Source organism: Poecilia reticulata, chromosome 2 (genome assembly GCF_904066995.2).
Source record: "Poecilia reticulata chromosome 2, P_reticulata-male-v2, whole genome shotgun sequence".
Lineage (NCBI taxonomy): Eukaryota > Metazoa > Chordata > Actinopteri > Cyprinodontiformes > Poeciliidae > Poecilia > Poecilia reticulata.
The window spans coordinates 28,393,464-28,627,835 of record NC_088831.1 but is presented as its reverse complement, the minus strand read 5'-3'; the positions used below and the strand labels follow the sequence as shown (position 1 = coordinate 28,627,835).

At 38.9% G+C, this 234,372-nt stretch overlaps 6 protein-coding genes and 1 long non-coding RNA gene across 9 annotated transcripts; 2 read left to right on the top strand and 5 right to left on the bottom strand.

Moving 5' to 3' along the window:
* Positions 1-21,402: 21,402 nt before the first annotated feature.
* Positions 21,403-135,872, top strand: igsf3 (immunoglobulin superfamily, member 3). 2 transcript variants are annotated; one of them, XM_008400850.3, is made up of 9 exons: positions 21,403-22,433; positions 50,079-50,456; positions 85,206-85,625; positions 91,157-91,543; positions 96,754-97,161; positions 101,022-101,441; positions 126,887-127,297; positions 131,662-132,108; positions 133,431-135,872. In XM_008400850.3, the coding sequence occupies exons 1-9, from the start codon at positions 22,394-22,396 to the stop codon at positions 133,679-133,681; spliced, it is 3,162 nt and encodes a 1,053-aa protein (XP_008399072.2). In that variant the 5' UTR covers positions 21,403-22,393; the 3' UTR covers positions 133,682-135,872. The 2 variants fall into 2 exon arrangements, with proteins under 2 accessions (XP_008399072.2, XP_008399062.2); XM_008400840.3 differs by having other exon boundaries at positions 50,076-50,456.
* An 18,597-nt stretch (positions 135,873-154,469) lies between these two features.
* Positions 154,470-163,798, bottom strand: rpe (ribulose-5-phosphate-3-epimerase). Its single transcript, XM_008400867.3, has 6 exons — positions 163,589-163,798; positions 163,212-163,291; positions 162,966-163,105; positions 159,404-159,538; positions 155,252-155,338; positions 154,470-155,162 (listed from the first exon to the last, which is right to left on the bottom strand). Exons 1-6 carry the CDS (start codon positions 163,780-163,782, stop codon positions 155,040-155,042), a joined length of 759 nt encoding a protein of 252 aa, XP_008399089.1. The 5' UTR covers positions 163,783-163,798; the 3' UTR covers positions 154,470-155,039.
* Positions 163,799-199,468: 35,670 nt separating this feature from the next.
* ackr3a (atypical chemokine receptor 3a) lies at positions 199,469-206,337 on the bottom strand. Its single transcript, XM_008400879.3, has 2 exons — positions 206,067-206,337; positions 199,469-202,359 (listed from the first exon to the last, which is right to left on the bottom strand). The coding sequence occupies exon 2, from the start codon at positions 202,285-202,287 to the stop codon at positions 201,151-201,153; it is 1,137 nt and encodes a 378-aa protein (XP_008399101.1). The 5' UTR covers positions 202,288-202,359; positions 206,067-206,337; the 3' UTR covers positions 199,469-201,150.
* Positions 206,338-218,603: 12,266 nt separating this feature from the next.
* Positions 218,604-219,905, bottom strand: LOC103459403 (ribosyldihydronicotinamide dehydrogenase [quinone]-like). Its single transcript, XM_008400924.2, has 6 exons — positions 219,841-219,905; positions 219,534-219,698; positions 219,336-219,466; positions 219,155-219,268; positions 218,989-219,090; positions 218,604-218,917 (listed from the first exon to the last, which is right to left on the bottom strand). The coding sequence occupies exons 1-6, from the start codon at positions 219,842-219,844 to the stop codon at positions 218,645-218,647; spliced, it is 789 nt and encodes a 262-aa protein (XP_008399146.2). The 5' UTR covers positions 219,845-219,905; the 3' UTR covers positions 218,604-218,644.
* A 17-nt stretch (positions 219,906-219,922) lies between these two features.
* LOC103459396 (uncharacterized) lies at positions 219,923-220,881 on the top strand. Its single transcript, XR_532730.2, has 2 exons — positions 219,923-220,248; positions 220,392-220,881. It is a non-coding gene; the product is annotated as an uncharacterized LOC103459396 (long non-coding RNA).
* A 3,936-nt stretch (positions 220,882-224,817) lies between these two features.
* LOC103459390 (ribosyldihydronicotinamide dehydrogenase [quinone]-like) lies at positions 224,818-226,247 on the bottom strand. Its single transcript, XM_017308738.2, has 6 exons — positions 226,089-226,247; positions 225,775-225,939; positions 225,574-225,704; positions 225,396-225,509; positions 225,241-225,333; positions 224,818-225,170 (listed from the first exon to the last, which is right to left on the bottom strand). The coding sequence occupies exons 1-6, from the start codon at positions 226,090-226,092 to the stop codon at positions 224,946-224,948; spliced, it is 732 nt and encodes a 243-aa protein (XP_017164227.1). The 5' UTR covers positions 226,093-226,247; the 3' UTR covers positions 224,818-224,945.
* A 1,295-nt stretch (positions 226,248-227,542) lies between these two features.
* LOC103459381 (ribosyldihydronicotinamide dehydrogenase [quinone]-like) lies at positions 227,543-229,130 on the bottom strand. 2 transcript variants are annotated; one of them, XM_008400894.3, is made up of 6 exons: positions 229,021-229,130; positions 228,768-228,932; positions 228,570-228,700; positions 228,389-228,502; positions 228,223-228,324; positions 227,543-228,152 (listed from the first exon to the last, which is right to left on the bottom strand). In XM_008400894.3, the coding sequence occupies exons 1-6, from the start codon at positions 229,022-229,024 to the stop codon at positions 227,874-227,876; spliced, it is 795 nt and encodes a 264-aa protein (XP_008399116.1). In that variant the 5' UTR covers positions 229,025-229,130; the 3' UTR covers positions 227,543-227,873. The 2 variants fall into 2 exon arrangements, with proteins under 2 accessions (XP_008399116.1, XP_081458708.1); XM_081602582.1 differs by having other exon boundaries at positions 229,039-229,077.
* Positions 229,131-234,372: the final 5,242 nt, after the last annotated feature.

The window sequence follows — 234,372 nt, the reverse complement described above, 5'->3', positions numbered from 1 at the left end:
CTTGACAGATTCAATTCTTGCATAATTTTGTCTCTGTATGTTCCAGCTGTTTTGTGACGCCCTCAAGAGAACATTTGTGAACAAATAGTGTCATGAAGACAAAGGAATGCTGCAGGTAGGTTGGGAATAAAATTGTAGGGAAGCAGGGATAGGTTGCATAACAGTTTCATAAATTTTGAATATTGAAAGAATATGGAGAAATCACAAACACATCAACTTAAAGTTGCCTTGGTAAACTGACAGGCTGCCTAAAGGCCTTTGGTGACCCTGTTAGGAGCAGCAGAGAACAAAACTCAGGTGACAGAATCTGTTGACAGGGCAACTTCACACATCCATCCTTTAGGGTAAAATGACTACAAGAAAGACTGTGTTAATGAAAAACATAAGAAGACCTATCCTGCAATAAAACCAGATTGAGGTTGTAAAGTAGAGACTAGTTTGGAGGTTCAACTGAACTTAGAAAAACAGCCCTAAACATTCAATTAGAGATCAAATCATATTTTTGTGTTAGAATGACACACTCAAAGCCCACACCCAAAAGAATGAAGAAACTCGGAGTCAATGGGAGGTGTTGAAGTGTAGTGTTTGCAGACGCTGATCATCCAGTCACACTAAGCTTAAGCTATTTTCAGAGTAAGTAGGAAAATAAATCAGTCTACAGATATGCAAAGTTGGTTACTCTAAAAGTAAACAGCTTAAAGACTTTTAGTTGTAATTGCAGCTGTTTTAACTTTCAGACAAGTCTGATGTAAGTTGTTAATATTAGCAACAGTTAACAGTCAAAACAAAAATGTTGCAATAACAAAGTAACTGTGTTCGCACAAGATTAAATAGGCACTTTAGCTAAGCGCCACAAGAGTTATTAGTGGTTTTAGGCAACCAAGGGAGAAAGTCAAGGCTTGTGAAGTATTGTATGTCATAATCCACTGAATGAAGGTTCTCCGTTTCACATGAGTTTACAGAGACATTGAAAATTGAGGTGTGTTTGCTCAGGCAAGCTGAAATTTACAGCACAATCAACACATACTAGTACATGCCTTCATGTGTTGCTGTCTGTATGTCTGCAAGGTGTTTGTTACATCTCTCCCTACAGCCTATGTATGCGCAACAAAGGTATTACAGCCTCCAGGAACAAAGCTGTAACCCCACGTACCCGTTTCTAATCCCACAGGGACACAAAAAGCAGAGGAAGCTGAAAGGTATGACAGGGAAAGTGTTTTGCCTGGGCGTGATACCATGAGACAGAGTTTGCGTCACAGGCTTCTGTTGCTCATTGTACATACGCATTATGTGCATCCAAACATGTGTGTGCGTATGTGTCTCTTTGAGTCTCGGCACCGATGAATACGTAAGTGTGTTTGTGTAAGAGAGTGGAATACATGACTCAGCTAGAGGTAGGCAGGCAGCTCACGTTTCTTCTGGCAGGAAGCAGAGAAAAGATCGAACTGACCGGAGCATTTAGGAAGCCACGGACTCTGCCTCTGCCAGCAAACGCGCAACCAACTCGGAACTTAAGTCCCATTGTACACATATGACTCATTTCAATAAATATCAGCTAGATAGATAGATATTTTATTCATCAAAGTAAAGGTGGGTAAATGTATAATTATTCTCTTCATGAAATACATTGACGTTTGTTGATGTAATTCAAAAGAATGTGGGAAAGTCAAGGAGTAGAAAAACTTCAAGACACTAGGTTGATTGATCTTCTTATTTTTTTTCCTGTGCTGATGCAGACACACAGCCATAAGAATTCATCTCCAACCAATTAGTTCCTCCGGATGAAGGACACTCGTAGCAGAATAGGAAATCCATTTCTCTTCTAACTGGGTCACAGGTTGACATCCAGGTGGAATGTGCTTTCTTTAATGACTGGATTCTGATTATGACTAGTGCTTTATTTACAGTAGGGTGGCTTGTCATTTGACCCAACTAAATAAAGTAAGGGTGGCAGAGCAGGTCACAATGGTGTTGATTCAACCTCTTCAGGGCTAAAAGCTTGTTGCTCAGTGAATAAGTAGATTAGTGACTCAAAATTGCCGCTGGTTTGAGTGGTTGCCTGTGTTTATGTGTCAGCACTTTGATTGATGCGTTGTCTGTCCGGAGTGCACCCCGGCTCTCGCCCTATGTCATCTGGGATCAGCTTGATGGGTTGATGGATGGATGGAAGGATGGATGGATAAAACGACAAGAATATCGGCGACAAGCAGCACTACCTTTAAGGTGACAACAGATTGACAACTTTGAGGAGTATCCTCTTTGCAATTCAACAAAACCAGTATCTATTTTCCAACCTTCCCATCACAGCAAAACCAAGAACTGGAAGGCAATTCGCTTTGCTTACTACTCAATAGAGTAACTACTATTTTGTCCTGTTTTAGAGGTTTGAATCTTTCTCTTTAACCACAGTATTCATACTTAAAGAACTACCTGCTTGCTTTAAAGCATGTCTCCTCAAAATAAGTCAAAATTTAAAATAAGACATTGATACATTTTCAGACTTGCTTGTTGATATAATGTTAATAGGCTGGTTGTTTCACTCTGACTGTAGTTCTAGCAGTGTTGTTCGCTCCTCAGCTATTGGCGGTTCCTGTTGTGTGAAAACATGAGTTCACCCCACTAACCAGTTCTTTATCAAAAAATGTTCACATGTCGATGACTAAGCTGATGTCTTATCTATGTAAAAGCGAGTAGTTTAATTTCAGTTAAACAATAAAAAAAATATTTTTATTTAACATCTATTCTTGCCTCTTCAGCTGAAAATCTTCAGTATGATGCTCCTTGTGTCCTTCCAGCAGCCTCTGACATGTGTCTGAGAAAAGTTTGCTCCAAAACCTTGCTTTCATCTGTGAGATGTTTGAGGGGTTTCTTGCATGGCCAGAATATTTCAAGTCATGCAAGAATCAACACTGGCTGGTTTTGACAGCCTGCGCATTTGATATCTTAGTTTTCATCCAGTGCATGGTGGATTCCCTGGTATGTTTTGACTGAGTGTGATGGAGACCAGGGGTTCCATCCCATGTTGATTATTGATATGTTATTTTCAGTTCAAATGTATTTTGTATCAGTTCTTTATTTCAGTTACTTTGACATTTGGTGAACATTCTTTTTGGGTAGGGAGACTGGCCATCTTTCCTGTTCAGAGAATGTGGGGGGGGGATGTCAGTTTGTTTTGATTTAGATTAGTCAATTTGAGTTAATTGAGTACTTGCCTTTCTGGGTGTGTCTCAGCAAGGTGGAGCAGAGAGGGAGACAAATGCTCCTGGAACATACTAGCTTCCATTAAGAGGGGTAACACTCTGAGGATTTATTTTGTTAGTTACTTTTTGATTGACCTTAGAATAGTTTAGTTTTAATAATTTGCATGCATGTAAATATTTGGATCATTTATTGTTGGTAGGTTTGTGTAAATAGTGTTGTTTGTCCTTTTTTTTGTGGTCACCCCTTCACCTGGTGTAAGTGGAACTTGCCTCAGGTATAAGTGTAAGCTGCTGTGTTTCACTAAGTGTGGTTGTTGATGAGGATGGTGATGTAACTTGGAGCTCCTGAATAAAATCACCTCAAAGACATATTGTCGCCTCACTTCCTCCTTACGAACGCAGAGCCTCCGCCGGTCAAAGTGACAAATGGTGTCAGAAGTGTGGCTTTTGGAGGAACAATGAGACGATGATGACAAGAGGTGGTAAAAGAAGTAATGAAACTGAGAATCCAGAGAGCACTGCTGCTATGAGTGGAGCTGATGCGGCTACTGGTGCTAGCACTGATGACAAACTGGATCAGCTGGCAAGCCTCGTCAAGGCACTGATGCAGTCTCAAACTGCCCGAGACCAGCAGATTGAGAAGGAATCAGCACGCCAAGAAGTAAGATGGAAGAATTTGCAACAACAGTTTCAACAGCTCCAGACTCATGTGGAGGAATTGAAGGAGGAACGACAGCATGAGGGTGACTATTTGGAGGAGGATCCTCACACTCATGATTATGACGGAGACAGCCATGATGATGGACAAAGTCAGATGTCCTACCAGCTACCAGCCACACAGAGGGAGCCGAAGCTGCTTCCACTGGCTTCTGATGATGATGTGGAGCACTTCTTAACAACTTTTGAAAGGATAGCTAAGGTCTGTCATTGGCCTAAAGAAGAGTGGGCGGTCCGACTAGTACCACTTCTTACTGGGAAAGCACGTAGTGCTTATGTGCTGATGGACATTGCAGATTCTCACATGTATGACAAGGTGAAATATGCCATTCTGACCAAATATGAGATAACTGCCGACACCTACAGAAGGAGGTTTCGATCCCTGGACATTCATCAGGGTGAGACACCGAAAGAACTTTATGTTCGACTCAAGGACATGTTCTATAAATGGGTCAAACCAGAGACTTCTACAGTGAAGGACATTTCAGAACTGATGATCATGGAGCAGTTCCTGAGGATGGTGAATCCGGACTTGGAGGTGTGGATCCGGGAACGAGCCCCAAAGTCTGCAGAGGAGGCCGCAAGTTTGGCAGAAGTCTTCTTGTCAGCAAGGACGGGGACCAGAAGAGCCCACTTTGGCCGTGAAAACTTTCCTATGGGAAGAAGTAAGTCTGATGGGGGTGAAAGGGGTGGTGCTATAGGCCAGGCTAGGAGTTATTCAGCTACCAAGTCATTTTCTGTGGCTAAACCTAACCCTGCTAAGAATTACTCTTCCTCAAGACCAGATGTCAGATGTTTTCAGTGTAACAGAATGGGTCATACACAGTACACATGTCCTGCCACTACACGGAGTAAACCCTCCCTTCTTTGTTCGGTACCCAGACCACTCTCCCCATCCCTTGCCCCTGAACCTGCTCACACAGTCCCTGTGTTAGTTAATGGTCAACGTGAAACAGCTTTGCTAGACACAGGAAGTTTCAAGTCTGTGGTCCTGTCTAGCTTAGTGCCAAGAGAACTGTGGAGTGATGCTAAGACAAAAATAAGTTGCATTCACGGTGATGAAATGGAGTATCCTGTAGCTGAGATTTATTTAACTATAGGAGGTCAGACATTTCTATTACCTGTAGCATTAGCATCAAGGCTTCCTTATGCTGTAATTTTGGGCTTAGATGTCCCCACTTTGACTGATTTAGTGTCAAACACAGCAGCTGGACATTTGACTCAAACTGATTGCCATGAGGGAACACAGTTCAAAACTCGGAACACTACACTCTTACAGAAAAATGTCCCCATAGTGACAGGAGCAGAACTTTCTTCTCCAATCTGTAGCTTGGTCACTACTAGAGCCCAGGCAGTACGGAACTCACTTAAAGAATTACCATTCTATGATGTAGAACTGGAGGTGGGCAGTGTAAAACCATCCAAATCCAGAGCTCAAAGAAGGAAGGAGAAGTTTTTAGGTTCAGCCAAAATGGAGGTGGAAGAACAGATGAAACCTTGCCCTTTGTTTGACTTTGATATTCCTGCAGACATTTCTGCCCATCAGAGATCAGACCCAACATTAAAACCATGGTTTGATAAGGTTACAGAAGTTGAGGGAAAGAAGCAGGGTAAAATAAATGCCTTGGAAGATGCAACTTATGTTGTGAAGAATGGTGTCCTTTATCAGGTTAAAGGTAGATCAGAAGCCATTGCTTTACCACAACAGCTAAGGGGAAAAGTGATGGAACTCGCTCATTCAGTTCCTTGGGCCGGGCACCTGGGATTTCAGAAATCCCTTCATAGAATAGCAAGTCGGTTTGTGTGGCCAGGCATGTACACACAGGTTCAACAGTTCTGCTCTTCCTGTCACACATGTCAGTTGACTACAAACAGAGGTGTTTCTAAAGCTCATCTACAGCCATTACCTATCATAGAAACACCATTTGAAAGGATAGGAATGGATGTGGTAGGTCCCCTGGAGAAAAGCTCCTCTGGTAACCGTTACATTCTGGTTATCTGTGATTACGCTACAAGATACCCTGAAGCTTTTCCTTTGAGATCAGTGAAAGCTAAACAAGTAGCTAACTGTTTGCTTCATCTGTTTTCACGGGTAGGCATTCCTAAAGAGATCCTTACAGACTGCGGGACTAATTTTCTGTCAAACCTTTTGAAGCAGGTCTATCAGTTGTTAGGTATAAAGGGTATAAACACCACCCCGTACCACCCCCAGTCAGATGGACTGGTTGAACGATTTAACCAAACACTGAAGAACATGCTGCGCAAGTTTGTTTCAGAGACTGGCAGGGAGTGGGACAAATGGCTGCCCTATATGCTTTTTGCATATCGAGAAGTTCCACAAGCATCAACTGGATTCTCTCCATTCGAGCTGCTGTATGGACGACAAGTGAGGGGGCCGTTGGATCTTCTTAAAGAACAATGGGAAAGTCCAAGTCCATCGGGTGAGCATGTGGTGTCCTATGTGATAAAAATGAGAGAGAGACTTGAACAAATGGCTGTATTGGCACATCAACACATGAAAACTGCTCAAGCTAAACAAAAAACCTGGTACGATAAAAATGCCAGGGAGAGGAGTTTTCATCCTGGACAGAAAGTGTTGTTGTTGCTCCCCACCAGTGACGATAAACTTCTCACTAAATGGCAGGGCCCTTATGAGGTCACACGGTGTGTTGGAAAGCTCAATTATGAACTGTATATGCCAGAAAGGAAGAAGAAACATCAGACTTTCCATATTAATCTGTTGAAACAATACCACGACTCACCACAGCAGTTTGCCATGCCGTCTGCTTCTCAGTCTTCTCAGCAGGATCTAGTGCGGAATGAGGAACATGCAGAAACTGTTTTGCCGCAACTCTTTGTGCGTGTGGTGGACGAAGAGGAGGAAAATGAGCTATTTTTTCCAGCCTGTAGCTCTGTACCTGTTTCAATTTCTCTCTCTCATCTTCAGCCATCCCAACAGCAGGACATAAAACCCCTTTTGGATCCAGAGCTGTTTCAGGAAAAACCTGGGTTCACAAGCCTGATAAAACACAGTGTTCACCTCAGAGACAATGCTGCACCCCGCAGGAAGTTCTACAGGGTTCCAGAACGTCTCGTCCCACAACTCAAGACTGAGATACAGTTCATGTTGGAGCTGGGGATCATTGAGCCCTCTGTAAGTGAATGGTGCAGTCCAGTAGTGCTAGTACCAAAAAAGGATGGCACTTTAAGATTTTGTATTGATTTTAGATACCTCAATAGTGTCTCTAAATTTGACCCTTATCCAATGCCTCGCATTGATGAACTGTTGGAGAGAGTTGGGAGATGCAATTTCATCACCACACTTGACCTCAGCAAGGGCTACTGGCAGCTAGCCCTGGCATCAGAGGCAAAAGAACTGACTGCTTTTAAAACACCGTTTGGGGTTTTTCAGTTCAGGGTGATGCCCTTTGGCCTGCAGGGGGCACCAGCGACGTTTCAGCGCCTCATGGACCTGGTGCTGAGGGAGACATCTGACTTTGCTGCAGCATACCTGGATGACGTGGTGATTTTCAGCCAGACGTGGGAGGAGCATGTTCATCATCTGCAGCATGTTTTACAGCTCATTAGATCTGCTGGCCTCACCATTAACCCTAATAAATGTAAGCTGGCTCAGAGGCAGGTAGAGTACCTGGGCTATGTGGTGGGACATGGCAAAGTTAGACCTCAAGTGGGAAAAGTAGAAGCGATTCATGCATACCCAGTTCCTACAACAAAAAGGAAGGTCCGTGCCTTTGTTGGGTTAGTGGGGTGGTATAGTAAATTCATTCCCCATTTTGCAGACAGGGCGGCTGTTCTTACAGATTTAACAAAAGTCTCTGCACCAAATAAGGTACAGTGGACTGAGGAGTGTGACAAAGCTTTCAAGGACCTGAAGTCTGCAATCTCCAGTGACTCTGTTCTCTACAGTCCAGACTTTGATGACCCGTTTATACTGCAAACTGACGCCTCTGGAGTAGGCCTTGGTGCCGTGTTGCTGCAGGACATTGACGGTGAGAGACATCCTATTGTTTTTCTCAGTAGGAAGCTTCAAGACAGAGAGACCAGGTATTCCACAGTTGAAAAAGAATGCCTCGCAGTTAAGTGGGCTGTGGAATCACTGCGGTACTATCTGTTGGGCCGCCATTTTACCCTGGAGACGGATCATCGAGCGCTGAAATGGTTGCACCAAATGAAAGACTCTAATATGCGCATTGCACGATGGTATCTGTCACTGCAACCTTTTGATTTTACAGTGCAGTATCGGTCAGGAAAGTCTAACCTTGTGGCTGACTCTCTGTCTAGGATGTTTGAGAACTGAGTACTGTTGTCCTGGGTGACGGGGGAGGAAATGTGATGGAGACCAGGGGTTCCATCCCATGTTGATTATTGATATGTTATTTTCAGTTCAAATGTATTTTGTATCAGTTCTTTATTTCAGTTACTTTGACATTTGGTGAACATTCTTTTTGGGTAGGGAGACTGGCCATCTTTCCTGTTCAGAGAATGTGGGGGGGGATGTCAGTTTGTTTTGATTTAGATTAGTCAATTTGAGTTAATTGAGTACTTGCCTTTCTGGGTGTGTCTCAGCAAGGTGGAGCAGAGAGGGAGACAAATGCTCCTGGAACATACTAGCTTCCATTAAGAGGGGTAACACTCTGAGGATTTATTTTGTTAGTTACTTTTTGATTGACCTTAGAATAGTTTAGTTTTAATAATTTGCATGCATGTAAATATTTGGATCATTTATTGTTGGTAGGTTTGTGTAAATAGTGTTGTTTGTCCTTTTTTTTGTGGTCACCCCTTCACCTGGTGTAAGTGGAACTTGCCTCAGGTATAAGTGTAAGCTGCTGTGTTTCACTAAGTGTGGTTGTTGATGAGGATGGTGATGTAACTTGGAGCTCCTGAATAAAATCACCTCAAAGACATATTGTCGCCTCACTTCCTCCTTACGAATGCAGAGCCTCCGCCGGTCAAAGTGACACTGAGTCATTATCATATTGCAGCGTCTAGCCCTCGATACGATTTTAATCTTTATTTACCTTCATTTTCCAGGAAATAAATCCATTGATCCTTCTTTACAAGGATGACCAGGTCAAGATATAACTTTTGTACAAGATTCCAACAAGTTATTACATTTACAAAGGAGCACTAACATAAACGCTAACAATATTAATAAATGATGTTATTTGCAGTAGCTGCAAGGTGCTAAGCAATAAAGTATAAGAAAGACAACACTTAGACGTTGCAGGTCCAAGATGTAACTAAGACCTCTGTCAGTTGTTTTACAGATGGTCTCACATATTCCTTGCGCATGCATCTTGGACTTCTGAGTGGATTCTGTGATCGTAAACTCCCAGGTCCTCCTGCAGTAAATTATGCCCAAACCATGACACATCCCGCTTTATGCTTCAGAGATGGTGAGCAGAATTTTTTAATGGAATTTGCATTTAATTTATGCCCAACAGTTTAACTTGCTTTTCCTAAGTCTTCCTAAGTTTTCTTTAACCTTGTAATGCACAATGCAGACAAAACAACCCAGTGTGTACAATACTGGAAACAAATTTCACCCGGGGCCAGGGTGCTCCTTGGATCTCCCTGCTATATAACTAAGTACATAGAAATGTTTTGATAAATATCTGTCTTGTGGTATTGCCAAGTATTAAGCAAGTTTCTGGGTCAAATGGTATGTTTCTACTTACAGCTGTGGGCAACTTCAACACATCCTGACAGAGCATGCATGTTTTTGGGCTGTGGGAGGAATCCAGAGCACCCAGAGAAAACCTACGCAGGCGGCACAGGGAAAACATCCAAACCCAACACAGAAAGACACAAAGCTAACTAGTCTGCTATTATAAAAACCCAACCAACCTCCACTTCACAGTCGCCATTTATAACCCAATTTGGTTGAAAATAATTACTACTTAATGTCCCCGCTATCAAATTAAAGCCATATTTCCAGCCTGTAAACAACTTTCACATTCAGACTCCTTCTTTGATGGCATATTATGAAACAAACTTGACCCATTTACCAATTCATGCCCACGATTGTTCCCTACAGATAACTGTTAAATAGCTCAGTTATTCTAGACCTTGGCTTTTGCAAAACAAATTTTCAGATTTACTGCTAGTTAATGAATGATTGGTCTTCTAGTTTTCAGAACTGATTATTAAAACAGAAAGTCCTAGATGAATATTTTTTTCTTCATTTTCATGCCAATTGAAAAGAAAAAGAAAAGCGAGTCAACATTTAGAAATCACCAGGCCTGAATTAACACTTTGTAAAACCGTCTTTTACTGCAATGACGGCTGAAAGTCTTTGGAGTTATGTTTCTACTAGGTTTCCAAATCTCTGAACATTTCAACTCTTGACAGATTTCTTCAACGGATTCAGGGCTTTCAGAGAGAAATCCTAATAATTTGCTTTGATTTTGTAGCTCTGGTTGTATGTTTAGGACTGTTCAGTTTCAAGTTGTGTGCAGCCTCTAACAAGATTTCTATAAAGATTTTCCTCTTATTTAGCTGCATCAATTTTTCTATAGGCACTGGCCAGCTCTGCTATTGTTGCTAAAGAAACAGCCTCAAAGCTGGACATAACTTTTTTTGTACATAGACAAGAATGTTCTGTACAGTATATTTCCTCTATAGGTCAACCTCAAGGCCTGGGGACCAAATCCGGCCTGGCATAAGTTTTCTATGTAGCCACATAAATAGTACTTTCAAGTTAACAGTTGTCTGCTGAAATATTATTTTATCAATTAAATTAAAACAGTTTTTTTCTCTGCTTACTGCCAAATTGCATCAATGTGATGTGTGATTTTGTCTGTGTCTCTGGTTCCTCTTGCCTGCCGTGTCATTTTAGGTGGACATGCACATCTTGGTAAGTTCACACTTGTGAGATATTCACAGCTGGTGTCAATATCTTATGGTCATGGACGAGAGGCGGGACACATCCTCAACAGGTCTTTAGTCCATCACAGAAGTCTACAAGTCATACATTGATTTTAACTGTTTACGATAAAATTAGAACAAAGACAATGCATGCAATTATCTGCTACTTTATTAAAAAAAAGACCTCTAAAACCTGTATTTTAGCCACTCATATTCTCTTATATTTATAAAGCATGTCAGTTTAACATGTGGAGGCAGTGAGCAAGTGAGTGAGTTACTATCTCCTGAAAATCGAAAGCTTTAAAAAGCATGACCATAGTGTAAAATTAATGTATTTAAGCCTCCAGTTGATGGATGGCATCTGCTTTTCTGCTATTGGGTAACAGCAGAAAGGACGAGCCCTCTACCTGAGGGATGATGATGACACGTGTTGTGTAACGTTGTTGTTGTTTTGGGACACAAAGATGAACGATCCAAGTAGCAAGTCATGAAAAACTCCCTGAGAATATTGTGCCTGTGTGTGTGTGTGTGTGTGTGTGTTATAGAGAGAGAGAGCTGTGAATGAATAATGCATGATGCTCATCTGTGTTTGCATGTTGGGCAACACCCACTTAATCAAGAGAAGAAAGACTGACAAAGACAGTCAGCGAGAAGTGGAGAGATGATTGCAGTTCAAATGCATGACACTTACTAAAATTAAGACATGACTGAACCAGAAAATACTACTCTCCTGGTCTGAAGCAAAAGATATGTAGCAGTCATTTTTGTAAAAAGGAATGAATTTTATGTATGCACAAAACTAATTGTTTTATGGACTGTCAAGAAGTCAATATGAACACTTATACTATAATCATCAGTGAAGTGCTCAATCTTTCCATGTTTAATTGACAATCAAAAACAAACCAGATCAAAACACTGATTTTGAATCTGATAAAAAATAAAATACAGCTGTGGCAGCTTGGTTTTTGTAATTTCAAATTTTTGATTTAGATTTTAAGAAATGAAAAAAAAAACTTTCTCTACAAGATTTAATTTTAAATTTGATTTTTAGTTTCATCTGACCCAGAACGTGTTCAGCATGTAGACAAAATATATTCTAAGGAAGCTCAGCTGATTGCTTTAAATTGTTACCTTAGCAGTAATTCCTTATCCTAAAAAAATATATGTGGGAACAGTGGAGGAATAACAATTAACTTTAAACCAGATTAAATCACTTCTACAAGCAGGATTAGCATGAATGACTGACTACCACTGACGCTGGGGGCTTAGATGACATGAAGGATTTACAGAAAAAAAGCAACAAAGCCAATGAGCCAAGAGACGGTACTTTCTATTGGGGAAAAAAACAACTAGATACCAAAAAGATCAGTGGCTCCTTTGATGGCTGCAAATATGAAAAAGATGGAGCTGAACACAGAAGGACTAAGCCCGGAGAACGTTCTAAAGGAAAGCAAAACTGAAAGTACAAACAGCAAATGTTGGCAGAAATTTTAAGAGAATCTTTCTAGGGAAGGTATAGGACTAAGCAAAAGCACAGTAGACCAGGTGTGCTTGATATAGGAAAGAAAAGTACTGATTAAAAAAAGCTCCATTAATAGCTCTAACCAGCAAAACGGCATAGCAAAACAAAAGCACTGAGCAAGGATGGCTCTCTTTATGAAAAGAAACAAATAACATGAAAAATCTATCAAAAATCATCAAAGACAATGCTGAACATAGAAGCACTAAGCAAGAGATACTTCTGATGAAGAGAAAAACAGAGTTTATGTCAGTGAAAGCTCCATCACTGACTCTTCTCGAGGAAAAAAGCAACAAAACAAATGGTAGCACTAAGCTAGCTGTGCTTACCATGGTAAAGAATAAAGAGAAAATGACAGTAATGACAGCAAAAGGCTCTGTTGGTCATTTTGTCCAGAAAAACACACACACCCACAACATAAATGAACAGAGCCAAGAGCAGCCTCTACTAGAAAACAAAAAACAAAGCGAGTACACATAGTTGATAGCAGCCGCAGCTGTCAGTGACTGTACAGGAAAGACATGCAACTAAGCAGAGAAGCAGAGAGCCAGGTGTACTTTTGTGAAAACGACACAAAGAGTGAGATCATATAATTGCAAAATAAAGAATACATAGGAGTTGCTGAAGGAAATAGGGTGAAGTAAGCAGGGGCAGGTGGGGTGAAAGAGCCTATTGTTACTTCACTGTTCAAGCATTCTTCTACTTCATTCTAAAGCCCTTAATTACCACATTGAGTCAGCGTTGCATTTTACAGTTTATCATTGCTTATTTTTCATAAACACCTGTCTTAACCATTATAAAAAAAAAAACATCAATGTTTAGTACTTGATTCTGTGGCAGCTTGGCTATAATTTGACAACAAAAGAGGAATTCAAATAAGCACATACTATTTAAATTATGTGGTATTTTAACCACCTGCAAAGCCAGAAAGTGTCCCTGTAAGCCTCAAACACACACCCACATATTTCAGCGCACATAATTATCAAGCAATCATCCTAATCAGAGCTCTCAGGTGTAAAGAAGCACAACAACATAAAGTGGCACAATCAGCTTTCTGCACAGAAGAAAGAAAAGGGAGCGACATGTCCAATCAGAAAGCAGAGGGGGATACAGACAAAAAAAAAAAGGACCCCAAAAATTATCAGCTTGACACTCGTTTCATATTAATATTCCACATCAGGAGTGCTTATGATGAATAATTAATCTACTGGCAAATTGTGGTGATCCGCGTGCTCCAGCTAGGCTACGGGACATGTGGGAATCTGATCATGAACGTTTACAGACAAACTTTGAAGTGTGTTTTTAAGTTTACGAAACCGAGTACGACTTTCATCTGTTTAAAAAAAAAAAAAATGTTTTGCGCTTGACATAAATTATCATCTTCAGCTGAGAAGGTGTATGCTTTGTTTATAATGGCAGCTTGTCTGACAAAGCTCTGCTTAATCTTTCAAGCAGATATGAGAGGAGGTGTTAGAAGTTAAACAGTAAGTATTTTGGCTGTGTGACTCAGCTCACATTAGATCCTAACAAAAGAGAGCCAGGCACATCTAAGAGATTGAAAGATGTAGATCTGTCACCAAACCTGCAAAGTCTTTTAAATTGGTAGTTTTGTATAAATGATTGAAGACCAATATTGTAAAAAAACAACTGAAACCAGACTCTTGTGTATGCTTAAAACATTTTTTTGTTCAATGCCTGATATAGAATCAGAATAAATGTTTGTTGTTATGTCAGTTTCCAAAATATATTCTCGACTAAATGCCAGAATAATGATAAAATTATTTCAGAACTTTTTCTATTACTTTCTTCAATTTCAAAAACGTATATGTGCAAGTACAGTGTTATCAGGCTTTCAAACAATTTGGATGATGGTGTCATGTCTTTATAAGCAAACCTGCGAACATGTCGAACAAACTGCTTCCTTGTGTGACATTGTGGGGAATGGACTTCTACATGTATGATTAACACTTTGGTACAATTTTCAAACAAATGACTTTGCAGCATTCACATTGCTCAGGAAGGAGATGGGTCTGTGTCCTGGAATTGAGCATCTTTTAGTAAAACATGTACGTAATGCATCATGCTGTGTGGATGAGTTTGGGAAGACGCTGAGTGGATCCGGTAGAAGAGTGCCATTACAGGATAAGCTGATATTCATCCATTAGGTCTTTTGTACATGTGAGCGTAAAGTTTAAGATGTGTGAATGGGGAACCAGAGGTGACAATCGGTGGGGGATTATTTTTTTTAGACTTAACATCTAATGCTGGAAGCACAGTCATTTCTTTGGGATTTGTCTCTGTTGTATCCCCCGCATATTAATGTAACAGTCATGGGAAGATGAGAAAAAAAAAAATCCCATAAATCATTCAAATACTTTTGGGATGTTTGGATGATGAAATAAATGAACACATTTTTTATTTCTTCTTATCCGTTAAATGTTAGTAGCTCAACAGAGAGTGCTACAGGACATTAAATTATTAGATTTGCAGTCTTATTTACATTAAATATTTTAGCCCAGACTTTTATAAGGGTTCTGTACTTTTTTTATTATTATTATTATCAGAAGTTGTTTTCTTACCTTCTGTAGACACGGGTCATCACCAACTGAAAAAGCATTATTTATGCCTGCTGTTCTGTCCTTGTGAATAACATCTGGCATCAGGAAGGACAACTCAGATCCTGTTGAGAGGGGATCTGTTCTATTGTTTTGGTGAGTGAGTGGCGCTCACATAGCAGGAGGGTAGAGGGCATGTTCATACCAACATGTATGCACATAAAATATAATCCCACGTGGAATATCTAAAACAATGTCATATAAACATAAAAGAAACACCTAAAAATAACATGTATAAGGTCAAACTGTGGCTGCTTGCTGAAAAAAGAGAATTTAAGTGATTTTGAACATGGCAGGGTTATCAGTAACAGGTGGACTGGTCTGGGTATTTCAGAAACTTTTCATCTAATTGGATTTTAACACAATACTTCTCAGATTTATGAAGAAAGCTCTGAAAAATAATAAAAAAAACATCTAGTGAGCATCAGTTGAATCAGGATGAAAATGCTTTGTTGATGTCTGAAGAGGACGGGCAAGCTGGTTTGTCACAATCAAAATATTCAGATTCACATCTGTCAACACATGTTGTGTGTTGACAGATTCAGATTGGGTGAAGTGGTAGAGGTCCACATCTGGCGCTACTCCTGTCAGCTACGAACAAAAAAGTGAGGCTGGTGGTGGTGTAATGGTAAGGGGGATATTTTATTAGCACACTTTTTAATTTCCTTCTCGTTGCCTTTTGTGTGTGTGTGAGTGTGTGTTTCGGGATCAGGAGGTATTAGTTTAGCTGTGTTGCATGATAGTGATGCAACACAGGATTGTGTTTAAAACAATAAAGCAATGTCAGTGATGTGGCAGATTTTTCACTATGTTAAGATGGTCGGGACATGTATACGATTTATCGTCAGTAAATATCAGTTATTGGCCAGAACAGCAGTCTTATCAAACATCAATACAGACCCAAAGTTTCATATCTGCATCCCAATCATAACCTATACCTACCTGGATATTATGACTGATAATGTCCATCATGATCAGGACACTGTGGTCCCTCCACAACCACAGTGTCTCTCAAATTGGTTTCTGAAACCATAAAACACAAGGGTTAAAGTAGCTCCTATTTGTCCTTTCATACTTTCCTACTTTTTTTTATTTGGTAGGCTAAAACTAAAAGTACTACACATATATAAAGGGGTAAGCAGTAGAGCAAAAAATGATCAACATTAATATCACTATAATGTGTTTTATCGGTATCATAAAGTCCAAGTGAATGGTTGCAGCATTAACGTATAATAGGCTACTCTTGAAGTTTTTTTTCTCTTGCTTGCCACATGAGATTATAAATCATTAGATGCAATCTCTAAGAGCCTTGTTTGGGTATTTTATTCTGACAAACAAGGAATCACATTTAGAAGTAGAATTTAAGACTGAAAGGTATATTGCATGTGACGTCACACTGACTAACTGGGAAGCGCTTATTGCTGGATAATCTTAAAGTTATGTTCTTACCTTGTTCTTCACAGTGCAGCAATAACAATCTAGATTTAGTAGCAACGGAATACGGTTAAAATTATCTGCACTGCCAGGTAGACTTGTTTTCTCTCTGCAGTTTTCTCTAAAATATTGCCCCATTTTCTCACTTCCCTGCCTCTCATCTTTCAAGCCAAAGAGCATCTTCTGTATATTCTAGCTAATACAGAGATCATCTTGTGCTGTAAAGTAATAGCCTCATTACAGATTCCATCTGTAATTTGTTTTTGTCACATTTAAATGTTTCAGACCATCAGCAAAATCCTTGGTACCAAAAACAGTCCTGAGTAACTACAAGAAGCTGTTTCCCAATTGGGTTTTTAGTAATAGGAGTAAAATAATTGCCATCATTTGTTATATTTATGAAATGACTGTAATGAATCCCATTTTAGGTTCATGGCATGAATACTGACTGACATGTAGAAATTATTCAAACAAGGTGAAAAAACAAAGTAATTGACATCTATCAGTCTGATTACCAAATAATGTCTAAGGCTTTAGGCCCCCAGCAAACCAAAGTGAGAGCTAATAACCATATAAGTGGAAAATATTTGACAGGGGAGAACTTTGTCAAAAGGTGGCATTTTAGAAAAAAAAAACATCAGGTGCTATAGTGAATTTTTGTAATTGGGGAACCATAAATTCTCTTTTCTGGAGGAGTCTGATTTTAAGATGTATTTATTAAAATGTATCTGAAATATTTAAGAATGACAAAACGAAAAACTTATTTTTTTATTCCTCAAAAAAAAAGCAATATTGTTTTATTGTTGCGATTCTTTGTGTTGGGTAATTCCTTGGGCAGGATGAAAAGTCTCACCATATGCAACTGTGCCCTGTATGTAATACAGACATTGTGAGGTCAATAAAAACAAAATTAACATCAGTCTAAGGCAAATGTGGTAAAATGCAAAACTACCACTGCAGCTAAAATAGCATTTGCTTGCATCTGTGTGAAAGTTTTGATTTTGAGCTGTGTGTATGGCTACAACCGCTTTCTCTTCCGTGTGAAGACACACTGCAGGATCAACGTCACTGCAAAATACATTCAGGCGCCGCTTTAAACTTGTCAAAGTGTAAATTTATCTCAAATAACTGCGTGATATCACACAAATGTTTTATCTTGAGGATGCATCCCATTATGAAATGTTTAATGCAATACTCTGTTTCCATGGAAACCTGTTTGGTCCGTTGCACATAATACACCATATGTTTCTCTGAAGACTACCTATATGTTTCATTTTAAACAAATATACCGAGTATGTTTATATCGTATTCAAATATCACAGGATTAAGCTAGATCTTATATTATCTGCTAATTTCAAATGGCAACAACAACAAAAAAAAAATACTGCATTGCCTTTTAAGCTGCCTACATGTGGAAACTGTGCCACTAATAGGCCAAGTTGCATTATGAGGTCTGTGGAGAACTGAGCTAATTTTAGGTGCAGCAATATGTAGACCAGGTGGACAAGCATGGCCTACCTAGCAGCTTTGTTTGGCTGCTTTTTATTTTAGCAGGACTGGACTTGAATAGACTAAGGAGAGGCTGAACCCACGATTCTTCTTTGCAATGTTGAACCCTTTTCTGATTTACATTTTGTTCGTTGTTATAGCCTTTGTTTTCTTCATATAAACATGCTATAAGCTTCCCATTTTATGTCAATTGGATGACACATTTCTGGGCACAGGGAGGCACACGATTTACTTTCTCTGACCCCATCAATTATTAAGTTAAGTTTTGTATGGATAATTGGCAGATTAAATATAGATTTTTCCTAAGCTGTTCATAGTTAATAGACATTTACACATTTTGCCACATGTTACAACAACAAACTTTTAAGTATCTTATTGAGATTTACAAACAAAGTAGTGCATAATTTTCAAGTGGAAGAAAACGGATTAATGCATGCCAGACTTTTCAGAATTTTATTTTGAATATTGTGTGCTGGTCAATAAGAAAAATCCCCTGAAAATGCGTTTAGTCGAGTGGAGAATAGCTTTACAAGGCACGCTATGCTTCTGGGCTTGAATCTGTCTGTATGTTTAAAAAAAAAAGTTTTAGTTGAGCTCAAAAATCTATGAGCAAAGCAAAGGGTAAATAATCATTTTCATTGTCTCCCAACCCCCCTGACATCTATGTCATACTAAAGCAGTGGTCGGGACTTGCAATTCCCAGCTGGTAATGAGAAAACAGGATGGGTCTACTGAAATTACTTTTGGTAGGCACATGCAGAGGCCTGCTTGTTCATTTATTTATGCATCACACAGAGAGGAACTTTCTGTGTCTGAGAGTTACAGCCTTTTGCATTCTCTATGTCTGCCCTTTCCTGACAGCATCTTTCCTTTTGCAGCCTCACGCCAAGGAAGTATTATTTTGCTTTTCACAGTTTACTTGCAAACCACCCTCCTTTTAGCAGGTCTATTTTGAGATCTTGCCAATAATGCAGCAGAGTCATAAAAAGCCATAGCAACAGTGCTGGTCATAAGTTTGCATGCACTCATCATAGATATGAGTGTCATCACATTCAACGGCTTGTTTCGGGGTGGGATGAACTGATAATTCAGTGATGAAAACAAAACTTTGGTGCAGGTGTTTGAATTTGGACTTTTCTCAGGCTCAAGTATATAAAATAGCATTCAATAAATTTTTATTTTGAAAGGTTCATGCATTTCACTAACTAAATTCACTAAGTGAAACACATTCCTAATCATCATTTTTCCTAATGATGATTAGGAAATAAAACCAGAGCAATAAAAACAAAAACATGTTCAACACAATGATTTAATACCTGTTTTCAGATTTTTTTAAAAGGTACTTGCAATCAGACAACAAACCTTCATTGGAACACATATCTTAATGTATTAAATGTAACTGTATATAACACCCAAAAACATACTGTCACTGTGTAAGTTGAAGAGAAACTATAGTAAGATCTTTCTTGAGGCGGTGGATTCTTCTCTGGGTATCATCCTCTAAGTCCATGGTAAAGTTCATCTTGCTTCAACTTGTCTGTAACATCTTCCACTTTATTCCTTCTGTTCACTGTCAGTATAAAATAAAGGAATAAACAAAGAGGAGAGTGCTAGGAATTTCCTGTCTGCATCACAAAAGGTTGGACAAATTATGTATGAGAAGGTGACTTTTTGCGAAGAGCAAAAGACGAGTGAAACCCATTTATGAAAAGAATCCTTTTTCATCATGCACTTAATATGCAGTATATTGTGCAAGTGATCTGTGCTGTCACTGAAGGGTGATTACTATCTATTCTGCAAATAAAATGATGGGAGAAATTATAAGCTTTAAAGATTTTACTTAAAGGCTTCTCTGCTTCGGTTAACCTGTTCCTAGAGTTTTCAAAATCTGGTACAAGTGTCACTGGTTGAGGAACAAAGCAATGAACCAGGAATAAGTCTGGTGGTTGTTTTTGCTGTGCTCTGGTTAACACTAAGGTCAGAAGTTAGATCTGGAGATGACATCAAATCCAACTAATCTGTGCTCGACCTCCATGTTTAGTTCAGTGACCATGCTAACTACTGTTAGCAAACGTGCTATTGCAATACATTTTCTCCATTTTAAAATGTCAAACACTGTCATACGCTCACTAATGGAGACAATACAGTATTATGAGTATGGGAAATTCAATAAGATGCAAATTGTCAAGAGTGGATAGTTTGCTTCTGTTTTTAAAATCCAGCCATAACTAATATTGTCTGGATGCAAGACATCCATATTAGATTTTGAGGAAGAGGTTGACATTCCCACTTGGAATTCTGACTTCAAGAGACGATTGTGTTAATTTTTTCCAACTTCAAATGCAAAAATGTACACATTTGAGTGAAAACACATATAATGTTTTTTTTTTTTTTTTGCAACTGTACACGCTATACATTAAATACTTTTCTGTGTTTCTGCACTTTTCCTCCAGAAAGAAAACAAAAAGAAAGAAAAAAAAACTTTGGATGACTGTTACGACTGGTTCAAGGTCATAACAAATACAGGAGACCATGGAGTGGTTAAGGTGGAAAAAATGAATATTTCATTGACAAAAACTACAAGGGATTGTGAAAGTCCGTGTCAGTGGCGTAATGCAAATGCTTGAATGTGTTGTATGTGTGCGAAGGAAGTGTTGAGGTGCAAAAAACAAAGACAAACTCAAATGTGCAAAAGGAAGGGGAGCTGAGGCACGACAGCAGGGCACCACACACATCAGAAGGCAGAGTGGACACCAAACATTTCTGTAGTGTCGAGTTTAAGAGTGGCTTGACCCAAAAGATGAAACGTAGGGATAGATTATGTTTTTGTTAGAGCACTGACTCCAGCTGCAGGTCATGGCTCTCAAATCTTCCCCAAACTATTGAACTTTCCTTCACAATGCTCTCAGGATGAAGTTATCCATGGTGGGTGTGTACCTTTTAGAAACTTCCACTCAACTTTCCATTAAAATGCTAACGTACACAGCTCTGTTAACAGCCAAGAAAAGTCAAAATTCTTTCCTGGTGATTGTTGGCCATACATGATCTTAGAATAACATTCCTCTATTAAAAAAATATATTTATCTTATTGGGATAAATTTGTGATAATAACATTTACTGAGGTCCTCACTAGTTGTAAATCATAACCTTTTCAACGTTTTTGATATGAAATATCACTTTTATTACTGAAATCTTTATGATATTTTGATTTACGTAATTGTACATAATCTTATTGTAGTATTCCTTTTTTTTTATATTTGCACATCTGTTACTGGTTTAAATTATTCCTCTGTGGTGGTACTCTTGGAGCACTTGCTACTCACTGAGATGGTACTTGAACCAGTGACTTATTCAGCCCTTGAGCAGCGTGCTCCAGAATTTTAATTGAGAAATGCAAATCTAACTTCTTTCATTCTGTGGCAGACCCCCCGCTGCCGGGGCGTGGTTTCTGCGAGTGGGTGGGAGCAAACGCCACGCTCCTAAGTTTTCAAACTGGCCAAAGTAAAAACAAGGAAATAACCTTGGAAGAGAGAGAGAGGGAGAGAGAGAGAGAGAAAAAACAGGATCGGAAGTGCGTCTACTGGGATAACAACAGGACGCAGTCATTTATTAGACATAACTGAACGAGTTTGAACGGACGCGCAGATTTTCTTGGAATCGTTGCCAGGAATTAGATGGATAAATTGGGAGACTGTGCCAGGTCGTATAGCCGGAGCGTTTTGAGTCAGTGTTACAATTTTATAAATCTGATGGGTTATGACAGAGCACAAAGCCGTGCATCTGCTTCGTCTAGAGCGCCCGCCCCATTGAGGCTTTCTGCGGAGCGATGGTGAGAGATTGATTATAGTCTCCGGGATTTACCGTGGAGAAAAGCCAGAGAAAGAGCTGCTCTCCGATCAGCGAAGAGGACTTATCCCAGACTCCTTCGCGCTCCCTACATCCCTCAAGACGCTCTTTGAGTCTTTTTAAATTTTTTGGATCAGGTATCCAAAATACGCACAAGTCACGCCGGACTTCTTTTTTTATATTATTATTCTAAGGAAGCTGCCTGTGTGTTTGTGCGTGCGTGCGTGTGTGTGTGTGTGTGTGTGTGTGTGTGTGTGTGTGTGTGTGTGTGTGAGGGAGGTGGGGGGGTCGCCTCCGCAGTCTCGGATGCGTAGTAAGCGGGGGAGTGGGTTGGGTCGCCTTGGAGCCAGGCACACGCACACGTCGTCAGCGATGAAAAGCGTATAGGTGAGGGTGAGGGCGAGGGGAATACGCGTCACCAGAAGCTCGTGTGTTGTTGGGGGGAGAAAGTCGCACACCGGACTCGCCGGCTCTGGATTATAGACTCTGCCGTCCAGACACCCCCCTCAGCAGGTTCTTCTGGGATCCGTACACCTTTCTTCATCTCTCTGATCCAGGATCAGCGATAGTGGCTGCGCTGTCTCGACCGTTGCATACTCATCTGAAAAAAAAGAAAAAAAGAAAGGAGGGCGAATTGGTGGTGATTCCGCGGACCAACACATACAATGGCAACCGGTGCGCTCCTGCTTGCCTGTGCGCTGCTTGGTAAGTCCGATCGCTAAAGAAAAGAAAAAAAAAAAAGAAGAAAGGAAGGAAAGCTTTGATCTTGTTTCCATTCTGTGATTTTTTTTTGTATCCTTTTTACGACACCTGTATGAGACACGATAAAGGGTGACGGTAGTCATGATGAATCAGGTACCAGCAGAGATCGCATCTATGATCACCGCATTAATAACAGATGTCTCAGAACAGCTGTGTCTGTGTGTGAAGTAGGTTCATGTCATGTGGACTTTGGTCACACATTAAGCCGGTATATTGTTTGGTCGTTGATTTTAAAGGCTGGTCAATTAGAGGAGCTACTGCTTTTTTTTTTTTTTTTAAAGGTAGACACACAATCACATCATTGATGCACCTGGATAAACGTCATGATCTGATTGGTGAAATCTCTCTGTGGGTGTGAGCAAATGTTTACGGGCATAGTGTCTTGTGAAGGTTTTGTCACAATCCCAAATGTAACTATATTTTATTGGGATTTTGAAAAAAAACTATCGGCTGTAAACACAATCTTCATGCTAGAACATTGTAGTGACAGCATATAGATGAAGGTCTTTGCCAAAGACCGGAAAGCTGGTCATAGTTGGTTTGATGGTGAATGACTTCAGACTGGGACTGAGGCAGCATGGGCAAGTGGTCATTGAAACATGGTAGTGGGAGAATCATGATAAGGTTATTACAGTATTCTTTTCTTCAGGAGGATGGAGAGATGGGCGTTGGTACATACAGGGTGGCCCTGGATGAAAACTTCTTCGTTTTCAAAAGACTTAAGACGACCCTGAACATACAGTCAGAACCTCAAAGTACTGGCGTAGATCAAAGCACATGTTCAAGCAATCCAGTCAAAGTCGAGACCTAAATCTAATTTGAGACACTACTCAAATGTTAAAAGGTGAGTTTGGCAGATCAGGTGTTCCCCGTCCAGTACGACTTTGATTGTGCTATTTTGCAGATAAAATTGTCAAAAACGCGGTCTTTAAACAAATACAATTTACACTTTCCAAAACAATCAATACTTTAACTTAAACATTTTGCTCATCTATCGCATAAAATCGCCCAAAATTACATTGAAGTTTAGGATTGTGAAGTCCAATCAGTATTTTGCAAAGCATTGTCCACAATTCCCATGTGTTCTGTCTCCAATTACCATTTTTCGGTAATTTATTGAATTTTATGGACAAATACAAGCTTGAAGCGTGAGCATCCCGGTGACACACACCCAGAAGCGCACACACAGAAGGAGTGACAGTCACACAGGCGTGACTCCCCGACACACTCACATACTCACACATGCACACACACACACACACGCAGCCTCCCTTCTTGCCGTACATCCTGTGTGTGAGCTGTCCCAAACAAACACCAGATGGCTTTTCTGTTCCTGGATGGGGTGGCCTGTCAGCGCTGCTGGGGGGGTGGACAGAGATTGGGGGTGGGAGTGGAAGCTGGCCCTCTGGAGGCCCCCACTCAGCCAAGAGGATTACCAGTCTGTGCCTCGCCTCAAGTCCCCCTTTTAGCATGTCAAGTCACTTTCACTGGGGTGGGGTGGAGCAGGGGAAAGCGACATAAAGTTGTTTTTCTTTTGTTTAAGTGCAAATATCTATTGGTCCTAATAGAGACGCGTCTCTCTTTTACACTAAACGCTAAAGGATTGTGTCAGATGTTTTGAAGTGAGGGTGTGTTAAAAGGTTATATGCAGTTTATCTCTCACCTGCAGTGGATAACTCACTTAGTGTTCTCATTTGGTGTAAATCCAGATTTGTTGGTCCCAAAGGCAGAGGCTAACGACTACTCAGAGAGTGGCCAGGACCAAAGCGGACCTCTCTTGTCTTAAAACAACTCCAGTCTCAAAACCGTCAAAGGGGTTTATGTGAAAGCTACCCTATGAACCTTTAAACTGTCATAAATAGATTGAATGGCAGGAACACCATTTAACATTTAAAAATGTTGTAGGTCAGAATAAGTGCATGATATCAAAGTAAGGAAGCATAAAAAAAACCTTAAAAATGATCCCAGTTAAAGTGAGGTGGTATTGTTTTGAGTTTCATGCTGTTTTCTATCAGACTGTTCCTCTCGTTGGATACTTTATGTGTTTTTGACAGGAATATCATTTATTGGTTCACCCCTTCCTCCTTCAAAGTGTTTTGTGTTCCGAAATAATCAGCTTCTTAAGAAAGTACCATGCAATGCATTCATCGCAACAGAATAAAGATTCATAAGATATCATTTGCAAAAAAAAAACAAACAAAAAAACATCTTTAAGACTGAAATTGCTAAAATCAATATAAGTCTCCTGTCATATTTTAGGCCCTCTTGGACTTGCCCTTGGTGTTAGCCTCCAGGACCAATGGATTTATAGTAAATGAAATAACAAAGATAAGGTATTATGCTTGTAGGTTTTTAATAGAATCAATTTGAAAAAATCTGAACTATTCCTTTAAGGTTTCATTCTAATCATGAATCCTTGAATTAGTCTGAGATGTTGGGGAGTATGGAGAGTTGGATGAAGATGAATTTGATTAATGTGATGTATGGTTTTCATTACCACACTGTTCTCGTCCCAACCTCAGACAGGCAACTGAGATGTGTCTCATCATTATACATCCAAATCTGCTTTAATTATTCTAAATTTAGGTATTCTCAATAAAACTTTGAAAATGTTTTGGTAGTGTCAGCTACAAATAAATTTTTTTTGTTTGTTTTCATATTGCACATCAGTTGCACAGAGGAAATAAAGTGGGAAAGGAATCAAATAGATTCTGGTAATTTTTCCAACTTTGCTGTTTTGTACCTGCCTGGTTTTGGGTGTTTCATATCCAGCTTTTTTTTTTTTTACCAAATTGAGTCGACTGTTGTGGAATATTTTGTAATAGACGATGCTTCAGTTTGTACCCACAAGGTTGATGTTTCACATCTGTTTTGACAACCATTGATGTCAGATAGTTTCCATATTCTACTCATAGCCTCCTGCCAGCAGAAAGAAAAAGTCGCTTTGGTTTCCACAGATCATAAATATCAACTGGCCGAATACCCTAAATAAATGTACTTATGGTACTAAGTTTTTAGAAAACGATATACTTTTACACTTAATCAGATAATTTGATCATTTCCACAATTACTCCTCTCCTGTAGAAAAGAAGCACTAATGCTACTTGCTTTACAGATTGCTGTTGGGGTTGAGACCGACTTGTGGGTCATAAAACACCAAGCATGGGGTGTTTAAATGATCTCCAAAAGTCAAAGTGATTTCACTAATGATTGTTTATGGAAACAACTGGAATAAATACCTTTATAGTAGTATCATGGGTTTGACTTCTTGGCAAGATATGCACGTTTCAGATAGAGATGATCAGCTTCGGAGTCTTGCTGCAGTCCAGCTATAGCACTGCTGATTTTCCTCCACTAAAAATACAAACAATTCTTTGCAATAAATTGCCATGTCATTTTTTTTCCCATCTTCCAAACACTGCATGCACACGGTTCTAAGAGATATGTACCAAAGTCTTTATGTGTGTGATCAGCTGCCGGTTCTTCTGCCACCCGTCAGGCAACCCAAATGTTTGCGCTTGAATTTTGTTTGTTCAGAATGAATAAAATAAAGGCTCTTGACGGCTGCGTTCGTCGAAAACAGTATCCATCATCGTTAGACCTGGAGGTGTCACCTGCAATTTTTTATTTTTTTTGCAGGTAAATCTTATTTTTGCGTTATTTGTGCTGCTGAGCTTGCAACCAGGTGTGAGCAAGAGAGAGCGCGTGCATGTGTTTCTGTTTATTTGTGGCAGAGGGGCGTGTGGTATGAGGCACATAAAAAGAGTCGCCTAAAGGAACGAATGGTTATTAGCTTTACAAACAGGATGTCTTCCCTTTTCCCCCGCAGAGAGTGAGAGAGATGTCACGCTTTCTCAGTGCTGTAACTGTGTGTCTTTTGTGTGAGAGTGGGGCTTGAAATGGGAAGCCAAACCCAAAGTCCCAGTTTATTTAACTAAATTGAAAGTTTAAGATGTGTGTGGCTGACTGCTTTAACTGTTAAAGGCATCAGTGCTTTCCATTTACTTGGCTGACAAGAGAGCAGCTAGCAGTTCTCCAAGTTCTGGTAGACTGCTGGTGGTTCTGAATATCAGCTGGTCTGAGAACAGCTTCGCCTTAAACAGATTAAGGATTTTGCAGATTACTTCTGACAACATACACTTTTTTTCTTTCTGGCACTATAGTGGTGTGCCAGCCCAGATATGCCAACTTTTAGGGCAAGGTTTACTTACTGGCTTGGATTGAGAAGGTTGGTTGTGGATACATATAAGAGAATAAAACATTTTTCACACAGCTGGTGAAGCTGGTAATATGCAAGAGAATCATAAGCACAGTATTTATATGCAGCAAAAACTCTTGCAGACAGCATCATATTTACATCTCAATTTTCAGCCAGTCAGGGTGATGGATTGTTTATAAAACATGGATGTAGATATGGGGTCTGAAATTGTTCAAGCCAGGATACATCTGAAGTGAAGTGCCTCTCCTGAACTCAGAGGGAGCTGGAATAGCATGTGAGCTACGGGTCTGTTTTATTTTGATTTTCATTAAGCACAGTTACTTGTTGACACGAATAAGGAGTATCTTATTTGTGTCAATAAGTAATCCAATGCCATGGCAGCAACCCAACGCATTTAGCCATGTAGATGTTGTGAAGATGACTTGCAGAAGTTCAAAGCGAGCATCATAAAAAAAAAATAAAAAAAATTTTAAAACGGTGTATCTAAGTCTCTTTGAACGTGGGATTGTTTTTGCTACTAGATGCCCTGGTCTGAATATTTCAGAAACTGCTGATCTACGAAGATTTTTCCACACACTGCCATCTTTCTGGTTTATACAACACGGTCAAAAAAATAGTCTCAGGTGATTGTCGCTTGTGTGGATAAAAATGTGTTGTAAATGTCACCAGTCAGACAAGGACGGTCAGACTGATTTGAGATATAGAAAAAGCAACAGTACCTCAAGTAACCCATTACGTTAGTGTATGTGGAATATCACCTCTGAACAGAGCAACACTTGAGTCATGTTAGGTATAGCAAGTGACCCCGTGCCAATCCTGGTACCTAAGAACTTGAAACAGAAGCTCACCAAAATTAGACAATAATGGACTGAAAAAAAAAAGATGTTTCTGTGCTAGTGAGTTTCAAATTCAGGCTCTCCACATTCAAATGATGGGGTCAGAATTTGACATGAAAGTACCGGCCAAACCTGCCCAGCAATAACTGCAACTTGGTGGTAGAGCGTGATGATGTGTAACATATTTTCTTGACATATTTGGAACACCTCTGTACCAATTGTCCATCATTCAAACTCCACTGCTTACTTTAGTTTTGTTGCTGACTATATCCATTTCTTTATGACCGCAGTGTCAGCAGGATAACACACCATGCCACAAACCTGAAAGCACCTCATACTGGTTTCTTGAACATGACAATGAATTCACTGAACCTTCTGTAGTCACCAGATCTCATTCCAACAGAGCATCGTTGAGATGAGGTTGGCATGGGAGAGACACATCATGGATGTGCAGCTGAGAAATCTGCTGCAACTGCATGATGCTGTGGAGTCGGTATGGATGAAAAGAGGCAAAATCTGGACCAACGTGGAACTAGAAATGTGAACTTAATAAAATGGCTGCTAGGATTAAGGCGTAGTTGACACCACATTATGTAACTTTTTTTTCGACCGTTTGTCTTTGCTTGTGTTTTCAAGTTTCTGTTCCTCATCTAAGAAAATGCCATCCCTTGTAAGCTGTATTAGCACAAAGTTTTGGTAATTTTACAATTATACATTGCTTGTGGGTGCATGGGCTAAAAAAACAAAACAAACAAAAACATGAAATAATCAAGATTGTACAATATTGTTCAGATTTACTATATAAACTCTCATGCTATGCTAATCTTGTAAAAGCCAGATGCTTGTTCTATGCCATTTGCTTCGTACACAGGCTCTGGGCCCTCAGCTGTTGAGAAACAACTGCTTACTGGAGGCGTGGCTTTTACCCAATTGCTAACGTCTGCCCGTAAAGTATGTAATGTGCTATTTTGATACTATGAAGCTTACTGGAAATTGCCTGCCGAACAAGGCGGCTGTTAATGTCAATTCACTATTCGCAAGCGTGGCCTGAACGACTTTGTTCACTTCGTCCGCTGCCATTGCTAAAACTATTAACAGACTGCAATTCTGAAAGAACACAGAAAATCAATGTCAACGTTCACAACTTCTCCTTCTGTTTGCTGATTGGCCCAGTAAAAATTCTGCCAGAGACAATCCAAGTCAAGGGGACAAAGCTGGACTGTTCTAGAAGCGAGAGGAAGGCAAAGGCCAGGCTGCACACATCCTGAACCAAAGCACAATGTGGTGGAACTGTATGCACAAATGCTCATTCCTGTGGTGTACGTTTATAACATATTTTGTCAACTTGTGTCTTTCTTGCTACCCAATGCAGCAAGAAAGAAACACTTTTAAACAATAGTGTTGCTCAACCACATGAGTGTTTATCCTTTTAAGATTCACCCACAAGTTCTGAGAAACGTCAACAAGACTTTCTGCTTACCGAGATCATTTTTAATGGTTTCCCTTCTTCCACAAAGCTGTTTGGTTCATGTTATCTACTGTCGTAATTTATGGCAGCTGAGTGAAGAACCTCAGAATAACCTTGGTTCCTGGAAAAGGTTTCTGCAGTCAAAACACACCTATAGAGTTGGATCGTGTGCTAGCCAAGACAGTTGGGCAGATTAAGGCAAAATGTTGGCACGTTCAGCTGCACTGTGGCAGTGACTTACTTGGGCTCTTTGGTGGGTGTTGCATTTGGTTGCATTGCCTTAGAGCAGCAAGGTTATTATTGGAGGGTATTTTTGATTCGTTATGCTGTTTCACCAAAAATATATGTCTGATCCAATATTAGCAGAACTGCGATGAAGCTACTACGTAGTGTATATACAAGTAAAGAAATGTATGGCATAGAGAAGTTGTTCTTAAATTATATTTCTCCTTCTAATGCAACACCTCAGGGCATTATTATGAGGATTCTTACTAAGCCGGATATACTGTAGAATATTCAATGTGGATTCAGTTTTATCAAACAAATTCTAACATTTTCAGATAATACACAAGGACATGACATTGGAACTATCTACGTTTTAGTAGCAGGGATGACTAACCAAGTAAATCCTCAGTGAAATGTGAATATTTTCCTCTTAAGTCTTCCCTATGGTTAGACAAACAACTTTCCATGCATGATAGAAAAACAAACCTTTACAACGGAGTAGAGCTACTATTCTGTTTACCAGATTTGAAATAGTTTTAACTTTTAAGATGGGAATCAGCGTGAGTGTACGGTTGGCACGTTTAAACACATTTAGACACAGCGAGCTAAATTTATCCACATAAATCCTAACATGTCCTTGTCAGCAAGAAATGTTCTTGTTGATATCCAATACGTCACAAGAACCAAAATGCAGAACTTTCAGACCGTCTTCAGAGGACTTTCTCACTGCAGCACACCCACCTCATATTTCTTGGAGACCATGCAAGAAGAAAATTCTGCCCGGAATAACAAGCTGCAAGAACTCCCAAACCAGGGCTGCAGGAAAAGAAGAATGTCTGCTGCCCTGAGATATAGAGAACAATTTCTCTCTTCTTATGGAGTGTGTTTTGGCCTTCATATTAGATCAGAGACCTAGCAGTCTATATCTTTTTCACATATTTAAAAAAATAAAATCTGAACTGCATATTTTGAAACGAAATTTGCCTCATGACTTTGTGCACTGTTTGAAAACAAATTGGATTCATACAAAATCCGGGAAAGCAATAGGATTCTTTCTTTTATTCAGAAACATTATGCATCTTATAAGACTGGAGTGCTTATAACACGTGAGGGGCTTTCTCTTGCTGTATTTAATAGTTGGTTTCAAGTCAGAGAAGATGCTAAAACGGGAGCTACGTTACAGGGCTATTGAGTGACTGTAAAAGTGGAAAGTTATGAGTAGTTGTAATGCCAGCAAACTTTGAGCAAATCAGCAAGGTGTAAAGCCAGTGCTACATAATTGGTGCAATTAAAAACATGGCGGTAGTTAAAAGCTCATTTTCAACTTAGGCATAACTAGCTGCTGTCTATTGCTCTGTGTTTATGTGTACTCTTCCTAAACATTTTTACTGTGAAGTAAGTTATGACACTTAAAGCCTCTCAAGCATGCATAAATTTTTTTTAATGTCTTTCTCTGGCAAATGCCTCAAATGTTTAAGAGGGCTTTTGTTTGAACAATAACATTTCTTGTCAGGAAAACTCATTAAATTAGTACATTTCCTAATGTGAAGCAGGTTTATAATTAAAACTGAAAGTGAATAAAAACCAGTGGCATTTGGTTTAATTATCTGCTGCACAGAACTGGTACGATGAGCATTAGTTTTAGGCAGAGGAAACAATGCATGACAGGAGTTCTATGTTAAAAGAGATGGCATAAAAACACGTTTTGACATGAACTGTTCTAAAAAAAAGAAAAAAAAAAATTTCAACCCTGTGAACATTTCGCTTTTTGTCATGTTGCAACCAGAATGTAATTTATATATGATGGCCCAACCTAAAGTAGTGCATAATTGTGCATATTTCTAGAGAACGACAACTGAAAGGTCTGACGGGCATCAGCCCCACTAAATCGATACTTTGCAGAACCACTTTTAAGTGCAATTACAGTTGCAAGCTTTTGATGGAAAATCTGTCAGTTTTATAATTTCAAAGACTGAACTATATATATATATATATATATATATATATATATATATATATATATATATATATATATATATATATATATTATTTTTTTTTTCAAAATTGCTCAGTTATCGTCTCAAATAGATTAGATTAAGTTCTGGACTTTGACTACAGGGGTATTGTTACACATACATACACTTTAATCAAAACCTTTTGAGGTTCTTGTTATTTTCTGCTACTGCAGCTTCCATCAACTTTGAGTTGCTTACCGTTCTCTGTTTGAACAATACCATCCCCTTAGCATGTATGCTAGGTTTCTCTATGGGGATTAGCAATTTAAGTGTTTTTTGCTATAGATAATAAGTTGCACATTGGCCAAAATGTTTAAATCTGATCTCTTTTCAGCATCTCCTTCTAAATGTTTCCTGTTTCCGGCTGCTTTCACCCATGGCTTTCTTTTAACATTGGCTTTCTTCTCTAATTGACGCCCTCCATCCTCAGCCTGTCAGTTTAGTTGGATGACTAGACCTTGGTATTTGCCATATTCTTTCCACTTTCAAATGGAAACCGTATTTGAAAATTGAAACAGTATGGCAGATCGGTGCTCCAAGATATTTGAAAGTTGAGTTTTTGTTTTATGAGCTAACTCTTCTACCTTATAAAGATTTCTTAGCACTTTATCCCTGATCTGTTTGCTTTGTTCCTCAGTTTGTATGATGCCTTTTGATCACTAATGTTCTCTAACAAACTGTTGAGGACTTCATAGACCAGCTGTGTTTACTCTGAGATTACATTACACATAGGTAAACTCTACTGTTACTTACTAATAAGGTGACTCATAAGGTGGTTTTTCACACGTTTCAGATGAAAGGAAACTGAATAGAGATTTTTGTTTTGATGAGAGTCAAGAATAATTTTCCTTCCTCTTATGGTCTGTATTGTAAAAATCACACAAAATACTTTTGAGTTTGTGGTTGTAATGATACAAAACATAAAAAGTAGTTTAGTCTCAGGTTTTGTTCAACCTTTTACTGGCCATTTGTTGGTAGTTGTTGAATAATTTAGACCTGCTTTTAAGGTCCAACATCCGAGGTGCCACTCCCTGACGTTACTCTGTCCCAAATGAGAGGGACAGCTGGAGGCGTCCCGCCCAAAAATTACACACATTCTACATGTGGTCAAGCCAGCGTGCCCTCTTATTGGGTCAACTTTTAAAACTCTTCCAATGTGTTTCTTGTTTATTTGCTTTTTTCAAGTTTGACATTTGCATGAGATATTGCAGTATACACAATATCAGAACATAATAACTCACCGTCTAGGTGTTTGCGTCTGTTCTATGTTGTGTATATGGCTTGGGAAATCTTTGGCGCGTGTTCTCTGAGATTTGAAGGTTGTTGTCATGAGAATCCATGGCAGTGCTTCTTGGCTGTCAGGGGAATCATGGCCTCGTGCAGCTTGCTCTCTGATTATTGCTCCGTGTGCTTTCCTTGTTATTTTTCTGTCTTCTATATGTCGTAGTTGCACACACGCTGGTTTGCAAAATAAACACCAGCTCCACGTCTTTGTATACCCTCATGACAACATTCCCTTTGTGCCATTGTTTTTTATCATATCATAACACTGTTGACTCAACTAACAAAGGACAAAACAAAAGGGAGGCTGTCAGCTCATAAAAAAAGTCTTTAATAAACAGCTGTTAGAGTTGGTACGTATTAAAAGCACAACTCTCTTTGTCAATATCTATCCATGCCAATCATGTACGCATCAATAGGACTTTATAAGTTGGGTTTGATTGCAGTAATGGGGGGTTTCGTTTTGTGCAGGGGGATTTTTTTTTTTGCTTCAGGTACACCTTCAGGCACTTACTAGTTAGTGTTAAATAGCCACAGGGCGAGTAACTGGTCTGTACTACAGGCTTCACAGTCTGTTACTGAAACTCACACTGAGTTACTAGTTTTACTGCTACGGTGAATTGTCCAATCAGGCTCCAACGTCTCACTGTCTCCTTTTCAAGCTAAAAGCCCAGTAACCTGTTGTTCCGTTGTCGCTTCAGAAGAGATGAAGCCATTTGTTCTTCTTTAGTTGGAACTGATTGAACTAAAGTTGGCTATGAGTAATCACAGTGTCTTCTCAAGCATACAGTGGCTGCTTTTTAAATGATGATCATCCCCTGTGACCCAGATTTGAGATGTGGTCTCTCTCTCTCTCTCTCCCCCTCACATGGAGAAGATGATTGACTGACGAGAAACAAAAGGCTGGTTTTAACCATGAGCCCTCCACTGTTTTTCCTTCAGGGACATATTTTCCCAGAACCTTGTATTTTACCCTGGTTGTTTCTTGTGTGCGGTTTTATTGTAGTTTCCATAATAAAGCCACATGCTTAAATATTGCAAGAATTTTGACCTAATTATTATGACATCTTGTCAATTTCCAAATGTTCTACATTTGAGGTTTTGTGAAGAGTGATATTTACTGGGCCATAAAGAACTTTGTTTATGTTCTTGGCAAATCAAGTGAAGGAAAAAAAAAATTCTCACTTTCTTTTTTTTTTTTTTTTTTTTGCTGTGCATGTCTTGAGTTGGCATAGTAAGTTTGTTACATTTACAGCACTCCTGTTAAAAAAGGTGACTGTTTAATTTATCATGTGTGTATATGCATATCAAGTCAACAGGGAACGCTCCCCCCTGCTGAGTCCCCCCCACACACAATGTAATAGCTGTAATAAAACACTGTCGTTCATTTGGTTCATACTGTGGACACTATTTCACATTTTTTCCTCATGTTGACTGCATTTGTTACTCTCTTGTTGTAAATCTAAATTATTTAGATAAAAACGCAGTTTGGGATTTGAAAACCCATTATTCTGTTTGTGTTAATACATAAAATAGAATATTTCCAAGGCTTTTTTTTTTTGGCATTTTGGCCATGTTTGATTGAGAAAAGTCTGTCTGCTTCTAAGCACAGAACCAGAGAATTAAATTTGCACAAACTGCCACTGACCTATTCTGGTTTCTTAGCTTAAACGTATTCGCAGATCGCTGCTTTATGTCGTTTTTATTTGTACTTCAGAACAAAAACTATTTAAAAATATTATTTTGACTGTACGAGTCACTCACAAGAGATAGTAATTTAAAATCATCAGGGGATTTAAACCATATATTATTATAAAGTTAAAAGAAAATATGATGTGTAAATCAGTCTAAAGAGAAATTATGGGAGGGGGAAAAAAAAGGTAAAATATTCAAAAGTCCCTTCCTTCATAAAACCCTGCCTAGGAGCTGATTGTAAATAAAAAGAACAACCTTCGCTGGAGGGGTATTTTATCCAGACGGATGCAGTGGAAATGCAGCCTGGCCTAAGTTTTTGAAGGAGACATCCTGCCTGCTGCAGTAGTTTAGTAAGAAGCTACTGCTGGACACAGAACAGGGGGAGCTTCTGCTTTGTATCTCATTTGAATCTACTCCCTGACGTCTGTTTAACCGTCTGGTCTTTACACTCCTCCACAGATTCACAGAATATCATCGCTGAGCCGGCTCATCTCTTCAGATTATATCTCGCGTGTTTCTGATAACAAACCCCAAAACAGCCTTCGAGCTATTAGTGAACTGGTTTGTTCTTTTTGGGCTGATTTGCATGGTTCTCTGCCTCGTGCACGTTAAAGGCACTCCAGCTGCCTCCTCTGCAGTGAATAACCCCTGACCTCCCTCCCCCACTGTTTTTTTGAAACAATGCAGGGCCCATCCCACCCATTCTTCAAAGAGCACTAATTAGAAACTGATAGTAAGTGGGATGCAAACTAGAAGGTTTATCCACCTTAAACGGGAGCTTTTGTGTTTAATAGTCACGTTTATCTCCAACCTTCTCAAGACTTAAAGACTAAAGCAAAAGCAACCCCCCCACCCCACCTCTCTTCTCCTTGGGGAATTTGTCTGCTCCTCCTCCATTTTTTTTTTTTTTTACCTTTATGTGGTGGGAGCAATGATGGTGGCTGGCTGGAGAGAGGACTCCACTTCACTCCTCCACACCAACACACAAACACAGAGCTCTGTGAGCTACCGTCCCTGCATGCAGCTACTCTCTCTGCTCCCCGCCTGATCCTACACCCAAGCAGATCCCACGCTGGTGGGATGCACACCAAGCGCCGTAACTATGGCTACGGCTGCCAGCACACACACATACACACACTGCCGATCCAGGAGCGGTGACAAACGCTCAGCCTGGCGTTTCCCATTCAGACTGTGCACCTAACTTTCTGTCAAAAACAAAAATCTCTTGGCTCTCTTTGTGTTTTCCAAAACTATCCCCTTTTTCCGCTTCACTCCTCCAACCCTGAAAAAAGGTGGATGCATTTGTGTGTGCATCCTTATTTTGCATTCATGAATGCGTGTTTTTACCCAGCTTAGGTCTTTGACAGCCGGGGAGGCAAATGACAGACAAAAGCAGAAAATGTCTGTTTGAAGTAGACTAATTAATACTTAATTACTTTTGTCTTCCAATCTGAAGCTTTATGTACAAACGCCCTGGCTGAAAGCGGGTTGCCAATCATGCAAAAACTAGCAACTGTACATTAAGTAGATGCAGCTGTCAGACATAATTGTACACAAGTCTGAGATGGATAATGACTGAACATAGCAGCGTCTCAGCTTGGTCTTGCTTGACTTTATTAGAATAATTTATTCACAGGGATTAATTTTGGTGTTGTGATGTGGTTAATTCTTTAGCTTAAAACTTTTGTTTAGCGTAGATGTGGGACTGGCTTGAGTATTCAAGCAGACCAAATACGGGGGAAGTGTGCGAGGTCAGGATGATTATTGGGGGAAGGGGTGTTTGGAGGTTAGTAGGGTAGCAGGTGTCCATAAAGAGTTAATGGACTAAGTGCTGGGAGTATAGCTGGAGGCTGTTAATGTACTCGAAGAGTGTGTGTGTGCCTGCGTGTATCAGTGTGTGTATGTGTAAAAGGGCTGATATGAATGGATCAGCCCTTCATAAAACCAAAACTGGTGTTGCCAGCCTTCTAGCTATTAGCGAGTCATTAAAACTGTTATATTTTACCAGTTCTAATAACTAATCTCCGGTTAGTATTTGACACTAACAAGTGATAACCAAGAGAAAAAGCACTGTGTACATTTAAATTTAAAAAAGGATGCTAAGTGATTCTACTTAAAAAATAAAATAAAATATGTAGTTTCATTTCATTTAATATGTAAACTTAAACAAAAGTAGGAAATAATTACCTTCTAAAGTTAGCATTTTTAAGAAAACTTGTTCATTTAATTAAACTGATATTAGATAGGTAATTAGATGAAGTTTGTTCTTTAGTAGCCTAACAGACATGCTCGGCGCAGCTTACCAAACTATAAAATGTTGCCTTGACAGGCATATATCACCATTTTACAACTTTTTCTTTTCAACTGTGTCCAGGTGCTCTACGAATGCAGGAGCTTAGAGATGCAACAAAAGAGCACCCTGTAGAGGGATTTAAAAGAGCTCTGTAGAGAGCCCAGTCTGCATGTAATATACTACCATGGCCAATGACTGCTAGTGACAAAAGCTGTAGTTTAAAATGCTAAAAATTTGATACTAATTAAATAAACAACGTTGTTTATTCTATGACTCTCTGTTCCACTGTTGATCTAATGCTCATTGATGTCGACCCTGCCATTTTTTTCCATATGCCAGAACACTTTTATGCAGGTGTCACTTTTCTCCATGGAATCAGTATGTGTTTAACTCGTAGGGGTTTTTAACAGCCCTACAGCAGCACAGCTGTCAAAATGGCACTCATCGGACACAATCTGTCAAACCTCTCCAACTTTATAAGGCCGTCCACGGTTTCGTCACAGCAAGATGCTGCTCAGCCATAAGAAGTCACTTCAAGCTAATGCTACACATGCTGTGGTTTAGAGGAAACTCAGACTGCCAAAGCAGCACGGGCAGTCAAATGTTTCCCCGTGGGTGTTCTGAGCCTCGTTTGGCCTCGGAGAAACATTGTTACATTTTCCGACCTGATAAAAATGTATGCTAATGACTAACACCTAGTGCTGCCTGGATGTTCATGCATCAATGTCATAATCCTAAGGCAAGAATATTCTCCCATGGAGAATCAGCCATCCCCGTAAAAATGTTTTCTGTTTCATAAACAGTGGTAAGACAGACTGCGATTCATTGATGTTTACTTTAGAATATATTTACGTTTGTCACAACTGAAAACATTTCCAAACACCCACACTTGCTTTGTTGCATAGATGTGAATATTTGAAACAGTTTAAGACTTTGCTTTACCTTACTACCGGAAGTCGACTCGTGACTCCAGACATAACTGCTGGTTTTAAGACATAAACAAATCCATGTTGCATAAACAGTCCTTCGGTTCATCACACCCTGTATTAAATGTGCAACTCTGTTATGTTCTTGAGTATATACCGAGCTCCCAGAAAGCCTGTCTGTTTTATCCAAGATTCACATTCATTGAATACATTTCCGTTGGAGCCAGAGAGGTGCTCTTCTTAACTAGCAAGCTGCTGCTTCTCATAGTCACTCATCTCTTTTTTTTTTAATTATTAATTGACAATATGGTTAGTAAGAGCTGACTTGACACATACTTTTTAGATTTTAATGAAATTTATATGACAAGATGTTTCTCTTGCTGTGCCACATTTGACTGTGGTGCAGCAGACGAGTTTCAGCTCTGCCCAGACTCTCCCTGTTGACTTTTGCTGCAGTGCTCCGAAGCTAAATGGCACAGTCGTGCACAGTATTTCCAACTGCGTTCCAGAGCAAGCTTTGCATACTTTGTAATATTTCCATGTTGAAGGGCAGATTAATAAAGCTACATGTGGCATTTGATAAATGGTTGCTTTGCAGGATGAGCAAGAGAAAAACTAATGAATGTTGATCGAAATTGTGCTCAGGCTGTTATTTGAATGGATCAGAGGAATCATTGCGTGCTTATTAAATCTGATTCCAAAGGCTGCTGTGTTTTTCTGTGGTCAAACAGGAAGGCAAAGCAGCTGAGGGTGTGGGAGGGAGGATAAAGAGGCAGATGTTGAACTGAGGAGGAGAGATGTGATCTGTCCTAAGCAATTAACACAATAGAAAAAAAAATGATAAAAAGCATAAGAATAAAAAAGGAGTGAATATGAATTGTCCCAAACTGGAAATAAAACGGCATTATGGTAAGTGGCCTTTTATGGCAATGACTGCTAATGGATAGTGTTTAGTAAAACCCAAACACAGACATGTGACTTAGCACTGAAAACTCCTCTTTGCTTCCATCCTGGGTGCACCAGCTGTTATGAGCAACAGTGCAGGTGGGGTCATGACTGCTGTGGCCCAGGGGAGCCATAAATCAGAACTGGTTAGCATAGTGAGAGCAGAAGCGAGTATGACCGAGGTGGAAGTCACAGCGGGAGTTCAATTTCAGGCAAACTTTTGAGGCCTGGATTTGACTGACAGAATGTACGCATTTGGCATAGACCTGTTTGCAGTGAGAGTCTGCTTAGCAGAGAAATGTGCCTCCTGGTTTTTAAAAAAATGTAAGGCCTTTATGTATCTCTCTGTCCATGGCCTGGAGCTGCATGGACCTCACCGACAGGCATGCCTCATGTTCAGGCTGTTTTTGGTTGAGCCAAATTAAAGTGTTTCACTTACAGATATAACTAAACTTCAGTCTCACAGGGAACTTTAATGGAATAGAATAAAGGGACTTTTGCAGTTTTGAATACTTGTTGGTTCCATTGGGATAACGTATTAAAATAGAGAAAACCGCAAATCCGTCCACTTGACATTTTCTAAAAGTTGGACAATATCGGGTTTTCTGTACTCATGATTTCACTAATAATGCATTCTTGGAGTCTATCTTTGAGTTGAACTAATAATTTTGCTCTCAGTGCACAGAATTGTCACAATCTCAATAATCTAAGATGCACACAGACATCTGTAGAAAGTTGCAGTGGACACTAGCGGGTGGGTAAAAAATGTATAGTGAAATTTATGTCTTGAAGCCTTTACAATAAGTCGACTGGAAGCCATAAATTAGGCTTTCAAAAAACAGCTCTAGTTTATCTATGTATTTCGTGAGGCTTTTAAGAGACAGGAGGAACTGGGAGTGGCGAAGGCTGAGCTAGTTTTTGGAATGAAGGTAAGTAGCACCAGCTAATACCGAAGAAAGTCTGCTTTTAACAGTGAAAAGACAAATACCACAGTAGTTAAGGGTCACAAAAAATGTAAGAAAAAACAACTAGATATTGGAAAAAAACCTTCACCGATTCATCGTTTTGGACCTTTCATTATTATCATTAATATTGTTTTTTTAGATTGAGCTAGTTGTCATGGCTTGTCAACCATGCATCAATTAGTTCCCACCAGGGACATGTTTTGTGTTTGCTTTGACAAGTGATGATCTATCGATCTAGAGAAATGAGATTCTCGCACTATTTTGTGAGAAGTATTGTACACTAGCTGGGGGTCACTTAGAGTTATTTTGGTTTGATTAGAGATCCTAATCTGTCACATTATACAAGCCAACTGGTTGAAATGGAAATGAGAACCAAGTCAATTTGAAATAAATGTTTCACAAAGTTTTTCAAAGCGCCATACAACTAACTATTATGGTTTGATTTGATCATTTGTATAAATCTCCATGATTAAAAGGGTGAAAACAGATTTGAAAAGCTGATCTATAGGTGCAAACTGCCTTGTGTGAACACAACAGAAGTAGGAAGGGATAAAATGAGGGCACCAGTTAGGGAACGAAGGCATTTATCCACATCCCCTTGTGATTCATATAAACGAAATGTTGCAATTCTTGCTTCCTTCTGCGGGCTCTTAATTCACATCTTAAGGGAGGTCCTCAGTTGGAAAGCTTGCAGTTATCTGAGGAGGGGGAACAAGGTCACATAAGTTAAACAATGTCTGGAAAAAAGTTAGTTTGGCAGTCTCGTCTTATAAAAAGATTCTCCAGCAGTGGGCTACACAGTAAAAGAAAATATAAACTGACTTGACAACGTGGAGTTAGACATGTGGAGGAGTTTAAAAATCTAACATTGCTCCACAAACACACCTTTGGCTTGGACCTTGAGTTGGACATTCTGCAGACTGCAGTGAGCTCTCCTAGCATTTGAGGCCTTGTCTAAGGTTTTCTAATACCTTTAGAGGTGACGACAAATACAGAATTATGGGAAACCAGGCGGAAGGCTGCACAGCGTCACAACCCAGACATTAAAACTCCAGAGCAGCTTGTCTCCTGATGCTGTACAGCTCATGAACTTATCCTCACAAATGGCACACTAGAATTTGTTTTTATTCTCACATGGACATTGATGTATTCTTATATTTATTAATTTTTTATGTTGCTTTGTTTTTATTGCTAAATTTTATATATCATTAAAAGGGACAGGTGTATGCAGACATTCAAATCTACTAAAGCAACATTTTTGGTATTCAAATGGATCTCATGTCGGATCTCTCTGACCAGTATGGGATCGCATGCTACAATTATTGCAGAGATAATTTTGTAGCATTTTTAATAGTTTGAGAAACAGGCATTTTTTGTGTGCCAGGCCTGTAGATTATGTGTGGGTGCAATATGTGAAATTGAAGTGAAGAGCCTTTTGAAGTGCAAAATATAAGGAGAGGTAAAATCTAGCATATCTGTCTGAAATACATTCAAGGAGCATTAACTTTTCTCATGAAGTACCAAATCAATAGTTTCTCCCTGAAGTCATTGGCTAGAAAATATATAGCTCTTAGACCCGAAAGATGGATATTTGTGTCCAGATTAGGAGTCCTTCTGCACCACATCCTTGTGTCAAATCAGAAATAAAGATGACTAGTAGAAAGTATGCATAGCAGGCTTATTTAGAGTTTGCTTTCAGATTTCTTTTTTATTTATATTCCAGCAGCTAATCAGGCTGATATTTCATAATCAGAGCCCATGCTGTTTAAAATAGTTAAACATACTTGAGAATGAATTCTGAAGTCCCGCAGAGCAGAGCGTGTTACACACACAAAAATGAATCAAAAGCTCAAAAAGAGAAGATATGCATTGTACTGAATTCTTTTCTTGTAATATGCTGTGTTGGTAACATTTTGATGACATGTTTTATTCTCTTTTTGAATTCTAGCACGTTTTTTCTAACTACTAAGAACAGTGCACTTTAGGTATTCCTTAATAAAGGAAATTGTGAATGCATATATCTAAAAGAAATAAGCCATATTCTTAAGAAAAACAGGAAATGGACTCAATGGATGGCAGGTTGAAGCATTATTGTGATGATGAAGGGCGAGTGTCAAAGAGGGTAGGACATTCTTAGAGGCAGAGGCCGATGTCAAGCTGTCAAATATGGTGATGATACCAAGTCAAATTTATTTTAAATTGTTTACAATATTTTTTTATAACACTTGAAGGTGACATAGTTACTTGATTGTGGAAATGTTAATAATACCCCTCTCCCAAAAAGTTGTTTTTGACTCACATAACTATTGGAAAGATATTTTTCTTTTGAAATGGCCAAAATGATGATGTTACAGGCAGGTATTACATCATCAGCCAGTATTACATTACCTGTTGCTGCAAAGATACAGAAAGATTAAGAAAACCAAGGTCTTACTTTTGAAAAGGATGCTTCAGGTATTTACAAGAAAAAACTTTTCATTTCCCTCTATCTCGAAGCAAATAGAAAGTACATTAAAGCAATCTAACATGTAGTGATTCATCTCATGCCTTCTGATGTTTTTGGCTTTCGAAAGCTTTGAAAAGTACAACGATGAGTCATTCTGCTGGCAAACAAACAAACAAAAAAAAAACATACTAAAAAATGAAAATCCTCTTGATTGTTACCTTAGCTTCCAATATTTATATGACAGACACATGACCAGCCTTGGCTCTATAAGCTCCATTGATATGGAGACGCAGTATTCTGACATACACAATGATTACTGTTATACTCGCTGCCTGTACATCTTGTACTCAGTTGCTTTTGCTCCGATTAGTGCTGCGTGGGTGTAATGGGCAGTTGTTGTAAGTGTTTGTCAGCTGTTGAAGTGACCAGACGGCTTGTCTTACCGGCCGCTAATGGAAGTCAACTCTTAAGTCTCCCTTTGTATCAGCTCTTCTTCAAGTTGCACTCACTGTCACACCTGTTTTTTCAACTGACAGAGCTTTCAGTGACAAGTGTTTTCTGTTAGCTCCTAATACGTCAGGGTTTTTTTTTCTCTCTTGAGAAAGATATTTGTCTGCAAAACGTGTAGTTAAAAGATTCTATTTAATAAATTAGTCGGGCAGTAAGGGATTTGTTGAGGAGTCTGATGCTGGGAGCAGGGTCAGGGGTTGTTAATAACATGCCTGTTACAATGATTTTTACATTCTGACGCAGATGGTGATTATCACTGCAGGAAGGACAAGGGCTGGAAAAGGAGAGGGAGAGAGAGAGAGAAGGAGGATGCTGCCTGAATTGTAATGTTTGACGCTGTCCAGAGCCACTCAAAGAGCCAAAACACTGTGAAAGAGAAATTCTGGGGATTCTCATCAAGCCATTAGGATGACATGATTTCCCAGAGTTATCTACTGACTCATTTTTTCCTCAAAGACAATATGGGCATTTTCAGCCTCCGAGAGCTCATTTCCTGTCACTTATATGTTGGCACAAGTACAAAATCACTTGTCATGTCAATAAGAAAGTACTTGAAAATGTGTTTCATATGGCCTTAGTCAATCATTGAATGTAAACGTTCCCATTTTTTTTATGTCTCATCTTTTTTCCTGCTCATCACAGAATCCGTCGTTTTTTTTTTTTTTCGACTTTTTTTCCTACTCTTTCTGGTAGTGATGGTAATGGGGTCAAACGCTTTCGGTGGCCTGAGGGCAGAAAGATCAAGGGCGGTACAAGAGAATGTTGAACCAGGACTGGAGGAGTGTGGGGGTGTGGGGGGTGCGAGTATACTCTGATGTGCCGTTTATTTCTCTCATATATACATATGTGCAGAGTGTAAGTGAGTGTCACACTCATATATTCACTTAGCTCAGTGCTTTTTAGGAGTGTTTGGGACCCTGAAGGTAACTGTCGGCCTCCTACTGTTTTCGCTTTTTTTTCTTTTCCCAACCAAGCAATTTCTTTCTCTGCTCTTTTCACTGTTTCCTTGAGTTTTAGGAATCTTCACAGGAACCCTTGCATAAGTTTGAACTTCTCTTGGGGCAGATAGGACAATAGATTTCATCCCTTTCATAATTGGTTCATGTTTTAATAACATGTTATTTCGGTGATGTTTCTTTGACATGTAAGTAGTTGGTTGATAGATTAATGGATGTGCCTTCTGCTGTAGTTCATGCTAAACTGTGTGTGCCAGGATTGAACCTCATCAAAACTAAAAAAAATCTACAACTCAGCTGAGCTTGCATATTAATATGAAGTTACATTATCAAATATTCATGGCTAAATAAAAAAATAGTTAATCAGTAGGAAAACACATTTGTTACCAGTATTTTGCTACAAAACTGAAGTAAGAGCTAAAACGTCGTATTCCATCAGAGTTAATTGCACTCATTAATGAGATGATTAGTGAAAAAGGCTTAGTGCTTGAAAAATTGACTGTTTACTTAATGTAACATGAGTTCATTATAATTAAGCCACTCTGGTTCATTTTCTCAGTCTGTTTGTGAGTGTAGTATAAGAATATAATTGACATTTTAGATATTTCTCTTCATTGTTTTGAACAACACAAGCAAATTTGATTAAGGTTTTCTTTTAATGTAAACAGATAGGTTTAAAGCCAAAGATAGTATATTCATTTTGCATGTTTTTGTTTAAAGGCAGTGTCACCCGTTTAGGTAATGAGCACCTTCCAGTCACCCAAATGTATCTGTTCAATTGCTTTTAAGTACCAATAGCATGGCCACTATTAGGGACCTTTACATGCTGAAGTTTGAAAAGGGAATGAAGGAGATCTAAGAAACTTTGACTATGTCATGGTTTTTGGTGTCTGTAGGGCTGGCCTGGGCATTTCAAAAATGATGATTTACTGGGATTTTCATCCACAACCATCTCTCAGGTTTAGAGCAAATGGCCTGGATATTTCAAGTGAGTAGCAGTGATGTGAGTGAAAATGCCCTGTTGATGTTGGAAGCCTTAGTATAATGGGTAGACTGGTTTGAGATGACAGAAAGGTGTTAAAATGAAACCCCGGTTTTTGAGGAATGTTTGACACCTTGGTGAATCTGGGCCAAGAACAATGAAGGAAGTTCTGAGAGCAAGGGCTCCAAGTCTGTACTGTAATGGTTCACCTAATAAAGTGGCCAGTGAGTAGGTTCCCTTTCCTCTTGCATGTTTGGGGGCACCTGGTTATATTATCTAGTGGGGGATTAAAGTTGGGAATGGGGGAAATAATCCTATATATTACTTGTATAGGAATATGTTGTCTACTTGATATTTCAGGCTGTGACATCAATGACATGAGTGACTAGGGCTCCTAAGAATGGTTGCAAACAGCATCATGGAGGAACATTGTTGTGATGACATGCTTAAAGGGGAGTGTCAGAAAGAACAGGAGTCCCGATTTCAATTGCAAAGTCAAATTTCTTACATGTCAGTTATTTTTGACATAAATGGCTTTTCTTTTATAACGACTGAAGGTAACACACTTCAGATTTGTTTCACCAAGCCTTAAATTTGGGACATTATTTATGTGAGTGCCATCAGTTTTGTGACTTTGAGCGCAAAAAGTGAACTCTTTCAGTGAGGTCAGAGTTTGTTTTCAGGTTTTGGATTTCAGCTGCCATTTGCATTTGTCAAACTTATCATGAAGGACTACAGAATGCATTAAGTTAATAGAAATCCGCACAAAGCTTTCTGAAAAACAGAATGTGTGTGAGTGAGTGAGCGAGCTCAGTTGATGAATACTTTTGAATCTCCACGTTAGCACGTTTCCCCGCTGCTGTGAGTACCTTCCATATTACTTTCACCCCTGCTGCGTTTTTATTATACACCTTTCCAGGTGTATAATTATCACGTGTCACAGCGTAGAGATGATGTCTGTGGAGCAGGCATGTTTCGCTGCTTTTTCCGCTGAGAATAAGACACTGGCCACAAATGATTGGATTAGTGTTTAACCCCCACTTCCACTTAGCTTAATCCGCTTTGCAGCTTTGTGTGTGTGTGTGCGTGTGTGTGCGTGCGTGTGCGTGTTTGTGTTTGTGAGTTTGAAATCATTTGCTCCCATTTCTGTTTGTTCCAACTGATGAACATCAAGGACAGCTTGTTTGTGGTCACTCAGCAGCATCTTCCATTCTAATCACACTTCCTGAATCCGGTGAAGGTGTGTGGGTGGGAAGCAACTGGCAGCTAAACGAGAGAGATGAGACATGGGGAAGGGGAAAACTGGAAAAAAGTGAGGTGGGGTGCAAGAGAAAGGTCCAAACATACAACATCAGCAGTTTGCATAAATGGAGATGAGCATTAATAATATAAAAAAAAAAAAAAAATACTTGGGCCTTGTTGAGCAAACACAGGCACCTGGAGATCAAGCCGGCACAGCCAGAGGTGAGGAAGCTGTGTGGGAGGTGAGGGGAGGTCGTGGGCGCAGGATTATTGTGGAAGAGTGGCGGAATAGAGAGATCAGTTGAAGGTCTGCAGGGTTCGGTATGTCATTGTCATCCTTTCTAAACAGCCCGCAGTACGATGGGCACTTTGAAGTTCCACAGAGCTGCATAAATCCCGCCTGAAAAGATGCAGGGAACCGCGAGGCAGGGAAAAAAGACAGGAATGTGGAGAGAAAGAAACTGCAGGGGCAGGACAAGGGAAGGGATTGATGACGGGTGAAACACAGAGGAAGGAAAGTGAGAGTAATCAGAAGTAAGGAGGCTCGTTTTAAGAGGGATGACAGGAGACAGGCAAGCGGAGGGAAAGCTCTTAATGCACCAACACTGTGAGAGATGAGTAATATTAGTTTTTTTTTTTTTTTTGAGGTGTATGAGTAATAGGCTTCCAGCAGGTTTTGAAGATGGACTGAAACATGAGAAGCGGTGATGTAGCAGTACAGTTATAAGCTGATCTGAGCTGGAAATTGGTAGCTGTGGTGCTGCCAGATCAGCAAAACGCCAAAACAGCAAAGGGAAAGAGGCGATAGAGTCAGGGTCCTTTTTAACTTCATCCCAGAACATTTACAGCCAGATTCCTTTCAGGCATTTTCTGCACCAATAAATACTGTTCAAGATTTGCTCCGTTGGGAAGAATTTTTAATTCTAAATGAATTTATTGCCATTGAAGTATTTAGCAAATAATCTCTTCTTTGAAAACACAGTGTGAAAAGAGATATGAGGGTTAAGTACAATGTCCTTTGGAAAACAGGATTTTTTTGTGTTGATTCCATTTATTTTCTAAACAAGAATTATCCTGTGAAAGGAAGCCGGAGGATCCAGTGAACTCTCGACATGGAGACATCCATGGCTGATTTTTTTGTATTTTTTTTAAAGAGTTTTTCTTACAGTGAATACATGTTAAAAGAAAATAGAATAAATATTATATAATAATTGTAATTAATTTTGTATCCCCAGTTTCTTTTACATGCCCCACAGGGGTATCTGTTTCAGCTTCTTTTCTATGGAACAACAACATATGAAAATAAAATTGCTTTATGCCTTTGCATAAAACAGCATTTTCCTCATGGACGTTAGAAGTAATGTGGATATGGGCAGAAATATCATCAAATGCATTCTCAGCTTAAGTCAACTGAGTTTAATAAAATCTCAAGTAAGGCTGCATGATGTTAGGAAAACCTGCAATAATATTGGTGAATCAGGTGACAGTGAAAGGACTTATCAAAAGAGGTTGATATCTTTCTAAATTTGGTTCACAATGAACAAAGAACTCAGAGAGAGAGAGCAACTTGAAACAAAACAAAAAAAAATCAATCAGTGGCGATTTCTGATATGGGTGACATGGGCAGCCCCCATTTTATCACATTAGAGTCATATCATACTGAATTATGCCTACCGAAAATAGTTTTCACTTATTTATTTTGTAACTTTTCCAGTCATGTTTTAATGAAAGATCTTGTTTAAAAAGTGTTATGCAAAATGTATACACACATGCCTTATAGCTCACCAATGAGTTGCATGAATCTCAAAAGCAAAGAATAGAAATAGAGCAATGTTAGAAAATAGAAAATATATTCACCGATACATTATTTGCTCATAAATATATGCAGAACTACAAAATAACTATGTATCTTCTTCACCAATTGCAGTTTTTTTGTTGACACTGGGAAAATAAAGCGTGTGTGCATATTTAATCTTAAAACAACGTAAGTATCTCCCAATGCAAATGGAGACATCTCTCACATGGGCACACATTACATGGATGGAAAAAGACTCAAGTTTAAAAAACGTTGAATGAAACAAAGTAGGTTTAGGCGGAAGTGTGAGAGAGGCAAGGATGTTAACGTTAAAAAGCTGTTGTGGTGAATTATTAATCCTGAGCATTGTGCCCACAGACTTAGACTTAGACTCAAACAGACTTTCTTTCTCTAAAACACACACACATGTCTGCACACACAGTTAAACAGCTGCAATCCCCAGTTGCTTGTGCAGACAGGAAACAGCACGCTTGTCCCTCTGTCTAGATTTGGGGTATGTATAAGTGCTCTGTTGTCTCCGGCCTCAGTCAGAGGGTTGTTTGTAGTTGTTCCCTAAATGGGGATTTTATGTGTGTACGTGTGTGTAGATGCGTGAGTGTGTGTGTTTGAAAAAGGTTGAGACAACATTCACATATGTTGTATCCTTAAATATAGGTTACAAAGATGGGTAATGATCACTGTACAAAGGGGCTTTTACACAGCAGCCTGTTTGTGTCTGTTCTCAGGAAAAGCCCAGGCTTTATTCCATTTACAGTTTAAAGAACTGTAAGATCCAATATCAGCAATTTTTAAAAGATAATATATTCTAATTTTTACAAGTTTTTCCTTTTAACTCTAAAGCATAATGATGAGACTCTTTAAATGCCAATTTGTCCAGTGAGGAGAAGAAAGTTAGGAAATGTGTTGTCTGAGAAGCAGGACTTTGGAGACCTAACAGACTGGTACCCTACCCAGACATTTAGAAGCACTCCAGCCGGTCTGTAATTCACCTCGGTAAAAAATACTGATTTGAAAAAAAAAATATTTGAATGACAAAAGATTTAAAAACATTTGATGTGTACAAGTACACTCTTTTTTTAAAAACTAGTTAAAACCAGCCAATTGCACTAGACTTTGCTTTGTACAGAGAGTCTGGGCTCTTGGCTATTGAGGAACAATTGCTTCTTGGAGGCATAGGCTGTATTAAGGTTTTAAATTTTACCCAGTCGCTAACTTTGCCTGTGACATATGTAATGCATCAGTTTGGACCTAAGAAGCTTATTGAAAATTGCCTGTGCTATTAACACAGGCAATTTCTCGATTGATTTTTACCCAGAAAGCACATGGGCAAAAACCATTAGTGAAACGGTCTGTGGGACTGACTAGTATATATTCCATTGAGGGAAAGTAACTTTAACATATGAATTCCTCATATGTTAACATAAAGGCTCGTTTTTTAAGTACAGGCATTGGTTCGAAGAATTCGACCTGGAATGCGGCGTTCATAACAAACACGTGTGTTCATCTGCTCTACTGCTAGCAAACAACCGTACTGATTAAATAACATAATAGTCAAGCAGTTCCCTAAAAGTCCAACAGATGGCAGCAATGCACCATGCAAAACAAAACACCCACAGTTTACAGGACACACTTCCTGCTAAAGAGCCCCCTGGTGGTTGAAGAAAGATCCACATATAAACCGGAAAATACAATATATGAAAAAAATCTGAATGTTTTCTGGTATTGTTTTGCTCCTGTGTTGCCAGTAAGAAGCCACACACCAATTTAGCATCCTATTGTAAGAAAAATCATTCTTTGACAGCAATAGACAATTATGCTATGTGGTTTCAGACAGCATGTCACCATATAATAAACTGCATTTCTTTTTTAGAGGGCTGTGGCCACAAAGGCTATTTTTGTGTCAGAAAATAAGTTTTGAAATGACCAGATAAAAAAACAAAACAAAAAAAAAATAACATTTTAAATTGACTCTATAGGTTGATCCTTTTGCAGGTGAGGACTACAAATACCATACTGAAATGTAGAAAAGACAATTTCCGTAACTTGTGTTGAGAAGCAGTGCTGTCCGCCTGGTAAAATACATTTCCAAAATGACCATAAAAGTGAACTCTGTGAGGGAATTTCAGCGTTATGTTTATCCCTGGCATGTTTGTGCCAAGTGTGTTGCCAATAAACAAATACTTGTGTCAGCCTGGCTGATGTTTCAGTTTGACTCAAATCCACAGTTTGTTCTCATCCATGCTCGGGAATCATGGCATGACAAAAAGATTAGGGATGCATCAGGGTAAACACTGTTTATTATCCACTTCAAAAGCACCTGTTCTCTTTGCAGCTTGACAGCCTTAATGCGTCTCACAGGCTTGTGTTTTACCTGCTCACGCTGAGCTCTCACGTTACTCCCAGATGGCTCCCTCTAACCTCGGCGTAGTGCAGCCCTATTGCTGTGTGTAAGGTGAAGAGCTAATGTCTGAGTGCATGTAATAGCAGTGAGCGACAACAGTCACGGTGATCTTCTCGAGTGCCGTTTAAAAAGCCGTGTTTTTTTGATTGTCCGTGGGCATTTCTACCTCAGCAAGAACTGCTCCCAGAAGGCTTAGCTGCACGCGTCAGTCTTTTTCTGTATTTCCTGGGAGACGTACGGTGTCTAAACTGTGTCAGTGTTAAATATTTAAATCGCAGCTTTTTAACTCGTGTTTTCCTTTCTTTTCTCCCCACCTTCACTTCTTTCTTTTTTGTTTTCTTCTCTTTCTGTTATTATCTTGCAGCAGGCGTTGCAGTTGCTCAGAGGGTTGTGACAGTCCAGAGCGGACCCCTGGTCCGGACAGAAGGCTCCCATGTGACCATCTGGTGCAACGTGACAGGCTACAAAGATGGTCTGAAACAAGACTTTGACTGGTCCATGTACCTACCGTCGGTACCGGAACGGGAGATCCGGATTGTAAGCACAGCCCAGTCAGACTATGCTTATGCTGTGTATGCCCAGAGGGTGAACAGTAAAGAGATTTTTGTGGAGAGGCTGAGCGATGACTCAGCGGTTCTTCACATCACCAAAGTGCAGGCCAGGGACCAAGGCGTGTTTGAGTGTTACACCCCCAACACGGACGGGCGGTACCTGGGATCCTACAGCGCGCGCACCAACCTCACCGGTGAGTCTGTGAACATACACCTTGTCATTTGTCATATAAGTGACAAACAGGAAATCTAAAATAAACCCACCACTGTTTAGGTGATGACAAACCTATTAGAAATGGCTTTTTTTCATGTGAAGCTTGTGGAAGTTTGAGCTTCTTAGTGGCGCCATGCAAACATTTCAATTTTAGCATTACACTGATTTATTACACACTGAATTTGGAATTATAAATTAGATTTTTTCTGCAAAGCCTTTTTTGCAAAATCTTTGCTATGAGTAGAGTTTACTAGGTATAACAAAAGAAGATGGCAGTAATTGAATACATTCTTGAGAATAAAGTCACAATTTAATACTGGTCTCTCTTAAAAATCTTCAGACAATATGTTCTTAAAGGCTTTCTGAAAACCTGTTGCTTTTGACATAATTTTTCCCCAGAAGTTGTATTGGAGCATTTGCGGGGGATACTGGAAATTTGGATTTAGTTGTTGTGAGACAACGGACAAGTCAAACACCCAGCACATATGATGAAACGACACACACCCGGATTCACAAAAGCTTTAAATCACTGTTTGGTGTACAATTATCCAGCTCAGGTTTCAGACAGTTATTTCAGATTCTGAGCTTGAGATGATCAAATCCAGTCCAAATGTATTAATAAAAATGTTAATTATGTTAATTATTTTGAACTCGGTTAAATCTGTTTACGATTCTAACCTTAGTATTGTCAACGGCTAATTAGAACATTTCCTAGTTTCTGTCAGTTTTATTATACAATAAACATCAATGCCATTTTTTAAGTGTCTTAACTTTACTCATCTTGAAAGTGTAAAGTTTTTCTTTTGTTTTATTATCAATTATGATAAATAAACTTTGAGGATTTAGGATTCTCTGAGGTGGTATTTAGTATTTAAAAGCTTAAGAGCAAATGTTGGACAAAACTCTGAATTGAATAATGAGGGCATGTTCAAAACGCCCTCATTGTGAATCAATGTTTGATCGTTGATTCTTAATTCTGGGGAAATACACAAAGAAGAAAGTCTCTCTGAAGTATCTGTAATTGTCATTCTAGTTTCACCCAGTCCCGCCCCGTCTGCCTGGAGAAAGCCAATCTCTTAATCTTACACACAACACAGACTTTCTTCCCACCTATTTGTTTCTTGCCTAGGGGCTGTTTCTGTAGCATACCCACTGTGTTGGCAAAATGAGTGACTGTTTCATAACGGCCAGCACAAGTTTCCCCTTCAACTCCTTCATTTTCAGATGCATACTTAGATCTAATCCCCCTCCACAAAAGGCAGCTCTGAAGTCACAGCTGCCACAGTGGTGGATTCCATTCCCTTCGTAACTTCATGGCTTTATCCGTCACATATTTGACCCCGTTCTTGAGGCCAAGGCTCAGACCAAATGCCTCATGCTGAAAATGGGAATTACAAAAATCCGTGGAGTCGTATGAAACATGAGTATTTGCAATGCTTTTCTTTTTAGGCAAGCATCACGTCCAGCTGTCCTTGCTGTCTGAAAGGTGATTACATGATATGTCTTACATATGAATTTAGTTTATTTATTTTGTTTTTATATTTCTTTGAATATAAAAACAGATATTCAAACAGCTGAATTATAACTTCAGCTGTTATAATTTCTAGTATGTTCAGTGCGATCTGAATGTAGGGCAGGGCTCAGTTGCAGGACGCTGTGAAACAGTGCTGCTGATAACACACAGTATTTATAGATCTCTGTGTGTGCGTGTGTGTGAGACAGAGAAGAGCTAGACAGAGTGTGTGAACAGAGGTATTGAAGGACTGTTATCCAAGCTTCTTTCTGTGTCTCTAACCTCTTAACCCAGTTCTGAGGGTCAGGGGTCCACTGCAGGGTCTCTCCCATATTTTTCTCCCTGCCATGGCACAAACCCGCTGTGAATCCCCAGATGGCTGCATGAAGCCGTGGCTCATGGTGTGAGCAAACAATAGGTTGTCCTTCCTCCACTCTTGTCCCTGTTCTTCCTTTTCCCACTCATCTTGTGTTTTCTATTGTGAGGTTACTTACTTATTTCATCACCGTCGACCCTTATTGCAAAAGGTTTACTTTTGGAAAAACAAAGTACTTAAAGGGCAATGCCAGAGGACTGTTCTGCAGCTATCTTCACAACCATCAAAAACTTAATTTATTTGAATCTTTTAAAACGTTTGATTACATACACACAGATTTATATCAAGCCTTCTCTTGTTTTAATTTTTATAATTTTTTTTTTTTACTCAAATCTAGGTTTCAGTTTCTCTGATATTTAAAATGTTACGTAGGACCAATTAAACAATATAATGACAGAAATGTTGTTTCATGGCCAAGTTGTGGCCACAGACGTCATAGGGTCTTGACAGTTTTCCTGCAATTGTCATTAACAGCTGTCAAAATTAGGTTACATCCCCTACAAAAAAAGGTTGACCCCTCACAGCATGCTGTATCTCTGCATAGTAATGGTAAGCTGAGTGAATTGGCAAAGTCTGGAGCAAAATTAGGAAGCATGTGATTGGAAAGTTGAGTGGAAAGAAGAAGTAAGGTAGAAAAGGTTGAACAAAATATAGGGATTGCCACACTCTTAAGAGGATTGTGAAGCAAATCCATTTAGAAGTTTGGAGGAGTTCACAAAATGTGGATTGATGCTGGATTCAGTTTTAAGAGTCACCACACAGGCTTACCTAGGACATGGACTGCAACTGTTGCAAGAAGTTCCTTGGCTAAAAATGGTCCAAAGTCACCTTCAGATTATATATTAACATATTTCACTTTTCCTTAGGTTTGTGTGTGGTTAGGTTAGCTCAAGTCTCTGTAGTGAGGTTTGTAGTGATGGTTCAGCCTCACTCACAGTGATCTAGTTCCTCCTCTGTTGCATTTTCCCTGTAGTGTAATTATGGTGATCTTCACATGGAATCTAATACCTGATGCCTGAGGAGGAAAACTGCTTTAGCAGCACATCTGGACACCTTTCTGTCTGTCTGTCTGTCTGTCTGCCTGTCTGCCTGTCTGCCTGTCTGTCTGTCTGTCTGTCTGTCTGTCTGTCTGTCTGTCTGTCTGTCTGTCTGTCTGTCTGTCTGTCTGTCTGTCTGTCTGTCTGTCTGTCTGTCTGTCTGCCTGCCTGTCATGTGTTGTAATGCCATTTACATGAAGTTGCACACACATATGCCTGACGCCTGTTTCTGCATCTCAGTCATACTTTTCACAGAAAGTCAGCAATCAGAACCCATCCTCTATTTCACCCTCTATGAAGTTGCAAAGTTGAAACAAATTAAAGTTTGGTTCACTCTACTTAGTGCCTTCGGGGGAAAAACAGAAAAAGATGAACCAAAGATCAAACATCTCAATTTATTGGTCAGTTTACATTCCACCTCTCACCACAATTAAGCATTATTAGTATGTTTGGACCATTTGGAAAGACATGGAGAGTTTGCTGGGACCTGTTACTTCAGCAACCAATTGAGAAAGTGGATGGACGAGCAAACCTTTTATTTCTTGTAGCAACAAAATGATGTTTAGAGTTTTTAAATCCCCAGACTCAGAGCAATAACAACTACATCCCTATGAAGGCTGCATGTCTCCAGGTGCCAGACATCTCTTGCCGTAAGTTGCTTTGTCCTTGCGCTGCAATATTTATTAGTTGTCCAGTGTAAGTGGTTAGGTCCTATACAAGGTCCGCATTTAACCTTGGAGTGTTGTAGCTGTTTAAGCCTTATTGTAGTTACAACATCCATACATCAATTTTCTAAAGCTGAAATATGACTGAGCTCCCATCTGCTTCGTCTGAGTGTATGTTTCTCTGTGTAATGTTTGCACGTTTGTGTGCATGCTTGCGTGTTTGACTTCCTCCTACACATCAGATTGCAAGAAAAAAAAGGACAACAGCATGACATGGCCATCATGGTTGTTCTTATCCTACGCACCAGCCTGTGTTTGAGCTTATCCAACAGCTCACAGAACAACAAGCCCTGGCCTAGAGACACCATGACGTTTTAGTGAACCCCCACTTCAGAAGAATGCACCATAAAAATGAATCTAATGGAAAATAAAAAGAATTTTATGGCTATCTGTATCCTGTACGATAATGATTTCTTTAAAAAATATAATCCTTAAAGGACTGACAACAATGGTAAAATTCCAATAATGGCATACTTGGTTGTTCTCCTTATTCACTGCTGACGAGTGAGAGAAACCTTATTTCCAGGTGTCAGACATGAGGGGGGAAAAAGAACTTTGGTTTAAAGTGATGTGGAAGAAAGAAAGTGAGATGGATGGCATTAGGAGGCAGAGATGAGAAAATTGGAAAGGAGAAAAATGGGGACAGAAGTGACAGCGTTGGAGACGAGCAGGGCGAATGATGTGAAATAGAGTCTGTGACCAATAAATGACAAGATGGGGTCTCACTCCACTGTGGTTGGTTACACCTCCCACAGGTATATAGCCCACATGACAGCTAGCACCATTGGCGTGCGTTTTAAAAAGCTCCCTCTCCCTGATGCGGCTCTCGGGGTTAATGTAGCTGCACGCTGCCGTGCATGTTCTAAAATGCAATTAGCGGGCATAAACTGAGGAAATGGTGAAAGAAACAGAGGAAACAGGCGTGCGATGAGACAGAGAAATTTCAATTAACACTGAAAAAAATGTTACTGAAATCTTCTTTTAGAAAAAGCCACAGGAAGAAACCACAACTCTCAGTTTTCATTTTCTTTCCATTTAAGACCTACATATTTCATTCTTCTGCTAAAAGAAGAGAAAAAAAGGGGTTTTAATTTACTGGTGAAACGCCCTTACTCTGAACAGGTACTTTTGCATAATAATCTAAATATGTTGTAATATGAACCAAAGGAACACTTATTTCAAACTCAAGACTAATTAAAAAAGAATTTTTTAATACAGAAATGCCACCTTCCTGAATAGTATATTCATGTACTCTGCAGTATACACACTTAGTACTTGGCTGGGGCTACTTTTGCATGATTTAATGCAGCAATGTGGTGTGCAGGGAGGTGATCAGGCTTTGACTCTGCTGAGGGATTAAAGAAGAAGTGGCCTTAGGCTCTTCTGCATTTTTATATGGTAAATGGCCTATGTATGTATAGCAATTCATCAAGTCCAAAGACTTGATGAAATCTCTGGTCTTCATCAAGTCCAAAGACCGCTACATTCAGCGCTACTGAACGTAGAGATTCATACTACATTCAGTCATTCACCCACTCATGCACATGCTGCTGAAGGTAAGATACTCACTAGTTTAGTTTGATGTCTCTTATCTTTCTCTTTACCTAAATCTTATAGTGCTGGCCAATCAAGCAGAGTGATCCCATTCTCATTAAATCAGGTGTTGGCAGTGTGGGAAAGCATAAAGTGCTGGTGGAAAATTAAATTAGCATCTCCATAAAGCTTATCAGCAGAGGGAAGCTTCAAACTTCCCGCTAGATGAATATGCTGACTTTGGACTTGGTAAAGAAAACTGTGTGACCAAAACCAGCAGATGAAAAGGTTCTTGAAATCATCTCCAATAGTGAAAACCTCACACTGCAACTCACATAATTCGGTTCTGTGTCTCTCCAATCTTTTTTAAACTCTGATTTCCAGAGAAAATGGAAAACCTACTTTCATAACAACAACAACAACAACAACAACAACAACAACAACAACAACAGTATTATGAACCACTGAATAGCAGCCTTGGGTTTTTTAACCCAGGAAAAACGGTTCTTGAAGTGGCTTAACATAAGGAAGGAGATAGTCGTAGACATCTGTGTGAGTCAAATAGTTCAAATTCTGGTTGGTCACTTTTTCTTATCACTCAACTTGTTTTTATTATTATTATTATTATTATTATTATTATTATTATTATTATTATTATTATTATTATTATTATTATTATATTTTTTATTTATTTATTTATTTTTTATTATTAGATACAGCACTCTGTGAACTGCCAACTTCTTTAGTAAGCTTTGGTAATTTGCCTGGTCACTGCCTACTTAACCACTTCCATGTTGGTAGTTGTCCCCATTGTGGTGACCATAACATTTCTCTCTTAAAAATTGTCTTTTAAAGGAAATTATTTGTTAGCCATACTCATGAACATGACCAGAAATAACCACTTGAAATCACTTCATGTGTGGAATAAGTTGATGCAAGTTGTATGGTTTGAACAACTGAAGTGATTGTAATTTTCATTGATTTCCTTGTTTATTGAAATGTTGTAGAACACCGGCAAACATTCCTGTGAATTCTTCTGAACATGATAATTAACAGGAGCAATTTCTTTTTATTTTATTTTATTTTTTTTAGTTAGCATGGACACGGCTTTGCTCCTCTCAACATGCAGCAAGAGAGGCTGAAACAATCTTCTGCTGAGCTCAGCATCGTGTGTGTGCATGTTCATATCTGATTTGTGTGTCGCCCCTGCTTTTTTTTTTTCTCTCATGAGAGTTAAAGTTGCTTTCCTCTACTCTTAATAAGATGGGGCCGAACGAAGAGATGTCATCTTACATTCTGTCTGTTACACCGGGTGACACATGGAGCCCACTTCCCGTTTTCCTCTTCAGTTCTGCATTTCCATCTGAATCCCACTGCCTTCCTAAGCCTATTGCTCAGGATTTGATTCCTTGGTCCTTACATCAGCTCCAAGTCGGCATTACTCATGCTGGTTTATGGCTTTGTCAATGAAATGGAAAGACATGAGTGTGATTGAACTCCAAGCAGTGATTAAATAAGACAGAGAAATAGAGAAATCTTCAATGACGCCTTGTGTTAGCAAGAAAGACGTACAGGATGTTATTACTAGAGGAGAAGGTGTGAGAGAAAGAACGGAAAAACGAGGAGACGAGACATTTTTGTATCTCTTATTGATCGACAGCACAGGTCTGTGAAGCATCTTTATCTTTTTCATCTTTCCTTACAGTGACACTTACATTTTCCTCTCCCACCTTTCACTCTGGCCTTACAATCGCCTCTCAGTTTCTTTTATAATTACATTTTCTTTTTCTCGATTTGTGTGTGTGTGATTGCTCGAACTGGCTGTAAGCTCCAGACCAGGCAGCTCTCCAAATGGAAAGAGATTTTTATCGCCATGTCTAGCTCGCCGTTCCCTTGCACATCTCATCTACTTTAGCAGAAAAGGGCTTCCTGCCAATAGCGTTACTGCAACTCAACCTACTGGACACAGATGCACACATATATATGAATTATACTCAATGGGAAACACAAACGCAGTCACACACAGCAGTGAGCTGTCAGTCAGGAACTATGTCGCACCCGTAATTGAGTCTAAGAGGGATGGTGCTGAAGTGTTCCCATTGGAGGACACGCTTTCAAAGGAACAGCACTGAGGAGAGGTTTAACAACCCGTGGATCACTGTAGTTGACAATGTAACGCCTGGGTAGAGCATGTAGCGCTGTGAAGAAAGGAGTGCTGAACAATGAAAACTAAGACACCTTAATGTCTTCACTACCGCGGAACAAGCTGCCCTAAATGCTGTGTGCAGGTTTTGTCCTTCGCCGGTGGCCCAAATTCACTGGGAGACGTCTAAAAATAACCCAAAAGGTGGGAGAAGTTAAAAATACTCTATAATTGATATATTTTTTACTCGTTATGTTACGGCAAATTTGTAACAGGCAGCTACAGTTTAGCTCTCTGAGATGTGCTTTCCCTTGTCAGAGATTTAAAGTCTAATGTGGTTTTGTTAGAGTAGATTATCTCACTGACACTTCAAGATGCCTGTAGGTCTTCCTTCATGTCATCTGCAGCGACTTGAACTAATGTCCAGGTCACACACTACACATTTTGCCCCCATACTGACTGAACAAAAGTTCCAAGTTAATTTGAAAAAAAAAAAAAAAGTACTTAACCATTGCATATCAGATAATTTATCTTGGTAGTTAAGTACTTTTGTTAAATTATCCAAATAGAAACACTTTCAGGGCTAGTCACCAAGCCACATTAATGACCAGTACAGGTAACTTGAATTTTTATGCTGCTCCTTAGGGTACAGCGCACAGATTCAGTGTTGATCACATGCATTTAAATGGCTAGATAAATACGAACCCCTTTATTCCTGTAAAACTACTTCCTGTGGTTCATCTTTAGGATCTGGAAACACTAAACAACATTGAAATAGGACACTTAGTTACTGAACAAATGATGTTCATATACTGCAAAGGTCATGGGGGACCGAAGTAACGAGGCTACAAATCTTGAATCTTTTATAATTTAATACAGAAATACAAAAACATGACCCACTGACAACCCTTAAGAACCTGGCGTCACAGTAAATGCTTTTCTAAAAAAGGGATCTTAAAACTCACACAATTGTAACAGGCTTAGAGATAATTAAATCTAATCCATCACTCTAGGTTTTTAACCAGACAGGACATTAACGCTGCCAACAGTAAAAAGACAAGCAAAGAAACAGCCTCATGAAAAAGAATCTTTATGAACACACTTTTCTTCATTTGCAGTCATCTAAAAACAAAATGTTTGTCCTTTTATTCTAACAGAAGTGTTCAGTTTAACCCACCAGAATGGACCAAACATGATTTGATACATTTTGAGGCTCAGATAAGGTCTCAATTAGTTGAACCTTTGGCGTTTTTTGTATTTGTTTCTGCTCCTAAGCTAAGATCTTACTAAGCAAATACAGTTTAACTTTAGCAGAATTCTAGAAAAAAAAAAAAAAACTAGCTATATTGACCTTATCAGTCATGCTATGAAGTTAGGCAAGATAATTTTTTTATTAAGTAAAAATTATCCTGAAGGACATTCAACTATTTATCCTACAAATCCTGAGTTTAACATTAGATTTCCTGATATGTTTTGATCAGTTTGCTTGTTTTTGTTGTATCATAAGGATATGATATTGTTATAAACAAAATCTGTTTAATAGAATACATTTTCTTTAATATTTATACTTTCATTATGAAAATGCTTACTTCTATGTATTTACAAGGCCAACTATGGACTAGTTTGATTAAGTTAAATATTCAGAAATAATCAGAAGCTTTTAAAAAGCAACACAAATAATTTTTGCTAAGGAATATTGACTGCAGCGATTAGGAGTGACGGCTTCCAGTACCAGACTTTTCTTGCCTTAAGTTCTATTGTCTTTTGTGCAGATATTTACTTGTTGTCCAGTGTTGGTGGTAAAGCCCTACACAAGGTTAACCTCTAACCTTGGACAGCCCGAGTCTGAGCTAGTTAAGCTCAGCAACACTAAACACTAAACTCAATAGTTTGGGTCTTCAGGCCAAAGAACTTCTGTGAAGCGAATGGGCCAGTTATTAAACATAAATCAAATTCTCTTGTTGGCTTCAGGCTGCAGAAAAATCCACTTTGCTCTGAAGTAAGGGTGTAACAATATATCTGGGTCATGAGACAAGATGGTACACAATATGAGTATATGGAGGTGGGGTGGTTGTTTTCACAAATAGAGTAAATATATCATCGATCTAATCAGCAAACAATATTGTAGTCTGCCTTTTACTTGTCCTCATATAGTTGTGGAGAATTATTTCAGGTCCTTCTGCTCAGCAGGTGTGAGACTCTAAAACCATCAATGCTCTCAGCAATATATTATTTGCACAACATTTTTTTAATAAATAGTTTTATTTTTGTATGCTGTTTTTCATACATTTTTCATTAATCTGTCTGCTTTCACTTTTCTGCTGATATTCCTGAGTTTCCTCAGTGATGGTCATTAAACAATACTTCCATTTTCCTTATGGAGACCAGACACCACCATTAATATTTTGAATAGCTGACTGTCAGTGGGACAGGCCAAAAACTCAAGAATAGTTTTGTGTTATAGTTTCAACTATAACACAGGGTGCCAAGCTTAAAGCACCCGCCTTCACCTCTGGGACTCAAAATTGTAGCTTAGATTTATTTCATCAGACAAAGTCACACAATCACATCATCTGGATGCTGGTTTGGAGGACAGGCGTAACTTTGAGAAAAACTACTGTAGCATTTTAATCTAAGATTTAATACCAGATAATCAACAGAATTATTTTCTATTTTAATAAATTTCTAAACATCATATGGCAGAGGGTTTTTGCTGCACTGTTTATATGGAGTTAAGATAGGTGCACCTTTTGTTGACTAGTGTAGCAAAGGGACCTGTTGCCTCTTTGGGATTAGCAGGTCAGAGCCACAGTTTGAATAAGAATTCAATATGAATTTGGATGTGAATGGGCAATACTAATGAGTGTTTGTGTTAATGGTGTTGGTAAAGACTCAAAATTGCAGGATAATGGCCTTTACCAGCCATATGGTGAGTGATCAGAGACTCTGGAGATCCTACTATGTTGTGTGATTTTAGTTATCTGAAGCATCATTTTTGCAAAAGGCGACAGATGATTTTTTTTTCCTTTCTAAATTGGATATTTAATAATCCCATAAAAAAATCCATGTGTTTGCATTTGTTTGTAAAAGAACAGAGAAATGCAAAGATATTGGCACTCATGGCTCTTGGTGTTGGATAATGCACTTCCACACACATCAAAGAGGAGGAGATTGGGTATTCTGGAGATGCCTTCAAGCTCAGGAGACGCATTGATATCTTCTTCTACAATTATTGCACCCAATTCGCAAGGTTTCTAGGTAAAAATCACTGGCTTGTGTACCACCGTGATCTTTAGTGTGGTAAGGGCTTTCAGTGAAGCACTTTCTATTCCATGGATATCTGCAGTTAAGTGCAGCACCATTTTTGTTATTTCACTGAGGGTCTGGAGTTTCTCTTCCTTTGTGTTTGACTTTGCGTTTTCCAGTATGCCAGAGTCAGCAAGTGTGTGCATGACATAAATGTCACTAGAGTGTTTTTGCAACGCTCTGCCTGGACATCTGCACACTCACCGGTTTCCTGCAACTGCACCCTGTTGTCTTCATGGTGTACATGTGCTGTCTTCATTGGTAGTCTTGTGGAAGGGAAAGGCACAAGAAGGAGAGAGTTCCACTGATTGAGCTTTAGAGATTAGAATCAAACATAGCGTATTTGCATAGTAAACACATGCAGCCTCACTGTTTACTGAGATTAAGTTAACATGTCTGATGTATGGGATTTAAAGTGTGGGCTGTAAAGCTTAACCGAAAGCTGTTTTTAAAGTGCTGTGCAGAAGGTAAGTAAAAATAATGCCTGGGAGGGTAAGTTATTCTGGTAAAGCAAGTCACATTTCCATCTAAAGTCTGGGTCAGAAATGCTGGTGCTGCTGCAAATGAATAAAATCCAAAGTAAGAAACACCTTTGTGTCTGCTTGACTAGGTGATCTTTTGGGACAGTATCGCTCATGGCTTTGACATTCAGTGATCTAAAGTAATGTTTTATATCATGCTTGCAATTTTCCGTACTTATAAGCAACATCTACAATTTAGCGGCTGCTCACAGTTATAAGGTTTGAGCAGGGCTGGATAATTTCTCACATGTTGGCCAAGAATCACTATATGTGGAATGTGGTTCAATACAAAGTTTGCAGAAAATAAAATCAAACACTATTAAAATATATGTGAGTTTTATATAATGTGTGTAGGTTTATGGGTCCGTTATTCACTGATTTTATGAAACACCTGGCTACATAAATAATAGATTTACACAAAATATTTTAGGTATGCTGCAAATAGTCTGCTTACTGGAATGAAATCGAGGAAAGACGGGTTGAAATGGGGGTAAGACCTGAGGAAGGGACACATTTAGTCAGATATTTCTTGCCATGAAGTGTTATCCAATAGGTATCAGCATGTGACTTTACCAAGTGAAATAAATCAAAGCTGTTATTTAGAGCGTCAGAGATGAAGGAGTGCTTTAATCTTGACACCTTGTTTCATTTATGATAAATGAGACACGTTTTTATTCTACTCTGTGTTTTTTTTTTAATCTAGTACAATCGATTGGATACAGATAGGTACATAAATACCCATCTTTAACCAGATACATCTGGTTAAAGATGGGTATTTATGGGATAGTGGGAATAACAGTCATCTACCCAATTGAAGATTGTGAATAAGCTTTCAGCCTCCACATCCACATGTCAATGTGTCCTTAGGAAAGGTACCGAGAGGGTCTATTGATCTGCATATTGTAAATGAATGTGAGTGTTGTGAGTTCAGCTAGGTTAATGTTAATGTACTGCAGTGTAAAAGTTGTTTCAGGGGTCAGTATGGTTAGAAAAGGACATGTTTAAATACAACTTCAGTCTATTTGCCGTTCATATATATAGGTTTTAACAAGCTCCCATGTGTTTTAAATAGTTTGTCAGTGTTTTGGGTGTTTGCTAAGAAAATAGAAATAGTGACAGACAAGATATAAATACCGTGAAAACACTGTGAAAATACTGCAACTTATTCTGTGATAGCCCCCAGTGATGCCAAAGTTAAAATCTGTTTTGCACCTTCCCACTGGTTCTAAATTTGACAGCTATACCTTTGCTCGTTTTTAGTTCAAAATCTAAAACACTTAACTGATTGAACCCGAACTGGACATGTCCACTAGACAGATAATCTCAAGAACCCACATTTATGAAACCATTTTTATTTCTGTGAAACCTTTACATTTTAATTTTGCTTCTGTGACCTGCATGCGTGGTTACATCACTTGTGCTCATTCGCACAGACAGATGCAAAACCAGTTTTAACCTCGTGGCAACTGACCACGGGGGCAGAGAGCAGACATATGCTGGCACCTGTGCTCTCATGCCACAGTCGTAACAAGGGGCTATGTGGTCAAAGCGAGGCGTTTGAACGTAAGAAGGGAGGAGCTGGGATGACATATGCCTAATTCCCCACTGTGCTGGCAGTTCAGACAGACAGTTGCTCCCTCATCTGCTGTACTGCTGGATGGATGCCTGGTGACAGAGCACCGCCACCCTCGCTTAGCCGCGGTCCCTCTGTGACACCGTTTCTCACAGTGATACAACACATGTGCTGCCGCTTAGCTTCCCCACCTCTGGCTGGCTTCACACTCGACCTCTGCTTTACACGAAATGATAGTCTAGATCCTCTTGGCTTTGGATTTATAATCATTACGGCGACTGCCCTGGGATCTACGTGGCAATGTGCCGCTTTTTAGGGAGGCAGGTGTGTGGAACTTGCCTAAAACCAAGGGCTTTGTACTCTGATTAAAATGCAGTGATTTGCTATAAAAGGTTTCACATACACACACACACTCACTAGTAGATAAAAATGGTCAGATGGCTGGGGCTATAGCTGGTCCTGTCCTCAGGGAGGTCTTAATTGGTCACAGTGCTTTACCATCTGGGGCTGTAGCAACAATGGAGGAGAGATGAAGGTAACCAGTGAGAGCTCCTGGAAGGGGTGTAGAAGGGAAAAAAAAAAAACGTGAGGAAAAATCAGCATTGCACAGCTTGGCAGTGATAACCTAAGAATTATTTGGACTGTTGTATACCTGATAAAATCCGTTTATATAATACAAGTGGGAGGCTGCATGAACGATTGCTGGGCTGTGGTGTCCGTGCCTGTAGGTAGACAAAGTATTGCGTGGCCGCATCTGTGTGCTTCTGTGCGAGCACACACGCTGTTATTGGCTGCCTGAGCAGAACATGTAATAAGAACCTCCAGGACCGCAGCCATGGAGAAAACACATAAACTGTGTCTTGGAAGCTCTCTGTTTGTTTCTCTGTCTTTATGAGTAAACAGTGTTTGTTGGAGTTTGTGTTTGTTAAAGACACCGGCAGACTGGATATTCAGAGTTCTTGAATTCTGGGAATGTCTGCAACTGCATTTGTTTATTCAAGAACTGAGCACTATGGAAATAGAAACTCTAAAAATATTTGTATTTTGCAGACTGTAGTCGGTATTTTAATGTCTAAAAGGTTACTCTGTCCAGGCAGTCGAACCTCCAGTTGTTTAAGCATATTGAAAGCATAAACAACTGAGATACGGACACAAAAATTCACTGTGAACTTTTGCAGTAAGAAATGGCCAAAATACAAACTCACAAAAAAAAAAAAAAACATATTACCTAGAAAACTTTATAGTTTGGATGTGAAAAATGAGTTGGAATCCTGGAAATAATCAAAAATGATGGAAAAGTTGAAAAGACTAGGGATAAAGACACCGAGGAGGGGAAGAGGAGGAGTGCAATTCTGATTTGAGGGGCAGGAAGAATATTTGATGTGTTTAGGTATGATGAGTACATCTTCGATAGTCAAAAGGATTTCTGTCAACGATAGCTTGGCACACGGCACTCCTCAACGGCTCTTAGGAAGATTTGTCTTTCATACTCCCACCTCTCCTCAGACTACCCCTCCTCTCACACTTTGCCTTTTTAATCTCTTGCATACTCTCCATCTTCGCAGCACACTCAGTCAAGCTCTTCTTCCTGGCTGGGCCTCAATGAGACGCGGTTGTCGTATTGAGTGTGTATATGCCGTATAGATATGAATGTGAGCTCCTAAGTGTTTGTGTGTTACTTAGAGTTAATTCCTCCTCTTCTGCCTTTGTGTAAACAGCGTCTCGTATTAGAAAGCCTCTCCTCACCACGGATTCCTCTCTTATCACAACATTCAGCCTTTTAACTGCACGTCACCGTCCTCCAGTAACAAAGCTCAAGCCTTCACTCACTGCCTACCTTTCTTTTCTTTTGCTCTCCCACCTTTTTTCCTTTTGTTGACTCTATTGTTGAATTATTTTCTACAATGAGAAAGAATGGACATATGCAAAAATAAAGCTCTGTAAATACACTGTGAAAACTGTGGAAGTTTTTTTACTTTTTTTTTTGACACGTTAACTGTCGGTCATATTAACTGTTTAGTTAGTAATGAAAATTGACAAAGTTTACCTTGATCCCAGTAATTGGTAGGTGGAATACTTAAAGGTTAAATTTTTTTTTTCTGTTCATTAAAGACATCAGAGCTGAAACCCATGTAGACAGCCGACATCATTCTCTTTGATGTAGTTATCTGTAAAAGAAATGGAGCCTTGATGTTTGTTGTAGCAGAACTATTCTTAATATGTTTTTTTTTTCTTTTCCATTTTGTTTATTAATTCACTTTGTTTATATAAAAGCATTTATAACTTATAAAGAATATAAATGTATTGTCATCGAGTAAAAGGCAGGCTACATCCCTGGACAGGTCAGCAGCCCCTCACACTGATCTTAAGCTCTACCAGGTTATGAAATTATTTAGACTAGAATTCACCATTAATATTACTTAGATCAAGAGGAAGGTTAAATGAAAACACTTCCAAAACATTAAGTAAAACCCCAAAAACTCTTAGAATGAAGGGATTTTACTTTTTACATTTCTGTGTATTTATATATTTCTGCATCAGTGAGAATATGATGAAACCAATTACAGCTCAATAAGCACAGTCAGCCAAGATATTGTATTTATTTAGATTCTTCTGCCTCTGGAGATAATCTTCTTAAAATACTTTTTTATTATTTGTATTTTTCATTTCTATATACATATATATAAAGTCTCATTTTGATGCTGTGTAGTTGCAACCTTTTTATGGACAGTTGGAGGTTTTAGTATAAAATAGATGCTTGCTGCTGCAGGAAACAAGACGAAATTTACAAGGTTAGCTGTATAATATTAAAGGCATTTATGAGTTACAGTCTACATCTCTCAATCCTGGAATTTTGGCTTATAAATAATTTGGCCTTTTCCATGTTCTAAATCTAACCCTCAAGGACATAAAGAGTTGCAACCCACAAATTCCTCTATTTCATTATTTGAGTAAAAACAAAGTGAAAAAAAGTAATGAAAAGAATCAAAACATCCAAAGTCAAAAAAGCATAGAAATTTATAAAAGACGTACTTACTGTCTGCCATTTATCTCTACAGGTTATTATTCAGATTAAGCTAGAAAATATCAGGATGTCAGTCAGAATATCTCGCATTCCTTGTAGTTTATACCGATAGTAAATGACTTGTTAACAGTAGAAGAAAATGTGCAGGATCGTCCAACTAGGGCAGGACAACCAAATGTTGAGCTGATTCCAGAGGAAGAAAAACACATCATGTTACTCGACTTTCATTTTAATAAAACCGAGGACAATCTAGGCTCCACAAGCACAAAGTTATTATCTGCACTTTGTTCATACATAAGGAGTAGTTACAAAAATACAAGCTTAACATATCCAGGGTATCCATTTAAGTTACCATAATTAACTTTCCCTAGAACATTAAGTGTACTAAACACTGTCTCGTCATTGTTGATCATCCTCACAAAAGATTTTTCTGCTCTGAATTGCTTTATTTTCATGTAAGTAGCATTGTGTTTTTATCATGATTAATCTCAGCCGTTTTGTTTAGTAGATATTACCGCTAGAATATTAAAGCAAGAGTAAATGCAGTGGGTTCCCTAAGAGTAAAGTGTGTTTACTTTTATGTTTTAGGTTATTTCTGGAGGCACCCGAGAAAGATTTATTCCCTTTTATCGCTGGCATGCTATGCTGGCTCTATAAATGCTATTTGCACTTAGAGCAAAAACAAACCTTTACAATCATTGTGTTTATTGCAAATGTCTGTCCTCATTTTAATACAATATGTTATTTAAAGGCTAAATTAAAAACGGTTTACTTTCCCAGCAATTTCACTTTTAAAATTGTTTTACAAGAAGGATTGGGACGCGGAGAACAGTTGATGCAATTTGGGAAGCGTTATACTCTGCACGGTTAGTGGCTCATGTGCGGTGTATAAAAACAGCAATACAATATTTTGTTGTTCAGTGAAGAGCTTAATAAAGAACAAGGATCAAGATTACTTTAAAATTATTTAAATTTATCAGTAGAGTTTGATGGAAATGAGCTCCATTCGCAGTGTAAGGAAGGAAGGAAGTTGCTTCTTTGTACCAGTCAATTGGAATTGTTATTTCTGAGGAAAGCTGAGAACATATCTCTCAAGTATATGAATAAAAGGCAGACATGGACATTATGTTCTATCTCATCTCAAAGAACTCCTTCAGTTCTACTTTAGTGGTTTAGAAAGTCAGGTGTTCAAAGCAGTGTGAAGGACATTTGCCTCTTAGTCATTGAAGTAACCTGTGCGTCACCGTCTCACCTGTCAAAAATGTGAGTCATTTCTGTTGTCATTACCGAGTTGTTTACCGAACAACATGTGGGTTGTTTTTTGTCACAACTTGCATAGCTGTGAAACTGCCTGGGGAGCAGAGTCAACTCTGTCAATGCTGGAGAGGCGAGACATGACACCAACTCTTGATCATGACTTTCCAAGAAGAGACTTTCACTGCAGCCCCGAGTTCTTTATTGGTTTTTCTGGAGGGGCATTTTTACATATTTGTATCATTTCTAATTTCTTTTTGGTTTAGAATTCATATTTCTTAGGATTTATTAAGTATACAGCTTGATGGGGAAAAAATGTACAACTCAAAACTTTTACAAGAAAGACTACATCACCAGTTTTTTTTTTTTTTTTAGATATGGGTCATATGGGCAGTTGCCCAGGGTGGCAGCAGTAATTGGGGTGCAGAAGCAACCAGGAAGATTTATGCTTTTATGTATGCAGTTAATGGGAAGTTGGAATCCCTGCTTGCAGCCAAGAATAAGGAGACTATTTTACATCATTTGTACAGAATTGCATTGAATTTTAGTTTAGACCAGGAATTTAGATGAATCCCAGAGCTATTTTGCTTATTTGCTAGACCATATTACGTTGACTGTTTTTTAATAAGGTTCTGTAAAATCATAACTGTAGTAAAAATATGTTGAGTGCCAGTGAGTTTGTAAAGAAATAAAGAACTTCTCGGAGGCTAACAGCTAGCCTATCTGTCTTAGCGCATTTTTTCAATTTCAAACAACTGGAGCTGAAGATGCTATATCTATGGGAGACAACACAGTATCAATGGGTATTAATGATATGCACTCCCTCTATTAGTTTCATGCCATTTTGTAAGCCAAACAACATTCCTATTCTTATCCAAGTTAAGCTGGTTGATGCAGCTGACTGTGTAGAGCTGCCTGAGAGGCATGACAAAGTGAAGTAAACTTTTGGATGTTTGCTATATTTATATATAAATAAATATATATATATATATATATATATATATATATATATATATATATATATATATATATATATATATTTCTTATTTTTTTTTTGTGGCTTTTTCTGGTCTACTAGTTGTTTGGAATCTATCCAGCTGGGCTGACAATCAGCCAAACAGGCAGAACAATAGAGCTAATGGTCTCATGGAAAGAACCTTTTCAGTTTGAATTGTTTTTAAGTGACAAAAATCTGGTCTTTAATCTTCTACAAACTCTCTCTGATGTAGCATCTCTCTTTTTAAGGTTTTGATAATATATTTAAGAAAAAAATCACTTTAAAAATGCTAAACTAGCTTTATGTAACCGGGGTCTTAAACTCTAGTCCTCAAGGGACTTTCAGACGTACCTGAATGACATGGATGAATAACCTCCTCAGTGTGCAGTGAAGTTCTCCAGAGTCGTGCTAATGACCTACTTATTTGACTCAGGTGTGTTGAAGCAGAGACGTATCTAAAAACTGCAGGACATCAGCCCTCAAAGTCTGGAGTTGAAGATCCCTCCTGTATACTTCAAGTTTTTCTTATTCTTATAATGCCATGTTAATATAAACCAACAACCTGCCAGCAAAATCTGTAATCCGTGGCTGGAAAGAAACTAGTGCCTCTGGAGGTTTCCTACAGCACTCAAAGGATCATTTGGCACTGGTTTAGGTCAAGCTTGTTCTGGGACTTCATATATTTTCACGATCAGATGGAGATCTGTGGAGTTTAAAGACCAGGTCAATACCTCAAGGTCCCCCCCGGGCCTCCCAAGCTCACTGTGTGTGTGCGTGCGTGTGTGTGTGTCTGTTTAATCTGTGCTCTTGGACAGTTTTTTCTTTTAGATGCTGCTTCACTGTAGCATTTTTCTTTAAAGACAACTTTATATCCTTTGCATCAGTGTCAGAGAGGCGTATAGGGGGTTGTGTAGATGCTAAGATTACACTCAGAAAATATAGGTTTATTAAGATTAAACACTTTACAACACATGTGATGCTGAGATCATGAACAGCCTCCTGACTGTTTTATAGTGGAATACATGGCAGTAAGTCCTGTTTAGTTCCAGTTTGTTCTGTTATTAACCTCCTGTGTGTTCCTCCAAATTTCTGTGCTAATGAGCAGCACATCCTTTGAGACTGTGGGGCACAGTGTAGCTGACTCACACCCCTCAGTGAGGGGTTGTTTGTGTGTGTGTGCAAAAGGGGGAATACCTCTGCACCATAGTGGAAATGCCTACTTGACTAATCTGAGTGGGTCAGAGAGCTGTCATTCCTTCAGACTTAACTACCTGTGTGTTTGGCTGGGTTTACAAACCACCCAGGTTGACTGTTTATCCCTATTGTGACTCTTTTAGGAGCTTGGATTTGTTTCTTTTTTGCTGAAACATAAGATGACGCTGCTTCCCAAAAATAAATTTGAGATTTTCTCTTTGTGCTAAAGTCACAAACATCATGACTTTTAATGAAATATTGTGTGACAGGCCAAGTGAAAAAAGGAGACATGATTTATCAAATTTATAATAAGTCAAACTTTGAAGTGTCGCTGATGCCCACATATAAACTCAAGTACCTCGAGAAATTTCTTCACATTTAAAGAGTCAACCATATTATGATCATCTGCAAAAATACAACATGTCTGTTTCCTCTTGCCATGTTAGAGGTCAAATCAAACGCTCTGGTCAGATGAAATGAATTTTTTTACCCTCCATGTTAAAGGTGGAAAACTAACTTCACAAATACCAATACCAATTTATCACAGAGTAAGGCTCATGACCTGAGAGTTTCTCACAATTTTTCTATAAGGAAATATTTTGTCTTGGAGGACCAATAATCACACAGTGTGAACCTGGCTCTAGAAGCTGCAAAACAATTAAAATTCAACTAGAGATGAAAGAATATTAACGCATTAGAAGGAACAGGCCTGTCGAGACTTAAAAAAATGTATATTCATAAATGCTCTCAATCCAATCTGTAAACTGAATGTGAACTATTTTGCAAAGAACAGATACAATGTTGTTGCTGTTTTGCAAAGCTGGTAGAGACATACCCCCAAAATTTGTGGCCGTATTTGCAGAAAAAGGTGTTTATAGTAAGTAATGACTCTTGATCCTTTGCGTTTATCCGCACTTGGAGCTGGCACAAGGAATCACTGGCTTGTGACCCCTTATGGTGGCATTCTGCATTGTGCTGGTCTATCACGTAAAATCCAAAGTATGTGGCTGTAAGGTGACAAAATGTGAAAAATTTAAAGGGAATGAATGAATGAATTTCCAATCAGTACATAGATTTGTTATAAAATATATATAAAATGTAATGTACTGATTTTATAACAGTCTATCTTCACAGAGCAAGATTGAGAATTGTATCCCATCTTTTCCCTTAACACACACTATGTTTATGGAATCGGGTGTTGCAAAGCCATCGGGAGGAGGATGACGAACTGGAGGAGGAAAGTGATGAAAAACAGAAGAAGTGATAATTAGGAGCTGATAAGTCAGTTCACTTACAGTAAAAAAATAAATAAATAAAATTACACTAACCAAGAACTGCATTAAGTGGTGGTGGACTGATGGAAGGACTTCTTGACGAGAGGAGAAAAGCGGGCTGGGCATGAATGACGGTGTAACAAGAGATAAAAGAATACTTGGAGATCCTTTTATTAAAAGTGGGGGCCAGTTTCCCTTTCAGCTGCTGTGACCTTTCATGTTCGAGAACAGGACACACATGCACACATACTCTCGCACCCACTGGCAGTGATGTTTTGTTGGCAGAAGACTTCACATCTCCACGCTAAAATCTCATAAAAGCAACTTTGAGACCTCTCATATCCCCTCACCCCTTTCAGCTATAACCCCATCTCTTCACCTACTTCTTCTGTTTCCATTTCTTTTTCACCGTTTTTGATTTGATTGGGAGTCATGTGATATTACAGTGTGGAGTTCTGCTGGATCATTTGAACATAGCGTCAGACATTCACTTTATAGTTTCACATTTAAAACACTGGCGTTTGAGCAACTTGTTTTTAGCTGTACAGTTAAAATGCATTCTTAATCCATTTAAAAACAATGTATAGAAAACAATCATGTACAGAGACTGGATTTCTGCAATTTTCCACTGTAATTTTGGATGCATTATATATACTCAGTCACGCGGGACATGACAATCCTACGTTTTTAAATAGAAGGGAACTGAACCAGAAGGATATTTTCCAAGTGGAATATTCTGGTACAGTTTCAACATAACACCGTTCTCTGACAGGAATGCATTCACCCCAGGGATAAAACAACAAAATAGAAGTTCAGCAGTGTGGTATTTGTCCAGAGCAGAGAGGAAGGTTCCGAGCTGTATACTAGATAACTTAAAAAACTACCTAGAACGAACGGCCCGACATAAAACCGGCAGCTCTTTGGGTCAAGACTCGCAATTAGAACTGTAGTGAGCTCAATTTGGGTTTAACGCTGGAGTGAAGCCATCGACATTGAGCATGAAAACCCAGTGCTAAACTGTGCGGGTGGCATCCTCAGGTTTCCTTTTTCTAACACATATAGGACAGCCCTGATCCTGATTTGTCTCGTTAGGTGTGTTTTTTCACACCTTCAGACATTTGACCTAAACAACTGAACTGTTGGTGTTGCAAGATGACATGTTTGCATATTCAAGTGACAAAGACCTAAACCCTGAGCCAAACTGTGGACAGCGCCGGTGAATCATGGGAAGCTTTTTGGCTGAGACGTGAAATGGATTCAAGACATAAAGAACTAGTCCAGCTGCTTTTTACTTGAGGATTTAGAATGTTGCAGGCATGTTTTTCTTGAAAAGTGTGGACAAAGAAAATTGTGAGCAGAGAAATAAAAAGTACTTTTAGCATCCATCCATCCATCCATCCATCCATCCATCCATCCATCCATCCATCCATCCATCCATCCATCCATCCATCCATCCATCCATCCATCCATCCATCCATCCATCCATCCATCCATCCATCCATCCATCCATCCATCGGCTTTTGCTGATAATGGTTTGCTTTCAGACAGTAGAAACAACTTCTGCCGTTTGACCAGTGGTCTTACCTTCATTTGACAGTTGCATACGGAAAATGCAATGCTTAATATGCAACGAAAGAGACATAATTAAGACCTCCAATTTCCAACTCAGCCCTCTGCTTGGATGATTTCATACGCAAATGGAATATATTAGATAAGAAGACTGACATATTTTGGAACCTTACATTAGTCAAAGAAATTTTGTAGATGGCAAAGAGCTAAGATTTTATGCAAATGCAGGGCTCTGGTGTTTTAATTACATTTGAGAATGGTGTGCCAATAAAAATACAACTTTTAAAGCTTCTATTCAGCAATGTGAAAATTACTCTTGACTCTGACAAACCCTTCAGCTGTGACTGTGTCAACACTTTAGACCCGAGTCAACGAGGGACTTGTTATATATATAATTACATTTTAATTCAACAAAATATACAATGGCTATTGTTTTTCTCAGATTGTTGATGTTTTGATTGCTATGGTTTATATTCAGTTAAAGGTCATTTCTGCACTCTATTTGATTGCATATTCTACATTGTATTTTATTGCAGTTTATCACAAGATAATTGTGAAATGAACATTATTATCATTTACTGAGAAAAACTTCTCAGCATGTCAGTCTACTGACAACAATACAGAACATCCCTCAGTCATACGGTATATTGCTTTAGGTTCTACCAGCACAATTTAGGAAGTGTGGTCTTTGTGTTGCACTCCTGAATAGACTCTGATTGTGACCTTTGCTGTTTTTCAGTCAAACCTGATTACAAATGCCACTGTGATGGTGACAATTACAACTTTGAAAATGCTATGACTTTTTGTTTTGTTGAAAAATTACAAACAACCGACCTCTTTTAATCAAGAAAAATATTTAGTGGAAATACCCTTTGATTTTATATACACACCTGATTGACTGGTAGGGTTGCCACCTTTTAGAAACTAAAATAAGGGACGCCCACCATGGCTTCTCGGGGTTATCATGGCCCAAATTGTCTGACTCTATGGGGTAGGGTATGGGCTTATTTTTTTATGTTGGTGCTTTTTTGTAAAAGAGTGATTAAGAAAGCAATTATTCATACACAAAGATGAGTCCGAGTTCCCAAAAATGTTATTGTAAGAGCAGCACTACTTCCACAAGTAGAAGTTTCCTATCTGAATATTAGTTTAAGTTAATCAATATGCCGCTCCGGATGTGATTCTTGCCCCTGCAGATGGTTCTTCTGACACAGTACTGTTGGTTTTTTTTTGTGTTTTTTTTTCAATGTCTTCCTCGTAACAGTTTCTTTAATCCCCCTTCAGTCAATATTTGTCAAGTAAATTTTCTTTGAATACGTTTGGAAAAGAGGATGTTTCCGTCCATGTAATCAGTTGTGCCAAGCTGATGAAAGAATCAGTTAAAACTTGCTTCAGCACAAGCTCTAGTTAAGCCCTGAAACTGGAGTGGGTGATATTCTTATGATATTCCATAAAACTGAAAACCAACACATGACAGTCAATTGTTTTTTTTGTTGTTTTTTTTTATCACGTGGAAGAAGATGTGATTTGAAAAATGCCCACAAGCATATTTAGTGGAGGGCCGAACTTGCAGAGTAGATATCAGCATTTGAAAGGGGAGCTTTTGTTTTACTCAATAATCAGTGGTCAGTGGCATTGTTTTTCTGGGCACTTCTGCTTTAATAGAGCCTTGTTAGCTGCTGCTTGGCTGCAACTGATAAGACCTGCTGACATCAGTCCTCATTTTAGCCGACAAGCTGACAGTTGCCATCTTAAAACAAGAAACATTTTGCCTCTCCTTTCAGCTTAAGTGGTTTCTCTAGGGCCACATACATCAACCTTTGCGCACATATTTTGCATAACAATACACAAACTCGTACAACTGGATGGGCAAAACTTAAAAAAAAAGAACTGTTTTGTATTTCAAATAAAATTAGGGAAATGGCTGCATTTGATCACATGCATATGTTCTATTATGGATGTACCCCATGCTGTGGACACCGATCCCTAGTGTAACCGTTCAACTCTTGTCCTTTTTTCTCCATCTCTTTCCTTTGTTCTCTTTTACAGAAGGCTACCGCATGTCTCTTATTTGCGGCTCCAAGTCATTATCCAGATATTGCCTCCTTTTTTTTTTTTTTTTTTTCTTGTTTCACTCCTTATCCTTGCTTTAAGCTGGCACCCTTGGGAACATAGAGCGTATAGACCTCAGCTTACAAGAGTTTGCTCTCAGATGTTTGAAATAGTTTTTCTTGTGATTTGAGAAAAAAACCCTGTTATTTAACAGATTTGTAGCATCCTCTTGTATTCTCAAGACAATGTGAGGGACATTGTCTGTATGTAGGTGACAAAAAAACCTTTGTGTAATGTTTTTTTGTTTTTCCCCCTTTACCTGGACTGAAAACAGAGTTGTGTGTGTGTGTGTGTGTGTGTGTGTGTGTACTGGATGCATCAACTAAACAAACATTGGCCTTTTGTTCATCTTAGTTATTTTCTTCCTCTTTGTCTCCCTCCTCTGTCTTTTTTCATCCTCCCTCTCTCTCCCTATATCCCAGTTGAACCACTTCAACCCTCACTCTGACTCATCAGCAGCTCTCACAGAAAATAACAAAGCCACGAAGGATGTGAATGGCTATGATGTTGGATTACAAAAGTCAGGTGTAGGCAGAGCTTCCGCACCTATTTTTCTATGTTTTACCTTCCGACCTACTAGATCTGCATTTGCTGCAGGCATTCTGGGTCACTGAGTGATGTCGGCTGTGTCTTGGGGCTGGACTCACATGAAGTAGAAGCAGAGGATCTCACCCACTCGCTCTGTTTTCCTCTCAGTAGTGCTCTTCGTTTCACAGAGTAATTAACGATAATTACCCTGCTGGCTCTGCCAAGTGGCCATTTGCTTTGTAGCAACACACATGCACACAAACAGACACTCAAGACCTTAACCCAGTCTGACCATCGCCGAACAGCTGGAGTGGTTGTCTGTTAAATTGGTTAAAAGAAAATAGATATGAATATTTGTCACTTTGGAATATGGATATAAAATGAAAGTAAGAAATACTCAAATGTGAATGTCAAAAGAATTTGGGAAATTTATAATAATAATTTATTTTAAATATGTTGTTTTATTGTGGTATAATTATCCAACCAAAAACTGCAATAAGTTGAAATTCAAGAATTGGTGGCACCTGTTCAAATTTATTAGGTATTTTCTCATAACTGCACTCGGCAAATGAAGAATGAAGAATTTGGAGGCCGTCCTTCCTCTTTCATGGTACCGTCTACTTTTACAACACACTAATGTCACTGACTGTGAAACAGACCCCCGGCAAAGTTTCAGCACAATCATGCATGACAACTGGCACCGTATTCTTAGACATGAAAGTCTCACCTTAACTCCTACACACATTATTATTGTTTTACTGAGACCAAGGAGCTCAATCGTTGTCTTTTCTGACAATAAACTTTTGCCTGAAACCTTATGAACAGACCTGAAAGTCAGAAAAAGGCCTGCATAAGCTGAGATTTTGCGCAGTAATCTCTTACCAGGTGTTTGAAAAGTAATTTTATTATGAATAATTGTGACAATACTCCCACTCATAATATTGCTCTACACTATGGGAGGATTGCACAAATTCATTACTTAGTAAATAAAAAAAAAAACAGGCAGGTTGCATCAGCCAACACATCTAAAGCTGAACATTTTCAGCAAAGACGAGAGCCAACATGAATCACAGCGTTTCCTCCACTAATCAACCTCTCTTATGAGAAGACAGAAGGGATAAACCTTGACTCTCAGATGCTCAATCTTTTAAGGAAAACACAACATTTCCGCAAGCATTAATACTTAAAAACACAACACAGCCATTTGATTTTTCCATTGACTTTACTCCATCCTTTCTGCTTTTGTAAAGCCACAGTGTGAAAAGATGCTAAGAGCCGCATGCATGCCGAGCGCACAGATGAGACTTTATGAATAATCATCTTTTCCTCTTCGTGTCATCTTTTGCAAAATCCCCCCCCCCCTCTCGCCTTGGCGTCCTTTAGCCCCCTCACACTTCTCACCTCGCGTGTTTAGACTTAAAAGGCCAGCTGGAGGGTTGACAAGCGTCAGTCACTTCAAAAAGCTAAAAAATGTAAGGGAAGATCAGGAATATAGGGAGATGAAAGCTAAAGCTGAAGATGGGGTAGAGCAGAAAGAGAGGTTAAAAGACTTACAGCGAACTGACGGTGTCGGTGCCAATCAAAATAACTGATAAATATGGAGAGTTTTCAGTGCAAGTTTCAGATTTCACCTGATTTATTGGTGAACAAACTCAGTCAACATTATTTTGAGCTCATATTCTCTCTGTGAGAAAGAACCTGAGTGAAAATAATTAAAATATCTAAAATATTCATATTTTATGCCAGTGTAAAACTATAGAATTTAGAGCTAGGTTTAGTCACTATCATCTCTATAATTAAACAATCTCTTTCATAAATCATAATGGGCAAAATCTCAGACTCCAACATCTCTCTGCCCTCCTTTCTAACTATACAGCCAGACAAAGATTTAAAGAGGAGCAGCAAAAGCAAACAGGGTGGATTAGCAGTGTTTGACAACCGAGGCTGTCATCCAGAATATGTTATTGTGGAATATCAAGAGTTACAACATCATTTCATTTCCCTTTGGGATAAAAAAAAGTATTATTAGATTGAATTTAATTGTATCTGCATCTGTAAGCGCACACTGTTATGTTGCAATTTTCTTCTGTACATTAAAATCTGTAATTCCAACAAGGAAATTCAGTGGATGTCATTGGAATTTGTCAGGGATAGGGAGGGAAACCGAAAATATTCATTTTTTTCTTTAAAATAGCACAATTCCCAATTTATAATTTACATTGCTTTTGTTTCAGGTATCACATTTAATTGCATTTTAGAGACTATAATTTAATTGCATTTGTGTATGTGTGTTAAAGTCAGAAGTAAACAATATTTAAAAAATGGCTCTGGGGACTTTCAAAAGCTTGGATATTAGTAGCAGATTTTAAATATTCAGAAAGCTGAAGTCTTTTGAGAGGCAGACGGATAGTTTTTGCATACCAATCAGCATCTTTTCGTTGGAGCAACTTTTAAATTTTAGAGGAAAGACTGTTTAAAATTCAAGATCTCAAGTGAGTTTAAAATTCAAGATCTCAAGTGAAACTGACACAACTTAAAATAATAGCATGAGTTTTATAAAAACTGGAGAGTGTTTTTGTGGAAAACAGGAATGCCTTTCAATTAAATAGAAATTTCAGGGTTTTTTGTTTTGTTTTTGTTTTTTTTTGTTGTTTTTTTTATCTCCTGGTTCTGCTTTGTCGATCTGTTTAGTTCAGTCATTTACTCTTTTTTTTTAATTATCCACAGTTTTTTTTTCTCTCCAAAATTCTGTTGGTTTTCCATATGTTCAATAGAATCTACAATCTGTCACACAAAGTTAACAAATCCCCTGACATGTCAGTGTCAATCTGTTCTTTACAGGCTCTTCTGTTCATTATTCCAGATGAAACTGTTTCTCCAGTTAAGACACTGAAGTACATTACAAACTCACTCCATTTTCTCATAATCTTAACAATTTCATGCATTATATATTTGTAAATGTGCAAATCAAAACAGCTTTCATCATTATTTGATAAAACCTCTCCAGTGGAGTATCTCCAGGTTTTTTTTCTTAAGTGAAGTTGATTTTAAATAAACATAAAAAGGAGCTTTTGACCTGTTTGAAATTGTGTCAAGTTCTTTTTATCTTAGTGAAGATGCAAATTCCAGTATGCCATGTGAACCCAAGTCACATTTAAGTTGCATAAATAAAGACTTCAGACGAGATTGAATTCACTCATGCACTTACGATTTCTTTGAAATGGCAAAAATGTTCACAACATTAAGCTTTTAGCATCTCAAGGCCAGATATTAAATGTATCCAAAGTAATATTTTAAGAATGTTCTGATGGTTACAGTTTAGCATTCAGTAGGTAAAATAAGTTGCAACAATGTCCTCACAAGTGGTAAACATGAGTGTTAGTGCCCAAGATTGTCATCTCATGCTGTTCCTAATCCCTTGCAGATTGAGGTCAGCAGGGCTGTTGGAGGATGTTGGTTTGTTTACCATCTTAGCCTGTCAGAAAAAGGCAGAGACGGACTGATTTGGTCTGATTCCTGCAGTGCTTCGTCACAAAGATGCAAAGTAAAAGTGTTAAATATCCTTTGAAGAAGTGCAGCAAACGATTGTGATGTTGCTTCTTGATTTTGTTGTTGTTTTTTTTTTAGCTTTGCACAGGTGTATCTGAGAGGGGCATGTGAATCAGTTTGGTTATCAGCTTGGTGTTAGTGGGTATAGTTGTTATAGTAACTCTGGACTATTCTCAGCGGCCGCAAAGCATCATGTGGGAGGGTTGCTATGGCAAAGGCAGGTTGTAACGTAGGTGTGTCGTTGTGGTAACTGTAGGTCTATTTGAGGCTGCCATTCACTCATTGTTGACTTCAGTGAGAGAAGTTAACAACTTTACCAAGATCACAAGCTATATACAAAATATATAATGTTTTTGGACTCTTGAATTGACATCAGTTTAGCTGACTTAACGCTAATCTGATGTCTAACTGAGTCAATCCTAGGGCAAATTGAGGGTCCACCTGCTGACCAGAAGAGACTAATGTCAAGGGCAGTGTAACTACCTGGATATTTCTCCCTTTTGTTTTTTTAATGAGACATTGTTCACTTACAGCAGCTTAAGACGGATATGCCAAACATAGCTAAAAACTGATAAATCCAAATTGATTATATTTACCAGACGATTAAAAGATTTGATAATGGTGAGTTATCTTAGTACTTTTATATTTATAAGTGTTTCTGGAGCTGAATGAAGTAACTACTACAATTTCTTATAAACATTACACAATTAAAATCTCTAGAATGCTGTTTTGAGTTGTTCTACTCTTTATTACGCAGCGCTCTGTCTCCAATAAATGTATGCAGAACTACTGACAACGTCGTTGAACCATAAGATATTTCACTGCTTTCAAATGTTGATATTTTATACAATGTGTGCAGACACTGAGCTTTATTTAGTCTCATCTTATAACATTACGCCTCAGGCTTTGGCAGCCCAAGTAATTTGACTAAAATCCACCTGAAATGAATGACGTCTATGTGAAAAATGTGAGCGGCCATACTTTTATAATACTTCCGATAACAAAAACAAGACCTTTAATGGTTTCTTGCAAGAGAAATGCGAGTAAGCCATGTAGCCGGGATAAATATGAATGATGCATGAAGACTTCATGGAACCAGACTTCTAACATCATAGTCAGCAGGACTAAAGCTGCATTTGATTTTGACTCTGAAGCTGTGTTTCCAGTGATTACAGCAATAAAAATCAATCAGAAGCCCCAGAAAATAATCTGACTGCAAAAGTTTCACACTAATCCCAACTTTTAAATCCATTGGCTGCCTCATGCATAAATCTACCACCAGTTGTAAGAGTTGGTGATAGATTCAGTATTAAACCGTTTAGTTGCATCTCTATCAAATTGCACAAAACAAAAAAAAACAAAAAAATTGACGAATCACACTGGCTGTTTTTACACTTTATCAGGTAGAATTTGCCACTATTTCCAGAACCGACTTTCAAAGTAAATGGAAGATTAGGGTCCTGAATTTGTGGAGAAACATAACAACAGATACCATTATGCGTCAGTAGATGGAAATTACAGTTGACAACATAATCAAGCCCTGAAAAATTCATCCCACAACACATTGTGGCAGCTAGTCTGAAGCTAAATGAAGTGCTCTCTCAGGCTTCAACTAGCACAACTTAATTTTGGAGCTGACTGTGCCCTACCACTCCTGAAAGGCCTTTAAAAGGCATTCGAAAAGAAATACTCCCAAGTATAAAAGATTAGTCACCCATGGCAGACAATGTGTATGAGGTGCAGATTGATTGCCACTGGAGGTAAGATGCAGAGGGCTTGAAGCCACATGATTCAACTTTGCCTTCACCACACTGGGCATTGAAGGATTGCTATGAAAGAGAGGCCATCAGCAAACCACTAGTGCAGCAGAGAACACCCAAAGTCGGCTGTGGTTCAGAAGAGCTGAACAGCAGGCTTGGGAGTAGCTCAATTTCAGCTTTGACACCACCAAAGGCTTGATCTGTCTTTTTAAAATCATTCTGTTGGAGAAAACACGTTTAAGAGCAGATTGCATTGAGCTGTTATCACCCAGACGTCACAGCCATTACTAACAAATGCTCAGCCCAAATCGGTAGAAAATGTAAAGCTTTGCAAACGGCACAAACACAATCTTCGTGTGATTCACATGTTAGTCATTTTTATCTCGCAGCCCACAAATAAATGCACCAGCAGGACAGTTTTATGAGTTTTTTATTGCTGCCTACAACTTTCATTTGTATCCCTTGCAGCTAGATGGCTTTTGAAACACTCAATTTGAGCAATTTAAGGATTGTGTTCAGTCAGAGCATATCTGTGTTTTCAAGAACGTGGTAAAGTATTGCAGAAAGCAGTTTGCTCTTGTCTTGACTTAGTTCATATATCTCTTGAGTGCAACACCTTATTAGAGTGCAGCTGTATCTGACCCGCTTGATTCTTTTTTACGCTCATTTCCTGCTGCTTTTGCTTTATGTTGTTTGTCTCAGAGAGGCTTGTTAAGCTCAAGCAACCAAATGTCAAGCCTCTTCACTCGAGACGCTGCAGAGTTTTCTTTCATCCTGTCTTTGTTCCTCCAATTGTTTAATTAGCAGTGACCGATCCCTGATCTGTCTGTCATTAAACCTCGCTGTGTTTTAAGAAGCAGACACACTTAAGAAAATGCGGGGTTTTCTCATCTCAATTAGTGTAATATGTACATTTAGAACTGAGTACGGTACATTTAGCTTTTTTTCCCTTTCATCTGTAATTAGTACTAAAGCTGTAAGGCCTACATTTTCACAATGGATTATTTGATTTTTACTGTATTATTCCATAATAATATCATGCAATGTACTATGTAATACTAACAATAATACTAGCTGCATGATATTAGTATGGTGTTACGTTTCAATTAACTAATTATTTATCCATTATTACCATCTTATTGCTGTTTTTATTATATATGCATACATATTAGACTTTGGGTCAGACTGACGCTATTAGCTTTTCAGAGGTGGACCAGAGCAAAATGACTTTCACCGTAAAACAACAATTCTCTTAAATGTCTTGAATGTTTACATGAGCACTATTTCATGAAAAGCAAGAGATGCACCTAAAAGAATTTTGCCTTTTTGTTTATTTCTGATGACTTTTGTAAACATTTGACCAGCTGATACACATTTCTCATTAATGATTACAATATCATTTTGTGCCTTTTATTAGCCATTAGCATTGTCAGCAAAGTTAATATGACAAAACCAATCATTTCTATGTGTATATTTTAGAACGTAAATCCTCTTCAGCAATTTCCAAAAAGCAGAGAATATTTCTAAATCCAGTTTCTTAACGATGAGCAAAAGTTGAAAGATCAACACGGAATAAAACAAAAATGGAGAACTTTTGCTGTACTCTGTTCATCCTTCATATTTCCTGCAGCAAGTCTTTTTGCTATATGGTAATTGATCTTTTTCATTGATCAAGAAAAGATCTGAATTTTTTACTTCTTCCAACTGGGTTACGGATCAGAGTCTGATCAGCCTGAAGATCTGCCAATTCTGATCAATATATTAAATTTCTGTCTGCACATTTACTTTTACTTTACTTTAACTTTAATCCATTGTCATATCTGCATTATCTATTTAAATTAGCACATTTTTAAGCCCGTATTTCAAGACCTTTAGGGGCATCAGCTCAACAGGGGCCCCAAGCATTGCTTATGTCTTGAACTGGCTTTGGTCAAGCGTTAAAAATGGAAAAAGAGCAGAATGCAGAACATGCAGATTATTCACACTGTCATTGTGCCAGTAGCCGCACAGCTCTGAAAAAGAAAACTCAACTTGCTGAAAAAAATGTGGAGTAGCTCTGAAAATTCACTCAAAATGATCAAATCACTACCATGTAGAGTTCCATCTTCTAATGGATCAAATTTAATCAATTTCAGACCTTAAACATATTTATTGTTTTGATATTTACCTTGTGACCTGCTGACCTTCTTACCTTGCTAGCATTTTGCTCTCAATAATACATTAATCCCCAAAGTGCAAGAAGTTAAATCTTGTCTGAAATCCTCCCTTTCCATCTTCCTCACACACATTAATATACAATACTGCGGCTCCCTGATACCGGTCCAAAAATACTCGCTCAGCTAAACGTGTTTCTTTAAAAAGCTTTACATGTTTATTTCTGTCGCTCTGCTGAGCGTTTCCAGCCTTCTGAAATTCTCACATCTTGATGTCTCTCTTCCTTCCTCGCACCTGAGTGTCCCACTCTCTCATCTCCTCTCTTCAAGCCATCTGGCTTGTTTTCTGTACTATTTTTTTTTCCCACCCCTTACTTGTACTGTAGATGGAACTAAGCGGAATGTATTACAGTCATTTGTAACTTCATGTTTGCATATTTAGTTCATGCAATATTAATACAATGTCTGAGATGTTTTGAGGTGGAATCTTGGGTTGTGTTTAGTTTAACAATCAATATGGCATGTAATCAGTCTGAAAGCAATGCTAAGAGCATCCCCGGAGGTATCTGGCTGTGCGAGATAGAGAATAAGCCATCAACACGCGGTGTCATTTGAAAGTCATATATGGATGAGAAAATAGAGGGCAGTCTCATCTGAACAAAGTCCATTTGCATTAACGCCTTTTCCTCACACCTCCTTCTAAGAGTGAATCAGATTACTTGGCACTTAGAGCTGCATGGGTGTTTATTTTTACACCCCTATAATGGTATGATAAATCAAAATGCTATTTAAGCATTCAGGATTTTAAAAATGACACATGGTAAGTACAGTGTCTTCCAGAAGTATTCGTGCACTTTTAATATTCCACATTTTACAACTAATGATTTTCTGTTGGATTTAGATTTGGATTTTGAGAGGCTCATTCTAACACCTAAACAGACTTTTAACTAAGCCATTCCATTGTAACTGTATTGTAGGGCTGATGTTCTGCTGGAAGGTAAATCTCATCCCATCTCAACTTTTTGTTGCCTTTAGAAGGTTTCCTGTCAGGATTGCTCTATCCCCGTTTTGATCAACAAAAATAAAACTTACTCACAGAATGATGCTGCCCCCCCCCATGTTTCATAATGGTGGATTGTGTGCTATAATAATGTTGTATAATAACATGCAGCAGTAATTAAGTTCAACACATAACATTTTCCTTGCAAGCTAAAATGTTGGATTTTGCTTCAAATGACCAAAGCATCGTCTTCCACATTTCCTGTGTTTACCATGTTGCTTGTGGAAAACAAGACTTTGTCTTCTTCAATCAGTTCTTCTTCTGCTTTGCACTTTCCACTCTAAAACCATATTTGTGGAGTTCATGACTAATAGTTACTAGAGATGTGCCGATCAGGTTTTTTCCTGCCGATACCGTTTCCGATCACCCATGAGGGCAGATCACCGATACCGATACCGATCACATAATTATTATTTTTTTAATCAAAAGCACTACTGGTTACATTATGTGGAAAAAGGAACCATGAATTCACCTTCATTTAGACAAAAATTAGTTTTTAATAACTTTTTCAAAGAAAAAAACAGGCATTGTGCAAATTGTACTGCTATCGGTAATACTATCTTTAACAGACTGAAAACATATAAAGGGTCTGAAGAGGCTAAATAATGTAAAGAGTCAAAATAAAACCTCTGCGAGAGCAGAACCAGCATCTTATATCGCAGCTCGAAGACTTAAACAGTTTTGCGGGTTATTTGTTTAGCTTTCTGACCGTCATGCTAATCCGGGTGAGTGTTTGTAGCTGTGTGCTGCTTTACCTGCTATCTGATCCTCCGTATGTCTTTTTTACTGCAGTGAGCCTCGATGTAGCCAAACTCCTCAAGTATGACGTTTTTTTATGCCATATTAGATTCGTCGTGTTGATGCATTTTGACGTGCTCAATTTTCCGCCACAACACACAAACTTCCCCATTCACCCATCGCTTAGGATTTGTTGCTGCTCGTTATGCGCAGTGTGAAGGAAAGAGGAGACCAGCTGCACAGGCAGGCTGCGAAATGAGATGCAGGTGATCGGTTGATCGGCAACAAGAGACCGTGATCGGCGATCACCGATCATACACTTTTTCACGGAAATCGGCTGATTATGATCGGTGGCCGATCAATCGGCACACCTCTAACGGTTACCATAAAAATCTCTCTCATCTGAATTATGTATCTCTGTAGCTTTCTTGGCTGCTTCTCCGATAAGGATCTCCTTGTTTGGCTTGTCAGTTCAGATGGAAGGTTTTGTCTTGGCAGGTTTGCGGTTGTGCCATGCTCTGCATTTATGAATCGCATAATGCTTGTGAGATATTAAAAGTTTTGCATGTTTTGTTATCAAGCCTGATTATAACACCTTATGTAAACATCATATCATTTACAGCCGACGCATACACACTTTACAAATAAACTTTGGTTTTTGTTGGTCTGTCCCATAAGATCACACATACATTAATGTGAATACTTTTGCAAGTTACTACAACATCTTATGCCTTATAATGATGAAGATAATAACTTTCTCTCCCTTTTTTTCTTTTTCTTTTTTTTCAGTGATCCCTGACTCGTTGACAGTAACAGCTCCTCCCCAGACTCTGTCCAAAGTGGAGGGTGACACATTACAGCTCAACTGTGAGGTGTCCCGAACCACGATGCAGCACACACACCTGTCGGTCGGTTGGTACCTCAGGTCCCCTGAGAATGCAACAGCCCCACCTCAGGAGCTGGTCACTCTGTCCAGGGACTTTGTTCTCCGCTCTGGAGGACCTTATCGGCAGAGGATGGCAGCGGGAGATCTCAGGTTGGACAAAACCAGTGCCACATCCTACAGATTGACCATTCACAAGCTCCAGCCAGTAGACCAGGGGCTGCTCTACTGTCAGGCAGTCGAGTGGATTCAGGATCCAGATGGAAGCTGGTTCGCAATGACCCGCAAGCAGAGTGAAAAAACACAGCTCCGCATACAGCCGACGGGTGAGTGAACCCTCCAGCTTCGTGTCAGGTTCAAGACTTCTTCCAGACCAAATCTATTGCAGCTTCTTCAAAGTTACACAGGAGAGGTTTAATATCAGTGGCTCAGTAGGTAAAGGTATGTATTGTGATTAATGGGTTGTAAGTCTAAGCCACTTTGCCAATTTGGCTTTGGTCAAGACTTTTTACCCCTTTGCCTTCTGGTAGGGGTCAGAGGTCGTGGTGGTCCTGATTAAATGGAAGCCTAACTTCTGTCAGTCTGACCCAGTGATGCTCTGACTACAACGCAACTCACCCCCACAACTGTGTTAATGTGTACAAATGGAAGAATGACTGATTACAGTGTAAAGAGCTTTGTAATCCTCAGACTTGATTTAGCGCTATACAAGTGCAGACCAATTACCATTTACCATGACTCAGGTTGTGTGACCTGAAAGCCATTAAAGCAGAGTTCAGCAATTTAATGGACAAAACAATAGATAGATTTTTTTTTTCAATTCAAGTTTTTCATTCATCAAATAAAGGACCTGAATCAAATGATAATCTTTATTTAACCAGACAAAAACATTGTTGAGATCTAATTTCTCTTTTTAAAGAGGGAGCTGACACGGTAGGAGCAACTAAAAGGCATTTAAAACTGTCTGTGGGAGTAAGTTTTCTGTTGGTGTCTTTCTAAAAACGAAAACCTTCATTCTTAATGAGCAGTAATAAAAGATCCCCTTCAGTTTTAAAACAAGGCAGACACTTTAAATATATTACTTAAGACATGCACATCCAGTAAAGGAAGGCTGCAAGATCCCAAGGTCTTTACACTGCTTACCTTGCAAATAGCTTACTTTTAAATCAAATTAACTTTGAATATTTTGGTGAGAACAATAGGTATAAATTTGGGTCAAAACTATTTATACTCACAGATCAAGGTTTGTTAGGGTTTGTGTAGTTGCTGTAGTCACTGTCTTTAAACTTCAGTGACTAGTGATTATTTTTGTTGTATTTGGTGATCCCAAGAAAAAAAAAAGTCTAGCCCACTTCCCCCTCATATTTTTACATTCTAGAACAATATATAATAGAACATTTTCTATTAAGTCTCTATAGATTAGTCATGATTACCAAAAGTACCCACAAAACTACTTTCCTCTGGACATCAGTATTGTTGAAATTGAATAGTACAGGCTGTGTTCCTAATACAGGTTCGAGGCATGCTTAGGAAGAAAAGGTAGCCATATTTAAAGATGGATTCCTAAAAGGCTCCTGCTTGCTTCAGATGTAGTCTCAGTAGGTAAGTGCTTCATTCTTTGGCCTTTTGCTTACTATTTTAGGAGAATGTGACCCATTCCCCTAATAGGTCATATTAGGAAAACAATGTGAACTGCCTTACAGCTCCTGCTTACTGAAGCTACTAGTGGTTCATATTTTTAACCAAAAAAATCCTGACACATGGACACAAGAATCTGGCCGTTGAACCACCAACTCCAATCAGTAAACAGTTCTGCCTCCTCTGCTTTCTGATTCACAAACACACAGTGGAGACAAGCGTTTCTGTGGGAACCAAAGAGAAAAATGGGTAATCACATCGGTCTAGATCCCCTCTGTCCTTTTGATAGGCACACACGCCTGCATGTGGGCCGGGTTCCTCTGATTGCTGATCAGTATCTCACGTTAAGCTCATTAGCTTACTAAAAAGGGCTTAGTTAAACCTCCACAGACTCCCCACTTTTGTATTTGTGTCTGTTTGATGGGCAACATTACAACCAATTCCAAGAATAAATTTAAATGTCTCCAAACAGTGTGGGTGTTTGACATGGGAGACTTATGGCTTACACATAAACAACATCCCCAGGCAGCACATGGCCCAGGGTTCAGAAGCCAAAATGAATATTTTTTTGTTCAGTTGTACAGTTGCAGCATATTAATGTGAAATATTATAGACCTCATCAAATCTGTTGAAAGCAAATACATACAGAGAAGAAGCTTCTAAGTAATGAGAAGGAAAATAAGATAAAGGCAGTGTCGAAATGTGAATGGCGGTGGGATGGGAATGATTTAACTATGCAGAAACAATAGTTAATGCACTGACCGTCAATCCATTTGTTGTCTGTACTTGCTTAATCTTGCCTGGTCATGAGGCAATAATTGATCTCCAGGAGTCAGGGGGTGACAAACAAGTTGCCCGCCCAATATAGGTCAAGACGGAGAGAATCGCACCCAAGACCAATTTACCTCCAGGAGTACCCTGAGGTACCTCACATATGCAAACTCCGAATAGAAAAAAACATTGTTTAAACCAAAGACCTTCTTTATGCAAAGTATTACACTAACAATTGCCCAACCCTGCAGTCTGTTGACATCTCAATCAAATAAATAGGCACAAGTATTCTGATGGCCCTTCCAAAGGGTCATAGGATAAGAAACATCACACCTTCTTATGACTAAGCTCTGGCCATTGCACTTTAAGACTCTGTGATTACAGAACCATCACCAAGGCATACACCATCGCAATATGGTGGAAGCACAATAAGCTGAGATGACATAAAGAGGGATTTGTCTTTGGGGGGGTTCTGGAAAACTGAAAAAGCCCAAAGAATGTGTTTGGGTGGCTGGCATTGTAGTATGTCTCATTAGATAATCATCTAATAAGGCCATTAATCGCCTCACACATCAGAAGGATATGTAACAAAAGCTGCTTTATGGCTTTGCACATGCACATAGATCTTATCCAGCACTTCAGACCCACTGTAATGTATTCCATGCACATAAAGAAACTCTATGTGCTTCTGAGGAAAGGCCAAAGATTCGGGTGATAAACTGTTTTGCCTTTTGCTTTGGTGACTGTCTGATGCCAGCAAATCACTTCAAAGCGAAGATCGTTTTGCCTTTGTCCATTAAACACTGATCCGCTGTGGCCTGATGCAACTCGACGGTGCCCCAGCTAGTGCAACATGTATGAGAACAAGGGGTTGAGTCGAGATCTTCCATAACGCGAGTTTCAGATCAGATCATGCCACTTCAGAGAGGAAGTAGCATGAAAAGCTCAACCCTCAACACACTTCTTCGCTTCATCTTTCCTGTAATCTATAATTGATGCAGTTATTGTTGCACGACAAAGAGAATAAGCAGCTGCTCGGCAGTATACAGCCGTATATCTGAGTGCTTAAACTTTGTTATGTGCATATATATTTTTTTTTTCAGCTTGTTTTTGTGTGACTATCGCATTACGAGAGTGCAGCTTGCATGCCTTCAGGGTAAAGTTGCCTGTTTTATGTTACACCTGTTAAAGGGGATATTTGACAGTGTGTGCGATAACATAGACAAGAGAGGCAGCAGCTCCTCCATTAGGCTTCTATTATAAAAGATGGAGTGGATCTCAAGACAGCCTCATCACTAGCTAATCACCCACAGCCGCCATCAGGGAGAGAAGTAACAGACGGAATCCTAATGCATCTTTCACTTTATCTCTTCTCCCGTCTCTCACCCTCCTTCGCTGCTCTTCGACCACCTCAAATGAACACTTTTTGTATTATTTTTGTATATTTGTTTCCTTTTGCTTTACAAAGTGCAATACTTCACCCCAAATGCACCCTGTCCTCTGCCCCATAACTGTAAACTCCTCCTAATATCAAAGCACTTTTCAGAGTTATGACCGGATTTGGGTCACCCGCCAATCAATGACATCGATCTATTTCAAAGATCCCAACAAAATATTTCACTGACCTCATAGAAGTACATTAGCTATTCTTTGAATCCATTGGTTGTTCTTCTCTTTCCTGTTGTGCGGTGTGTGTGCATATTTGATGCTACTGCTGTCCACTTCATCTCGCAGAGGGTCACAGGGTCAACACACAGACAGCCAAGTATGTGCTCTCACACTGTCAGTGTAGCATTTTTTCCCAGAAAAAACTTTAAGTAAGAAGAAAACAGTAGTGAAAAGTGAAAAGAACAAGTTGAACTGTTAAAATAAATAACGTCTACACTCACATTAATAGAGCTGAAAGCTTTACATCACCTCTATTTCAGTTAGGGAAAAATTGCAAAAATATATAAATCAATGAGTCAAATGTTAAATTTATCTTGTCATATACATTTGCATATCTTGTTTACTGCTGTTTGTTTCTTCAATGATTTTTTCCCAATTATTTTGTTTTAATTTTGGAACTTGAGTGAAAAACTGAACATTTTCTTCCATGATGCAACTCTAAGTAGGCCATTAGAGCTATTAATTTAGACATTAGTAGGGCCATCTATCTACCGTCTCCTATATGGTGACCTACATTGGGAACAAACTAGACTCCGGGGACATGAGGACCCACCACACTGTGGGCGTGGTCACCACGTAATGTGTATTATTGATTTAATGTAAAGCAATGATTGCGACAGACTGTCGACCTGTCCAGGGTGACCCCGCCTCTCGCCTGGTATGCTAGCTGGAGGTAGGCACCAGCAACCCTCCCGACCCCACTGAGGGACAAGGGTGTAAGAAAATGGATGGATGGATGTAAAGCAATGATGTATAAAATAGTAAAGCACCAGCTAAAGGCATGTTTCCATTATTCTATCCTGAACATTTGTCCCCTGGAACTTATTCACCCACTGAACCTTTTTTACTTCAATAAGCCCATTGATAATCCTGAACCTGAATTGGAAATAATTTTAGCTTGGAAATGCAATACTTTTTTTGTAAAAGGCTATTAAAAGCAAGCATGCTGGCATCAGTATGTTGGTATCAATAGGAAACATTAGCTTTAAATATAATATATTAATTGCTTTCCATTCATTGCTATTGTAGACATTAAATACTATTGGTCAGTTGGCCAATACTTTTTGTTCAGATGCTGCTATTTGGTTGGTCACTCATCTGTTGTGTTTTTATGCATTAGTGGTTATTATATTATTCACCCCCACATCTATTGCTCTTTTACCAGGGCAGTCTTTGAAATTGTCTTCATAATTGTCTTCTTTTGAAACCCTGTTTATACTCACTATAGTTAAGAAAAACATGGCTGCCACATCAGTTGGATGCAAACTGATCAACTGTAAATTATTATAGCAAATTAAACAGAACAGATGGACATATACACACAAACAAAAACAAAACTACGATCAAGCTTAATTTAGCCATGTGGACGTGTTGGAACTATCAGTGTTAACTCTAATTGTTCATTTGGTGTGTGTAGGAGGTTGGAGCAGAACAGCAAGCTAAAGGGCTAAATTATATTTTAATTAGACATATTTATTCTTAGTTCTGGTTGTGAAATATGGGAAATGGTTCCAAAGATTTGTCTTCAGAGCAGTGCACCGAATGCTTGGTTTTTCATCCCGTCTCTCCTCCCCACCTTTGTTTCTTTTCTTTAGAAGTTTATTGAGCTGTTGCCGATTATAACATATTTAATTGGTTTTAGACATCAGAAGGAAATTGTTTGGGATGTTGGAGAATGAACCTTCACCTCACCCACGCCTTTTGCTTCTTTATCGGAATTGAGTACATAATTGTCTGTTTCTGACTGCTGTCTTTCTCTATGTCTCCTTCTTCTACTTAGATCGAGACTTCAGCATCCAGGTGAGCACGGAGCGGCGGTCCTTCATGGCCGGTGAGTCGCTGGAGCTTCGCTGCACCATAGAGGCGCAGAACGTCCCCGAGCGTTTCTTCTCGGTGTCGTGGGTTTTCAGCAGCTCACCGGTGGCCGTGGTGGGCCCCAGTGCCGTGCCTGTCCTGGGCCCGGGTTACGTTGCCCGTGAGGCAGCCGGACTCGTGACCGTGCGCAAAGAGTCTCCCAATATTCACCTGCTGAAGCTGCACCGCTTGAGTACAGAAGACGCTGGAAAGTACATCTGCCGCGTCACGGAGCGGGAAAAGACACCAACAGGAGATTTCATCGACCGCAGCAAAAGGTCGCGCAATGTCCAGATCACAGTTCAACCACTCAGTAAGTATTGAATCCACTACGTAAGACGTCTCTCTCTTCTCAAAACTGATCTATACCAGACTGCTTCTCTGCCTCTACTGTCAGCTTTGAGTAAGAGGGGAAAAGATAATGCTGCTTTTATTTCTGACGCGTTTTCTTGAGTGGATTGTTTAGGGTTGGTAATGCTGCTCTGTGGTCCTTCCCCATTTGCTCGGCTTTATGGGAGGAGAGTAACACAATAGGCAGATAATGGAGAGCAGTAGAGTCTGGACTAAAAAGAGCTAACAGCCATGAAATGAAAGTATGGAGAAAGAAAAGAAGCAGAGAAAGGCGTGATGTTCTCGAGGGCCGTGTAAGTGGTTCCCCTGGCTAAATTAATGTGTTCTGCTGGAGCAGACCTCTTCAGCTGGCTCAAGCAGAGCTGCCCATTGGGGTTGTGTCAGGGCTGCAGCTGAGTGATTCAAAGTTACAGTAAAACCTTTAAAACTGTGGTCACGATTCTGTTAACTGCCCCTGAGACTACTCCTTCTCTTAATCTTGGTGGGGGAATATGCTGCCTTCTTCTTTTTTTTTTTACTCTCCTTTCATGTCCCTTAGGACAGGAACAGTGAGTATGGAGCCAGCTGCTACAAGTATAATTTAGACTGAGTGGGATCTCCTACAAAACAGCCAGTGTTACCTTACTTTTGCTGCTGCACCTCCTGCTAAATTAGAGAAAAAAAATGATGGTATGGAGCTTGCAGTTGTTCCTGAGGGAATATATGTGCAAGGGAAGTGTTAGCTTCTCTAACAAAAGACCCTAATGACCTATAAAGGATGTTTATTGTGCTTACTCAAGATAATATCCATGGCTGTTGAGGGAGGGTCTTCTTTCACACACACACACACACGCACACACACACACACACACACACACACACACACACACACAAAAATTATTTAATGATTGATTTATCTAACCCATGTACAATCTTGCTTGTGCCTCCTTGCTCTAATTGGTGTAATATGCATCATGTTAGTATTAGGTTGCAGCAGGAGCTACTGCTGATGAGTGGGATGTAGACAGAGGTGACAGCACAGAAAAAAAAACAGCTGTATACACTTCTGATAAATCAGAGTTGATGGATGAGTTTACATTTGCAATAGGAACGCAGGAGCATGTTCACCTGCCAAACCGAATCTGTTTTACACTAATAGAACAGCAAGGTTTCGAGAAAGCTAGAAGAGATGGACTGTTGTGGAGAACACAGGTTATTTGAGAGAATAGGAACATTTAAAACGTATAAGGTTTAAAGGGGATTTGAAAATGTAAATGAAGAAAAAACATAAGGGTCCTTGGCTTGTAGCCATTACAAAGGTCCTGACCGTTCTTTATAGTTTTTTTATTTAAAAAGAGAGAATTAAGAAATAAAACATTAAAAGACGACTCATTTCATCTTTCATTTTTGCCTGAGATTCAAAAAAATACCAATGTGTTAGATGTGATCCTCATATCAAAATTCGAACATTTGTGACACCTCACGCAAAAAGTAGAAATAAGGTCCCTTTACATTGTACATCACTCAATCCATGCTGGTAATGAGGCGTTTAAGTAAAAGGTACCTAGATATCGTTGATGAGGCGGTTAGCAGTGTTGTACACTGTACTGACTAACTGCATCTAGTCATTGTAACACAAAACCAGACTTGTTTCTGGTTTTGTCGTGCTCAGTCACTTTTTTAAAAAACCCACAAACTCGTTAGAGGTTGGTCTTTTTCTACTTTCCAGTTGCCATTAGCTACATGGATGTGCTCATTGTCTTTCTTTGCGTCACACTAGCTATGTAAGCGTTTATCAGAGATTTTCCATTTTATGTATTAAATACTAAAGAACCAGTTTCACTCATACAGTAAAGCTTGTACAGTAATTTATAGTAACAACAAAGTGAAATAGTCCTGATTTAGTACTTTTTTAGAAACATGACAGTATAGTTGTCCTTGGAAACCATAATGTTTGTTGAAGAAGTACTTGTTCTAAAACTTTAAAGAAACACTAGAGTGCACACTTGATTATCTGATGCAAATTATACATCTACATTTCACTTGCCGCTTTACTTTATAAATCAGTGAGGAAAAGTGATACAATAAAGCTGTGAGGAAAAAAAGCGATGAAGTTATTAAAATTAAAGACAGAAGGAAAGAGAGAGATAAAAGGGTTTCCCTTTATCCATTAGAGTGTGATAGAAACAAGAAGCAATTTTACTCCATTTTCAGTGAAGGCTCATGCTTATTAGGGGCAATGAGGATGGCAGAAGCATGAGGCAGAGTTTGGCCTAAGGGGAGGCAAAAAACTGAGAAACACTCACAAGACTGAAGCAATTCCTCACAGGGGGATGAGATGTCATGCGCCAACCAGAGGTACGTGATGCTTGATGGACGTAGAAGTGACGTGAGCTTTGGCAAAGCAGAAAAAGGATAATAAAAAAAAACAGAGCTGTAGAGAAGACTTTTATCCTTTCACTCTGAAGTGCCACTGAGCCCTGTGATCTGAGTCTTCTTTCCTGTGCGTATGTGGACTCGGTGAACAAGCTTCATGGGGTTCAGAAAGAGAATCTCAACCTTCACACACACACACACACACACACACACACACACACACACGCACACACACACGCACACACGCACACACACACACACACACACACACACACACACATGTTCAAAGCTGTCAGTGTAAGAAGCCTGGGGCCAGTTAGTACTACATGCATGCTCCCATATTCACTTACAAGGATTATAATGGACACGAGCCACACTTTTACATAAATTTGTTGTCCATTTAAGAAAAAAAACGTGGTTCTTTTTATTGACGGTGGCCTCAGGTACTCTTACGGTTTTTTCTTTGTTTTTGTAGCTGAAAAATGTTATTAGTGTTGATGTTTGTGTTCACCATGAGCTTGACTTGACTTGTCTTCATGGTTAATAATATGGTTCCAACAGGATGACAAAGTATATATGCAGGCCATTTTCCAACCACCACAAAAATAGAATATTAACAGAAGGAAATGTGGAGTGCGGGTCACCATAGAAAATTCAAAATACCTAAAGCTAAAGACACCAGGCCACTATTCTGACAGGTGGACTAGTGTAGATATATTGTTCCAACAGGACCTTGCAAGGCACAATTTTCTTTTTAAACATATGTCTGACTCAACCCTTACAAAAACCATCATCTGCACTGGGACTTACTGACTCAACTGTCAATTATTTTAAAAAGCCTTAATCAAGTCCTGATACTTGGAAATTGAATCACAAACAGCATGTGTTTATACAAGGTTTACAAACAGATCTATTTCAAGGAATGTTTTTTATTTTATTTTTCATGGAAAACAATGTCCAGGTAACAGAAAATTGACTACAATTCCATTTATCAAGGCTTTGGGGCCAGCAGAAACAGAGTAAAAATTACAGTATTGTTACCGCTAATTGTGCTTTCTGAAGCGTGACAGGTCAAAATGTATTCTCCGAAAAAATGTGGATGAAAAAAGCCTTGTAGCTCACAGACCGCTCTAAGGATCCATTCAAAAAATTGTGAGCACTTTAAAAGATTTAAAGCGCTGTCACGCCCATTGGTCGTCAAAAAAATGTAAGAAAAGTAGAACCATCAACTCATATTTGTCCCCTGGACCGAAGCAGACTAACGTTACTGTTCAGTAAAGGCCATCTGGTTCTTTCAGCTTAACCCAAAGCTGTATCTCAATGCAGCATGGCTGCAGCAGCATCATAATAGGGATCGATGAAAGACTCAACTTTCATTGGCACTGTGTTTTAAGTAATGTTGCTGTTACTTAAATTGCTGCTAATTCATTTTATATTAATCCGTCATAAATTCTGCGTATATATATATATATATATATATATATATATATATATATATATATATATATATATATATATATATTGATAAAACAAAATTGAATGTTTCCTAGAAGAGAGTGAAATAAAGCTGCCAGTTTTATTTTAGGCATTGCAGCATTTCCCTCTGAGTAATGCATTTTGGAAGTCAGACACAATAAAATTACCAGCGACAAAATGATTTTCTGCTTTTGGCAGTTTCCCATTTTCACCTCACACCTGCCTCTCTGCCACCCTGAGACACTTTGAAGTAGACATGAACACAAGTTTGCCATCACTTCCTCTGCTGCACACAAAACCCCCTTTTTCTAAGGTTGAATGCACTCTGTTAACAAATCTACATTAGAGATTGTCGTTGTTATTTCCTCTAAAAAGCAAGTAGTTTGTTCTCGTTATCATGTGGAGCTCAGGCCTTGAAGTCTAAACATGCAGGAATTTTACAGTTTTAAAAGCACATTTTACATTCAGAAATCTATTAACAATTCACATATTAATAACAATCACAATCAATCAGAGTCAAGTGTTGTATGTTTTAAATAGATTGTATAGAATGTAACTCGATGTAATTGATTGAGTTACATTGACTGAATGACAGACACGAGTAAATTTGTCATGATTGAAGCCAAAAATTCATACAGGAGTTTAATTCTCAAACTGCCTGCAAAGAAAAACTTGCATAGACAAGATTGCCTAGCATTTAAGTAAAGATATTATGGATACATTTATAATAAATCTGCCCATATTTATTTAGTTATGTGGAAGTATCAGCCAGTGAAAATAGCATTGCATTCAAAAAGACCAGAGCTGCTTGTGACACAAAAAAATACTGTGGGCTGTGATCTAGTGAGGGTTTTACCACAAAAAGAGGGCAGGATGTGATAGAATGCAGAAATAATTTTCTTCCAGTGAGGCATGACTGATATTTTTTCAAAAAATAAATTTATTATTATTATTATTATTATGCATTTTGCCTTTTTGTCTCGGGTGAGCTATTCTGTCATCTTTTACTAACTTCAATTAAAAACATCTAATTCCTTATTCATTCACAATACCTAATTATGTTCTCGTTCTCCCCGATACAATCAGGTGTTGCTAAAGCTTAAAGGTTTTTCTTGAGTTACAGTGAGTTTTTACTATCGCTGTAGTAAACTTGAGCTGACAAGCAAAACCCAAAATGTAAGCCTCATGGAGCGTAAAACTGTGGGTGCACACGTAAACAAAGAGGCATTTATCATGATTTTTAGTAAATTTGCAACATTTCAATACACGCATATACCGAAATACACCAATTCTCATCTTCAACCTTTTGTCTGTGTGTTTTCTTTATTTCTTCCCATACAGAGAACAACACCACAGTGTCGCTCTCTGCAAACTCCTCTGAGGTCCTAGAAGGAGACCCGATCCAGCTGATGTGCTCAGTCAACTCTGCCATTGCCCCGCTGACTGTCGTATGGCAGTGGACAGACAGGCAATCAGCCGGACCGATCCAGGAAGTGGCCGCTGTGGATCGGGACGGTACTGTTACTCACGGACCCAGCTACAGGGAGCGCTCCGGTTATGGGGAAATTCGCATTGAGAGGGTGCGTGCCAACATTTTCTCCCTATCCCTCTACAATGCTTTACCTGGAGACGAGGGTCAGTACCGCTGCTCAGCTACCCAGTGGATTAACATCGGCACCGAAACAGAGCCAAACTGGGAGAAGCTTGGCGAGCAATCAGCCACCAAAACGGTCACAGTAAAGACTGTTGGTAAGTTATACAATATAAGCCTGGATTCTCAACCCCAAAGTGTACTTGTGCAATGAGAAACTTGAATATTATTGGAAAAGTTAAATTTATTTCTGAAATTCAACTAAAAAAGGGAAACTCCAAGCCATGCTGCTCCCATTAATGGAGTTATTAATGAAAAAGACCAATAATCAGTGTATGCTGCTCATTACATTGACGTGCTTCTTATTAGGCTGCCAGTTTTCAATTTGTTAGTCCTATTCAATAAATGCACATATATAGGGTAACAATTTTGAATTCTTATTTGATAGCAGCATTAGTAACCTTGAAAAACATAAATTAAAACTTGAAATATGTTCATGTTTATCCATTGAATCTATATAATGCATGACTTTTACCTATTAAAAGTGAGACAAAAGTGAGTTTAAAACTAGACATTGGAGTAGTAAAAGTGGCATCAAAATTTTGAATGGGAAAATATTGCCTTTAATATGTTATATACTTTTTTCCCTTCCGATTGAGTCAAAGTGCAGCCACATGAATGGGGGTTAAGGGGGTAACTGGGACTCGTTGTTTATGTAGTTCCAACATAGTTTGCTTTTTTTAAAGTGTCTTGAAGTCAGTAAGGCATGTAAACAGTCTGACTAGCACAACGATTGCTACTTCAACACCAAATCACACTGAGCTGTGCAGTTTGTGATTTGGTGAATGGCTCAGAAAACACATGCAGTCCTCACATTTGAACATCCCATGGTTTATTCATGCACCGTTTAGGGGAGGGAGCAATTATGAGAGACACACACTCTAACACTACCTGCCTCATGTCAAGAGCAGTGCTCTTCCCATGATGCCAGGAATAAACCTATATACGCTAGCACACACACACACACACACACACACGCACACACGCATATGGATTAGTTAGAATAATTAGAATGGAAATGCGGAAGCAATATGTTTCACAGTCTGCGAGTTTCCTCTGTCACCGCTGAGTTAAGCTTAACATTCACAGTTCAGGCAGAGGAAGCCACTGGAGCGGAGCAGTTTGGAGCTGGCAGGCCGCAGCACCAGGCGCTCCCACACTCGCACGATCGAGGGATTAGCTCCCTGCAGCAGCACAGAGCGGCGCTGCGGAGAGTAGATGTCAGTTTTTAAGTGGCCATTTGTCAAGTTGGAGCAACAAGAACAACATTAGTCTGAGGAACAAGAGACACATTATGCAAATGAGGGAGAAGTCCAAAGCTGCTCATCGTTCTTGAGTTAGACTCCTCAACGTCGCCTCCTTTTCTTCTCCTCCATGCTTGTTGATCAAAGGATTTTCTGAATATGCACTGTTGTGTGACGGTCAATGTGTTTTTTTTTACTTTGGCAGTCATTTTTCTCACTTTACCCCTCTAGCTGCAGCTTTATTGAACCTAATCCTCCCATGCAAATAGAAGTCTGATTTTTCTTCCTGCTCTCTGCTCTTGTACAACTGTTGTCATGCTTTTTTAGTCCCTGTTCTTTTTTTTTAACTAAAAAGAGGGAAAAAACTCCTGCTCCAAGTTTTCTGTCTAAGCACAGATTGGGCTCAATGTTAACCATGTCCTTAGAGTGAACCAGTCTTAAAGGCTGTATATCTTCATATTTTATATATGGCTGCTGTGCCCTCATTAATGGACTCCGTCTGATTGCTGGTGGTGAATAGAGGGTTGTCCTCTGGAGGCTTTGCATAAAGTTTTCTTTTTAACCTCAGCTGACTTGCTTTAAGGGGAATTGTCTGGAGGTTGCCTGTTTAATTCCCAATCTATGTTAATGGGATTTTAAGCAATAGACCAATACAGTAGATAATTGTAAAGAGAGAAAAACAAGTAAAATATTTTCAGCATTTTTTTAGGAAATATAAATCTGAAAAGTATACTGTGTGTTTATATTTTCTTTTAATTTGGTTCCCCAAATCAAAATTCAGTTAAACCGACAACCATGAGCAGTCAAATGGATAGTGAGGTGCAACTGCAAAATGTTCAAGGCCTGCTTGTCCATCAGTACTGACAGCCAAGAGAACATTAATCAAAGAAACAGCCTAGAGGGCCTCCATGACCTTGGAAGAGCTGGACAGCTTTTTTGCCCAGAGGACAATTAGTAGTTGTGTACATTGTTGAAGATATGTCTGCAGTCTACCACAAGAAAATGCATTAAAGAAGTTGCTTTGGTCAGATACGACCACCCCAGTGCTGAAAAAGGTTAGTGGTCAGCATCATTGCATGGAGTACATTTTGATAATGAGGACTGGGATGCTGGTTAGAGCTGATGGGAGGGTGGATTGAGCTACATACAGGGGAAACATTGAGGAAAAATCCTTAAGAAGCTGGAGAAAAACTGGTAAGAAGGTTCGCCTTCCAGCACGACAAAAAAACACACAGTCTCAGCTACAACTGAATAGCTTAGCTCATTTATCTAAATGAATCACTCAAAATCCAGACCTAGATCCAAAAGGAACTGCAGCACAGCTTGAAAATCCACTTTCCATTCAGCTTGACTGAGCTTGAACTATTTTGCTAACAGGAATATGCAAAACTGTTGGAGATATAGTACCATAGACTTGCAGTGAAAAATGTGGTTTTACAAAGTTTCGACTCAATAGGCTAAATACCAACTTGTGAACATGTTGTGCTGCTTTGTGTTGATCTTCATTGATCTTCATCAAAGATCAACCACAGTGGTTCGTTCGTCTAGCACTAATGGCAGATTTTATTAGGATTGTTATTTTAAATCCTAGTCAAATATATCCAAATTTGCAGCTGCAGTATGACTAAATGTGGAAAAATTCAGGTGCCCCGAATAGAAGAAAGACACTGTAAAACCTACGTGAACAGGCAACCTAGTGGTATGTCCCATTGTATTACATGTGCTCATAGATACAATATTCCACACAACAGTGATTTATAGAAGAAGTGGATGGATGGACAGATGGATGAGAGCAGTTTGTCAGGAGATGAGAGATAGAGCGAGAGCAGAGACTTATTGTCTGTTAGGGAATTATAGCCTCAGGCGTTCGTCCCAGCAGCAGCAGCCAAGTTTGGACAGGGAGCCATTGATTAGACGCCCTGAAGGGCACCGAGGAGGATGGCTGTCAGAGGACGACACAGGGTGAGGACACACTAAAGGAAACAACAGGGCTGTTGACAAGAACATAATGGAGGAATCTGCAAAGTCTCAAGGAAGTACATTGACAGGACCAAAGTTGGCTCCACCCCCATCCTTTTTCTCATCCATATATCTACTTTCTCCTAATGAGCGACCGTCAACATGCTCAAAACTAGTGAGAGAAGAGCGGTGTTATTATCATTATTGTGCCTTATCTTTTGATTTATTTTCTCTCTACCTTGGCTCCAACAAAGGTATGTTTTGGCTTTATCGAATCGGGCAAATGTTTTTGCCTAATGAGGACAGTTTAGACTTGGCAGGAGCTGCGTGTACATCGAACATTGGTGCTTAGAGGAAATCTCTCCCTCGGGTTTCTTCTGTTACATTACTATTCATTTTCAAGCACACTAAGAAACAAGTACAAAAGCCTCTTATACAGTACATAGGCTTCTAGAATCTTTGGCTATGAAAATATAGGGAAGTACTTGTGAAGATTTAAAGCTTCTTTAAGTATAAGTCAATGTCCTTTCCGTCAATACTGTCTGTGTTTCTCCAGTATGGGGCTTATGCCTTCTGGCATCCTTGCTTCCTGCAGGAGGTTGTACCCCCTGCATCAGTAGAGACTAGACTTAATTACATGCACAAGCCAGCGTGGCTCTATTAGAGCCACTCAGCAGAAACAATAAATCTAATAGAGAAGCCATTTGACTATGTGTGATTTTAACCTCCTGTGCCCTTCTTCTCCCATCGCCCAGAGTCTTCCTTTATGGTGTCGGCCTCATCGCGGACGCCATCGATCTCCTTCGGAGATTCCTTTGACCTCCTGTGTCTGGTCAAGCCTCGCCACAACCCCAGGGTCCCCACATCGGTCACCTGGCGCTTCATGCCAACTGGTGCTCAAGATGATGATCAGGGAGAGTTCAAGGACCTGGTGACGTTCACCCGCGAAGGCACCCTGCAGTGGGGAGAACAACTGCTTGGTTTGGGCACTCGCACCACTGTGGACCGCTCACACTCCAACACCAACTTCCGATTGTCTGTGACCCGCGCGGGGCGCCGTGAAGCTGGCAAGTATCAGTGTACTGCCATCCTGTGGAGGAAAAACTATGACAACAGCTGGAGCAGAGTGGCTAACCGCACCTCCAACCTACTGGGCATCAACGTCCTTCAGCCAGGTAAGGCTTTATTTCCCTTTGTCTAGCAGAATGAACAGAACTGCTACTCAAACAGTAATGAAGGCAAGGCAAGTTTATTTGCCACACCAAATTTACACATGGTTTCTTTACAGTAAGATGAAGGAACAAATGTAAAAACTAAACATAAAACTAAAGAAAATAAAAAAATAGGAAAAAAGTAAGCATCACATAAAAGTAAAGAAATGCAGATTTAAAACAAATAGCTGAAACAATATAAATTTGAACACATCTCATGTATTCAGGGAATTATAACAAAAGTAAGATGCATAGGAAAGAAATGAGACTTTCATTTGTTTAGTTCTGGTCCCCTGAACACTAAACACATCTCTGATGATCTAACTGATTTGGTATTTATGGTTTGTACTCGACAAGCAACACTTAAATGTGTTTTGGTGAAACATAAATTCATTACAAACAGACTGATGTTTTATTTCTGTTAATTGTGATGAGTTTTTCTTTTCTTTTGCAGCTAATGAGAACACATTTCTAGGAGATTAGAACATTACATCTTAATATTACAATAACGGAAAAAAATATATGTTGTAAAACAAAGATGCGAGGTCAATGAAAGGTATGTTCAAATCTACTTTCAAAATGTACTTTTAATCAAAACAAACTAGCCTTTTTACAACCCATATTCCGATTCATTGAGCTGTGTCTGAATCCTTTTTCTCACAGGGGTCCGATTTATTGAGTCTGGGGTGATATAATTGATTTTTCTGGTGTAAATTAGGTCTCTTTAGGTGCATTTTGGATAAATTGTGGATGCTCCGTGTTCTTTAACATCAATAATTCTAGCGAGATCCTGCTCTTTAAAAATGAGTTATTTTAATAAAAAAAACAATGAATTTAGATATTTCTGCATTAAGTTGCAGGCTTTTTATGGACACAAACACACTGGCTAAATGTATTCAACTGTTACCTCTTTGTGATAGCATACATATGGTATCCAGTCACTAATAGACATCATACTGTAGTAATCTGACATGAGCACAGGGGGCATAGTAGTCCCTTGAGGAACCCCACAGGATAATTGTTCAGATTAAGAATTGCTCTAAATTGTCCAAATCCACCAAGTGTATTTACCAGAGGACCAGAATGTCTTACCCACTTTTCCAGTCGGTCTATCAATATTTTATGATCAACTGTAAGAAATGCAGCCCTGACATCCAATACAGAAGTCTTAGATGCATCACTGTCAATGTTATTTAAAGCATTAAATAACAGCACTGAGACCAATTCAGTTTCAGTGCTTTGTTGTAGCTGAACATTTTACTTGTCTTTTGATTAAAAGGGACACCAGCAGCACCAGCAGCAGCAGAACTCCAGTACTCTTCTTTAATTATTGGTTAACATATTATTGGTAAGCTGCTTTTCTTAGTGATCTTCACCAATAAATGTTAGGCTAGGTTACACAGGAACCACAGACTGACATGCACAGACTTTCCCATGCACACACAGGATGAATCTACCAGAGCTCAGAGGATTTCTGCTGGCTCTAATTGCGCTTAGTCTCTGGTTTAGCAACTAATTGTAGTGTCTCTGGATGTCTGCCTGTGTGAATAGAGCAGGGTGGAGTCTTCTAATGGAGTGCAGCGAATAGATTGCTAAATATCCCACAGGAAGAGAAAACTGAGGGAAAGTAGTGGGCAAGAAAGAAGCAAACGACAGAGACAGAGAGAATTAGGAAGAGTGATGAAGAGAGAGGGAGCGATCTGTCCTTGAACCTTTTTCCTCCATGGAGACATAAAACCCGTCTAAGCCACCCTCATTGGCCCTTTGTGTTTTACACACACACATACACACACAAACCCATACAGACAGAGCCTAATTAGAGTAGGAACACAACACAAAAACATGCTGCAGAACTCACATTTGCCCAATTTGGCAGAGCCAGTTGTGCTTCAGCAGTGTGATATTTCACTTATTCAGGTGAATGTGCCTTGGGCAAAAAGTCATCCTATTAATAAAAATATATCCACAAATCTTAAGCTTTTAAATCAGATCGGCATATAATAGCCTCCCCTGCAGTTGTAGTAGGGGTTAAACGTGCTGGATTTAGTGTGAAGTATGTCAGTAATTTATGTGGAAGGCATGAGATGTAGGTTTTCATCCCACAGTCATGTAGCAGTTTTCCCACTGTGTTCTATTTGTAGCCGAGAACGATGCACACAGGCAGGCGCTCTATGTTTAGGTGCTGATGTATAAGATTCTGCACAGCTTTCAGAAGCAGGCCTCAATGATCAATTCCACTTTTGAAGTGAACTAGAGGCCGTCTGGTCACGTGTGACACAAAGGTAGGACTCCCATCTATGTTGCTATCGATTGGGCTGTGCACACAGATTCAAGCAGATGCAAACGGACTGGAATATAAAGGCAAAACTGTGCAGTACTTGTAATCTTTGCCGTTCACCCAGAACAGTCTTACCCAGAGCTTTTCAGCATGTGGACCAAGGAACAAACAAGTAGGGGTGAATAGTTTAGAGGTGGTTTAAAGTAAAGTTGGATAATATATACATTTCCCACGATTTGAACACTTTTAAAATTAAAATAACAAGGCACAACTGCAAACCTATCATGTCAAGGTTGTCAAGCTAAACTGACAGGTCAGGCAAGGAGATAATGAATCAGAAAAGCAACCAAGGAGGCCAAAGGTGGCTGTAGAGGAACTATTGGAGACTCTCTCACCAGAAAAGTGTTGTACACTCTACTGCTCTGGCTCTTATGGAAGAGAGGCAAGCGGAAGATCACTGTTGATAGAAAGCCAGAAAAATTCACATGTGCGACGTAGGGGACACAGCAAACACGTGAAGGAACGGTTTTCTGCTCAGATAAAATCTTTTTGGCCTATTTAGAAAAATCTATGGAACAAAGCCAACACTGAAAACACCATCCTTAAAGTGAAACATGGTGGCGCTCATTTAAGTGAGTATGCACAAGATTATGTTTAGCCTTCGGAGGCAGACCATAGTAATCAATTAGCCTTCATCACTGTGGAAGGGATCAACCATATAGTTGCTCTTCTTTTAGCATTTTCCCCAGAAAACTTGATTGAAGCTTTGCTGGTTTATCCAGTTAATTTTCTGTCATAACGAAGGGGAGAATATTTTTACAGATAGCCTGAATATGAGGAGCTCTACTTATTTCTAACATTTAAAGTAAGCAATGCCTCACAAAAAAACCTGCAGACAAGTAAACTTCACACTTTTCCCATCAATGTACATTCTTACACACAAATACAAACAGATGCAAATAGACTCCCACAGAGCCACAGCTAAAGCACTACTCATGAACAGCTGACCTTAACCATTGACCCAAAGCAGACTTCCTCCTCTGAGCTCTTCAGGAGCAATCATCCTTAATGCTCATTTACGCTGCTTAACCCGACCCACACAGCTTACTTTGTTTAATCTTAAGCAGAAAAATCTAAAGAAAACGCACATTTTCTCACACAGGCAGACTTTCGTCCTTCCTACCAACAGTCTGTCTTCTTGACAAAGTGATCTGTTACCTTGGCAATGCCATCAGTTTCTGTGGCGATGTGATCAGTTGCCAGGAGAAATCCAATCATTTACCGTAACAGCGCAATCATTCTGTGTGTAAGGCCACTTTCTCATCAAGCCAGGGAGTGAGTGAGTAATTCTTTTATCTTGACACTTACCAAGGCCGCGTTCAGTTCTGGCCGTGCTGTGCTCCTCTGTTGTTCAGCCTTCGATTATACGAGTGATTCATTTCTCAAAATGTAGGAAGTACAAGTGCTGAATGCAATTATTTGTTACCTCGGGTAAAGGTGTTCAAGAAACTTTAAAACAAATCCTCCTTTTGTCACCGCAGCAAAATTTCAGGAAAAATTCAACCTTATTTTGGATGTAATTATTCACATACAAATTAATCACTGGCACCAATAATATTCTCTGTAAAATAACCGTAACCAAGTCCTTTCTGAAGTCATCAACGTCTTGATGTTTGCCTGAGTGTTTGGCATGACTTCTAGTTTCCCTGGGGATAAACATGACATGACATATAGGGCTAGTCCTGTTAACAATAGGCCGCTTGGTTGGATGAAGATCCATCTTGTCACCACTTACAGTGATTTTAAGGTTAAAAGCTGCAAAGTCTGCAAAGCTTACTGTTGGAGAACTACAGCAAAGCGCAGCTTCATGAGTAACAAAGTCTTCATATCAAGTATTAGACTCCTTCAAATGCTTGATGTTTTGAAAGAATTTTTTAAAAAAGAGCCCTTTCTGTCCTCCCATCAAGAATGTAAACAACAATGCCCCTTTTAGTTACTTGGACTAACTGGAGTCATGTACATTGATTAGATAAGACTGAGATTGAATATTTCAGCAACAAACATCCCAGGAGATTTATCACACTGTTAGTCTGTTTCCATTTCTAAGGCCATTGGAAACCTTGTGTGAGTACTTGGGGTCCTCACATTTTTAGAAATACCAGGAGACTTTAAAAAAAAAAATAGGGTGAACTTTATAAGAAAATTTAAAAATGGAAAAATCAATTCAGAAATTTTTCATTGGATTTAAAACTCTTTCATTTCCCTTGTTGAATAAGTCCACAGACCTAAATCTCATCAGAAACTTGTGAGATGAACTGAGGTTACAAGTTGAATAAGAGAGGATGGCTTAGATAAACTGTTGCAATGTCACTGAGTAAAATCAATTTTAAAAGTTATTTCTTGTGGGCAAAAGTATAGGCAGCACAGATGATAATATAAAACTATATTGTTCTTATGTGGAAGGTGTTCTCCACTGAAACTGTTTCTTAAATAAAAGGAAAGATTTACTTAGATTTTTTAGTACTAGATCACGATTCTAGTACAACCATATTTACGTTAATATGGTAAGCACGCTGTCAATCACTTTGCCTGATGCTTCTCCCCGTTTATCTTTTTTGGTTTACCTTTTTTGCCAAAGGTAAACCAGTATTGGCTTAATGAAGCCATTAAAATTTTGTCTTGTTCTCAGAATTGTGTGATAAAAGAAAGAGAACGTAATTAGGGAAAAGCAACCAGATACTAACAAAAGGAGTTTAAAAACGGTAATGCAATTTGTTAATGCAAATACATATTACCGTGCATGTTCAGTTTATTACACAAAGGCAAGTGGCCGTGTGGATGTGCCTCAGAGAGCAATGTGCTTGGTGTGCATATGCTTCTTTGACCCCCCGACACCCAGAATCAAACTGCTTCTCTCAGCTTTCTGCTGGTTCAACACATACTGTGGACCACCACCTAACATTCAAGAGAAAGTTGCATACACCTAATATTATACAGATTCAAATCGCATAATGACCGTCCTCATTAAATTATTATGGGACTTCAAAAGCAAAGGGAGAAAACAAGCATTAAAAACCTTGATCCAAAGATCTGCGCTTCTTAAATTAGCGAGAGAGGCGTGCTGGATGTAGATAAAAGCTGGACCAAACTCACACAGAAGAAGTCAGCTGGTCAGCGTAATATTTTCTTCAAACTGTGCCTCCCAGAGCTTCCTCCTGTTCCAGATTGGATTAGCAGCACGCTGCCTGCGTCCAAGTCCCAAGGGTCATATAGGAAGAGCTCACCGCTGTGTCTGCATAAGCAATACTTTCCAAAAGTTTTCATACCCCTTGAACTTGTTTGAACATTTTCTCACCAAACAGCCTCAAATATCAGGATACTTTATCGGGATTTCTGTGATTGACTAAGACTATATGAGGTGTGGCTATAAAGTTTGTGGAAGGAACACGTATATGTTTATTTATATATTTATGTTAAAAATGCCTATACATTTACCACAAGAAATCTCAGATTTTTTTGTTTCCGGAGGGAACCCAAGTAAGAAAGCCCAGATTTTGCTGAAAGTGAAATTGGAATCGAGCAGAATAGCACAGACAGGCAATGGCCAGCATGCCTACAGCCTAAACTTACTGAACTTGTGTTGCAAAAAATTATTCACTTAGAATTGCTGCATACAAATGTGAGCCAAATCATATATCTTTGTGCTTTCACTTCAAAATTATGCACCACTTTTTGTCTGTTGCATACATTCCCAATAAGACGCATTGAAGTTTGAAATTGTAACATATAGCAAAAGGTTGAGAGGATATAAATACATGTGCTAGGCACTGAATAATAAGTTTGCAGTTATTGTAAAGTTAACCTAGTGCAGCAATTGGACATTTGAATTATCCACCAAAGGCTAGCTGTAGAAAGCTATTACACACCGGAGTACAAGCCTCATCTTCCTGCAAGAATGTGTAAACGCACGGTGGGGTTACCTCCTAAAGCAGAAGTGTAATTATCCAGCATGATGGAAGATGATTAAATATTAGCCAGCACTCCGAAGGATACCCAGAAATGCACAGAAACGCAATATGCAGCCTCACATACAGCGCAGGAATGATTAGATTTCAGCTGATTGAGTTTTCTCTTTGTCTCTTTCTGAAATGCAATAATGGCAAACACATGTTCAGCATGGCAGATCACCAGGGAAGTCCCCGTCTCTGGTAGACAATCTAATATCTACTCATAACCCCAAACTACACAGACATACACACAAACACACACTCGCACACACACACACACACACACGCCCCCCCCCCACACACACACACACACACACACACACGAACACAGCGAGATGCACAAAAACACCAAGAGACAAAAAAAATGCCCAAAACTAATTATGCAGAATCTTCTCTAATAGAAGCACCGTTTGGATTAATGATGATTTGGGGAGATCAATGAGGTTTTTTTTTTCTTTCATCTTCATTTGAGTGTGTGCAAATGCACGTCAGTGCGTGTGAGTCTGGCAAGGGGAGTGAGACATTAAGACAGTCTGGTTATTGGCTGAGTTAGAAAGATGATGGTTATAACTGGGGGGGAGGTGTCCCACTTTGAGTTTTTTTTTTTCTCATCTCTTCTCTCGCACCTACACTCTGCCGACTTCCTTAACTCACGCAGTCAAACATCACGATGCCTTCTTTTTACTTCTCCTTTGAGTGACTCCTGCTTTGAGTTAGTCACATAATCCTCCCACCATCTTTTCTCAGATTCTCTTATGCTTTTTTCCCTGTTAATAAAGTGTGTCTTCTTATAATATCGTCTAGATGTGCTTTACTTTCATGCTGCTGATGTAGCTACCACTTAGCATTTATTGATGGTGTTTACATCAAAGCAATAATTGGAGATTCCCGCTCATCAGGGCATGAATTGGCGCTGTCGATCTTCATTACGGCCTCATCTATTCCATCTTCGCTCGCTACCACTCTGCGCTTTTTCCATATTTTGTCCTCACTCCGTCTGTAAGCTCCCTAATGTCTTCCTTCCCCTTCACTCCCACTCAGCTGCATGTTCCCCTTCTCACGCCCCCAGCCTCTTTCTCACTCCTGTGATTTTTCAATATTTTATAATTCCCTACTTTCCTCTACCTCCTCCCCTGCAACATTCTCTCTATTATATTTACATTTTCCTCAAATAGCTTTCATTATTGCGTGAATAATAAGTGTATTGCAGTCATACAGCTTTTTTTTTTTTCCCGGTGTTATTGTTCGTAGCAGAGTGGTAAATCTTTTCTCTTTTTTTGGTTGCAGATGGATGTAGTTTGTTTTTCTTTATCATTCCTCTAAGTTCACCCGAGTGCACACACCACTTGACTGTCCTGCCTAAAGTTTATACTTCGCATATTCAAATAATCAGAATGCACTCAGAGACCTGTCAGTCTTTTGCATGCACACAGGAGCACAGAAGGTCATGGCGTGTGATAAATAGAGGCTTGGAGGGGGTGCACTGAAACAGAAAATAATTTCATAAAAGGCTTTTGATTAATTATGTCTGTTTCAGGCATTCAAGGTCAGATTCCTTCCTAGTCGTGTCTCCAAACCCCCCCCCCCCCCACATTTCTCTGTTATGACCCTCACACAGGCACATTTTTCTGTCAAAGCTAATCCAATCTGGGCTTCATTTCCTTGTTCGGCCCAATCTGCCAACACAATGAGATTCCCTGTGCCCCTCTATCTCTCTTAAGCACCTAAGTGTGCGCGTGTGCACGTTTTTGAGTCCTGCTGCTGCTGTAATTGAAGTCGTAACTCAGAGCCAGATACAGTACAGTTGCTCCCCATGTAAATCTGTGGCTAATGGTTGGAGCAACCAGAGCTTCTTCCTGAGCACACATACACATGCACACGCACACACACACACACACACACACACGCACGCATACACACACACACACACACGCACATCCACACACACGCACACACACACACAGTGGTTGTTATTCTGCAGACTGCACTGACAGAAGAACCACTGTTCTGTGTGATTAATGAGTATTTTATGTTTTATGCTTATTGGCAGACCTCCTTCCAAAACACACAAAGTCATACAGACAAGCTCAGTCTAATGTGTCTCTAATATGCTCCCTCTTCATGCTCATACTTTAGGTCATGAGTCTCCCAGAGTTTCCCTGCAAAATTCCCTCTTGCCCACTCCTTCTACGTCTGCCGTCCAGCTTTATCCTAACAGTTAGACTGGCAGACAAAAAAATAAATAAATAATTAAAGTGCATTTACCGGAGTACAAGCCTCATCTGCAAGAATGTGTAAACGCACGTGGGGTTACCTCCTAAAGCAGAAGTGTAATTATCCCATGATGGAAGATGATTAAATATTAGCCAGCACTCCGAAGGATACCCAGAAATGCACAGAAACGCAATATGCAGCCTCACATACAGCGCAGGAATGATTAGATTTCAGCTGATTGAGTTTTCTCTTTGTCTCTTTCTGAAATGCAATAATGGCAAACACATGTTCAGCATGGCAGATCACCAGGAAGTCCCCGTCTCTGGTAGACAATCTAATATCCCCCCTACACAGACATACACACAAACACACACTCGCACACACACACACACACACACGCCCCCCCCCCCCCCCCACACACACACACACACACACACACACACACGAACACAGCGAGATGCACAAAACACCAAGAGACAAAAAAAATGCCCAAAACTAATTATGCAGAATCTTCTCTAATAGAAGCACCGTTTGGATAATGATGATTTGGGGAGATCAATGAGGTTTTTTTTTCTTTCATCTTCATTTGAGTGTGTGCAATGCACGTCAGTGCGTGTGAGTCTGGCAAGGGGAGTGAGACATTAAAACAGGCTGGTTATTTGCTTAGTTTGAAAGATGATGGTTATAACTGGGGGGGAGGTTTCCCACTTTGAGTTTTTTTTTTTCTCATCTCTTCTCTCGCCCTACACTCTGCCGACTTCCTTAACTCCGCAGTCAAACATCACGATGCCTTCTTTTACTTCTCCTTTGGTGACTCCTGCTTTGAGTTAGTCACATAATCTCCACCATCTTTTCTCAGATTCTCTTATGCTTTTTTCCCTGTTAATAAAGTGTGTCTTCTTATAATATCGTCTAGATGTGCTTTACTTTCATGCTGCTGATGTAGCTACCACTTAGCATTTATTGATGGTGTTTACATCAAAGCAATAATTGGAGATTCCCGCTCATCAGGGCATGAATTGGCGCTGTCGATCTTCATTACGGCCTCATCTATTCCATCTTCGCTCGCTCCCACTCTGCGCTTTTTCCATATTTTGTCCTCACTCCGTCTGTAAGCTCCCTAATGTCTTCCTTCCCCTTCACTCCCACTCAGCTGCATGTTCCCCTTCTCACGCCCCCAGCCTCTTTCTCACTCCTGTGATTTTTTCAATATTTTATAATTCCCTACTTTCCTCTACCTCCTCCCTGCACATTCTCTCTATTATATTTACATTTTCCTCAAATAGCTTTCATTATTGCGTGAATAATAAGTGTATTGCAGTCATACAGCTTTTTTTTTTTTTTCCCGGTGTTATTGTTCGTAGCAGAGTGGTAAATCTTTTCTCTTTTTTTGGTTGCAGATGGATGTAGTTTGTTTTCTTTATCATTCCTCTAAGTTCACCCGAGTGCACACCCACTTGACTGTCCTGCCTAAAGTTTATACTTCGCATATTCAAATAATCAGAATGCACTCAGAACCTGTCAGTCTTTTGATGCACACAGGAGCACAGAAGGTCATGGCGTGTGATAAATAGAGGCTTGGAGGGGGTGCACTGAAACAGAAAATAATTTCATAAAAGGCTTTTTGATTAATTATGTCTGTTTCAGCATTCAAGGTCAGATTCCTTCCTAGTCGTGTCTCCAAACCCCCCCCCCCCCCCACATTTCTCTGTTATGACCCTCACACAGGCACATTTTTCTGTCAAGCTAATCCAATCTGGGCTTCATTTCCTTGTTCGGCCCAATCTGCCAACACAATGAGATTCCCTGTGCCCTCTATCTCTCTTAAGCACCTAAGTGTGCGCGTGTGCACGTTTTTGAGTCCTGCTGCTGCTGTAATTGAAGTCGTAACTCAGAGCCAGATACAGTACAGTTGCTCCCCATGTAAATCTGTGGCAAATCGTTAGAGCAACCAGAGCTTCTTCCTGAGCACACATACACATGCACACGCACACACACACACACACACACACGCACGCTACACACACACACACACCGCACATCCACACACACGCACACACACACACAGTGGTTGTTATTCTGCAGACTGCACTGACAGAAGAACACTGTTCTGTGTGATTAATGATATTTTATGTTTTATGTTATTGGCAGACCTCCTTCCAAAACACACAAAGTCATACAGACAAGCTCAGTCTAATGTGTCTCTAATATGCTCCCTCTTCATGCTCTACTTTAGGTCATGAGTCTCCCAGAGTTTCCCTGCAAAATTCCCTCTTGCCCACTCCTTCTACGGTCTGCCGTCCAGCTTTATCCTAACAGTTAGACTGGCAGACAAAAAATAAATAATAATTAAAGTGCATTTGTACTTGTTAGAATTATTATTTATCTTTCTTATATGAAGATTATAGTGTTATGCCACTTTTAGAAGTTTGTTCTGTCTGTTGTTTGTTCACTTCCTGTGTTGCAGAAGATAAGCGGCAGTACAGAACACACTCCAACGACCTCAAGGAGAATGTGCTGTTCAGTTATCTTTATGGATAAGAGTTGCTGTGTCAAACAGAGTATATTTCCCCCCCCCATTAGCTCCATGTAATTAGGGCATTCCTGATCTATAAAGAGCGAGGCGAGCAGAGAAACTTCAGAGTGTTGGTCGGAGATTGTAACTGAGCTTTCTCTGAGGCACTCTCCTCGCGAGTAAAAACTATTTACTGACTCTTTGTCTCTGTTTTTTGCAGTGTGTAAGAAATGTCTTGTGTTTGAACCTGACATTTAATTGGTCCTTCGAGCCGGAGTCCGATACACCAGACGATTCCAGCGAGTGAGTAAAAAAACCAGGAGTCTGTGCACAGCATTTAAGACCCTTTCCGGGACTGGTCCTTTTTCTCACGAGCTGGAGTCCGACGGTTGACGGTTTTCCTCAGAGACTGGAGACACAGTGAGTAGTTTCAGTTTAAAACCAGTATGTATGGGGAACGGTAAAAAATTGGAATAAAACCAGTTAAAGTCCGCGGGAGGCCAGACTCCTCTAACTATAAGTTAAAATCTGTGTGGGACGGCGCGTCCTCTGGTAAGAATTAAAACCCTGAGAATCCTAGGCACTATCAGGTAAATAAAAGCAGTTAAAGTCCGCGGGAGGGCAGACTCCCCTAACTCTATCAATCAATAAATCAATCAAATTTATTTGTATGGCACATTTCGGCAGCAAGGCATTTCAAAGTGCTTTACATAATTAAAATAAAACAGAAAAATCAGTGAGAAAGAGAGAAATAAAAATATAATAATAATAATAAACATTACATCATTAAACGTCGAAAAAGTTAGTTAAATTCTCTGAGTTAGTTAAATGCTGTATGGGACGGCGGCGTCCCCTGCTAAAGGACGGCGGGAGTCCTCTACTAGGTAGTTAAATTCCGCGAAGGACAGGAGCGTCCTACTTAAAGTGTGAAAGTGTGTGTGAGTGAATGAAACTGAATATCACTAGATAAACAGTTTTATACCAAAACACGGGGAACAAATGGTGAGATTTTGTGGATGTTTGTAGACAAGAAACTCCGCTCTCTGAGTTGAAGTGAGTTTTACCACAATCTATTTATCACCATCTGTTGAAATTTTCCAGTGTTTAGAACACAGCAGGTGTTGAGACCACACTGGACTAATTTAGTTCAAATGGGTAAAGGGGGAAGCAAACATAAACAGAAGGTCTTAGAAGACCTGTCTAGTAGGATTGGAAAGAGTTGAAAAAATAAATGGGATGCAGTAAACCGCTTTGTTACTGGGTGAAGCAGTACGATTTTAATGGCAGGTTAAGTACCACAGGCATAAAAGAACTACAGCAAAAAATTAGAACAAATGTAATGGAAAGAAAAACAAATGGCAAAAGAGGGTTATGAACAGACAAAAGTCTGGCTCCAAATAGCTGAGAGAAGAGAAGAGGGAGAAAGAAAGGCTAAAGAAAAAGAACAGGAAACGGAGGAGCAGAAAAATAAGGCGGAGGGGAACCAGTCATTCTGTTCACAGCCGATGTTTTATCAGTTTGTATTGGAATAGTTTGTTCTTGATATGCGGAGGGCTCCATCCTATCAGACATCCATGAGCCTGTTCTTCTGAAGCGATGGTCACATTGTTATTCTTGTTGATAAATGAAAATGTTTGCAGTGAGCAGCCTTATTCCGTGTTTGTTAAGATTGCGTCCTCCTCTTCCAAAGAAGTGAAAGCTCTGCCAGTAGATCCAGAGGTTATCGATGAAGGTCACTGAGCTGGCAGAGCAGGTTTTAAACAGCCATTTGTTTATCATAAGCAGCCTGGAATGTTTTTCGCCTCCCCGTTGAGGCGATGGAATTAGCCCACTGAGAAATAACTTCATTTTTAATTTTCCATAGTGTCCAGAAGAATATTAAAGTCCTTTTCAGAATCTCGGATTTTTGCTTTTCCAGATCATTGGCTCCAACATGCACAACTAAAGTCTCCATGTTTGGCTGATCAGTGGTTATAGAGAGCACTTTGCGGAGCTTTGTGCGGTGGATACGTTGGTTTAGCCTCGTTGCTGGTGTTTGAGGGTGGATTTTCACTCGGGGGCTCGTGCTGAGGTGCAGAGAATCTGTTTTTCAGTGGGATTCCCACGGAGTCGGAATGTTTTGAGGCTCGGGCTGGTCGCTTTGTCCTTGGGAGTGAGCTCGGTGTAGACGTTTTGATTTCAGCTGCTTGTTTGTTATTCTTGGCGGAGCAGGTGTTGAGGTTGAAGGTGGTTTCTGCTCAGAGCTGGCCACGCTGATTCATACAGGAGAGGGGTTCTCCCCGTTAGTCATCTCATGGGATCTGCAGTGTGAGACTTTTGTTTTGGCTTGGCTCCCTGAGCGATCCAGGGTGAGCTGTTTGGTGCGGGGTGTACGAACTCTCCGCTGATTTGAGGAAGAGTTGTTTCATATCCACAGGTAGCGTTGATCTCAAGGTTCACCTCCAGCCGTTGAATCTTTGTTTCTAAAAAACTGAAGTCGTTGTAGAATACTGCTAATGTCCTTGGGTCGAACGGGGGCATTTTGCCCTAGTTCAACTTGGAGGTGAAGAAAAGTGAGGTAAAATAAAAGTGAGAAAATCTCCTGGTCTGAAGTAATCCAGTTATGATGTCGATAATGTGAAGGACGGGAGAGAGCAGGATAAGCTGTTCCTCCTTCAGCTGCCAGAAGTAGTATTTTCAAGACTTTAGGGAAGATTGAAATTTATAATCTACCTGACCTAAGACATTCTGTTTCACTGGGAAATGCATTTGCAGATAAACAGCTAAGCAAGCAGCAATGGGAGAAAAGAAGTACTGTGGAAGAACAATCGATAATGAAATATTGAAAGACATGCAAAACAGGCAAGCACACTAGAAAAAAAAAAAAAAAAAAACTTGGATAAAAGTGGAGCAACTGTAAAAAATGACTTATACATCTGACCAGAAGGAAACCAATCCTACCAAAAATCTATATAAATGGGCAGCAATATTGAGCCATGGGAAAACACATGTCTCAACAGGAGGGATGGTAGGATTAGTAAAACAGCATTATACAACCTATGGTTTTAATTTTAATCTATATTCAAAAAAAAATTTTTGTAGAGCTTGCCTCATATGTGCTAAGCACAATGCTCAAGGTAATCTACGTCCAAGCGAGGGAGGTTTCCAACACCTAACTATCCTTTCCAGAGTATACACATGGACTTTATAGAACTAAATCAAAGTGAAGGGAAAAGTACTGTCTAGTGATCATAGATTCATTTTCAAAATGGATAGAACTGTTCCCAACTAAAACACCAGATGCCCTAACAGTGGCAAAAGCCCTATGTAAAGACATAATACCCAGATATGGAATACCAGAAAAAATCTATAGTGATAATGGTACACACTTTGTGAACCAAGTGGTAAAAAACATAGGAACTGCCTTCCACATAAACTTAAAAAAAACCACTGCAGCTACCACCCACAAAGTGCAGGACTGGTAGAAAAAATGAATGGTACTATAAAAATAGATTAAAGAAGTGTATGGAAGAAACAGGAAGGCCCTGGACACGGTGTTTGGACCTAGTTAAATGTATATAAACATCACTAGTACATCAGGGCTAACACCTTATGAAACACTATTTGGGAGACCGTACAGACTTCCATTATTCAAGAATGAATGGGAAGCAGAGGATGAACCTAACTTAGCAGACTATATGAAAAAAACTATATGAGAAATCACCAAAGTGGGAAGGTCCCTATCAGGTCTTGTTGACCACAGGAACTGCAGTTAAGATAGCAGAAAGAAACACATGGATCCACTTAGCACATTGTAAACTGATAATACAAAATGATGACTAAAATAACTCTCTTAGGAACAAAGTTTTGCCTACCTTCAGTTAGACCCCCAGAGGAAGCCCGTGGTACAAAGGGAACTGTATTTCTAGTATACAGTTGTCTCAAACCGGTGAAGATAGTCCACAACTCTGCCGAGGGGTTTTTAGGAAGGGAATCAAAACATAAAACATGATGACCACTAATAAAGAATAAAAATAAAAAAAAAAGGGTGATCCTTGGTGTAGGAGCTGCAGTTATAAACATTGCAGTTCTCCTGTTATTTCGGTATGAAACAAAAGTAAGAGAAGAACACATAACACCGAGAAGTATGGATGCCACCTGGGAGAGTTGCACGTGGTGTCCAAAGTTAGGGACATGGAAAATCCCTGTAAAGGGTCAGGTGAAGAGGTTGTAGATGAAATCTACCTGTGTGTTAATGCATCCAGATTGGCAACTGTGTTTTCCCTAGACCTGAATAAGATCAATATTGGGGGCTACCCAGGAAATGCCTGGGCAGGTTATGATTGGTACATGGCGTCACGGGACGCTGTTCGCAGTGTACAATGGGAACATGTTTTCGCCTACACAGGGGATAGCTGGAGGCCAAATCCAAAGATAAATACCAAAGCACAGTACTGGGCTAAAGTTATGCATCTGGGAAAAAATCAATAAAGAGCTAAAAATAATCATAAACACCACAAACAATCCGATTCCTTTCAAAAGTGATGTTCCTTGTTTCTATTTCTCTTTGTGGATTGAGAAAAGTGGAAAAGACCCCTATAAAATGATTTTCCCTGTGCCAGAACATCACAGAGTCAAATAACTCCTCCCCAGGCGTAGTGGTGGCGGGCCCACACTCAACTAAACTCGCAAGTTCTGTAATGACTATATTCAATGCAGATGATGATGTTGATGTAGATGAGCTAATTAGAATAACCACGGGAGTTACCAGCCGAAGCAATAACTGGCTTCTAATGATAGAACAAGCTGCAAAAGTTCCACAAGGGGACTGTGTGATATGTATGGGTCCACGACCACTTTTGAGAGTGGTCCCAGCAACGCTCCTAAATGAATGAGAATTCAGGAAATTGTTCGACTATAGTAAACGTTACTCGGTATTTCAAACCATTATCCCGTAGTGACATCTGGTGGTGGTGTACTATAAATAAAAATGTTGATAGAATAAAACTACATCCATTACAATGTCCAGAGGTTAGGTAACAAAACAGAGCAAGGTTTCTCAGCCGTCCACGAGCAACTGTCAGCTACCTCCCTGATGGCTTTCCAAACCGCATTGCTGTGACATGTTTGTTGGCTGAGAGGGGTGGGGTCTGCGCCCTTTTTGGGGAGCAGTGCTCCGCCCTTGTCCCCAACAAACCCGCTGCAGATGGCAGCCTCACAAAGGCCTCGGATGGGTTGAGGGCCCTAAACAGCAAAAATGAAAGACCACTCTGGAGCTGATACAGAAATGTGGGACGGTTTGGGTAATATATACGGCCAATATCAACGACTAATAGTCTCTGTCTTAATTCCCATAGCTGTGTTTGCAGCAATACTGACCTTGTGTGGATGTTGTTGTATTCTCTCCTTCCTCCTGATGACAATAAAAATGTAACAGATGCTGAGTCCAGTGATGAAGAAGATGAAATGTCTCTCAACTTTCCAGACTTGTATCCTGACCCAAATGTTCCTATGTCGAACTTGTAACACAATGTTAATGATGTAATGTGTGAAATGTGACATTTAATCCTCTGAGTGTACCTGTTTTGAACCGCTTAATGAATTACCAATAGAAAATCGAAAGAAGTTATTGAGTAAGGACTAGATCTGGCTAAAAATGGCATAAACAGGAGGGAAATGTTAGAATTATTATTTAATCTTTCTTATATGAAGATTATAGTGTTATGCCACTTTTAGAAGTTTGTTCTGTCTGTTGTTTGTTCACTTCCTGTGTTGCAGAAGATAAGCGGCAGTACAGGAACACACTCCAACGACCTCAAGGAGAATGTGCTGTTCAGTTATCTTATATGGATAAGAGTTGCTGTGTCAAACAGAGTATATTTCCCCCCCCCATTAGCTCCATGTAATTAGGGCATTCCTGATCTAATAAAAGAGCGAGGCGAGCAGAGAAACTTCAGAGTGTTGGTCGGAGATTGTAACTGAAGCTTTCTCTGAGGCACTCTCCTCGCGAGTAAAAACTATTTACTGACTCTTTGTCTCTGTTTTTTGCAGTGTGTAAGAAATGTCTTGTGTTTGAACCTGACAGTACTCCACCCCCTTTGGCAGTAATGTAATTCATCTTTTAGGGTTTCCATTTTGTCACCACCAACTCTGACCAGCTTCTCTAATCCTGCTTGAAGAACAGCATCCCCTCGTCCGCTACCACCGTATCACGGTGGGAAGGACGTGTTGTTCATGTCCGGTGTTGGATTTCCACCACAGTCACATTTTGGTCATATCTGACCAGAGTTTCATCTCCTGTATGTTTGTTGTAACGTTTACGTAGCTTTTGGTGAACTGGAAACATGACTTCTTGTTGCTTTTTAGCTATGCCTTTTGTCTTGGCACTCTTCAATAAAGGTCAGATTTGTTGAATGCATCGCTAATCGTCCAGCAGATGTTCCCACCTGATCGGAGCGCCTCCACAGTGCTTCCTGAGACACTATAAGCCTCTTGGTTGCATTCTCGTGAATGCTTTCTGTTCCTGGACTTTCAGTTTAAGTGGATGATCATTTCTTGGTAGTTTTGCCGTGGTTTCACACTTTTTCTATTTTCAGACAATGGATTGAACAATGCTCATTGAGAAGTCCAACGCTAGGGTTAGTGTTTTGACCTAACTTTGTTTTAAACTTGTTATTCTTCACATCTCTGCCGTTATTTGGTTTGTTTGTTCACTGATGTTCTATGTCAAACCTTTGAGGTGTTAACAAACAGCTGCATTTAAAATTAGGTTGAACTGTGTATAGATGGACTCCATGTAATAAGGGGTAATTTCTTATGGATTTTCTTTGCACTGAATTTTATTTCAGGGTATTAGGTTGATGGGGGATTACTAATGTACACCATACTTTTCCAATTTTAATTGCAAAACAATTTGAAATTATTATATCTCTTTTTTTCTAATATGCATTAACAGACTACTACTTTAAAATGTTCAAAGGAGATGATCCCTTTTGCAAAATGCATACAAAAATATTCTTGGGGTGAGATTTCTTAGGTCTATTTGTTAAGATTTTAGACTACACACAAGAAAAAAGGCATTTTTCATTGAATTTGATCAAGTTTAACAGCTTTTAAGTTTGACTCAGACATCAGTAGATGTCTTTATAAGGATTACTTCTTACAATTTATTTCTCAAGTGGAATTATAACTTGCAAAGACAGATGGCAGCTTCTTTTACATGTCTTTTCAACAAAGCTTTGTACAGGATTAAGATCCAATTACATACAGGCTAATGAATTTAAATTATACTACAATAGCATCAAATTCAGCAGATCATATTATACCCATAAGTAAAAAGGCTGATTGGACGTCGTTGAGATTTCAGCAATGACTCATCCTTATCAACATTGCAGCAGTTTGCTCCGGAGATGAACCGCCTCATTTTAACATGAAGGAACTTCATACACAACCAGGTTCAGTGTGAGCAACCATGTGTTATGGCCTGATGGAGAAGATGAGGTGAATTATTTTGCAAAAGGTAAAAAGATGTGCTTGCATTTAAAGATATAGTCAGTCACTTAAGGATCGTAACATAAAATCGATCCAGAATTATTCCTTCAAAACCAGAATGACATGAAGATCTTTGACACACTTTTCATGCTTTGTATCTCCTGTGGTTCTTTGCCTAATAGGCATCAAAACGGGACATGAGCAGCTTGATTGGTGGTCTGTGAATGACCAGAGGTGCCTCAAAAAGGGGCCTTTTAGTGAAAAAGGCCTCTAGATATCCATATTTAACTCAGTCAGCGATGAGTCGTGGTAATATCCTTCTGACACAATGGGATCATAGATACATCACAGTCATTAGCATAGAAATTACACTTCAAGCTCTCCAAAGGAAGCCACTTTTCATTCAGAGGAAACTCTGTCTTTCATTACTTCCGACGTTCATTCAGCCTGCCCTGCCCTATACTCCTCCTGTTTCAGAAGTTCAGTAAGCAGTAAGGTCATTGTGTCTTTTGTATTTTTTTATTTTTTTTTATTATGTGAAGTTGCGGCGAGTTAGCGCCAAGCCAACGTGAGCTGTCCTCTTGGAGGATCAGGGTGCGACTGAAACCTTCGGTCTTGTCCCAATGTTTTTTGCTTTTTTTTTTTTTTTTTGCATAATTTTTTGTTTATTTTTGCCTCTGTAGAAAAAAGCTGTCAGTTATTGTTTTTTTCTTTTTCTTTAATTCACGTCTTTGTTATTCAGGTCATTTCATCTTTTAAATTGAAAACATGAAAGTAGATTTGTTGCCTGGTGGATGGATTTTCAGCTCCGTGGTGTTTCAGGACATATTAAACTTGAAGCGTTGAACCACATTTCTGATGTTCGCGCTTCATTTAGGCCTCGTTAATAGTCATGAACCCACAGGTTAGTCTGCTGAATATTTATGCAGGGCTGATTAGACAAGAGTGACAGGCTGTGATGGGGGCAAAAGATGAGAGGCTTAAGTGAGACCCACAGCCTGTCCTGTATTAAAAGATTTCAACGGTAGCGGCATCACAGAACAGAAACATAAAATGAATCGCATTTTTTTTTTTCCCTCCCTGGGAAACAGTAAAGGGTAGCACAGCCTTTGATTTACCATTTCGGGCCACATCCTCCTCTGAACACTCAGCCAGGAAGTTTTACAGCTCCTTTGAAGTTAACCTAAAATTTTGTTACAAGTGTGAGTGAGAGAGTAAAAACTGTGACCGGTGTGCTCTGAAGTGGCACAGTAGAACACCTCGTCATCCCCAGGACTCCGACTTGTTTTCCATCAACTGGGCTTCGTAAACAATAAGCCTGAGGTTTTGGTACAGTCGGACAGGATTGTTATTTATAGACTTTGTGCAAGTCCTCTGATAAGAAAAAAAAAGCTTTTACAGAGGCATTCAGGGAACACTGTGTCTCTCAGTTTCAAAGAAACTATCTGGTTTTTGTGCTGCAGTTGATGCCACACCTTCCGAGGCAGTTGTGCGAAATTTCACCAGCTACTTTTGAAGCAATATTTCACAAAGACAAACAAATGCAGATGATTGCTTACATCTGCCGTGGCTCTTTCCTTCTGTAAGAGGAATACGGACGGCTTTGTTTTCAGCCATGCTGTTTTCTGCGGCCATTACAGTAGACCAATTAGGCACACATAAAAACATGGTGAGGACGAGCTTCAGCCAGCAATTAGAGGCTTTGCTGAGTGGTTTTGGGAAGTTTGTGGAACAAGCTCAAAAAGCAGCTGGAATGTTGTTGGATAATGACATGTTCTGCATCTTAAATCGTCTCATAATCCATCAAAGGAAACTGATGTATTTTAAGTTTATGAATTAGGTAGTGGTGTAATTACACATCCTGCTAACAGGATGAAGGTACACAATCATTTGCTAAGATTGGATTTTTGTAAAAAAAATAAATAAAAAAAAAGTTTCAAAAATCAGTTTGTTTTAAAGAATCCATAATTAGTGTTGGGTAACTTAGTCCAGGTTTGACTTATCCATATATTGTGGTTTTTATGCTTGTCTAATTCCAAAGGTTTCATAAATATTTGCGATTTAAATAATCTCTGTTCAGTGTAGTTATCTGGTTCAGGTCTGACCAGTCTAGTGTTGTTATTTTAGATTTTTAATGAAAGATGATCAAAGGCACGTCAAGCTCATTAAAAACTGTGAAATAGCCCTTTAGCTTAGCACAGATGGAAAATTCCCAGAGGCTAACTTTAGCTTCATTAGAGGGTAACAGATAACCAGCAGCAGCATTTTCATATTGTCTATAAACGGCTTAGATCACTACTGATTAAATGCATCAAAACTAAGATCTTGTGTAAATGCATCATGGTCTTTGATGAAAACGTGTTTATTTTTGACACAAACATAACGAGATGGACGTTAAACACATGTACTTTAAAGCATAAATGATGATAGTCTTGTGAAAACTTAGTTTTCTGCTGGAACTTGCAGAAGATTTGTTTCTTGCTAGTGTTGGAATTGCAAGCCTTAAACAAAACAAACTAATATGTGCCAGGAAACGAATATTTTAGTCTGTTTACATGCAAAACAGTTTCTTTGCATGTTGAAAAAAAAATTCTGAAAACAAAGAGAATTGTTGAATATTAATGTGATATGTACAAAACACTGCATGCTTTAAAATTTAACCCACTAGAATGCAATGTTATTATTTAGCCCATGTTTACCCTCCACTGTGAATCTAATTTCAGTCATTAGACACTTAAGACGTGTTCAAAACATACTTGTGAACAGCTTTGTGTAACATAAAAAGTATATATATGACTTCTAACCTTGGGTAATTGTGCCTTCCCTCTCTATTGCTGGAGGAAGAAATCTGTGAGTTCCTCAAACTTACTTTGCAATGGTTGATCTAAGACTCACGGTTGCCCTGGAAACAGTAGGTGAACAATACTGGAGGCTCTGAACCATTATTCTCAAGGATAAAGTTTAAACAAAAAATGTTTTCTTGAACGGCAGTCAAAGCTTGTGCATTTCAAACAACTTATATGTCTAATTAAGCTCGACTCACACAGGAACTACCTTTTAGATGTAAAAGCAAGCACAGTTGATATTGGATTGATGTCACTTTGTGGATGCTACAGAAGCACAGTCATGAATGCATGCAATGGAACCTGAAACAGATATTAATTGCCATGATGACCTTCAAAAACAGGGCTAATTTTGCTCTTTAGGAGCATCTGCATTATAACGAAGAGCTAGTCTTTACTTGGATTTATACTCGCTTCAAACTGAGTTATTGCTGCTTCTGTCAACAGTTGCATTTTTGTAAGGGGCTGATGGGCTCTGCTGTAGTTGATGGGAAAAACTTCATTCTCTGTGGAAAAGGACACATGTCACCGGATTTGACAGGCTGTTCTGTGAAGCTGCTTTCACAGCAGTAGGATTCAGCAGGGACCCGAGACTCCGAAGTCATTTTGGAGCATAAAACGGGAAGCATTCCTTTCCCTTTTATGTCTCCTCTGCCTTATTGGCTCATTGTTTCTCCGTTCCGTTCGTCCCATCAGTCTGTGCTTGAGTGAGTCCTTGGTAATAATAACTTTTAATAGCTCATGATGCCACCTAATAGGGCTTAAGTAATTTGCTTATTTTAGATTAGAAGGGAATTTCGTTTAAACACTCGTGCACGGCAACAGGCTTTCAGCCGCCAGTTTCTCTCCTGGCTGTGGATTCAAACTTCAAATGGGAACGGCAGAGCGTTGCTTTGTCTCGTGCCAATCCCATTCTGCATGCTTTCACTTCAGGAGGTTCAGAGGTAATTCTCCTGAAAAACGAGGAGGAAAATGGTTGCCAGGATTCCACAGGGTGCTACATTTTCCAGATGGAGATGTTTTCAGCTTCTTGAATCTGGTGGGCAGAGAAGCAATGGTGATGATGAGTAATTTGAGATGCTAGCTTGAAATACTGCTGCACAACAGGGTGGTCTGGCAATGCCTCGTAACCATGTGTCTTTTAAATGCACCCGAAATCGTGCAATATTTATCACTATGCATATATATGAAGCACTACAAACAGGAGTCAGTCGACCACGCTCACCAATCTGTGGATAAAGATGAGGTTTTCTCAGCAGATGGCTGTGACCGTAGGCAGTCGATCAGCCGGCCTGTTATAGCCGAGACCCTGCATGGACTACAGCAGAAGGAGCTGAGAAACTATTAGGTAGCAAAACAAGCAAAACATTTAGAGTGACTTTCAAAAGTATTCAGACCTTTTGAACTTTTTCACAGTTTGTTACTGGGACTTTAAATAGGCCAACACAAAGTAGTTCATGACTGTGACGTGAAGAAATGTCGATACAAAGTTTCCTATTTAGCTCCCTTAAACCTGATCTCCGTTACTGACATTCACCACAAGTTGATTAGAAGTAATCTAATTAGTATATACAACATACCGGTGTAAAATGTATTTACACTATAAATACAGCTGTTTTGTGAAGGCCTCAAAGGTTTGTTGGATAACATTAATAAACAAGCAGCTGCATAAAGACCAACCAACACAACTGAAAGTTGACTTTTATGGTTGTAGGAAAGTAGTTTTAGTTTTCAAAACATCATCCCCAGATCTGATCATCTTTGAGCACACTGTTCAGTCCATCATCTGAAACTGAAAGAGTTTGGAGAAGCACCCAAGAGACTCGTGATACCACTGACATATATCACATATCATAAATTCAGCCTTTATGAAAGAGGATCAAGGTAAAGCCATTGCTGAGGGAGGGCTGTATGCCACAGTTAGTCACAGATCACGTGGAAAACATCTGAACCATGGCACACTAGTCTTGCGTCTCCTCATGTAAAATGTTGTGTTTGGTGGAATGCTAACAGTGAACATATCCTTCAACACTACATTTAAGCAAGATTAGCAACGTCACGCTGTGGGAGCTTTTGTTTAGCAGGGACAGAGAAGCTGGTCAGAGTTAATGAAAATAATAGACAAAGAGAACTGGAAGAAAACATGTTAGCTGTAGCAGAAGAGTTTAGGCTGGGATGGAGGTTTCCCTTCCATCAGGACAACAACCATTAACATACAGCCAGAGCTACAATGGAAGGATTTAGATCAAAGTACATTGATGTGTTGGTATGATCTTATAAAGGTCCAGACAGAAATCTGTCTAGACCAGAGTTGTCAAAACCAGGTCTTGACAACTCTGAATTGTTGTCAAGACCTGGAGATTTATTTATTTATTTATTTTTTTTTTTTTTTAGAAGAAAGAGCAGAAACTCGGTTTTCATATCTGAACAGCTGGTATGGACATACCATAAAAAACCTGCAGAAAAAGGTAGTGATGTGGTGGGAATGGATGCAAACATATGCCACACTTCTTCTTTCATTTTTATGTAAAAACCTAAAAACCCCTTATTATTTTCCTTCCATTTGATATTTATCCACTGCTTTACATTAATCTATCAATAAAGTCCTAATAAGGTGTATAATTGTATTTATTTTACCTTTAAACCTCAAATACATGCATTGCATGAACAAAAAAAATAAATACCAGGCAGTCTTACAGTCTGATGAATGTAAGACATTTACCCATTCCCACTTAAGTTTATGCAAATAATGTGCTATTTCAGGGCCGTTTCAGTGGTTGTAGCAGAAATAATATTTCAGATCTAAAGATAGGTGTTCTTTTTTCTGCATCTGTTTTGTGTCTGTGTGAGCTCTAAAATCTAGAAGTTCTTTTCAGACAGTAGACAACTTTTTCCTCAGCTGTCTTTTTTGACAAAAGTACTAAATTACAAAGTTTCTGATTGCAGTATTGAAGTTATTCTGTGACAGTTCAAGGAGGTCGTCATATTTGTATTTTTATAATCATATTCGATTTACACAGTGACCCGACGAGGGTCCCCGTTGTCAATCAGTGTTGCTTCCTATGTGGACAGTTTGATTTCACAGAAGTTTGATTTACTTGGAGTTATATTGTGTTGTTTAAGTGTTCCCTTTATTTTTTTGAGCAGTATATATATATATAGTGCAAATTTTTAAAGATAACTAAAATAAATGTTTTATTTGTTGTTTTTCCAACATCTCCACAAGAGCTTTTTTAAATTTCTGTCACAAAATCAAAAACTAAGCACAGCTGGTGAAAATTATTTTGCCTTAGAATCATAAGCTAGATATTGTTTCAAATTTTTCTTAATTTTCTTCTACTTCTATTGCTATGTCTTGTGTCAAGGATGTGTGTATGTGTTTGTGTGTATGTGTGTGAACGTGTGTGTTTGTGCACTTCTGTGTGTTCTGAACGCTTTCAACTAATCCTCTCCCCCCTGAGCGTTTGACAGTGGGGCTCTCATGGCGGTCACACCTGATGTACCTGCAGCTAATCCTATCCCGCAACCGATGTCAGTGTAACCAATCCTGTCACAGCACGCAGAAAAAAATGCAGCTTCCTCCTGGCATTTTGGTCACACCTCTCTGTCGTCTCCCTCTCCTCTCGTTCTGCTCTCTCCCTCCTGCTTAACTTTATAGATGCATTGCTTCTTCGTTTTCTTTCTGGCAGACTGACAGGACCTCCTGCCCTGCTTTTGTCTTGTTTCCTACCTAATAATATCCTTCCTTACAATCTACCGCCCTTGTCTCTTTCTCTGGTCTGCGTCTTCAACAGACTTCCCATCCCCCTGACTTTGACTTGTTTGGCATTTCCCTCTCCTTTCACTTCACCTCTTCTTCTTGTCTGTCTTTATCTTTGTCAACTTTTTGAACTCGCCCACGCATCGCCAGTCATTTCCTGCCCTCCTGCCACCAGAAATAAACCGCATTTTAAGTAATTTGTCACAAAACAGAAATTTTGATATGTACCTGTCACCGCTGATCATATCCCTTATAACCAGAGAGTTGACTGTTGGCTTTTGCTTCTCCACCCCTCAACCCTACTTTTTCTGTTTCCTTGCAGAGAGCAGGCTAAAGGTGCAAAAGAACAACCAGTCTCTGGTGTACCAGGAGGACAGCAGGGTCAGGATCAATTGCTCGATCACCTCCCAGACCAGCCAGGACTCCCAACATGCTGTGTTATGGTACATAAGACGGGCAGCCGGGTCAGAAACCGATGAACTCCTGCTGAGGATCGAACGCACAGGGGCCTTTGAGTACGGCGCCTACGCAGACGAGGAGAGACTGAGGCGGCGGGTCCAGGCAGAGAGGCTCTCACCTCGGCTCTACGCACTGACTCTGAACAGGGCAGAGAGCAGTGATTCTGGGACATATTACTGCCTGGTGGAGGAGTGGCTGAGTGACCCAGATGGAGCCTGGTATCGACTCTCCCGGGATACCTCAGGCTACACCAGGGTTCTTGTCAAACAACCAGGTGAGGCTAAAAGTGCTCCTCTTGTTCAAGGTCGTTTGAATGAGTGAATGAAGCAGCAGCTGACACTTTAATCCAGAGAGCTGGGTCAGTGTTGCCATGGATGATATTTCCAAGGATCAGAAGATTCAAGGTTTGACACCTGGCTGGCTCGCCGTCATGTTTGTTCCAAGCCAACAGATAGTAGAGGTAGAATTAACAAAGACATCGGTTACACATGACAGTATGCAGAGATTTAATATAGTACGGTATCAAAATTGTTGTGCCAAGTCATCCTTTTTTAAGTATTTTGGTTAAGAGCAATAAAATCAAATAATTCATGTTCATAGTTTATTCCTAATCGTAGTTAAACCTAAACACTCTAAATCGAGTTCACAGTCAGACGAGGAATTAGTTGTCATTCATCTATTAATTAATACAATCTTTAATATTATAAATTTATATATATAAAATTCTTTACTTAGAACATCTGTCAGTTTGCATATTCATTATTTGTCATCTCCTATCATCTGCATTGTGGACTTTGGTAGCTTATTTCCATCAATTTAATTTGCTCTTGTTCTTAAAAGTTGCTTTCATTCACATTTTTTGATGTTTTGGTTTTGAGTATGCAGCCAGATCTTTGTCAGATTTTGATTGCAGCAACCCTGAAAAAATAATGAGGTGTATGTTTCTTTTCAATAAATAAATACAGCAAACGTTAAAAATGCATCTCGAGTAATTTAAAGACAATATGTGTCTCTGCGGTCTTAAGAGATGTGCATTCAGCTGTGACTTCATTCTTCTGATTTTCTGTTCTTTTCCTGGGAAAACATATTTTCTGCCCGTATCAGGTGAAAAGGTGCAACAGTGTCGCAAAAGGAATACGATGAAAACCCATGTTTCTGCTCCTCCATAGTTTGACCCAATGCAATCTGATCATTATCTCCAGTCTAACAAATAATGCTCATGTTTTCATTAACTACAAAGCATAACTTTTATGCTAGAAATAATGGCTCATTTTAGCTTGACACTCCTTCAGTGCGGTGTTGGCTTGATTCATCTCACCATGAGACAAATGGCTTTGTCTCAACATGATCACTTCACTTGTACAGTAAACAGCCTTGGACAGGAACGTTGAAATTAACTGAATCTCAATCATCTCCTTAAGTGTTATAACAGTGCTGAATTTGTCACTTGCCAGACATCAGAAAGAAAAAAACAACACAGAAGAAAACTTTTCACAGCTTTGCAGATGGCGACTGCCCGCAGCAGAAAGATGAAGGGGTCTTTTGCTCATCACCACTCGTGGAAACAGCATCTCAGGGACTCAAATCACATCTATATGTAAACTGTGTAAATTGCCTCACTAATCAGCATAAACTGACATGTGCACGCAGAGGCCAAGCTGATACTGTTGGTGGTAAATGCTGGAAATTGTTTTCTGTATAAAGAAAAACTGTCAAAGTTTGACTGAAAAGCGTTTTAGCTTACAGATTTTGCTCGCTACCAATAAGAGCACTATTTAACGACAGAGAGAGATCTTTGGTTTATTTCACATTAACTTCTTTCCTGATAAACGTTTCTGGCACATGTAGTATATTTAGTATTGTGCTACATTAATGACCTATTTAATGTTACAATTATTTCACTCACATTTTCAACCGACTCCAACATGTTCTGCTCTGCACCTTATTGGCTTTAACCTAACATCTGCCCCAGTCAGAGCTCAGGAAGATTTAAAAAAAAAATGGGAAAACTCCCAGTCACTGATGGACAAGCTAATCCTCTTGTCCAGGACTGAAAAATAGTGATTTAAAGTGATGATGTATCTACTTCCACCCACACCGTGACATCCCACCTCATCAGAGTTATTTTGAGCATGATTCAGCTCGTATCTCTTAATCTCTCTGAGAGAAGTTATATCTCTTTTTGGCCCATTGTTCCTGAATTTATCATAGAGTAGCTGTCAGAATTACAGGTACCCTTCAGTGGTATGCAAAGAATTTCAAATATCTTCTGAAATATGATGCATAAATTAGCTTTCTGTAGTTAAGTGGAGTTGTGAATCATCTGATAAACTCAGGTGTGTTTTATTTTAGTGTCAATTTTATGAAACAACCAATTAATGAGAAGAAGCACTTGTTACTTACTTACATGTTAAGTAACAAGTAACAGGTAATGTGTAGTGAATGCACTGTTCCTGAAGAATCCACAGCCATTTAATAGAATAGGTACTTGGTTTACTTCTTAATTGAATTACAATGAATTTGAATAGTAGACTGATGTTTTCAGAACAACCTCAGTAATGGTCCGTCTTCCCTGACTTTTTCCCCCTAACCCACGTTTATCTGTTTAGAAGTCAAAACGAGAAAACCCTGATGAGGAAATAACTAAAATAGGAGGATCAAAACAGCAGCTCAGTGGCCTGTAAATAAAATGCTTCTTTGGTAAAATGCTCTGTAAGCAGACACTAGTCTTAGAAGATTTATTTGTGCTGCAGCACTCATATAAATGAAATCTGGAGGTATGAGAAGCAGAATCTACAACTCTGCGTATGGACTCATTCATTCACACGTTGCTCGAGCTGAGCATATTATTTTGAGAAGAAAAAGTAAAAACGGGATGGTAGCCTTACAGTAACACAAAACCGTTTATTGTAGATTTTAACTTTAGAAGGCAGAGATGGGTTTTAATTTATTGTTACAACATCCCCTGAAGCTGCAGGAATTAGCAGTTTTTCCACCCCTGCTGTCCTTCTGCACCTCATTTTGGTTTAACAAGAAGTCAGTCCCAAACATTGTGTGAGAGAGAACCATTAAAAGCCAAGTTTTTATTGCCCCATTTTTTCTGAATTGCTGGGGAAGTGGGTCATAGAACCACCCCTGAAGGGCTGTAGCACATCCATGCAGACAGAAAACCTAGCCTTGAGGTTGGATCCAACCCTGCTGGGAAGCGGAAAGACTGGTACTGGCTGCAGGCGGGATAGTGAGTCTGATTTAATTTTGTCTTTTTGTTTCTCCATTTCCTGTAACACATGCAGAAATGACTATTTTATGATGTTAACATGTTTAAATCGGTTCATTTTAGGGCTGCAATTATTGTATCTCTTTATTATTTTGTAAGTAAATATTTAAAAATGTAAGTTTCTTTTCTTCTTGTATACATCCATTTCAGTAAATTAAAAAAAACAATTGAAAAGTTAATTTACTCGAGTAATTCAGTTCAAATGATGAAATAGATTTATTATATAGATTAATTACACAATTGAGGTCAAGTGTATGATTCTCTTCATTTTGATGATTACGGTTTACAGCTAGTAAAATCCCAAAATATAGTTTTTCAGAAAATTAGAACTTATAATTAAAAGTCTATTATATTATGGCAAGCACAATAATGATGGAGACTGCTGACTTGAAGGGTGTCCAGCAGACAGTTATTGACACCCTTCACAAAATGTTATGCCACAAAAAAAGGTAATTGCTGAAGAAGCTTTTTTAGACTGCTGTGTAGGTAATTATTAGAAAGTTGAGTGAAAGGAAAATGTGTGGTAAAATAAGGTGCACAGGTTTTGGCGAGATTAACGAGGTGTGGCGTTAGTATTTCAAGAGCCAAATCCAGGATATGGGCTACAGCTGTTGCTCCGTGTATCAACCCTCACCTAAACCGGATAATGACATCAGAAGCCTCTTACCTGTGCTAAGATGAAAACAGGATGTTCTGTTGCTCAGTGGTCAAAAATCCACTTTTCTGATGAAAGAAAATGTTAAATTTAATGTGAAATTCAAGTTTCCAGAGCGTGGAGAAAGAGTGGAAATTAATATAATCCAAGCGCCTTGACTTCAAGCATGAAATCTGCTGCTGTGGGTCCACTGTGTTTTATCGACTCGATTGTCTGGTATATTATTCTGATGCCTGGGCCTTATGGAGATGCTGATTTTCTTTTCTGACAGGACCTGGCACCTGTACTCATGGCCAAAATGCCCAAACGTGGTATCACTGTGCTCGATTGGTCGGTAGACGTGATGAAGCAATCATTGCAAAAGGATCCCATGCGTATACCCCGCAGTGCATTGTCATTTATAAGAAATTTTATTTTTGGTTTTGATTAGCTCAAAGTACTGATCATCAATAACTCTGTAATTAAACTAAATGATATGAAGCTTTCCCTTTTGGCTTTTATAACTGTAATAACTTAGCTTTGCAGTATAATTTAACGGGATCCACGTTTACAACACTTCTGAAAATGCCAAATTGACAACATTGCATAATTAGCCCGATAGTTGTGAATTAGTTCACGTAAATCACCTTCTCTGTTTGAGCTATATGTGCATTTATTAACATAAATTGTCTTCCTTTGTTCCTTCTCTCTTGGGGAACTTCTGCAGAGCCTCAACTACGTGTTGATGAGCTTGAGAATAACGTGACAGTGGAGGAGTCCAGCTCAATTCGGCTGGGCTGCAATATTTTCAGCCAGTCGTCTCCCGACTCGCGCTTTTCTGTGTTCTGGTACGTGGATCGCTCCGATGACGAGGACATCGAGGACCAGCCGGGGGAAGACGACGACAAGCGGGACTGTGTGTTTTCCATCGGCCACGACGCCATCTTTGGAAATGGAAACTGCAGCCCCCCCGACGACAATGGGCCCAATTCCCGCTTTCAGTTTGAGAGGACTACTTCTGACCAGTACAGCCTGACCATTCACGGAGCCCGGCCAGCAGATGCCGGTCGTTACTATTGCCATGTGGAGGAGTGGCTCCTCAACCCTCGCAATGAATGGTATCGCCTTGCCACCAATAATTCTGGCGTCACCATCGTCAATGTACTGCAGCAAGGTGAGTCCTTAGCAACAAAATCCTCAGAGCCTCTGCGTGTGTCTGTGACACTGATCAAAGCAAAAAATGTAGATAATTAATTCAGGGAAAAGGGTGAGGGAACATTTATAAACAAGTAGTTCAAACAATGTAGTTAATTACACAATCTGTGTTATTCCTCTGAACAGCTAATCAAAAGCAGAATTAACATTGAGGGCAAATCTCCTAATTACCTCAGATTTGATTTGAAAACAATCTAGCGAGCAAATACCAGTCAGAGGGAAAACAAATTAGCTGTATTCAAATACCATAAAACACATAAATATTAATTTTTATAGACCAGTTGAATCTTTTGCATGGCTGATACCTTCATGAGTTGTAAGTCTTAACTTTTCCCAGCTTGATCAACTGGACCAGTGTTTGGATGATTGAAAGCTAAAAAATCTGACCTTTTCCAGTCAGGCAATGCACCAAACCCATCAGGTCATAGTAACAACACTCAAACGTGGAAGCAGATACTGAAGAAGACCAACGGTTAGATATTACTCATGAATGGGATATGATTAAATATAAATCAAAAAAGACGATGTTATGTTAAGTACAGGGCTGTATATAGCCATTCACAAGGTCGTCATAGAAACATCTTGATGGCTCATTCTGACTCCAAGAGAGCAAAACTTTCAGTTGTTAATTTTTTTTAAGGTTTTATTGGCTCAACCCCCAGTGATGCCAACTTTTCAAACCTCTCATTCAGAGTGTGCACTCTTTGTCTCACTCCTCCATTTTGTGTCTATAAAGTAGATTTGCTCTTTTGTACCTGACTTTTCTAGATATAATATGGAGAAATCTGCCACAGGACATTTTGCTCTTTCTAAATGTCAGTTCCTACCCACCATGTGGATGTCTCATAACGTCTTCAGAACCAGAGGACATGCTGTTAATTCTAATTAGACAAAAACATATTAACAGTAGGATGTCGCTTAGGGTTGATTTGGTTTAATCTGTCATTTTATATGAGTCAGTTGGCCAAGATTAGGGACTAATACCAAAATAAATGCACACAATAAAGTGTTAATATTCATGAGATATGTATTCTTATAATTTGTGACATATGTAAGAACAAAGAAAAACAAGCTATGTGGATTTCAGGTACAAAGTTACTTTATGGGTACAAAATGGAAGTATGAACACAAAATGACACGGGGGCATGAAAAGGAGTGCAAGATGACAAAAGACAAACTGAAAAAATGGAAGTTTTCAACTTTACTGCAAGTTTAGAAAGTGCTTCATTGTGCCACTTTGTATATGCTAACTGTTTTGAATTGTTTGTTCTTTGCCCCCAGTTTCCACCATCCATTCAGTGGTGTGTTCCAACGAGTCCCTCTTCTATTTCCTCTTCTTCTACCCGTTCCCCATCTTCGGCATCCTTCTCATCGCGTTGCTGGTCGTGCGCTACAAAGGTCGCAACAACAACAAGAGCCAGGAGGGCAAGAACGGCGCCCCCCTGCTGTGGATTAAGGAGCCTCACCTCAGCTACTCCCCCACCTGTCTGGACCCCCCAGCGCTCAGCTTGCACCCCGGCTCGGTTGACTAAGCGAGGGAGGGTCGGACCCCCGCCCTTTTTTCTGCCTCACGCACATTGCGGACTCAGCCGACACAATGCCAGGGAGCCTTTGTGGACTCCACCTTCAGACCTTACTGTTGTTCGATGCCGTGTTGAATTATAGTCAATGAGTTTTAAGATTTCTACTCCGGCGGCTGTTTGTTTTTATGTTGACGACTGTGTGTTTGTGAGTGTGTGTGTGTGTGTGTGTGGACGTGCTGACACGGATGGATGTACCATTTCAGCACAATTAACTGCGCGAGGGCAAACTGAAGGGCGAGAGAGTACCATGAACCTCTCCCGGTTTCTGTAAAGCCTAACCCCATAGTTGCGTTTTGACTTTTATTACAATAAATATTTATCTATTTTTCAATAGAGAGTGGAAGAAAAAGTGCAGATAAGATCGTAGGCCAGTCTTGGGAAGAATATTTAAGAGAGTGAACTCTGCAGGCGACTCCAGCGTTAAGCGGTATGCAGAAAAGTCTTCAAACTGATCCAAGTGCAGCCACAGCCTAGCCTACTATGCTGGTTCCCATAGCAATGCTCTGCACCCACTGACTTCATAGCCGCCGGCTCCGTTGCCAGGCTGCATGGAGACAAAGGCTAGGACACACAAGTCTGTGTCCTGAGCGAGGATGTGTGTTGGCCCACCTGCCTCCACAATGGATTCGCCTTGGCAGACTGAAACAAGTCCTGGTGTGCCACTTAAACACTGCCAGACACTCTGGCCTGAGTGAAAGACTGCCCCACTCGTCTTCTCCACCCTTCTCTCCGAAAAGAGACGGCAAGGGAAAGTAAAATTATGGGGAATAAATGGAAAAAGTCTCTTTTACTGAAGACGTCTGAACTTAAGCATAAGTGATTTTAATTTTTCTTTTTTCTTTCAGTGCCAAGTGCTCCTTTTCAGTGCTGTTTGCAGCTAATGTTTGAAGTTTTAAAAGACAGTGGGGAAGCTGATGGGTTCAGAGGCAGTCGATTAATATGTCTGCATACATCCCGCTGTGGATTTATGGGCCTTGCTGGCTGTTAAATCATAAATAAGTTCAACTTTTTTTTATTAAATTAACTGAGTTACTGAATGAAATTTAATTTTTGCACCTTTTCCTTAGTTGCCCTTTATCACCACTTCTTTTATTTATTTTTTTTAATGCAAACGCCACAATGAAGATTATTAATGTGTAGTGTGGTAGGTGTAATATAACACAAAAAGGCTACCTGCACATGATTTGACGAGGATAAATGTTTAGTTTACAATATTTTGTATTTATTGTTTTATACTTTTTTTGCATTGCTTTGTAAGATTTTCTCATTTTTGCCTCTTTCTTTCTTAAAAATCTGTGCATTGAGCACATTATATCAATAGCCTGTGTGTTGAAAATGTGGTAGAAGTAGAAATGCTAGATCCGTCCTGCGCGTTGCAGTTTGTAGCATTTCATTACCAGGCTGTCAGGTTTGTTCAGTGTCAGAACACTGTATATCTATACATTTAATATGCTGTGGCTTTATGTGTACAATAGTTGAACAAATAAGTCACAAGAATTGATTCACTTATACGCTTTTTTTGCTCGTTTATTTAGTGAAATGTGATGTAACACCTATGTAGGATGTTTCAACTGAAACTTGAGATGTTTTTGGTTAGTTTTTTTTGTTTGTTTGTTTTGTTTTTTTTTAAGTCACGGAAGCATCACGGTTCCCGCATAACCGTGATGTAAGGCAGGAGGGCTGGGAAAGCTGTGCCACCTTGTCAGCCCAGAGAGGTGAATCCCTCTGCGTAACCCGTACACTGCCAGACTGGACATGAGAACTCTTGGGAAAAAAAACCTGTCTCAGTTGTGTCAACATGTATATTGCATGACAATATTACAGGAGGAATTTTGATGTTTTGTAAAGTTTTGAACATTTTAAACCTTGTGTTTTTGTGACGGAGCTGACAACCTTCCCCTCTCTCTCTCTATCCTTCCTCCCGAACTTCCTGAGCCAAGAGTTGACACAGTGTCCGGTGCCCCTGGTCATCTCCAATATTTGACTACTAGTCCAAGATGCCCTTTGAACCTGTTTAAATAGCTGATTTTAAGGATGGGTGTTGTGGAGACTGTGTTTGATATTATTGCTCATAACTGTCTTTTTAATGCTTTGCTTTTATGCAGCACTTCATTAAACAGATTTATGTCAAAAAGGCCAAGTTGTGTTCCCAGCACTGATGCAATGGACACGATTTTAGTTCATTTAAAGTTGTAAAATGTCTGAGTTTGAATGAAGCTGTGGGATGGAAATGTGATTCATTTCTGTAGCAGGTAAGTATTAGAGCTGGTCAAACATCACAAACAGAACATCCTCAATTACATATCACTACAAATATACGGACAAAATCTGACTTATTTACATCCATTTCAATTCAGTCTTAGTAATAAAATAATTTTAAAAAGTAATACATCAATTGCCATAAGGTTTTCTCTCTTGAACCCCAGAAACTGCAACGGGTCATTTTGAGTGATGGTTCGACAGGAAATAGGGTAATGAGAGAGGGAGAGGACATGCGGGAAATGTTGCCAGGCCTGGAATCGAGCCTGCGACCACTGGCACAAGGACTAGGGCCTCCATACGTGGGTCGTACTTTGCCCCTGCACCACCACAGCACCCCGAGGTTCTTTACATTGATCCTGAATGAGTCAGTTACTGACCAAGCAGTTTGTTTTTCAGATTCTCTGGATGGAAGATAAAAAACGTCTGTCTTCTCCGAATTCAAATAAGAAACATATATTTTTTACAACACTGTAACTCAGAGAACTGGCCCAAAGCATTGAATCCTGTGATGCTCCATAACTTTTAGGCTTGAGCAAAATGTATCATATCAACAAACTAGAATCTGTTGAATATCATCTAGACTGGTGCTGTTACTTTGATCCCTGGAACATGTCCCAGCTGTTTGTAAAAGAATATGGTGAATATTATGTAGAGGTCGGCTATAAATTCTCCACAGTTTCTGTCTGCAAGCACATTGCATTTTGTATGTCCTCCCCCGTTCACCTAAGTTTAGATGAATACCCTCTCAGCGGCCATCCTCCATATTAAACTATGTATTATCTTGCATACATCATTTGAGGTTTTCCTTGTCTGCAAGAAAAAACTGAATAAAAATGGCATTATAGTTCTTCAAGTGAGAAATAAACACTTTCCTAGAGCAAGAGGAACATGGCCAACTTGCCTGAAAACCATTATTATAATAGAATAAGTTTATTAATAGATCATTCTTCCTTGATGGATAACCTTACAAGGTTCGGAATATTATTGGCTAATTTTGAGTTTTCTTTGATATAACAAGATGGTAATGCATATAATTAGGGTGACATTTAGAACACAATGGACGATAAAACACTTGTGACAGATGCCACCGCCCTTTAGCTGTGCATAGTTTCCTAAGATTCATAGTCTAATAAAGTGTTCATTTGTAATTATAGGTCAAGCCAATATGGAGACAACTTAAATTACATATCAGACGCTTCTAAATCAGGTAGTTAGGAAGAGAACAAGCCTTTGGCCATTTTCATGGCATGTTGCTGCATAATAAATTGATCAGACACAGAAAAAATAAATGAATTAATATTTTCAAAACAGTTTAGCAGAATTTAAAACAGGATTTGCAAATGACTAAAAGCCACTAATTTCAATGCAAAGTTACAAATAAGAAAAAAATGCAGATTATTTTTGAAACATCAAATATATTTGGGTCTATACTTGGGTGAGCAAATTGAACTTATTTTTCCACCTAGATGAGAAAAACTCAGTGATAACTTCATATTACATGGTTTTAAAAACACTTTCCGTAAAATAGTGATGAAACAGAGTGGTGATAGTATTTTTCAAAAGGCACAATGGCTTTCAGATAAAATGTTATGTTGAATACAAAAGGAACAGAAAACAAGAGCTCACATCATGTTAGTCCCTACAGTGGCCATCTTTGATCTTCAAGATTGATTTCCAGATCTAATACTTGTTCACAAACCTTTTAATGGTGTTAATCTGTCTTATTTGATGGAACTCTTTTTATTTTATGAAACCTTCAGAAAGCCTAAGCCTTCTGAACATGGGCTGTTAGCTTTCCCTGCTGTGTGAACTAAAACATATGAGGATCCTTGTATTTCATAATGTTGCTCACCTTGAGAATGCACAACCCTAAGACCTGAAAATGAATGAAAATCACAATTAAGAGAAATGTAAGTGTTTAAAAACAAATTCTAAAAACATTTAGAATTTGTCTATGTTTTAGCGAAATTATTCTATTTTGGGTTTCAGTTTTGCTTCAATTTGAGTATAAGAATACATCACGGCACTGTCCTTAATCTTTTTATTTTAAATTTGGTCATATATAAGACATAAGTTTAAGAGTAAACTATATATGTTTCCCTTCCATTAATTTACCTAATTTACTGAGAATTTTGATGTATCCATAACTGTAACAGATTTTCTTCTTTGCTATTACTATTAAGATGCTTTTATATTTTTCATGCATTTTTCATATATGTTTTAATCTTTAGTTTTTCCTTATATGAAAAAGATAGATCCATCTTTTTCCCCATCGTATTTGAAAATAGGTCTGTGTAAGAGAAAATAAAGGCATGCGGCCCACATGGCCCTCCTGCAGGGCTCCTTATTATGAAGAGCCAATATGTTCATCCTTTGATATATGTGAAAGAATAATGCATCTTTAAGGCTGAACATCTTGAGTAATACACATTTTGACAAATGCACAATGACAGAAATGTTCTCACATCTGCGATGTATGCATCGACAAAGTGTGCATGTGTCGAATTTCAGTACCATGTTATTCTGTTTGCCACAAATATTGGTATTCTGTCTATTCTAACATTATCTCAACTTCACAGATGAAATGACTCAGAATCTCACAAAGTAGAACTGCGATACAGGGTGTATAAATATCTGGAACCAGCAGAAAACAGTCAGTCGGTGCATTTTAAAGTCTCAGAGTCTCTGGGAACATTTGCTCAATTTGTTTTTACTGTTGTTTGACAGCTTTTCAGAAGTGTTATTGACTTGCACTGGCAAGGAATGCTGAGCGAAAGCTGATGTGAAAAATAATTACATAAAGCGTATTTGTTGGTTGACTAGCTGTCTTTCATACGTTTTAAACATTCCCAGAGATGCAGTTTGGTTAAACTGTGCCACAGTCAGAACAGCTGCTTCAGCTGCGGCTCTGAAATCCCTCAGAGTTCATGTAAAATTCATTTCATCTCCTCAGATTTGTGCCAGGAAGGAGAGAATGTGGCTGAGGTGTGATGTCACGATGCTACCACTGTCACTGGGTCTGTACAGACAGAGTTCTTCTTTTTTTTTTTGTGGTAATGATATGAATACCATCCACAGCTGCCTCCTGAGATCCCTCCAGGCGGTGTTGTAGCCCTATTTTCATGGCTGAATAGCTTTAATATTTTGGTGTAAAAAAGCAGGACTTGATGTGATCTGTTGGGTTTATTCAACAAAGGTACATTCAGTTAACTAATTCGATGCATCTTTGTGTTTTATTTGGCTTTATTTTGAAAGCGATTTTTAAAACAGTTTGTGGATGGAGTTTTCTCACAAAAGTTAATGTGCCGCTAGCACTATTTTCAATCCCCCAGCTCTGCTCAAACCATACAGTACATTCAATTGTTAATGGTGTGAAAACTCGTCGTCTACTGTTTTGCTTTTGTGGGATTTTCAAACAGCATTTTCTACGTGTAATATTTACAGCAACTTTGCATTGATATTTACTTATACGCTATGTGCTTGCAGTGGCTGTCACGTTTATAGGCACAGTTAAAAGTGTGGGAATAAATCCCTCTTTTATTGCACTGGCTGTCACTGAAAATGCTAGAAAAATCCAGTGTTTACAGAATAATGTGAGTATTAAGCGGGGGGGAAACATGTTCATGTCATGCACTCGAACAAGGTTCAAGGAAAAAAGCAGCGTCACATGATCACACATCTTCCACCATGCTTAAAAGTGGGCATGAGGTGTTTTTCCACATAGTTAACCTTTGTTTTAGGCCATACTTACTTGGAATGTGTGTGGTGAAAAGCTTCGTGTAAAACATCCATTACACGGTGCCGTGTGTTTCAGTGGAGTAGGGCAATATGCACCTTGGCTCTCAAGGCTGTTGAAACTTTTTCTGCTGCACTTTGTGCTCCCTTTCAACTTGCAGCTAGTGAGCTTTTAAAACGACACTTAGTGAATAACCTGTCATTTTATGCCTCCATCACGCTGCTCCTTACCTGCCTTACATTTCAGTTGTGTTGGACACAAATACACCTCCTATGGATACATCATCTCCAGCTCCCTCTTGCTATGCATTGGACAACACCTCACACAAAACTTCATTTCCATCTCAGCCATCTTAGACGAAGATGCAAAGGTTATGTAAGTCACATATGTAAGTCAACAATTACTCAATATTAACTTGATCTGAGGCTAAGGCTGCGCACACCAAAGGTCTGCGCCGATAAGAAGATGTTAAAATGCCCAGCTGACCGATCTTTCCAAAGCAGCAGATGCCAAGCAAAATATGTTTTGTTTTTTTAATTCACAAAACACAAAAATTCCTGTTGTGGCAAACTGATTTGTCAATTCTTCTTATGTCAGTCTGGATAGACCAAGATTTGGCATCAGTAAAAGGTATAACTGTCTGTTTCTCATTCTGATTTGTTGAACTCTGAAGGGGGCTTTTGTCAGAATAAAATCCATCATGCCTGATAGGTGAATCTTTTTAATAACAAATTTCAACACTTTCTGGTTAATGCCAATAATAATCATTTGGAACATTAAACTTGAAGTCTCAGATGGTAAGTTGATCCCTAAATATAGCATGAAAAAGCTTCTGACATCACAGAAAAAGTGATGCATCCTGTCCTGAAGCAATAAAACGCTACATTAAATCTTAAAAACATGTATTGTAAAAAATATTGGTAAAATAAAAGTGGCAAGGATGTCAAAGGTTATTTGATACACCAGCAAACATGAGAAGTTAGAAAACATTCTAACAGCAGCTTTGATAACCTGGTGATCACAAGTCTCAGGTAACTTGTGCTTACCTGAGACTTGGTAACCATAAGTTTTCACGCTTATGTGGAGATTTCACCACTGCTTTTACCTCACTCAGTATGGTGGCAATAAAATCTGGTCCTCTTCCAGCCTTGCAGCCAGTGACTCAGATCTGAGTCACTGGCCTCTGTGTCTTATCATATTCATACTTCAGGGAAACAGAGTAATAAATCCCTAATTCCAAGGAACTCTGATGAATTTACTCTAAAAGGGATACATAAGAAACTTTCTTCAGTGAAATTTATTTCCGCATAACCACAATCAAAATTTTCCCTACTGAAAAAAAAAAAAAAAAACGTAAATTGAAGGTTAGATTTTTCAAGTGTTTCAATGAGATTATTCTACTGCAGTAAAAATATAATTTAAGGTATTTTACATGTCTTTGCCTGGGGTGCCGCTAAACATGGCCTGCACCGTAATTAGCATGGGTAAGACAATGAATCAGTGGGAAACCTCATTCACCGCAACTACCGCTCACCTTATGGCTCTTTTTCAGGTTCTTTTATCCATTTAAGTTGAATTACATGTGCTTAAGCTTGGACTCATCGTGCTCTCCAATCTGAAAGAAGCCTATACTCAGAAATAGCATCTGCTAACACGGTATAGATGTTTTTTTTTTTGTTTTTTTTTTGTTTTTTTAAGACTAAGATGTCACATCCTTACGAAATGCAAGAGCTCTCTCTCCCTTTCACTTTCTGGCTGATTTATTTCGTTTTTTTTTTTTTTTTTTTGCTCTGCCTCCATATTTTTTTTCAAGCCCACCCCCTCTGAGGAAAGAAGATTTGCATAAAAGTAAGCAATGCTCACAAATCCACAGTTCTTCTTGCTGAGGACGCAGTCACCAGAGGGCACACTCGCATAGACAGTGCTCAGCAAACCGAAACGGCAGTATGGCAGACAGGCAACGGGAGCCTAATTTACTTCGAAACGAGAGGGAATGTGGTGAAGGCGTTTCGACGGGTGACTCCCCCTGCTTACACTGTGGAGTGGACTGCCTATGATAAATGTAAAGTTAATATTGGTTTGGGTTCCAAAACGCGTTGACCCCCTCACATTGCACGTCAGCGAGACAGATGGGCTGCTTTGTTCTTAGAGATGCACGAGGCAGAGCGGCAAAATTATCAGCAAGTGAAGTGTGACTGCTGGTTGAGGCCTGTGTGCACAGCTTGTTGCACTACCCACAGTATGATACCACACCGCTTTGTGCGGGAGTGACTCACTGAGTGATGTAAGGCTGAGTCAAAACACAGAGAAGCACTCCTGATAAATAAATCGTAATGTACATGTTTCAAGCAATACCCAAGGTTCTCCGGTGATGATTAAAGACAAACTGTTCTGCGAGAAATGGCCCTACAATTTGGCGAGGACGTAACAGCGGCGGAGAGTAATCGCTTCTGCCGTGCCATCCTTGCAGATTATGTCGGAAAATGCAATCGATATAGTACGTGTAGTGAAGCGTTTGTTAGTTAAAGATACTGTCCTGTTGTATATTTTATTAGAGAATATAAAGAATCGAGAATTTTCACTGCGTAATTTCAGAAAGTAATAAGGTTTTAAACAGCGCACTGAAGGAAAAGGAAAACTGCTAATGCTTTTCTGTGGATTTTCATACAAAGCTAAGGAATTTGAGTTGGATTTAAGTTCAGCTTTATGCGTTTGAGCCAAAGTTTGACTCCAGTGTCTCCCAATGGGTAGTGCAATGCATGGTGAATCTGAAGCAAAATTGTGACGATTAACTGGAAGAAATCAGTTCATATTGCTTTTTATTCATTTGTTTGGTTTTTGTGCCTTTTTTCCCCCCAGACATAAAATAAGTAAGTGTGGTTTTCTGCTTGCATTTCTAAAAATTTCCATCTGTTTATTCTTGCAACTTAAAAAAGCAGCCCATACAGTATTCTCACGTGACTCAGATGATTGGCTAAATCTGTATGGAACATTAATACACCTAATTATTGTGGCAATATGATTAAAATATGCAAATAATGAAGACGGAAATAGAAAAATATTATTCTACATATTAAAAATAAATAAATAAATCTACAGCCAGTTGCTACGTGCCTTTTGTGAGGTCATTAGAGGCTTATACATGAGGAATATTGTCTTTGGGATTTTGTCTAGACTTAACAATTGACATAAAAAAAGTAAACAAGGCAGTTATCATGACATGTTTGATAGGTGACAAACTATATATATCTGAGGTAAGTTGAATTGATTTTACAGAAAACTCTGGCTAGTTGCTTTAAAATTGAAATGACTTTCAGTAACAAAAATAATCCACAGCGACAAAAAAGCAGAGGGTCACACATTCTTTGTGGTGAATTGAAAATATGATAAATTTTAACAAACATGCACAGTGAAATATTCTCAACCCATCCATATTTAATCAACATATTTTGTGTGTTTCCACTAGTTCTGCCTAACACGGAATAAACTGACGCAAAGGTTTCCTCATGTTTCCTGCTGGGACGTCGGCATTTAGTCTCTCAAATCTCTGAGGGTCAGAAAGAGCCTGGAGATTTGCTAATTGACGGCCCTAGGCATTTATTGTTTTATTTGTTTTGTCATCTCTCCGCATTGGTGAAATCTCTTTGACACCAGTAGATTTTTTTTTGTTCAAATTGCTTGTAGTTTGTCATCATGATTCAGTAAATTGAATCATGTACTTAAACTGTAATTTTATGCTTTTAGAACCGCGAGACATTAATGTAATGAGTTTAAGATAGAAATTTAAAAAATAAATACATTTAACAATAGATTAAATTCTAGCTTTAATTTTAACTTTACTTTGATAAACCCTGAAACCAGCTTCATATCAACAGCTGTGATCAACCTTTTCCTCATTTCTTTGAGGTGTTTCCACTTTAGCCCTTATTCCATCAACTAAGTTTTTCAGTGGTTTTGACGAAAAAGTAGCAGAGAAAAATTTGTGTTAAAAAAGAAAGAAAAGACAGTAAAAGCCTTGCTTAAATTTATCACAACCATGTAAGTCATACACCAAACATGTGAATGAAAATGCTATTTTTAGCATGCTTGTAAAATGCTTTGTGTGCAAACTATCCCCACAGTGAAACATGAGTGACGGCATCATGGCATGGGGATTCATTTGTTCAGCAGTGTCAAATAGCTGCCATTGGTAAAATAGATAAATAAATACGTGAATAAACATGTCTTGCTTTCTGCCTATAGAGAAATGTTTTTAGTTGTAAAGTAACACAACGTAAGAACAATCAACTGTGTGTTTGCGATGCGTGGTGAGTTTGAACAAGGTAGTTGTTAGGGTTTTTCTCTACATTTTTAAAACATCCCATTTAAGTGTCAAAAAGTTTGAAAGATGTGTAGATTTCTCAAAATGGGTTTAACATTTCCTTCAAAGATGAAAGGAAATAAGAATCTGTGCTCATGTTCCCTTTTCTCATTAAGAAGTATTGCCTCGAGACTCAGAGCTAGTTTCCTAGAGGGATGGGATAATGGAGGAAAAACAACGTGACACAGATGCAGAGGGTGACTCTGGAATGTGTCATCTTCTCAGTTTTGAATGTCTGACTCCATCTTTGTCTTCATTTCCTACGCTCCATTGGACTGTGGATAGACAAAGACAAGTCATTTACTGTCCCATGTTGTTTAAACTAACTACTTAAGTATGTTGACCAGAGTTTGCTAGACATTTTTGCTGCCTTTTGATCTTTTATAAACTTGTGAGTATCATTCCTTTCAATAATAACAATCCCATACATGAAAAAAGGGTCTCTATTAAGGCATATGTCGATGATCAATATCAGCATCGACATATGCCTGACGCAACTAAATACAATGTATTGTTTTGCTTGTTTTGATGAGCTGTCAGAGATTTTAACAGCCGTACACCCAGTCGCCTGTACAGTTGAGTCTTATTTGGAAGGAGCTAAAACAAAATCACTGGATTTTATGACCGCGAAACCAAAGCAGTAAGATTAAAAAGCTTATAAGTTTTGTTCATATACAGTTTTGAACAAAACTGTATATGAATGCCACACCTTGGCATTGTGAAAATGCCCCAGGAAAAGATTCTGTTTTGTTGAACAAAAGAGGATTTTACTTCAATCAGGTATCAAAAAGTACAGATTCATGCACTGATCTTGAGGGATCTTGGAGTCGAACGTAGAATCCTCACTAATCTCTAAGCACAGCATCTTTACCTGTTTTGACAAAGGGATGCATCTAAAAGCTCCCAAGGACTGGTTTTGGGTACTCCTGGCTGTTTTAGATGCAAACACTCACCAGATTTAAGTACAGCTTAAATCTTGTTAACACAAATTCCGAACCAGTCAATTGCATGGCAGCAGCTCAATAGATTTGGGCATCTAGAGTGATATAGATAACTTGCTGAAGTTCAAACTGAGCATAAGAATGAAAAGAAAGGGAACTTCAGTGATGGCTGTCGGTGCCACGGTTGTCTGTATCTCAAAAATTATTGATCTACTGGGATTTTTTCACCTGACTACGTATTTGGTTTACAGACAACGGTCCAAAAAAGAGAAAGTATACAATGAGCAGAAGTAGATGACAAAAAAAGGCAACATGAGTTTAAAGTCTAACTAACCCCCCAAGTGAAAGCATAACCACGCCCCTGACACGTTTTGGAAAATTCCAGCATCGTGGGCAAAGAAACACTGACATTTCTCCAAGAGACACTTGCCAAAGTCACCATTTGACCAAAGGCGGCCAGCAGTGAGGCATTTTTAAGCAAAATAATGCAATGAATTAAAGAAATTTATCCGAAAGTGAGATTGAACCTTTATTCATCAGATCTCAATTCAATAGAAAACCTTGGAGTCTAGCAGAACAGGAGACCTTCATCAGGGATGCGCCACCTACAAATCTGATGCCATCGTTTAATGCCATCACATCAATGTGGACCGAACATCTGAAATGTTTCTGTGGCCTTGTTGAATATGTGCCGCAAAGATTTAAGGCACTTCTGAATGCAAGAGCGGAACCAAGGATCAAATGGAACATAAATATCAAAAACAAAACGACATTGTCCTTTATGTAACTGCATATTAGGTTCTAACCAACATTATATATGTCTACATTTTCTGGGAAATGTTTGGTATGACTTGAATAAATGATAAACATGGTTCATCTTATAAAACGCTAACCAGGCATCCATCAGAATCAGCTGTTCTTAGGCTTAAAACGATGCCCCTGTGATCAACAAGGTTTCAAGTTTGACTTTATTTTTTGACTAGTTTTTGATACACTGTCTGTTTAAAAGAGACTGAGCCCAATCTTTCATTTGCCTTAATCCACCCCAGCCCAGACTGTTTGCTGCTGCTATAATAACTTTAGTAAAGGCAAACCCTCCAGAAATGACACAGTAAGCTCATAATATAAGCAGCTCAGTGTGCCTTTCAGCATTTCTTATTTAAGTCAACAGAAACGGGAGGCAGCTCGGCTGATCAGGCTTCCTCTCAACCCACCTCCTCATCACCCCAGTCCCGGTACCCTCCTACCCCACAAAGCTTCAACTACTGTTGCCCACCGCATACACCATCTGTACTTTACTGCAGTCCATCTCACTTCAGGGCAAATGAAAAAGATTTTCTGTAATATTATCTTCGCAATTTATTTTTAATTGTTAATAAGACAATGAAAACGATCAGATGAGGCCTTTCTTCATAACAACAGTGAGTGCTTTGTTTTCCTAGGGGGGGCCCAGAGTAATTACCAATCAACAGGAACATGGAAAACAGCTTCTCTTGTGTGCTTTTAGTGCTAAGAATGAGTACATAAGCGGAAAGATTTAATCCTGCTATATTACCATCCCAGAAAGGAGGAAAGGAAGCGTCACTGAGGCAAAGAGAATGCAGCGGGGAATAAACTCGACAAAATAAATGGCAGGAGAGAGTGAAGAAGAAGAGAAGAGAAAGAGAGACAAAAACAATACACGTTCCCCAGTGAGAGGCAGGTTCTTTAAACATTTTTGGGATCTGACAGCTTGTGCTATACAGCACATGTTTGGGCATCCCAGGTTAAAATTCTAGCTCGAGTAGCAGAGCAATTCAAAGATGGCCTTGTTTCCAAATGGGATCAACTGAAACATGTTACATAAATTTGTTTTAAAATATGACTGCAAAGACACATAAAGGAGAACTACTTATGTTTTCATCTGTCGGCTTTATGAACACAAATAAATACCATATGCTTGCTAATTCCCTCTTCCACTCTTACTTTATTGCTGCTTATTTTATGAAATAATTTTTTTTTGTTCATATATTTCTTTTTACTTCTTTAAGGATCAAATTAGGGGGAAACAATCTAAATCTACACATTCCAATGATGTTGCTAGTATTATCTAACTGTTCTCTATGAATAAAACATCAAAGTAGCATTGTTGTTCTGAAGCTGCACAATTTCAGACGTTTTGCTGTCAAGCTTTTGATAGAAGATTTTGATGAGTTAGGTTAGTCTGAACACAAAATATACCATCTGTAGCTGCATCTCCATTGACTGGAACTTCATCTATATATATATATATATTTTTTTTTTTTTTTTTGTCTGTAATTCAGTTTAAAAACTGCAAGCCATATTCTCTGTGCATTCACTGCACGCATGACAAGGATAGATTTTAAGTGTTAATTTCTGCTTTTAATTCATTTTGATGACTATCGATTGACAGCCAATGAAGACCCAAAATTCAAATTCACAAAAAAAGAGAATAATACATGAAAACAAGAGTCGGTGTGGATGAATGGGAAGAGTAGTTGTCTTGCAATTGGATGTTTGTAGGTTTGATTCCAGCTTCCTCCAGTCACAAATCATTGGGCCACTGGACAAAGCACTCAATCTCCAATTGACTACTGATCTGTGAATTATCAGTGTGTAAACATGTGAAAAGCTGTAAAGTGCTTTGAGTGGCCAGTATGACTGGAAAAGCACAATATAGGTTCAGTCCATTTTACAGTCAGCATGTGGCTCTGTTAAAACGTAACAGAAGCCCAGGTTGCTTTAACAATGATCTTCAGGTTGCATCGGTGGGCCTTGTGTCGTCCTTTTGACAATACTCCAAAGAGTTCAGGTCAGTCAAGAATCAAGCAAAGTGATGTAATGATAATTGAATTAGAAGTTAGAATTCATCAAAGTTTGAAAACAAATTTCAATTTCCTGGTAGACAGCTGGGCTAAGATTGGACGTCAGAAAACACAGCGGACGAACACCAGCAGATGACGTTGCTCCCCAAGTCATCACTGTCTGTGGAAAACTTTTTGGGACCTCAGACAACTTGGATTCTGTGATTCTCCAGACTCAGAAATCTACCTTAAGGGTGAATTTTATCTAGCCACTGATCAGGAGTCCAGTCATTTTTTTCTCTTTGGCCTCTGCAAGTAATTTTTGATCTCTACAGTTCAGGAGTGGCTGAAGAAAAACAGGGTTTCCCATGACCTGCATGTGCGTTTAGTAGCTCTGCAAGCCCTGATCCTGGCTGCAGTCCACAGATTCCAAATATCCCCCCCGGCTCTTTAATGTGCTTTGCTTCACAATCCTCTCAAAGCTTATTTTATTCCTTCTGCTTTTGAGCTCATTTTCTAACACACCTTTTTTCTTAATATGCTTGTATACAGCTCTCTGTGAAAAGCCAGCTTGTTTGGCAGTGGAGGGTGTTAAAGATTGTCTGCTGGACAAGTGTCAGCTCTTCCCGGGGATTGTGTCGGAGATAAAAGAAGTGATTTTATATAATATTCAGAGAAATTAGCTTTCGGTTTTCATATGCTGCAAGCCTTAATCATCAAAAGGGGGGAAAAAAAGTTTCTCTTTTTGAATGGACTTATTGAAGTGAAGTAACTTTTCAATTATATTCCAATTTACTGACATGCATCTTTTGAAAGATCTAATTATGTGCAAGATATGGATTCACTGTGGTGAAACTCCCCATCAAATTACACAGCTCCACCCTCATGGATATACAAAAGTGTGGTGCTTTTTTTTGTTGTTGTTGTTAATTTCTGCATTAGTATGAGAGATTCTCAAACCTTCTAGAACATACAACTTTTAAGATATTTATCCACTGATACCAAATCATGTTTTGGTCAGAGGGCCACTGCAAAATCTTCGTCCTGTGCATGTTGATTTCACAAAAGTCTTCTCCTGTCAGTCTTCACTGACGATATTTAAATGTATTTGAATGTGTCCGTTGCTCACCAGTAAAATGTGAACAACAAAAGCAACTTGAGTTCTGCCTTTTGAGTTGAGAAAAGTTTGTTTTAACTTTGATTTGGTCCTCAGGACTTGTTAGTCTAGTTCAGGTGTGAACTCTCATTGACTATTTCAGTAAAGTTGCAAGAAACGTAAAAATTTGCAAGAGTAGCTGGTTTGACAGTGGTGAGCTATACCTCCTAGAGGGGTTTTTGGACTCACTTAAAATTTGTAAGCCATCAATTTTGTTTCTATGCTAGATTTTCATTTTTTCAAGCTGCAAAATAAATCGTGCTGGTCCCACTTGTTATCAGGTAATATTGACCTCAGCAAGACGTCCAGAGTTCTTTAAGCCTCTGCTTGCCTCATCGTTATGAATTTGAAAACAAACTGTGGTTTCTTCATGCTTGAGGGCCTGGGGTAAAATTTCTTGATATGTGTTTCATCTCTGCTCAAACCGGGCATAAAGCAGCTCTCTGTCATGATGAGTCAACCATGCAGTCCATTAAGACTGGCTGTTCAGTGATCTGACCTGCGTCGCTGTGTGCTTGAATACCCTCTGGTACTGACTTTAAAAAAACGGCACACACCTCCGTTTGAAACAGAGATGCTCCCTCGCGGCAATCCTCTGAAAATCAAAAATACCGCATGACGGCTGTCTGAATTATTTTTTTGTGCTTTTGTGTACACACATTTTCTAGCATGTTTACCTGTTTCACCTGTTTTGTTTTGTTTTTTTAGCTGTGTGCCGAGGAATATACTGCCTTGAAGAAGTATTTACTTTTACTGATAACCCTCTCCGATTCCATCACATTACGGACACAAATTGCATTAGATTTATTTTTTGCAGACAGAAATAGAAGGAGAGTGATGGATGGCTTTCAGCTTTTTATAAATAAAAATTTTACTAATAAAAATGGACTAATGGACTGACACCAGTACAAACTTTCTTAAGATGCCAGCCATGCAAGGTGAGTATAATTTTAATTCCTGTAAGCTCTGATTTTAACTTTTACTAGTCTTGCCAGAACTAGTTAGAAACCATGACTTTTTTCTCTACTCACAGCTAAAGACATAGTATGCATGATGATTTTTAACAAGCCATTGAAATGCTCCACTCTGTTACATTTATGAGTAATCAAAGAACTGCAGATTGGAAATAAATTAAAATATCTGCAGGTTGTTTTAGATATTACATTGTCTTTTAAATGTCACATTAAGATGTTTGTAGAAAGTGTAACATTTCATCTCCATCATTTCAGGATTACTAGAACATCCTTCACCGCAACTAATTCCTTGATGTTCTCACAGAATAATGCATTATTCAGCATGGCTGAATAATGATTTAGTTCAGCCATACTAAATCCTGTTAGATAACTTATAAAAAAAACTTTACAAATACTTCCACCTCCACTACCATTAAGATAAGAGTGTTGATTGGGAGCAACTGGTCATTTTACATCTACTGCAAGAGCAGGTGGCAGAGAAGTGCCTCTGAAAAACACACATTCAATAAAAAATCCACCATATCTCAATCTGTGTCAAGACGTGGAAAGAAAAAAATAATGATGATCATAGATACTATCATTCCAATGCGAGTTTAAATTTTTTAATTTGCAGCAAAAAATTGGCCAAAAATATTGTGGGACTGTTTTTTTTTTTCTTTAGCAAAGATGGAAACAGCTGGTCAGAATCAAAGGGAAGATGAATACTGAGCAATTATCGAATAAAACCTATTCAAAAAGCTCTAGACCAGGCCTGGAATTTACCTTAAAGTAGGTCAATGGCCCGGTTAGAAAGGCCCAATAGTTCAATTGAATCTGTTGCAATCTTAAAAATATATATTTACCGATATCTCAATCCAACCGGACTGCAAAGTACCGTCACTGCTGGTGGAGACATACCCCAAAAAGACTTGTGGCTTTTCTACAAGTTTTTGCACACTTTCAGGGAACATCATTAAAATGTTGCATTTCCTTGTGTTGACCTATGAAATAAAACCCCATAAAATGCATTAAATTTGTGCGGGTGTACAAGAAAAATGAGAAAAGGCCCTAAAAACACACTTACGTAAGGCGATTCACATGTAAGCAGTGTAAAAATCCGAAGATTGTTTGATCTTTTGAACACTCTGATCCACTGTCATTTCTTCCATTTTCGATAACACAGCGTCTGCATGCAGTTGTCATGGCGCCAGAGGAGGAAGTGTTTCCTGACCAAACTTTGTTTTCGACCAGTGCGTGGTCCAAATCAGCAAGTGAAAACAGCTCAAGACAATCTGGAGAGAAATAACACCTGTCACATAACAAATAAGACTGCAACATGGGTTAAGTAGCCTGGAACATGTGTAAGCGATGACAGCTGCCCCCTGCACGGATTGTCTTCCTGTCTTTGCAAGGCAGCGATGACACCAGCACACAAAACGCTTGTCGTCATCTATTAGAGCAGAAATCTGTCACTGGAGATTCACACAACGCTCACAAATTCATGCATCAAACTCAGACTCTATTGTTGCACGCGCACATTCAATTTGAACCGGTACGCATATAAAGTAAACGCACACATTCAAAGATAAAACAAGCAAGGAGGACAGCATTATCTGCCATTAAGTGTGACTTTGAAATGAAAATACAGATTTTCGGCATCAATATTTCAGGGGGCCTGCGAATTGCCTCCAAGTCATGCGCTGAATTATTGAGGGAGCTGCTTGCGGTTTGAAGCATGTAGTGGGTGATTTTCACTGACAGGAGGGATACTTCCAGAGACGAGAGAGACAATAGACATGTTTTATGTCTGTCTGTCTTCAAGTGGAGGGATTGTCCAACTAAGTGTATGTAAACCAATGAATCCATATAAAAAGAAAAACATACTGTCCAAAAAGTTGGATTGGACACTGCTCAGTATTCCACCCATCTAAAAAGATTGAAAAAGTGACAAATGTTTCTGAGAGAAAAGGGGTCACACAGGACTTGAGCAATGAGCTGATTTTTTATTTTTTTTTGCTGAAAATGGCAAAAAAAAAAAAAAAAGATTATTTTATGTCCAAGGTCTCTGTTGAACTCTTAGTAATGATGTTTCTTCCAGAAAGTCTGGATGTATTATGTATGCATCACAGAAACTTGGCTTCAGTGTAAAACGAGTGTAAAGCATTTGCTCATATTCACAAATTTATAGCAAACCCTCACAGTTTAACCATAATTTTTCACATAGGGTTTTCTTCCATCAGTTTTTGTCCAAAGTTGCCATCTAGTGTATGAACAATGAAAAGCCATGAACACAGATTTGGAAAAAAAAAAAAAAGAACTTCTAAAACTATTTAGGTTTTTAGATTAGGGATTAAATCATAAGGAAATGGCTTTATTTGATGGTAGATCCTGTTGACCCAATATTTAACTACATTTATATATTAAAAATCATATATTCCTCATTCAATAAAATATATTGGGTTTTTATCATCAGTCTGAAAGATCAAGCAAGACTTTCTGGAGGGTAAAATTCTCTGAACTACATACTTCATATAAAAGACTGAGATGAAAATCTTCTGAGAATATATTATCAATTGAAATTGAATGACTTGACTGGATATGGTTTTATATAGAATTGATAGATATCTTATTAGATAATCACAATATATTTCAGTTACATAAATAATACACAAACATAAAATCTAACCACTGACAGGAAAATAAATAAGGGAAATGAGATAAAACATTCACAATATTTTTACTAATTAAAGATTACTTTTAATATCTCTTTCGATCTGGAAGCTAAACTCAATGCATAATTTAGATTCTAAATATCTCTCTGCAAACTGAGAGAAGCTAAGGAAATTTGTTTTTGGCAAAATTCAAAAAGAGGAAGCCTTTTGAGTTCAGCAGGACTGGATGTTAGCACTGGATGAAACGGGACAAGCGGACCTCCGGTTGAGTGAAACGCTGCTTCGGGTTGGTCAGCTCTCGGACTTTGGGTTTAGCCAAAGTGGTTTCTCCAAGTGGGCACAGATTTTGATACCGTGTTACCCAGTCAGTCCATCATTTCCCATCATCTCTCCCCTTTTACTGACTCAGGACAGTTAAAGTCTCCGTCCACATGGTGATGTCATCAGGTTACCTTGTGTTTGGACCATTTTCATTATCAACGCCACACCGAATCTGTTGTACTCCTATCTAAACCGTTTTCTTAGCGTCGCTCAGATAGGAGGTTTCACAGAATTTATAAAACAAAATACTAAAAATTATGTATTTAAATATCAGGATGAAGTGTATACAAAGCCTAACAGCTAAACCAAGATGAACAAGTAAGTTTAGTTTTACTGACTTATCACCCAGAAGTAAAATTTTACTTCAAAGCAAAATATTTGACATTTATCCAAATGAAATCAAAAACTTTAGTTTGACAATTTCAGGAGCGGTGTTTGGAATAAAAAACTTAACTAAACTTAGTGTCATGATAAAGTATTTTGGAGTGTTTGTTGAGGTTATGTTAGGTAGATTTCTTAACACTATAACCTCCTAAAGGTTTTTTTCTTAAACACTTCCTGTCTCTGAAAGCCTAACATTTTCCAGTTTGTATATTTTATTTTTTTCAAAAATAAACCTTAAATCCGATTATGGTTTACCCGAGGAACAACACTGACAGAAGAAACTCAAAATATATGTAGATTTAGAAAAATGCTCTTTCACTGAACTGGCTGAGAGCTGTGTATTATTGTACAGATCAGATCTGTTATTGGACAATTTCCCTAGTCATCGCACAATACTGTCACTCAAGAGTAAACCACAGGCTCATTTTTCAAGCTTTACTTATTCAGTAAATTAGGCTGAATTTCCCTGAATTGTCAGCCAGAAAGCCCTCTGTGGCATACGTCAAAAAGAATCCAGTGGCAAGTTTAATAAACACCAGTTTCACAATGAGCTCAAAGCACATCTTCATTTTTTAGTGGAGTATGTCCAATGCTCTCCTAAATCATTGTGGTTAAACTTTAACCAATTAAAACTTTGCCTGGAGGCCTTTTCTACAGACACATCGCTTTACCCTGGTCTTTCTGCTGTCATGATGGTATTCAGTGATTTGCATCTGGGAGGAAACCTTACATAATAAGAAACCGACATCTTGTGTACTTCTTTCAAGAAAATGTTCCTCCTTCCTTAATTGTATCTTAGAAGGGAAGATTTCCTCATAATCCGCTGTGAACTTGAAGTTGTCAATTTATTATATATTAGTAGACAGACCTCTTTCCAAGTGTATTTCTAAATATGACCGGATGACTGTCGTTACGCAATTTTACTGAAGCAGATTTTTTTTTCTCATCTTCTTACTAGATACATTGTTGCATTTTTATTCTTTTATCCCCCCCCCAACACCCAGCCTTACACTGGAACAAGACTGGACTGGCACAAGTGATTAAAAGCAACACTTAAATTTGTAACAATTTACTATGAGTGTTTTTAAATCAGTGAAACTAAGTAGCTGTGACTGTATATTACATAAATATATTACAGTAGGCCCACAAACTTTTGATAGTTTTAATCTGCAAAACAAATCTTCAGGAATACATTTTTGTAGGATGCATTTTTCAGTAGTACATTCAGTACCTTATGATTTCAACCAAGACAGAGAACGAACCCCTTGTCCTTTTTGGGAATCTTTAAAACATGATTTCAGTTAGAAAAGAAAAATAGACGCTTAAGGTGAAGGCATAATAAAACTGCTTCATGGGTCATTTCGGTTTAAGACGGAGCTCTGGAATGCTTACAGAGTTTGTTGGCGTGTGAACTTTAGCTCCGGTCCTGGAGTAGTTCCTGCGCCGAGATGGGGCTCAGTTTGAGTCGACAGACTTCTGGCAGGAGAAGTTAAAACAAGCGCGACGCAGCTTCAATCACGTCACACAGATTGTGTGAAGGGTGTTGGCAAAAAAAAAAAAAAAAACAGAAGCCCCTTGCCTTGACCGTGACCGCTCGACCTCCATTTCTCCCCACAAATGTCCAATGTTGAGTAGTTTTCTGCAGCTGCTGCGGCTTGTTGGTGTTATGAGGCGCGGGTGGACCATCCCTGCGGGCGGACTCTCAGGAACACGATGCGTCAGCGGTCTAGGGAACGCTTCTGGATCGCCTCGGCCACCGCTGTGCGCAGGAGCGCGATGACAGAGCGAGGGTCGTCGCTGCCTATCACGGCGCTGCCCGACACAATCATGTTGGCTCCAGCCTGAGGCGAAGGTGAACAGGCCTAAATTACGAACACTGCAAAACTTTTTCTAAGCTTCTTAATACATTCACAATGTCTCCATCCTTTACCTCTGCACACTTGTGAATAGTGTCGGGGCCGACGCCTCCGTCTACTTCAATGTCTAAGGAGGGAAACTGACTCCGCAGCCAGCTCACCTGCGTGACACACACAGAAGCAAAGCACAGCTCAACTGATTGGATCAACTCCTTGGGAGTCCATCAAGTGCCACAGGAGCATGTTAATCAAATATTTGTTTAAATCAGGTGTGTGGCAGCAAGAGGAACACATAAAATCATGCAAGGCAGTGGGCCCCGTGGAGCAGGGTTAAAAATCAAACAGTTCTGAAGACTGGTGGGACATTTTAAGCAGCTGCGTGGTTTAATACAATCTAAACCAGTGCAATTAAAACTGAAGCACTTGCATTAAGTGATTAATTTTTAAAATGTTGATTGCAACAGATTTGACATAATTAGACTACTTTAGTTTTAAGAGCCCTAATAGTTTCTTCCAAAACTTTCAGTCATTTCTGCAACACCATCTGGTCAGTAAGTGCTGGGCATCTGAAGCATCTTCCACTGTTCATGTTTGCAAGTCACAGCCACTCCTGTTCGCAGGAGATGATTTCATCTTCTAGCAATCACAATTTACACCACATCAAAGCTCATATGCAGCTACAAATGTACAGCTCTGGATATGTGTTCACACTGTACTAAAATGCATATACAGAGCTGTGGCAGTGGCTTCTTATTGATGTATACAAAAAGAAGTGCAACTATTTTTAATCCAAAATCTAAAGTTAAGGTGGACAACCTTTGGCTTCTGAGAACATATACTGAAGCTTAAACATAACCAAATTCCATCAGTATCATCAACTTCAATAACATACTGTTGTCTGGATCATCTAAGAAAATTAATATTTCTTCGGCTGTCATAGGTTTTAGCATTCCAACTGTTCAGATTAAGACTTTATTTATAAAATTTGACTAATCCCTACTTTTGCTTTTACAGTGATGATGGTAATCTGGTGATACAGGAGCTGCACAGCAGGTTCTACTTATGTGCTTATGTAATAATGTATCTTAAATCATTAAAATATCCTTTTCCTCCAGGTGATTTCACTAATGCAAATTCATCAAAGTTTTTTCTCAGCAAGCTCTTCATTAACAGCAGAACTGCCCAAGAGTCAATTTGACAACCCCAAAGGTTTTTAACTCCAAGTAACCGTCTTAAATTGAATGCTATTTTAATGCTTCATGACCTTTCCTAAAACTGCTCTCTTCATAAATTCTACAATTGTGAGATATTGGAGTTTGGACCCTGCAAATCTAGAACTGCCAAGGGGGGAAACCATTAAAAAAAAATGCCACGCCCTGAGTGGTCCCGCTGGCGGTTGAAGGTTGCTATGGTAACCACACTGTAACACATACGACCCAGGAAACCATAATAAATGTTTGCTGAGTTGGTTTATGACTGAATAATATATCATTAGAATAATTGACACGACCTGTAAACCAACCTGACACAGAAACGCAGAAGACTGTAATACAGATACAGATATATATATGTATATATATATACATACACATACCCTAGCGGTGTGCCGATCAATCGGTCACCGATCATAATCGGCTGATTTTCGTGAAAAAGTGCATGATTGGTGATAGGCGATCATTGGCTCTTGTTGCTGATACCGATCACCTGCATCTCATTTCGCAACCTGCCTTTGCAGCTGGTCTCCTCTTTCCTTCACACTGCGCAAACGCGCAGCAACAAATCCTAAGCGATGTGGAACTATAACGCACTGAGTGAAGGGGAAGTTTGCGTGTTGTGGCGGAAAATTGAAGCACGTCAAAATACATCAACACAACGAAGCTAATACGACATAAAAACAATGGCATACTTGACGGAGTTTGGCTACATCGAGGCTCACTGCAGTAAAAAAGACATATGGAGGATCAGATAGCAGGTAAAGCAGCGCACAGCTACAAACACTCACCCGGATTAGCATGACGGTCAGAAAGCTAAATAAATAACCCGCAAAATTATTTAAGTCTTCGAGCTGCGATGTAAGACGCTGGTTCTGCTCTCGCTGTTGAACCGCTGCTCCGCGCTACAGGTAGTAATATTTCAGACGGAGCCGCTTCTGCTCCACCTGGTAGTGACTCTCACACCGAACCTCTGCTTAAAGTTGCAGCATCTAACCTAAACAAATACATTTTACATACGTATTAAAACTTTTGCTGTTCCAACATGAGACAGATAATCTCTAAAAAAAATAATCGATCTCCTCCCTGCTCTGCATAATTACTCTGCTCAGTCAGAATCAGCCACTCAGAACTAGTAGCGAGAGAAGGGCTTCAGAAAAAAAAAACGTCTTCAAAGGCCACGTCTTCTTCAACGCCACAAAATTGCCGGTTTGGACTTTGCAAGGGTGCACCAAACATGGGACATTGAAGGGTGGAAGAAAGTTGTCTTCTCTGATGAGAAAAAATTTAAGCTTGATGGTCCTAATGGCTTCCAACGTTACTGGCATGACAAGGAGATCCCACCTGAGATGTTTTCTACATGGCACAGTGGTGGGGGCGCCATCATGATTTGGGGTGCGTTTTCCTTCAATGGAACAATGGAGCTTCAGGTTGTGCAGGGGCGTCAAACAGCAGCTGGCTATGTGGAGATGTTGCAGCGGGCATCCCTCATGACTGAGGGTCCTCGTCTGTGTGGTAATGATTGGGTTTTTCAACAGGACAATGCTGCAGTTCACAATGCCCGCCTGACACCCCAAAACGGGTTTGGGTTTTTTTTTTAGCTATTGTCTTAAACTTTTGATCAGCTGAAAACATCATGTTTGAGTGTAAATGCAGTTTTCAATTAATTCCCCGCTCAAACGTTTTTGTCTCTTATGCTGATTTCTTCTTTTAACATTGTGAAGCTCTACTTAGATCCTTCTTAAGATCCAATAGTGCAAAATGCTAATTCTTGCAGTTTTTTAACTGGTCTTAAGATTTTGATCAGGAGTGTATATAGGCATGAGCAAATTGCAGTAGGTTATTAACTACAGGCTACAATTTGACTAATGCAGTCTCTATTATGAGGTAAAAATGAAAGAAATAACATGAAGTAAGTTCTGGCACGACTCCAACACTACGCGCAGGATTCAGATTAGGGGGAATTGGGCTGCTCTGCCAGGAGGAATTCAAAGCAAATGAAGTCATTAATCAGTAACTATTGGATAAAAAACAAGACCAAGATAAATATGATGAGAAATATTCCGGTGGGGCAGCGAACAGATGAGTCCCCTCCTGCAACTTCCTGCACCTTTTATGACCCAAAAATAAATTAGTCTCTGAGCTCTGTGGATAATTCCACCCTGAATACATCTTCAGCTCAACTCAGAAAACTCCCAAGATGCAATAAGCAAATAAAAGAGACAAGACTGCGGAGCAAAACGACAGGGGAAATGAACATAAAAATCACAAAATGTAGAGCAGGGGGAGCTCCTCGCTGCATGCTGTGAGCAGTTTGAATATCCAACACTATCTTGGGCAATACCGAATGTTTTGTGGAGGTCATTTTTGTATCTATAAGAAAAGTTTTGTCAAGGAAAAATACCTATAACCACAAAATTACAACTACTTAGTTTATTTATTGTAATTTTAGAGTTTTGGTCTACCCTGAATCAAATGAAATGTTGCATGGAGGCTTCAGACATGGCATTATCACCGATTAACATGCTGGACAGACAACAAAAAAACAACATTTTATACCTTTTATAAAGTAATTTCAGTGAATGCTGTAAAATGCTGGCATTTTATGCATATGTCTGCAATCTAAATTCTGAAGTAGTATTAACCTCATGACTCAGACATTTTTTTTTTTGTTGATTAACTTTTATTCTATTCAAAATTAATAAAGCTAAACATAAAACAACAACAACAAACAAAAGCCTTTTTAAATCTTACGTTTGTAATACGTCAAGAACCTCTGACGAAGTTAAAATATCTCCCCTGGTGGTTATAGTGGTATTTAAATTTTCTAGAGTTAAATCACTGAATTATCCACTTAAACAAATTGATTGTTAATGGGTTTCACTGCCAGAGTTAATTTACTGATAGCAAGCCATTTTCAAGATAATTTGTCATGTATACAGTTAAATATCGGATCACCTACCAACCATAATAGTTGGCAATATTTTACAAAATATTAATTTCTCTCTCCTTTACCTTGGGCATCATGTCATCCATGAACTTCTGTCCTCCAAATCCAGGCTCCACTGTCATGACCAGAGCCATGTCGACCTGATTGGCCCAAGGTGCCAGCTCTTCCACTGTAGTACCAGGCTTTATGGCCAAGCCCACCTATGACAACATCAAACAAAACAATAGAGATTTTTTTTTATTATTGGGGAGAGGTGAGAAAGCCTTTATGATACATCATTTAATTAATAAGTGATGTCTGCTAAAACGGTATACAACAGAACTTGAACTGAGACCAGAGAGAGACTAAATATATATTTTTCCTTTTCTTTTCTCTTTGTGTTTCTTCCACAAAAATATTAAACCACTTTAGAATCAAAACACTGCTAACAAAACTGATGACAATTACACAGTTGGGTAATAAAGTGTACATTTCTACTGCAAGATTTTCCAAAATATAAAGATTAGAAAAAACTATAATAATAATTCATTATGAATGAATGATCTTCTGACTACTACAACAGACACAGGCCTCGATCTCATCAGCTAGCATTAGCCAACACTATGGTAGATGAATTAGTTTAGACAGATTTCAGATTTTTGTCATTCAGATGGAGGGAGCCAGTTTGGATTTTAAAACAATTTAACTTAAAATTATCACAGAAGATCTTTTAATAATTGGGGCCTGCCATAGCAATGTATAGGAGAGCATTTAAATGCATTGTGAGGCAGTCTAATAACAGAGGGTATTGGACTACCATAAAGGCAGGGAGGGAGAAAAGGTAAAGTGAACATGGGGGGACGGGGGGGCGGCACAATAAAGGATATTTATGGGAAAATACTAATAGGGGAGCACGGCAGTTTCTCGGTAGTTTCCCGGAAAGAACTGGAGACTTTACAAGTACGCTTCCCCCTCTGTCTCTCACATGACAGTTTTCAGAAAGGATTAACTACCATAGCAATAGAACACTGAGGAGGGCAGAGATGTAGAGAACAACAGAGATGGCAAAACACTCAGTTCCTACAGAGGAGAGCAGAGCTTCCAGTTAGAACTACAGAGACGCTACCTTGGCGGACACTTAGTACAGACAAGTATATATGTTTTATAATATATTTACCACCAATGACAAAAAAAACATTTTCACTTTTCTGAAAAATTCACCAACTGCACAATTCTTGTTAAGAAGTATAAGGTAAGTATTTCAAAAGAGAAGAAGAAATCTTTTTTTTTTTTTTAACAATAACAAAACTTGTTGTTCAACTGTTGCTAAGAGATGAGTGCATTTTCTGATAGCCAAGTGACACGTGGTTACCACACAGTAAAAACATCAGATTTTTACTTTTGAAAAATTTACCAACTGTACATTTTTTGTGTCTAAGCAGATAAGCAGTATTTTAAAAGAGCTTAAGTTTTATAAACAATAATTAATTTGTTTATAAAACAAACTATATATACTTGCCACGAAGTATAAATCAGACTTTTACTTTTGTTTTATAATATATTTACCACAAATGACAAAAAAAAAAACATTTTCACTTTTCTGAAAGACTTAACAACTGCACAGTTCTTGCTAAATAGAAAATAGTATAAGGTAAGTAGTATTTCAAAAGTGGAGAAAAAAAAATCTTACATTCTTTGAACAATAACAATATTTGTTGTTAATCTGTTGCTAAGAGATGAGCGTTTTCTGGTAACCAAGTGCCAGGAAGTAAATCTCTGATTTTTACTTTTGCTAAATTTGCTATCTGTAAATTACTTGTGTCCAAGCAGATTTGCAGAATTTTAAAAGAACTCATTTCATATAAACAATAATTAATTTGGTGTTAAGAGATGAGTGTTTTTTCCTGGCAACGAAGTGCCACGGAGTATAAATCAGATTTACCTTTTGCGTTGAATGTCTGATTTATAATTATAAATCAATTATAAATTGATTTATAATTGCTAAATTATAAATCAGACAATTTACCATTTATTCGTGGTAAATTATAATTTACCACGAATGACAAAAAAAAATAAATAAGATTTTGAAAAATTCAACAACTGCACAATTCTTGTTAAATAGCAAGTAGTATTTCAAAAGAGCAGAAGAAATCTTATGTTTTTTGAACAATAACATTTGTTGTTAATCTGTTGCTAAGAGATGAGCGCCTTTTCTGGTAACCAAGTACCACATTGTAAACATCAGATTTTTATTTTTGAAAAATTTACCAACTTTAAATTACTTCAGTCTAAGCAGATATGCAGTATTTCAAGAGAGCTTATGTATTATAAATAATTTATTTGGTGTTAAGAGACAAGCGTTTTTTTTGTTTGTTTGTTTTGTTTTTGTTTGTTTGTTTTTTTTGGTAACAAACTGCCACGAATGTCTGCTTTATAAAATATTTACCAAGAAAAACAAAACAAAAAAATCCCTTCTCTGAAAAATTCACCAACTGCACAATTCTTGTTAAACAGCAAATAGTATAAGGTAAGTAGTAGCAGAAGAATTCTTATGTTTTTTGAACAATAACAATATTTCTTGTTAATTTTTTGGTAAGAGATGAGCGTGTTGTTTGGTGCCACGAAGTAAACGTCTGATTTTTACTTTTGCAAAAGTAAAACTCAGAAGGCAGTGCATTAACATTAGCACAAACATTAGTAGTGCACTCAAACCAGAGCGGCTCATAGAGCCTCTTGCCTGTACTGCCCTGCCACTTTAAAACACCTCTGATAGTAATCTTGTTTGTACTCCTCATTTGTAAAAGTAAAAAAGTTGTGTGCTTAATCATTTGTATACAGTATTTAAAACCAGTGTCTTTTTTCTTCTTGTTAAGACTTTTGCACTACCCACATTAGCAGTCGCTACTGTCCACATTAGCAGTAGCCTTTCCCTGAAATAAGTTTTTCAGCTATTTTATTTATTAATTAGCCATGTAGCACAGTGAATGGAGGAAGTCAATGTAAGACAACATGATAGGTATACCCCACATTAGCATTTTGGTTAAGTTTAGCTTATGCACTAATTTTAACATACTTTATGGAGTAAGTCCCTGTTACTCAACATGCTTGGGACTGTCCACATACTATTGAGTACATTGTAGCTTACTTTAGCATCAATGCTAATTTTTAGCATCAGAACGCTGGGTTCCAACCGACAGGCACATTTCGGCAGGCCCCGTTTAAATTTCTTCAGAAATTTTCTAGTTACATCTTGCCAATTCTGTTGACACAATTCCTCTTCAGCAACCTCATATGTGTGTTTTATAATGGCCACATTCTCCAGAAATGTATAGTGTTGTCACATGCAGGTCAATTATTATTATTTTTTTTTTGAAGGAGTAATTTGACTTATAACATGCAAATGACAATGGAAAAAATATAGTTGGGTACATTGAAAAAAGTCTGATGAACTATGTTATGCCTACTGTGATGTCATGTATGCCAGTGTAAAGTTCTGTTTTTGAATTGTACCACTGATTTTAATTAAACTAGTTTAAAGCCAATGTGAGCGGTTAAGGACAATAACATGTTAGAAACCACAACTGAGGATATTATTCATGTAACAAAGCTGTAGTGTCTGTTTTTTTTTTTTTTTAGTATAATACTCACTTTCATGCCACTCTCCCTTATCTCCTTGATGAGGTTTCCAGGGTTGGTGGTGGCCTCTAAATGGAAGGTGTACTGGCTGGCTCCAGCTGCAGCCATGGGCTTCACCCACTGCTCCGGCCGGGACACCATCATGTGCATGTCTGCAAACGTCAATAGAGTAATGAGCAAAGAGGCCATAGCAGACTTAATTCAGCTCATAATTAAGAGCATGTGTTGTCGCATGTTTTGGAATGAATCCTTTCTCACCGAAAAAAGGATCCTGGCCTACAGTCTTCCTCAGACACTCCACCATGGGGTGGCCGAATGTGATGTTGGGGACAAAGTGCCTTTAAAGGTAAACAATAGCAGCTTGTTGAGCAATCTCCCAATGGTGTAAAGTTAAGCAGTTCCTGTAAACTAAGGGAGACTTAACTCCTAAGTCAGTATAGAAGATTTAAAACTTAAAAAAAAAAATCAACAAGATATTTTAAATGCTTTCAGTTAAATAATGAAAACTTAGTTTTCAGGACTTGACATTTGTTATTCTAACTTAGCTTCCTGATATTAGCCAACTTGTGCTCTCAGTTTGTGTTTAGCCTGTTAGCAGTTAGCACGCTGGCTAATGCATCCAGGGACAAACTGACCCGTCCATGACGTCCAGGTGCAGATAGTCCGCCCCGCTCTCCATCATCCGGACACACTCGCTGCCCAAACAGGACAGGTCGCTGCTCAGGATAGACGGACCTATCTTCGCACTGTATGCCATGCTGTGCCTGCTGTTGGTGGGATGTGCCTGCAGCCGGGGCACGCTAGCTGCGAGTCTAGCTAAGCGTAACATGGTAGAGCTTCCGGTTGGGACCTTTAAAATAAAAGCAATTAATTAACGTGTCTAAAACGGGGAAATGTCATTTTTAAAAAATCTAACTAGCACTTAAATCAGGTTGTTTGAGGTGGAAGCTTTAAAAAATGTAGAGACATTATATCTTCAACTTTCAGTTGTTGTTACTGTAGTTCAGTATAAAGCCTTTTTCAACATACGTCCTGTAGAATTAGCCAACAAAAACCATGTTTATTCATTTTTAATTTGAGATTTTAAGTGCATGCAGAAAGTTTGTAATTACATGTTAAAAGACAAATGGACTTTCGTTTTTGTTTTGTTTTTTCCATTTGTCTATTCACACCGTTTTACACTGGTCAGTTATTTAAAACACTTGTCTTGATAAATTTAACTATATGAAACAAAACATTATTTGGTGAGAACCCCAAACAAGTTATGGCTTAGATATAGTTACAACAAATATAGAAAGAAAGTTCCGATGTGTTATATAGCACTTAATAAAGATGAATCTATTCAGTATGATGCCTACCGGCAATATTTTGAAGAGAGCCTGGTGTGAAGGTATCCTCTAGGGAGAAGAGCACAGTCTGTGTGGAGCAGACAGACACAAAGGCCCACAAAGGTGGATTTGTCATCACAAATAGTGGCGAGTGGTAGTCACACCTGCTATGATGTATGGTCTGAAGGCAGTGGTACAAACTAAGTAATGAGCATATTAGGGAGACAGCTCAGATTTTGAGGCAAAGTTAAAGAGGTAATACTGAAATAATTTGGATTTGGGGGAGAGATATAGTGAATACATTGGACAAGAATGTTGAAGATGGAGTTGCCTGGGAGGATAAAGACAAGGCTTCAGAGAAAGTTTATCATGTGAGTATGCAAAGAATATGATGAGACGAAGGTAGATAAGCTGCTCTGGTGGATTAATACTTTTATTTTTGAAACATCAGTCATAATAGATTTGTCAGATGCTTTATTAACATTTTCTACCCCAAACAAATCCAACTGACATATACTTCTTCAACATGTTATACTTGTCTATAGGAGATCTAATAATTAACAAACTATCCATTTCCTCCAGCCCATTTATTTCTTAAGACTTTTAATTTTTAGGTAAAACGATAACTTCCGTTTGTACTTTGACCGTTAATGACTATTTGTTACATTTCTACGTTCCCTCTGCGCCACACTTCTGCTTTAAAAATGAGATAATACTATTCTTTTAACACTAGATGGCGCCTAAATAATGCACAAACAACTCGTGCCTCTTTCAATTTTATTTAGGTGTGAATGAGCCTGGCAGTAACAACTCCATTAAAACGACAGCTACTGGTGAAAAAATAATAATCTGGAATAAAGAATAAAATATAATGACAACATCTGCATACTATTTCCAGCTGATGTAACAATCCGAAAACTGCCAAACTTCTCAGTTTTGTCTCGGCTTCCGTTTTCTCTCTGCTTTGGTTTGTTTTGTAATGCTTCTATGCACTGCTAGAGTTTCCTCTTGGCTACAGCTGTTTATGTTGTTCTGTGGATGCCTCAGTGGTTTGTTAGAAACCATCAGTGAAGAAATAGTAACACGAAGACCAACAGACACAGTAGACAGGCAATTTGTGTCAAACGCAATATCTCAGCTTCGAAATCCGGGTTCAGTGTTCTTTAAATGTGAGAATGGAAAGAATATGGCACAACTCTCACCCGATCAAGACATCTCTTGGCCGTCAACCTGTACTGAAAGGCCGGGCAAGGAGAGCATTAATCAGAGAAGCAGCCAGACTCTGGAAAAAGCTGCATAGATCCACAGCTCTAGTGAGAGAATGGCATGACAGCTTTTAGTCATGGGATTCACAGTTGTGGCCCTTGTGGAGCAGCAGTAAAAAGAAAGTCAGTGCAGAAAGAACATCATAACAGATCAGAGCAGAGGTGAAACTTCCAGCAGGACGAAACCATTAAACCTACAGATACAAGGGAAAATGTGACAAGACTTGATAGCTGATATTCAAAGCTGCTCTATTTCCAATCTAACTGAACCTATGCTGATTTTTACAGAGAACATCCTTAAACACTGTGGCGACTCAACTCAAGACTGAACCTGACATGGAAGTCTAGCAGTGAAAAACAAATGCGAAGGCTTACAAATCAAGACGCTAACATCTTGATTGGAAAAAATTCAAGTAGCATGAAAGCTTTTCTGAGAGCGTGCATATTTCAAATAATTACTGCCAATTAACTGCATTCAGAGACACAAATGATAAATCATCAGCAACACTTTTGGACCTCAGTATATGCAAGAATAAACAGCTCTGAGTTAATAAAATACGGGTAAGCTTTAATTAACTCCAGTCTTATAAATGATGGTGTTTTAAGTTCTATAATTTCTTCATTCCTCCTCTTCACGGGGTTTTCTCATGTCCCCTTCCCCAGTCTCAGCTGCACCCCACTGGAATAGTTTGAATGTTTCTCAGAGGGGTGTGGAAGTTGCATTGATTTAAGGAGCAGGGAGGTTAAGGTGTTAATAAACTTCTCTGCTGGGAGTCAATCCACAAAGAACACCACTGATTTACTCAGGCAGTCTTAGCAGATTTGGACATTTATGGGTTTTTGCCTGCTTCTTGCATTACTACCGGGATGATGGAAGCACTGGTAGCCTGGAGTGCGTTACCACGAGGTCAGACATGATGTATGTCGTCTTTAAGCGGAGCTGAGACAGAGTAGGACGGCGCCACAGAGAATCTGGGCCTCATGGGATTCTAAGAAAGATAGTAAAACACTCTTTGGGCTTTGACAGACATATTGTGGTGTGTTGCTGTAGCTGCAAATTTATAGAGCTGTGTTTACCAAGGCCCTTCAAAGTGGCTTTGATTGTGCAGAGACAAGGTCGAGGAGAGACGATTTGCTTCGGCTCATTAAGTGAATTTTAGCAAAATGAAAATTTAGGAGTGTTTGAATGATCTGGATCAAGCTCAAAGCTATTGCTCTCCCCATTCTGACTGATTAGATTGCAGCTCACATTTGCTTCAAAACACTTTTAGCGCTTTGTGCTTGATTCAGTCAATGACGAGCTTCTGTTTACTTCAGGTCACTATTAACAACATCTTACTTCCCCGCTTTGGTTTATCAGATGGAGGCGGAACTGGTCAGGAATGCAACTCGTACTCATTTTTCGGATGTTTTGTTGTTCTCTGTTGACACGGACTAAAAACAAAACACTTTCCTATCCGAATCAGTAGAAGCGATGTCATGTTTGAAGTATTTCCTTTTACTGATGGCACACGGGAAGACATTTTCCACGAAGCACAAGGAAAAAAATAAAATCAATGAGAAGAACCCTCAAACATTTTCAGTTTAAAAAGGGTTTATTTAAGACTAAGCAAGAGATGTGGAGATATTTTATCATTAATAATGGAAAGATTTTTACATAAAAGTATAAATGAGGCCATTAGCAGTGCAAAGCTAATCCAGCATTTAATTATTCATTGTTGCTACAGAAGGTGGCTTATTTAGCTAAAAGCTGATTTAGGATGTTTGTGCATGATGAAAAGCCTGAAAATATGCACTTTTTTTCCATTGGAAATAAATCTGTTGAAGCCCTAATGAGCTTGTGGATCAGGAGTTTCACATTGCATGCATTCCGGAATCTCAGTCATCTGTGCTGACAGTTAAAAATGTGTCTTTAGCAGCACATCAGGACAAGTATGTGCTTATGGTGACAAAAACTGAAGTGTAATCAATCCCACCCTCCTACTTACACTGAATTATCGTGTGTCTACTATTTGCAGCCATTTCAAGGGATTTCCAGATATTGAACAGCTGCAGAAAATAACAGGCCTGTTTATTTTCCTGACACTTGTCCTTTTTTTAAAAAAAAAATTAATACCCGTTTTTATTTCCTCCATTAGGATTTCTGCTCCTGCTTGTTGAGTTCAGTTTAATCCCAGGAGGTTGAGATTTGTTTGTGTTTTACATGTGACTAATGGCACTGGAGGAGATTTTCAGGGCCTTATTAACCATTTACAGCAACTTTGACACGTATTAGCACCACTGGTATAAAAGTGCAAAATGCCTTGAAACAGGTTTCTCTTTTGTTAGAGCAGCCCAATCTCTGTGTTAATTTTATTCAGGAAAAATACAATATTTGATTTCAGTACTAACTTATTCTTCTGTTCTTCACTAAATCTTTGACACTCCAAAGATTGGGACTCCTGTTGTTTTAACCCTGTTTTATCAATAGGACAGTTTAACCTGACAGATTTTACCGTGTTTGCAGAGATATTTCTTGGCTATTCTTTCTATTGTTCTCTTCTCTTCAACTCACACCGCAGCTTTCTGATAGCTTTCTATTCTGGGAACTGAGATAGTAAAATAAGAATGTGACCTTGCTTGTGGTGAGCAATTTCTTTCATCATTAGTACTGTTTTGTGATTACGAACTTGTTGAAAGATCCAGTGATAATATATTTTCAGTTTTCTGGCAGAGACCACGAGATTCTAATCTAAAATGTCCTAGTAAGTGAAAGATTCAAAGAGCCTTTGGAGGAAAAACCGGCCCACAGCATTCTACAACAGCCACCATGCTTACAGCTGGCTGTATGATTGGAAAAATTCAGATTTAAGAGTATCCACGTAGTGTGATGGATAGAATCTTGCTGGTAGCTCAGCTTGCACTCTATAATGGAAGATTACACTCTTGCATGACTTATGGAAATGAGCCCAGTTATGAATTGTACAACAAGTTACTTGACACTCATCTTTTCTTACAGATGACTGAAGAGGCATAGGGGAGGAAAGGGGAAAGGAGATAGAGGTAGAAGAGGTCAAAAAGCATCTGTCTGTTGCAGCAGCATTTTGCACGCATCTGATTTAAACTCACAACCACAATACAAAGAAAATTGGTCTAAAATGACTGGTAAATTTAAACCTGGATTAAACCCTTATAACACCTCTATCTTTATTTTTCACCAGACGCACCAAGAGCATTTATATTTCACGTTTCACCAGTGGTTATCTACATAAAAGTATGTCTCAAAGCATTTAAGAGGAAATATCTTCAACTTTTGGCTAGAAGCCTTTATTTAACCTTTAACCTGCACTTAAAAACACAGGAACAATAAAGACATGCACGCTTTTCTTCTTTAATGTTTTCCTGTGTAGAGGCGGATAATTAAGATCTCAACGCAAACCAGTCAATGTGTTTTCTTAATTAAAAACCTTCCCCTCTCTGATCACCAGAAGTGCATTCTGCAGGCCTGAGAAAACAAATAGAGACCCTCGTGATGGTCAGATGGAAAGCATGTCTTTGTTGCCTCGCCCTGCCAAGATCTGACGTCACTTAGGTCAGGGTCCACGACTGGGAAGGAAAGGGAGGAGTGGGAGATGCCTCCCTGCCTTAGGTTAATTAGCAAGATCTTTTTTTGTTTGTCGCATGCTTTGTGTTGAACCTTTGGTATAAAGACACCTACAGGAACCCTGGTGGAGGATATCCATGATTAGAAGATAGGTTAGCATGATTTTCTTTGCTTCCTTTTACTGCTAATTTTCCGGGGAAATAAAGGTAGATCCAATTATCCTGTGGAAATGAACCAAGAAAAGAAGGAACTTTATTATAAGCGTAAACATGCACAGTTGTTTGCATTCAGATGGTTTCATTGGTTTAAAAATGTAAACGTTTCCCCACATATCATTGCTGATACAATTTGAGAATGCAGCAGCTGTAAAAAGTCATTAGGGTTTCCTAGTGTGTAATCATTAACTACAGAACCCTTTGTCTCAGAAAGGGACAAAGGGCTTTGTGCTCATGTTAGATTAAGTTTATTTGCCCATTCAGCAAAAGTATCCCTCATAATAGGACCTTCAGTAAATATTTGTAAAGCTGATAAAAATTAAGCAAAAGAGTAATAATGAGAAGTCTGGGCTTTGGAGCCTATAGACCAAAAGTAAAAAAAAAAAAAGAAAAATAACAGATAAAATTTCATCTAAACAGCACCACTTTAAACATCATATATTTTTTAGATATTTTTTTAAGCAAGCTTGTTTTTTAAAGGTTAAGCTCCCGCAGTTTCAAATCAAGCCCAAGGCAAATATTTGGGCACGCTGCAAGATCACGCAATTTGCCAAGACTCACATCCTTAAATATTAGACATTTGCTCAGGTTATTTCAGTTCAGACTCTGAACTCTGGTACCAATGCAACAGTCTTCTTATCCTGTGATTTTCCTGGATTGTCTTTTATGTACGGCTCCTTTCAGGTTTGTCCACATATAGAAAAAAAAGTAGTGCATGATTGTTTTGAAGTCGCAGAATTACTTGATGGACTCTTCTTGTAATTTCATCTCCGTTTACTTACAGCTAGGTTTTGTAAACCTTCTTAGAGGTTTAAGGACAATAAACATATAACCAGAACTACAGTTATTTACAGTTGTTGCTACAGAAACATATTGGTTTGCTACCCCAGTGTGCTGAATGCACCTGGAGCAAAGTCATTTTTCAAACAGGAAATTCATTCTATTTGCTATCATTGCAGTGGGGAGTATCTATATATTTCTTGGACTTTTAGACCATAAGTTAAAAAAAAAGTTAGATAAAAAAGAATGAATTCCTGCAGAGGTAAAGCATGGGAAGGTGATTTCTTACAGTCTGTCACCCAACCACCATCCAACAAACCCCCCATTTGTTGATTTAAACTCCAAATGTTCTCCTGCAGATCTTGCTCGAAATAAACTTAACCATGTTTTTATTTATATATTCCACATAAAATGAGCACAAAGCACGATGGATAGTTGCAGATATTTATTTGTTTTCCATGCAATAAAATTAAAGAAGAAGGCAAAAACAATATGCTGTGACCATCCATGAGAAACAAGGGTAAATGCTTTTGTGGTGATGTAATCTGGAAGTTATTTTTACTTTCTTTTAATGCTTCTTAGCTAATTCAATAACAAGATAAAGTGTATGTTCTCTGTAAAGTTTGCTGTCTGCTGTTGTCATCTGCGTAAATCTTGTAGCTTTCTGTCAGTTATTTCAACAGCAATAATGATATTTTATGTCATGCTGCTTCCTCCTTGACTTGACCTTAACTTTTAAACCTTAACAGGAGCAACTCCTTTGACCACGAGTGGCCAGCGTGCAGCAGCCTTTGAAACTCTCCTCTGGGGAGAAATGAACCACTTTGCCCGTCGTTATTTACGACTGCACAGGGGACGGTTTTTCACTTCAAAGGGCCAGAAACGGGAGTACAAGGTGAGAAATGTAATGACATTCTGAATAATGAAAGAGAACTATAAAAGAAGAAAGACCCATTTATTGGTACATCTACCGTGTGCCCTACAAATTCATAAAGCAGCCTACTCTTTCAAATTTGAACTTTAGCATAGAGGAAGAAGTGAAAAACAAAGGAAAAAGTATCCTGGCAGGTTTTTCATTTCTTCAATATGAGTTCACAGTGGGTAGAAGTTTGCTTTATGAAACCTCGAAATCCAATTTTGATAAGAGTTCTCTGAGATCAAATAGAGTTTTCTTTTCCTAACAGTTTTTTTATGTGATGCCTTGAAAATATGAGTAATCTTTCTTATAATCCAACTCACAAACTCTAGCCTTTATTAAAAAGAGGCTTTATTAAAAATAAAGGCTAGAGAAAATCTGATAACAAATCTGGGAGCAGAGAAGCTTTTAATCCTCTCTGAACATTGCTATAACAATATATAGAAGTATTCACACAACATAAGCTCTTTGTTTTGCATTTCTTCACATTACAACTAAAGTCTTCAATGGATTTTTGGGGAGGGATTTTATTTGAAAGGTAAAACATAGGTGTGCATAATAGTAATTGGAAAATGATAAACTGTTTTCAAAACTGCACTTAAAACCAGGGTTTGTTGGGTGCTGTGGGTGGGGCAGGGGCAAAGCACAACCCATGTATGAGGCCTTGGTCCTCGTTGAGGTGGTCGCAGGTTCGATTCCTGGCCTGGTGACATTTGCCGCATGTCTGCCCCCTCTCTCATCACCTTTTTTCCTGTAGAACTACTTTCAAATAAAGGTCACTAGAAGCAACAAAACCTTTAAAAACAAAACAAAATTGGGGTTTGTATTGAGCCTCCCTGACTCTGTTTTCGCATCCACCTGAATCATGTGTAGTTGCGCCACTGATCACGTTTCATCCACCACTATGTTTTACCGTAGGGCCAGTCTGTGCAGGTCGATGTGCACTATCAGTTTTCTGCCACGTAGCATTTTGTAAGAAAAATGCGTGAAAGTTTATTACTGGTCCCAACCAGACTGGGGAACCTTATGTAATGTGTTTGCATTTACATTTAGCTACTGTAAATGGGATTTCTTCCAGTGTTTTGTTTCAACAATATGTTTCTTTTTTTTACTTTTTCCACCTTCCAAAAAGAAAGGGCTGTCACTTTTGCTTCCTGTGCCACGTCTTTACAAGATTGCAGTTGTTTTAGACAGTTTCTACATTTGAATTACACTGAGAACAATGCTCCCTGTGATGTTTAAAGTTGGAGTCTTTTTTAATAAGCTAATCTGCGCAACATTATTCCTGACATTTGGAATGTTTTCCTCGGTCTTTATGATGCTGTTTGTTCTTAAACAAACCTCTGAGGCTTTCACAGAACCTCTGTTCCTTTTTATTTTATTTCTTTATGAGTGAGAGGGTCTGAGCTATAAAATGCACATTTCATTTTATTATTTGTGAAAGACTTTTTAAAATTCTGTATCCTTTTCTTTTCCCAAACATGCAATTTTTTATCATGTTTTTTTTAAAAGGATTTTTAAGGATAGCTCTAGTGAGTTTTATTTGGTAGTGAAGCAACAGAAAAGCAGGGAAGACATGCGACAAATGTCAACGGACCGGGACTCAAACCTGTGACAACCGCACTGATGATTGAGGCCTCTGTACATGAGTTGTGCGCTTTACCCAGGCACCAACGCCGTGCCAATTCTTCATGTTGTCTTAAAATAAATAAAATGTCAATAAAGGACAGGCACGACTGTAGCTCCTTTATGACAGCATGTGAAAAACTTTGAGCCAGTGCACGGCTCCTTATTGTCAAGGTTTATTTTTTTCTCTGTCTGCTGAAAGAAATTAAATTCTTGAAGGGCTAAGAATAAAACAAGATCATCAGCTGCTGAGCATTTCCCAGCAATAATGTGGGAAACTTGTTGGCACTGAGTGTGCATCTCCTTTGGAGAAGATACATTTGTTGTGAATAAAAGCTATAAACTATCACTATCACTTGATCCCAGTGGGAGTACGGAGCTCGACCTCATCTGGTGTTTCCAACAGCTGCCGGGCCCACTGTGGAGAGTGCTAAAGAGTCAGAGACAGTTTCAACAAATACTTCAAAATCCTCAGCATGAAGCCTTTCTGGGGCTTCAGCTGCAGCAACATGAAAGGTGAGTAAGTGGGAAATCGATGGATACAGTTACATGCATATAAACTGATACATATGTACTTCTTGAATGCGCACAAGCTGGCTCTCTGTTACACAAGTACTCACTAGTGGGAATACAACACGGTGAATGCTGGTGATGCATCAGTCAGCTTTACAAAAGCGTAAAAGTGACATAGATGTATTTATGTTTATCAAAAAAAAAATACATTTTACATTTCTTAATCACTCAATTGCTGTGACAATGTTTATTATTAATAATAATAATTTGTGTATTAGTATTTTTATACACAAATTAATTTTGATGCACAGCGAGTGATAGAGTGATAAAGCTCAGCTTCTGACACGAATTGGGTTCAGTTGAAGATATATTTTAAATAAGTTTTAAATATGAATCCACTTTAAATGTTGAGATTAAATTTGGATTTACTTTCATTTGAAATGCTAGGTATCCGACCAGAGGCATATTTAAAAGACACCTTAGGTTGAATAAATACATTTAATAAACATACTTATAAAAACATAATTGAAATCTTTGTGTGGAAATAGGTTCACCTTTAAAGGGCTCTTCTATGCCTTCTTCATAAAAGTATTGGTTTGTCCACACATTCAGTTTTGTCTTTTAACAATGAGGGATAAACGTAATTGTACTTCTGTCCCTTCAGTTATCCTACGCAGCTGACTGGCAGCTTGCAGCAAACGGTGAGGAATGTGGGGAGCACTGTTGTCTGTTCCAGAGAAAACATTCTGACAAAACTGCCTTTCAATTCTCATTAGGAGGAATTTAAGCCTAAAGGCATTGAAATTAACTGTAGCAGTTTGAAAAACCAGGCCTTGTCTGCTTCAGATAACATAACATTTCAGAAAGCAAAGAAACAGACGAAGAAAGAAAATAGTCGAAAGCTACAACAGTAAAGCATCGAGGGAAAACATAAAGCAACATTTAAAAAAGCAAGAAATGATTGTTTTACATCTGAGCCTTCAAAAATGTTTTAGTGAAATTTGTCCTGCTACAAAGTGTTGTGTAATTTGTTTTCCTGTTGTTTAAAGCTTGTGCTTTATATGATGTTGATGCTGTGTGCATTGCTCGGTATGTTCCATTTTGCTATCAAACAATGTAATGTTTACTGATTTATTTTCTGATTTTGGATCAGTTACTACATAATATCACTATGGCTTTTGTTTATTGTTCAATCATAAAACCACAGATAAAAATGAGTGGACTAATATCAAAGTCTATTATTATTATTTGCAAATCCTTATTCCACTGTGCAAGCAGCAATTTGTAAAGAAAACAGCTCCCTAATTGCTTATGTCAATTATATAAATAAATAAATAAATAAATAAATAAACATTCCCTTAAAAATTGTTTGAGGTAAAGTAAGTATGATAGGGCATGGCCTGGAAATTGCCACTAATCTACCATTGCTGCCAATGTGGATTCCAGCCAAAGTGGATTCCAGCTGAAAATTGCTATCATTAATATCTTATACAAGCAGACCACATCATTATTATAAAAATATTAAATATCCATATACAAGAAAGTTGGGCTTGTGGAGAGCAGATGCATTGGCACTGCAACAAATAAAGAGAACTAGTGGGAAAGTCTCAACGACTCATAAGAAGATGATATTGCATTTCACTCATTATCTGAGCACATTTTTAACAAAAGCACAGATAATGCCATTTCCAAGCAATCTAAGCTGTTGAGTTTGAGTCATCATTAACAAATGTTTGGTTTTCATAATAAAAGAGTGGTGATGTTCTCCTCGCATGACGTTCTGTTGAATAAAATCTTTATTTGGCCACATAATCTTTTTGACTTTAAGATGTATTTTGCACTAGAGTGCATGGCTTAGCAGTCATACAGGATGAATTTGAGCAAAGATCAGGCACATGCCTCTTCAAATCCCCAAGTATTTATATTTCACGGCGCAACCAAAGCATGAGACGTCATGACAGACCAAGACTTGCAGTGTTTAAAGTAAAAAATTACACTTCCAGCCACACAAATCTCCACACTGGAGGGGAAGAGTCCAAATTGTAAGTAGGAGCAGGGAGGCTTGGGTTTCAGTTCAACTCTACATGGCAGTGAACCATGTGAGCACCGTTATCAGGGGAAATCTCTTGTTTTATTTGGAAAAGGGCTCTGTGTGTGAGTGACAATAAAGAATTTTGCACACATCCTGACAACGTGCTGTCCTGCTGTCCAATTAAGCTCATACAGAGAACGGATGGAAGTGAGCAAAGGAGTGTGCTGGGTTACAGCCCCCTAAGGATTTGTACAGTTGTATGAAGCCTTTAGGAATATTCCTACAGCCCGAGTGTTTTCATTCAGTCTGTAGACATCCTCTCAAGTATTTTTCCTTTTTTTAAATTTGTGTTCTCTTGCTTCATTTTGTCAGCATGAAAGGATAATATTGACTTTACTGATATGTTTTTGTTAAGCATGGGAATGCTAAGGCAGTGGCTGATTTTAATCTGGTACAGTGGTTAACCAGGAAGGCAGTTAATAACGAACTGTACTGTACTGCTCTTCCTCATGAGGTAAAAAAAAATATGTTGAATATGTTTGGAGAAAATATATCAGATTTACATAAAACAGTTTTAAACTAAGGACAAACAGTTCCACAATCTAATACATCTATGAAAAATTAAGAGCTAATCTATGTGATAGTGTAATTTAGACTGGAAACACTGTAGAGTCATTGAACTAATGTAAATTATATTGAGATACACCACTCCCCAAATCAGTCAGAAAATCTGTCACTTTCCGTTGCTCGGCTCTCACTCTCAGTGGCTCCGCCCTCCTCACAGCTGAGTTTTATCTTCACTGGCCAACGTTCACAACAGCTTTATGGCCAACATGTGGGGATGTGGAATGAATCAAATTGAGATTTCATATCTCAATGGGAAAGAACACTTCCTTCATGCATCATACTTCATAAATCTATCACTTTAGTCAAATTAAATGTCTAATGACTGAGGCCGTTTTTACATTCAAAAATGCAAAAAAAAAGGTTTACAGTGCATTAAATGAAATGTTAGTCACATCTGTGACTAACATAAATAAATACTAGTTTAGATTAGCTGAGTCATTTCAAATCTCTGAAATATTAAGTGAAACCAAATCAGATCATCAATGAAATTTCCTTTCAGTCCGAAACCTTAATTTTTCTGAGTTACAGCACATAATGATTTTACTTTAACTGTCAGTCTCAACTCTAAAAGCTAGAGGGTGGAGTTAATATGACTATGAACAAAGGAAGCGATGTGCAGCTCTGTTGCTGAGGTTAACCAGTCAGATATTGAGGTCTTTTGAAGTGGCTTTTAGTAATGACGTAAATACCGCATGATGGACTGCAGCGGATATAAAATTACATGATTGCTTCACAATTCACCTTTATTTAAATTCTAGGGTTTTTTAACTTTTTTTTTTAAACACATTATTCATTTACTAGATGTGGTATTTTAGCCTCAATGCTTAGCATAATAGAGCCTCCAACTTGGGCCCTGTCTTGTTTCCCTAAAGTCTGCTCTAAGAGGAAATATCTCATGAGAATAGCTTTACAGAGGAATAGACTTCTATTTTCCTTTGGAAAACAGACAGGAAAAACAGTGTGGCACTAAGAGAGGAAAAATAGCGCTAAGAAAAACAAATCACCACTGAGGATGAAGGATCAATGGGCACTTTGCCAGAACATGAGCTTATCTGTCGAGAGAAACATGAAGTCTAGCAAGGGTGTTCCACAGATCAACCAAAGCTTTCACAAATATTTTCCTCATGTAGATTAAATAGAAACATTAGTAGTTAAGGAGGAGATCAACCCAGCGGTGAACTTAAGCACATGAACAAAATAAATGTTGTTTCTCGTTGCCGATGAAAGGGTGTTCCTCCTTCGGGTTACGTAACCCTTACTAATAGAAAATGAAAGCTGTTCATTATTTGTTTCTGGGTGGATTTTCCTATTGGTATTAACAGCTCATCCTGTGATAACTGAGTAAGTAACAATGCCCCTGTCACTTTTACATTTTTGACAATGTTCTCAAGCTTTGCAAAAGCATAGTAAAACACTTGAACTTATGCTTCAAAAGACAAAAATCCAGTTTTCCTGGACAAATGCCCTGTCCCCAAGTCCACATCCTCTCTTTCTAGTTTCTTATATAACCTTTGTCAGTTGTTGGTAATGCATAACATTTTGCATACTCATCAATTCTTCACACAATTTTTATGCAATGTAAAGAAAGTCTTACGGTCTAGGAATGGGCATGTGTTGACATATGCTGAGTCCATATGAAAGACTTGGCTTAATGAGAGGAAACAGTTTTCCTGGTGTTAAAGAAAAACACCACTGTGACCAAGAGTTTGGCTACTAATTAGAGGTACTGGGACATTTTATACAGTGCATGCAACATTAATTGACACCCTGAGTAAGGATATGTAAAAAAAAAAAAAAAGCATGTACATCTTTTATTACAATTTTTTTTACAACAAAAGCATTTTTTTTATGTCAGTCTGGTCAAAAAAAAAAAAGGTGAATATGTGTAAAAACACACTGTGCTGCTTCTGTGATGCCACAGGCAAGTAGTTTCTCAGAAGTAGTTTCTCAGAAGGCAAGTAGTTTCTCAGAAGTAGTTTCTCAGAAGTAGTTTCTTCCTTGTGATATTATGCTTCTGGAAAAGAGCTCCATTTATTTTGTTGATTTTAAATGCTTATGCTTATTTTAGTTTCTGAAATGGAATAAATTACTAAAATATATAGATCGCCTGCTGTTATTGTCTTTTTTTTTTCCTCCTGAGGCTTCTCCCATCAGACAACTCTTATCCTGCATAAGGGCTTATATGCACACTTTATACATCGTAGTAAAGGGGACCATTCTCAATTTACTCTCTGCATTTTGAGAACTGACTGCTTTTCCCACCTCCATATACACATCAAATGCAGGAGTCTTTTTAGCTATTCTATACCAACATAGCAGATATGTTTCAAGTAATATCTGAGACTGACTAGCTCTCCCAGCTTGAGTTTCACTATTTTGTAGCCTGAACACAGAACCAGGAAGACAAGATGAGGTTTAATGTTCATTGAAACCACTGGAACTGATCGATTAGATTTTTGTTAAATGGAACAAATATTACACTCCACCACAGTTTAGCCTGTTAAAAATACAAAATGGATTTTGCATGACAGAAAGAAGCCAAATAATAGCACCTTTTTTTTTTTTTTTTTTTTACATATGAGTATGTTTAAGGATGGTTGTTAACTCCAGACATGCCTTTGGGCAAATTTTTAAAGCACGGTAAATCTTTAGTGGCAGATCTGCCCTTTAATTACATGAAATAAGGCAGAAATGTTGTAAAAGTTTAAGCATTCCACTAGTCTAATAAAAAAAAATGTCTTCAAGTTATGCTAATAACAAGCCCACAGCATGTTACTTTAACTTGCTAAACTCAATATAGAATTAGGGAATATTTTCTTTGTAAATCACTTCATGACTGTTTGTGGACAGTGAGAATTATTCTATTTGTTGAGAACAAACAGTAACAACATACAGTTGCATAATTTTCGGGGACAACCTGTGTTGTTCTGCTCTCTTTGTGTATCTGTAGCTGTCATGACAGTTGAGTAAATTCCAGTTGTGCATTCCTGTGGTATTAAGACACTCACGGATTCCTGGCAGGAATTCCCCCCTCCCCTCCCCAATCCTCTGTTTTGTTTTTTCTGCTGTGTCCCTGCCCTGCGCCTAGAGGTGATGGAAAGTTCAGCTGTTGAAAATGTGGGGTCTGAGAGCATTGTTATATTTCACTCCCATCGTGTTCCTCTGCACCTTTGTGGTTGAATAAAACACTGAAAACAACTCAAGTATTGTCACGTCCATCTCGCACATTCCTCAGTTTGTGCACTGAGAGGATGTCTGTGTGTGTTTTTCACTATAACAGCATGTTGAAGCTTAGTAAATAACTGTGCCGTGATGATAACAAAATTATTTGACACAAATTATAAGAAACCTGATAGGTTAGCAAAAGAAAAATGTTACATATATAACAAAACATTTTTTTTTTTGCCAGCAGGTCAGTAATTCATCACTCTGCACAAAACTATCGTACTTTCTCAGGGCTACTGGGGTAATTTATGACAAAACGTGAACTTTAATCCATATTAGCTCAGCTCTGCAAATTAATGTAACGTTTTTTTTTACAGCTTTTGGCATTTTCACTGATAGCAGAGATAAGGGGGATAAAGACAGGATGAAAGGGTGGAACCTGGTTTTCTTTCTGCGTCATTCCAGAGATAGAGCGGTGGATATCAGATCCAGATGTTGGACACTACAGTCTACCACACCTTTCCTGGTATTTGACCTGTACGTGATGTCACAGTTTGATAAATGTCTTTACAAATAATTTATAAAATATATATTTTTGAAAGTACATATAAGCCATAGTTTTAAATTGTGATCCAATTAAAAATCATTGACCCACAACACAGTTTTTTTCCAGCTAGAAAAGTGGTCTTTCTGATCCTGAACCAAATACGAAAGACAAAGCTATAAAATGATAATAAGCACCAACTGCATAGTGCCAACATAAATTAGACACAGTTTGAATAATTTGCAGACCTAAAGAACTTATACAATTGTTTTAATTTTCTTTTCCAACAATGTTTAGGCTTGTATTTTACAATTGTTTGATTCATTTTCATATTTTATGTTGATAAATGTGTGAAAAAGATAGAAAAACTGACACTCAAGCCAAGGCAGAAGGCTGTTGAAGTGTGATGACATTATGAATTGAATAATGTCATTATGAGCACATTTATATTTTGATAACCAAGCTCGGTTTTGGTTATCAAAACAGAATTGGTTACCAAGGCTAAGGAGGTGATAACAATCATTTTTATGGTGAGTTATGCAGTCAGTCTGTGCACTTTAATCTGGACATCCAACAAACCGGCATCCTGCAAGACAATTCAAAAGCACTATGTTTCAAACACAAATGACCCAAATTTTCCATAAATAATCTGTCATGAGGGGCTTGACTGCAAACAATAATATGACACAATCTTCCACACAGATTAATTTTCTTACAATAATGAGGTGTTTCGATCCTAAAATGTTTATCCAGGCTGTCACTGCTCATGTAATGTTTGTCACTGCTGCTAACAACTATTGTGAGCCATGTATTAGAAAAATTTAGATGGGTGGTAATGCAATTTACAGATGTAAACAAATATTTTGAACTGACCTAAAATCTATGGCAAAAAAAGCACATTGTGTTCTAAAGGGTCATTCTGTTTCAGAAAATGCATTTTTAAATGACTTACCTGCTTTTAGAGCTGATTGTTGCTCTAAAGTATGATATACGCACATTAAAGAGATAGTTTTGGTATTTTTGCAGTAGGAATCTGTGGAGTTGTTATCAAAATTTACCAAATTCATCAGCATGTGATATTTACCTGCTCTGGAACTGACAGGTCATTAGGTCAACCCTCAGGTCTTCAGGAATATTTGTTTCTCCAAACTAAAGTTGTTCAGGGAGTTGTCTGCTGCTCGTAACACACTGACCGATGTCTTTGAGCAACAACAACTCTACAGAGCAACACTTGCGGGGGGGGGGGACCCACCCTATTCCTTTATGAGCCAAACGTGAAGAAGTATCTCTCCCATGGTGGTGAAAACAAAAAACACTTGCTGGGCGTTTTTCTTAGGCACCAGAGGCATCTCCAGTTTTAGACAGAACATAAATTGAGGGAAGCCGCACAAAGCCGCAGAATCTGTTGAAGATGAAGACGTAGTCAAGTTTTCTTGACTTTTTCAAGGCAGACCCAAAGTTTTGAAAAAATGTGTGAACAACTGATACATGCAAGTTGTCTTCTCTCTCCACTAAACTTGCTTGTCCCTAATTTATTGCTGTAGGATCATAACACTCTAAGGAATGTTCTGAATCAGAAAATCAGAAAAAAGCACACCCATGACAATTCCAGCACTGCAAAAAGCAAGGAGTGACACAGTCAGCTGTGATCATATTTATCTAAAATGTGTTTGTTTGTTTTTTCAAAGTTTGACAAAAGCAATCTTCATTTAAAAACAACAAAATTCCCAAGATATTGGAGTTTGTTTTTTTTACATCAGAACCCAGACACCCTGGCTAGTGTTTCTACACAGCATACCAGAGATTTCAAGCAATCTCAGAAATGGTTTGGAAACCAAAAAAATGTCCTCCTATTGAGAAATTCCACCCAGTCAGATCCAAATCAAAATCCCAAAAAATATTACTGTCAGTGTGGCCAGCTGCTGATGTGGAAAGTGAAAGTCACAGATGAGAGCTGAACTGGTCAAAAAACAAATGTTTCATCCAAAACTGACAGCTCACGAGAAAAACGGTCATCAACCTGTGAGTCAAATCAATACAAAAATCAGGATTATTAGAGGATATTAGAAGGTTTATGATAGTCACATGAATAGTAGTCTCTCTTTTTTTTCTTCTATTCACAAATATAGCGTCAGCTCAAGCTCATTCACAGTCTGTCACAGTAAAGCATGATTATGATTATGAAAGAAAGTGACACAGAATATTTTTTTTTGTGCATGGCAATCTGAAAAGTGCGGCAGGTATTCACCTTCTGCTTCCTTTACTTTCATAAACCTAAATAAAATCCAGCACAACCTTCAAAAGCCTTCAAAAATCACCTGTATGTGAAGCAATATGTGGAATGTGTTCTCACTATAAATTCAGCTTTTAAGCTGCAGATTTAAGTCAGCCAGGATTACAAAAAATATATCTGTTTTGCTGGATGTCGGAATAAATAAAACTCTTTGGAATTTTCAAATTTACATATATTTATTTAACATTTGTTGATATTGCCCTTTAACCTGTAGAAACTGTGCTTTCTCACAATAATTTGCTCCATTTGTCATGACAGAATTAGCCAAGCCTAGTTTAGCGGCCATACCTCTTTAGGTGTGGCCGCTAATCTTCTCTCAGACTGAGATTAAGCAATATGGTCAGCTGTGATCATATTTATGGTCACGCCAAAATATTTAACTGAAATGTTTTGTTCTCCTATCAGAAGCTAGCAAATTCCTCGCATCATCTGGTGTTTAAAGTCACATCGATATTTGTGTTTGCCAACTTTTGAGTTTAAAGAAAGTAATAGAAATGCTCTAAAAAAAAGTTGGCATTTATCCATTATTCTGGTAATCCTAAGTGACTTAAAACCTGAACTGTTTAGGCTGATTTAATGCCACTCAGGGAAAAGGTTAAATGTATTCTTGTACATCTGGTTTCAACTTTACATTTGTAGTCCATGACTTCAAAAAATAGATTTTTCTGATTGTAGTTGATCTGTTTGTGTTTGTTAATGTCGCCTAAGCATGTAAAATTTGCACAACATCTGCTCAGCTTGAGGAAGATGAGGTGAAGTCCACCAAACTGAGCTCATATGTTAAAACGCATAAGAATTTCAATAATTAATTTCAGTAATTAATTTCAATAAGTAATTTGAGTCTAAGCAGAATAATAACTTTCTTATTTTCCTTTCATTCCTTTACAGTGCAGCTGATTAATTGGTATATCAGCATTATTTTAAGCAAAGTGTAATAAATATTTTGGGCGATATTTTGAACCTTTGTCTCTAAGTTTGTTATTCTGAAGTCTTCCACTTCTACCAAGCCACGTTTTCCATCTGGAATAATGATATAACTAAACTGAGCAAAATCTAGTGGTTATCTCAGGAGTGTTCTGCGGTAACATCTTGCTTAGATTCTCACCATGTCGACTGAATCGCTGCCCCCAAGTGGCTAAGAAAAACCCACACGCGAAATTCTCTGTGGGGGCTGCGTGTGGAAGCGATGTTATGACTTTCTGTGAACTACAGTGGTGTATTTTAAATGTTGACATTATCCTTCTCCACGGCCTGGTCTGGGTCATTTGAGCACTTCTGCTTTCAGTTTATGGTCCAGTTGTGTATTCCGGCAGACCCACCACAATGTCCCAACACCCTCACCACCGCAGCACTCAAATCTCTGATTCATAATCCCTGGCCTAATTTCTGGGCCTTTCTGTAAGCAGACCAGCTAAATCACCTGCAAGAAATAACATAAAATAAGAATGACCAGGTAAAAGACACTGCAAATGATGACATTGATAGTGCCTTGTATTCAGACATTCTAAGCTTTTTCCCATTTTGTGCTGTTACAATTGCAAACCTACGTTTTGTTTGGTTTTTATGTCATGTACCAACACAAAACAGTGCATAAAAGTGAGGCAGTAGGAAAAACTTGCTTTTTTGTTTGTTTGTTTGTTTTTCAATTTTTTTTCAAAATTAAAATCTAAATTTACATTTAGCCTTAATCCATTGTATCACAAGCAATGCAGTATCACAGTGGGGATGCTGTACTAAAAGTTATGTGGACTGTTTGTTTTCCTCTGCATTCAGCATTCTGATTGTGGGATAAAAAGTTACATTTTGGTCTCCTGTGACAAAAAACACATTTCCACATATTTGCTGTGCTTCCTTCAGGGCCAGAAGGAAAATGCAAATAGGACGCATTGTTGCCTTCTCTCAACAACGGCTTAGTTCTTACTGTTCTTCCATAAAAGAGAGATTTCTTGAGTGTCTTCTTGGTGAATTTTCCCATAAGAACAATCTCTGCAGTTCCTCAGAGTCACATCAGGCCTCCTGGCTGCTTCTCTGATTAACAATCTCGACAACCAGCCTGTCAGTTTCATGGCACGTCTGTAGTTGTGCCATTCTTTTTCTATTTTGAGATGATTTATTGAACTGTCCTATGAAAGATGTTCAGAGGGTTGGAGGTTGTTTTACAATCAGCCCTTTAAAAATCACCACAGTTTTACTGTTGAGCTGTCTGGCGTGCTCATTTGGTTTTCATTAATCTAACAAAACCCTGAGGTCTTCAAACAACAGTTTTATGTTGACTGGCATTAAACTACACATATTATGTACTAACAAGTTGACTTATGATGGCAAAAGGCTGCACTGCATTTTATCTCAGGGTAAAACAACAAAGGGAGTTAGGTATAAATGCATGCCGCACTTTTCAGATTGTGTTTGTAAAACAAAACAATAAAAAAAGTGTATATATATATATATATATATATATATATATATATATATATATATATATATATATATATATATATATATATATTTATGTCAAAATTTGTCAATATTCCAAATGTGAATAATTTTGGAAAATGGAGGTAAACTTTATTTAGAAACATAATTATAAACAACAAAAGTTGATTAAATTGCTGCACAAAGAAGTAGAGCAAAATAGAATAATGGTAAAAAGACAATCTAAGTATTTATCTTCCGACAAAATCCAATGAATCTATGAAGGCTTTTGTGATGTATTTGGATTAAAAGTTTAAGAACGTTGAATCTGAAGCCACAAGTAATTCTTGTCAGCATCTCTGGAGTCTTGAGAGTTGTCAGTGTTGGAGCTTCTGATTTGTTGCATTTTCTTAAGCCAAACATCAAATCAAAATCCTTCATCACACTAATATCTCAAGAGAGACATCAATCATTTTCTACCAAATATTAGCCTTTCACCATTCTTGAAAGTAAGATATTGGAGAGAACTGTAGCAAAATCTGGCTTTCATATTGCCAGACCGCAATGGGAAAACGTAAAACCTAAGGAAAAATATATAAGCATTTTGGGAAAACATAGCTCAGCTTAGTAGTCATTCTAGGATTGTCTAACGAAGAGTGACAAGTTCAAAATATTGTTCTAGAAAAGCACTAAAAGTTAAACACATATATATAATATTTCCCCAGATTTCTTTTTCAAAAAATCGATAAAAAAAGACTCTGCTTTTTCAGGAGCGACATCTCAGGACTGGGATCTGCAAAGAGGAAAATATAAAGGAAAAGTCTCAGAATATAAATAGATATTTTTTTTCAATAGCACATCTATTCTCATTTATTTGTAGGTTTGTAAAATAAAAGACAGAATGTTGAAGTTTAAATGCGTGTGCTTTTCACATAAACGTCTTTAATCCAACTTACAACTTTCGCTGTGACGTTTTTCTCCTGTGAAAAAATGTAAACCGATCTGCCATATGTTCTCACCTGCTGCCTGACACGCACACACATTTCCAGACAGACACGCATGGGTGCCCCCACCGCACATTTACCACCTCAGAAATGCAGACACGCATGTGCTCAGACACACATCTGTGAAACAGACAAGTCCTGATTAATGTGCAGAGCAACAGAAAGTAGAAGGCTGAGCCTTTGATTTTCATATATGTGTGCGTTTCCATTACGAGGCCACCTACTCAGAGCTATTTATACAGTGTACTGCAAACATAATCCGCATAGCAGGAGAGGTAAGAGGTGGGACACGATTCTGGTAAGAATGGGTGGAAAAACGCGCAAGGGTTTAATTAAGAATGGGGATTAAAGCCTGAAAATAATTACACAGTGTGAGAACCCAGAGGAGAAATAAGCGGCTTTTGGCGTTTGAGCATAAGGAGGCACCTGTGTGTTCCCTGTAAGTGACCTGTGTTTTACACGTGTTTGTGTTTGTCCAGCCCCAGATGTGTTTGTGTGTCCAGTCTGTGACCTGGTGCCGATCACGTCAGTTGCTTGCATGTCTCATTCACAGAAAAAAAAAAAAAATTCCCACTGGTGGGCGGAGGTGATGGATGATGCCTGGAAGCTCTACAACTGCGTGTGCTTTCTGAATAGCTACCAGATAGTTTAAAAAACGATGGGTTATTTGAGTTTCACTGCACAAGTAAAGAAGTTTGGGCGTAAGGAGAAGGCAGCAGGTTACGGACGGCGTTTCAGGCGCTATTCCAACACTACTGGTTACAAGGTGACAGGCATGTGAAGGGGAGTTATTTAATACTGTAGCAGAATGTGGTAAACCGCAGCCTTGCCCATCCTCCTCCCTGAAAGCCATGTTTGTTCAAACCCCCTCTGCTCCTATAGAATTACAAACCATATACCCATTGTAAGACCAGAGTGGAAAGGCCAGTTTAGGTTGCAGCCTTTAGCTCAGGCATTTCTGCCCCAATGAAAATATTCATCCGTCAAGATTACAGTCTGACAGGATTGGGCTAAACAACCTGACAAAAACATTCTTTAGAATCGGTACTTTAGATGAAGCGCAAAAAAAATTTGGGGGTCCACTATGTGAGTTCTGTCAACCCGCGTCCATTTAGAAGAAATGTGCATAAAGCTACAATGTGCAAGTCCTGCTCTCATCATTTTTACTGACAGGCCTGAGTAGCTCACTTTGTGTTTCCTTAGTCATTGTAGAGGACAATCAGATTATTATAAAGACCTAACACTTCAAGCACTTTATAGTACTATTGTTGTACTTCTATATTTCTAGCCCCCGATAGACACAATACTTCATGACCCCACATCTCCTCGTACATCTCTTTTGTGTCCAGGTGGGCTTATATCAGCATTACTGAAAGAAACAGTTGCAGTCTTTGTATGTAATGTGGTTCTCAAACTGTGGTACAGCTTCTGCTGGTGGTACATGAGCTGCCTTTGGTGGTAGTCAGCAGAAATGTCAGTGCTTACTTGAATTTTCAAAATTAACAAATTACCCAGTACAAAAGAACATGATGTCTATTTTGGCCTGAAAAACAATTGAAAGTCCTTTAGAATGAGTGGAGGAGTGTTCCTGAGGGGAGAAATACATAATATTTTAGATATCCTTTACTGTTTAAAATCACAATGCAATATAAGGTTCTTAAAACACTGAAAGTTGCATTGCAGCCATGCACATGAACTGCATGAACCAACAATAGTTGCATTTGTAACTGAGGTAATGAACCAGTTTTAGAGCTAAATTTCCAGGCTGAGCAGACATGTAAAGAGCCAGAAACAAATCAAAGAACCTTGAACTTTAACGTGACTCAAATTAATTGCTGTAATTTTCTTTTATGTTTTTCAATATTGTTCTTCAAATGGACTCAATTTTTATCAAGGGGTTTTCCAATAAAATCAGACAAAAAAGGCTCTGTGTCGCTCATTCTCTATCTGTCCTGTCATCATTCTGACATATTTAGCCCAAGTGCTCAAATTACATCCGTTTGATGCTTTATGTTACTACAGTGACTTGACAGAAAAATATCAAGATCACGTACGCTGAGTCAAACATGAAATGCTAATATCTGAATGTCTTTTTATCAAATAGATCAGTACAGTACAATTCTGAAAATAACTTGCACAATACATTTGTTTCAGCAAACTACTTTAATAACAATGCATAACTGTGTGTTCTAGTAGACTTTCTAGAACAAAAGTCTTTATTTCATTGCAACTTTTTATACAATTCAATGCACATTAAAGTGCTGCACAAAGAAATCACATTTAATAAAAACCATCTTAAACAATACAATCAGTAAGAAAATGCCCAGAAACTCAAATGTACAGAGAAATATCAGTTTACAATATGATTATTGTAATAAACAGAATAAAAAAACAACTTTTCAGGCATGAGAAGTGTTGCACTTCAAGCTTGTTATCCAAAGTCCAAAGGAATAAAGAAGAGACACAAAATCTAAGTCACATGTGATCCAGTGTAAAGATGATATGATCACCTGCTATTGGTAAACTGTAATTTATCAAGTTTAAAGTCAGCGTTTTACAGAGTCCGTCTGGTGACATGGGAGAAAAAAAAAAACTTGGCCACGACTTAATAACTCATTGAAACGACTCGTTTATTTAACACGGCTCAATATGTCGTGGGAATTATGTATTTATTTTGTGGGAAAAACTTAATTATAACAAGTCGTTGCCATGATTTTTTTTTTTTATCCCAAGCCACCAGATGGGCTCCATAGCACTGGCACCTACCAAGAAATATTAAAGCACTAGATGCCTCTCTATGCTAACAAGCTCTATGGAGATAAAGAGGACGACCACAACCTGACAGCTGCCTATAACAAAATTATATTTTGAAAAATCAAAAACATTAAACATGCTTTTCATTAAGCCCACATATATGTATCCAAAAATACTCAACTTTTATTTGTCTGAGGGAATATGCTGATTTAAATGTCATGTTTGAATTAACTGCAAGTGGAAAATCATCATAAAAATGAGAAATAAAGGCCTGAACACATCTGTAAACTATAGCTCATACATAGATGTGTTCACTTTGTGAACTGAGTTACTAAAATATTTTTTTTTTCTGTAATATTTTTAATTTATTGAATATGAGTGCATGTATTATGTAAAATTTGAGAGAACCTATAATTTGGGTTTTTATTATCTGTAAGTTAACCTAAAAAAATAATTGGAATAAACAGCAAGAAACACTTGAAAGAGATCATTCTATACATATGTTTACATTATTTCATTGAATTATGTAATCAATCTGTTGTCATTTAATTGTACACTACCTTTCATTATTTTAATTATTGTAGTATTTATTCCAAATTCATGTTTAAAGATTCTCCTGAAGCTCTTTGTCTCTCTTTAAGCAAACGACTGCGGCAAAAAAAAGAGGAGAAATCCTCTGCTAAGGCTTTGAAAACATGGCCTTTACAACAGAATGCCAGGGAGGGAAATACAATCCATTTCATATTTTCATTCAGTCAGTTGTAAGACTTGGTGTCAGACTGGGTGTGGAAACTGTGATCTGGCACACCCTTAACTGGCCTGACACCCACCGGATACAACCACTTCCTCCCCTATCCATCTCACTCCTCCTGTTTTATTTCTCAAGAGTTCCCTCACAAATTCATTTGTGAAGCCAAGTAAAAGTTTATCAAGGCTTTTGAAACTAATCCAAGGAAAGCAAATATAATTCCTCTTTTCATACATATTTAAAATTACAGAGAAAGCAGTCTGTTGAAAGTGGGAAATTTCAGTCTTTGAGACATTTCTTTGCTTACAGAAGTCTGGTTTTTGTTTTTGTGGGTGTGTATACGGTTGCTCATTATTTTTTTTTTTCTTTTTTCGCAGGAACATGCATGGCATAAATCACATTTTCTTTTTAAGCCGGAGGGAGCCTGTAACTAAAACAACGCTTTGCAGGCTGGGTAGAGTGAGTCAGTAGCAACGCTGTGGAAGCTGGTCTCCGGCAGCAGCCAGCAACTGCAGTGTGATGGAAGATGACAAGCAGCCAAGTCTCTCTCGAAGGTGGTGGTTGAATGACGTGGAGACATTCGTTTTTACCTCAGGGTGTGAATTTTCTTTGTGTGTCAGTGATGACTTGAGAAACTCCCCGTAAAGTGATATCACACACAGCGTTTCTGCGTGATGCTCAAGCAATAAACCTGGAGGAGGAATAGATGAAACGACTAAAATATATATATTTTTTATTTTTCCCTGTTGGTCCTAGACAGATCTAAACACGTAATCAGAGCTAATCACTGTTGAGTTGGTGTGCGTTTTCGACAAGTGTAATGAATTTCTGTAGAACAGGAACCAGCCAGCAATCAGGTTCCGCTATGAATAACATGACCAATCAATCTAACTGGCGCACACATTTCTGAACCGCAGTTGGCAAGAGGCTTGATTCTCCAACATTGTTTTTTTTTGTTTTTTTTTTATGTCAGCTGAACCACGGTCAAAGCATTTTACAGGTCTTTGATTTTCTCTCAAAACGTCCACGTGATCGAAAAAGCAGGTATTGAATATACTTTTCATTCACAGCCAATTATAGTCAATAATTTCTGCCATCATCTTCTTTTTTCACTCTAATTAAGCAGCATGGGGATATTGCTTTACATTTGAAGTGCACAAGCCTTCAGGTGTAATCGTTCCCAGACACAAGTAAAATAAGCTCAACGACGTCTTCGACAACGCGCACAACACACGTTGAATTGGGTTTTGTGGTACGTGACAGGGCATTGACACATGTTTAAACAATACATATCTTCAGTGGTTGGAATGTTATAATGAGAATATCAGAATGCCGACAAATTGCTGCACTGTGTGGAGGGAAAAGCTGGAAAGAATAGCGTCGGGGGAATTTCCATGTTTTTTCCTTTTGATCTGAAACATTATGTTCAGACAGCTCTATATATTGTGGCCCAAGGGAGCACATATGCACACATGCAAAAGTTAATATTTAAACAATGAAGAAAAAAAAACGTGTTTATGAAAACTTAGCAACATGTCAGGAACCATAGCTCCAATTTATACAGCAATGTGTATAAAAGCTGTGAGAAAAAAAACAAGTTGATGTTTTCTGCTTTCTTGGACTTTTGAATTTTAGCAGTGGAAAGATTACTCATTAATTGTTATGAGATCCAAAACAAAAGTCTAACGTCATGAAGTGAGACAAAAAAAACCCCAAAAAAACATTGTAACTGCACTAAAATGTGTAATGGACCAACTTATCAACAGGACATATCTAAACAGTGAGGAAACATGCTAGCATTTGCCTGGCACTTCAGGAAACTTCTCTTAATGAGACAATAACAAAAGAGTCATCAGGAGCCAGAACAAGATGCAACTTATGCTACATTAGGGCTTCCTACTCAAAAGTATAGAAATAATTCAGCTTGAGGAAGATACTCTGGGAGCAAAGCATGTTCCTCTAGTGTTTGGAGCCAGAACAAAACCTATGAAATATCATCATCAGCTTGAATTGCTACAAGTAGGGGACACCAGAACAATTATTGAGTGCATTTTCAAGGTACAAATAGAAAACTGATTCCAATTTGTTTCTTTTTGTACCTTGATACTTTGCTATTTATCATTAGCAAATACAACCAAATAAAAAAATCTCCACAATTCTGTTTTACACAACAACAAAAATCCCTTTTGATAAAGCAAGATATTTTGTGCTAAATAAGGGGTAAAAAAAACTCCCCTTTGTATAGCTTAAAAATTTATAAATTGTCATACAAACAGACCTTTATTTTTCAACTTTTAATAAGTTTTAAATGTGCATCCATATTGAGTCCGTCTGGCTCGTGGCTGGCCAGACGGACTCCAGCTTTTCAAAACTTGGAAATCAGTGTGAGAGCAATTCAATTTTTCAAACTTCAATAGATTTTGAGCTTCTTTTATAAATAGAATTTATTATTGATTTGAATTTAGTTTATTACTGAAGACTGATTTCCAATATTAGGCCCCCGTTTAGATACTCCTGCTGAGGAAAACGATTTATCTTTGTCAAAAAGAGAAATAAAACACGGATGTGAGTTATCACTCTGAGTGAGTTACATGGGACGCAATCACAACACAAAGGTAGTACTGTCTTTTAATTTGTGAATGTACAGAAATTGAGCCTCTACTGCAACTGTTTTTCCCCTGGGTATTTTATGAAGGCAAGTATTATTTCAGCCTCGACAATCAAAACACATCACAGCAAAGATGTAGTCTTTCATTATAAAGGACCACCGCAAAGTAGCTATGTGAGCTTCTTCCCCTACATAAAATGGCAAAATCTTACATCAGAGGACAGTTTATGTCTTACAAATTGAATGCTTCACAAACTATCCACTGACTGTGCCATGACTTAAGAACAAGGAGGCAGCTGCATGTTTATGAGCCTTATTAAAATTGCTCTGGGGCTGTAATGTCATGTTGACTTCACTGTGAAGCACGGTCTAGTCTGAAAAAACAAGGCGTGTTTATGTAGCAGAATGCCACAGTCTGACCCCAGACAGGAACCAAAGGAGGACATTTGGCTGCTCAAACATCACCACAGACAAAACATCTCCTGCAGCAAAAGGCTTGCTGTGTTTTTTTGTCACTTCACATAAATCCTGCTTTCAAACATGACCGTGTCTGTTAACACACAGTGACAGCTGTGATAAAGGTAGGTCAGCACCTTTATTCATTCCCAGGAATCAAAATAAGCTCATTATCTGGACTTGGTCTCAAAGGGCTGTTGGGAAGTCGTTTATTATCCATATAGGAAAAATGGGAGGCTTTAACAGGAAACTATAGCAAACATGACCAAACTGTGTTCTTGAAGTAAATTTCTAACCGTAATGCCACTTTCTACAAATGATATGCTAATAGAAAAAAAAGGAGTGTTAATTAGACATGGGTTGATAATAACTTAATATGTTAGATATTGCCTCATAATAAATCTGGTAGTTACTCCAAACGCATTACTGATTCCTTATAAAACGCCTGACTGACATGACTTTAATAACTCAGACAAGTGGTTTGCTTGGACTTGTGTGTGTCCCAAAGCTGTTTTTGCATCTGTCTTCTTTTCCTCAGAACGTCTCTGAAGATTTGATATTGGTTCTGACACAAGTGTCCCATTTGAATGACTGAGTGGAGACTGAACCTGAGGCTGAGCATCGGGCTGAACTCTTGAAACCATCAGGATGGTGAATGAATTAGGTGACTTCTAAACACTGGAAACAAAGCTTGGGCACGGCTTCTGGAATAAATCAACCCCCAATATGGGGCCTGAGCAGCAATGCGTCTCATCCTTGAACCATTACATTTGTGGATCTTGCAACGATTAGAGGTTTTCAAAAGAAATGGTTGAAAAACCACCGTGGAGCAGTAAGCGATGAAGAGGACTTCCCATAATTCAGAGTGCATGCAAAATTTATTTCAAAGACAGTGTCTAAACACGGCTTTATCTGTAAATCATGTTTAGAAATTTAGTCAAACATTCTCTCCAAGTAGAGCTACAGCAACCACTGAGCTACTGGAGTCCTTTGTTTCTTTTAGTCTGCATATTTATACATTTATTGGGGTAAAATGCAGGCAGCTTAGCGGTGTGGTTATTGCTGAAACCTCATGGCAACAACGCCTAAGGATTAAATATCAGTTTGGCAGGCTTTTGCAGGGTTTCTATGTCCCCCCTGCTTGGTTTTACTTGGGCTACTTAGGTTTCCTCCCTCAATCCAGAAACATGCATGTTGGGTGAATTAGGGGTTCTCAGTTGACTTTGTGGATGCATGGATGTTTGTCTTTGTGTTACCCTGCTGATGGATTGGTAAGGTGTCCAGGGTGAAGCCTGCCTCTAACCCAATGTCATCCCTCAACAATGAACCGGACAGACTGAGGTTTGTGGAAAAAAAAAAAAAAAAGCAGAGCATTAGTATTTACTTTTTTGATCATTGAGTAAAATGAATTCATTGTTCAAGCCATTTGTTGACATTTATTTATTGTAGTCCCTTTTTATTTATTTGTTTCTTGTAATATCGTTTATTATGTGTGCTTGTACTTTTATAATTTTGATGAACAGATACACATACTGAATGAACAACATTAAGTTTGTAGTTCTTTAAAGCAGCACAGCTGAAAAAACAGGTGACCATTTTAAAATTAGGAGTTTTAGCAGAAGTACACGATGAATCCAAATTATTACGCAATGATGATGCTGAGAAATTTTTAAGCAGAATGTAAATTCTGTGATTCTGAATTTGCTCTGAAAAGTAGTTTGAGGTGTAATTAATTAAAGTTGCATATGTTAGCTGTTTGACCTTAAAATATTGCTTGCTCTTTATTTCCTTAAAGTCTGTCTTATGATACAAGTAAAGTGAATGCAATTTTACAAAATGTTAGGAATAACTTTGTGCTTGACTGAATCACATAGAAATACTGATGTTTTTAGGTTCTTTTTTTGTATTTTAGGACAAAAACTGTACAAAGAAAGCAGTTTTTGAGTCAGGAAATATGACTTGTGCTGAAATAAAAAAAATAGTCCAACACTTGAAAGTAATATCTAAATTTTATCAACATGTTTCTTCTGAATTTAATAATAGTTCTGGAGTGATGCATCCAGAGTCCTGACATTAATCTGATAGAAAATCTATGCAGGAAGCTAAAGATCAGGGTGATGTCAAGGAGGCCTTCCAATGTCAAGGACTTGAAGTTTATCACCAAAGATAAGTAAAAACAAATACCAATGAAAACATTCAAGTGTGCAGTCATAAGAAGGGTTTGTGATGCCCATAAAGACTTTTAACAGTGATTATTTTGAAGGATATGAATCATTTTTGACAAGCCGTTTTATAAATCTTAAATAAAAACTAAAATATTTCTTAATGCCATTAAGAGATCAGTAAAGTTCACACTTTAAACACATTGAACCTTGATACCTTGAGCTACAGCAGTACTCCAATCGTCCCTCCTGTCAGCTGAAAACAGGAAAACGAGGCTGCTATTCACACACGCTAAGTAAATGAACAATACCAGCTTGATAGCGTCGCCTGGTGTGATGAGACTTGATTCGACCCAGATGGTAGGGCTGGAATTTGACATTAACGTGATTCATAAAGGCATGGAAAGGTCAGGTTGAGTGGCAGTGTAATGGTGTGGGAATATCTGGTGCACTTTGGGCCTATTAGTACAAACTTAAATAATTGAATGCTTCTGCTGTTTACTTTCTGGAGGATGCCAGAAAGCTGAAATCATCTCAAACTTTGTGTTTGCAGTCCTGCAGTGGCCTCCATGTTCATCTGATCTCAATCCAAAAGGGATGCGATGGAGCAGGAAATTTGCATCTTGGATGTGCAGCTGACAAATCAGAGCCATAATACATCAATTATAATCCCATCATTTAAATATGAAGAAAAATCTTTGAGAAACATTCCCAACACCTTGTTGAATCTACGCCATGAAGGGTTAAGCAGTTCTAATGGCAAAAGAGGCTAAAGTGGAGCAGTGTTTAAATTATTCAGCAAAAAGGACATATTCAGCCATACTTTCTGTTCTTGAGGTTTTCAAACATTATCAGTTAAATTACATTGTTTTCACAAGATAATGGTATAATACACAATGACTGACAGCCCTTGGTCACAACGAAGTCAGATGTTATGTCATATTTTTAAGAGAGAACCAAGAGATATGATAGCAAACTACTAGACTCATCTGCTAACTTATGTGCTTCATTTTGTTTGTTCTGAATTGATGCTCAATTCCAGATAGTTCTTTTGTTTATTTGACTGTGATTCCAGGCCAACATCATCATGCCTGTTTATAGCCACGCATAACAAACAAATAAAAATAATCGTCTTAACAGACTCATCCGCTGGGTTCACTGCGTACACACTCAACTTTAATTACCTATCAATCATTGTTTAGCTGTTAGTTGCAGCTGGATGAGATATCCTAAACCTTGGAAAAATAAATCCTTTGGTGTTGTTTATGAAGCGACCAAAGCTCAGTCTTTCGGAGAGTTGTTTTGAGAGTTGTAGTCTTGTTGCATGAAGCGGAAACTTTTCTTAAAGACATATCATCAAACTGGTGACAGTTCCCAGCTCACTTAAAGACTCTGCCTTCATCACAATTAAATCAGTATACATTAAATGAGGCATGTCTTTGTACATTTCTGCATTGTTTCATCGCCTCATCAAAAATCCAGTTCAGTTGTCTTCAAACCTTTTTTTCTTCTTCTCATTTTCTTTTAGACTAAACATCTGACCTACATCTGGCCACAGGGGTTGTCCTTTCCTGCTGACAGTAGTGGAGCGCTAAACTAACCCAGACCATGAGGTTTTCTTCATATGCCCACTAAAAACACCCTCTGACAACAAAACAGCTGCTGATTTCTTACTCTAGTTCATTAAATATTTAAAGCCTTTTATGTCACCCTGTTCAGTCCTTTACTACGTGGAGAAAAGTACGCGCAAACTATATTAGGAGTCAGCATTCATGCTTGGAAACAGTCCAGAAACAATATTACAGTTTCTTTGACCACACAGGGATGTTTGCCTTAGGATCATCGGATAACTCTGCGTAAAATTTCAAAGTGCGCACCTCCTGGGGAAGACGGAAAAGAATCCATGTGCCATAAATTACTCTGTGCCGCTGCAGCTCGTTTCTATTTCATAATTCATTCATGTTATCTTGTCTCAATGAAAGATAGAGGCCATTATTGTGAAAGGAGAAGCAAAAGAACCTCACTCCATTAACAGAATTTATGATCCATTACGTCCCCTTATTAAATCAAACCAAAGCAGATAGTCGGCCATTAAGTAACTGCTGTTAAATCAGAGAAAATCTGATTTAAGGAAAATGAGTGCTGAACATTTTGGTATTCTCAGTTCCCAGACTTGATGCTTGAGGCAGTTTAGATACTGATATTTTTCACTCAACGTGTTTCCTTTGTTTTGGCGAGGAGCTCGCACGCTGTCTAAGCTCCAGGAAAACATAGAGCTGCAATTAAAGGCAAGGTGATAAAAGAGGAGACTTGCAGCTTGCTCCTCTGAGGCTGTTCAGCATTTTAACTGCACCGCATTAGAGATTGGTCACGAAAAGGTTCTCAGTGATAGGTCTGATACGTCTGCATGTGAAACATCTTAAAGCACAATAATCTAATTAGAGCTGCCAAACTGTGACAAAGCACAGCAGTTCATAACATAACTGCATTCCTGGGGAAATATAAGCCATTTAACTGGAGTGCAGCCTCACTTTTCACCCTGAGGAACCCCGTCTCCCAGGAATTGGCAATTTAAAAAATAATCTGCAGCATCGGCACATTTACAGAAATGAAGTTTTTTTTTGTCAGATTAAACAGTGGTTGTAAATGCAACAGTAAAAGTTAAACAACAAACAACCATAGCTTACATGTTCCACTTCAAGCATTTTGGTCAATTTTGATGGTTTTCTGAAGCCTGAGAGCACTGTTTCCTAGAATGACATATTGAATATTATGTGAGACCAATGAAAATACAAGAAAACTTGTATTTTGAAGCAAAGCTCATGCAAGTAACTTAAAGAGATTCAGAAGGTGTTGACAGCGGCTGGAAACACATAAATATATCCAGGACACTGGATACACTGCGTTCACTGTGTTGAGCCACTCCTAAACCAGACACACAAATGTCTTACCTGGGCCAAAATGGAATTTGGGAAAATGTTGCTCACTGTTCTAAAGTTTTCTTTTCAGGTGAAGTAATTTAGCATCCTGTTTTAAGTCCCAGAGTTTAGGAAGTTTGAGGTGCAGGCGTTAAGTTTCCACAGTCAGTGATGGTTTGAGGAGCAATCTCATCTGCTGCTGGTCCACTGTGATTTGTCAAGTTTAGAGCATTTCATGTTTCCATCAGCTGACAAACTTTATGGAAGTGATGATTTCCTTTTCTAACATGAGTTAGCCCCTTTTCACACTGCCAATAGTACCAATATCTGATTTAATAGCCACAGTAAATCAGATATTGATAGACCAGCAAACTTGCCTGACATAATTTATTAAATAATCTTTGAAGTATTGTCATGGCAAACCAGAGTCACGGCCCGATAATTTTCATGCCAGCAATGATGCAGCAATTCATCCAAAAAGAAATCCATCCGTGTATTGAGTTTTATACGCTGTGCGGTATGTGGACAAACTTTTCAGTAGGTTGACATTTCTGTGTAAAATGCACTTTTAATTGGTGTAATGAAAGTCACAAATTTATTTTTCTGATCCAATCATCAAAGTTAACAAAAAATCAGCATTTTTTAAATTAACATTTTAAATACATTTTCAACAAAATTGTCATCCCTTGGGTCCAAGTGTACTCTAGACTTCTTTTTCAATTTTCCCAAACAAACATAAAAAATAACATTGCATACAAATGTCTCCTTGTTTCTCATGCATTTATGAACATATATTATCATGTAATATTTTTAAGTAACTTGTTACAGTCGATGGTTCTCACAGGGACATCCCCATTTTGTAGTTGAAACTTGAATCTCTTGCACCTACAAACCAACGAGCCTTTAGATTCATACATTCTAGATATGCATAATTGTTCACTGAATCTATGTGTGGGCCACTGAGATAATAACGTTGCTCATCATCACGCCTCTAGAAATATGTCTCTGGCTCCAACACAGAGTACTTTTAGCTTCAATGATAAAAGGGAAAACACTGTTTAGATCAGCGCTCTAGTTTTATAGCATCTTAATTTTATTCTTTGTATACTCCAAACACACAGCAGATGGGTTTAATTAGGACCCATCACTCTTTCTTTAAAATCCACTTGCATGGCGATCACTTTCAAGATCAAAGCCTTTCATACCTTACTACAAAGCATTGTGTATTCATTGTAGATGAGTTAATAAGTGGAGGATCGCTGACCTGCAAAAAGCCTCTGGAAGGTATTGACGGGGTCAGATGAGAAAGTCTCACATAGGGAAAATAATTCAGAACAAGAAAGGAGAGGGACGCCTGTGCACACTAGGAGTGCTGCAAGATCAAGGTTGTCTGGAAAATAAAGGAAACTGGAGGGGTATCATTAGCAGGTCACTCGCTTAGTTTAACCTTCGAAATTCCCCGCACAGCTTCCTTATCAGCCTGACCTGAAACAGAATGGCAGGACTGTGCCAGCAGCTCCGCAAAAAACACGTGCTTTCTTGGTTTCACCAGTGCAAACCTTTAGCACAGCTTTCACACCGTCTCAAGGGTATCAGAAATGGGACTAAATGCTTTGGAAAAGAATGAAAATATGTTGCTAAAGACAAGCAATAAAAAAGGATTGCAGTTTTTATTGCTTGTGTTTTTTAAGATAATTTTCTTGAGATTTCACACCACATCCATTCTCTGCCACATTTTCTTTAAAGAAAGGCGAGATTCAATAAAAACTCACGTGAGACAGGATTTTCATGGATCGTTGCATGGAAATCCTGCAGCAAAGCCGGATTGTTGCATGAAAGTCCTTTTCATGCAACAAATGAAAATGATTTGTTACATGAAAACAAACTGTTTTTTGAGTAAGTTAATGCACTGTCTTTATTAAACCTACTTTCATTCCCTACACACACTTATATTCAGACCTAAGTACAATCTAATGCGATTTGATTAGTCTCTAGTGAGACTTATCAAACATATTTTTTTGAACTGTGGGAAAAAGCCAGAGTACCCAGAGAAAACCTCCACAAGCTGGGACTGAGCCCAGGAACTTCAAGGCAGCAGAACCAACAGCAGCGTGGACATGACAAATCACAAACTAAAGTGCTCCAAACCAACAAAGTCTTTCTTTGTAAGTGGAAACTCAAAAGAAATTTGCGCTGTTGTTTTGAAAAGAGGAGAGGGACATGTTTCTGCTCTTTTGCTGTAGTGTGTGTCAGTAACTGGATAATGTGTTTTTTCCTCTAAGTTTCAGCAACTCAACCATGACCAGACTAAAGTTCAGCGTGCATTTTCCGGGACAGCTGGAATAAACCACAGAAAGTGATACTTATTTACTTTTTTTTTTTTTCCTGAAGAGGCTTGATGCCTTTTGTGTTTATTTTGAACTTAATAACTCAGACTCAATGGAAATGTTTTTACAAAACCACATTAACCCCTTAAGATGTTACATGACTCATAATGAGTAAACACAGTATCAGCCATACTAAAATTAGAAGTGCACTTTTTGACCAAAACAACATTGAGGCAAAATGTTGTTGTTTCTTTTCTGTTTTTATTATATAACAAAACACATGCTATACATTACAATGCAAAGGGAATGCTTGTTGTCTTACAAAAAACATGTTTGTGTCTCTGCTCTTTTCATATCCCACATAAAATATTTGCAAAAGGCATACAAGTGTAACACAAAACCCACTACGACATCATATCAAAATAGCACGGTTAATAAAATGTATCTCTCAATACTCTCAATGTTTAACACATAAACATTATCCCTTGGTGTCAAGCTTTTGGTTCATGTACAGATAAACAATCAAATCTGAATTAGTACATTGATATTTATGCAATTTGATCTCAGACAGGCATATTGTAAAGCTGTTCACCGCAGCTGCAGACTCCATTACAGGACGCAAGCCGCTTATTAATGTCATTAGGTCATAAACTGTGAGCTGTCTGTGGCCTGTGTGCAGGCAGAGAAGGATTATTAACACATGGACATGTGTAACTGCCACAACTTTCAATAATATAATTTACTGACATAACAAAACATACTGTATTATGTAATAAAGGAGTATTCAGTAACAGAGCTCTTTATTCTTGCTTTATAAGATCAGTAGTCTCAGCAGAAGCCTACAATTAAAAGTGGAGAACATTTATGTCCAAAAAAGCAGGAGAAAAAAAAAAAAAAGAAAGTTCAAAATCTTTGAACAGAGGTTTTGTTAAGGGGTTACAAGGAGTTAATACGTGAACTGGTATTTTCATTTCGTATAAATCCAGATTGATGAGTTTCAGAAAATAATGGGAGAGACTGGGACCAAAGAGCACTTTCACCATCTTAAAATGTCTTCAATATAAAAATGTCATTGTTGTTTATAAGTAGAAAATGCTATTTTAGAAACATTTTAACTATTTTTATGTTAATGTTGAGCTTTATGTGCAAAGACAGAGAGTAACAACCAAAAAATATATAAAATACCACACCTTCAAGCTAGGTTGATAGGCCAAGGTATGGTAAGCTAACTTTAGCTAAACTAGCAAGCTTAGCTAAAGCTTGCCTGCTTAGCAAGCTTTAGCTAATGCTTCATAACCTCTGATGCTTCAGAGATTACAGTTCATAATCAAATTACAGACAAAGGAGTGCTATAAATACTTAAGCAACAGCTACAAAAAAAAATATTGAAAAAAATGAAAACATATCTTTTGGATTTTAAAAAGAAAATCCTGTTTCTGAAGGCTTCAGCTGACTAAAATGAGGTTGTAATTCACAATGTGGCAGCAGGACAAAAGCAATGGAGCCAGATAGCGGCTCAGCTGCAAATGATGAGGAAATGTTTTACAATATGAGAAATTGTGCGAAGAGTTTGCATTACGACAGAAAAGAGACAGTGTAAATGTACACAAATACACAAAAGTAGACAGACTACAAAGATATTATTCTGCTGATACATCACTCACACTACACGCACACTAACCCACAGAGCATACACACATAATAAAAAAACTATGATTTCATACAATTTACACTCAATTTTGGTTTTTCATCTACAATGATTTGTAAATCAGCTGCTATTATAAACTGCTTTAAGTGCTTTTTGATCAGTTTTCAAGTCTTTCAAGGTCTAAAGCAGATGTCTGTGAAAAGGATGCTCGATTGGTTTAGAGCAGATAAATCAAGCGGAGCGCAAGTTCATATGCTGCTAGACTCACTAAGCTTAAATCAGTGGTGGATTTTCTACAGCTGAGTATTCAGTCTCCGACATGTTATTCGTCTCAATAAGACGTGCCAAGCCCGTTCGAGTTGAGTATTTGAAAATGAAGGCCTTCATGAGGTCGTAGCGGTAGTTTCGATTGATGAAGTTGTAGAGAATGGGGTTGAAACAGCAGTGGAGCAGGGACAGGCACTGGGTGAGGTGCAAGGCCACATAGAGCACGTTCTCCAGGCCACAAGTCAGTGGCACCAGGCCCAGTTGTGACAGTGCGTCAACCAGCAGAGCAGCATGATAGGGCCCCCAGCAGGCCAGGAAAATCACAATGTAGGCCAGAATTACCCTGCGGCTCACACGGCGCTCCTGCTCCAAATGGGAAGACGATGATGATGATGAGGAGGAAGAAGAGCGGCTGAAAGCTCTGGCTAGCAGGGCGTAAAACACTGCAATGACTGGAAAGGGAAGAACAAAGCCCAGCAGGATGAAGCTGAGCTGCACTCCCACCATCCACTCCCTGTGGTTTTCCTCTGGATACTCTGGCCTGCACACCATAGTGTCGCCGTGCACCGACTTCACAGCACGCAGGAAGTAGGTTTCAGGAGAAGACGCCACCAAAGCCAGAAGCCACACCCCAAAACACGCAGCTCGACGGATCAACTTCCTGCGAGCGCCTCCCTCTTCTCTGTGCTGCGTCACGCTCAGGTAGCGGTCCACGCTCATGCAGGCCAGGAAGAAGATGCTGCCAAAGAGGTTCACAGAGAAGAGCAGGTGCGTGAGCTTGCATGCCACTTCGCCAAATGGCCAGTGGCCATGTTGGGCCAGGGAGCTCACCCACACAGGCAGAGTGACACACACGCATAAATCTGCAACTGCTAGGTGAGCAATGTACATATGCGTCTCGTGGCGAGGCGTGGAGTCTCTTTGGGCACGGATGTTCACCCAGAGGACCAGACCGTTGGCAGCCAGTCCGATGACGAAGATAAAAGTGTAGAGGACACACATGGAGTACAGCAGAGCAGTGCGGTTAAAAGCTGTGGTGCACACCATTACATCCACTCTTGATATGTTGCTGAAGCTGTCGGAGACGTTCAGCTCTCCGAGGTCCTCCCACAGCTCCTCCAGCTCGGCGGCGCTAAGGCTCATTTTGTGATGCTGGGGGGAAGACCACAAACTACTGGGAGGTAATGCACACCAGAAGTCCAACAGGAATGGGTTCTGTGAAGACATAAAAATAACTTAATAAGTTTTCATAAGCAGTTAGATGTCAGGAGAAACATCAAACATTGTCTGGTGACTGGGATCTGCAAGCTAATATTGATCGGCCAGTTTGCCAATCAAGTGAATGCTCCAACCAGTTCAGCCTTTGGTGTGAACACTGTTACTGAGGAACAAAGACTGAAAGTTACTGATTCAAAGAATGTATCCTCTACGTATTCTCTCTTGTGTCTGCAGTTCATTTAGGTTGCAGAGGTGTTAGAGAACAACACCTTTTGGCAGATAACAGGAATGTGGTTATGTAGTACAGCAAAGTAGCGCATTTTTTCCTTTTGAGCTTTCAACTTCTGCCTATTTTAGAACATGATGAATTTGGAAACATTGCTTTTTGAAGATTTCAGTGTTAAGGAAAGCACAGGCAATACACACAAAATGTATATCTTCTATGCGTTTTCTTTAAGTACAATTCTTTAACGAGAAATAGGTATTTTACAAAACCTTGACCTGAGAAAATTCCGATTGGTGCATTTGTACTTGGAGAGTTATTCAGCTGCAGAAACCATGTTTTCTTTTACAAGAGGTCTCACTGAGCTAGTAAAATATAAGATCGCAAAGAATCAAACCCTAATGTGGTTAAGTTGTTAAAACAGTGCTTTCATGAGTTCCTAACACCTCTCTGTTAGCCTCTCATAAATGGTGGGGTGTTTCAATGATGGATGTGCACTCTGGGGGCAGCACAATAAATGTTTACATTAGCTCCACTGGCAGAGAGAGCAGAGTGGACATAAGGAAGCGGGACCGAGAAATCCAAACACGGTGTATTTCCGGAGCATTCTGGGCATTCCAAGATAAAGCACTGGTGAGGGTGGGAAATCCGATGCCTCTTTAAAAGAGGTTTTTCTTTTTCTTTTCCTTAGCATGCTTGTTTTTGTAAAACACATTGTATCCCATGTCTTTTCTCCGCTCATGAGACAGGAAAAGAGAGGGCGAGAGATCAGCTGTCACCACCCAGATGATCAAAGAAAAAGTTGCACATGGCTCCGAATACGTCATCTTGCAACATCTGATTCTAATAAAGCAGGAACACAACATAAGATTTCAAACCTGGAGCGAATGTAAGCAAACGAAGCAGTCGGGCGGATAAAAGAAGTCGGCGTCTCCAGCCCTTTGGACACTGAGAGCCTCACCCCTGCCTGGGCCGCATTGGCAGCTTTTTTTTCCTGCAATGTCTCTCCCTGCTAACTGTCAGCCCACCACAGTGTGAGAGATCAGAGGTGAGGGGTGATGGATCAAAACCAGAACACGAGTGGCTTAACCCTGCCGTTTGCCCCTCGCTGACTCGTACGCCCACAGAGTGAATTGTGTGCAAAGATCAGCAGGGGGGGCCTGACGGCTGCAAAATGCTTTGGCCGAGGTTAAAAAGAGGGTCACCGACCACTGGTTTGGGCACAGCACGCTACAGAGCAGTGAAATGTGACCGTGTCAGACATCTGTCTGTGGGGAGAGGCTATAATGCTGCACACGTGATAATTGGCACAGAGTCACACAGGATGAGGAATGACGAAGTGTGTGAAAAGAAGTTGAAAAAGGACACCTGGAACCTATAGAAAGAGCAGTTGTTTGGGGATGGTCTGCCAACTTGTATTCACTCGCTTTAGAAAACATTTAGTATTTATCAGATTACATAGACGTGAAGCAAATCAGAAGAAACACATTTAGTTTTAACAGACATGAGTTTGAAATCATCAGGGGGTGTTAATACCAAACATAGGGTTGTATTAACTGACTTATACCTTCCTTCTTCCTCCCAGTCTTCTGTCTGACATTTTTCATCTTTTCAATTGTTCAATAGACTGTTGCGAATTCATGTAAAAGTTGTTGTTGTTTTTTTTGCATGCTTGAAAAGGAATTCATGTCCAGTCGTTCCTGTTTTGTATTTTGTCATATACTGCATTTTGTCAACTATCTGATAGAACTACTCAGAGTACTCCATAAGTGTGAAAAAAAGTTACATGGCAGTTTTATATGAAAAAAAAATCTGAAAAGTGTGGCACGCACTTATATTCAGCAGCCCTGAGGTAAAATGCTCACTCCTCTTTTGGAATGGGTTTCTACCATTCTTGCACATTTTTATTTATTTATTTTTTTTGTAGAATGGGGCGATGAGCACTGCTGCGCGATATGATAAAAGCTTGAGTTATTGTTTCGCTACCAAAACCTGCTTTATACCTTTCCACAACTTCACCCTTGGCCTGTCAGCTCTGTTACTCGGTCTTTATGATAGATAGAGTTGTTCACTAAAGCTCTCTGACAAACCTCTGAGGCCTTTGCAGATTAACTGTATTTACACTTAGAGTGATTTACACACAGGATGACTCTATTTACTAAGTAGCTGGCTGCTGAAAGCAATTGACTGCACAGGATTTCCTTTAGGGGAATCAGAGAAAATAGGTGCTGAATACAAATGCATACCACACATTTTTCTTTTTTTTTTTTTTAGATTTGTTTGAAAAAAAAGGAAAAAATGAAAAAGAAAATCATGTGCCATTTGGCTACAACTTTATAATTCATGGGTCTCTTAAACAAAATCTTAATAAAATACACTGAAGACAATATATATATATATATATATATATATATATATATATATATATATATATATATATATATATATATATATATATATATATATATATATATATATAAAATCCAAGCTCTTAACTCTGCAAATATGTTATTATAGCAGTTGTCTGGGTACATTTCTGCATAACCCCTCGCAGTTAATTACATAAATCTGCCCGTATCAATAGAAGTTCTTACTGATTGCAAGACTTTTAACTTGCTCCTTTGAGATAACTCTGATTGAACACATATCTGATGCCCTTCTCCTAAATCATCTCGATAAGATGGGAGATATTCGCTTAAATTGTGAGCGTTCGAGCCGCGACAATCCCACGCAATTCGAACTCCTGTAATTATATGGAAAATACCTGAAGGTGCCAGGTCGCCCCACGGGCTTCAGGCGAATTAACCTCCTGACATCCGCAACATCAGATAACAAACAGACTGCACATAAAGTCTCCCTCTTTCCCCACTGTATGTTTACCTCTCCTTTTCTCCACGTTTTTAACCCACTCTGCGGTTACAAAGAAGGGCTGGGCGTCATTTGTTTCACAATACGCCAATTCGTTTCATGTGCAAATGCTGGTAGAAGTGAAAAGCGCAGGTGCAGCGTTTTCGTCAGACGCCGCTCCTGTCAGTCCCGATCGACAGGCTCCCGGATAAAATCTCTGGCCTCTTTGCACGGGACCCGGTGTTTCCGCGTAGATAACCGGTGAGGTGTCACTGGGTGCGTTATTACGCATGAACTCCTAATGGAACGAGCGATCCCAGCCTGCTGCTGCTCACAGCGGATGCATACAGTGTCATTGTAGTCATTGTTGATTTGGATCAGGCTGTCAACAAACCTTTATCAGATTTGAAGCCAAAGTCTCACTCAAGACCCGAGGCAAACAAATGGCGCAAACACACAAACGAGCGACAGAAATTGCAACCAACACTTTTTTTTTTTTTTTTTTGTTAAGCAGAAAGGTGTTAGAAAAGTTGCCGTGATTCCTTGAAAGAGCGAAGTATTTATAGAAAAGCAAGCAGAGGAAAGTCGCAGCATCTCCGTTAAAAAGTTTCGCTTCTTCTTCCCGAACGCTTACCTGATTTTCTTTTATGTTTTTCAGTCTTCCCCTTTTTTTTTTAATCACAGTCTCTCGTCTGTGGATCAGATTTGTTTGAGATTACTTCGGGTGTTTCAAAGAAACCTCCACTCTGCAGCGAGAGAGAGAGAGAAAAAAAACTTCGCGTGTGCCTCACTCCTTCTGCAGCAAATGTGATCCACTCCCTCGACCTGCACTTGCTGATAAAAAAAAGAGTTACGCCTCCTAAGGCTGGTCCCAGCAGTGCTGCGTATTGATATGGCATCACCTCCGGCATTCAAAACATCACGCAGCCCAGCCAGTTTCGGCCAAGTGAGAAAAAAGAAAAAATAAAGAAAAAAAACAGAAACGAGCATTTCTGCCTCTGATTCCCCAGAACCTTCTAGTGAAACAGTAAAGAGTGTAAAAGCGTCTGTGCGCTATTTCAGCGTATCAGCTTACTACAATGTAATCGGAAGTAAATTTATTTCAGTCATTCAAATCAAAAAGTGAAACTTGTATGAATTCAATGCATGTACAGCGTTATATTTACATTCTGTTGGTGTTATTTTGTTATTACAGTAGCTTAGAATTTACAAAAACACTAACATGTTTAGAAAACTAGAATGCTACACATTTTCAATGTTTAAAAAAAAATTATTCGCCCACACAGTGTATTGACTTGATAGTTGTCCAGATGCTGGTTTAATTTTCCAGCTGGACTTGGCACATGAACCGTAACTGTGTGAGTAACCATGACAAAGATAAATGTGAGACAGCAGAGCTAACACTGCAGATGAGCTGGAGAACTCAATTAAACAACTTAAGGTTGCTTAGACGGTGCATCTAAGCTGAGTCACAGTCTGATCTTCACATTGGTGCAGTTCATTTCAACTCACAGGGCCTCTGCCTGTTTTCTGCCGTTGTACTAAGAAAGCTCACATTGCTGTAATTACAGCCTTCAGCTCGTCTGTATTGCATAGTCAGGGTAAGAAGCTTCCAAGGTCCCCGGTTCAGGAATGGCTTAACACAAGGAATGCGACAGATCCTGGACAAGTAGCCCAATGTGTGGTGGTTCTTGAAGCACTGCAACCCGTGTTTTCACTAAACTTTTGAATGGGGTTTAATCTTCCTTGTGCATCTTACTCCAGTTTTTTCATCCACTTAACTTTCCTGCAAATAGTTTGGACAAAGCACTCTTCAACAGCCAGCTGTTTTTTACAACAATCCGTTTATTGCTCACCTTCCTTGTGGAAGGAGTCAACGACGACAACAAGTTTAATTAACTAAAAATAAAAAAGCCCATAAACAACAACGGGGGCAAATACATGCGATATACTTTTCCACAATGACTAGACTAGGGCAGGGATTTCTGCTCCACCCCAATTTGACTAGATATGAAACCAAAGTTTCAGTGAACCACAACGATCGCCTTCTGCATCCACCCAAAACCAACAAATGGGTTTAACCCGACACCCACTTCCACAGAGGTAACTGACAACACAGAGAGAGAATATTAACCCGCCATTTTAGAAAACATTACTCTGCCATTTTTAAACCTTTTTAACATCAAGATTACATTTCAGAGTCACATTTTTTTTATTATTTTTTTTTAACTGGTGCAGTTCTTCATTTAAAACTACCAGCCACAATCCTGGTTGCAGGCTTGTTTGGTCTCATTTTAGGGAATTTCCTTGGAGGCTGCTCAAAGCCGTGCAGGAGGCTCATGTGTGCACAAAGAACCTCTGAGAACTCACCTGCAGCTCCAGAGGCCTCGCAGCTGCTTCCGGCCGGGCAATTAACCCCAAGTTCAATACAAAGAGCGGATCACAAAAGGAAGCGGAGCTGTGGAATTCCAGTTCACAGTGTGGCAAGAGACAGTGTTTGCTTGGCCTCATCATGACAACACACTTTGATCAAGCTCTGAAAAATAAATGATATCACGTTCAAAGGGAGAATTATTGGAATAGCAAAGGCTCAGCATGTCCAGCTTTTTATTCTCGTAAAAAGACAAGCGGCTTGGCCAAGTCAGACAGCTTATAAAGTTTATTATGACTGTCGGTCTTGTATTCAGTGATTCAGAATGCGCCCAGTAGGCTACTCTGACCTCATTAAAAGAGCAAAGCAGTGAAGTCAGTTTCAATGAGGCTTTAAAGAAAGCTCCCACTACACACGCATATACATTGTCTTCCATATCAGAAGCATCGGGGGGGATTTGTAAGCCCCTCTGATAAGCATCCGCAGTCCCGCAGACTTCTGCCAACCTCTGTTCTGCAGTCCTCATTCGCAGGGAGGCCGGAGTGGGAACAGCAGCAGTGTGTATGCGTGTGTGTATTTGAGTTTTAAGAAAAGACAGTACTGGCGCCCGGGAAAAAGTGACTGAATTGGTTTTGAAACAATCTGAATTATACGTCAAAGACTCAAAAACAAGGACTTTGTTTTTCTAAAGCTTAACCTAGAAATGACTAAATCAATTGTTTGCTTAGTAAAAAATTTCCTTTATTTATAGTTTTTTCATGATGTCTGTTCATACTCTGAAAACACAGTCAGTAAAAAATGAAGAATAAAATATTTATTTTGTTCATGATCATCTGCGCCACCTACAAATTTCTTCATAACATTTCCCCTGTGTAATATAGATAGGACACATCTGAAGCCTCGGTCTCTGCGTTGTTACATGACAACTTGAGCTCCACCCATCAAAACTACCAGATTAAAACTGATAGAAATATGACCAGAGAAGATCCTGCTATGAGCATCAGACAGACAGGCAAGGATAGCTGGAAAAGCAGAATATTGAGTTGATAAACTATGAACATAAATGAATTAATTTTTACTGGAGTGAACTGAATTTCAAAGTAATTCTTCTTAAGCAGGAACTAGCACAATATATTTAGTGGGAGATGAATGCTAGAGTAACTGAAATGCAAAAAACATTGTTTTGTTTTGTTTTATACAAATTCATATAAAGTTGGGAGTAAATACACTTCTTATGCTGTTGTCCTTCTTGTTTTATATTTTTAAAAAATACACAAGACATCAGCTCTACTTCCAGTGATCTCTTTACCACCAAAAAAATATGCTTTCCATTTTCACTAATACAAATGAATAACAACGATGTGTTGGGAGTTACTGATGAAATGGTCACAGTGTTGCGCTTATATATCTTATTTCTGTTAACCTCGGCTGGTAAAGTATCTCTTACCTCCAGCTTGACGATGGTTATCCCATATTTCAATGCGGTACTACTCCCACTGGAACAAACCATTTTACGACCTGGAAGTCTGCCAGATCTTGAAGGTGTACGACTGATCTTTCCTTCCTTATCTAATGTTTTCTCAATCTGTAGAACAACTTATTCAGCCAAAAATGTGATGGATGTTTGTACGGGCTGACAAAATAATATTTTCTACAAAGTAGTAGATGATTCACAAATATGCAACGCTGCTATTTTCTTTTCAAAGGGGTCAGGTAGATTAGAACCGGGCTCATAATAAGCAGACAGGGAAACTGAAAAGAGTTGGCATAAGCAACGGGCGAGAAAGAAGGCCGTGTGCAAGAGAAAAAAGGGGAGAAAAATGAGGAAGTAAAATTAAGAAAGTTTATTTAAATAGCTGCAGTTTCCATTGTGATCTAGCTCCACACGTCATGCTGGCGGGTCTGACAGACATGTTCCATTTTCGTGCAAATGTCCATTCAGAGGGTCCCTCTCAAACTCTTCCTCCACCACATTGTTACAGATCAGCCTCCCCTTCTGCCTTGAGGCCCCCTCCGGCATTTTTCAACTCCCTCGCATTCCTCGTTGCCCCCCTCTCTCAAAAATCATTCATTTTTTCACTTAATTACTTATTCATTTATGATCTGTCAAACAGAATGGGTGAAACTGAATCTTTTGTGTTCAGAGTGGATGAAGCTTCTTAAGGAGTCTGTGAACATAAAGAAAACTACTGGACCTTTAAAACAGTCTGAGGAACAAAACATTGGCGGCAATTGGGATCATTGTAGATATTTTTAGTGCTCGGATGAAGGATCTTTTTTCTTCTTTTTTTTTTGTGCAGGTGCACGGTCGGCAGAGAGCGTGTCCCTGTTGAGAAATATAACAAAGGAAGGCAATTCTCACAGACATAGCATCCCTTACACCAAACTGTGAATGTGTGGGAAACCTGAGAACTTCTCAGATTTCCAAAGTAACAAAAGTAACAAAAGGCTTTGTGTCAAGCTGCTCTGTGAAAAGATTTTTGAGTTCATACGAGGCATTTTATGACTACGTTGGCTCACAGACAAGAAGCTTTTTTTTTTAAAACAAAAAACTCTTAATTTTAAAATGAAATCTATAACTTAGCATATATCCAGTCAAATGGCATCTGCGTTTTTTTAGGTTGTCATAATTTGCATCGCTGACCACCGGGTGAGTATTTTCCCTCATTAATTTGCTGAATAAGGAATCCCTGAAAAAAACATTTCAACCCCCACTGAGCGTCCTACTGTTCAGCTGTATATGTTTTCTAATGCAAAAAAGTACTTGTTGAAGAAAACTTTGCGTTTCCATTTCATTGCTGGTTGGAATTATTCAGGGATTTTATTTAGCAACCTGATCCTATCCTAAGGTCTATTGGGTTGGACAAGAGAAAGAGTTGCTTGGTGAAAAATTCCAGTTTGGTCCACATTTAAAAGATGCAGAACTAGTTAGAAACTGGAATAAATAACTTCATTTGTTGAATGTCTTTGGACAGGTTTTAAAAAATGAATATGCAGTTCCAACGCGCCCCGAGGAGGGAACAATGCTAAAATCAGTTCAGTACTCACCAGGCGCTTGCCAAAATAAACAGGTATGCAAAGAGAGTTCACAAACTCTGACCAAGCATGTGCCAAATATAACCTCATCGCTTGGCAATTTGAAAAAAAGAAATAAATATTTTGGTTCCTTGTCACGTTTCCTAGACGATTGATGTGGGTTGATTTACAGTAAAACTGCTAAACTACCTGCCTCAGTCTTTTTTATGCAATGACACAAGAATGCAATGAAATATTTTCCTGTGGAGATACCGCACAATGTGAATTTCAACATAAGGGCATTTCAATCATCAGTATAGTAGAAATACTTTTGCAGTGTATTTTATTCTATCATATGAAAATCCCAAATGTAAAGTAATCAAATGATAAGAATTCTGCAGGACCTAAAAAGTTTTAAATGTAATGGAAATGGGAAAGTCTTAAGCACACTTAGGACTTCCAAGACTCTCTTTCAAATGACAACCATAGTTTATCCTAAATTCATATGTTTAATTATTCAATACTTCTTCAGGTAACACATTTTTCCATGTTCTTGCTTTTGTTTGGTGTTTATATGTTTTTATTTATTTTTGTTTGTTTTGGGGTTTTTTTTTAGAAATGCTGCACTCCTGCTTTTTGCATGTTGTGGTTTTGACTGTGAAAAATTGTGTTTTTACACTTTTCAAAACAAACTAAATCAATGAAAGTGACAGCAAATGACCATTAGAAGTGTTTTAAAGTCAGACCCTTAAGAGCCCTGACAACCTTTTACTACTAAAATGGTCTAGTTTTGAGGACCTTAAGATCAAAACATTCTTGATGGTTATCCTCTTCAAGGTTCTTTGTCATGGAAAAGTGTAGATATGGACAGATTTGGCTTGAAAATAAGAATGCAGTAGTTGTTGAGACCTGTTGCCAAGAACTATTGTGATCCTTACAGTATACTCTGTTTGAAGGCAGGGAACTTGGGTAATTCAAAGGTACAAAGGGAGTGAAGTTAGAGATCAGCTCTGAAACATAGCAGCCAATAAAGTTATCTTTAACTGTCTTATTTTATGAAGTCAGATAAAATATTATAATAAATGTGTTATTACATTTAAATAACAATGGAATCTTTAAGTCTTCGATAAAATTTCCTGAAACTTGCCAATGCCACAATATAAATGACTTTTTGTCAACTTTTTACCATTTACCTTTTTTCAGCAGAACTTGGCAATTGTTTTTTGTTTGGTTGTTTGTCCAAATACTTGATAAATCATCAAAATCATTGATAGAATAGTCCATTACTTAAATAATCATAAGCTGCAACCCTTCCACATACTTCATTCTGACTTTCTAAAAATCTTCCCTGTGGAAGGAGCTGCTCTCAGTGAGCTGGACAATTGTTTGCACATGGACCAAAAGTACATTTCTCTAAGAGGGCTGCATAAAAAGAACAACAATTTAAGTGTTGAAAAAGCCAGTAAGTAATACCTTGAGGTGTTTACAAAAGTTTACTCTTGGCTCTCTATTCCGACTTTCTCTTACGTCCGTGAATCTGTCAATGCTTAGCTTTTGGCCAAAACTTCTGTTGCTCATACAGTCCATTGACTTTGTCTATCCTCTCTGCACATAATGGTAACTCAAACAAAAAGTTATGCTCTCCTCAAGCCCCACTACTCACCCCCTCAAACATGCAACCATTTTTTTTCCAGCCTCGTGGACAGACACGAAGGAACAGCAAGGTCACTGAAAACGTACAGAAGACTTGTGATATCTGAAGAAAAGTCTCGCCCAAGGGGACGCTACGGCTATCCTGTATGGATTAGTGAATGAGAGAATCTTTCAGCAAGCTCACAAGAAAATGTCAATCTCCTTGCAGATTCTGCAGCGTGCGGGTGTAATCTCGTAATCCTACCCTGACAAACCCAATGTGAGCTTTACAAAGAACCTGTCCTCGCTAAATGCATGACAGTAAGTTCACAAATATGCTAGGTAACTTTCACCCCTATTGTCCTGTCAGCTCAGTGAATAATGGACCCTCGGAGCTGCAGGAATGCCGTTGTGCTTTTGAGAGGCCTGCAGCAAAACAGAAGCTTAGCCAGTAGCATTAGCTGTCAAAGTTTTTCTATCCTGTGGCTGGAAATGACACACTGTGTCAAAGTGTCACTGGGCATCAAGTCTACAGTTTGGGTTAAATGGCCAAAGTTATTTTTAGAGCCATGAAACATAAATGTATTACAAAAGAGTATAGACAAAAGAGTGAGCAGGAGGGGACAGCCATCTAGGAATGATGATGTAGCAGCACTTACATTTTAATTAATGACAATCAGGCTTACTGGCGACTTATTTCCCTCTGATTCTGAGCCAGATATGGAAGAGAGGATCTAACAGCAGATGGGAAGTGTTTTATGTTCCTTACACTAACTATATTGCATTAGTTTGAAGTGACCTTTCAGGGGGGGAAATAACTAAATTAACTGTGAAGAATTCAACTGTAGGCAGAGGTCAAAAGCGGTCTGGTAATAGTTGTTTCACATTAAAACATGTGCAACACTGGGTACCCAGAATCCACTCTGACATTCCAGTTGAATTGTTTCTGTACCAACCAGCAATGTTCAGTTTTACATGCTGCTCAACTGCAGACTTGGAAAATAGTCGCACCGCAAGCCCAAACATGACAACATATTCCTTTAAATTTTAAAGTATGTCATCAAATCCGCTTTGACCTTCCGACATTTCGCTGGCTTTTAAGGAGCGTGGGCTTCAAGAGGAAACAAAACACTGTAAACTTTACTTGATAAACACAACTCCAAACCACTCAAACAAGATGGCTGGATAAATATTGTGAATAAACAAGACAGAGAAATGAAGTCCAACTCAGTTCTAAGTGAGAATACATTGTAAATATGATGTTATTTTTAAACTTCCCCTGCTGAACTAAATATTAATTCAAATAAATAAGGGAACATGAAATGGAAAATAACCTCAAGCTCTTTTTCTTTAACCCAGGTGGTTCTTATTCAACTTTTCTGCAAACTCATAAGCGAATGCAGGACTGCAGGGGGGGTTTAAAGTCAGGATGTAGCATCCCAGGCAGCATCTGGAGTTGGGTTCTGAACGCCTGGAGCTTAGAGTAAAGGGTTCTGCCACTCCTATTCTTTTTCAAACCTTCTTCGTACCTCATCTGTACTCCTGATTTTAGTTGGAGCCACTGTGCCGGGACCATTTGTTGTCTTTGATTGTTTATACTGATGTGTGACAGTTGGTGGACGCATGAAACAAGAGACAGACGGTAAACAGAAACAGAAAACTCAACGTCAGGGGGGAATCTGCTGTGTTCTTGTCTATGCCTTTTATTCCTGTTGCGTCCTGTGGCGGAGATAGCAAAGGTCTGTTTTTCATTACAGTATGCAAAAAATATTTAAAGAGGAGGGTAATGGCTGACTGGAGTCTTAACCCCGTCACTTTGACACCCCGAACCACCAGAAACCTCCAACCACACTCAACCTTGTAAATAGGAAACAGCTTTGGTGCCTCACGTCAGGCTCTCAGTACCAGGCTGCTCCATACATCAGAGCCTTAGCTGGAATCCAATAGCGTGATCTCCTTCTATTCATCAAAGCAATGACGGCAGGACTTACGTGCAAGAGCCACAGACTTTGTAAATTGCAGGCTCGCTGCTGCCCAATCACTGCCAGCTTAGCTGAGTGAAGTGTCTGTCAGGAGTAATTTGTGAAGGTGTACATGCGCGGTTAAGCTAAAGTCCAATCCCATGAGGCATGCATCTTCAATGAGCATTCAAATCCCCGTGGTGCAAAAAATGTGTGAAACGTCTCATTGTGGTAAAAGTTTCCTGTGAATTTTCACATCGGCGAGCGCAGATGACAAACACAAAAGAAGGACGGAGATGAGAATAGATTGAACAAGAGATGAAGGACATGTCCTGGAGAAGTGCATAAAAAGAGGAAGGAGGTGGTCTTTGTTATTATTTGTTCACCCGTGTTCCCCTGCCCCCCCCGCTTTTCTGGACCTCACTCAAGCCTCTTTGGCTCTGTTTGTGGTCTTGTTCCTCCACAGCTGTCGTAGTCAACAACTTTTTTTATAATTCTTCTAAACAGCTGTTCAAGCTGCGACCTTAAGCAGAAGGTTGTGAGGGCTGAGAGGGCACATAAACATTCATGCAAGGGATATAAACCTCGGAGTTGTGCGGTGCCTTGCAAATGGTTTCACACATTTTCGGATTTTGTCACATTACGACCACAAACTTTTACAAAGTATATAAGGGAGTGCATGATTTAAAGGGAGATACACGAACAATGTTTCATGGCTTTTAAAAAAATAGGATTAAACATTTGAAAAAGTGTGTTTGAAGCCGGTATTCAGCAACATTGATATGCCTTAATGACTTTCAGTGCAATTAAATTGGAGTTCATCTGTCTTTTTGGTGTTATTGGTGTTTTTTTTTTGTTTGTTTTTTCAAAAAATACCAGTGAACAAACTACATTAAAAAGACAAAGAACAAACATATCAGGGTAGATCTATGGACAGGTTTAATACAGAATTAGACTACACATCAATATGCTAAACTCTTGAATTTCTATTAAGTGTCGTTCAATCCGGGCTGCACAGTGGCACAGTTGGTAGAGCTGTTGCCTTGCAGCAAGAAGGTTCTGGGTTCGATTCCCGGCCTGGGGTCTTTCTGCATGGAGTTTGCATGTTCTCCCTGTGCATGCATGGGTTTTCTCTGGGTACTCTGGTTTCCTCCCACAATCCAAAAACATGACTGTCAGGTTAATTGGTCTCTCCAAATTGCCCCTAGGTATGAGTGTGTGTGTGCATGGTTGTGTGTCCTGTGTGTCTCTGTGTTGCCCTACGACAGACTGGCGACCTGTCCAGGTTGACCCCGCCTCTCCCCCGAAACGTTAGCTGGAGATGGGCACCAGCAACCCTCCCAACCCCATTAAGGGACAAGGGTGCAAGAAAATGGATGGATGGATGGATGGATGGATGTCGTTCAATCCATCATCCAACATTAGACAGCGAAACAGATGTCAGTCCTGAAAATCTGATAGGCCAATCCGTCAGAGTTTTAATCAGAGAAGCAGTAACGAGCCTCATGGTAACTCTGGAGGAGCTGCACAGATTCACAGTTCAGATGAGAGCATCTGTTGACAGGACAACTATTAGGTTTATGTCAGTATGGAATAGTGAGGAGTTATGGAATAATGTCAAGAAAAGAGCAATTAAAAATAAAACTATTGTTTGCCACAAGCGATTTGGAAGATATAAATAAGTCCAACAGTTTGCTTTGGTCAGATGAGACTAAAATGTAACTACATACAAAACACTAAATATGGTGGAAAATGTATGCTGTGCATAGTGGTGGCAGCATCATGCTGTGTGGAAGTTTTTCTTTAGTAGTGGCAGGGAAGCTAGTCATAGTTATTTGGAAGATGAATGGAGTTAATTACAGGGGAAACCTGAAAAAAAAAATCTTGTAAATCTGTAATTTCTTCAAAATTTGGTTTTGAAAAATGTTGAATTAGAAAGAGTAGAATAGAATATCAATCAGTCAATCAATCCTCTTTATTTAGACACAATTATGATCCATAAACAGAGAAAACAAGAACAATAAAAAGAAGAAAAACAAAAAATATATAATGAAATAATCAATCACTGACATTGCGCCAGTGATTCCACAAACTGGAGAAGAATCTCACTGAGCTTTGAACAGGATTGGTCAAAGTCTGAATGATGCTGTTTGCAGAGTCTGTTAATCTACACATACATCTGTGCATAATGTTTCGAAGCACAGCAGCGCAGGTTGGTTCATTGGCAACCTGCGCTGCCAATGAACCATGCTGCTTAGGGTGCCGCAGCATCCTCATGCCATCCTCATGCCATGAGGATGGCATGAGGATGCCATCCTCATGCCATCCAATAGCGTGATCTCCTTCTATTCATCAAAGCAATGACGGCAGGACTTACGTGCAAGAGCCACAGACTTTGTAAATTGCAGGCTCGCTGCCATCCTCATGCCATCCTCATGGCATGAGGATGGCATGAGGATGCTGCGGCACCCTAAGCAGCATCCTCATGCCATCATTATAAGCGACCTGAAGTTTGTTCATACTGCTTTTCCTGTAACGCCGCCACAGGTGGGCTGTATACATTGGAGTACAGTATGCTTTAAAAAAGTGCCATTTTGACAGATGCTGAGAATAGAACAGAAAACCCAAATTTACATACTCTATTGAATCTAGCAGTTCAATAAATAAATGTAAATAAATGTTGTTTCCTCAAACATTCTGAAAAATCACCATCTTGCAAGTAAAAAGTCAATTTTAAGAGACTGCTGCGAGAGGTGAGAAGAATGATGCTCAAATGTCAGAGTGAATTCCCTTTGCGCCATGATGATGGGGGAACACACAATGGACGCTCTGTGATGCAAAGGTAAAGGACGCAGTTGGAAACCATGAAAGCTAACGCTGGCAGTTCCTCATTACAAGCCTTTCCTGCTGCCAATCTTAATATACCTTAGAGGAGCCGGCCTCACGCGCCTCACGTTAACGCAAACATGCATTCACTTATTCATGCACTAAGGCGAAGTTCAACAGGCTACATTTGTTCTGAAGGTATGACTGACTGGATTTTAATGTAACCTTTGAAAGCGCGAGAGGATGAATCGTATAAATAATTCACCTCATTTCTCAGGTTGACCTCTTTCCCTCCCCAGCTGCCTGCTGGGGGTCATTGTGGTAAATAACCCACGTTATTAACCCGATGACATCTGCTGCAAATACAAGCACCGATTTATTGCTGGTGTAAAAACACCCATAAATTAACTATGAATAATCTTTTACAGAGTTTAAAATTAAATAAGTGAGATTATTTGATATTTTTCTTCAATTCTTTATGTTTGACAATTTGTTGTATAACCTGGACAAGTCCTCACAGAACATATGGGGTTCCATCTACATCAACAATAAATGTCTAGTTTTCAATCAGAATAAATATATGCATTTGAGCTTCCAACTAACCAAACATGCTTTTCCGGAGACTTTTTCATCATTCAAAATGGTACCCACTTCCTTCCACAGAGCCAGACAAAAATGGCCTTCCATGCAGTCACTGTGGGAAAACTTTGATGGACAATGGGAGAACAGGAAGAACTCCAAATCTGATTGCATGGTGTAAACCTTACACCCGAGCTCTATTCTAGTACCCTGCAATATATAAAAAAAATAATTCCACTCTGTGTAGATTTATTGCATATTTTACATTTTCTAGTAGTTACTCAATATCTTCCAGGTAAATACTAAATTGAAGGGCAGGATCTGAAAAGGTTTTGACTACAAAGAGGCAATTTCTCTACAGAGACAGGATTTAAAAAAAAAAAAAAAAAAAGTGGGGACTTTGTGCGACCTTTAAAGCAGCACGCGATCCAGTTCCTATTCGTCACAAGCTGTAGTCTGGACATAAGTGCACATGGCCACTTCCTTAAGTGTGCCTCGCCCCCTCTCCTCTCATTTCCTGCTTACCCAAACAAAAGCTGCTTCTATGGGAAAAGTATTCAGCCACTTCTTTGCAAACCCCTAGTAAGCAACACAGTCGATTTTGCTCAACTGAAGGAGTGATGAAGAATCAGAAACCAAGGCAGCCTACAGTCTGGGTATAGTGGTCAAGTCAGATTGCAATGGCAAGTTCACATCATAAAAATTTCAACCAGGAGTGCACATTAGGTGAAAACACTTGTATCATTTTCAGCTTTAAGGGCCAAACAACCACAGAGCTTGAACACAATTCAGAATAAACCAGCTTTTATTGATCATACAATGGCAACATCAATCTTTCATCTGGCTCTGAGACGGCTGTGGATTGCTCAGGTGGAAGCCCACAGACAGACCAAACTCTTCACTGATATTTTTCAACTGGAAAGTCTCCTTATCAAAACAGTCCAAGGGAGTGAAGGACAGGGGCTCCTCCTCCAGCAGACCTTGCAGTCGTGTGCGCCAGCTCTCCAGCATGTTCTTACGATCTCCAGCAGCAGCAAGAGCCGGAGCCCAGAAAACCTCAGGGGCCAGAAGCTGGAAGCCACAGTAGTGCAGGATGCCATTCTGCAGAGAAAGAATTGCCATGGAGGTTTCTACTGTGTGTTGTTTAATCACACCCACTTAAGATAAAATACCTGCAGTGGCCACAGTGTGACATTTATGTCTCCATTAATACCAATTGTACAAAACATGGATTCTGGAGACCCAGTGGTGAAGGACAGCATGGCTTTCTTGTCCTAGAAGGAAACAGGTTGAACACAGCATGTTTGGATTTCTGCAAACCCTTCATTGAACTCTTACCTTGAAAGTTTCCAGGCCGTAGGGTTTCTCTTGTAAAAAGGCAAAGCCATTGGTGAGCACCCGATCAAACCAGCCCTTCAGGATGCCAGGAACACTGAACCAGTACATGGGGAACTGCAACAGGCACTACAGTAAGTGGGTTCTGATGACTTAACATGTACTGCCGTTAGGAATGCTTTACCTGAAAGATGACCAAGTCTGCCTCAGTGAGCTTAGATTGCTCTTTTGTGATGTCATCTGAAAGTCTTCCCTGCTCCCATGCAAGTTTGGATTCATCAAGATAACAGAAGTTCTCAGCATCCTTCAAGTCTCCTGTGCATGAAAGGTTCATCAGGCATTAATAAATCCCAACATTTGAGAAACCTGCATTGATTCATACCTTTGATGTCCTCAGCTGTAGCAGTGGCTTTAAAACCCATGGCATACAGGTCAGAGACTTCCACTGTGCAGCCCTGAGCAGTCAGAACCTCCACTGCAATATTTTTAGCTGCAGCATTGAATGATCCAGAGCTCTGGTGAGCATACACAATCAGTACTTTCTTTGCTGCAATATAGAGAAAATGACAACATGGATTTAAGTCTTTCAATAACTAAATATAATAGAAGCCAGCAACTTTTTTAACGTTGTACAGAGCAGACACAAGAAATAAAAGTTTTCAAATGCAAGCGCACAAAAATAAGTTTACCCATTGTAAAGCTGGTTTCCAAATAGTCAACCTATTAACAAAAGAAAAATAAAAATAAAAAGAAGTGCTTGATATTCACAGCTCAAAATGCAGGTTTTATACAGCTTTTCCACATTAGGCTCTCTCAGATGCCACCAATTAGCAATCAGGGTCACCAATCAGTCAGGTGGGAGGACCGTTCCCCCCTACCTCCAGATTTGTTTCCAGTTTAAAGAAAAAGAAAACATTTTTCTTGATTTACTACTGAATTTCAGCAATGATTCATCTATATTCTCACAAGGTGTAATCTTACATCAACTCCTTAACTCATTTTCTCCATTTTACAGTGTTTGTTTTTCTTCTTCTTTGGGCCTAGCAGTAGAGCCAGACATGTGTGCATGTGGATCCAGGATATTTGATAGCATGCAGGTCTGTATTTGTCCCTCTGTCTACAAGATGTTTAAAATCTACGTGCCAGTCTCGCTATCTTTCACCCACATGAAGCCAGAGTGGCCTGGTAATTCTCTCACTGTACAGCTTTTGGTTTTCTTTTACACTACTTTCCTTTGCAGAAACAGTTGCCTGTGGTCAAGCCCACTCATGAACGTTGCCCCGTTAAAGAAAAACAGATTCAGCATCATGGCTTCAAAGGCACAGAGCTGGGACACATGTCGCATCAAACGCACCGATGTCCGATTCTGTCTGTTCAGAGGAAGGGTTCAATTAACAACAACAAACTGAAGTGTTACAAATTCTTGGATCTGTAGAAAGTTTTAAGTGAGACGGAAACGGTGCGTCGCCTCCTCAACGTGATTTTTATCCCATCGGATCAGAAGTATGTTGGTTTATGTTATGTTATATTTAGGCTGTGTTTGTACTCACTTTGTTTTGACACGAAACAATGACGTAAAATGACTCGGGGGAAGGGAGGGCTTGTTTTTTATGCTCTACGCACACTAAGCTGCAGATCCTCAAATATTTTGGCACAGCATTGTGTGTTGTTCTCCTACATTTCACATGATAATTTCCTTTTAAATAAAATAAAGACAAACATAACACTAACATCTGCGCTCCAACTTTGCTTTGTCTGTGTTCTCACGGTGTTCGTCAGAAGCAAAATGAATTGCACACGCTTTTCATGCTGGTCTTTGTTGTGGGATGCTTGTAGCAAATCGTGGCTTACAGTGCCATTGTGTGGCCAAACTGAGAGTGTAGCTTTAAGACATGGACATTAATCTCAAACCTGTGCATGTGTTTAGCTGAAAAAACTATTTCAGCATGATCTTCTGTTTTACAGAATGTTGACAATACAATAACTGTTCAGGCTCAGGTTGTTATTTCACATGGACGGAGAGTTTTGAGGATTTACTTAAAATTCACCACACATTTGCCTTCATTCAACTCAGATATTTTGTTGCTCCACTGAATCCATCATTTGGATTCAGTGAATCAATTTGAGCCATTTTAAAGATGGCTCAAATATTTGTACTGTATGAAAACTTCTACATTTAAAAAATGGAAATGATAAAACAGAATCTTAAAGTTCTCTCATTTTTACAGTATTTAAGATAAGTTTGGTTATCCAAATGCACCTAAAACAGAAAGTATTTATGGTAGTCTGATTTAATGTCAAAATGTGATTAAACATATGTGCATGTGTGTGTATCTCTCTGGGTTCAACCTTCAAAATAAAACTCAAAACATCATTCTGGTTTATGTTTATTTGGTGAAATGCTTTAACTGGTTTGTTTTTTCCAAAGAGTGTTTTTCTTGTTTTTTAAAACGGTACCAGCTTCCTCCGATTGAACCAACAAAAATGGCTTTTTGTGCACAACTGGTGGGACAACTACAACGAAAGGCATGAGAGCAGTATAAATACAGATAAGAAACTTGGTTTAGCACTCTGATAAACAATTTGTGTTTACTGACATATCTCACAGAGCCAGAAGCCATTTTTAGGAATCAAATTACATCATTGGTTGTTTGAATGCTAATGTTGATAAAAACGATGTAAACTTTACAGTGCAGACACTGAAGAAATGTTCTTTAGCTTAATTTGATGTCTGTGCAAGAATTTGGCCCATATCTCAATATTCCTTCTATTACTCTTCAGTATTTTATATTATGCTGAATATAATTTGATTTGTTTCAAGTTGACTTTGTTTTGGCATGAAGTAAAATGTCTTGTTTATTTTATCTGGCTTAGCGAAAACATGTTTGAATTCTGATGCAACTGTAAATTCCGATTTGGCTGTGAGGTAGGGTGGGACAGGAAGATTGTTTTTTTAATTTGTTGCTTTCTTTAGTTTGTCTCGCCTCTCCATTGCACTCAGTGTAAACAGCATTGGTACATTGTTCACTGTTATATAAAATGTGTATACAAATAAAGTCTGACTGATTTCTTCACTGATAATAGTTTCTAAAGGAAAGCCCGACTGCACAGGAAGTCCTTCACTGGTGCTTGTGAGGTGGACAAGTTTAAGACTGTCTTTATTTAGCCAGGAATGTTCTATTGACATCGTTTCTTCCAGGAAGAACTAAACAAAACAGCAGCATAAACAAACTCAAAATATATTCAAGTAAAAAAAATCGTCAAGCAACATAAAAAGCCAGTACAAAAAAGACAAAACAAATACACAAATATAAAAGAATTTGCATAAAAGCCAATGGAAAGTTTGGTAGAGAGAGCCCAATTTAAAGGCCTTTCAAAATATGGACTAAAATATAATTCTTAGTCTTTCAACTGGTGCCTTACTTGCTGAATTCTTGTGTGTGAGAGAGACTGTTATGGAAGTCTGTAATCATCTCAATGCTACAACGCCACAAAAGATTGAATGTTTAGAAAAATGTCAACATTTTTTGAACAGTTTTTCTCTGGCACTCAAACTCATTACACATATGGTAAATATTTCTTGCAATTTGGATGATTACGACTTACAGATAAACCCAAAATGCGGTGTCTCAGAGAAATAGAGTATTACATATTGATTTAAAAAATGGTTTTACACAAGGATTTATATACATCTGTCAGGTCTTCCTTTGCGTGCATTGTTGCATCAATGTCTGTGGCATTGCTGAGACGTAATGGAAGCCCAGGTTGCAGTGATAGCAGCCTTCAGGTCATTTACATTGTTGGGTTTGGTGACTCTTCATAATACCTCATAGAGTCTCTATGGGTTCAGGTCAGACCATTTGTGTTGATCAATCCAGCACTGTGACACCATGGTTATTGGACCAACTTTTAGCAGTGTGAAAAGGAGAAGTACTGGAAAATACAATCATCATCTGCATATAGTTTGTTGTGGAAATAAGTTATGATTGCTGTATAACTTCCTGGTAGATGGCTGCAGTGACTGGACTTCAGTAACCCAATGCCAAGGCTCTCATAACTGAAAGTTTCACTCTGGACTGTAAGCAATGAGGGGTTCTCCTCCAGACCCTGGAACCTCAAGTTTCATCTAAAATACACACTGCTCTCTTGCAAAAAGAGGACTCAGGCTGGATCATTGAGCCAGAGTCCAGGAGGCATCTGTGCATAGTGGCTCATGATCCAGCAACTGATTCAAGTTAAATCCTTGTGATGCTCCCAGAAATATTTGGCTCTGGTGTTCACAGTAGAGTGGCAGGAAATGAGAAAAGATGTGGCAAAGGTCAACAGACCAGGACTTGAACTCGTGACTGCCACATTGAGGATGGAGGCCTCCATGCATGGGTTGTGGGACCTGTCCTCTGTGCCACCTTTAATTCCAGAAATTTATGAGTGGGTTTTCCTAGGCAGTCTTCTGAAGACTGCTGTTAATGCCTTTTATCAGTTTACTTTAAATGAAACCAGCACTCTGAGCCTTCAATTTGCTTAGCCAACAATTGGGGGTTTAAACCCAACCATCTTGTTTTCAACCAGAATATTTTGAGACATTTTGCAGCCAGATATTGCAAAAGCTCCCCCCGCCCCCAATCCTCTATGGTCAAATCCAAATATTACCATCTGAGAAAAAGAAAAAATCCACACACACACCATTTCTGAATAAACAGCTCTAAATAATCATGAGAATCAGATCTAAACTTCTTTGTATATGTTCATTCTTTCTTTAAATACATTTTCTAAGAAGTTGCCTGTTCCAGTCAGAAAACGTCCAATAAGTAGACCTGGAACCTGGAGCTTAAGCATAACTAAATCAGATATAGTGGAGTTCTGTGGTGATGCAGAGGAAAACACAACCCACACATAGAGGTCTTACTCTCTGGCTGTCACAGGCTCAAGTCCAAGCCTGATAACCCACATTCCCTTCTGATCACCCTCAAACAAAAACCACTAGAGCCAATAAAACATTTTCAAAAAGTAAATAAGTTATAGTTTAACTTTGAGACCTGTTTGCTTTTGGGAATGGATGCAAGTGTTAGAAAACGGGGCATTCGCACAATTGTTTTATGCTTGCAAAGATGACATTTCATTTAATCATTTGAAAATTGAGCTTTCAAGACACATAGCTAGAAAATTTAATTTTCCAAAAGGTTTATGATAAATGACAAGCATCTCAAGTGTTGAACTTACATGCTTACATTTTTAATATAAAAGTAAAATATAACCTTCCCAATAATCATTGAGTGAAAGGCCTGTCAGAGATCAGCAGAATCAACAATCAAGACATTACCGGTCAGTTTCCAGCCTTAAACATGTAGAAGTTTACCTGGGTTATGAAGGAGTTCGGGTTAATCAGGAAACCTCAAGTCAATTTCATTAAGGGGATGAACCTCTTGCAAAACATAGCCCAATGGTATTCAAAGATTTGAACTAGCAACGGTAATGAGGGAAAAAGAAAATGTCAAGTGCTATAATGTAGACTTCATGTTGTTCATAGCACAGCTAGCGCAATCTTGAGCTAGAATATTTTAGAAATACCCAAGTGTTCAGTGATTAATTCACAATGCCTCCAATTTTGGGGACAGGGAAATAAAAATTAATTTAAGGAAAATAAACTCAGGCCAACCAAAAAAAAATCTGATTAAAGCAGCTTTAATTACACACGCTGATCATTCAAGACAAGAGTAACATCTTGGCATCCAGCCTTCATCTGGCTGCGAGGGGGCAGTGGCTGGTTGAGGTGGATGCCCACCGTCAGACCAGACTATTTGCTGGCATGTTTCTCATGATCATCAGGCTTCAACTGGGAAGTCTTCTCATTAAAACAGACCAAGGGAGTGAAGGACAGGGGCTCCTCCTCCAGCAGGCCTTCCAGTCGTAAGCGCCAGCTCGCCAGCATGTTCCAACGCTCTTCAGCATCAGCAAATTCCGGAGCCCAGAAGACCTGAGGGGCCAGAACCTGGAAGCCACAGTGGTGCAGGACACCGTTCTGCAGAAAAAGAATTGCTATGAGGCTTCTACTTTGTATGGTTTAATCACACCCAGTTAAGATAAAGTACCTGTAGTGGCCACAATGTGACATTCATGTCGTCATCAACACAGAACATGGCTGTACGACATCCAGTCGTCAAGGACAGCACGGCTTTCTTGCCCTAGAAGGAAATGGGTTGAACACGCGCGTTCGGATTTCTGCAAACCCTTCATTGAAGATTACCTTGAAGATTTCCAGGCCGTAGGGTTCGTCTTGCGAAAAGTCAAAGCCATTGGTGAGCACCCAATCAAACCAGCCCTTCAGGATGCCAGGAACACCGAACCAGTACATGGGGAACTAAAAGAGGGACTAGAGTAAGTACAACATTGTGCATTTATAGATCACCTATGTGTAGAAATACCTGAAAGATGACCAAATCTGCCTCAGCTAACTTAGATTGCTCCTTTGCGATTTCATATGAAAGGTTTCCCTGCTCCCATGAAAGTTTGGATTCATCAGGATAACGGAAGGCCTCAGCACACGTCAAGTTTCCTGTGCAAAAGAAAAAAAAAATTGTCAGACATAAACCACCGACTATATATCACCTAAAGTTATTTAATACCTTTGAGGTCCTCTGCTGTAGCAGCGGCTTTAGAAGCCATGGCATACAAGTCAGAGACTTCCACTATGCAGCCCTGGTCAGTCAGAATATCCACAGCAGCATTTTTAGCTGCAGCATTGAATGATCTAGAGTTCTGGTGAGCATACACAATCAGCACTTTCTTTGCTGCAAAAACATGAAAGAATATATTTAGCACCAATCAGATCATAAATGTTTTTAATATTTATCCAAACTACACAATTCAACTTAACAGATTTTAAAATTCACTACCCAAAAGGGAACATGTGAAATAATTGAGGAAAAAAAACTGTTACCCATTTCAGATCCAATGTCTCAGCTGTCTATGATCAATTAAAAAATAAAATAAAAATAAAAACCTGAGTCAACAACGCTCACTGTACAGAAAAGCCTTCCTACTGCTTTTATACGCTGAACTGTTAGGGTTTTTGTTGACTCAGGTGTTGTCAATCAGCGTTCATCAAGCACACATCTGACAGGAATGGTTGTGAGTTAATGCTGCTTCACACTCACATGCAGTAGGTGGCAGCATACACCTAGAAGTTGCTTGTAAGCCTCCATAATAGAGAAGAAAAGGAGGGAGAGGGGGGGGGGGGAGTATTTTATATTTATAGAAAGTGGGCATGTGAATCAGGTTACCTACTGTTATTTTCACAAAGAAAAGTGTTTCACCTGAAGTTAACCATATTGGAAACTGTAGATAATGTGAGAAGCTAGCACAAATTGATTTCTCTTAGTGCAAGTTTTGATTGCCAGCTACCTTGAGAATCGAAGCACCAGCTCTAAATCTTTGTAGTTGAGCTTTTATGTTGGATTTTACCACAATAATTGTGTCACAATTCTTATTCACACAGAAACACTCCTGTGAATGTCAGAAACAGATTATGATTACTTGTTAATTGTCTACCCATAAGTGCTGGGAAGAAACAAGAGGATCATTAACATCAATTCTGTCAGGGGCAGCTGTTTCAGTGATGTTAGTCTAGATATTTGTTAGTGTTGATATATATATATATATATTTACAATTTTCAGGTATACATTTAAAAAAATACCCTGGGAATACTTAAAGTTCTAGAATATACCAAGGAAAATAAACAGTGGAATGTTTTATCTTCAGATTTGCCCATCCTTTCAGAGCAGCTAACAAGATAATCCTTATGTTCTGCATGTGTACTCTAATCTCAGTCAAGGTGTTTTTAATTGCGTCGTATGGGTAACGGCACATTTTGTTGCGAGGGGAACAAGACCAGTCGGCAGAGTAAGCATCTAGGAGGAATACTGTCCATAGAGTCAGCTGATGTCAGGATAGACAAATTCTTGCATGGTTGTGGGGAATCTGGAATCTATTTTCAGTCAAAGGTGGCAACGGCAATTGCAGACTGAAACCAGGGGAAACTATCTAAACTGTGATAAAAGGTCAATGAACTTAAATACTGAATGACCTCAATGTGATTCATCTGGACAAAACTTTACATTCATAAAGTAAAAATCCAAACAGAGGCACCATGCTTAAGGTTTAAGAAAATTGAGTCTTTGAAAAAAAAAAAAGTTCAGCACCAAGTACATTTCTCAAACCAAACCATTAAATACAGTTATAAATATTGTGGCTTGATGTTCTCCCAGACTGTGATATTTCTCATTCTTGCCACATTTAATTCTAGTAGAGAATTGGCTTTGCTTGGAAGTCTAGGAATACAAGTCCTTAAATTGCTTGAAGGATACTCTGCAGGAAAAAGTTTAAATATCCACTTATCCTACACAAGCAGTTTATTCTGTTGCAGTACAATTGAAAATGCATTTATCACTTAAGTTTCACCGACAAGCTTTTTAATTCCCCCCCCAACAGAGAATATGCCAACATTGCAGCTGGGAGAAATCTCAGCACATATCAAACTCAGCAGTCACTGCCAGAATGAAATCACCTGTAGGTTAGTATTTTTTTTTAATCATTCATTTAATTTTAACAGGTTTGGTTCACATTTAGTCTATGAAAAAGTGCAAATTGAAGTAAAGTCATGAAAACCTCTCATCTTCAGAATAAACCAGTTTTTAGTGATCATACAATGGCAACATCTTAGCATCAATCTTTCATCTGGCTCCGAGACAGCTGTGGCTTGCTCAGGTGGATGCCCACAGACAGACCAAACTCTTCACTGACATGTTCATGTTTCATCTGGAAAGTCTCCTTATCAAAACAGTCCAAGGGAGTGAAGGACAGGGGCTCCTCCTCCAGCAGACCTTGCAGTCGTGTGCGCCAGCTCTCCAGCATGTTCTTACGATCTCCAGCAGCAGCAAGAGCCGGAGCCCAGAAAACCTCAGGGGCCAGAAGCTGGAAGCCACAGTAGTGCAGGATGCCGTTCTGCAGAGAAAGAATTGCCATGAGGTTTCTACTGTGTGTTGTTTAATCACACCCACTTAAGATAAAATACCTGCAGTGGCCACAGTGTGACATTTATGTCTCCATTAATACCAATTGTACAAAACATGGATTCTGGAGACCCAGTGGTGAAGGACAGCATGGCTTTCTTGTCCTAGAAGGAAACAGGTTGAACACAGCATGTTTGGATTTCTGCAAACCCTTCATTGAACCCTTACCTTGAAAGTTTCCAGGCCGTAGGGTTTCTCTTGTAAAAAGGCAAAGCCATTGGTGAGCACCCGATCAAACCAGCCCTTCAGGATGCCAGGAACACTGAACCAGTACATGGGGAACTGCAACAGGCACTACAGTAAGTGGGTTCTGATGACTTAACGTGTACTGCCGTTAGGAATGCTTTACCTGAAAGATGACCAAGTCTGCCTCAGTGAGCTTAGATTGCTCTTTTGTGACGTCATCTGAAAGTCTTCCCTGCTCCCATGCAAGTTTGGATTCATCAAGATAACAGAAGTTCTCAGCATCCTTCAAGTCTCCTGTGCATGAAAGGTTCATCAGGCATTAATAAATCCCAACATTTGAGAAACCTGCATTGATTCATACCTTTAATGTCCTCAGCTGTAGCAGTGGCTTTAAAACCCATGGCATACAGGTCAGAGACTTCCACTGTGCAGCCCTGAGCAGTCAGAACCTCCACTGCAATATTTTTAGCTGCAGCATTGAATGATCCAGAGCTCTGGTGAGCATACACAATCAGCACTTTCTTTGCTGAAAAAAAAAAACACAATACACTTTACCATCACCTCAGAAACATAATATTTACAAGAAATATTTTCAATCTCACGGAAACTATTACCCATTTTGGGCCAAAAACCTGTTTGATTTTGCCACAGCCAAATGAATTGGAATAAATCACACCCTACCTGCTGGACTTGCTCAGCTGTTTTTATATCTGGCTGTGCTCAAGCACACTCAGGTGCAGATAATTAACAATTATCTTCATGATTCAGGTAACAACATCAGAGAGTAATTTCAGATTTCCACGCATTTTCACTAAAATCTGAAGTTGAATAAGTTCTGTCCAGGAACAATGGCACAGTATTTTACTTCCAGTTTATACTGCCGAGACTTAATGTTACCTTAGTGTTGCTTCTGCTTTTTCATCATATTTCAGTGAGCTGTGCGATGTCTGCACAACTATGTGCACAGATTAAATCACTGTGGGGAGACACTTTGAAAATTCTGACAGCAACCATGTAATGTAGCTTGTATGGCAGGAAAATGTGCTTTAAATGGTTAGCAACAGCACCATCATGTGGCCACAAGGGAAAATCGTTATTGCAAAGTTCTGTTCTACATCTGCATCATTTTTGGTTGAAGGGTAGTTCTTAAACTGGGTTGTGCGGTACTTGTCTGGTTCTGATCGCGGGAGCTGGCATTGAACAATGAACAAGTGCTGGTGACTCTTTAAGGCATAATCCAGTCACAACAGAATTTGAAATCTGGATCTGGAAATGACGTCACACCCAGCAAAAATTTGTGAGCTTTAGTACCAGTCAGATTTGAGAGTTGTTTGGTTTTGTCTAACATAACGGCTGTTAGCAATAAACGCTATTCCCAATTTTTTTTTTTTTTTTTTTTTTTTTTTTGCTATCGAGGTTGTTATGACTTCAAAAGACACAAATCATCACAAGCGCAATCATTTAGGGATTACTGTTTTATTTTTCGAAATTTTCTTTTCTAAATTTCAACTTCTTGGGACCTTAGTGTCGCTAAATGTTTCCATTATAGAGGTTTTGAATGTCAGTTTCTGAGAAACAGTTGAACTCACAGTTAAACTCAACCGAACATCTGAAAGAACAGGATCGTAGGAGTCCACTACTTACATAAATGACATTCAAATATAAATTTAAGCGATGTCATTTTACTTTGACAACTTTTACTTTGACTTTTTATGCAGACATCTGTATGTGAAAGTTTTTTTATTAAGAAAATAACACGAACCTAATTTAAGCAGAAAACATAGTCGTCCTGTTTTCATTTTCGACCAGCAGATGGCGAAAGTGCACATGCACTGTTAATGCCAAGGTCTGAATTTAATGCTGTTTACGACCTAATCACTGTTTACATCCAGCTTGAGTTATAGTCATCCAGATGTTGAGACATTAATTCTAGCTGTACCCTGATGGAAAAATAATCACTGCAGAGATGCAAATAGCAACCTTTAAAAGATTAATGTTGCTGATCTAATCACCGGGATGACCGTTAAGTAAACAGAGCTGCAGGATTTACTGTGAGACTATTGGCTGGCTGTCAACAGGGCCGCCTGGCAACAGTACAAGCTGGCAGGTGTTGGGCTGCTCAGGCAAAGACTCAAGATGGACTCAAATTAATTTGTCTATTTGCTGTTTAGTCGCAGCTCTTTCATTCAGCTCTCCAGCCGTAACTGAACCTCACTCTTATTTTCGCCTTAGTCACTTAAAAAGTGCGTAAGCTTTCATCGTCATCTTTATCACTATAAAATGATACAATTTCCATTTAGATAGACAATGACTAAAGGGAAAAAGCAAACTCTAGTGACACACATCCCAGACATTTTACCTACGAAGACTGTCTGATGGTATTGACCATGTCAGCTGGCCAACTAAATTCTGTAATTTGGTGAAAATGTACCCATAGTTTAGCCATTACAGCAGCTTTATCTAAAAAATACTGTGTCTTTCTCACCTACACAATAAACTATTTCTCATATATAAATAAATAGAATTATTGTAGTTGAAGTCATAGTAAAGTCCAAATTTGGCAATATCTTTTACTTATTTGGTAATATTTATCTGTTGCATAAAGGCTGTGCAGTGTTTAGACAGACCAGTTTAACATGTTACACACATTTGCTGTAATTCACATCGATTTACTTCTATCCAAAGATATACTTAAATGCACTTCAGTTTCATTTGTACAGATTAATAAATAAATGCTGCTTTTCTATTCACTTTTTCTCATTTCTAACTTTAGCATTTTGTCACTGATCTTTGGAAACATTGATTTTCAGCATGGGATTGCCATCTTCCTGTCGCGTAACTGCTCTGTTCTCCTCAGAATGGTAATTTGCTCAGTGTGGAGAAGTGTTTCCTGAGTCCAAACCCCTGCAGGCTAGAAGGCAACATGATGAAGAGACGTCCACTGAACCGTGACGGAGGCTGACAGTGAGACACTGATTTGCATTGTTAACAGAGCAGGGGACTGAGAAACCTTCTGCCTACTTATTTGATGTCACAGCGAAGGAATGCACAGATAAGAACGTTTGAACATTTACATGCAAGCCTCTTCTTTCGTTATCGCCTCTGGCTCAGACGGTGTTCTCCATAATCCACTGATCCCTGGGAGGTACTTACTGCAGATCTGCCTTATAACTCATTAGCATAAAAAGATACGAAAAAAAAAAAAATTCTAGCATCTCCTTTCTTAGATACTGTGGCTCTTCAGCTAAATCGCAAACGTTTTGGACTTGTCAACAAAATCTAGCCTCACAACTCGGCGCATCACACTCGGAGACTCCCTAACTACCACATAGATGGTTAGTTTCACCGCTTGACTTACGTTTTTAAGCAGAGACACTTTCTTCTCTGCAGACTTTGTCATTTTTAATTGTGCTTACTGTGGTAATGTGTTCGCAGTTTTCTACGTTACCTTTTGGTTCAGGGTTTTGAGTCGGTGTTGGATTAGACAATGACTATGAATAGTGTAGTTTTCTGTTTTTAGTGCTTCTCTGTGTTGGCTCTGCTTAGCCATTTCTTCCCATTGGATTTCTTCAGTTTAATCTCAGCTCAGTTTAATAGAAGCCACCTGCTTCTATTTCACTAATCACCTCCTCATAATATTTGACTCAGTTCATTTAGTTATTTGTCAGATCCTTCCTTTGTCCCACCATGTCAGGCCTTGCCAGGAAGATAACTCGTTCATATTTAAAGTAATGAAAGTTTGTAATATAACAACTGCTTAAACTTCCTCATGGTGGTGCTGCTACTGCTTTGCCATACTCTCACCTGTCTAAAATTGCCGTGTGAAGCTTAAAGCTCCATTGTCTCTTACACAACAGCAATCTCAGTCCAACAGTAACAAAAAACAAGAACACTTAAAACACTGTTTTCAGGGAAGGAAGGGCTGTTTTTGGGTTTTTTTGTTTGTTTGTTTTTTTTTTACTTGCAACAAATGTTTCATGAATCTCAAATTATTAATAAATTGGTTTTTTAGATTCGTTAAACTTAGGTTTGACCATTTTACCTCATATACCAATCACCCAACTGCACCGACTTTATTCGCTCCTTCCTCATCGCTCCTTGGTCTGCTGCTGAGAACCTAAGCTTACTCCAGACATTACAACATTAATCAATAACCAATACCTCAGTTTTATTGATCAGCTCTCAATTTGTTCCTTTTGTTTGGCTCAAAGAACAAAACCTCTCGATACGATGCAAAGTTGCTCAAAGACTTCAAATGTTTCCACCGACTCCTGCCGCGGTGGCAAGAGCTGATCGACCCAAATCTTCCCCCAAAGACCGCACAGCAGCTGTTATCCAGAGAGACGTGACTGATGGAGAAATTAAAGGTTTATTAGTCACAAACTGTTGTAGCAGAGGATTGGAACTAAATTAATAAGAACATGCTCAAATGTTAAAAGAAACTTGATCATTAAGTCTTAGTGTTATGTGCACATGAAGTAAAAAAGGAGATAAAAATGTGAGGCTCTGTCCTTTCAACCAGATGGTGTCTAGACTGAAACAGACGACAAATTAAATCCAAGACGTCCCAGCGGGAAAAGAGCAGGGAAACACAAGAGAGAGAAAATATGCAGTCTCCAAACAATACACACTGCTCAGGTTGTGAAAATGAGCTTTATTAATAAGCGGAACATCAGAACAAACAGCCTTTAATTTTCACAAATCAGTCAGAGAGGTAAAAAGCACATGTTAAGAATAAGGATTTTACCAACATCTTTCACACGTCTTATCTTTTTTTAAAAGCTGTAAGCGACTTACAGCCTGTTTGTGTGTTTGTCTCTTATCAGTTGACAAACACACAACCAGGTGGCCTGGAGAGAATGATGGTGGCCGTATGATGAAGTTCTGCATACGGTGGAGTCGTTTCTCACAGAGCCTGTTGCAGCGTCTGAGGACATATTTTCCACCGGCAGCGATATTATTCAGAGTGATCGTTAATTTAATGACTAACGCTGACAATTTAGAAAATAGCAGGAGCCAAAAGACCAGCGTGAAGTTTCATATTTTACTTTAAAAACGTTTGTGACAATTATTGTCCATTTATTTGGTCCAATTCAGGGAATAGCAACAGGAATGTTTTTTTTTCCTTATAAAATGCTACAATAAAAAATTTTTTAAAAATCTGACATTGTAAAGATTTCCTGTCATCTTAACCATTCAGGACAATACATTTACATTAGCTTTAATTGCCCACATCTTACCTGCAACCTTCTTGAATTCCTCTGTCCATGTGGCTCCAGTAGAGAGGTGGGTGTGTCTCAGTGAGGACAGAAAGAGAGACTGCAGAGGAAATCAGACGACTGGACCGAGACGGAACAAGATGAGGACGTTTGCTTCCCAGGTCCTCAACTACATCTTAATCCTAACATTTTCTCTTTAACTTCAAGCATCGTGTAAAACATGGAAATATGGTTCTGTGTTTTCTGACTAAACTTTTTTTTTTTTTTTACATTTCTCCAGCCAACTGGATTCTTGAATGTATCAGGTGAGTAAGTTTTCACTTTGTTTTCATTTTAATTTAAGACCGTTTTTCATCCTTTGGGAATTGATCTCTTGGTCATCTTTTGGCAAGAAAACAAACATTTGATAATTGTTGTTGTTGTTGTTGTTGTTGTTGTTGTTGTTACACTTTGACTCAGTTGGAATTTTTCCCCACAAAGTTTGCATGTTCTCCCCCAGTGTGGGTTCTCTCCAGGTAATTCATCTTCCTCTTACAGCCCAAAAACCTTACAGTTAGGTTAATTGATTACTTTAAGCCATGCCTTCATTGTGTGTCAGTGTTTCTCTGTATTGCCCTGCTAGCGCGACCTGTCCAGGGTGAGCCCCACCTTTCCCACTTTAATCGCTGAATAGATGGATAGCCTCCAACGATCCTACCGAAAATAAACAAAAGCTTGAATGCCTTATAAGTAAATAAATACAATTTC

Coding starts and splice junctions, on each gene's coding strand:
- igsf3 (XM_008400840.3), top strand. CDS start 22,394: ATGGCAACCGGTGCGCTCCTGCTTGCCTGTGCGCTGCTTG. Junction 127,298..131,661: donor GGTTCTTGTCAAACAACCAG/GTGAGGCTAAAA, acceptor GAACTTCTGCAG/AGCCTCAACTACGTGTTGAT. Junction 132,109..133,430: donor CGTCAATGTACTGCAGCAAG/GTGAGTCCTTAG, acceptor CTTTGCCCCCAG/TTTCCACCATCCATTCAGTG.
- rpe (XM_008400867.3), bottom strand. CDS start 163,782: ATGTTACGCTTAGCTAGACTCGCAGCTAGCGTGCCCCGGCTGCAGGCA. Junction 163,292..163,588: donor CACCTGGACGTCATGGACGG/GTCAGTTTGTCC, acceptor TTACCTTTAAAG/GCACTTTGTCCCCAACATCA. Junction 155,339..159,403: donor TGGATGACATGATGCCCAAG/GTAAAGGAGAGA, acceptor TGTGTCACGCAG/GTGAGCTGGCTGCGGAGTCA.
- ackr3a (XM_008400879.3), bottom strand. CDS start 202,287: ATGAGCCTTAGCGCCGCCGAGCTGGAGGAGCTGTGGGAGGACCTCGGA.
- LOC103459403 (XM_008400924.2), bottom strand. Junction 219,269..219,335: donor CAGACTTGGTCATCTTTCAG/GTAAAGCATTCC, acceptor TGCCTGTTGCAG/TTCCCCATGTACTGGTTCAG. Junction 219,091..219,154: donor ACGGCCTGGAAACTTTCAAG/GTAAGAGTTCAA, acceptor GTTTCCTTCTAG/GACAAGAAAGCCATGCTGTC.
- LOC103459390 (XM_017308738.2), bottom strand. Junction 225,705..225,774: donor TACAGCAGAGGACCTCAAAG/GTATTAAATAAC, acceptor TCTTTTGCACAG/GAAACTTGACGTGTGCTGAG. Junction 225,171..225,240: donor TCACATTGTGGCCACTACAG/GTACTTTATCTT, acceptor CTTTTTCTGCAG/AACGGTGTCCTGCACCACTG.
- LOC103459381 (XM_008400894.3), bottom strand. Junction 228,701..228,767: donor TACAGCTGAGGACATTAAAG/GTATGAATCAAT, acceptor TTTCATGCACAG/GAGACTTGAAGGATGCTGAG. Junction 228,503..228,569: donor CAGACTTGGTCATCTTTCAG/GTAAAGCATTCC, acceptor TGCCTGTTGCAG/TTCCCCATGTACTGGTTCAG.